This window comes from Schistocerca gregaria, chromosome 3 (genome assembly GCF_023897955.1).
Source record: "Schistocerca gregaria isolate iqSchGreg1 chromosome 3, iqSchGreg1.2, whole genome shotgun sequence".
In the NCBI taxonomy this organism is placed as follows: domain Eukaryota; kingdom Metazoa; phylum Arthropoda; class Insecta; order Orthoptera; family Acrididae; genus Schistocerca; species Schistocerca gregaria.
Genome location: NC_064922.1, coordinates 776627508 through 776915865, shown reverse-complemented (window position 1 = coordinate 776915865; position 288358 = coordinate 776627508). Strand labels below are relative to the sequence as shown.

At 40.8% G+C, this 288358-nt stretch overlaps 1 protein-coding gene across 2 annotated transcripts; it reads right to left on the bottom strand.

Annotated features, from left to right (window-relative positions):
* Window positions 1-78205: 78205 nt before the first annotated feature.
* Window positions 78206-234828, bottom strand: LOC126354169 (tudor domain-containing protein 3). Of its 2 annotated transcripts, XM_050003604.1 has the most exons (13): window positions 234357-234828; window positions 234098-234182; window positions 185213-185278; window positions 184084-184244; window positions 180690-180834; window positions 180482-180592; window positions 175913-176038; window positions 157423-157536; window positions 156330-156528; window positions 132550-133655; window positions 91187-91297; window positions 90849-90939; window positions 78206-80117 (listed from the first exon to the last, which is right to left on the bottom strand). In XM_050003604.1, the coding sequence occupies exons 1-13, from the start codon at window positions 234389-234391 to the stop codon at window positions 80002-80004; spliced, it is 2466 nt and encodes an 821-aa protein (XP_049859561.1). In that variant the 5' UTR covers window positions 234392-234828; the 3' UTR covers window positions 78206-80001. The 2 variants fall into 2 exon arrangements, with proteins under 2 accessions (XP_049859561.1, XP_049859562.1); XM_050003605.1 differs by lacking the exon at window positions 90849-90939 and having other exon boundaries at window positions 234357-234825.
* Between the last annotated feature and the right edge of the window lie 53530 nt (window positions 234829-288358).

Sequence of the window (288358 nt, the reverse complement as noted above, 5' to 3'; positions counted from 1 at the left end):
GAGGAGTCAATGTTAGATGCTTCAGAAATATGTTCATTCTCAATAGTTACTCATCATTACTATCTTTATCTTCTTTTTTTTTTTTCAGTATCACTTATGTCAAAGTCTTAATCAAAACCACGTACAGTAGATTTTTCAACTGTGTTTGTAACCTGAACATCAATAATTATCTGTATGCCAGAGCCAGATTCAACAGTCTGATTACTACCTCTTTCACCATATTTATTTTCTCCATGAATGAAAAAGTTTTTGGACAAAGATCCAGTGAATGGTGTAGCCTTTTCCCTCTTTACTTTTCTTACTTTTCTTTTCTGAGAGAGAGATGGGTGACTATTTTCACTAAACAAGATTTGTAAGAGTATTTTGATGATATATCATGCACTACACATCCATTAACAACAATTTCTTTTCACTGTGTAGCCTGTAGGCTCAACATAGAGAGTAAACAGATACCATCATGATCATAAATGCATAGTTGTTTTCAAATGAATGTTATGTGTAGCATTTGTATAGTGGCTGTGACAATAAAACCCTTTTATCCACTGGATAAAGATATTTTTATTTTACTATTTGATAAACCATTACTTGGTTTCGAAACATCATGATTCTGCAATTTTTAACACATTTCGATATTACAGTAATGCATTATTTGCTGTAAAACAGTGTAAAGCTGAATGTAGTTCATGTAGTTGGATTTTTATATTCGTAAAATAAAGTGTCCAATAATTATGTATGACTATTGAAAAAGTAATTTTTAGCATATAACACTTTAGTTAAAAAATTAATAAATCACTGGTAAGCTCTTCATTGCACTTACTGTACTTACAGCACACCTGTATAGATAGCACAGGTATGAGAAAACATTTCATGTAGAATAATTGTGCCTAACAAACAAGTGGTTATAATTCTACAGTTTTTAAGTTTCATGCAATGTTTAACAAAAATTCTAAAAATTCTGAACATACCCATTCACAGTTTCCATGATCTGATAGCAGGTAAATGTTTTTATATTTTGCTTATTTTTGGGGCCTCAAACTCAAGACTACCGCTGAACATGTTTTGCCTTTATTTGGGATTTGATCAAAAAAGGTCTCTTGCATTACAGCCTCCTAATCTGGAGGTGTTTAAGATTTTGAGCCCCCCCACCCCTTAGACCACAGGCCCAGGCCAGGCTGCCCTCTCTGTCCCCACTTAGTTCAGCACTGAACCACAGCAGTATGTTGAAAAACTAACTCTCATAAAATTCAGTCATACAAATTTATTACCAACTTCTCCTTCTGAAATCAAGAAAATCATACATTCTCTCAAAAATAAAGCCCATCTGGTTTTGATAGTGTATCCAATAGAGTACTAAAAATCTGTTCTCTTATAATAAGCCTATCTTATCCAAAATATGTAACACATTACTAACTCAAGGCATTTTTACAGAGGGACGGAAATACACTGTTGTTAAACCCCTCTTTAAGAAATGTGATAAGAAAGAGGTACATAACTACCCACCTGTTTCACTGTTGACATAACTTTTCAAAATTTTTCAGAAGGTGTTTTATTCTAGAATAGTACCTCACGTTAGCAACAAGTGTATCAAAGTCTGGGTTTCAGACTGATTTCTCTACTGAGAATGCCACTTACATGTTCAGCAAACAGATTTTACATGCATTAAATAATAAAATAAGCATTGGTTGGTTTTTCTGCAAGGTATCTAAAGCATTTCACTGTGTGAATTACAGTATTGTCCTAGATAAATTGAAATCCTATAAAACTGAAGTTTTATAGTACTGATGTTATAGCCAACCACATGATCGTGCGGGTTCGGTTTTTTTTTTTTTTTTTTTTTTTTAACGACAAACTGAATCTCTTTCCTTGTTTCCAACTGACCTGCAAGGATTGTGCAGGTTGTGCGCTACGCGTTTCTCATTTTTATGTTGCCATTCGGCACCAACAGATTGCAGCACATGTTGTTCAAGTTGATTGAGAAATGAGCATTATGCCGGCGACTGGTTAGTAGCTCATAATTAAGTTAAATTGAATTGTTTCGGCAATTTGCTGGATCTGGTTATTTGTAATAGTTTGTACAACATTGTGATATTGATAATTATTAGTAACTTCATATCTTTGCACAGTAATTGTGCGTTAAATTTGTACTAGCACGATTGTGCGGGTTAGGTGTTGACTGTGTAACTTCATCCTCGAGTGGGTGTTTTTGATTGTGTCATTGGCCTCCGTATGTTACTGCTTTTCATACAGTTTTTATTGGGAAAGTTTTTATGCACATTCCCGTTATTGTATGCAGCTTTATCAGACAATCAAATTCGTTCTCTATTAGAGGATTTGGATTTGAGTGGTATTTTGTCAGATGAAGACGATGAGTTTGTTGCTTCTCCTTCAAATATTCAACAGGCAGACGACTCATCTGATGATGATTTGAGTGCCGAAGAAGTTTCTGAAGAGCGATGGAGTTCACACAGTGTCACAGAAGGTGTCAGATGGCTGCTTTTTCAGAGATCAAATTTTATTCAGAAGTTTCATCCACCAAACATTAATTACAGTACTGTTGAGGTCAGTGACAAAGAGGTGCAATCTGAGTTACCTATTTCGTGTATCATTCCCATTTTCTTACTAAAATATCTTCTTTTTAATTCTAGAGTCCTTCAGCAATTGGAACTCCTGCTGAATATTTCAGTGAAAAGTTTTTTGAAGAGGCAGCAAAATATACAAATATGTATAATGTTGCAAAGACGGGGAAATCCTTAGGGATTGCAGCTCATGAGCTGAAGGTGTTTTTTGGGATCAATTTAATGATAGGGTGCATAAGGTTTCGTAGGCTACCAATGTACTGTAAGAAATCTATTTCTTCATCAGCTATTAGTGACACTATGTCTAAGAGAACGGTTCCTTGCACTCAGGAATAATGTGCACTTTGTTGATACTATAATACCACCTGAAGAGGCTAAAACTTGTGGCGTCAATGAGGTCGGCACCAGTATCGAACTAAGTATTGTCTTTGAACTAAGCTAAACATTATCTTTGTGCAGTTCCACCACTCAGTTCTGTGTAAGCCTTGTTTGTGTTAAGAGGTGCATAAATGAACTACTGTAAATTGGTAGTGTTGTTTGGCGAAACCGACCTGAACTTCCTTCTCACTGGTGACCCTTAGTTGTAACATCTTCCGTTTTTGCCGTTTTACTGTGCCCGCAGCCTCCGCGTGTATTACAGCAACACAACATTCGAACATTGACTTTGGCCCAATGCCTAACGCCGGATTTTGTGATCGACATTCATTGGGTTGCGGGCGATGTAGATCCGCCAGGACTGCTACACGATGCCTCTCACTCGACGATTACACTGATTTCACCAGAAGTTTTCGAGCCTGCAACAATAAGTGAGGTTAGGAGTGTGCATGACTCTGGCTATCAAACGCCTTTGTTCCCTCCACATGTGCCCTCCCTCACCGACTGTGCAGTTACCTCTTACGGATCTCTGTGCAGAGGGGGACCAATGCTGATTTCTGCAAATGCTTCGTTTGACAACCTACCACCGCCAGGACAACGATTTGCTATGCGCAACCCCTGCCGTACTGCTCAGATACCTGCCACGTGGCCAGAACTGCTTCGTTCACAGGTCAACCTCCTCAGCATCCAACCACGCCCGCGCCTGTTTCAGTTCAGCATCATCACATGCCTTCCTACTTTGATACCTCAGACTGCAACACGAACAATAATTTGTTATCTGTGCCTGACTTCCATCTCCATCCCACTGCTATGCCTCAGTGTTTTGTGCCACGACATTTACCTTATCCGCACACCGTTTTGATTGGAGTGTCTATGAACAGTGAACATTCGCACATTCCGTTCTACGTTCGACATCATTTGCTTCTGGACAGCCTGCACCTCCGCAGCCTCCCTGCAATTCAGGTGGCCCTGGCTCTGATCAAACGTCGAGCTTTCCGTGAACTAAAGTTTTGAATTTTTTCTCATCTGTCGCCCACACGCTGGCTCCAGTTGAGCTTCTGCTACCATTCTCAGCACATCTCAGTGCCTCATCCACGTCGGCCTTCCGTGTTGCGATGGATCGCACTCAACCACAATGTGTCACCTTCACGCTCTCACCCGAACAGCTGTCGTTGCCACAGCCACTCTCTTGGAATACTACAGCAACAACAGCTCGACTCAGGCAGTGCCCCGACAAACTCAACTCAACCTGTTCTTCCAAACATTCTACAACGCTTACCTACGCTGCTGCCATTTAATCCTGACAGAGCAACAACCTGGTTCAAAATTGTGGACGAAGTGTTCGACCATTACAAACTTGACGAGTCAACCAGTGTTCTGTGCCTCATCACCCACCTGCACGACCAGGAGGACTTGATTGCTGACCTGATCGATGCCCGGGACTCATCTACCCAGTACACTCTAGGCAAAGAGACAGTTCTACGTTGGCTTGCACACCCAACTGAGGCAGCAATATGGCAAGTGCTCCACGTCGAGCAACTAGGCAACGACAAACCTTCCCAGCTCTGGAGATGGCTATGTGCCCTGGTCAGTGCCTATCTATTCTCTGACACAGCTCTCCTCGCCATATGGTCAGATAAACTATCTCCTCACATCCGCTTTGCTCTGGCTCAAAGGCCTCCTGAACCTATCGAGCAAAGAATGACGATTGCTGACAAGCTACATGATGCATCAGTGCTCCATTTCGCCAGTCACTGCCTACCTGACAAGTCTCAGGTTCAAGCTCATTGCCCTGCGGCTGGGACCGTTCCGCTCGCCCCGAGAAGCAGTAACAAGCAACTGGGACGTCACCGGCTCTTCCCGCAGTCACGCCTCGTCCTGCAACCGAACCTGCTGCGGCCACTGAACCTCGGCCACCACCACTGGCAACGAACTTTCTGCAGGAAATGCAACTTCACTACCTGTACTGTTAGTTTCACACACGGTTTGGTGAGGCGGCACAGAACTGCAGACCACCCTGCTACTTCCCAAACGCCAAACATAGGTAGGTTCGAGCACCACCTCCTGCACACAACATGACAGGCACCCCCCAGTGCTCCATTCTGACCAGGAATGACCAGATAATTGTGGACGACTTTACATTAAAGACTTTTCATCAGGACACCTTTTCCTACTGGACACAGGTGCCGATGTTTCATTGCTGCCCCTGTCCTTAGAGTCGTCAAACATCCATCCTCATCATACTTCACTGTAAGCCGTGAATTCCACTAAACTACAATGCTTGGGTTCAACATCACAAGTCGTCTCACTCTCCACAAACTGCAAACTCGAGTGGACTTTTTTAGTGTGAAAAACTGACGAACCTATACTAGGCATTGACTTCTTGCAACACCACAAACTTTCACTGGACCTAGTGTGAAACACCATGTTTCATCAGCTGTCCAAGACTCACTTCCCCTGTGCTCTGTCGAGCAAACCACCCCGTGACACATCGGTCCGGGCTCATCTCATCCATAGATGCTTGTCTCTGTTGACAACGTTACAAGAAACCACGCATAAGTGCCTTGTCGAGCTTGAACATGTCGCTCGCCTACACAAGGAAATCTTTGAGCTCTCCCTCCAGCTCCACGAAACACAGCTCCAGCTCTCCGATGCAGCAAAAGAATTACAGACACTATAGCAAGGACAAAGCAAGGTCAGTAAGTGCACCGAATCTGCTTGCAATCCCAGCAATCGAGCTTCCGTGTGTTTGCCTCCCACTACCCCTTGCAACTGTGCTATCAAGACTGCCGTAACTTGTACTGACAGTTCTGCAGGGCCACACCCTCCTAACACGGCAGCGTTTGACACTCGGCCAGACACAAGTGTGCATATGCGACGAGTGTCACGTGTTCCCGAACTGACAGCTCCTACCTCGCCCCTCATGGACAACACCTCAAACAATGCAACTTTGGCTCCTGTGCGCTGCCGTGCAACCACCACTGACAACACAAACAGTGCACTCGCACCTAGCATTTTGCCCGCAACCGTGCTGCCACAGACCGTGCCCTCGGACAATGGACTCACTAAAGCTCTGCCGAGCTCAACTGACCATGTTGCCACTGCTTCAGGCCGGCAGCCATCTTGTCACATTGACTCTTGGGACACTTTGTCCCCTTGCCTCCTGTTGGATCCATCAAGTGGTCCGAACACCATGAACATGCCTTGCTTGCCCCACCCGCCGCACATTGTAAACAAACCGCCTCCCATGCCGCCAGCAACATTTCCGTCGTCACCAATGGCACGGTTCACATGCTTCGCCTCACGCCAGGCCCCCCGATCTCCAGTAAACCACATTGACTTTGTCCCAAGCAGCTCTCCGACCTTAAAAAGCAGATTTCTGAACTTCTCCGGCGTCATTGAACCCTCTGCCAGTAGCTGATCTATGCCCATTCATATGACACCCAAGAAAGACGGGTCCTGGCGCATGTGCGAAGATTACTGTCGACTAAATGCATGAACAATTATGGTCACCTACCCCATACCCAACATTGCCGACTTTACCAGTTCCCTCGCAGGTGCGACCACATTCTCTGTCATTGATTGCAAATGGGCCTACCACCAGATCCCCATGGCTCCTGAAGCCATCAAGAAGACAGAAATCACCAACCCAACCAGGTTATTTCGGTTTCGAATCCTTCACTTCGGTCTGAAAAACGCAACCCAGACCTGGCAACGCTTCATCAACGAAGTGCTATTTTAACTAAAATTCTGTTTTGCATATCTTGATGACATTCTTGTGTTCAGCTCCTCCATTGAAGGCAACATTCGACATGTGCAAACTGTTATGAACACTCTCATGGCAGCAGGCATCGAGACCAACCAGGAAAAATTGCAGCTACATCAACCCGCTATCACTTTTCTTGGTTTTCGGGTCTCTGCCGACGGCATTTCACTGCCCCCTGAGAAAGTACAAACAATACTAAACCTACACAGACCTTCGTCGTTCAAAGAGCCCCGGTGCTTTCTGGGGATGGTTAATTATTATCGCTGACATCTACCTCGGGCTACGGAGATTCAGGCTCCACTGACGGACGCCTTGGCAGGCACCAAGACTTCTGGATCTCGACCCGTTCTGTGGACCCCTGCTATGACTGCCTCTTTCACTGCCCTCAAAAATCTTCTTGCTGAGGCCTGCACCATCGCGCATCCTCATCGCAATGCGCAGCTTTTCATCACCACAGATGTGAGCGATACTGCCATTGACGCTGTCCTTAGCCAGACAGTCGACGGCCAAACTTTGCTCTGCAATTCTTCTCGCACAAGCTCACCAATGCACAACAGAAATATTCTGCATTTGACAGGGAGTTGCTCGTGGTCTATGAAGCAATCAAGCATTTTAAGACTGATGTTGAGGGACACCCTTTCTATGTTTTAACAGGCCACAAACCCCTGGCTGCGGCCATTAAAAACCCGCCAGCTGACCCGCCTCCTCGCCACTTCAGATACATGGACTTCATATCTCAGTTCACCACCGATGTCAGATACATAAAGAGTGCTGACAATATAGTTGCTGATTTAATTTCACAAGTCGACGCCGTTTATTTGCTGTTAGACCTCTCTGAACAGCCTAACCTCCAACTCGCTGACGAGGACACACAAAACCTGATTTCAGACTCTACCTCTTCACTACACTATATCCGCACTACCTTCCCTGGCATTTCTAGTGAGATGTGGTGTGACGGCAGTACAGGCACATTGCGCCCTCTCATCCCCACCAAGCTCCGTCGAGCTGTCTTCAATGCACTGCATAATTTAGCCCACCGCAGTGTTCTTGCGTCCGCCCGCCTCGTAGCGGAGCGCTTTTTGTGGAGAAATGTCAACAAGTACTGTCAGCAATGGGAACGCTCCTGCGTCGCGTGCCAACGCTGCAAAGTACACAAGCACACTCACACCCCCTTGGCGCCTTTTCGATCCCTCCTGGGCGTTTCCAGCATATTCATATTGACATTGTCGGCCCTCTCCCTCCCTCTAACGGCTTCCGTTATGTTCTCTCGTCTATCGACCGAACAACTCGCTAGGTCGACTCTGTCCCCCTCCCCAATATTATGGATTTTGTTGAATCCCGGGTATCACGTTTTGGATGTCCAGCTATCATCACGACTGACCAGGGCAGACAATTTGAGTCGGCCCTGTTCAACGAGATTTATAGCATTTGTGGCATCCGGCGCATCCATACCACAGCATATCACCCGCAAAGTAACGGGCTAGTTGAGTGCTGGCACTGCACTCTCAAGGCAGATCTTTGATGCTACCACTATCTATGGACGGAGGCCCTTCCCCTTGTGCTACTTGGCATTCATGCGATCTATAAGGAAGACCTCAAAGGCACAATAGCCGAGTTCGTATACGGCCAGAACATTCTTCTCCCTGGCAAACTTGTGAGCCCTTCCGCTTCTCTCCCTCAGTGGCATCAGACGCCACTTCATCAGCCTCTACGTCCCTCCGCCCGCCAGCCATTCCTGCCCTAAGGTTCACGTCCCGAAATCTCCGGACAATTGCGAGTACGTCATGCTCCGAGGTGACATTGTCCGTGCTCCCCTCCAACCTCCATATACCAGCCCGTACTGAGTTCTCCGGCGCTCAGCCAATACCTATGACATCCAGTAAAAGATTCAGCTGTTACAGTCTCTCTTAACAGACCTAAGCCTGCTCATGTTGAGCCCACTCCTACCCCCCTTCAGGCCACGACCACGCCAATCGCTGTTGTGGCTCACGACACTCTGACCTCTCCCTCCATGTCGGACTTACACACTAGGTCGAGTGACTTCCAGCTCCAATCTAGGACTCTTCTCTGACCTCGCCCTCTACTCCAGTCTTATGCACTTCGTCGAGTGATCACATGCTCCCCATGTCGAGCTTACCTATGATCACGCCCTCGCCGCCAGGCCCTTTGCCGGTCCCTTCGACCTCTCCCCCTTCACCTGCCTCGCCCTGTCGAGGTTTCTCATGCCCCCCCCCCCCCCCTCCCCCAATCTTGAACCTGCCCTTGCTCGAGGTGTTTGTTCCTGTTCCCCCGGACATAATCCACCACATCTCTATAATACTACGCGATGATACATTGTTCATCATGTGTTTCCCTTCATCCGGTGCTCATGACACAACCTCCACCATTCCCTGCCACCTGGTGAAATGTGTTCCCCTCTTGCCCGACGTCGACCTGGACCTGCTTCATGATTTCGCCACGCCCACCAGAGACATTGTCGTCGTCACTCCGTTCCTCCCGCAAACCACCAGCCTACCTGTCGCCGCTCAACCAGCATGCCCAGTACGACACCCAGCTCACTTCAACGACTCCCAGTTTCGGTGGCCGGACCTTCCATCACGACACCTACCCACTCAGCTCCCCGACGAACCAGCATGCCCAGTACGACACCCGGCTCACTTCAACGACTCCCAGTTTCGGTGGCCGGACCTTCCATCACGACACCTACCCACTCAGCTCCCCGACAACGCTGTCAAGCTGACCATGGTCTGGCTCCCATGGACCACCCTTGCCAACGCCATAGTCAAACATAGTCAAACCTTCCTCCCCCTCCCCCCCCCCAGCCTCTCAAGAGTACTCCATACTGGGGGGGAGGGGGGGGGAGGCTGGCTGTGTGGTGCCCATGAGGTGGAACCGACACCAGTATCGATCTAAGTATCATCTATGAGCTAAGCTAAACTTCATCTTTGTGCAGTTCCGCCATTCAGTTCTGTGTAAGCCTTGTTTGTGTAAAGACGTGAATAAATGAACTACTGTAAAATGGGAGTGCTGTTTGGTAAAACCGACCAGAACTTCCTCCTCAAACTAATAGACTGTAGAAAGTTCAGCCAGTGATCGACACAGTAAGAAGAAGATGTCACAGTTTGCCTCGTAGCTTTAACTACTACAGTATTGATGAGCAAATGATCCCTTCTACTCGGTATTTCAAACCCAAGCAATATGTTAAAGGAAAAGCAAGGCCTGTAGGTCTTAAAAACTTTATCATGACTTCAGGATCAGGTATAGTTTTGGATTTTGAAATTTATCAGGGGGCTACTACACCTCTGGGTGATAAGTCATTAGGATTAGGCCCTTCTGTTATTTTACGACTAACACAGACTCTCCCACAAGGAAGTTTTGTTTATTTTGATAGGTACTTTACCACAATTCCTCTCTTAGCAAAGCTTGAGTAGAAGGGAATTGAGGCTACTGGCACAATAATGGTAAACATAATTAAGAATGTTAATTTGAAGGTGGGAAGAATGAAAAGAAGGTGGGAAGAATGAAAAGAGGAGAGTGTCATTTATATGTAAGAGCAGATAAAGCTGTAGTAATTACTGAGTGGCAGGACAGTCAGAGGGTCGTGATAGCATCCACATGTGCTGGCATTGAGCCAAAATATAAAGTTCAAAGGTGGTGTAAGCAGGAGGGTCACAATCGTGATGTAGATTGCCCTTTTGTAATTCAGCTGTACAATGCCAATATGGGTGGCATAGACATTCATGACCAGCAGGTTGAGTGTTACCGAACATGGTTCAGAACCAGAAAATGGACACTCAAGTGCTTGCTGCATTTCATAGACCTTTCAGTGGTCAAGTGCTGGTTTCTCTACAGAGAGCATTGTCATGAAATCATATTGCCAAAAAGAACAATATGGATCTGTTGAAATTTAGAACGTCTCTAGCTGAGGCTCTTCTGTCATGTCCAGACAGAAAGAGTAGAGCTGAAGAGTTTGAAACACCGTTAGATGCTACGTTAAGTACCTCCACAAAGGCAAAAGTTTACAAACCCCATCCGAAACCAGGTTTGGACAAGCGATATGATGGGTATGATTACTGGCCGACAGTGGATGATATTTTGTCACCATGAACATGTCAGCATGAGTGCTGCAGTTCCAGAACAAAGACAAAGTGCATAAAATGCAATCAGTACTTATGTCTTGCAAAAAGAAAGGATTGTTTCAAATTATTTCATGAAAAGTGAAGCACTCTGAACCATGACTTCGTGTTACAAAATAAATAAAAAAATTATTATTAATTTTTTTGCCACAGAATATAATTTGCAATCTATGTAACATTTTTTATTATAACTAATAAATAAAAGTAGTGAAAGAATAATTTTTTATTCATAACTGTTCCTCAGGTAACTTATAATATCAAACAAATAGCAGGAAGTCAGAGAATAATTTTGTTGAAATAAAACCTGACCCTCACAATTGTGCTAGTTGTTTTCCCACTACACTTTTTATGGAAGAGTTTTTTATTATTATTATTTTTCCCTGTGTCTACTAAGCCCAAGTATATAGAGAATTCAACTTCATTCACCATTAAAAAAAAATAATAATAAAAAGAGGTTGTTCAGGGTGTAAAGGGATAGGCTGGGGGGACAGGAAGAATTAACCCCCCCCCCCCCCCCTCCAAGGCCCAGTCATAGATCCTCTATTGTTCCTTATACACGTAAACCATCTTACATCTAATATACAACATGCAGAATTAGGGTTTTTTGTTGTTTTTTTTCCCACATGGTGGGAAAATAATAAATAGGGTGTGAATTTTAAAATTCTTAGACATCTATACCGATGAGAATTTAAACTGGAAAAAGCACATTTTGGAACCCCCAAAACAAGTTAGTTTATCCACATTCCAAATCTTGGGGAGAGAATCAATAAGTTGACATATTTTGAATACCATCATTCAGTAGTGTCATATGGAATAATGTTCTCGGTTAAAGTCTTCATTGCACAAAAACATGTTATAAGGATAATATCTGGTGCTCACCCATGATCATCTTGCAGACATCTGTTTAAGGAATAGGGCAGTCTTTCAGTATGTTTATTCCCTTATGAGGTTTATTGTAAATGATACACTACAGAACAAAAGAAACAATGGTATACATAATTACGTATCTTTTCCTTTAGCCCATATCCACTGAGCAGAGCACCAGGCTGTGGCAGTGTTCACAGCTGTGGCAGCCTGAGGCTGCTGTGGTCAATCTTGCCACATAGTAGTCCAAAATGGAGCAGTCTATCATCACACAGAAAATACATTTCAGACTGCCCAACCCATGCAGTTGAGATGGCAGTTCCTTTTGTTTGTGCATGGCAGAAATTGACAGCAAGAAATATCTTGGGCTGATAGATCCCTACAAATAAAAGAGGTATTGTGGAACCCAAAGGACAGAGACAACGGGCATGAGGGTCCAGGAAGGACATATGCAGCAAAATGATGCCAATTCAGGAACTGAAAAGGAAAATTACATTGTTACTGGTTTTCTACAGAAGAGACAAGAACATCTCCCTCACTGTAATCACTTTTTGAAACTGGGTATCTATTTTTCTTATTTTTGACTCAATGCATTTAATTTTTCAAAATCATGTAACACCATGAACCATGGTTCATGGTGAGGGTTCTTGTAGTCATGTCCTAGTTCATGAACCACAGCCAACATATGAGTGGCCAAGTAAGTGGTCCTGACAGTCGGGATACCAGTTACTTTGGAATAAGGCTGGGCATCTCAGACATATTCTGAGTTGTGGTCACCTTTGTGCTCATACGGCAAAGACTACCAAATCCACCGGTTAGTCCCTCAACCGTTAGGGGTAAAACTCAATGGGACTCTGGGCAAGTAAGGCAAGCAACCTGCTTCCCTGATACTTTAAATATGATGCTGCCAACAATCAGAGCAAAATGCCTCGGACCTTTGGAGGAGACGGAGTCCCACCACTAACTGACAAACCAGGGACTCCTAAGATACGACTTGGCAAACAAATGGTAATGAGATGGGGAGCTATTAATATCAATGGGGGCTACTTTGGAAAGAAGGTAGAGCTGGCAGAGGCTGCAAGTAAGATGGGGCTGGACGTTTTAGCTGTTAGTGGCATTCGAGTAAGGGGTGAGGAAGAAGAGGAAATGGGAGAATACAAGGTCTACCTGTCAGGAGTCAAAGCAGGAATAGCACAATGGGGTGTAGGGATTTACATCAGGAAAGAAATGGAACCCAGCATAGTTGCAGTTAGGTATGTAAACGAACGACTGATGTGGATAGATTTACAGTGTCTAGCAAGAAAATTAGGATTGTGTTAGTATATTTGCATTGTGAAGGGACAGATCAAGATAAGATGGATAGTTTTTATGAGGCACTCAGTGATGTAGTTGTTAGAGTAAAGGACAAGGACAGTGTTCTGCTCATGGGTGATTTTCATGACAGGATTGGAAATCGAACAGAAGGGTATGAAAAGGTTATGGGTAAATTTGGAGAGGATATGGAGCCCAACAGGAGCGGGAAACAACTCTTGGATTTCTGTGCCAGTATGGGCTTAGTAATCACAAACTCCTTTTTTAAACATAAGAACATTCACCAGTATACTTGGGAAGGTAGGGGAACCAGATCTGTCATTGACTATATAATAACAGATCAGGAATTCAGGAAGGCTGTGAGGGACACATGTGTATTCAGGGGATTCTTTGATGACACTGATCATTATTTAATCTGCAGTGAAATTGGGATTGTGAGGCCGAAAGTGCAGGAGGTCAGGTCCATATGTAGGAGGAGAAGAGTGGAGAAACTTCAGGATAAGGAAATCAGGCACAAGTACATAGCAGCGATCTCAGAAAGGTACCAGTTAGTTGAATGTAGTCAATTACAGTCATTGGAAAAGGAATGGACAAGGTACTAGAGTACTAGAAGTGGCTAAAAAATGTCTTGGAACAGTAGTGTGTAAAAGTAGGATGAAGCAAACAGCTTGGTGGAATGACACAGTCAAGACAGCCTGTAAAAGGAAAAAGAAGGCGTATCAAAAATGGCTACATACTAGAACTCAGGTAGACAGAGAAAGTTATGGTGAAGAAAGAAACAAATCCAAACAGATAATTGCAGCATCCAAGAAGAAATCTTGGGAAGACTTTGGAAACAGGTTGGAGACTAAGGGTCAAGCTGCTGGAAAACCATTCTGGAGTGTAATTAGCAGTCTTCAAAAGGGAGGTAAGAAGGAAATGACAAGTATTTTGGACAGATCAGGAAAACTGCTGGTGAATCCTGTGGATGCCTTGGTCAGATGGAGGGAATATTTTGAAGAGCTCCTCAATGTAGGTGAAAATACGATCAGCAATGTTTCAGATTTCGAGGTAGAATGGGATAGGAATGATGATGAAATAGGATCACGTTTGAGGAAGTGGAGAAAATGTCAATAGATTGCAGTGCAATAAAGCAGCTGGGGTGGATGAAATTAAGTCGGAACTCATCAAATAGAGTGGAATGTCAGGTCTTAAATGGCTACAAAGGATAATTGAAATGGCCTGGGAGTTGGGACAGGTTCCATCAGACTGGACAAAAGCAGTAATCATACCAATCTTTAAACATGAAAACAGAAAAGATTGTAACAACTACAGAGGTATCTCTTTAATCAGCGTTGTGGGTAAAATCTTCTCAGGTATTGTTGAAAGGAAAGTGCGAGTATTAGTTGAGGACCAAGTGGATGAAAATCAGTGTGGGTTTAGGCCTCTTAGAGGTTGTCAGGACCAGATCTTTAGCTTACGGCAAATAATGGAGAAGTGTTATGAGTGGAACAGGGAACTGTATCTATGCTTTATCGATCTAGAAAAGGCATATGACCGGGTTCCTAGGAGGAAGTTACTGTCTGTTCTACGAGATTATGGAATAGGAGGCAAACTTTCGCAAGCAATTAAAGGTCTTTACATGGATAGTCAGGCAGCAGTTAGAGTTGACGGTAAATTGAGTTCATGGTTCAGAGTAGTTTCAGGGGTAAGACAAAGCTGCAACCTGTCTCCATTGTTGTTCATAATATTTATGGATCATATGTTGAATACAATAGACTAGCTGGGTGAGATCAAGATATATGAACACAAAATAAGCAGTCTTGCATATGTGGATGACTTAGTTGTGATGGCAGATTCGATTGAAAGTTTGCAAAGTAATATTTCAGAGCTAGATCATAAATGTAAGGACTATGGTATGAAGATTAGTATCTCGAGAACGAAAGTAATGTCAGTGGGAAAGAAATATAAACGGATTGAGTGCCAAATAGGAGGAACAAAGTTAGAACAGGTGGATGGTTTCAAGTACTTAGGATGCATATTCTCACAGGATGGCAACATAGTGAAAGAACTGGAAGCTAGGTGTAGCAAAGCTAATGCAGTGAGCGCTCAGCTATGATCTACTCTCTTCTGCAAGAAGGAAGTCAGTACCAAGACTAAGTTATCTGTGCACTGTTCAGTCTTTCGACCAACTTTGTTGTATGGGAGCAAAAGCTGGGTGGATTCAGGTTACCTTATCAACAAGATTGAGGTTACGGATATGAAAGTAGCTAGGATGATGATTGCAGGTACTAGTAGATGGGAACAATGGCAGGAGGGTGTCCACAATGAGGAAATCAAAGAAAAACTGGGAATGAATTCTATAGATGTAGCAGTCAGGGCGAACAGGCTTAGATGGTGGGGTCATGTTACGCGCATGGGAGAAGCAAGGTTACCCAAGAGACTCATGGGTTCAGCAGTAGAGGGTAGGAGGAGTCGGGGCAGACCAAGGAGAAGGTACCTGGATTCGGTTAAGAATGATTTTGAAGTAATAGGTTTAACATCAGAAGAGGCACCAATATTATCACTGAATAAGGGATCATGGAGGAATTTTATAAGGGGGCTATGCTCCAGACTGAATGCTGAAGCCGGCCGCGGTGGTCTCGCGGTTCTAGGCATGCAGTCCGGAACCGTGCGACTGCTACGGTCACAAGTTCCAATCCTGCCTTGGGCATGGATGTGTGTGATGTCCTTAGGTTAGTTAGGTTTAAGTAGTTCTAAGTTCTAGGGGACTAATGACCACAGCAGTTGAGTCCCATAGTGCTCAAGCCTCTTTTTTTTCTTTCCCCTTTTTTTTTTTTTTAAATGCTAGAGGCATAATCAGTCTTAAATGATGATGATGATGATGAATCATGTAACAGCATTCTTTGGTGATACAATTCATTCATATACCAACACGGTTTATGTTTGAGTTTCTTATTGTTTTCGATGTTGCACTTGCCATATTCATGGAGTCCTAGCACACACTAAGTAACCAGCTATTAGCAGCTAACACTCACCGTATTGTGAAAGCAGGCATAACAGCTGCTTCGTGCAGAGGTGCACAGGTTTGCCGCCCATCAATTATTGCAGAAGACAGCTGTGCTTAGGCAATATAAACCTTTTCATGTATCAACCCTGTGAAGAATTTGTTTATGGTTACTTAACATTGCACTGAGTGGTGTGGTTTGCCATCTACATCATATGCACTATGCTGCGCCAAGCCTCTCATCTTGGTTTTGTGTGGCATAGCTCAGCACACCTGGTGTGGAGATGACTTAAAATGCACCATTTTGTGTCACAATGCTTCACATACATCGCAATGTGAAGTTCTGTGCTCTTTTAAAATTTACAGTACTCTATGTTTTGAATCTTGTTTTAAGCAACAACAACCATGAGAACATGTATGAGGCTACTAAGATAACATAAAATAATTAAGATGGATGAAATGTGCTGAGCAGTCAGTTCTGCAACAGAACCTCAAATTCTAAGAAAAATAAGTGAAACTTGATGAAATAACATTATGGTCAGCCTACATTGTCAATAGACAATTTAGGCCATATTTTCTTTATATGACTTAGCAAGTATTTATCTAGTACTGATTCTGGAGACAAACTTCAGGCCACTGAGAAGCCTTCCGGGTAATCATGTTACACCTGAGGCGATTTTGCAGCGTATATTCAAGGTCACCCCACCCCACTCCCACCTGGGCCCAACTATATCCTGCCAATGAACTTCTATGTGGTACATTAGAGGGAATCATGCTCCCCCTGGACCAATAAGATTCAAGCTTCCTCTCCCCTTCATAACCCTTTTATTACTAGAGCAAATGTGTGGGCTGCGACATTCAAGGTGGTCTACCATAGTGGAAGCGACAGCAGAGCCCAGCCATAGCCCCCCCCCCCCCCTCCCCCAAGCAAAATAAAGACGAGTCATTTAACTACAGTTAGCCCCTTCGTCCCATAATTAACTGCTCCTTACAATTTATAAGTAATTTGCTGCAGTTATACTGATTTTCCAAATACATCTCAATCCTGTGGTGTATGCAGGGCTGTGTTCCTGCATATTCGTCCACCACACTTCAGTATATTCTACACGGGGCAGTAATGGCCCCTGCCTCACCTCAGAGGTTATCTGTAAATAGTCACAGTATTGAGTGCAATCAAGCCGCCTGCAGCTGCCACAATGTCTGGGGTTGCTAGCATTGCCACTACAGGGTGTTTAAGTTGCTGCTCACAGCATTGCAGTCAGGGGTTCTCTTTAAGTCTGCATGGCCACATGTCCACTCGCCACAACAGCTGTATCCTTCTGCAGGCATCTACTTAGGTCAGCACACCATGCTTCAAAAGTAGGTTACATTCTGGGTTCCAACAGTTACTCCAAGTCTCCGCTACGAGTCTCTGCTGTGGATACTGCATGCCACTCCTGCTATGCACCAAGGTGTCACCTTGGCCTCGACATGAACCACATCTGCCACTGAACTTGCATCAGTGGCTCTCAAGGATGCACACAAGGCAGCATGCAAGGGAGAAGAAACAACACAGCCACCAGTGCTGTGCTGGCTGTCCAAACAACTGGAATGGAACAACAGTACAGATACATTCAGCCAATGCATAACATCTGCCTGAGAACTAATCAGCAAGATGTTGAGTATTAACACAACCTTGCATTCTACAAGCACTGAACAGAACCGAAACTCTATGTGTAAAAAGAGTCTCAAACATAGCATGGACATATGAATAAAAATGGAAGGTGCAAAGAACTGTTGAGGAAAGGGTGCAAGATATATTACAGCTGACATAAAAGAACAGGAAAAGCAAATAAAAACTGCATAATAACTTTCAAAATCTCAAGGCAAGAGACATGAATATACAGAAGCAAATTACTACACAATACAAGAAATTGATCCCAATACAGCAAACACACCATGTCCTCATAGAGGAATGGCAACTGGCCTCCACATGCAACGTTTGACCGACTGTGTAAAGGACTGGCAGTGAAATTTCTATGAAGGCACAACCTGAGGCCTGTAAGAACACATTAGAGGATTGTTGGTGCCAGCAAGAATGGTGAGACCAGCAGTTAGGTCAGAAGCAGTGACGCGAGTGGCTGCTGGGACAGTCACAGCAGTGCCAGCACGCATGACAGGACTGGCCACAGAGGTGGTAGTTGCAGGAGGTCAAGCCAAGATAAGGTTAGTGATGACAGGACTGGTGGCATCATCGACATGGTTGATGACAACAGAGAGCCAAGCATAAGAGTGCTGATGATGAACAGACAGACTAGGAAGATTGCTGCAGCATCAACAGGATGGGTGACGACAGGATGCCTCCCAGGGCAGGGCCAACAATGTGTGGAGTGATGACTGCACTGATGTCATCGCTGACAGACTTGTTGATAACAGGAGGGCTGCCCAAGACAGAACTGGTGTCCACAGGACTGATGCCAAAAATGAGTGTTGGCATCAGTGATGTCACAGGCAAGAGCTGGGCTGAGAGTAGTGGAACTACTGCCATAGAACTCTGTGAATACAAAACCGATGGCCACACCATACAATAACATTGCAAACAACCTGACTGAAGATGGCCCATCTTTGAAGCACACAAAACTCCAGTCCAGAAACTGTTGACAATCAAGCTCGCTCAAACGCTCCAAAGAAGACTGTCTGACCTTAACCAAGAATGTAGCACATGCACTGCTTGTTCTGAGGTGCCTTTCACTACAAAAGTGCACATTTAACCATCCTACCAACAAATCACAGTCCATGTCCCCTGGATGAGAGTTTGGGAAAAATTGACAACACTAAAGAAAAAATTCTGCACATGCACTGGCAATAAAATGAGCACTGCACTGCGTACCTTGAATGCTGTAGGCCATGAAGTTGGTGGTATAGGGCCCATTTCTCTTTCTGACCATCAAACACCCAACAAGTCAGTACAGATATGGGAGTAGGGTGCTGAGAATTGGTTGTAGTAGCCAGAACTTGGAGTGAGCTAGTTATGTCCTAAAGCAGTTTCTGTATTTGTTTGCTCCTGTAACTGAATGACTTCAGACGATGGCAGTTCCAATGATGGAACAGATATACAAAGGCAAAATGACTCTCTATCCTTATGAGAAAATACACTACCAGCAAAGTGAAATTTGAACCTTGAATTACTGAAAACAACTCAGACAAACAGCATCAGTTGAGAGAATTCACACTCTTACAACACATTAACAGATATTTTGATCTACATTGAAAATTAAGACAACAACAAAGAAACTTGTTTCACTAACTTACCTAGATTGAGAAACTTGCCCTGCAGCACTCATAAGAAGCATGGAATGCAACAAACATCACTGCATACAGTCAACAAATGAAGCCCGAAAACACTGCCCCACCAAAATGAAGTAGCACACTAGCAAAAATCCACTCAGTTGAGAAACGTATGAACAAACTTGAAAACGAAACCTGCACCAGCAAAATGAACCAATACATAGCAAGAACACTAAAACAGAGCTGAAGAATACTGAAACTTGAAACCTTTTACCTCATCACCATTGAAGTGTATGGTAGACGAGAGGAGACAAGACAATGTCAAAAGGCACTTGTAACACATGTGCTAAACATACTTGTGTCAATGAGGTATTGCAAAATAGAGAAGAGCATTCAAATATCTCAAAAAACCTTTCATCTCATCACCATTGAAGTATCCTGATACTAAGAAATCTTAAAAGACAGTTTGCAATGACAACTGTTCATTACTGATATAGAACACAGAATTGAAATACTGTACAATCTATGTGGATGAATGCCCCCACAATTGAAGTACAAACAGAACTTCCTCTTCTAGACTTTGCCTGAGGTGTGTCTACACGATGACACTCACAATTCATGGTAGGCAGAGGACCAAGAGAAGCCAAGTTTAATTGACATTAGAATCCAACCTGGTACTTGGAGTAGGTTCTTCAGATGTCACTACTTCCAGGATGTTGGACATTGGCATTTGTTGGAGGTAATGACTTAGATTATGATAGCTGCTGGTTGGATGACGTATGGCACGGCACTGGGAAGCAGCAGATGGTAGTCCTGTGTAGTGTGAGTAACAGGTGCTCACAGTGATGGCAATGACTTCACATGGTGAACTGCTGCTGCAGTCAGTGTGAAGCCCTGGCATACAACTCCTCCAGTGTGGTCCAATGGTGGCGAGAATAGTCTTCTGTGGAAGGATACCTCCGTGGTGTCGATAGCACATGATGTAGCATAGGGAAGTAGTGCCTTGTCTATAGTGCTCTCTGTCACAAAACAGGCATGCTGCCTATAGGCAAGATTGGCACCCTCAGACACTGTGGCGGCTTGACTGTACACAGTACCATGACTCTGTTTACAGACAATGTCTATGGTGAGCCAGGGGCCACAGCTGTCCCACAAAGAATACATGTTAATGTGACAGTTGAAATATGCAGGGGGCAGCACTGCATATATCACATTTCTATGTTACTTATTTTGACTCTTCTTCCAAAGCTCAGTTTGATGATCTATTGGTTTTTTAACTTTCATTAAGTGCCAGGGATCATTCTTAACAGACAATGAAACTATATGTTATTTTTATGTTATTTTTCAGGTTATGTCCAAGTTACTTCTAGTTCATTTATATTCTTGCTACTGATAGTCAAATAAATTTTAAAATATTTATATTTTTCTTCCTTAATTCATCTATAAAGTAAAATTTTTTTAGCTTCTTTACTTACTTGAAGCTGATCCTGGATGGAGTAGCCACAATAATGTTCTACTCCTTTTACAAGATAAGCACATTTGTAGATATTAAACTGAAATATGTGCTCTTCCAGCCATAGACACTGCTATACAGTCAGTACATGTTTAATATTATCAGGAAGGTCGACACTAAATAAAGTTTGTATGAAAGTTATTTCTTGCATATAATTCTGTACCCATCTGTACAGTAATTCCAAGTTTGAGGCTCTATTTCTTGACTGTCTAGGGACAAAATAGACGGTCTGGGTTTCCTAATTCATAGTAAAGAAGCTTTTTTTCAATCACAATATGTAATGGTTTATTTCACATTTCTGGTTCTTGATAGTGTACCAACATTTCACAAAGAAAATTCTTTTCATACTAAAGAGACCTTTGTTTCCATGATAACCACAGTTCATTAGCAAGTGTATAAACACAAGACTAAGTATTCTCACATACACATTGCCAACTACTAACTGAGTTAAAGATTAAGTGCTGGGCTAACAAGTTACATGCATGGTACATGTTGCCTCAACAATGACTGTAAATTGAATGCCTACTTTTCTACATTATTTGTTCTGTATGTTCGAATATGACTTTCTCGAATATTGTCGAAGCAGAAATGATTCAAATTACCATTTGCATTAATTTTCTGTTATTCAGCAGTAAATGATTTATACAAAGCTAAATCTCTTGAAGTTTACAAAAATGTAAGGAATAAATCAGTAACACAGTTCATTTTAAATAACTAAGAGATATATTGTATTAAATTTCTAAGTGTGACACACATGTAAGAAAAAGAGTATTTGGCTTTTTCCACCATGTGATTGTATTTATGAAATATTAGGCCTGGTTTTTGATACACAACAATTATTTTCCATTTGCTGAATAAATATGTTTTGTGAACAATTATGTAAATAATCTATTGGCAGAATTTTGAAATAAGTGACCTTTTTGGTAACTATACAATAAATCATTTTCTTAGCCCATGAATTATTCATTCAAATACACAAAATTATTATTATTGTTATTATTATTATTTTGTGCACATATTTGGAAAGATAGAAAGTGTATAACAATAAGATTTGGAAAACAATATCACATAATTCATAGTTGAAAATCAGATAAATCATTACTAAAAATAAGGTGATGTCACAAATTTCAGATTCCTCAGGAAGCTAGCATAAACCTCAGTTCATTGTAATGTGCATTGGAAGGTTGAATATCAGAGTTCAAAGAGGTCACTAGAAATGGCACACAAGTTTGTATAGGATAGATATGACAAAACATATCACTCATGTTATTTTTCTGAGGAATCCTTCAAATATTTGCCTTATTTGACCTAAAAAAATCGCAGAGAATTAAAATCTGAATGGATAGACACAGATACGACCCCCACTTCTTTCAAATGCAAATTCAGTGGTTAAACATCAGTGACTTAACATCATCAGTGAGTTAACAATAGCACTACCTTCGCTGGTGTAGATGTTTGTAGGATGAATGACTACCGCTAACATTTATTGTGAATATATTCACACTGTGCGGGCACTTTAGTGTGTGTCCATGTCCCTTTAACAGTGAGTTTGGGGCGTCATGCTCCTACAGGGACCACATCTTCTTTTGTAGGCACTGGCATCATGATCCCTTTAATGGTTTTCATTTTACAGCCTCTATTTTGTTTATTTTATAATAACCGTAATAGAATTAGTTACACTAACATGTTGTAAGCAATTTCCTTTAGAGATGCACTGCACTTTTCCAAACCACTTCCAACAAATCTAAATCTTCTATTTGCCTTCCCTAACATGGGGACTCAGCCAGGATTTGTCTGATGAAACCACAGGCAAGTCTAAAGTGAGCAAAACTGGAAGAGTATAAAATGACAAGAAATGAAAGTGGGACATAAGTACTAAATATCTTGGAAGTGATAAGGCAGAAAAATGAGAATATCAGAATCACAACAGGTTTGAGTAACCATGTAATGTTACTGAGCTGCATAGTTCGTGCCAGGCAGAAGGGGATGGGCAGGGTGTAATGTCTGTCATGCAGCAGCACAATGCTCAGACCTCATGCTTCTTGAGGGAAGCAGCAGGACTTCAAAAGATAGGTATAAAGGCAAAAAGTTTACTGTCTTGCTAAGCACTGCAAAGTCAGAGAGTTTTCTTCCTTTCAGTGAGAATTTAAGAATTAATAAATCAAATGGATATTGTGTTAATGAAGTCAAGGACTGAGACTCTTCAGAGAATGAAATCAGTATAGGGGCACTGTATAGTTGTATTTTGAAAATGAAGTTTGTAAATTTAACATTGCAAGCTGTAGCAAAAGTAAATGGATTAACAGCTGAAATCGTGCAGAGTATTAGGGATTCAGGAGCTGAAACTGAGTTGTTTCATAATGGTAAAAATGTTGATGAGACAAAAGACTTTTTAGTGAGGAAATCAGAGGCAGTAGATGGGGAAACAGAACTGAAACTGAATAATATGTTCTCGGGTTTCCTACTGCGTCAATAGCTTAAAACTATACGAGCTTTCAGCCAAGCACTCCTTGGCCATTGTCAAGTGTTATGACTGCCAGTGGGCTGTTGGTGCACCCTTATATATGCTAGCTGCTGGCCGTGATGTCACTGATGCCCATGACATTGCCATATATGGGCATGTTTTGAGTCAGCGCTCGTTGAGCCCTCTTCAACCGCGTGGTCTCTGGATCCCACGCAGCACTAAGCTACAAGCCACCATCTCTATTCAGGCTGTTTGTGGTGATTTTTATTTCAATAGCTTCCTTTATTAAACTGTCCCAGAAGCCGTTACTGCGAGCCACGACAGTAGTATCGTCAAATTTTATGTGGTGACCATTTTCTAACATGTGTTCAGCTAATGAAAATTTCTATGGATAGTGTGGGTGATAATGCCTCTCATATTCTTTCCTGCTTTGTTCTACAGTGCGCACTGTTTTTCAGATGTACTTCTGTCCACACTCACAAGGTATTTCATAGGTTCCCGGTATTCTGAGACCTACTGTGTCTTTAACTGGTCTCAGTAATTGCTGGATTTTCGTTGGAGGCCTTAAGATTGGTTTGATATTGTGTCTTTTCAACAGGCGGTATCTTGCCAAACACAGAGCCACAATTTCAACAGGCGGCTTATCTTGCCCAACACAGAGCCACAGAATGGCAGCAAAGCAAGTCTCTTTTCCTGCTCTTCGTTGGTGGTCTTATCCTGATATTTCCCATAAATCACTTCATTCACTTGATGGGCACTGTAGCTGTTATTCCTGAAAACCTTGCGTAGGTGGCTCAGTTCATGGGGCAGGTTATCGTTGTCTCATATTACTCTTGCACGATGCACCAATGTTCGTAGTACTGTGTGCTTCTGCGCTGGATGACGTTGGCTGGTGGTGTGCAGGTACAGGTCTGTCTGGGTGGGTTTTTTGTAGATGCTGTGGCCGAGGCACTCATTGCATTTACCGTGGACATGGATGTCGAGGATGTGCAATGCATTATCTTTTTCCACCTCCATGGTGAACTGGATATTACTGTTGATGCCAATGAGGTGTTCCAAAAACTCATCTAGTTTCTCGTGTCCGTGAGGCCAAATGACGAATGTGTCATCAATGTTTCGAAAGAAACATTTCGGCTTCAATGGTGCAGTATCTATGGCAATATCGTCAAAATTCTCCATGAAGAGGATCCAGTGATCGCGTGGTTGAAGAGGGCACATCGAATGCCGACTCAAAAAATGCCCGTATATGGCAATGTAACGGGCACCAGTGACATCACAGCTGTCATACCACTTGACAATGGCCAAGGAATGCTTGGTCGAAAGCTCGTGTAGTTTTATGCAGTTGACACGGTTGGAAACCCTAGAACATTTTATTCAATGTTATCACCGCGAGACTCTGCTTTCATACAGAACTGAAACTGTAAAACCAACGGGTTTATCAAAAACAGCTGCATTCATGGAAACTGTTGAAGGATATCAAGTAAGGTAAGTGGGTGGTGAAATAATGAAAATTGGAGATTTATGTGAAGTAATAAATCAGTGGCAGGTTGCAGATATAATAGTGGAGAATAATTAGATTTATGTAGAGAGACATACATACAGAGGGATTGGGTAGAGTTTCCTTATTTATACTAGTAGGTGTGTGAATTACTGGAAAGCTACAGTTTTATATTTTTGTACTTTTGAAGGAATTCATAACAATTTGTTGGAGGACAGAGAAGGGCTGTTTAAGTAATCGAGAAATAAGCTGCAAGAACATGATTATTTGTAGTGATTAGATAGTACATTTTTTTAACTTCAGCATTGGTCTTTTGTGGCAGCAGACATACTCAGTCCAATTACCTACAGACAAATTTATCCTCAGCCCAAGAAATGGCTGGGCTTAAGAAACATTTGTGACATCAAGGCATATAAAAACTATAAAAAGTGGTCCAAATGTGTATGCTGCTTAATTTTCCTTAGTATCCAGATTAATTGACAGAAACTTCTCATTTTTGGTATTTTAATAGTTTATTGTTCTGGTAGTGGCCATATAGCCGTTGTTTTGTTATGTTACATGATAGTAGCCACATGAGCATTGCCTTGTTTTATTTTATTTTCAGTAATATGAGTAAACATGGCTGGTGCAAAGCTGACGTTCAATGAAGGAAGACAGTTTTGAAGTAGTACGTTAAATTCAAAACTGTTAATGAGGTTCAACATCAATGGCAAAATGAGTCTGGAACAGAGCCACTGACATATCGAATAATTGCACACTTTTGAGACAAATTTCAAATTGAAGGCTGTGTTATAGGTAAACACAAACAACAATTTGGACAACCTGTAACATCAAAAAGTCTATCAAACTCTTATTCTATGTTACAACAGTTTGCTTGCTCATCACAGAAGTCTGTGAGACATGTTCCTTTGGCACCAGCGTGAGTCGTTCAAGTGGTCAGTGTATTTTGAAGACTGAGAATTTTAAGTATTATATCTCAAGATGGCTACATGAGTGAATGGGGGTGAACCAGATATTTTGTATGGTGTAATGCTGTAATTAATTATTTCACTCTGCAAAGATAAATTTGTGTAATACTACCACTATATTTCTACAGCTATTGTTGCTGTTATTTTTTATGTTCGTCTTGCAAAATAAGAGAGGCACAAATCACCTCCTATCTGCTATTTGTCTTCATCTGCCATCCAGAGTGTAAGCATCTCTTGTCATTCATTCGTACAATATTTGGAAATTCCGATTTAGTCTATGTTTTATTTATCAGGGATCATATCACTAATTTTCACTAATGACATATAGAGTTGTGTTATGATTCAGTCTGAATTACATTGCAAGAAGATCAGTTTTGTGACATGTCGATTTGCATGCCATCTGCCTGCCATTATGTGCAGTTTTGCATGATATCGAAAAAGTCAAACCTTGCAGTCTACATTTCTTTAATGAAGTCTGATTTATGTTTTCTAGTGTGATGCAAATTATTTTGCTGCATTATAATTCATACAATCGTGGTCCACCATCACCAAACTTACTTGCTTGCCAACAAAGATTCTGAGCCTGACGACTATCAATGGAGGTAACCAAATTAAATTAAATTGACTGTCAGCAGTAGCAGTATTGCAACATTGATATTATTTTTTAATTGTGCTTTTTACATTTTATTCCTGCAGTGAACATTGTGAGGTGTCCTGACTTCTGAACAATTAAACTTCAGAAGAATGTGACATCAACATTTCAGACTAAATTTCAAAACCTTTCATTTCTGATAGGGATACATTACATTGGTTATACCATGACATGACCATAACTTGTAAGAAACTTTGTCTTGTCATTTTATTACAGTCATTCTTTATTCTTTTTCATGAAAACAATACTGGCAAACACTGAGAAAAATTTAAGAATTGTTCCAAAAAAAATCAAACTAATTATTGAACATCTGATACCGACACCAAACAGTAAAACAACAAGTAAGGAAGGCTTTGTCCATTTATGCCTTGCTTGAGCATAGAGTTGTCCTCATTCGCAAAGTATGTGATACAAACTCAGATTCAGCTTTAATTTTATAATAGTAGGTGGCCTTAACAGTAATTAGTAGCTTAATTGTATGAGATAACTGAAATTGTGTCACACATGCATGTAATGATGCAGCAATGCTCAGTTGTTGCATTTTATTAATGTAATATTTGAGACAATTCTTGCTCAGAAAACTTAGTTGTGTGCTGGTATTAATTTTATTTACGTAATATGTAAGTTCAGTAGAGATCAGGAAGTTACTTAACATGGACCAAAAATTAGCAGGTGATAGGATTTACAAATTACAATTTAAATTTTGATACAGTTGTACATGATGTGAATGCTTCAGCTCTTGAAATTGAATCACATGCTGAATGCAAAACAATTAATCCTACCCTCAGTTCCACCACTAGCCAAGAATTTGATGTAAATACCATAACACTTAATAGTTTAGCGAAGATGATCAGACAGACCTCGAATCACTTGTCATCAATTAATAGTAAAATAACAATCTTATGTAATGAACTGTCAACTGAATTATGTGATGAATTTTTACCTCTGTGTGATGAAATGTGTACTAAAGGCGAAACATCAACCAAGTGTAATAAACTGTCAACTGAAATCTGTAATGAAATAACCACTAAATATAATGAATTATCTTCTCAGATAATAAGCTTGAATACTCCCATGTCAAATTAACCTTGCAATAAAATACCATGTCCTCTGACATGGCAAATTTGTCATTACAGTGTGACACAGTAATTACTGGAGTTACTGCTTTGAAAGGCGCACATAAGGGTATAACCAGCACAATGAAACAATTGTTTGAAGAGCAATTGCCGATCAGCGAATCATTTTGCAAGCTAAAACTCGAGGTCGAAACTTTTACTACAGATCATATGGTTGAAGCTAGATGTCAATTAATATACAGAGAGTAAACTTTGAGAAAGATTATAATGAATGGATTTCAAACAGGGAAACACACATTAATGAAAGGCTAACTTCAGAGCTACCACAGGTTGTAGATCAAACAGTAAGTGAAATGTTGTCACAAGGGGCAATATTGAGGTAGAATGTTAACAAAAAATGTATCCTATGGGATGGGGGGAAGGGGGGGGGGAGCAGTGCGATATTTGCACTGTCTTAATACATTAATATGTGTTTGATAACTGTCACAGGTATTAACAGAGCTAACACAAGCAATAAAAACAACAATAATAACATGTAGCACAACAGCAATTGTGGTGCAGATTATTTCCCTCTGCCATGCTTAAAGCTTTGTTGTCACCGCACATCACGGGATGAGAACATCAGCCTGGTAGCACAGCCAATGACACCATCACTGTGTTACATCATATCGGACTCAGTCTGCCTGGTGTTAAAGAAACGGAATGTGATAGAAACCAGTCATTTACTGTCGTTTTGATTTAGGACCTTGCTCTGATTAGGACACAATCAGTAACTAAATGTACGCCACATACAATTACTTGGAATTTCTGTATGGCATGGTACCTTTAACATGAACTGGCAAAGCAACCACCCCTTGTAAAATTAAGCGTGACCATAAATATTAAACTGTGGGATGGGGTGGAGGCAATCAAGACAATAAAGTAAACCTGTTTAGTTATAATAATGATGTGGATATCCGAGAGAAACCAACAACAGATAAATCCAAATACCACGTTCAAAACAAAGATATTGTACAGGCCACAATATGTGCAATCATGGGAGGAATACCTACAATGGTCATGTTAGACAAGAGCACTATGTTGAGCATTTTGTCATCTAATTTATTCAGTAAAATCTGAGAGATCAGTATAGTATCCAGGTATGCAATACAGAAATGTAGAATTACAACACCAGAGCTCGTGGTGTGAAATTACATAATGTCAAGATGCAGACTCAGATGGATATGAAAATAGGAAATGGAGTAATAAAATACCTATCCCTAATTACTAGTGGATTAATAGGCAAATGCATTTTAGGCATTGATAGTCTATGAGAGAAGGATGCAATTGACTTCTCTGCATGGAAATGCTTTTTAAACATCGACAGCTAGAAGGTTATCATAGACTAATAAAAACACAATTGAAGCATGGTAAATATGGCTAGGCTCTAAGGGTAAGACTACTTAAGACTCAGATGCAATGCACCTAAAGCATATCCTCACACTGTACTCAGGTTGAAGACGTTGAGAATTTGGTGAAAGGTAAGATTGCTGAATCCCCTACTATTGACACACTACAACACACAGAATTGAGATGTTTGCTGAGATGTGTATATGTGTTCGAAGTAAGCCTGGTGTTATCAAACAAACTGGTATAAATGGGAGTCTGCCCATATGAGATCTATTGTCACAACAAGAATTCCTTTCTTTGGGCCAAGATGGCAGCCTTTATTAATGAAATCAAATAGATGCTTGAACGGAGAGTAGTTGAACCTTCCATGTCACCTTACTGTAGTCCATTGTTATCTGTGGTGAAATATGATGGGAGTATTCATCTGGTTTTGGATGCTAGGCCAATTCTAGATCACTGTTCATGTAAGAAACCGATATCATCTCTACTCTGTAAGAGAAACTGCAAATGGCAATTTTCTATGAAGGTCCTTATAAGATTACCAATAATCCTCATGAAGAAAATAGTGTCCTGGCACACCAAAGGGATTAGGGGGTTGTATGCCCACCATGACTTGAAGAGACATTTACATAAATGAATAAACTTATCTATTAAATAATGGAAAATCCAGGATGGAATAATGACAGTATTATGAAAAGGATAGGTTGCCACTCTCCACGTAGTAGAGATGCTGAATTGCAGATAGGCGCAATAAAAAGATTGTCAAACATGTAAGCTTTCAGCCAAAAAGACCTTCATTGAAATTAGCCAATATACACATACACACCTCCCCCCATGAACCATGGACCTTGCCGTTGGTGGGGAGGCTTGCGCGACTCAACGATACAGATAGCCGTACCGTAAGTGCAACCACAAAAAAAAGGGGTATCTGTTGAGAGGCCAGACAAACGTGTGGTTCCTGAAGAGGGGCAGCAGCCTTTTCAGTAGTTGCAGGGCAACAGTCTGGATGATTGACTGATCTGGCCTTGTAACAATAACCAAAACGGCCTTGCTGTGCTGGTACTGCAAATGGCTGAAAGCAAGGGGAAAGTACAGCCGTAGTTCTTCCCGAGGGCATGCAGCTTTACTGTTTGGTTAAATGATGATGGCATCCTCTTGCGTAAAATATTCCGGAGGTAAAATAGTCCCCCATTCGGATCTCCGTGTGGGGACTACTCAAGAGGACGTCGTTATCAGGAGAAAGAAAACTGGTGTTCTACGGATCGGAGCGTGGAATGTTAGATCCCTTAATCGAGCAGGTAGGTTAGAAAATTTAAAAAGGGAAATGGATAGGTTAAAGCTAGATATAGTGGGAATTAGTGAAGTTCAGTGGCAGGAAGAACAAGACTTTTGGTCAGGTGAATACAGGGTTATAAATACAAAAGCAAATAGAGGTAATGCAGGTGTAGGTTTAATAGTGAATAAAAAAATAGGAGTGCGGGTAAGCTACTACAAACAGTATAGTGAACGCATTATTGTGGCCAAGACAGACACAAAGCCCACGACTACTACAGTAGTACAAGTTTATATGCCAACTAGCTCTGCAGATGATGAAGAAATTGATGAAATCTATGATGAGATAAAAGAAATTATTCAAGTAGTGAAGGGAGACGAAAATTTAATAGTCATGGGTGACTGGAATTCGTCAGTAGGAAAAGGGAGAGAAGGTAACATAGTAGGTGAATATGGATTGGGGCTAAGAAATGAAAGAGGAAGCCGCCTGGTAGAATTTTGCACAGAGCATAACTTAATCATAGCTAACACTTGGTTCAAGAATCATGAAAGCAGGTTGTCAATCTACTGGTTATGGACTGTAGATTAAAATTGAAGAAACTGCAAAAAGGTGGGAATTTAAGGAGATGGGACCTCAATAAACTGAAAGGACCAGAGGTTGTACAGAGTTTCAGGGAGAGCATAAGGGAGCAATTGACAGGAATGGGGGAACGAAATACAGTAGAAGAAGAATGGGTAGCATTGAGGGTGAAATAGTGAAGGCAGCAGAGGATCAAATAGGTAAAAAGACAAGGTCTAGAAGAAACCCTTGGGTAACAGAAGAAATATTGAATTTAATTGATGAAAGGAGAAAATATAAAAATGCAGTAAATGAAGCAGGCAAAAAGGAATACAAACATCTCAAAAATGAGATTGACAGGAAGTGCAAAATGGCTAAGCAGGGATGGCTAGAGGACAAATGTAAGGATGTAGAGGCTTATCTCACTAGGGGTAAAATAAATACTGGTTACAGGAAAATTAAAGAGACCTTTGGAGAAAGGAGAACCACTTGCATGAATATCAAGAGCTTTGATGGAATCCCAGTTCTAAGCAAAAAAGGGAAAGCAGAAAGGTGGAAGGAGTATATAGAGGGTCTATACAAGGGTGATGTACTTAAGGACAATATTATGGAAATGGAAGAGGATGTAGATGAAGATGAAATGGGAGATACGATACTGCGTAAAGAGTTCGACAGAGCACTGAAAGACCTGAGTCGAAACAAGGCCCGTGGAGTAGACAACATTCCATTAGAACTACTGACAGCCTTGGGAGAGCCAGTCCTGACAAAACTCTACCATCTGGTGAACAAGATGTATGAGACAGGCGAAGTACCCTCAGACTTCAAGAGGAATATAATAAATCCAATCCCAAAGAAAGCTGGTGTTGGCAGATGTGATAATTACCGAACTATCAGTTTAATAAGTCACAGCTGCAAAATACTAAAGCAAATTCTTTACAGATGAATGGAAAAACTGATAGAAGCTGACCTCGGGAAAGATCAGTTTGGATTCCGTAGAAATGCTGGAACACGTGAGGCAATACTGAACCTACAACTTATCTTAGAAGAAAGATTAAGGAAAGGCAAACCTACGTTTCTAGCATTTGTAGACTTAGAGAAAGCTTTTGACGATGTTGACTGGAATACTCTCTTTCAAATTCTGAAGATGGCAGGAGTAAAATACAGGGAGCGAAAGGCTAGTTACAATTTGTAAGAAACCAGATGGCAGTTATAAGAGTTGAGGGACATGAAAGAGAATCAGTGGTTGGGAAGGGAGTGAGACATGGTTGGTTGTAGCCTATCCCCGATGTTATTCAATCTGTATATTGAGCAAGCAATAAAGGAAACAAAAGAAAAGTTCAGAGTAGGTATTAAAATCCATGGAGAAGAAATAAAAACTTTGAGGTTCGCCGATGACATTGTAATTCTGTCAGACAGAGCAAAGGACTTGGTAGAGTAGCTGAACGGTATGGGCAGTGTCTTGAAAGGAGGGTATAAGATGAACATCAACAAAAGCAAAATGAGGATAATGGAATGTAGTCGAATTAAGTCGGTTGATGCTCAGGGAATTAGATTAGGAAATGAGACACTTAAAGTAGTAAAGGAGTTTAGCTATTTGGGGAGCAAAATAACTGATGATGGTCGAAGTAGAGAGGATATAAAATGTAGACTGGCAATGGCAAGGAAAGCATTTCTGAAGAAGAAAAATTTGTTAACATCGAGTATAGATTTAAATGTCAGGAAGTCGTTTCTGAAAGTATTTGTATGGAGTGTAGCCATCTATGGAAGTGAAACATGGACAATAAATAGTTTAGACAATAAGAGAATAGAAGCTTTCAAATTGTGGTGCTACAGAAGAATGCTGAAGATTAGGTGGGTAGATCACATAACTAATGTGGAGGTATTGAATAGAATTGGGGGGAAGAGGAGCTTGTGGCACAACTTGACTAGAAGAAGGGATCGGTTGGTAGGACATGTTCTGAGTCATCAAGGGATCCCCAATTTAGTATTGGAGGGCAGCGTGGAGGGTAAAAATCGTAGAGGGAGACCAAGAGATGAATACACTAAGCAGATTCAGAAGGATGTAGGCTGCAGTAGGTACTGGGAGATGAAGCAGCTTGCACAGGATAGAATAGCATGGAGAGCTACATCAAACCAGTCTCGGGACTGAAGACAACAACAACAACAACAACAACAACAACAACAACAACAACAACACATACACACTCATGCAAAAATGACTCACACACACACATGGCCACAGTCCACTTATCTATGCTCAATGTCATGTGTCATATGTGATATCTTGTACACTGGTGTCCAAAATTAAAGCAACAAACTGCTGTTTCAACATTCATGATGTAATCATGCAAATTGTCAGTCAGGCCAACGTATGATCGTGTTCTGTTTGGAAGATGGGATTCCGGTCAATGGACAGCCATACTAACAATGATGTCAGACCACCTATTAATTGAGGTATGGTTTACTGGGTAGCTGCACATCCACAATCGCTGTGTGCACAGTCACAGATAGTGCAGTATGGCACGGAGAAGATGCCTTTCAGACTCTCTATTGTGGAGGGCCATAGAAAGAAGGAAGCAGGACAGTCACAAACTGATTAGTCCCGATGGCTTAATGTGAATTGTAATGTTGTTTTTGGATGTGGCGACAGTTTATAGAGACCGAAACTGTAACCTAGAGACCAGCGCAGTGCCAACCATGTGCAACTTCAGAAGACAGGACCATTATTTGGCTGTAAGGGCATGACATCATCGCCTTAATACCGCACAGCAGCTGGCAAGTGAGCTTGCAGCATCCACTGGACGTGTCATATTGAGGCAAACAGTGTGCAGAAAGCTTCATCAGAGTGGCCTTTATTGTCAGAGACCTGCTGTACATCTACCTCTGACACATCTTCACAGAAGGGAACATCTAGAGTGGAGTCATCAACATGTCACCTGGATGGTCAAACAGTGGGCCAATGTTTTTTTCATAGATGTGTTTCGATTTAGTCTGGAGAGTGATTCCCGATGGATTCACATCTTGAAGGAATGTGGAACATGATTTCGGGACCCAAACAATGTGGAAAGAGACTGATATCAAGGGGGATCCCTAAGGGTGTGGGCAGCGATTATTTATCACTCAAACCCCTCTTCATGAAATTGTACAGGTGAATTGGCAAGGTTTAACTGCTATCAGATATTGTGATGAGATCTTGGGACCTCACTTGGAGTTATTGTAAGGTGCCGTGGGCCCAGACTTCACATTGATGGTCAATAATGCTCGACATCATAGAGCACAGGTGGTTGATGTTCTCTTGGAAACCAAAGATATTGCATGCTTGGTGTGGCCTAAATAGAAGAGGATGTAGATGAAGACGAAATGGGAGATACGATACTGCGTGAAGAGTTTGACAGAGCACTGAAAGACCTGAGTCGAAACAAGGCCCCCGGAGTAGACAACATTCCATTAGAACTACTGACGGCCTTGGGAGAGCCAGTCATGACAAAACTCTACCAGCTGGTGAGCAAGATGTATGAGACAGGCGAAATACCCTCAGACTTCAAGAAGAATACTATAATTCCAATCCCAAAGAAAGCAGGTGCTGACAGATGTGAAAATTACCGAACTATCAGTTTAATAAGCCACGGCTGCAAAATACTAACGCGAATTCTTTACAGACGAATGGAAAAACTAGTAGATGCAGACCTCGGGGAGGATCAGTTTGGATTCCGTCGAAATGTTGGAACACGTGAGGCAATACTGACCTTACGACTTATCTTAGAAGAAAGATTAAGAAAAGGCAAACCTACGTTTCTAGCATTTGTAGACTTAGAGAAAGCTTTTGACAATGTTGACTGGAATACTCTTTTTCAAATTCTAAAGGTGGCAGGGGTAAAATACAGGGAGCGAAAGGCTATTTATAATTTGTACAGAAACCAGATGGCAGTAATAAGAGTCGAGGGGCATGAAAGGGAAGCAGTGGTTGGGAAAGGAGTGAGACAGGGTTGTAGCCTCTCCCCAATGTTATTCAATCTGTATATTGAGCAAGCAGTAAAGGAAACAAAAGAAAAATTTGGAGTAGGTATTAAAATTCATGGAGACGAAGTAAAAACTTTGAGGTTCGCCGATGACATTGTAATTCTGTCAGAGACGGCAAAGGACTTGGAAGAGCAGTTGAACGGAATGGACAGTGTCTTGAAAGAAGGATATAAGATGAACATTAACAAAAGCAAAACGAGGATAATGGAATGTAGTCAAATTAAATCGGGTGATGCTGATGGAATTAGATTAGGAAATGAGACACTTCAAGTAGTAAAGGAGTTTTGCTATTTAGGAAGTAAAATAACTGATGATGGTCGAAGTAGAGAGGATATAAAATGTAGACTGGCAATGGCAAGGAAAGCGTTTCTGAAGAAGAGAAATTTGTTAACATCGAATATAGATTTCTGTATCAGGAAGTCGTTTCTGAAAGTATTTGTTTGGAGTGTAGCCATGTATGGAAGTGAAACATGGACGATAACTAGTTTGGACAAGAAGAGAATAGAAGCTTTCGAAATGTGGTGCTACAGAAGAATACTGAAGATAAGGTGGATAGATCACGTAACTAATGAGGAGGTATTGAATAGGATAGGGGAGAAGAGAAGTTTGTGGCACAACTTGACTAGAAGAAGGGATCGGTTGGTAGGACATGTTTTGAGGCATCAAGGGATCACAAATTTAGCATTGGAGGGCAGCGTGGAGGGTAAAAATCGTAGAGGGAGACCGAGAGATGAGTACACTAAGCAAATTCAGAAGGATGTAGGTTGCAGTAGGTACTGGGAGATGAAGCAGCTTGCACAGGATAGAGTAGCATGGAGAGCTGCATCAAACCAGTCTCAGGACTGAAGACAACAACAACAACAACTATTATACCTATTCCATTTGCTTACGTTCTGTATTCTTTAAATTGTTTCTACTTTACTATCATCTGTTAATACTGTTTTGTGGCAAAATAAATGCAATATTGCACAATTTTCATATGTTGCTTTAATTTTGGACACTAGTGTATTTGATGCAATTGTTAATTGTAATACACAATTGGATTACCCATTGCTGTCTGTGGAGGATTTGATGCTATATGAGAAAAGGACTGTACAGAGTGGAGAACTATTAGAAAGATGATGTTATTAATAATCATTCACTTAAAAAAGAAAGTTTGAATTATTGAAATTTAAGTGAGCATAGCTCACACTGACAGGATATGTATTAAAATACATTACTGTTAGGCTTTGTATTGTGTAGAATGTTTAAAGTATTGAATGGCATATGTAATTATGTAAATAATAGTTGTAAGAAGATCTTAACACAAATGATTTGGTGTTAATTTCTATGCCACTTGCACAGTACAGTGTGGCTTCAGATGTAAGAACTGTGATAATTTGTGTGGTGACTGCATCAACCTATGAGACTAATGATATAATTTACTACTTCAAATTACTTGACATGATACTTGAACATAAAGAGAATGTACTTTTCCTCTAGGATGTTAATGTATTGGTGTAAAGAAAAGAAAACCAAGACACTAGTATGAGTAATGTTACATGGATAATTGGTCACCAAATGTGTCCTTCCAGTGCTTCTAGAGTCCGCAAATGGAATACTTGGCACAGTAGTAAGTGGTATACAAACAAACCTTTGTACATCTTCATGTATTTCATGTTACTGTAAGATGTTGTTGTTGTTGTGGTCTTCAGTCCTGAAACTGGTTTGATGCAGCTCTCCATGCTACTCTATCCTGTGCAAGCTGCTTCATCTCCCAGTACCTACTGCAACCTACATCCTTCCGAATCTGCTTAGTGTATTCATCTGTTGGTCTCCCTCTACGATTTTTACCTTCCATGCTGCCCTCTAATACTAAATTGGTGATCCCTTGATGCCTCAGAACATGTCGTACCAACCGATCCCTTCTTCTAGTCAAGTTGTGGCACAAACTCCTCTTCTCCCCAATTCTATTCAATACCTCCTCATTAGTTATGTGCTCTACCCATCCAATCTTCAGCACTCTTCTGTAGCACAACATTTTGAAAGCTTCTATTATCTCTTCTTGTCTAAACTATTTATTCTCCATGTTTCACTTCCATACATGGCTACACTCCATACAAATACTTTCAGAAATGACTTCCTGACACTTAAATCTGTACTCGATGTTACAGATTTCTCTTCTTCAGAAATGCTTTCCTTTCCATTGTCAGTCTACATTTTATATCCTCTCTACTCTTTAGTTTTAGTACTCTATAAAACTATGTAAATATTAGTCTTTGTAAAATAAGCAGGTTTTGTGTGAGTACAGTTTGTTAGCTTTACATGATTTTGTGTGTGTTTTACTCAGTTTTGAACATTTGATTTCCGTTTGTGTTTCCTTTTTTCATATCCAATGTATTGGTTTGACTTGACACTGTGTGATGGCTAGACATTTTATTCTAAAAATAGACAATGTCTCCCTAACCTGTACATAACATGGTCCTTATACAATGCAAAAAATATGTGGTGGTCAGATCAGGACTGAATATAAAACAAGATTAATGGCTGTAAACTCACTCTGTTGTAATGTGTATTGAAGAGCCTCATGCTACATGATGTGCTATTACCTTGTGAATATCTTAATTAGATTTATTGTGTTATGAGCACTTGGATTCCATGAGGGAAGATAACAGCATGGATTGTAAAGTATTAAACTATTAACCTATAATAACATGAACCTGGTTCTTAAAAACAGGATTTTTACAATAGTGAATACATGATGCAATATACAGGGTGAGTCACTAAGTATTGCTACCAAGAATGACTCCAAAAGTATGATAGGAGCTGAAACGTTTCTGGGACAAAAGTTGCATTTTTTTATTTTCTTGTTTTATTTGTTTTTAATGGGATACTATAGTTTGGTAGTTATTTTCTGATAGCAGCTACTGAGACGAATCCAATGATGTGTAATAGTAACATCTCTGAAGGTCATTGAAAGTCAAAACTGGCATGAATGTGCATTTACAGAAGGTGTTCGAAGTGATGACCACTTGTATCAATGCAGTGGTGCAATCTTCTTATCATGGATTGAGTGGTATTCCTTATCATACCAGCACTTATTGAAGCACATGCTCTGATAATTCTCTCTTGCGTATCTTCAGGTGTAGTTGGAATGTCTTTATAAGCAATGTCTTTTATGAATCCCCACAAGAAAAAAAACCAGCGGTGTCAAGACTGGCGAATGAGATGGCCACGACACATCTCTTTCGCATCCAATCCAATGATTTGGCAATTGTCTCTGCAACTCATTTCTAGCCATTAGCAAAAAATGTGCCAGACACCCATCATGTTGATACCACATTCTGTTTCTTGTTCTTAAAGGCATTTCTTTCAATAACAGACCTAATTTTTCTTGCAGGAATTTGGTGTACTTCCTACCATTAAGATTTCCTTTGATGAAATAGGGGTTTATAATTCTGCCCTCCAGAATCCCACACCATACATTCACTGACCACAGATTTGGTGTGCAGCTTGCCTCAGCTAACATGGATTTTTAGTTGCTCAAAAATGCATGTTAAGCAAATTAACATTTCCATGGTTCAGGAATGTAGCCCAATCAGTAAATAAAACCAAATTAATAAATGTGTCATCCCTCTGAATCTGAAGTTGAGCCCATTGGCAGAATTCAATGTGATGCATACAATCTGTACCAGTTAATTCTTGGTGGAGGCTGATGTGGTAAGGATGACATTTATGGTGATGCGGAACACGAACAACACTACTCTGGCTCATGCCAGATTCCTTAGTGATTTGACACAAACTAACACAAGGATCTCGAACCACAGTCGCAAGAGTACCAATTTCTATTTCCTCATTAGTAACTTTCCTTTGCCAGATATGTTTCCGATGCATTAAACATCCAGTAGTTCTCAATTTATCGTACACATTTTTAAATGTACAATGTGTAGGGTGAGTATGTTGAGGATTTCTTTCAGTGTATAAGTCTCTAGTCCTCACTGAATTTCATTGGAATTCTCTGTAAATAAGAAGCATATCAACTTGTTCTTTGAAGGAATACATCATTCAAATTCACTCAATTCGGCAATACTAGTCTTACCTTTCCTATTAGTGTTGTATTGTGAAACCGTCAAATGGTGTTTACACGTCAATGGCAAATTAAATGGATATGCTGTATTTGGCAAATATTTACTATTTGCATGATATACGAGGGAGAATTGTCAGAGCTTGTGCTTCAATAAGTGCCAAAGTGATAAGGAATACCACTCAATCCATGATAAAATTGCAGCACTGCATTGATACCAATGGTCATCACTTTGAACACCTTCTGAATATGGACATTCATGCCACCTTTTAGATCTTCTTTGACCTTCAAAAACCTTACTGTTACACATTGGATTCATCACGATAGCCGCTATCAGAAAATAAGTACCGCACTATAGCATCCTAATTAAAAAACAAAGTTGACCTTCATATCTTTGAACATCATATTATGGCCCCCTTTGTCTGATGCAGCATTTGTCCCACAAACTTTTCAGCTACTATCATACTTTCAGAGTTATTCTAGGTGGCGATAGTCAGTTACTCAACCTGTAGACAGTGATGAACACACAAAGAGCAGTGGTGGTACAGTCAAGCTATGAGCGTGTGTTTTTTGGAATGCAAAACTAAAATGACCAGATCTTGCCTTACTATGGAAAGTAAGACCTACCAAAGAAGTCCTCAGTAATGGGTCGTCCCCTGCTGGTGTGGTGCAGATTGATGATGGTGTTATCTGAGTGTGGGATGCAACACCTGTATGCACATTTCACAAAAACACTCACACTGAGGAATGTGCTGTTTTTACATACAACAGTTAGTGAGCAGGTGGCATGATATAACCGAATCTGAGCAGGGGTGTCTGTACTGATCGTTGGTATGAGTGCTCAATGCACTGTCACTGTTAAATTAAAATGTGTTTTAAAACAAGAATTGCCTGACAGATGCTAAGAATGTGCACATTGTAAGTATTAATTGAAGGAGTGAAATGAACTTGTTCATCATGAACTTTAGTAGTTGGATGCTGTATGTAAAATGAAAAGCAATGCTTTAGAAATGAAAAATAAAAAAAAAAGATCTCTCTGCCCCCTTCCCCAACCTTGTCCCCAAATAAAACATCGGCCCATTTAATATACGAGGTGTGTTTTTTAAGTAAGTACCGTTTTGAAATTTAAAAAAGATGTACTATGGTATCTCAATAATTTTATTTTTACATGAAAGCCTGTATCTTAATCTACTTGTCTACATAATTTTCATCAATATTGAGGCACTTGTCGTAACATTGCACCAGTTTTTGAATACCCTCCTCATAGAAGTCTGCTGCTTGACTTGTTAACCACTGAATCACCACTGTTTTGACTTCATCATCATCTTTAAGATGCTGACCACCCAGGTGTTTCTTCAAGTGCAGGAACACATGGTAGTCACTGTGCGCAAGAATGGGGCTATATGGAGGATGATCTAGAGTTCCCCATCGAAAAGATGTGATGAGATCTTTGGTCTGGTTTGCCACATGCGGAGGGACATTGTCTTGCAGCAAAACGATGCTCTTGCTCAACTTGCCATGTCTTTTGTTCTGAACTGAACAGCACAGATTGTGCAATGTCTTACAGTAAGCTGCTGCACTTGAAGAAACACCCGGATGGTCAGTGTCTTCAAGATGATGACGAAGTCAAAACAGTGGTGATGCAGTGGTTAACAAGTTAGGGGGGAGACTTCTATGAGGAGGGTATTCAAAAACTGGTACAATGTTAAGACAAGTGCCTCAGTATTGACAGAAATTATGTAGAAAAGTAGATTAAGGTACAGGCTTTATGGTAAAAATAAAATTATTGAGATATTTTAGCACGTCTTTTTTAATTTCAAAAAGGTACTTACTTAAAAACACGCCTTGTATCGTAAACTTATGTTTTTATTTCTATTGGTGTAAAGAAAAAAATTATTTGTACCCTAATATAAGTTCCTGTTATTATAGCCTACCGTATATAGGTCATACTCTACTAGTAGTAATTCAGTTGTACAGTAGCTTATGATCTGACAGTGTGGTGTTGTATGAGGCAAATCTGAGAAACAAAGAAGTCTGGGTGGACACCCCACCTACTGTTCCAGTGATCATCTTTCCTGTCGAGAACCTAATTATGCATATGGGTCCTACTTCACCTGATGACGTCATGAGAACCAAATCCTTGGATCCATTGTACCTCGTCATCATCAGTTACAACCATCAACCAGCACCATAAAACCACCTCCCATAAACTGTTTCATTTCAGCTTTGTGAAGGAAGGGCAAAATTTATTCATTTTAACTTTTTATATGTAACGCTGACACAATGAGGAAATAATTACAAAAACAGTTAAAATGATAAACTTTACATAAATCACCACTTCTTTCAAAACCATAAGTCTTTAACAACTATTGTGAAAATTTGTTATGTTAGTTCAGTCTCCCAAAGTAAAAAATGCTTATAAGAACCATAATCATAATGATTGAAGACCCCCATCATAGTCTTCTCCAGTTTCCTGTCAGCTATGCCCAAATGTGGGGAGGGGAAATTGTTTATTTAAACTGTTCAGAGCATAATTGAATTTCCAGTTGTTCAACCTAACATGACATGATATGATACTGACAGAATACTAAAGTGTGTACAATAATTGTCTTGCAGAACTAGTGACATAGCAAGAATATTGTATTACCTGTATTAATTATTTTGACTTTTCACAATAACATGACAAACACAAGAAAATGTGTGACTCTTTATCTAATGCAATTTAAAGGTGTTACTACCACACATCGGCAAAGCAGTGTAGATGAATGGCATTCCCAGTATTGTTAACATTTCAGTACTGTTAACAATAGTGTCAAAAATATTCAAGGGGACATTTTAATTAATTATTTCTCTTTGCAGAGATGTTGTTGTTGTTGTTGTTGTTGTTCTGGTCTTCAGTCCAGAGACCGGTTTGATGCAGCTCTCCATGCTACTCTATCCTGTGCAAGCTTCTTCATCTCCCAGTACTTACTGCAACCTACATTCTTCCGAATCTGCTTAGTGTATTCATCTCTTGGTGTCCCTCTACGATTTTTACCCTCCACGCTGCCCTCCAATGCTAAATTTGTGATTCCCTGATGCCTCAGAACATGTCCTACCAACCGGTCCCTTCTTTTTGTCAAGTTGTGCCACAAACTCCTCTTCTCCCCAATTCTATTCAATACCTCTTCATTAGTTATGTGATCTACCCATCTAATCTTCAGCATTCTTCTGTAGCACCACATTTCGGAAGCTTCTATTCTCTTCTTGTCCAAACTATTTATTGCCCACGTTTCACTTCCATGACAAACACAAGAGATACAATTATATAATACCATTATCACATTTATACAGCCCTTGTTGCTGTTATTTTCAATGTTCATCTTGCAAAATAAAAGAGGCATGAATCACCTCCTGTTCTGCTATCTGTCTTCTTCTGACTTCCAGAGTGTGAGTAACTCATTAGTTGTTTGTAGTATATTTGAAATAATAACTGGAAATACTGATTTAATCTATGTTTTATTTATCAGAAATGATATTACTAACTTTCACAAATGACATTAGGGTGTTGTTATGATTCAGTCTAAATTGTGTTGTAAGGAGATCAGTTTGGTGACATGTCGATTTGCCATGTTTTCAAGTGTGATGCAAATTATTTTGTTGTATTATAATTCGTACAATCACAATCCACCATCACCAAACTTACCTGATTACCAACAAAGATTGTGAGCTGACGACTATTAATACAGGTAACCAAATTAAGTTACACTGACTGTTAGCAGTAGAGGTATTTCAACATTGAAGTCATTATTTTTTAATTCTACTTTTCATTTTCTATTCCTGCGGTGGACAATGTGATTTGTCCTGACTTCTGAACAATTAGACTTCAGAACAATTAGACTTCAGAAGAATGCAACATCAGCATTTCAGTTTAAATTTCAAAATCTTTCCTTTCTGATGGGGATACATTACACTGCAAATGGTTTAATGTTGTGGTGCAAAACAATGATGTGTTTGCAGAGATAATTATATGGTCCAATGAGGTGCAATTAAAATTCAATCCACCACAACTCTAAGTACTGTTCTGATACAGATTCACACATCAATGTGGACAAATCTATGAATTTACTGGAGGTGAACATACAGTGTAGGTTATCTTAATGGAGTTTGATTGAACTGTTTTTCTTTATCAGCATAGTTACCAGTGAGGTGTACCTAGAGAGCTCTAGACATTCATTTTGCCTGCCCTCCATGAGATGTATGAGGCCAAAAGATTTTACTTTCAACAAGATGGTGCCGCACCCTCCTCCGATAACAAGTCAAGAAGTATCTCAATGAAAATCTACCCCATATGGTGTATTTGCCAAAAAGGGTGCTGTCAAGTATTCACGACATTCTTCAGACTTAATGCCTCTGGGCTTTTACTTACAGAGATAAAGGGCACTGTTTATTTGCAAATACCACACACATTGGATGAACTTTGAGAATGCATGAAACATTCCTGTGCAGATTCCAACTGGGAATGTTGCAGTCAGTTGTTCACACAGCAGTTCCATGGAATTGTCTGTGTATGGATGTTAACAGCAACCACTTCAAATACCTACACTGGTTTCCAAAACTTTTAACTTTGAACTGTATTTTCGACAAAAAGAGGCATTTCTGTCAATAAATTTCAAAGTTGTGAGCAATTACACAGCATATACACCTTTTGAGCAGTCTGTACACTGCTTGATAAAAATATGAAGCAATCAGAAGAGGAAGAGAAAACAAAATGATACTTCATGGGTTGAGAGGGCACATGATGTTATTTCAGTGATAACAAAATCAAGCCAAATTAACAAAGAACTTGGCAGTATGAACCCACTTATCGGTAAGACATTACACCTAGTCGAGCCTAGATGCATGCACTGATTCAATGAACAAGGGTGTTTTAAAGCCATTTTATCCTGTCCTGACCCCACACTTGTTTTAACTGGTCCTTGATATACTGGATACTGGCACTGGAATGGAGTTGACATTCAAACTGGTTTCACACATGTGCTACTTGTGAGAGATCTGACGACTCCACTGACCACGGTGTAATGTAACAGAATGGGGTAATACATAAGAACATATCAAAACCAGGACAACTGAAATCTGTGGTACCTGGACAGCTTGCTATGCCCAAATATAACTTCACTGTTCTGTACTTTCAGTTTTTTATACTTGCATTATTCATAGCAAACAAACAGTTTTGGATGTATTTAGTCAACCTACTTTGTTATTTAAATGAATCTGCATGAATACAGTACTGTTAAAGATCTTTGTAGTTGCAGTGTAATGTAAAGAAACACAGCTACTGACATATTTTGAATATTTGTGGGAGAAGTAATAAATTTATCACATAATACATTACAAGATTACTGGAAAAAACATGTTAGGAATATTCTAATTTTACATAAGCATTGTTCAGATGAATAAGATCTCATACTACCCAATTAGAATGTTTATTTCTGTTAAATGATCATCACTCACAAAAGTTCATACCAAAACTCATCTGCATCTGCACTTTCATTATCAGAACTGTCAAATTTTAATTGTGCTTTGTGATGATCTAGCACATAACAATTTAAGAATTCAGTTCTAATTATTGTTAAGTTATCTAAGGAGCCTGGTGTAAGCCATATTATGAGAAGTGTTGCAAAAGATTTTGTAGTGCCATGACTATTTTATGGTATGTTAAAAAATTGTAATCAATATTTTAAAGTTAAATTTTTTTCTTGAGTAAATCAGTTCATAGTTAGCACATCACAAATCATCTTACATTGCAAGAAAAAGAAACACAAGGAACATTTTAATGAAGATGCTATTAAGTTAACTGAGCTACACCACCCACTATTCAACAGTGAAAAGCAAGTTAAGTATTGAAGCGTGCCAATATAACCTGGTAACATTTCAGTTTGATTTGAGGAGGTGGGACCTGCAGTAAAATTCAAGCCTTATATGCTAATATTTTTCTTAATTTTTAGATTAGGATACACCATATAATAATTAATTCAAAAAATGTTGTGGAACAATATGTGGACATCTACATTATTAACCAAGAATGTGGCTAGATATATGGATAAGGAACCAAAACAAAATGAATAACTGGAATTAATTGTGAGTAACATTGTAATCACAGACACAAAAAAGATAAGCACTCCAATTCTTGTATGTTTTTCTGTGTTGTAGCAACAACAGTGATTAGATTATGTGAAGCATTTTTGGTAATAGTGTGTTAATTTGCTCTGCTTAGCAAATGGAAAAGTTAGCAGGACTATTCAACTATGAACTAATTACAAATGATGATATGAAACTCGATCAGAGTCTTAGTAAGCCAGAAACAATTTTAGACAATAATGTCGAACTTAATCAGAGTTGTGATAAAGAAGCAGTAGGAGGAAATGTTAGTAGTTATTGCAGTCCAAAACTGGTAGCCACATAATAAATAACATCATAAGGAGAGCTGTAGGAGTTCCATTTTAGTACATTTTCTAATGTGGAGACAGAAGGTTGAGTGTATGTCATAATATGAGAAGTTGGCTATGAGTATTATAACATTATGTTGAGATTGGCCTTTATAAACTGTGCTGATGGCATACAAGGATTTTCTTCATGTTTTGATGAGATCTTGATAAAGTGTAGGATATACTGTAGTATTTTGGAGATGATGATTATGATGAGGTGGCTTTGAGTTAGGTGTGTGATGTACACTTGTGTCATCTAGTATGTAATTGTACATGGGAATAAGATGAAGGTTTGTAATGTGGATAGTATGAGTTTGATGGCAATATAAAGGAGTATACTGACTTCATCTGATGATAAATATGTCTCGGGATAATGAAAATTGTACAACAGTTAATTTGTGAAAGATGCTTGGAATAAAATGATATTGCTGACTAGGACTTTGCATCAACTGAGTGTGTCTTGTAGTAAGTCTAGACTGTTCAAGAGAATAATGCTTTAAAGAAGAGTTGGGGATTGCTGAAGCTGAAAGGAAACCAGAAAACTTCTTTTGGTGTAGAAAAAATGTGGGTGGGGGAGGGTGGGCTGTCTCTGGTGCTAGGCAAAATATTTTACTGTTTGTGACATAATTTTGTAAGAAGGTAGAGTCTACACAGAATACAATGCTCAGTGTTGGAAGTTATGAGGAGGAAATGAAGAGCACTGTAGGGGAAGTGGCATTCTAAACTGAAACCTAAGCATACATGTTTTGTAAATATTCCTCCATGCCCACACTTGCATGGTGACCATTCAAAAAGATATGTCACCTCTGCTTTGGTTAGTATTTAAAAAGAATGCCATCAAAAATGTAGTGATTTATATTCACCTGGCTTGTTAATCACTTGTAACTTTCAGAGAACTGCCGCAAGTGAGAATTTTGAGTAAAACCTACACATTTCTCTTGTTGCCATGTTAAAATTTGCATTTTGCTTTTTTTGACAGAACACAGTGGTGTTTACACAGACTCCCCTCACTAACATGTTGAGCAGTTGCCCTTGTGAGAGAATTCCGAAACAGTGGTTTATTAAGTGAGGAACTAAGGAAAAGTAAGGGCAGTAGCTTATGACAAAGTACATCCTCAGTACAAAAAAAATGTGTTATGTCTTCACTTATGTTGTTTGAAAATCTATAGCATTTCTCATTTCACCAGCAATCGAAGGCCCTTAAAAATGACATTCTTTCATCGAAAAAGTCTGTAGTTAGTTGAATAACATGGTAATTATACTAAGATGGTATCTGTTCTTTCGGACATGTCCGAAACAACAGATACCATCGGTGACGATGCAGCTCATTAGAATGAAATTACAATGAAATGAACACCCTTAGCTGCTTACAGGCATTGACATACGTCAACGGGGACAGATGAAAATGTGTGCCCCAACTGGGACTTGAACCCGGGATCTAGTGCTCATATGGCAGATGCTCCATCCATCTGAGCCACCGAGGACACAGAGGACAACGCGACTGCAGAGATTTATCTCTGGCACGCCTCCCGCGAAACCCACATTTTCAACGTATTGTCCCGCACTACATTCATAGTGCCCCCGCCCATTATACTCATTACTCGCGGCTTGTTGCCGATTCCCGTAAGAGTTCGGGCACTGTTTGTGCATTCGTACAGAAGAAGAACATGGTCCCACATCCTTTCGTCTTTCCCCCTCCTTCCCTCTTTCCTGACGAAGCAACCATTAGATGCAAAACCTTGAATTTTGTGTGTATGTTTGTGTGTCTATTGATCTACCAGCTCTTTCGTTTGGTAAGGAGATCCCGGGTTCAAGTCCTGGTCAGGGCACACATTTTCATCTGTCCCCGTTGATGTATGTCAATGCCTGTATGCAGCTAAGGGTGTTCATTTCATGGTAACATGGTAATTAATGACTTTTGCATAAACAAGTTATGGTGAAATACTCTTCTCTTTGTGTGCTATTATTTGCCAAATTTCATTATGATGTCTGAAATTATCCACGAAACATGAAGAACGTTGTGGATGTTTTGCCCTGGCTTTATCACTAGCATGGCGCAATCACAAATGAGTGTGCTATGTCAGATCAGTTTCTCAGGACTGGTGACAGGTAGAGACCACCACCAAGTCTAATGAAAATCTGATATCAAACAATGGAAAATCCAGGATGGAATGTATCACTACCAGAGAAGGAAAGTTGCTACTCACCATATAGCGGAGATGCTGAGTCGTGACAGGCACAACAAAAAAATTGTTTGAATCTTTTTGTTGTGCCTATCGCGACTCAGCATCTCTACTATACAATGAGTAGCAACTTTCCTTCTCTGGTATTGAAAACTTTGATATTTTAGCTAAATTTCATACACAGCAACATATTATGTAATATGCACCAAATGCAAAATCATAGTAACCTCTATTTTTCATTGAAGACTTTTCCAAATTTTGCACAATATCTTACTTCCACATAAGTAGCACAATAACTATGAGCATTAACAAAATGATTGGCACACCATCATGAATCTGATATATAGAGCTATAAGTAAAGCAAAAATGATTTTTTTTACTGAATAGTTTTTGTAAAACCATTTGAGAAAGATTGCAAGGCATGCGCCTTGATTCTGTCATTGCCAACCAATGGAAAGGTGGCTAACATTTATTGGCCTCCCCTACCAAACAAGCAAATGATCTCACCTAGCGCTTTGGATCAAAATTAGTCACTGCACATTGGCCATGATATCCTGTTCGGACTTTTAAATGGTACACTTTTCTCTGTATAGGGCTTGGCAACTCCAAGTCTCCTGGCCCTGACGGTATCAGGCCACTACAGCTCAAATACTTACCACATCCTGCTACACAATTCCTAACAGCCATCTAAAACTCCTGCTTTCACCACACATACTTCCCCAAAGTGTGGAAGACAGTGAATGTAATCATCCTATCTAAACCAGACAAAAATCCCTTATTTCCCCAAAATTACTGTCCTATATCCCCACTCAGCTTCCTTGGCGAAGTCCCTGGAATGCCAGATACTATCCTCACTACACATATTCCTCCAAGAAAACAACATCATTATCCACAAATAGTTTGGTTTTTGTACAGGCCATAGCACCACATCCCAGACTACCTGAATGATTGTGAAGATATGCCAAGCCAAGATGAATGAACTCAGCGTACTGGGGTGGTACTATTAGATGTAGAGAAAGCCTTTGATCATGTCTGACAAGACAGATGATCATGTCTGACAAGACAGATGATCATGTCTGACAAGACAGATTACTATTTAAGCTCCAACAATATAACTGCCCGCTTCATCTCCTTAAAGTCCTAGCCTCATTTCTTCGAGGCAGGAGCTTCTATGTAGGTTTACATAGGTGTAAGAGTAGTCCCAAACCAATCAAGGCACCTGTCTCCCAGGGTTCTGTTCTGTCCTATATGGTATTTTCACAAACAACATGCCAAGGAGAATAAACAATCATCCTGTCCTCTTTACAGATGATACTGCCCTCTTTAATTGTCACAGAAACCTCAATTACATTGCTCTAAACCTAACAAGGCACCTGGAACAAATAACCCAATGGTGCACCATTTGGAAGGTAAAAATAAACCCTGATAAATGTCAGGCCACACTGTTCATAACTAGGAGGAGACCATGCAACCACCAAGTCCAACTTGATGGAAGGGAACTCCCCTGGAATGATACAGTAAAATACCTAAGTTCCAAAATTGATCATTGCCTTACTTGGAACTGCCACATTACAGAAGCATGTAACAGAGGTTCAGCTGAACTTTTTAGTATGTATCCCCTCCTAGAGGGTAATGGCCTTAGCTCTTACTGTAGAATATGGTGGTACTTCCAACCCTACTTTATGGCTGCGAAGTCTGGGGCACTGCTGCAGACACGCACATTCATAAGCTCCAAGTGGTCCAAAACAAGGCCTTTCGAACCATTGTAGATGCTCCCTAGTTATCGGTCAAACGAAGACATCAGACACGAGCTTAACATCCCCCTCACCTAATCTCACATCAAAAACAGGACTATCAAATTCTACAACACATCAGAAACTTTGCCCCACGAAATCATCTCATCATTAGGCCACGACGCTTTCGAAATTAATTACAAACACCCCAAACTTACAACTACCCACCAATTTAGGCAATAATACACACACAACACACTATTAAAATGCACTTATACTAATCAAAGAACCACTAGGTATGTCCAAAAACCCATTGATGTTTCTAAACCCTTAGCTCGGACAGAAAGGGGGAAAGAATCTTTTGGACCTTTGAACTACATAGGCCTTAGCCCAACACGCTATCTTCGTCAGAGCACATTCTGTGATTGGAATTTTGAATTGCTGTGGGATTATACTTAGAATTTTGTACCGGTATTTGCAGGAAATCTAAATTAGTTGTCACATTATTTTTCAAATTTTGCTTGAGTAAGTATTCAGTAAAGAATAGATTTTGTCATTTTCTCATGTTGTTACAATTACTACAAGCCATGTATAAGATATACATACATTTGGGGCTTATTTAGAGTCATGGAACATACTCTGGTTAACATCAAAGCTAGACATGTATTACTTGATATTCAACATTTGTAATCAATTCTATTTTAGTCCTGCCTGATGAACACTTTAACTTAGAAGAGCCAACTTACACTTCTTGACTATTACTATGCAAGTTTTTGCCCTGTCCTTTACTTGCACATAATGCCAAATACAAATGATAGTTATATAAATATTTTAGGTGACATGCTTAGATGATCCATATTTATGTTAACTCACTTTTATGCAATGAAGTATTTGAATATGATGGAGACTATACACATTAATGCACATTACTTACCTGCTATTACATGAGGAAAAGTTATCTGCAATACACACAACTTTACTATTTCTACTGTACACACTAAGCAAGATTACTTAAATAAGTACACTGTATAAACTTAAATATGACGAAGTGATTATGACAGGAGGAAATCCTCCAGAGTGAAATTGTTTTTTGTCATTAGGTTCTGAGTTCTATTGAGAAAACACTTGTTGCTGCTAAGCATTATGACCCCCCCCCCCCCCCACCCTAAGATTGCCGGAGTTGGTGGATACTAAAATAGTTTTGTCACAGCACTAGTTGTGTTAATTTTGGTTTTTTACTGACAGTAAGAAGAAAATAATAAATAATTTATACTTTCGTCTCACTGGTGATTTATGATGATGAAGTGTGTAATATTTGATGCTAGGGACTTATTCTACTGTAACGTATTGTACAGTAGGTGGAGGAAGAGACTGTTTAATTTCACTTGATGTGACTTTATGAAGAGAGACATATTTCTGATGCTGTTTACCTTCTCATTCTAATGTTACGATCACAGAATACTGTGACTAAATAACTATTATATACAAGTACTCAAAAACTAGTACATCTTATCAATAAGTATATAACTCACATGTTCTCATAAAATAATTAGTTTTTCATGCTGCTTAATGTATCCAGCTATCTTTGAACTAAATTTTATGAGCTAATACTTTTTGAAAAGTGGAGACACAGCATTGATAAAATGTCAATGTACATACTTCCTTTTGGCATTACTTAATAGTAATATTATTCCTTTTGTAAACTGTGGTCCATAGCTATTAGTAATAGGTACATATGTATCTGCACTGCTAGACTGTCTTTACTAATGTAGTTGTATGATGACTAGTTAGATTGCTGGAGATTATTAATATTATTTTTTTGCTTATATCTTGTGCATAATTTCATTGTGTACATTTTTTATTTCCTGACTTCTACTAGCTACATTGCTAGTCAGGATAGCATAAATGATTCACTTAAAAATGCCTGACTATTAGCAACTGCTGGTTTTCTTCCCTTTCAGTACTGAGTTACACATATATGCGCAATATTATTCCTTGTAAGCAGTAACTTCCTAAGTTTGATGTACTTAAGACAGATGTGACATTAATTTGTGGTATTTGGTTATCACTCAAACAGAAAAGCAAATAACTTTTCTGTAATTATGCTCTGACTGAACTCTTGGTAATCAAACAATACAGTATTTCAGAGACTACCAGATGAGCGAAATTAATGAGAAGTGGGACATTGTATGGTAACATTTCACATACCTGCCTTCGTACATGTTTACAAGTTAATGCAGTGAAAGAAAGACCATACAAATTGTCATAAATGGACTGTGAGAACTGATAATTTAGCAACAAAGTTTAATAGCATGAACTGAAAAATACTAGGGCATGCTGAAAAGCAATGCCTCAGAATGTTTTATATAAAAACTCTTACAGTTTTTAAATAAAACTTTCTTAACATTCTACCTTTTTATTCTTCATATCTTCTTATTTATTTCTGAACGTAGCTAATCTGGCAGTGAACACATTTCTCCCATTGAGAGACCAGTTTGTTTATACATTCGCTGTAGAGGGTCTGACTCTGTTGACAGAGCCACAGTCTCATCTCTGCTTGCACTGCTTCATCACTATCTATGGGAAGTCCTTGAAGATGTTCTATAAGTTTTGGAAACAGACAAAACTCAGATGGCATCAAGTTGGGACTGTATGTAGGATGAGCTATGAAGTGACCCCAAGGCACTGGATTGTTGCAGATTTTGCAGTGCTTGTGCTTTGCTATTGTCATGCTGAGGGAGACAGTGCTAAAACATGTGGACAAACTCTTTGAATTTGTGCTTTCAGTTTTCTGAGAATCTTGCAGTACCTTGCAGAGTTTATGGTGGTGTCTTTAGACATGCATTCCAAATGCAACACACTTTAGACATCCCAAAACATTTTATGAATGACTTTCCCTGCTGCTGACATGGTCTTGACCTTTTTTGGTGTCAATTATCCTTTGGGTGGAACTCCATTGATGCTCTTTTTTGGGGGGTCAATATGTGAACCCAGCTTCCATCACCTGTCACAATTTTATTAATGAATCTATCAATCTCATGCTCAAAACACAAAAGAAATTGTTAACAGATGTCCAGTCTCCACTGTTTCATGGGGAGTGAGCATTTGAGGCACCCACTGTGCACACAGTTTTCTGTTTTCTAAAATGGTGGACTGCATATGCTCTACTGATATGTCACAATTACCTGAGAGCCATGTCTATGTTATCCAATGAGTTTCTCTGACAAGTGTATCAACCTGATTTCGATGAGCTCATCCATTGCTGTGTCCAGTCATCCACTGTCACACATGATGAGGTTAGCACCACCATTATGAGCATGAACAACCTAACACTGATGTCAATACAGTCATCACCATACACAGTTTTCATTATCCTATGGCTTTCAATTGGAGGCAGGTTTCCTGTGGTTAGAAACTTGGCTACAGCACAATGTTTCTCTTCACTGACATAGTTACATTACACACCTCTATGTTACATGCAAGAATTCGGATCTGTCTCGTGGCAGTGGGTTGCAACTTGTGTCAACTGAGTGGGAAAGTGCACCAAGTAATATGCATGACACATAATACCTCAACCAATATTGAGAACAGAAAAAAAAAGTTAGAGGCACTACTTTCCAGCATGCCCTCATACAAGTACAGACTAATGTTGATTGTACAATTTTATGAATTTCTTTTACTAATGATAATGAATTTGAGACCGCTGATGTGTAATGAAAACATAAACTACTATTAAGTAACTAATATTCTATACAAGTGTCTATAATATTATTAAGAGATTAATTACTCTCACCATTTTATTTTGCAAATAGGCACACACAGTATAATTACACCGCACAACAAATTTCCCACCCTGGTGCATGATGCCTTAGCAGAGCCTCGTGATCATATGAGGGGGCTGGGCAAGTGGCAGGAGGGGAGGGCAGGGAAGGGGGGCGTGGCTTATGTAATGTAGCAGAACGGGACAATACATTAACAGCAGATCGATACCTCAAATATTTACTAGGTCTGCATATAACTTCAGTGTTTGAGGTTTCATTTTTTCCCATACATTATTCATGGCAAATGAATAGTCTGGGATGTAATTAGTCAACCTACTCTGTTATTTCAGTGAATGTGCAAGAATACAGTACTGTGAAGACCTTTATGGTCACAATGTAATGTAAACGTACATTGTTACTGATATATTTCAAAAACTGGTGCTGCTGTTGTTGTGGTCTTCAGTCCAGAGACTGATTTGATGCAGTTCTCCATGCTACTCTATCCTGTGCAAGTTTCTTCATCTCCGAGTACCTACATCCTTCTGAATCTGCTTAGTGTATTCATCTCTTGGTTTCCCTCTATGATTTTTCCCCTCCACGCTGTCCTCCAAAACTGAATTGGTGATCCCTTGATGCCTCAGAACATGTCCCACCAACCGATCCCTTCTCGTACTCAAGGTGTGCCACAAATTTCTCTTCTCCCTAATTCTACTCAATACTTCCTTATTAGTTATGTGATCTATCCATCTAATTTTCAGCATTCTTCTGTAGCATCATATTTCGAAAGGTTCTATTCTCATTTTGTCCAAACTATTGATTGTCCACGTTTCACTTCCATACATGGCCACGCTCCACACAAATACTTTCAGAAATGACTACCTGACATTTAAATCTATACTTGATGTTACCAAATTTCTCTTCTTCAGAAACGCATTCCTTGCCATTGCCAGTCTACATTTTATATCCTCTCTACTTCGACCATCAGCAGTTATTTTGCTCCCCAAATTGCAAAACTCATTTACTACTAGTGTCTCATTTCCTAATCCAATACCCTCAGCATCACCCGATTAAATTCGACTACATTCCATTATCCTCGTTTTGCTTTTGTTGATGTTCATCTTCATCCTCCTTTCAAGACACTGTCCATTCTGTTCAGTGGCTCTTCCAGGTCTTTTGCTGTCTCAGACAGAATTACAATGTCATCGGCGAACCTCGGAAGTTTTTATATCTTCTCCATGGATTTTAATACCTACTCCAAATTTTTCTTTTGTTTCCTTTACTGCTTGCTCAATATACAGATTGAATAACATCAGGGATAGGCTACAATCCTGTCTCACTCCCTTCTCAACCACTGCTTCCCTTTCATGCCCCTCGACTCTTATAACTGCCATCTGGTTTCTGTACAAATTGTAAATAGCCTTTTGCTCCCTGTATTTTACTCCTGCCACCTTCAGAATTTGAAAGAGAGTATTCCAGTCAACATTGTCAAAAGCTTTCTCTAAGTCTACAAATGCTAGAAATGTACGTTTGCCTTTCTTTAATCTATTTTCTAAGATAAGTCATAAGGTCAGTATTGCCTCACGTGTTCCAGTATGTCTACGGAATCCAAACTGATCTTCCCCGAGGTCGGCTTCTACCAGTTTTTCCATTCGTCTGTAAAGAATTGCATTAGTATTTTGCAGCCATGGCTTATTAAACTGACAGTTAGGTCATTTTCACATCTGTCAACACCTGATTTCTTTGGGATTGGATTTATTATATTCTTCTTGAAGGCTGACGGTATTTCACCTGTCTCATACATGTTGCTCACCAGATGGTAGAGGTTTGTCAGGGCTGACTCTCCCAAGGCTATAAGTAGTTCTAATGGAATGTTGTCTACTTCCTGGCCTTGTTTCGGCTTAGGTCTTTCAGTGCTCTGTCAAACTCCTCACGCAGTATTATATCTCCCATTTCATCTTCATCTACATCCTCTTCCATTTCCATAATATTGTCCTCAAGTACATCACCCTTGTACAGAGCCTCTATATACCTCTTCCACCTTTCCCTTCTTTGCTTAGAACTGGGTTTCCATCTGAGCTCTTGATATTCATACAAGTGGTTCTGTTTTCTCCAAAAGTCTCTTCAATTTTCCCTAGTGAGATATGCTTCTACATCCTTACATCTGTCCTCCAGCCAACCCTGCTTAGCCATTTTGCACTTCTGGTCATTATCATTTCTGAGACATTTGTATTCCTTTTTGTCTGCTTCAGTTGCTGAATTTTTACAATTTCTCCTTTCATCATTTAAATTCAATATATCTCCTTTTACCCAAGGATTTCTACTAGCCCTCATCTTTTTACCTACTTGATCCTCTGCTGCTTTCACTATTTCATCCCTCAAAGCTACCCATTCTTCTTCTACTGTATTTCTTTTCCCCATTCCCGTCAATCATTCCCTAATGTTCTCCCTGAAACTCTGTACAACCTCTAGTTCTGTCAGTTTATCTAGATTTCATCTCCTTAAATTTCCACTTTATTGCAGTTTCTTCAGTTTTAATCTACAGTTCATAACCAATAGATTGTGGTCAGAGTCCACATCTGCCCCTGGAAATGTCTTACAATTTACTACCTGGTTCCTAAATCTTTGTCTTAGCATTATATAATCTATTTGATACATTTCAGTATCTCCCGGTGTCTTCCATGTATATAACCTTCTTTTATGATTCTTGAACCAAGTGTTAGCTATGATTAAGTTATGCTCTGCGCAAAATTCTATCAGACGGCTTCCTCTTTCATTTCTTACCCCCATTCCATATCCACCATTACGTTTCCTTCTCTTCCTTTTCCTACTATCGAATTCCAGTCACCCATGACTATTAAAGTTTCCTTCCTCTTCACTATCTGATAATTTCTTTTATCTCACCATACATTTCATCAATCTCTTCGTTATCTGCGGGAGGTAGTTGGCATATAAACTTATACTACTGCAGTAGGCATGGGCTTTGTGTCTATCTTGGCCACAATAATGTATTCACTATACTGTTTGTAGTATCTTACTCACACTCCTATTCTTTATTCTTTATTCATTATTATACCTACACCTGCATTACCCCTATTTGATTTTGTATTTATAACCCTGTATTCACCTGACCAGAAGTCTTGTTCCTCCTGCCACCGAACTTCACTATATCTAAGTCTAACCTATCCATTTACCTTTTTAAATTTTCTAACCTACATGCCCCATTAAGGGATCTGACATTCCGCACTCCGATCCGTAGAATGCCAGTTTTCTTTCTCCTGATAACAACGTCCTCCTGAGTAGTCCCTGCTCGGAGATCCGAATGGTGGACTATTTTACCTCCAGAATATTTTACCCAAGAGGATGCCATCATCATTTAACCATACAGTAAAGCTGCATGCCCCCAGGAAAAATTACAGCTGTAGTTTCCCCTTGCTTTGAGCTGCTCGCAGTACCAGCACAGAAAGGCCGTTTTGGTTAGTGTTACAAGGCCAGATCAGTCAGTCATCCAGACTGTTGCCCCTGCAACTACTGAAAAGGCTGCTGCCCCTCTTCAGTAGTCACATGTTTGTCTGGCCTCTCCGCAGATACCCCTCCAGTGTGGTTGCACCTACGGTAAGGGTATCCATATCGCTGAGGCAGCAAGCCCCCCCCACCAACGGCAGGCAGGGTTCATGGTTAAGGGTGGAGGGGGGGGGGAGGGGACTGGTGCAAGAAGTAATAAATGTATCATGTTTTAAATAATATTGAAATAATTAACCTTTTTAATGTAAAGCGTTGTTCAGACAGATAAAATCTTATATTTAAGCAAGTTAGCCAGAGTATTTCTATTAAATTTTTGTCACTCACAAAAGTTCACACACACACACACACACACACACACACACACACACACACACACACACACAAAAGGATCTGCATTTCAACTGTCAGAAGTGTCAGACTTTAATTGTACTTTGTGATGAGCTAACAAACTACAATAAAAGCATTCAGTTCCAATCACTATGAAGTTCTTTACGGAGCATGGTGGAAGCCACGTGACAAGGATGTTGTAGCAGATCTTTTAGTGTCATGACAATGTTACATGATGCTAGAAAATTGTTTTGTCTTTAAGTTATATTCTTTGCCTTAAGTAAGTCATTCCATATGTAGTACATCACAAATCATCTCACATTGCAAGAAAAAGAACTATAGGAATTTTAGTGGAGGAGCTATTATATTATTCAGCAATGAACAGCAAGTTAAGTATTGAAGTGTGTGAATTTAACATGGTAACTCAACTTCATGCAGACAGTTCATAAAGACACGTGCCAAGTGCGGATGATCATTCTCCTGTTCAAAAAATCGCACCATAGTACTGTCACGTGAGAGGAAACACATGTGTACACAAGATGTCCATAACCTGCCATTGTGCCATACGAGTTCTGTTGACACTACCTGCCATGGCCTGAAGTCATACTTTTGACGGCTACTCACAGCAAGATGTCAATAATAACATCATTGCGCTTTTCCAAAATAATGGAAGAACGGAACTTCTCTCCAAGACCAGTGCCATATTCACCAACAATGATCTTCCAGGGTAGTGCAGAATTGTGACTCTCAGCACAACACAATGTGATGCCACTTGTCAGAAATCAGCGTGCTTCTCAGTCACAGCACCACATCAAATGTAATGCAGATATTACACTATCTGGACTGTTTATGTTGTTGTTACATGTTTGTCTGCCATCTAAATATGAAAATGTTTATTTATAATGACCATGAGGGATCTTTCTGCTGTAATAGGTTCAAAATAAAACTCAAAACAGACAATTGGCTGCATCCAGCACACAAAAATATAATATAATCCACTGAGCCATCTGAAGATGTGGATGGAAGTCCTCAAAACACATCATGGGCAAAAATAAAAAGTAACTGGTGCAGTTAGTTGTTTTAATTTATCTTTTATGTCATAAATAATTGTAGTTCCCAAATTACAGTGCAACGAGGACAATGTAAGGTTAACAATAACTAGGTAAACTGACACATTTCAAAATTAAATTGTAACTAATATAAAAAAGGAAGTTTACTGTGTAGCTTATACTTTGTATTGGTACTTCAGTAAGGTAAGTGCCTTCAGCATAACATTATATGTTTCTATTTGATCCATTTGAACATATGTTATAAGTTTTTTTTTAATATGTAGTGTCAATATTACTTACATTGTGAGCAAATTTCACCTTCTTTTAAAATTTTCCTCCATATTTTATTCAGGACAAAATTTGGAGGGTATTGTGATAATAAAAGTTACAGCCTCCAAATAAAGATAATCAGATCAATGTATGGTTACAGACACATTTTAGATTGCAATAGATTAGTGAACACACCCACTTTAGTTGGAGGTTGTAATGTCATGCAGTGGTTGCAGGAAAAGCTCAGGAGAGTAGGTCGCATTCCTATTAGGGTTTTGGTTACAATGAGGACACTTTTATATAGGACCAATGTGTTTCAATAAATGTTTCCAGTACTGGTGGATTTTATACTTAACTCATCATGTCAGATACTCAAGTTCTTTACAACATGTTGTGTTGCAGCCAGGTACAGGAAAAAGACTGTTATACATAAGCTTTCAACCATAGCCTTCTTCAGAAAAGAAAGGAGATCATACCCACATCCACACAAGCAAAGAACACATCACACACCCACGGCCACTATTGCCAGGCTGCCAGTAGCAGTCATGTGGTGTGCCTGCTTGTGTGATTTCCTTTTGTTTCTGATTTAGGCTTTGGCCAAAAACTTAAAGCAGAACAGTCTTTTTGCTGTTCCCGTCTGCAACTCAGTGTGTCATGTTCACTGTGATTAGCAATCTATCCTTTTCATAATATTGCTGACACACTAAACCGAACTTTCCATGGTTCAAATATTTTACAATATTTTCCATTTATTCATTTCTAAAACTGTGATACGTACATAGCATCAACAAATATATTATTCTAAAGATTAGTTGCACAATGAATGTATGCAGTACATGGTTACTTCAATATGTGCAATAGACTAAAAGTAGGCTGATACTAAGGGAAACAACATGTGAGACTGGTCCACCATTACCATTCTGTAGAAATGGTGTATCATGAACAAGTAGACAAAAAGGTTCCCTACAAAGACTGAAATATTTTTAGTGTCATGCATTTATCAAATACTGTGATGCCAATCACACTAACATCCCCAATGCCCATGGCCTCACCGCTATTGAACACTACCTTTCCCAGCACCCAACTGATAACAAACTTCCAACCTCACTCCTGGTCCCCATAACCAATTATATGCTCAACCATAATTACTTCCCCTTTGAAGGCATCACCACAAAAAAACTACATTGCACAGCAATGGGCGCCTGCATGGCATCATCCTATGCTAACTTATTCATGGGGCATCCAAGGGAATCCTTCCTAAGCATCCATAATCCCAAATCCCTCACGTTGCTCAGATTGACTGATGACATCTTTTGTGATCTGGAGTGAGGATGAGGAATTCACTTCACCTGCTCCTCTGAGGCACAACACACTATTTTCCTCAATGCTGACCTCCACATCAGACCTGCCAATCACCAACATCTCTACTTCGACAGCTGCCACTAACTCCACACCAAGAAAACCCCTATAAACAGCTTAGCCACTTGTGGTTGTTGTATCTGTAATGATGAGTGGTTGTTGCACCTGTAGTGATGAGCAGTCCCTCTCCAAATATGCCCAGGATCTCAACGAGGCCTCCATAGACCAAAATTACCCTCACAACCCTATCCAGAAACAGATCTCTTATGCCTTGTTCACAGTCACCAACCATCCCCCACGTATACACTGCTCAGCAATAAAAGAGCACCACTGCCTTGACTCAGTACCGCACATAACTGGAGCAACTGGGTTCCGACTATCTCTCATCTTGTGAAATTACAAATATCTTCCCCATGCATCCCACAGTGGTGTCCACCTAAACTATACAATATCCTTGTCCATCCTTACTCCACCCCTGCTCCAAACACCTTGCTTCATATCTCTGCAATGCTTCTCACTACCAGCTGCTCCTGTCCTACCACTGGCTTCTCCTACACTATCAGAGGCAGGGCCACCTGTGAAAGCAGCTACATTGTCTACTAATTCAGCTGCAACCACTGTGCAGCATTCTACATGGACATGACAACTAACACGGTGACTCTGCACAAATGGCCCGCACCAAACTGTGGACAAGAGATTGCTGAACCACCCGGCTGTTGAACTTACCACCCACCATGATGTGCTTCATTTTAATGACTGCTTCAAAGCCTATACCACATGGATTCTTTCCACCAAAACAAGCCTATCCATATTTCACTGATGGGAACACTTCCTACAACATACCCTTCAATCCTGTGATGCCCCTGGCCTCACCCTTTACTAATCTCTGCCCTCCACCTGTCTATCCCCTTCCTGCTTCCATTCCAGTAATTACACACACCCTCTGTTCAATCATTGAACCTACATAGTCCTTTCTCCTTCTCTGTTTTTCTCCTCTACCTTTCCCCTCCCCTCTCTCTCCTACCCTCAGCACAGTCTCATGGTGCTGCAGCTAGCAGCCCATCTGTTCCAACATGTCCAAGCATGTTCCCACAGGCAGCACTATCATCTTCCACCAAACCTACCATACTATCCCTCCTCTTCTCCACACTATACCTCTTCCTGACATCCAATACTCAACCCAGGTAGCTTGCTACTCACATCAGGTGCTGTCGTATTTGGCCCTTGGTGACTGAAGACAGTCCAATTCATGAACAATAGCGTGTCATGCAGGTCGACACATGGATGAGAATTGCACTGTTGGAAGTTCCAAGCGACAGTTGTGGCATGCACAAGCACGTGCTTTGCTTTGTGCTTTAAAAGAGCATGTATCCTGCAAATAGTGTCTCTTGCTTTCTCATGTAAAATTTGTCATGTACCACCATCATCACCGATGAAAACTCACAGCAAACTGAATACAAATTCAGAAAATAACTCAATACAATCATGTCTAATGCTTGCATTGACTATAACATTCATAGTCGGTGTTCAGGACACTACTGAATGGTCATTGGCTGTCAGAGAATGCACAAAGAAGGTGCACAGAACAAGCCTGAACTCAACTGCTGTTGTTCGTGACTAAGTACAAATTTGTATGAGCTGCTGTGAGAATGTTTTCTACTTCTGAAGAAGTACGATGTCTAAAAGGCAAAAAATTTCTATCATCCTTTCGCACTGTGGGGTGTGAGTGTCTGTGACTCCAGTGCCTCATCTATGTGGTAGGTGGCAATCTATCCTTTCCATATTGTTATTCCAACCTTCACTTTCAAATTGTTTGATTTAGCCTAATGGCTTCCCTTCCATCCCACAGCCCAGTGCTGTTTCCCTTTGTTGTTATTCTCTACCAAATTACATTACTCAGAATCGTTCTTTTCCTTTCTCTATTTTCTGATGTTTTATTGTCACCTCATGAACTGCATAGAATCCGACTTTCAAGCCACCTTGTAACAAGTCTTAATTGCACACAACATATGGGCTGTGTGCCTGTGTGGGTTGTAGTTGCAACATCTTGTTTCCATATTTTTCCTACTGATAAAATTATTCCTGGACTTCAAACTGACTACACTACCTCCCTTCACCCTAACGTATTTTCACATTTTCCTGTATTGTTCTGTGCTACAAGTTCTTCATTGCACCCCCTACCAAACTATCAACCTCCACTCCCCCTTCCTTTATGCAAGCACACACTTTACTAACCTTTGTCTCCACACGTATCAATCCACTGACCTGCACCCTACTCTATTACTGTCTTTTTATTTTCTAACGTTATCTCATCTCACTTTATGTTGTTTTTCACTACATGCCCTACTTAGTCAGGTTTCATCTTTTTTCACAATACTTCATCCATTTCGCCCTTTTTGTGTTTTTCCCAGCCATTTTTACACACTTTTCATCTTCCAGAATGGATCCTTGCTCCTTCCATCTGCACTGGTATAGGAAAGTTTCACTATCCCTAGCCAAAATCCAGACCTACATACCGTTTCTGTGTTTCTGCCTGGCTCATGGAATCATGCCCTAAATGGCCTGACCATCAAGTTACCCATCTCCGGCTGGAACTCGTCCTCCACAATGATCACTGTATGTCCACTTTCTGTTTGCCCACAGCCCTCACATACCTAGTCCTGTAAAACCTTATCAGCCAGATCCAAATCTCTTTGCCCTACCTCGTCTACATGTGGCGTCGCAACTAGTGCGCGATCGCCCATTTGTCTATTAAAAGCTTTACTTCAGAATGTATGTGGGCTGCAATGTAAGCCGGTGGAGTATTATACGGTCAGTAACGGATGAGTTGTGTCCTGCAGACTGACATCACGACCATCTGTTGCAGCTGCATGTGTGAAAGCGAGTGGAGTAGCGCTGGCAGGCCACTTACATTATACAAAACTAAAAATATTAATAACTAATAAAGGAATAACCTGAGGAACATCATATTTGATGTACATCCTTCTGTTGTGAAAGCAAATGATATGTCAAAGTCTGAGATCAAAAATAGTTTTATTTTGGAAGTTAGTAAAATTAAAAAAAAAAGAGAGAACGTAATTTTCCGACAGTCAAGAATTTAAATAAATACAGTGATGTAATAGTTCACCTTCAGTGTTCATATATAAAATTTGTAAAGTTTTTAGTTCCAGAAAAATCTCTGAGACTTTTCTATAATAATAACTTCAAGAATTCTAAGTAAATATGTGTATTGCGTGTTAGGGTGCATGTGAATGAGAATGCGTACATGAGAGTATGTGGGGCGTTCGGCATTATTAAAAATCATTCATGTAATTCTCTACAGGAACTGGCAAGTGTTCCAACTCTGTAATGTGGGAATGAATCCACTAGTGGTTTCCCTACTAGTGAATGTCGGATGTCCAAGTATGTATGCTTATGTATAAGACAGCCAGAACATTTGCGACTATATAATAAATTTCCAGATATAGAGTTAAGCTTATAGTTCATTTTGTTTTGTTTATTTAATTAGAGAGTTTTGTGTTACTTAATTTGATGACGTAAATGAGCCTAGAGAAGTGGTTGGTGTTTGCTAGATTTTGGCATGAGCCGCACCCTAGAAGTGAGTTCTCAATGGTCATAAGTGCTGACAGCCAAGGAGAAGCGAGACGGTTGGCAGCCTAGGAGATATAGTTTTGAGTGTGGGAGAGTGAGAAGAGAGTCGCGAGCTAGCTTTGATTGGAGGCGGTTATGCTGGATGTGACTTTTCGCATTAGTGTAATATGAAGTGTTGGGATGACTTCCGTGTTACGGTCCAATGTTAATGGTATCTGGTAGTGACCAGAAACTGTTTATGAAAACTTTAGAGTGTTGTGATAATTCATTCCGATGAAAATCGCAAGCGAACTTTGAATTATATAGCGTGATGGTACTGAGTATTTTATGGTGAGCATAAACTTTTACTAAAGACAACCACTGAATATCGTGTACAGAAGTAATTGGCTGATCATTGACTGTGTTACACAAGTAATTGGTTTCGGAATTTGGGAAGGTAAAAGTTCTGGCTGTTTTAGGTATGGTGATAACTGTGAGCATAATCTTTAGTAATTGTCGTAAATGTGGGCTGATGATCTTGCTTAACGGCAATAAAGATCTATTGAAGGTTTAAATTTGAACTTCATGTTTAAAGTACGAGTGACGTCCCCTTTCCGAATCATTTCTTTAAAGTACATAGACAATTTTCAGCAAATTTAACTTATAGCAGCCTCCGGCGTGTAGCTATGAGGTTACAGTTTCCTCAACACTACTTTTCTGTGATCTCGTAAGTAGCTGCAGTCAGGAGTTTACGTTTGAAGATCTACCGCTGTAAAGAGGTAGGTGAACAAAAATTATAAAAGAAATTGCATTGCAGCAGCAACGAAAAATCCGTCGCAATTGGTGCATCGCACGCATGTAAAAATCCGTCGCGCACATTAGCAAAATTCTTCTGCTCTACAATCCGAAATTCCTGCATCCCACCTCCCAGAATGACACACTTTCCCTCTAAGAACTAGAGCAGAATGCACAATGCAGCCTCACAAAACTGTCCAATCTCCCACCTTGGACTAACATTATGTGCCACCACTGTAGGAGCCTCGATCAAAATTCCCCTGAATCCCGTAATAGTCATCAAACCTTACGTTGCACACATACATTTCCCACACCCTCAGAATCTCCCTCCTTCCTCCTTGAAGAATCCAGATCCTAAACAGACCAACAACATGTCAAGAACCTGTTTTCCATAAGCCTCAGTCCCACATAAGTATCAGTCTTTACCTTTTTCCCCACTACAAACTCAGTCACACTGGGATTGTAAAACACCTTCTCTCCTTGTCCCCATCCCTACAGTGGAAATATTTTTCACCACTAACCCTACCCATCAGACCCAATCGAAAACTGATATGGAATCTTGCCTGAATCAGTTTATTCTTTCATCCAACCATGATCCACCCCCACTGATTGCAAATCGTCCTCTGTTAACTTTTCAGAATTTTCTAATTTTGAACCTTGCCCCAGCACCATTCCCCAAAAGCCTCAATACGCAAACCAGTCTCACATCCCCAAAAAGAACCACAATCCACCAACTAAAAACTGATTTTGACCATATAATCTATAATCATACCCCTTAATCAAGGCTCCACCACTATCGTTATGGTCCTGGTGGAAGGACTCCATGAACTGTCAGACATGTCAACCTACAATCCCTATTAAAGTGATCCCATTATAGAAATCCATATGGATCTCCAGTCCCTCCTCCATTTCTTCCCCTCCCTGGGGACACTGACTTATCATAGGTACATCTAGTATCAGGCGGGAGAGTTTGGGTGCTTCAATAACACATGGCTCACCCCAGCCAGACAAGTCGCAATGGAGGGGCCTGATGAAGAGTGTCCCACAACTTAGGGGAGGATGGGTTGTGTTTTTTTCAGGGAGTACGGGTTTCCCAAGCTGGCACCTGGGCAGCCCCGTCAGACCTCTTCTATTGTAAACTCTGGGCATACTTCAGAGAGCATCGTTGCATGCAGCGATGGCCGTTTGTGCATTTCGGAGAATGGGGGCCTTGGCTTCATCACCTGGAACATGAGGAAGGTACACACCTCTAAAAAGAAAAAGAAAAAACCTCACTCTGAAGGTGTGCTATGTGATGATGATGTGAATGGCTGTTTGAGGTAGAACAGACTCTAGCGGGCAACCTATGGGGCACCTGCTGCCCCCCAGTTGTGGAAGGCTTACTCAGGTTTGTAGGGCTCAGCCAGGGTTGACATTCGCATCTCTAGCGGCTCATGGGGTCCCTATGGAATAATCTAAGTTCACTTCTCCTACTGACTGGACAGGTGAACTGTCAAGTAGTACCTATGCCCCTCCAATAAAGAGAATTTGTTTGGTCAGTGCTCCTGAGTATAAGTCGCAGAATTACAGTAACAGGGCACTAATTTGCCATAACACTTTGTTTGTTACCACGAGAGCAGAGGGAACCCTTGAGAATGCCTCCCCTTCCTATTTCCTACACTAAAGTCCTTAAAAGCTGTTAAATGAGTTAGTAATGTAACACTTCACGTTGAAACTGCCACTTCAAGCCAAATATCCAAGCTTCTGGGGTGCAATGCCATAGGTGACTACCATGAAGTGGCTGATTTACATAACAGCTTTATCTTCTGTAAAGGCATTGTTAACTGTTTCGCTGTAATGAGGATGGACCATAAAGAGATGTGGAAGAAAGGAAAAATATGGATATCATGGGCCTGCAGAACAATATTAAGCAAGTCAATAGCACACTAGAAAGAGCGACAACATTTATTGTAAAATTCAACACTCCATAATTACCTGAACATGTTCTTATCGGTTATGTCCATCTTAACGTTTGGCCATTTTTCCCCAACCCAAACCGATGCCTCCAATGTCAAAAAATTTGGTCATACCACTATGGCATGTACGAGGTGAATCAAATATAAATGGGATTTTTGTTCCTAAGCAACAACAGTCAGTAGGACCCGCCGGGCTTCTAATATAGTTGGGTGGGGTCATAGGGGACGGGAGAACAGTCTGTTATTTATTTCCAACTGCTTCATCAGTAATGCTCACAATGTCGGAATAACAGGTGCACCCTTCCACTTCACCACACATAATTCTAAAATTTCTTGCTTGTGAAAGAGTTCAAGTGATGGAAATTTTCCAGAAACTGACTGTACAGGTCAGTGATACTGTACAGTTCAGTGATTGAACATTGTCATGGACACATATGTATGCCTGGCATAAAGGGGAAGGATGAGAATGTGCAGAAAATCAGCAAGACAATCACCGTCCCCAGACCAGCAGCATTAAAGACAAAAAGACTCATGTGGTTTGAGAGATTCTTGAAGGCAATCAGTGGGCAAGAGTATGAGAAATTGTGCAACAGGTTGGCATAAGTTATAGGAGCCATCAAGTGATCATCACAAATGACCTAAAGTTCTGTGACTGAAAATCAGAAGTTAAGACGTTTGGAGGTCTGTCCGAGGTTTGCATTAAAGTTGCGAAAGAAGATGATGCATTTTTGAGTAAGAGTGTCACCTGTGACGAAACGTGGGTCCTGGCAGATGAAAGGGGGGGAAGGTCCCAGTGAAAGATGAAACTTGGCCAGTGAGGCATTTTGGTCATCAATTTTCTGCTTGAGCAATGCACGATGAATGCTGTGTATTACTGTAAGCTATTGAAGAAGATGAGTGGTGTATATCACTTAAAAAAACAAGACCCACCAATTCAACAAGTCATCTTCCTTCAGGACAGTGTCTGGTCCCATATTGCAGCTGTAGCAGCCTGCAAATTACAAGAAATGTGCAGGTCTCAACTTGATCATTCTCCTTACAATCCAGGCCTATCGCCCTGTGATTTCCATTTGTTTGGACCACTTAAAGCAACTGACAAGGACGTGGAGGAATTTGTGTGCAACTGGCTCCTGATGCAACCTGCTTCATTCTATAATGTTGCGCTAAAAAATCTTCCTTCTCACTGGGAAAAATGTGTTTCTAAAGCCTGCAATTACGTGTAAAAATAAATTGTAACTGCCATTTGTTTTTCAATAAATGATTTTTTAAATGAAACCCCATTTAAATTTTATTCACCCTCATAATAGGAGGCCTAAGTGTGGGAATCATGGAGGCTCAGCTCTGCAATAATGCAATTGCTACACACTTTCTTCAAAATGTATTAACTGCTCCAGGAATCACCTAATATGGAGCAGGGGGGTTTATAATGAGGAAAGTAAAATTCAGGAGTTGAAAGTTATGAGGCACATATTCTATGGTGAAGCTAAAAAAGCTTTTAAAGCTGTGCAACCTCCAGTGTTTGTTAGTTCTTTTGCTTTGGCCCTTAAGAAGCCAATTGCATAGTGTGATGCCTCCACACAAACTCCGACCACATATTCAAGTACCTGTTGGGTGAAAGTTACACTGGAGCCTGAAATCTTTCAGAAGCCATCAGCGATAGACTCAAAATCTCAGCCACATATCACTGCACACCATCAGAACTCATAAGTTGTCCTCTCTACCCTGCAAGCAACTCTTTCCAAATGTAAGGAAAAACATCACACAAAAAATAATTCCAATTCTGCCAATTAGTAACAACTAAACTCTCAATAAATGAACTCTCTCCCTTTCTGATGGTGATTTTACTGTCAAGGATATTGATATCCACATGGAGAAACTGAAAAGGAAGACACTGTATAACATTTTCGTCACCAAGGAAAGACGATAAAAACATCCACTGATAACCAATGGCTCAACTTCTGAGTTGCAGTGGAACTTAAATGGATAACGATCACATTTGGAAGAATTACAGCTCTTTGTCCAGGAGGGGCTGTTCTGCATTTGGGTACAACAAACTCATTTTAATGTCACCAACACAACTGCATTAAGAGGCTACCACCCCTGCAGGAAAGACAATGTTTCTGGAGACAGGGTAAAGGGTGTTATGGCAATTTTCATTGATATCAGATGCCACTCCTCTCCTGTCTCTCAAACTGTGGCCACACAAGCAGTGGCAGTGGAAGTTTCACACCGGTTAAAATCATAGGGTGTTCTTCATATCTTCCAACTTATGGTCTGTTGGGTGCAGATGCACTTAACAGAACTCTTTCAGGCACTAGGCACTACCCCCATCCATTCCTTGTAATGGAGACTTCAAAGTACAATGTGATGTGCGGCTCAGTTACCACTTGCTGCAAGGGTTGTTATTTCCACCACCTCATCCACTCACAGAAAATCTGCCTTTTGAACTCTAGTCAGATGACACTCTTTTCCTCAGCTACAGAAACTGACCTTTGGTTTTAATTCCGAGTTATTACTCCCTCAGTTCTGTGGGAAGTGGCCACAGACCTGAGTCCATTGTGGATTCATCTGTTGACTCAGATGGTGGTTAATGGAAAACCATGGGGACAGACAGTTCAAAAGGCAAATTGGTCAAGATCTAGAATGTCTTTGAACAATATGATTGTGTGCAGGAGGTGGTGGACCACATCACTTGTGAGATCCAACGAGCTGCCGCAAATTCCATTCCCTAGTCTAGCAACAACCTCAGGTGATGGCCTGTCCCTTGGTGGAAGATGAATGTAGCTTGGCAATCAGAGCCAGGCGCACAACTTGGCGGACATCATCCAACTACCGAAAACCTTTGTGCTTACAGATCCGTGAGAGCATGAGTGAGACAACTAATAAAGAAGATGAAATCCTGGAAGCAATTTGAAACTTCCATTAATCAGCCCACTTCCACCATGCAGGTTTGACACTCAATAAGGCTGATTTGAGGCGGGCAGAACACTTCCCCTTATGGTTTTGTTGAGAAGTGAGGTCTTGATGAACACACTGAAACACATGGTTCACGTTTTCGCTGAACATTTTTTTTTTTTTTTTTTTTTTTATCATCACCGGGTCATTAAGTCATTCCAGTGTTCCAGGTGTTCTATAAGAATGTGGAGATTAGGAGGCTTTGCTTCTTCTCACATAATGATGGGATTTACTATCTTCCACTCTCCGTGTGGGAATTGGAATCAGCTCTGCCCATGGCCAGGAACTGTTCAGATTAATTATGCCATGCTCAGTCATCTGTACACTGAAGCCAAAGGCAAGCTTCTATCTTATTTCTGTCAGATCTGATTTGATGGACAATACCTCATGACTTGGAAGAAGGCAATTTTAATTCCATTATGAAAACTAATCTAGGATCACACTGACACTAACAGTTGCTGGAGTGTAGCCCTTACCAGTTGTATGGGTAAAACTTTTGAACACATGGTCAACCGCCAACTTGTCTGGCTCCTCAAATCCAGAGGTCACCTGTGCCACTTCCAGTGCAGTTTCAGGTGCTACTGTTCTGCCCTCGATACCTTAAGTCTATTAAAGATAGTGGGTATGTTTCTTGACCTCAAAAAAGCATATAAAACCACTTGGAGGCACAACATCCTCCATCCTTTGTCAAATTCATGAATGGGAACTATGAGGATGTGTACCACTGCTTATCAAAATATTTCTACAGAACCAGTGCTTTCAATATTGTATTGGTGAATCCGTCTGATTGACATTTTCAGGAGAAGGCCAGGGGAGGGGGAGTGTATTCTGTGTTACATGGTTTACAACTGCTATCAATGGTATCTCCTCCGCTGTCAGGAGCCCTGTTAAATGTGCTTTGTTTGTGGATAAATGCAGTCTTCTACTTTTCCTCCAGTCTCACACTGACAATAGGGCACCTACACCTGACTGTCAGGAGGCTGGAAGTTGGATCAATAAAACTGGTTTTAGGTTTTCTCCGGAGAAGACTAAGTGTATCAATTTTAACTATGTTTGTCGAAGTCCTAACCAACCAGAGCTCATAACTGGGAACAATATTTTACATTTTAAGGACACTGTGTTCTTTTTTTCTCTCTGACTATATTATTTGACTCTAAATTAACCTTGCTACTGTGCCTGAAAAACCTGTGGCCAAAGGGCTTCAAGTCATTGAATATTTTAAAATGCCTCAGCAGAAAGGTGTGGGGAGCCAACAGGTCCCTCCTCCTGTGATTTTACAGGCCATTTGTCAGGTCATGGTAGCATTGTTTATGAATCAACATGTATCTCAAGAAATTAGATGCTGTCCACAATGATTGTATTAGGGCATCAGCCAGAGCCTGTAGAACCAGCCCAGTTCATAGTCTGTGAGCAGTAGCTGGTGAATCACCACATTGGATTCAGTGACACCTCCTTCTGGCTTGAAAGGCCCTGAAAATCTCATTGTTGACCAAGCTATTCAGGATATGTGCTACTGACTGTGTCAGGGATCTGGATGTATCAGACCACCAAATACAGTCAGGGGTGGAACAAACTGCTGCCTTGGCATCTTCCGAAGCCCAAGTGATTTTAAGATTGACACAGTACAAGAAAACTTGTACTCTGGATAACATTTTACTATCTATATTATCTTCAACTTTAAATACATATGCTATCCAAACAGGTCTCAAAAGGCCCAATGGTACCGACTGACTGCCATGTCATCTTCAGTTGATAGGTGCCACTGGATGCAGATATGGAGGGCATGTGGTCCGCACCCTGCTTCCCAGCAGTGCTCGGCAGACCCCGATGGTCATCCATCCAAGTGTTAGCCAAGCCAAACAGTGCTTAACTTCGATGATCTGATGGGAACTGGTGTTAGCACTGGGGTAAAGCTGTTTGTTAACTTTAAACACATGCCACAGTTTTATCATTGTTTATACAGATAGATTCCAGCATGCGAATGCCTTTGGTTGTTCAGCTGTTTTCTCTGAACACTTTACAAATTATGATGCCGAGTTGTACGGCACTATGACAGCACTGGAATGGTTTCACAGGCATCACAGTACAAGGTTTCTCATCTGTACTCACTCACTCCATGCGCTACAAGTGGTCCGCCAACTGTATTCCAGAGACCAGTTGATTCAGCTCAAACACTGTCATGATCTTTTGCTGAGTACCTCGACACATCGGGATACAAGGAAATGAGAAATCAGCCAAAGAAGAGTGTTGGGATGGTGCTGTACATTGATGTGTCATCCTCTTGCATGCCACCATCTCATTATCTGACAGACAAATCACACAACAGTGAGAAACTGAATGGTTAGAGGTGGTGGGAAATGAACTACAGTCGCTCAAATCAACCACAAAGGCATATCAGACATCACGACAATCCCACCGATGGAAGCTGCTCACCACACTGCACACAGGACATAGGGCATAGCCATTTAACACATGGTTTTGTAAGCATATTTTGGTAATATGTGTGTGATATACTGACATCCTCCACTTACTCTCAACAGTTCCTGTTCCTTTACCACTTGGAAACCTGCTTGACACTGTCAATGCCAACCATGTGCCATCTAGAGGAATTCTTAGAAGGTTCAAAATCAGTGATGATATCTTCACGATCTGGACTGATGGGTGGAGACACCCTATCCACATGCCACCCAGAATCTCAACAACCTCTGCCCCATTCACTTCACCTACTCTTCCAGTTTCTGATGTAGCCATCCTTGAGGTGGAGGTCGACATCTAAGATGATGTCGACCTCCACCTCAAGGATGGCTACATCAGAATCTTCATCCACATAAAATCTAACAATTACCAACAGTACCTCTACTTTGAAAGCTGCCACTCATTCCACACCAAGAAGACCCCTACAAATGGCTTAGCCACTTGTTTTTGTTGCACCTGCAGAGACGACCAGTCTCTCTCTGAATATGCCAAGGGTTTCAATGATGTCTCTACAAACTGTAAATCAGTGCACAACATCGACCAGAAACAGATCTCTTGTGCCACGTTCACCAGTCACCTACCATCCCACACATAGCCACTGCCCAGCCACACTCCTGTTTTGACTCAGTACCATCCAGAAGTGGAGCAACTGAATCACATCCTCTGCCTGGGTTCCAACTATCTATCATCTTGTTGTGAAATTATGAATATCCTCCCCACCATCCCACAGTGGTTTTCCGGGTGTCCATCTAAACCACACAATATTCTTGTACATCCCTTCTCCATCCTTACTCCCAACCCCTTGTCTCATAAACTTGCAACAGACTCAGACACAAGACCTCCCACTACAACATACTCCTGTACTGCCACTGGCATTTCCTACCTTATCAGAGGAGGGTCACCTGTGAAAATGGCTATGTGATCTACTAATTTAGGTGCAACAACTGTGCAGCATCCTACATGACCACTAACTGCCTGTCTGCATTAATTCCACTGCCAAACTGTGGGCAAGAGATGCCTGAACCACCCAGTTGTCAGCCAAGCTTCCCAACATAATGTGCTTCACTTTAATGATTGCTTTACTGCCTGTGTCATACAGATTCTTCCCACCAACATCAGCTTTTCTGCATAGCACAGGTGGGAACTCTCACTGCAACCTATCCTTCATTCCTATCATCCGCTGGCCTCAGCCTTGATAGTCTCTGTCTCCATTGGCTATCCCATTCCCTGCTCCCATTATCGTACTATACATACCTTCTGTCCCACCAATACTTAAATAGCCCTTTCCTCTTCTCTGTTTCACTCCTCTGCTTTTTCTCCCACTCCCCAACACAGCCTTCAAACTTGGCAGCCAGCACAGCTATCCTTTGCCACCCCGCTCCCCCCACCCCCTTTTCACTTCACCCTCTCACAGTGCGAATGTGTATGTTTCTACATATGAAGGACTTTGTCCAAAAGCTGAAATGTTTCTAGTACTCTTTTTAATTGTGCCTGTCTACGACTCAATGCCTCCTCTATGAGGTGAGTAGCAGTCTATCCTTTCCATATTGCGATTTCTTCCTACACTTTCCATTCTTCCATATGTGAAAAAGAAGCGTTATGCTTCTTTATCTGGCAACGATTTGCAATGTTCAATACACTGAAATGTTGCTATGAAACATTACCACAAAGATATACGTAAAATGGGAGAAAGGCAATCGCTCATCTATAGTGGAGCGATGCATGGAGCACAATAACACAACAGAAACCAGTATTCAACTAGCACTAGTTCATTTTCCAGCAACACTAAACGAATGCAACCACAAAGACACCCAAAATGCACACACTTGTGGTCATGGCAAGATGCTGCCAGCTAGTGCTCAGAAGCTAGTGTGCATACTATTTTCTGTCATGTTATGTGCTCCACACTTCAATCCATTACATTGCCTTTCCCTTAATTTACATATTGCTCCATCCAGGAATTTCCATTATCGTTATACACCAGAAAGATGCATTATTCTTTACAACACTCATTTTGAAAACCATGCATGCCCCTGCAAGTAGACTGAACTTAAAACAGTTTCACGTCCTATGCAACCACACTAGTTTAAAAACATCTTTCTGTCAATGATTTGTGAATACACTGAGCAAGGCCACCCAAATTATCTTCATAGCACGCACTATCATCTGTTTGTAAAACATGCACAAAAACTGATGAAATGTTATATGTAACTTGCAAATTTGTACAGAGAACAGTTACTGAGTTTGGTCTTCAACATGCAGAATTGCCAAAAAGCCTCTCATGCTGACTCCCCCAAGTTGGTTACAATACAAATACCATGCCTACAAATACAATACTATACCTACTTTTTTATTGGATAACAAAATGGGAACTGTTGTCGTCTTCTCAATCTGGTAATACCCAAATCTCAAAAATTATGCACTTACTGATCTGTTTCTTCATGACAGTTCATTTTCTCACTACAAGAAATCTGAAGAGCATATTTTGTATGTATATATATCTGATTAAGTCATTTTAATAACAGTATGTAAAGGATAGATTGTTACTCATCACACATACAAGGCATTGTGTCACAGACAGGCAAAAAGAAAAAGATTGCTAAAATATTAAGCTTTTGGACAAAGTCCTTCCAAACACACACACACACACACACACACACACACACACACACACACACACACACAAAATTCTGAAAGAAGGAGTTTATCTGAAAGCTTAATATTTTAAGAGTCTTTTCTTTATGCCTGTCTGCAACTCAATGATTCCTCTATGTGGTGACTCCCCCATGTTCAATACAATCTGTCCATTCCATATTACTGTTATTCCATGCTGGGCTTTCCACAATTGGTAGTAGTAGTTTTAAAATACTGATGCCACTGCCCACTAGTATTCAAAAGATGCCTTTGACAACTACAATAATTTTTTATGCGGACTGAAGGGTGTAATTCAGCTCTAGTGAGTCAGAAGTGAAAGTGGCAATTACATTACAAACTTCAAAATTTTATTTAAAGTGTAGCATTCACCACAGCAGCCTTAACACGTCACAGATGCCTCTCAGTCTTCCTTTACATACAAATTAAAAAACAAATTACAGTAAAACTGTTTTCAGATTTGACATGTTTTGTGTTATGTAAAGTGGATGGTATTTTACTAATTTTGGCACATATATTTGGTTTTGACAAATTATAGTATGCTGTAAACAATATCTTCATTAAAAAAACATACATTGCACTGTTCACAATCCACATAATTCAAAGGAAATTATAGCCTGATTAAAGTTGTTTGTTGGTTGACACTTCAGATGTTGGAGCCAGTTTCCTGTGATCAGATGCTCAACAACACACACACACACACACACACACACACACACACACACACACTCACTCACTCACTCTTCATACACATCACTGACCAGACAATACTGTATCCTTTCCTATAAGATGCAATTTGTTGTCACATGTATGATAATAATTGTAATAATAATAATAATAATAATAATAATAATAATAATAATCACCACAGAGATCGGCCTACAATATAAGCTTCATACTGCGTTGCATGAGATCTAACATTATGAAGGCAACAAATCATTACTGTGATTGGTTCTACACAGAGGCCTATGCCTGACACGCAGCAGATCATGGGCTCAAATCTTGTCCATGCTTTCAAACTTTTGATTTTACAGTCTTCATCAAAATGACACCAGTTGTTATTTTTATTCAGTTAATTGGTTTTAACATTTTTTTTTAAATTAAAATTATTTGCCATATCATTTTCATCATCACACTGCCAGTTTTACTTGCTCTAAATTTTTTTTCTACCTATCTTCTTCTTCTTCTTTTTTGCTTACATCGCTTACAACCTCAGTAACTGAGTGCCAACCAGAACTTCTCAATGGTCAATAAAGTGTCAGCTCGTGTAGCAGTGTGTAGATAAATTCAGGTAAACAATGAAAACTTGGAATTACAGTTTGTTTTTAGTGCTGAAACTGAAATTTTTCTGACTTGCTATTGCTTGCAGAGGTTAGCTTTAATTGCTGTAAGCAAAGTGCGAGTGATTAATAGTTCTGCTGCAGTCTGATGATCACCATTTTATGAGTAACATTGCACATCATGAGACAGTGGTTAAGTTAGGACGTGGCTGTAAATTCTGGGCTATAAAACACATAATCCGCCGCAGTTCAGTCATTGGTCACTTAAAATCAACTGTAGACAGAGCATTTCGTGGTCTTTTCATACATAACAGCAGCCCCTTCCAACCCTGCTCTAAGTAACAGCTCTTGTGAAGTGAGTCCCTGTTTGTGCATTTTGCCTTTAAGGAAGTGGCAATCAATGTGATAACGCTATAATGGCAAATGACAGATGTCAACTAACAAGTCATTTTAATCAGACTATATATAGTATGTTATGTTTATACAGAATCAATGCTTTTCGTCTGTTCACAAGGTAGAAATGAGGTAGTACATCAAAATGTCTTACCGATGGTCAAATGGAATCAATTTTTTATAAAATTAAGGTATTTTCATGAGCGGAGTGTAAGTGGCGAATAGAGCCCATCAGATAAAACTTTGAAACAACGAAGTTGGTAGAGAGGGAGACTGATATGGCACGTACACACACCATTTGCTGCTTTTAATGGCCATCACATCCTCTACTGTGTGCTTTGTTCACTGTGTCCCATTTTACTTCCAGTGAAATTGTTGGTATCTTTCCTTCTATCCTACAGGTTCCATTACCAGTTTCTCTTTTGTTTACATTAGTGAGAGTAAAATTTCTGTTTATTATTTATAGTTTATTGAGCAATAGATTAAATGTATTGCTTAGTTGTACACATATGTTCTATATGGAACCACATTGGCCAGCACAATTATTTCTCCTGGTTATCTCCATTTTCCTAATCACTAGCAGACTGAATGTATATTCACCATTTCCTTTGTCAGATGGCTAGAAAACCACTGAAATTACCATACAGAATGAAAACTGTGAAAGACTTTTGGTCACACTTTTTTTTTTCTTCAAAGAAGAAATGACAAGCCACCGAAGCCATATGTCGTACATGAACTCACAAAATAATACTAAAAAAAGGAACAACGGAGGTCCAGAAACTTTGAGATGTATTATGACTCATCATTTACGATGAGAAAACTTTAATTACGTAGAAGCAACTTCACCAGCTGACAAATTTACTAATAACTTAGCATTCCCATCTGATTTGAAGACAGATGCACAGATCAGAGTCACGTCTGCAAGGAGGGTGCAAGTAATGTTTGTCCAGAGTGCACTCAACAATTACAATTACTAGCTTACCACGGAAGAAATCTTTAGATGCTAAGTAGTCACAAATGGTTCTTGTAATTAATGCTGCTTCTCTATCAGTGCTTTATTTATGATCTAATAACACACAACACCTGATGTGTGCTATGTATATATTTGCCAATTATTTTGTTGGAAATGGAGGCAGTAACAACTTGAAAAGCATGGAAGGCGCAGAAAGCAATATATTCTGTGGTATATATTAAATGAGATGTATTGTGACAAATGAGTGAAGCACTCTGAAAATTATTCCAGTAACTGTGTCTGCTGAACAAAGTTATCAGCGGAGCAAGATGCAGTTACAGGAAACAGCCATTGAACATATTTGTTGTGCTGCTACAGTGATCATTTCAAATCCACATACTTTCACGTAATAAAAATAATCAGAGATAACAGTTTTGCATAAATTGCTATGAACTTTCACGAACTGAATACACGGAAGATGACAACAAGGCATGTCTCATACACCTTTTTAAGTGAAATATGCATGCCAATGGCAGATTTTTCATGCCTCAATTGAAAAGGACTGGTTTCTGCAAATTATGGATTAAACTGATCTATATTTTTTTGTTAGTATTACATGAAGGAGGCAGTGAACAAGAAAAGTTTTCAGTCTGTGGTTGATGCAATGAGTGTTGTTGTTGTTGTTGTTCTTGTTGATGATGATGACCATGATCATCATCATCATCATCAAAAGGTACAATTTGGAAAAGCAACTGTAACTGGTGATAAGACATGCTAAATTACCCTCCGAGTAGGAAATTGTATGAAATCCCTATACAAAGCAAACTGTGCTAGTAAAATACAAAGTATATTTACAACCAAGTGGAAATGAAGCATTTGCTTAAGTGAGTATATAAATATCACCAGCTTAGCATGGACAATCTTTTCAAAAAGCTGCAACAATTCCTGTGTTTCATTGCTGTACAGAGACTTTAATATTTGAAATACATCAAAGAAGAAAGCAACTTATGCTGTTATCTCAAGCTAGACATAAGGCAAAAATAATGGACCAAATCAATGTCACAACTGTTCCCATAAATCACTGAAACATGCGAATTAGTACTTTGTATAAATGTTTTCAAATGGATAGCGAAGAATATAATACTAATGCAAATCTTCCTGCCATCATATTTATGTAAGAAAGATAATAGTATAGGCACACTTTCAAATGTATGCTGAAACTGACAGCCGAAAGACACCAACCAATTCTGTGTGTGAAATCATCTTATACTCACTGTCAATTTTTTGTCTAAGAATGAAGTAGCCATCAACTGAAAGGTTAGTTTCTTCATTTAAGCACTTTGCTCATTTCGCCAGGTATCATTCTATTAGATGTGATAACTATTTTCCTTCCTTTAAAGTGAGAAGCAGGATTCAATACTTCCAGCCATATAGTTCTCCCTCTATGAGGTCCTGTGATGTTACAATTAATTGTGAAAATGAGGTCATCCATAAATAAGCATGGAAAATTAATTTCATCCTAAAATGATCAAAAAGAAAAAGGTTTTCCGCCCTTTTTACACAAAGTAATAATTGCCAATGTCAGTCCTTATGTTCTTCCTCCTTCCCCATTACCATAAATGAGTACAATCAAGTAAATCAATTTGAACTGCATAATAATTCGTGTTACACCAAGAAACTGCTTCAGAACAACTGAAAGTTTTTGACAGTTATTGTCATACTTTCCATACCATACTGACACAACAAGGATGGTACTCTTTTTTACAAAATAAATAATTTATTCTGAGTAAGAAATAAATACTGTATTAAATACTAAAAAACTAATTACACATAATCTCATTTCTTTTTTAACATAATATAAAACAACAACAAATATCGTCAGCTGTATTTTTGCTTTAGCTGTTAGAATTGCTCTGAAATTTAAATGAGAACTCAAATATTGCATTTAGAACATGAATTACCAATTAAACACTCAGCCAACATACAGCAAGGAACAATATCCTGCAACTTCAGGTATTATTAAACACTAGTGCAAGCTCTCCTCCACTGTTTGACACTTTCACCTCTGTAACTTCAACACAAAATGGTTTAATTGCTCTGTTTACTTTACACTTGAAACATCATTACATAACTTTGTAAAAGATAGTCAAGTAGATAATCTGGCAAATGTGACTGTTTGTAACATTTTCATTTGTGACAGAAACATATTTCAATAGGGATGATACTTGACATTCATTAAAATCTTTCTTACTGTTTCTCCATAAATTGGAGGAATGTTGTCAGAATTCAGATAAACAGCTCTACATTCCAATACTCAAGTATATCAAAAGTTAAATTTCATGGCTACACATGCTTAAGACAGAACAAAACTGCCATGTAATAACATAATTTCATCTAGAAGAATACATATATTTAACTATTTTTTGTAATTAATTCAATTATTATAAATGAAAGAGAGAGAGAGAGAGAGAGAGAGAGAGAGAGAGAGAGAGAGAGAGAGAGAGCATACAAACTTTCAATGTGCAGAATTCTGTCATAGACCTGAATAACTTTACAAAAGAATTTTTTCCGAGCTCTCTCCTCTAGCTAGTTTCCCTTTTTAATGCAGAATCATTCACACAAAGAACCTGTGGAATGTTTCTTAATGCCAACAAGCTATGGGCATTTTTTCTGAATGAAACATAAAACACGTGAAACTGAAAACTATATTTTTTCATGAAATACACAAGAAAAGATACCTTAATCATGTATTGCCATGAAAAATACAACCATTAGCTTTTCCTGTGGAAGTTAAAGCCATTACTTCTCACATACTGCTAACACGTAAAATCATGTACAAGAAACATTCCTCACAGCCAATGTATTATTCTCAGCTGTAACATACCTAACAATCATTTATTTTTGTAAGTCAAAAACAATAATTTGTCTAGTTTCAACATTAATTTTGAGTCTGCACAGATCTCCAGTGCAGGTTACTTGAAAATATTTATTTGAGTCCACAAATGTATCAGTGAATTGTAACTTTCCAACATTAACTGAAATAACTAAAATCATATTTACCTATACTGCAGCCATTAAATAATGGTAGCTTCAAAATATTTTTCTGGGCAACAATTTACTCATACAGAAACAAAATTACAACATTATTACTGTTACATACAATACTACACAAACACCACATTCCTTAATTAGAAGAATGTTCTTTTCCAAAAATCTCTCTTCAAGAGCAATTAAAAGCTGCTTTTACAGATGACATAAAAGTTAGTTTCCATAGTAATAACACACAATATGGGTTCAAAGAAATGAGTTTTAACATAAAAATATATTGGCACATTTCATGTTCCACTTTGATAAGTTTAAAAATGATTCTGTCTAGATTTTAGTAGTAATATCCTATAGGTACATGATTTATGGTATGATGCTTACACAACCATGGTTAGCCAATTATTAATCATGCCTATCTTCCAATCCATTCTTTACATACAGATGTTGAGTTACAAAGTTAAAAGCGAAAGACAGAAGTCCTGGAAGAGGCTTTAAGCCTCCAGTCACTTTCGCTGAGCTGGAGGCATGTACAACTGTTGCTGGATGCGTGGAGGTTTACGATCTGCACCTGCACTCTTTATGTACGGCCTTGTGCCTCCTCGGCGAAATTCAAGTATACCTGTACCAAACAACAAACATTACCAAAATATCTTACCAAATTTATCAAATATGTATTCTATTAGCCTCAGTTTACATTAATGTAAATTGCGGATTAACAGTGGATGAATGAGAACCATTTTAGAAGACGAAAGAAATTTTAAAATTTGGTTAAAGAAGTACAACAGACAAATGCCAAAATACTTCTCCTCAGGTGATTATAGGGTAACACCAAATGCCTGAATGGTATAACAAATTTTTATATAATTATGAAAAAGAATGCAGGGGCTGAAGTAACATTTGAACAACTCTGTGGATAAATAATTCTTCTCAGGGATAAAACAACCTCAATGTAAATATGGGGGATGATATAGACAATAAAGTAATTTTCAGAAAGAGGATTATATTTTAAATATCTTGGCAGCTTTATAGACTATTGTGAAATATAGCAAAGAAAGCAGAATTATTGTACAGGAAGGGGGCAGTGGGGAGGGGAAGGCAGCAGTGCTGCTTTTAGAGTGATGCAATAGTTTTCAACTACATTTACAGTTACAGTGAAGAGGGTATTAGACACATGACTATATCATGGGAAGACAAGTAACCAGAAATTAAAGATTGGATTGCAAAGCAAAACCAGACAAAGATATGGATTTGGATCATAGGCTAACAGTGAGAGACTAGGTTAAGAGAGAGAGAGAGAGAGAGAGAGAGAGAGAGAGAGAGAGAGAGAGAGAGAGAGAGAGAGCACCTACAAGAAGTGGGATAGTAATAAGAATGAAGGGAAGTGAAAATTATCTGACTGAACTATGCAAGAAGCTTTCTGGTAGTAGAGTGGACGATGAATGGAGTATTACCGTCATCTCCAGCAATTTCTCATTGAAATTGGTTATGTATGAGCTGCCCGTAGCTGTGAGAACAATTTATGTATACAATATGAGCCCATTTATGTAGAGACTAACTGTCTATGGGGGATAGATATGTGGTTGAATTAGCTGTATTCCCACCTTTGTCAAGCTTCTGTCACTGTCTTCTATGATCCTGTTCAAACATATAAATCTCAAATTTCTGAACTTTTACTTGTGTGGTCCTCAAGCCCTTTTCAAACCGCTCCATATTGCTCTGCAGAGGGTCTACATGATGACTGAAGCTTCTGCTAGTACAAGTATTCTAATTTGTTCATGGGATGCTGAACTGGACTGTTTAAAGTCAAGCAGTATGGTTAAGTCAACCAACTACTTGATATACACACAACCACATTAATGTGTAGCTGCTGATCTTTATCAATACAGACCCAGTGTGAGCAGCACACATTCTGTTTTCCAAATTGCTCATATTTACTCTTCAATCGACCAATTAACACCTGCAGTTTTTCAGGTGTGAACTGGAGGAGCTTGGCCATCTGTATAATGCATTCTTGTTTCTCTGTAAGCAGTTAAGACTTGGTTAAAAATTTCTAGACTGTTTGTAGAAGATGTCTTGTGGAAAAAAACCACTAAATATTGTGAAGCTGGAGCACACGGTCTTTGTTAAGCCCATTTTCCCATTGCATATTTCTCATGGAATGTCACTCTGGCATACAACTAGACAAACAGAAAGCCATCAAAGGGACATCACAAGCATAAATGAGAAACTACACAATAAACCACTCCCAACTGTGCTAGATTGTATTTCCAAATTTTTGAGCACCAGTGAGAGGGTGAGAGAACTTCCGATTTATTGAAAAACTTATCCACATAACCTCATTATGCACCTACACCTGTCTGAGTTGACAGCTTTGTAAGAATATAAATGAACAGAATCTTCCCCACTACCTGAAAATTTATGAGACCTGCTGAACGAGAAAAAAGAAAATAGCCATAGGCCATGAATGATGTGGAACAAATCTTTAGGCAATGCAGCAGCTGTTAAAATGACACACTCATGAGCTGGCGATACATGGAATATAATTTCTGTACCAGCACTAATATGTATACATAGTGCGAACATTTCATAATATGACACAAGCAAAATCTTGAAGATGGTGTTCTGTACTTAAGTAATAATGACAGCTAAAATAATACACACACTTGAAGGTGTGCTAGGTGCAATAGTACACAGAAATATCAGCCGCACTGGGAGTGTGTGAATAAAGCCTGTAAGTGTTGTAAGCTTTATTTCAAACAATGGCTAATTGTGCACCTTTGAAGAATGGTAAAGTTCTAAAGCACTAAAACATGTATAAAACATTAAATAAAAAGAATTAAGACATTAAACATATGGGGGGAAAGTATCTCTGGAAATACTAAAAATTGTCTTTATGAACGAAAATGTTTGCTAATCATGTGCAACGGTACTCCAGTTCAAACAGGATTGTTTGCACATTCTCCGTTCAGCGCATCTCTTCACCCTGATCTACCTTTTCCCATCAGTTGCACAATGTAGCCTATGTTTTCTTACACGTATGAGCCCCCCTCCTCTTATCTCATGAAATACTCCCTTTATTATTTTCATTCTATATTCATACAGTACCAACTAACTCAGTGAGTATTTATTGTACAGGCAAAGCAAATTTGAAAGTAGCATGTCAATTACATAAACCATCTTCCACTCACACAAATAATATGACAGCATCTGGTCCAGCCTATTAGTTCTGAGATACTCAAGTTATACATTGGCTGGCAAAACTTAAGGATGAAAGCAACTTTTGCATGATGAATCACTGCCAAGGGCACACCCAGGATCTGAACTGGTGGGGTGGGGTGGGGTGGGGTGGGGGGCAGGTCATACTAGTCTCAGGAAACAAGGACTCGAGACAACATACAGCACTTCTAATTAAATAAAACAGTAAAGCAGTGAAAAACTGCTTTTAATAAACATTTTAAATACAATAAAGCACTTGTACAAGCCAAGAAAACATGCAGCATTTCTTATTAAATAAAACAGTAAACTAGTGAAAAACTGCAAATATCTCCTGCCTCTCGCTGGATACGCCCATGATCACTGCCATGTAACATAGCTCAATGAAACTTAGTTCCACATATAGAAGGAAATGCTGTAGTATCGTACAGAAGATAGTCGCAAGAAACATGTAATGAGACAACCAGAAATGACACTTTTATTCAAAGACACTGAATTCACAGCAACTGATGATGACACTACAATGGGTGGGACATTGTCCTTAATTGGGTGAGTGATCACCACAGACGGCAAGGCATGCCCCCCGAACATGGTCTCATATTGGCTACAAGGTAGGTCAGGGGTTCTTGTAGTGTTCCATTTCTCCGCCAGCATGGCTGACAACTGCTCGATGGTCATTGGTGTATGTGGACATGTTGCAATAATGTATCTTCCCAACACAACCCACACATTCCTGATGGGATTTAAGTTGAGGGAATGGGCACGCTAGTTCATTCGGCAAATATTCTCTGTTCCAAGTGCTGCTCCACCTGCACCGTTTGACGTGGTTGCACACTATAATTCATAACAATGAAGCCAGGGCATAATGCACCCCTGAAATGATGCACATGGGGGAGGAGTACAGGGTCACACTAATATTGACCACCACTACAGTCATCACACTTAATTTCTCTTCCAGTTTCCCGATGATTCTTCCCCAAGTGAAGTCATCCAATCCAAATGATGGCTCTGGGCCCTGTTTTAATGAATCACGTCATCATAGTGCAAAACTGCTTGATGACTGACATAATTTACAAGACCCCTGCCTCATCATCATGCTGCACTACTCCGTTATATTGTCTGTTAATAAAGCACAACATGCAAGGTGATGAAGTGCTACAAATATACTGTCCAAATGTGTGAAGTCGAAAAACAGTCCAAACACTGTGAAATTGTTTTACATAATGTGGGGGATTATATTGCTGCTGATTCATTTATCTGCTCTATCTATCTGCTGTATTCAATAAGCTAACAAAAAAATGCTGTTTAGTGTGCACTGCACTAATACAAATGCATTACTAATTATCATGATATTATCAACAAAGTATTTTTTAATGAAACAAACTATTCCAAATTGTCACGGATTAACAGAATAATATGCACTTTCAGCTTCAAAACCATCTGTCTCTACATTCAGCACAGTCATACTGAAATGCATTGCACGACTACCACAAAGGTAAGCAAATGTAGCAGTGAGGGTAATACATAACAAAATTCAGTTAACAAATAATTCAGTACCACAATTAAATCAATACAACTGGCAGAAACAGAAAATGGAGGCATAAATAAAGTGTGGAATTCAGAAGTTTCTCAGCTTTAGATCTACAGGACACTGAAGCAAGGTCATGATGAAACTTATGGGGAAATAAGTTGTCTTAGGATTTATTTACCGATTGTTGATCTGCCTTCTAGTGGCTCTTTCACATAAGGGGTAAAAATCACCAGCAAGATTAGAACTGAAAACTAACACATCCTTCTGCTTGAAGGGCAAACACTTTATGACTAAGCTAGTGTACAACTGTGTCAAACAGGGCTGCCTTGTTAGTTAAATAGTTTCGTGTTCCATGGAGCCTTTGCACGATAAATCATAATGTGTAGAATGAGTCATTTTGAATTCACATTGCAAATTAATTTGTAAATAGGGCCACATGCTGAACAATTATAAGGATATTTTAAAAATTAAATCCAAAGATATGTGTTAGTAATTCATATCCACCACCTTTTATGCATTACATTAACAGAAATTTTTCTACGTGAGAGGAGGAGTTGTCTAGAAGAAATTTTTTCGGTTTGTTTTCAAATTTTACTTTGCTGTGAGTCAGACATTTTATATCATTGGGTAAATTATAGAAAGTTTTAGTTGCGGCATTGTGCACCCTTTCTGTGCAAAAAACAGCCTTAATGTGGAGCAGTGAATGTCATTTCTCTTTCTGGTATTGTAATTATGTGCATCACTGTTCCTTGTTGTCGCAATAATGACAAAGACAGATAATATACAGTGCAAATAACAAACTAAGCTGCAATTTTTGTGGACTGAGCTTCCTGGAGCCAAAATCATAAATCTACTACATCTGTGTCACCCCTTACGTGAGAATAATTCAGAATATTAAACCTAAATGACAAGAAAATATCAAATTAATTAACCAGGATAATTCTGTACCAAACCAGGAAATAAATCAACAATCACATGGTTGCCAAACACATTCTATTAGATTGCCAATTCTCCATTAGGCTAGTAACAGGCAGAATGTATTTGCTCAGGCAATGTGATCCTTGAGTTGACTGGCACCAGGAACACTCACCCTTCAAAGACACAGTGGTGTTGGCTGCCACTGCAGTGACCGGTAACATAAATACCTAATAAAGGCCAATGAGTTTTACTTGCATTTCTGTAACTATGATTTGGGTAAAGTGTAGTTACGAATAATATTCAGACACACTGACAGACACTTGAACGTTATACACAAAGACCATGGAAAATTATCCTTTGTAGCTGTTGTAGGTATTTTTGTTTTTCTGCCTTAACCCTCAGGCAGATGTGTTATTGTTCATAACACAATGGGTGCACGGCGTACTTTTTACATATGTAAATAATATCTGTCTTCATCTTACTGAGGTAAACGCGTACAAGCAAAATCACAGTTTAATCTCCATTTAATAAAATCATAATTTAATAAATGTACATAATATGAGTGAAAGCACCATTTAGTTAAATAATAATGAAATAAACTTTCATTATATCACTCTGCTGCCGTGAAAAAGTGCTATCCTACAATAATGACCTACTTGAGGCATTAAACAGTGCAGTTGCATCATATCCTAACCAACCACTCATTTGATTACTAATTTCTCTCATAGACAACTACCTCATTATGAGACTGTACTGCTAGTTTTCATTTTCTTGCATATATTGTTAATTTTCTGTCACCTGGTTTGCTGTTTATTTTATGTTACTGCCGTTCGTTTGTATGTAAGGCAAACGCTTTATCATTGTTTGGCTGAAGTACAGGGTCACACTAATATTGACCAGTGGTCACAACTGCAGAACAGCTACGGCACAAGACAGTGTTAGTTATGGTTGGTGTACTTTATACACAGGCATGCCCACTTGAGGGTTAAGCAAAATGCAAACTAAAAAACTCATTCACTGGAAGCAATTCACTTTTTTAACATGAAAGGAGAACATAGTACTGCTTGTGAATAACACGTTTTGTAATCAAGATTTCATATGCTGCGAATAACCTACAGTTTCAGATCGCAAACACAAACAACATAGGCAATTTTTCACAATGACTGGAAAATAGAACTCAAAAGCCATGTAGATAATGTGTAGATAATTAAACAAGTGAATCACTGCAGTGAGAGTATAATTCCAGATTCTGATAACATTGAAGAACAATCAGTTGTGATGAGAATGCAAAACAAGTAACCAAAAGTGTGATCAGTAATGTGTTAAATATGTTAGTCAATTTGTTTATAAAAACCAGATAGACAAAAAGTATCGTCTAACTGTAACTATTACAAGATAACTGCTGGTGATGCTTTGTCAATAACAGCAAAAAGTGCCTGATGAAAGAGCTTTTCAATCATCAGACAGCTTAAGACAGAGAGGAACCAAAGTAACAAGAAGAAGTTATCGTAGGTGAGCATGGGATGGAATGTCTATACAGTATCTCACAGTTGGCGCATTTTCCTCTTAGTTTATTTCTCAGTAGTTTCACACTAACATGCCTTCTAGGCTATCACAATATATGTGAATTATAGAGGTTTAATTGTTAAAACAGACTGCTATTTCCAAAATCACGACATTTGTGGCCAATCTGCCTCAGTGGACAAAACTAATTGTAATTTCATTTCATCTTGGAGACTATTGCAAATGTTTAATAACAGTTTCAAGATAGTAAACGCACACATTAACTTGTCTCTTGGGACAATAGCTCATCAGCTCTTGCTTAACTGGAAAATTCTGTGTCACACAAATAGGGTCAAACCAGAAGAAGAAGAAATAGGTATGGAGACTAGACAGCTCACTACTTTACATCACTGTGGAAAAACTTGAAAAAGTTATGCATTGGTATGGCAATTAGTCTCGATGAAATGATGGTGAAATAAATTAAACATTTTGAATGAAACTTAAATAATTTCTTCCACAAGTATTTCTGTTTTGAAATAACCTGTACACAGCTAAATAGAACCAAATACATCTAACTGAAGATTTCTTTGAGTCATTTTGAACATTTTGGTAATTCAAGATCACAGTGGGGAGTGTCCATCACTGTTGCCTTGCCTATCCCAGTGCAATGCAATCTCCAAGTAGCATGCTACACAATCATCATGGAGCTCAGTGATGGAATGGTTTCATGAAGATAATCAAAAAGTGAGAATAAAAATTTTTACAAATCACAAGAAATAAAACATGGGGGTTTCCACAGAGACAATACGGTTTAATTTTTCCTTAAGAAGCATAACTACTACATAGCAGTCCTAAGGGATGCAGGACGTAAGGATTGACTGAGCTATGTTTCTGGTACGGAAATACGGTAAGAACTCCATATTCCACGGGGAGGTGTAGAATTACAATAGCGGTTTGCTAAAGGTTTATCCCATGAGGAAGAGCTGTAATTGGTCACAATCTGACAAAGTTGGAACTTCGCTTTGTGGAAGATGTTAAAAAATAATGCATACTTATTTTGTCATAGGTGCCAACACTCAATAGTTTCTTATAGAATGACAGTCAAAGTTTTGACACTACTGCATCAGTTCACACACATGGTGTAATACCAAGCGAGTTGGTAGCCTTTGAATATTTTGTGCTGCAAATTCAGATATTCAAGACTTCTGGTCAGGCGAATACAGGATTATAAATACAAAATCAAATAGGGGTAATGCAGGAGTAGGTTTAATAATGAATAAAAAAGTAGGAGTGCGGGTAACCTACTACAAACAGCATAGTGAACACATTATTGTGGGCAAGATAGACACGAAACCCACGCCTACTACAGTAGTAAAGTTTATATGCCAACCAGCTCTGCAGATGACAAAGTAACTGAAGAAATGTATGATGAAATCAAAGGAATTACTCAGATAGTGAAGGGAGATGAAAATTTAATAGTCATGGGTGGCTGGAATTTGGTAGAAGGAAAAGGGAGAGAAGGAAATGTAGTAGGTGCATATGGTTTGGGGGTAAGAAATGAAAGAGGAAGCTGCCTGGTAACACTTGGTTCAAGAATCATAAAAGAAGGCTGTGTACATGGAAGAAGCCTGGAGATACTGACAGGTTTCAGATAAATTATATAATGGTAAGACAGATATTTAGGAACCAGGTTTTAAATTGTAAGACATTTCCAGGGACAGATGTGGACTCTGACCAAAATCTATTGGTTATGAACTGTAGATTATAACTGAAGAAACTGCAAAAGGGAGGGAATTTGGAGATGGGACCTGGATAAACTGACTAAACCAGAGGTTGTACAGAGTTTCAGGGAAAGCATAAGGGAACAATTGACAGGAATGGAGGAAAGAAATACAGCAGAAGAACAATGGGTAGGTTTGAGGGATGAAGTAGGGAAGGCAGCAGAGGATCATGTACGTAAAAAGATGAAGGCTAGTAGAACTCCTTGGTTACCAGAAGAAATATTGAATTTAATTGATGAAACGAGAAAATATAAAAATGCAGTATATGAAGCAGGCAAAAACGAATACAAACGTCTCAAAAATGAGATCGACAGGAAGTGCAAAATGGCTAAGCAGGGATGGCTAGAGGACAAATGTTAAGGCTGTAGAGGCTTATCTCACTAGGGGTAAGATAGATACTGCCTAAGGAAAATTAAAGAGATCTTTGGAGACAACAGAACCACTTGTACGAATATCAAGAGCTCAGATGGAAACCCAGTTCTAAGCAAAGAAGTGAAAGTAGAAAGGTGGAAGGAGTATATTGATGGTCTTTACAAGGGCGATGTACTTGAGGGAAATATTATGGAAATGGAAGAGGATGTAGATGAAAATGAAATGGGAGATACTATACTGCGTGAAGAGTTTGACACATCACTGAAAGACCTGAGTCGAAACAAGGCCCCGGGAGTAGACAACATTCCATTAGAACTACTGACAGCCTTGGGAGACCCATTCCTGACAAAACTCTACCATCTGGTGAGCAAGATATATGAGACAGGTGAAATACCCTCCGACTTCAAGAAGAACATAATAATTTCAATCCCAAAGAAAGCAGGTGTTGACAGATGTGAAAAATAATGAACAATCAATTTAATAAGACACAGCTGCAAAATACTAACGCAAATTCTTTACATACGAATGGAAAAACTGGTACAAGCCGACCTCGGGGAAGATCAGTTTGGATTCCGTAGAAATATTGGAACACGTGAGGCAATACTGACCCTACGACTTATCTTAGAAGAAAGATTAAGGAAAGGCAAACCTACGTTTGTAGCATTTGTAGACTTAGAGAAAGCTTTTGACAATGTTGACTGGAATACTCTCTTTCAAATTCTGAAGGTGGCAGGGGTAAAATACAGGGAGGGAAAGGCTGTTTACAATTTTTACAGAAACCAGATGGCAGTTATAAGAGTCGAGGGGCATGAAAGGGAAGGGAGTGAGACAGGGTTGTAGCCTTTCCCCTGATGTTATTCAATCTGTATATTGAGCAAGCAGTGAAGGAAACAAAAGAAAAATTCAGAGTAGGTATTAAAATCCATGGAGAATAAATAAAAACTTTGAGGTTTGCCGATGACATTGTAATTCTGTCAGAGACAGCAAAGGACTTGGAAGAGCAGTTGAATGGAATGGACAGTGTCTTGAAAGGAGGGTATAAGATGGGTATAAGAGGGTAAAAATCGTAGAGGGAAACCAAGAGATGAATACGCTAAGCAGATTCAAAGGGATGTAGGTTGCAGTAGGTACTGGGAGATGATGAAGCTTGCACAGGATAGAATAGTGTGGAGAGCTGCATCAAACCAGTCTCATGACTGAAGACCACAACAACAACATTCAGATATAGTCTACTGTTGTTATTTTTTTTCCTTTTGTTGTCACAGAATGACATCAACATTTGTTTGACATTTAGAAATACAATGGAATTGTTTACAAAATAAGCATTTCAAGAATTATTATAATTAGAATTCCAATATACCGGTTTTAAATGTTCAAAGCATAAAAAAGCAAATCACCACCAGCAATGTGTAAAGAATATGAAACGGAACTTACAGTGCATTGATTCATTCATTTAATTATCTCCACCACTTTTGAGTTCTATTTTGCAGCCACTGAGAATAATTCCACTGCAAGGTTCACTTTTGTGATTTGAAACTATATATTATTCACAGCATATGAAAATTGGTTAAAAACGCTTAAGGAAAGCTGTTTTCAAGTACGTAATATTTAATGTAATAATTGCTATTTACGCACAATATTAACAGCATCTGGTGATGTTAAAAAAAGCTAATCACTTCCAGTGAAAGAGTTTTTTAGTTTTCTATTTGCTTAAGGCAGAAAAATGAAATAACTTACAACAGCTACAGAAGAGGATAACTGCCAAAATAATTTTCCTTGCTCTTTATTTATGAAGTTCAAGTATTTAAAGAAAACTTTGGGAGTATATATAACATAAAGGAATTGTCACTATTTCACTGTACAATGATGTCAATATGTAAAATAATCAATTTTTTTTTAACTAGAACACATGAGTATAATTTCTACTGTCATCCAACTGGTTTCAATTTCAGAGAAGTGTAGAAAGAAAAAAGCAATGTTCACAATATGAAGGTAGAATCATCTTTTATGAAGGAAATATATCAGCAATTACCTGAAAAGTGGTTCTGATTATTCTGTGGGGGCAGTGAGTCAGAGGAGCTGCTAAAGGCACTGGATGACTGTATACTCTGCCCTAAGCTTTCCTAGGAGCGAAAAACAAGAATTGACCAACATTAAATGCAATTAAGAACGTGAAGTATGTAAATTCCACTTAAATTTTCAGTTACATTTTAAATATGTCTAGCAATGTATGTAGTAGCTGTCATGTACAAAGGCAAGGCAAAGAACTGAAATTTTACAAGGTATAAACAAAGAAATAATCAATGAATTTCTACTTCATCTTATGTGCTTTAAAACAGCCAATACACAATGGCCAAACTTGTTACTTACATCTGTAATTGGTATGCAGTCATCCTGGAGAACTTCCTCATAGTTACCATATTCCACAAACCTCACAACGCAAGTCCTATCTGACACACCAGTAACTTCCGCATTGTAATACTGCAAAAGATTGTGCTGAATTACCAAATGTAAACACAAATTATTCTTTTGTAATTCAGTAAAATATTGCCATTTGTCTTTACAAAATACACTAACATAACTATTAGGTGGTTGTAATTTAAGTGCAGCTAGTCATGGATGTCCAATGTGGGCTGTAATTGTTGTAAGGCAGCAAAATTTGGTACATGTGCTAATGCATAATTGATTTATACTTAAAAAATTTCAATTTTCACAATCGTGTGCAAATCTCGGACTGTACACAGCTTGTAGATAGTATGACATCTACCCTGTCATTTGACAAGCCATAATGTGAGTGAACAGTATGGCTATTGAGAAGTGAGACAGTATGCTTTCAGCAAAACTGTTACACATGAACAATAGCAATTACAGTGTATCACTGACTGAAAGGTTAGATGAGAGGCCCAATGTATTTAAATGGTTGAAGAAGATGACAGTGAAAATTGAAAACATGGGTGAGCTTGGCGTGGCGCCTGGAAGGCACCTATCCTGGTGGAAGTTGTTGATGAAGTTGCTGTTGCTGCAACTGAACATGCAGCATGTATCCCAGGAAGTGCTAGTGCTAGTGCTCGTGCTCATGCAGTGTCATGAGAATTGCCCATCCCATGGTAGACACACGGAAAGTTTTACAGTCTATTTTACACTGGTATTTATAAAAGATCCAGACGTTTCAGCAACTGGATTTAGATCTTCACTAGAAGAGGCAAGGCTATTAATAGAAGAGGCCATACCTGCACAGTTTGAAAGAGCTGTAATTCCACCAACCTCTCCCTCTGAAATCAGTAAAATACTAAACTCACTGAAAAGTAAAAGCTCTTACGGAATTGATGGCATTTCCAGCAAAGTACTTAAAGCTTGTTCCCCACAGATAAGTAGAATTCTCAGCCACGTATGTAATAGCTCTTTGGAGCAAGGTGTTTTCCCTGATAGACTGAAATATGCCATTGTAAAACCATTGCATAAAAAGGGGGATATGTCGGATGTCAACAACTACCGCCCAATCTCTCTTCTGACAGCTCTATCAAAAATTTTTGAGAAAGTAATGTATTCAAGAGTAGCCTCCCATATTTGTAAAAATAAAGTACTAACAAAATGTCAGTTTGGTTTTCAGAAAGGCTTTTCAACAGAAAATGCTATATATGCTTTCACTGATCAAATATTAAATGCTCTGAATAACCGGACATCACCCATTGGTATTTTTTGTGATCTCTCAAAGGCCTTTGATTGTGTAAATCATGGAATTCTTTTAGATAAGCTAAATCATTATGGTTTGAGTGGGGCAGTGCACAAATGGTTTAATTCATACTTAACTGGAAGAATGCAGAAAGTTGAAATAAGTGGTTCGTGTAATGTTAAAACAGCTGATTCCTCAAACTGGGGTGCTATCAAGCACGGGGTCCCACAGGGTTCGGTCTTAGGTCCTTTACTGTTCTTGATATACATTAATGACTTACCATTCCACATTGATGAAGATGCAAAGTTAGTTCTTTTTGCTGATGATACAAGTATAGTAATAACATCCAAAAACCAAGAACTAAGTGATGTAATTGTAAATGATGTTTTTCACAAAATTATTAAGTGGTTCTCAGCAAACGGACTCTCTTTAAATTTTGATAAAACACAGTATATACAGTTCCGTACAGTAAATGGCACAACTCCAGTAATAAATATAGAATTTGAACAGAAGTCTGTAGCTAAGGTAGAATTTTCAAAATTTTTAGGTGTGTCCATTGATGAGAGGTTAAACTGGAAGCAACACATTGATGGTCTGCTGAAACGTCTGAGTTCAGCTACGTATGCTATTAGGGTTATTGCAAATTTTGGTGATAAGAATCTCAGTAAATTAGCTTACTATGCCTACTTTCATTCACTGCTTTCGTATGGCATCATATTCTGGGGTAATTCATCGTTGAGTAGAAAAGTATTCATTGCACAAAAACGTGTAATCAGAATAATTGCTGGAGCCCACCCACGGTCATCCTGCAGACATCTATTTAAGGATCTAGGGATCCTCACAGTAACCTCACTGTATATATATTCCCTTATGAAATTTGTTGATAATAATCCAACCCAATTCAAAAGTAATAGCAGTGTGCATACCTATAACACCAGGAGAAAGGATGATCTTCACTATGCAGGGTTAAATCTGACTTTGGCACAGAAAGGGGTAAATTATGCTGCCACAAAAGTCTTTGGGCACCTACCAAACAGCATCAAAAGCCTGACAGATAGCCAACTAACATTTAAAAATAAATTAAAAGAATTTCTAGATGACAACTCCTTCTACTCATTGGCTGAATTTTTAGATATAAAGTAAGTAAAAAAAAAAAAAAAAAAAAAAAAAAAAAAAAAAAAAAAAAAAAAAACTTAATCATTAGTGTCATGCAATATTTTGTGTAATGTAATTTCTTGTACAGATATCTTTTATTAACCTGACACGTTCCACATCATTACGAAGTGTCGTATTCATGATCTATGGAACAAGTATTAATCTAATCTACTGAAATGTCATGATACACAGCAACATTCAAAATTTGTTCTTAGGTTTCTGTCAAAGAATGAAGTTGTTGACAAGTGGCCAGACAATATACTATGGAGTGATAATGCCCATTTGACACTACAGTGTGCAGTGCATACACTGAACTGCCAGATTTGGGATACTGTTAAACCATGTGTTGTACACAAAGAGCCACTGCATTACCATTATGTGACTGTGTGATGTGGATTCACAAACTCCTTTATTCTCAGTCTGTTCTTCTTTGAAGAGAACACATCAAGAAGACCTGTCAGGTGCACCATGACATCTGCACACTATCGAGACCTCTTTGTAGAGCAAGCAATTCCTGCTTTCCCATGCAATATTGAGCAACACCATGCAATATGGAGCAACACCTCATGTTGCTCATCCGGTGTAAGTTCTGCTTAACGCAACTTTCCACAAATGTGTTACCTAGAGTGGTTTCCTGGATGTATAGCCTACAAGATCACTTGATCTGATTCCTTAAGACTTTTGGTATGGGGATATCTAAAAGAATGTGTTTACCAGGGACACAGTCAGTCTCTATTCAAACTGAAGGCCAGTGTACAGGTACACATTGCTCAGGTTCCACCGGGCCTGCTGCAAGAAACTGTTGATCACGTTGTTTTACAGATGCAGCATCCCTTTGACATCCCCGGTGCTCACATTGAACAAATTATGTGAGCAGAGGTTAGGAATAATTCAACAGGATGCTTTTCTTATTTGTTTGGCCTTTTCTGTCCAATTCCCTTTCCTAATTCATTTTATGGAACCATTTCTTTCTTGAATTCACAGTGCCAGATTTGCCACTGGTGGCCAAAATTGGAACTAATTTTTTTCCAGCATACGTCAGTTCCACGTTAATGCAGTAGAATATTTACCAAATTTCGCTTTTACAGCCCACATTGGACCTCTGTGAGAAGCTCCATTTTAATTATAACCACCCGGTTCTTAGCATGCAACAATTTTTTTCCATGTATGACAACCAAGGAGAAATTAAGATATTGCGTTCATGGTTTCACACCAAAATTTTAAAAATCCACGTTTTACAGGAGATAACCAGTATACCGCTTGATAAAAGCCATACCCCTTGTGAATAATGCCGCACAAATCAAAATCATTTTTTTTATTTCCCTGTGTGAGCCTTCCTACATATTTGTTACTTAAAACAACTATTATTAAGACAGAATAAATTATTGTGGTGGTCCACGTGCAAATTCATACTAGCTTACCAATCAGTATAATAAATTATAAGACACATGTAACTGCTAGCTCTCTGGTTGAAACCGAGCGAGGTGGCGCAGTGATTTCCCTAAATCGCTTCAGGCAAATGCCGGGATGGTTCCTTTGAAAGGGCACGGCCGATTTCCTTCCCCACCCTTCCCTCACCCGAGCTTGCGCTCCGTCTCTAATGACCTCGTTGTCGACGGGACGTTAAAACACTAATCTCCTCCTCCTCTCTGGTTGAACAATTAACTATGGCTCACCATAGAGTGTATAATTCAATAAGATGGGTAGAAAATGCTAATGATACTGAAATTAACTGTTGAATCAAGAAAACTCATACTGCCATGTCTTCTTTTTCTCAGTTATGAGTCCTCTTACCATTATTTGTGGCATATCACAAATGTATAAGAGAGTGTACTGAAAAGGACTTTACAGCTATGAAAATTATACGAAGTTATCCATGTGACTTACAGACATAGTCTTGTTATCAACTTGAAAAGAGAAATGATTAAGTTCTGCCTCACATGTTACACTAGTAAGAAATGCGGCACTGCAAGTCTGCAACAACTGTGCAAAGTAATTTTCATACAGAGTATGGTAAAGATCCTACCAGTAGGCTTACTATTCATGAGTGGCATAAGTGTTTTATTGAAACTGGATGTTCGGTAAGACGTAACAAATCCGCAAGTCGTTCCCGTGCATCTGACAACGTAAACAGTCCTGCAAAATAAACCTGGGTGCTTCTTGAGAGCTCGGTGTCAAAACTGACTGAGTGTGGTTCTCGAGAGCTGGGTATCCCGTGTAGGACTGTTTGGTGTGTCTTAAAGAGAATGGTTGAATCCCAACCCACACAAGTATACACTGGCGTAAGACTTAAAAGACTGATGGGACTGTTCAGAATGATTTTTGTGTGCAACTGTTACATTGGTTGGATGAAAGATTTCACTGGGAAGATAATCTTTAGTGATGATCAACTTTACACTGAATTGGTCAATTTAATAAACACCACTATTGTATCTGGGGCAGTGAAAATCTACGACTATTTCTGGAACATGAAAATGATAGCAAAAAATGGAATGGGTTTTGTGCATTGAATAACAGCGAAGTTTATGGAGCTTTCTTTTTCCAAGAGAAACATCTCATAGAAATAGTGTATGTAAATATACTGGAAAACTTTTAATCTCCCAGATCGATAATGATGATCAAGAAAGCAGCATGGGGGGGGGGGGGGGGGGTGAACACCCATATACCCATACTTCCTTTCCAAAGTCCAGGATTTCCTTGATGTCCACTATCCATGTAAGCTGACGGACAAATTGATTGATTAACTGAGAGAGCTAAAGGACCAAACAGCGAGATCATCAGTCCCGCGATTCCAAAGTGAGGTACAGAAGAAAGAGGGTCAGCTAAAAGTGGACTGATTCAGTCGGCGAGTCCGATTATAAAATAATGAACATTAAACACACACAGTAAAAGCGTAAAAGATGAGACCAAGTCTAAAAACTGGAAAAAAAGGGGGTGGTCATGGGACACAGACTGTGAAGACTGCAAAAGAAGTCCCAACCACAACCAACCCATCCCTGCTCCAAAACTAAACGAGGACTTTATATCTGGAAATAAAAACCACTTTCACGGAGGAAACCGAGGACCAGGTCATCAACCATCCATGGATCATCTGCTAATATTAAATTTAAGGAAGCAGGAAGACTATACTTAACACAAAGGGCTGAAAGAAGGGGACATGCCACCAATATGTGACATATCATTAGTCTGGCACCACAACCACATTGTGGGGGTGGGTCATTACGTAGGAGGAAAAAATGGGTGAGCCAGGTAAAACCAATGCGTAAACGGCATAAAACAGTGGACTCTTCCGAGAGGAGTGGAAAGAAGAGTTCCAAACTGCAGTAGGCTCCTTGACAGTGTAGAGTTTATTACTATGAGCAGTAGCACTCCGAATGGCATTCCACTGCTGGGCAAAGGGAGATTTGACTTAGATCTGCATATCCACAGCTGGAATCATGAAAGGAAATGGAAGGGTGTGTGTGTGTGTGTGTGTGTGTGTGTGTGTGTGTGTGTGTGTGTGTGTGGAGGGGGGGGGGGGGGTAAGTGTCTGCTTCTCTAGCCAAAAGGTCAGCCAATTCATTCCTTTGGATGCCCACATGACTTGGGACCTAGAGAAAGATGACTGGACAGGAGGCATGGTCAAGGGCAGATAGAAGGTTATGGATAGCAGAGACCAAAGGATGATTAGAGTTGCATCAGGCGATAGCCTGCAGGCTGCTCACGAAGTTGGAAAAAATTAAAACACTGTGGAGGGAGGCCTGAGAAAAAAAAGGAGGGCCCTGTGAACGGCCAGAAGCTCTGCTGTCAACACACTACTTGATCCCGGCAACAAATGGTACTTGAAACCAGTAAGAGACATGAAAGCATATCCTACCTTATCAGTAGTCTTAGAAAAATCAGTGTAAAAGATGGTGGCACCCTGGAACTCCACAAGGATGACACATACAAGACACCGGTAAACCATAGGAGCAACAGAGACCTTAGGACCTTTTGAGTAGATCGGTCCTAATCCGTGGTCTAGGCACCATCCAAAGAGGGGGGGGGGGGGGGGGGGTTATGGGAGGAAAGACACAGGGTGCAGTCCAGTGACTGCAGATGGAGATCCCAACAGAGGGTAGAGAGACGCATGCCAACCGGCAATCCCACCCGTGGGTGGGTAATAGGATGGAGACATCCCTCATTGGTGAAGAGCACAGGGTACACTGGATGGTAAGGGAATTTGTGTATGGCGATTGCATAAGAGACAAGGAATGTGTAGAAGACTATCGAATGTGTAGAAGACTATCAACAGGACTGTGAGAAGACTATCAACAGGACTTGTGCAAAAGGCACCAACAGCCAGACGCACCCCCCAATGATGTACAGGGTCAAGGAGTTTCAAAGTGGAAGGAGCTGCTGAGCCATAAACCTGACTTCCATAATCCACTCTGGACAAGACCAGGGCACAGTAAAGATGGAGAAGAGTGGAACGGTCCGCATCCCAAGATCTGTGGACCAGGAGGCGGAGAGCATTAAGTTTCCACATGCATCCAGTCTAGGTGGCAAATGTGGGGCAGCCATGCCAGCTTGTTATCAAAAACAAGACCCAAGGAACAGGACTGTGCTACAACATTAAGGAGCTGGTTGCCTAAATGAAGTTCTGGGACGGGGTTTATTGTGGGCCGACGACAGAAATGTATAACCCATGTTTTGGAGGGAGAAAACTGGAAGTCATAGGCAGTGGCCCATGCAGAGGCCCATCGGATAGTGACTTGGAGCTGGCGCTGGCGCTCAGCAGATGCTGGTTGGTTGGTTGGTTTGTTTGTGGGATTGAAGGGACCAGTCTACTAGGGTCATCAGTCCCTTTTTCCACGAACTTGAAACAACCACAAGGAATAAAAACAAACAATGGAGATTACAAGACACGACACAGGACAAGAAAGACACAGTCAGAGACCAGAAAAAAGGAATTAAAAACACACTGAGTGTGACAGTGGTTGGCTGACCATAGAAACAAAAAAGAAAAGCCAACCATCAAGAAACACAATAAAAACCCCAGTCTAAAATCATAGGCCAAAGGCCAGACTCAACACAAAAAAGGAGAAACACTTAGATCAAGCAGTAAAAATCCCCTGCACAAATAAAACTCAAAAGTAAATCTGCCATTGCAACATCATCTGATAAAAGTGCAGGAAGCGTATCAGGCAGTGCAAACGTCTGCCTGAGTGAGGTTAAAAGTGGGCAGTCCAACAAGATGTGGACCACCGTCAAAGCTGACCCGCAGCGACATAAAGGCAGGTCCTTGCAGCGCAATAAATAGCTGTGTATCATCCAGGTGTGGCCAATGCGCAGCCAGCAGAGGACCAGAGTTATTGTGAGAGACCCGCAAGGAGTGCCACCCACCGATAGCCTCCTTGATGGCCCGAAGTTTGTTGGGTGATGGAAGGGTGCGCCATTCTTCACCCCAGGTGCGAAGTACCTTCTGCTGCAAAACTGACCTGAGGTCACTCTCTGAAAGGCCCATCTCCAAGGCTGGTGCACTGACAGCACGTTTGGCCAGCGTGTCAACACGTTCATTTCCCGGGATGCCGACATGACCCGGGGTCCACACAAGGACAACAGAGCGGCCACAAGAGTATGGAGGGACTCCTGGATAGCCATCACCAGATGAGAGTGAGGGAAGCACTAGCCGATAGCTCGTAAACCGCTCAGGGAGTCATTACAGATAACGAAGGACTCACCTGAGCAGGAGCGGATATATTCTAGGGCGCAAGAGATGGCGACTAGCTTGGCAGTGAAAACACTGCAGCCAGCCGGCAATGAGTGTTGTTCATAATGATCCCCTAGAGTAAGAGCATAACAGATATGACCAGCAACCATTGAATTGTCAATATAGACAACATCAGAGCTTTGAAACGCGGCAAGGATTGAAAGAAAGCAGCAGCAGATGGCCTCAGGAGGACTGAGTCCTTCGAGCCCTGTGCTAAATCAAGCCGAAGGCATGGGTGGGGAACACACCACAGGGGTATACGCAGAGGAGCCCGGAAAAGATGTGGAAGAGGGAAAACCTCAAGCCCAGAGAGAGAGGAGCTCGGACGCGAACTGTGATCGTACAGCCTGACCGGGGCCGCCATTCCGGAAGATGGACGACCGACTGAGGGAACAGGAGATGATAATTGGGATGCCTGGGCAAGCTACAAATGTGTGTAGGATAAGCGGCCAGTAATCGTATGCGCTGGAACTGCAAAGGAGGGACATGTGCCTCCACAAGTAAGCTGTTGACAGGGCTTGTCTGGAAAGATCCAGTGGCGACTCGGATCTCGCTGTGAAGGATGGGGTCCAGCAACCGCAATGCGGAAGGGGATGCCGAACCGTAAGCCAGGCTCCCACAATCTAGGCAGGACTGAATTAATGCCTAGAACAGCTGTAAAAGGGTAGACCGATTGGCACCCCAGCTGGTGTGAATCAAGCAACGAAGAGCGTTAAGATCCAGATATGGTTGAAATGGTCTAGCAGATGTCGCTGGCAAAATGAGCGGTGTTTGAGCATCTTAAAGTGGATGCGATCTGGCCTAGGAGCCATATCAGGGCAAGCGGCTAGGGCACTTTGGAATTCCCACTCAATGAATGGAGCATTGTACGATTCAAGGTGGCACATGGCATGTGAAGTAGAGGCTCCGACATTCCAACCGCTCTTTCAGGGAGCGGAACGCCAGGTGGTAGTTTGCAGAAGCGGAACTCTGAGAAAAATGCTCCGCTAAGTGGTTTGCAATTGTGTCGGAGTCAGTACAGACTGCTCCATTCAGTGAAAGTGCAGGTACGCTGACTGGGGTCCGATAGCCATAGAACCGCCTAATCTTGTCCCAAACCTGCGATGGAGAGTTATGGAGGCCAATGGTGGAGACATACCTTTCCCAGCACTCCTGCTTGCATTGGCGAATGAGGCGTGGGCTCGCACATGGAGCCATTTAAAGGCGATGAGGTGTGCCAATGAGGGATGCCACTATTGACGCTGGAGTGCCCGCCTGCAATCTTTAATCGCCTCAGCGATATCGGGCGACCACCAAGGCACAGTCCTCCGCCAAGGAGACCCAGAAGAACAGGGAATGGCAGATTCTGCTGCAGTAATGATGCCGGTGGTGACCGACTGAACCACTGCACCAATGGTGGGAAAGAGGCTCAATAGTGGCAATGGAGATGAACAAGTCCCAGTCAGCCTTATTCATAGCCCATCTGCAGGGGTGCCCAGAAGAGTGATGCTGTGGCAGTGACAGAAAGATCGGGAAGTGGTCACTACCGCACAAGCCGTCATGCACACTCCATTGGACAGATGGTAATAGGCTAAGGCTGCAGATCGAAAGGTCAATGGCTGAGTATATGCCATGTGCCACACTGAAATGTGTAAAGGCACCAGTATTTAAAAGAGAAAGGTTGAGCTGTGCCAATACTTGCTCAACGATGCTGCCTCGGCCTGTTGCCACTGATCCACCCCACAGAGGGGTATAGGTGTTGAAGTTGCCCAGTAACAGAAAACGTGGCAGCAATTGGGCTATCAGTACAGCCAAGACACGCTGCGGGACATTACCATCTGGTGGAAGATAGAGACTGCAGACAGTAACAGCCTGAGGCATCCACACCCGAACAGCGACAGCTTCTAAAGGTGTTTGTAGAGGGACAGACTCGCTGTAAAGAGAGTGAAGGACGTAGATGCAGAAGCCACCAGATACCCTCTCATAAGCTGCTCGGTTCTTATAATAACCCCGATAGCCACAGAGAGCAGGGGTCTGCATTGCCAGAAACCAAGTTCCCTGAACAGCAATGCAGAGGAAAAGGTGAAGGCTGAGAAGTTGTTGGAGATCAGCAAGGTGGTGGAAAAAACCACTGCAGTTCCACTGGGGGATCACATTGTCCATGGCCGAGGAAGGTGTGAAAGGACCAAGGAGGCAGATTACACCGCTGGATCACCTGCTGCCACCGATTGAGTACCGACAGGAGTGACATCCATCATGTCAGAGGGACAGGCGAGATGTAGGTCCTCAGCGGATGCCAGAATCTCCACTGCATCCTCAGACGCAGAGCTTGTAGGTAGAGGTGGAGTGGGTGCAACCGCAATTTCCTTGGTCTTAGGGGTCTTCAATTTCGATTTCTCACACTGTTCCTTTGGTTGCCCCTTGCTGGGAGAGGTTCTTTGATTCAGTCTCCAAGACTGAAGAGGACTGTGAAGCCCTACAACCAGCTACCTGGGGATTCTTCAGCCCCTAGCAGGGATCCCTTCCAAGCAAGAGAAGCTGAAGACGACTTATGCTTCTCTGGCTTAGAAGTGGGGACTGGTGTCCCCAATGGTTGGAGTGGGGGGCTGCTGGTCCCCGTGGTAGGTGGTGCGGGAGCAACAGGGAGGGAAGTGCTCCCCACCATCAATAGGGCAGGTGTGGTCCTTCGGCTCTGAGAGCTGACTGTATGTGGTGCAACGGATGGAGCTGTAACAGGAGTGACAGTGGCGGCATAAGATGACGTCATGCGCATGGGATGAAGTCGCTGCAAATTTCCGTTTAGTCTCAGTGTAGGTCAGTCGGTACAGGGTCTTGTATTCCATTATTTTCTGTTCCTCCTGTAGAATCTTACAGTCTGGCAAGCAAGGGGGATGGTGCTCTCCGCAGTTGATACGGATGGGAGGCAGGGGACATGGAGTATCGGGGTGGGGTGGGCGACCACAATTGTGACATATGAGGCTGGAAGCACAGCGGGAAGACATATGGCCGAACTTCCAACACTTGAAGCGCCGCATCGGGGGAGGGATATATGGATTGATATCACAGTGGTTCTCGGGTAATGTGTCACCCTCGAAGGCCAAGATGAAGTCACCGGTGGCAACCTGATTATCCCTCAGACCCCAGTGGATGCGCCGGATGAAATAGGCACCTCAACGCTCTAAGTTGCCGTGCAGCTTGTCATCGGACTGTAAAAGATGGTCCCTGTGGAAAATAATGCCCTGGACCATATTTAAGCTTTTATGGGACGTGACAGTAACAGAAACCTCCCCCAGCTTCTTACAAGCAAGTAATGCCTGTGACTGGGCAGAGGATGCTGTTTTTATCAAGACTGACCCGGACCGCACTTTTGACAAGCCCTCCACCTCTCCGAACTTGTCCTGTAAATGCTCTACAAAGAACTGAGGCTTCATAAACACAAAGCTCTCGTACAGACTAGATACCGGGGCGAATACATCTCATTGTCATTCACAGCCTTTCGTTCCTCCCATGGTGTGGCCAGGGAAGGCAACGATTTGGGTTCATACATGTTTGGATTAAAGTGAGCCCCTTGAATGCTTAGAGACTGCTGGTGGTTGGCCACCAGCAAGAGAAGATGTGCCACGCTTCATTTCGTGTCATCCACCTTGATGCCACCTACTCCGACCAAGGGACCTCCCCATGGGCGCCACCCAGCCACAGCAAGGGCCACCTGGCAGGATGGCCATTGCTGGAAGACCCGATGCCCCAGGGAGTTAGCCATCTACTCCTTGGCATACGTGGGGTGTTAACAGCGCAGGCATCAGTAGAGTGATCCCTGTGTTGTCAGGGGGCTACAACCAACAGGGTACATGGTGGCCCCACCACAACGGACTGGCTACCGTGCTGGATATTAGGTGGCAATTGGTCCATGGTCGTCGTCGGCACAGAGAGTGACACTGCAGAGTGCATGGTGGAAATCGCACCCAGGAATGTATCTTCGTCCAAGAGATGGAGAGCGAGTGGGACTGCAATGCAACGATGAATAAGCTGGCTAAAAGTCTCAATGCACGATGGACACAATGCACCAAGTTAGGTGCCCTTCCCGAATTGGCTTGCTCTTCAGAACAATTTTGAAATATGGTGGTCAAACCCAAGAACGACCATCACATAAGGGTCGAAACATTTGAGACTCCTATTAGCCACCTCTTACAAGAGGCAGGAATACCACAGGCCTATTTTTACCCCTGAACCTGCAGGGGGCAGCAGATGGTATCAAGTGGGAGCTGCACCAGATGCAAAAATCGTCAATGTACAATGCCGGGGTAACCAGAGGCCCAACAGAGGTCACAAGCCCATTCATGACAAAGAGGTAGAGTGTGACACTTAGCACAGAACCCTGTGCTAAGTTTACCTGTGTGATACCATTCTCCTGGATCTGAGGGCCACTGAGTGAAGTGTCAACTCAAACTCGGAAGAGCTGGTAAGATAAAAACTCACAGATAAAAATTGGAAGTGGACCACGGAAACCGCATTCATTGTGGGTACCTAAACTGAGATGGCACCAAGCAATGTAATACGCCTTATGTAAGTCAAAGGAAACTGCAAGAAGGTGGTGGCGGTGATTAAAATTTGAGTACCCAACATAATCTGAAGTTGAACATCCTTTCAAGCAGTTTACAAAGTACTTTTGCAAGGCTAATGGGGCGGTAGCTGTCTAGAGACATTGGTTTTTCTGGGGCTTCAGGACAGGGATAATTGTCGGAAAAGCACCCGTGAGCCAGACGTGGTTGAAGACCCTGAAGAGCTGTTGCCTTTGGGGAACGTCCAAGTGTTGGATCATCTGATTGTGAATGGAATCTGGCCTTGTGGCTGTGGCTCATGAAGAGCTAAGAGCTTGCACCAATTCTCATTCAGCAAAAGGTGCATTATAGGGCTTAACATGGCGCAGGATGAAATGGAGGGCAGTCCATTCAACTCTGCTTTTCTGCTGGAGAAAGGTAGGAGGGTAGGAAGCAGACAATGGTGCCATCACAAAGTGTGGCGCAGGGTGTTCTGTGAGGACCAATGGATCAGTGCACAGAGCACCTTGGAGGTTCAGACCCTGGACAGTTGACTGTTGCTGGTGGCCCAGAATACTACGGAGCTTTGACCAAACATGCGACGAACAGGCATATGTCTCCAGGGAGGAAACATAGCACTCCCAAAATTCCTTTTTACTCCACTTAATAAGGTAATGAGCCTTAGCACGGAGACACTTAAAAGTGAGGAGGTTGGTCTGGGAAGGGCGCTGCTTAAATCGCTGCAGCACCCATCGGCGGTCCTGTACAGCGACTGCGATGTCCTTGGTCCACCACAGTACCAGCTGAACGACGAGGGGGCCCTGTGTATAGAGGGAAAGCAGTGCCAACAGCATGAAGAAGAGTGGAAGAGATTCCCTGCATGACTACATCAATGGAATTCAAGAGGAAGGTGTCAAAGTGGACAGTAGATGTGTATAAAGGCCAATTGGCCCTGCAGAATGCCCAACTTGGGGGCTGTCTGCCTGAAGGCAGCAGGAGAATGATAGTATCACTGGAAAATGGTCACTGTCACAAAGGTCATCATGGGATTACCAATGTAGGGAAGCCACGAGAGAAGGGGAGGAGATCGTGAGGTCAATAGCAGAGAAGGTGCCCTGAGTGGCGCTGAAGTGGGTAGGGGAACCATAATTAAGGAGCCACAAATCGAGGTCCATGATAAGTTGGTTGATTAGGATACCCCTACCCATTGAAGTGACACACCCCCACTGTGGATGGTGGGCTCTGAAGTCCCCAAGGAGGAGAAACAGGGGCAGGAGTTGCTGGATTAAGGTAGGTAGTGCAACATAAGTAAGTGGCCTACCTGGAGGGAGGTAGACATTGCAAATGGTGGTTGCCGGAGTCATTTGCACTCTAACTGCTATCACTTGCAAGGTGGTACGTAGGGGGATCCAGTAACTAATGACATCAAAGCGGACCAAAGTGCAGACCCCACCAGATGCTATACCGGGGCCAGAAAGATTCCAATAACCATGTGAAGTTGGAAATTGGTCATCACTGAAATGCATTTCTTGAAGAACGAGACAGAACACATAATAAGAGGAGACAAGATGCATCATTTCTGGTAGATAATGATGGTATCCATTGTAATTCCACTGGATGATCATGTGACATGAGTCCAAGGCAGACACGGAAAAGTCGAGGAGGAGGTCAGGTCACTTGGTCAGTAACAGTCACAGACAAGGATGGGGGTGACATCGCTAAATAAGATGTCAGACTCAGGTTGTGTGGGGGGGAGATGGCACCTCCGGGGGTACCTTGTCTTGGGAAATGTTTCTTCTTCTTCTTTTTCTGAGGTGGAGGAGGGTAGAGCACAGGGGGAGTACAAGCTTCTGCAAGATTTGGAACCAAAAGAGAGCGGGCAACCTTGGGGAGCACAGATGGTGGAGGAGGAAAGGAAGAAACACAGGCAAAAGTTGAAGATAGTAACACCGGATGAAGTCTCTCAAACTTTTGGCAAGCCTCAGCGCAAGAAAGGCAATCCACGGACTTGTATTTCTCAATCTTCTTTTTTCTCTTGTAAGCTGGGCAATCCGGTGAGCAAGTGAAGTGGTGGTCAGCATAACTGACACACACACACACACACACACACACACACACACACAGGTGGCAGAACACAGGAGCTTCCCAAATGGACTGGGTGGCCAGTCACCACACAAAGGGTCTGCTGTACAGCGTGAAGACATATGCCCAAAATGCAAGCACCGAATGCACCGCATTGGTGGAAGGATTTATGGCTTCACGTCACATCTGTAGCACTTAACCTTGACCTTCTCTGGGAGGGTAGCCCCCTTGAAAGATAGAATGAAGGCGCAAGAATCGGTGTGGTTGCCTTTGTGACCCTTCTGTATATGTTGAACAAAATGAATGCCACGTCGCTCCAGATTAGCCTGGAGTTCTTTGTCAGATTGCAGGATGAGGTCCCTATGAAAAATTACTCCTTGCACCATATTCAGAGATTGAAAAGGAGTGATAGACACTGGGACATTGCTAAGATGATCACAGGCACAAAGCACTGCGGAATGGGTAGCAGAAGAAGCCTTGATCAGCAGGGAGCCTGACCGCATCTTACTAAAAGACTTCACTTCGCCAAATTTGTCCTCGATATTTTCTATGAAAAACAATGGTTTTTTGGCAGTGAATATGTTCCCATCCATCCTAGTACAGACAAGGTAATGGGGAGGGGGTTTCAGTCCAAGATGGCGAGCCTGGCCCTCCTCCCATGGTGTAGTCATGGAAGGGAAGGTTGTCGTGTCATACAAGGCAGCATTCAAGGATCCTTCACCATTCAAAGAGATGGCCATTTGAGAACTGCTGGATTTTTGCAGCTTGATATGATTCATGCGCCAAGCATCCGCATTGATACCAGCCACTCCAACCAGGGGCTCTCCCCATGGGTGCCACCCAGCCACAGCAAGGGCCGTCAGGCATGGCGGCCATTGCTGGGTGTCCTGGATGCTCCACGAAGATAAGCAACCACTCCTTGGCATACATGGGGAGGGAACAGCTTGGATATCAGTAGTGTGATTCCTGTGTTGTCAGGGGGCTCAGCCATATGGGTACTTCACAGCCCCACCACACAGACTGGCTACATGGGCTGGTGACCTAGCAGGGTGGAAGGGGGCTACATTAAGGAAGGGAGGGGGGAGAGGAATTCGCACTGTAGATGGTAGGGAGGGAGGGTGAAAGAACAGGCCCAAGGAACAAAACTGCAACCAATGCAGGAAACCAGGTGGACAGCCATGTAGACATTAATCAGAACACAGAGAGAGGGGAAGGAGGTGGCACCGGGAAGGAGTGGGGATAGGGAGAGAGGGGGCAGGGGGAAGAAAATGCAGCCAGGGAATGAACAATGGGCTGCAATAACTCAGAGCCCCATTTGCGCCATGCACGAATTCATGAAAGAACCTTGAGCTCCTAGGGGGGTGGGGGGTAGGCAAAGTGCACAAACTGCACAGCCCCTACGTTCACCAGATCTGACACTACCTGACTTTCTTTTGGAATTTCATCAAGGATACTGTGTTTGTTCCACCCTTACTGGCTTCTCTACCAGAGCTCAGAGAGAGACTCTCCCTTCGCAACTGAAGAAGTCGCACCTGACATGCTGCAGCAAATTTGGTAAGAAATTGACTTCAAATGGGACGTGTACCCTATAATAACTAAAGCCACATTTAAAATGTTTAGGTATAACAAAAAACTTGATGTATTTTGCTAAAAATGACACCAAACCACACCTTTAAGTTAAATGAATAAACTAAATATGAGTTTTCAAATCTGCAAAGTTGTTTTTGATACCCATCCTATATTACTCACATCTCTTCTTAAAAATAAATAAATAAATAAATAAATAACGTTCAGCTTACACATTCTTACCAACTGATCTCTCTCAGCTTTTTGATGGCTGCCACATTACAGAAATTGGCCAATTCCTGAAGTGTACGGAAATAGCAAGGTAACAAGGTAATATAAGAGACGCCACGCCATAAGAACATTTGCGCATGTATGCGCAACCCCCCCCCCCCCCCCCCCCACACACACACAAGTAAAACCATAGGGGTAATAAAATGCTGACAGACATCTACATCTACATCCATACTCCGCAAGCCACCTGACGATGTGTGGTGGAGGGTACCATGAGTACTTCTATCGGTTCTCCCTTCTATTCCAGTCTTGTATAATTCGTGGAAAGAAAGATTGTCGGTATGCCTCCATGTGGGCTCTAATCTCTCTGATTTTATCCTCATGGTCTGCAGCCGTTATCTTCTGTATATGCCTTCCACAGATGTCAGGGCAGATGGAAACATGTTAATGACCCACTCCATCAACAAGTGATGTCAGAATTTCCAAATCTGCAAATCCCCCCCCCCCCCCCCCCCCACACACACACACTGTACACAGTTTTTAAATTTCCTCATTAATGAGTGTGTCATATGCAAATACTCCCACCAAGCAAAAATCCTTGGTGAAACTTTCCTTAGGTGGCTGTCTTCAGCTGCTGTTCATTTTGAAAAATCATACCTGCACCGTCAGCTGTACAATTGTGTATATATTCTCTACCAGCTTCAGAAGTTCTCACCAAATATAAGTTACATAACTGTGCTAAAGTACAGAACGTTTATACGGATTATGTTCAGACATATCCTTACAACAGTTATGTAAGCTGACTGCTCAGCTTTAATGGTGGATAAATGGAAAGGTATCTCAATATTAGAAACATATTTCCTCAATCCTTTAGCTCCTGCAGACTTGACTGCTGTATGTTCTGACAACTTGTTATCACCTAATCTTGTCACCTGTTGACACCTTCCTCGCACACTACTGAATATTTCTGGAGCATCACAGTAACACTCAATTTTATCACTAGCATTACAAAAAATAGTGTTTTTATTACAAGTTATTCATATACTTAAATTTTCTGTCTTTTAAACTTCTCTGTGGATGAGTTACTGCACTGACAAATTACATGCAAGATTTGCACCTTTCCTGAAGTATTTAACATGATTTAGCAGCATATGACAATAATGAGATGATTCTTTAAATTCCTCACCATAGTTCAATGTACCACCAGAGCTACCCATCTGCAATACCTAATTTTCAACATGTATTACTTACTGTGTCATCTCCATAAATTAATATTATATTTTTGAAAGTAGTTAAATCAATATTTTATCACTCATACTGGGCTAGTATTTGATGTGGGACGGACACTCTCATATCACAGCTTGAAGGGATGTTATGGTTCATTCTATCTACATCTACATCTACATTTATACTCCACAAACCACCCAACGGTGTGTGGTGGCGGGTATTGTTAGTCTACACAATCCTGTTAAGTATATTAAAAACAAAGATTCCAAGACTTACCAAGCGGGAAAGCGCCGGAAGACAGGCACATGAACAAAACACACAAACACACACACACAGAATTACTAGCATTCGCAACCGATGGTTGCTTCTTCAGGAAGGAGAGGGAAAGACTAAAGGATGTGGGTTTTAAGGGAGAGGGTAAGGAGTCATTCCAATCCCGGGAGCGGAAAGACTTCCCTTAGTGTCTGTGTATGTGCGGATGGATATGTGTGTGTGTGTATGTGTGTGTGTGTGTGTGTGTGTGTGCGAGTGTACACCTGTCCTTTTTTTCCCCTAAGGGAAGTCTTTCCGCTCCTGGGATTGGAATGACTCCTTACCCTCTCCCTTAAAACCCACATCCTTTCGTCTTTCCCTCTCCTTCCTGAAGAAGCAACCATCGGTTGCGAAAGCTAGTAATTCTCTGTGTGTGTTTGTGTGTTTTGTTCATGTGCCTGTCTTCCGGCGCTTTCCCGCTTGGTAAGTCTTGGAATCTTTGTTTTTAATATATTTTTCCCATGTGGAAGTTTCTTTCTATTTTATTTACAATCCTGTTAAGTTGTGTACAAGATATAGATGTACTGAAAAATCCGTGATACTGTTGTAATACAGCTGCTTTCACTGTGATTAACAATAATAACCTTACTGCTCTCTCACACAGAATACATGCTGTGTGACAGGTTTCACAGCTGCATATGCTGTTTCTTCCTTACACTGCAGAATAATGATTGCTTAATCAAAAACAGGATCAATTCCCAATCTACAATCTGCACTTAGTACAAACAGAAAGATTATGTTACAGCTCCTGTATCCTCTTTGTTTATCAGTGACTACTTGGCTTTCAAATTACTACTTGTGTATTTGGAATAAACAACCGACTTGATATTAGCTTCAGTTCAATGGTTCATAATTATATTCTATAACTTCTTAAATAAATGCTTCATATCATTTCCTCTTCATTTATTTTAGCACAACAATTCATTAAACTTCAAAGCCAAGTACTTTGAGTGAGAGAACACACTTTGGAAGAGGATGGATACATTTCAAGCAAATGAGGCAACCTGCAAAAGTGTAGAATCTACATGTGCCAATACCACATGGAACGGTGTGGACATTTTTGCCCTTCAGAAATAAAGGACTATTTATAATATTTGTTTAAATGGTTCAATATATGTCAAATTATTTCTTTTTATACCCAACAGATTTAAAGCCTCCAGTATGAAGAGATTTGGAGAGAAGATAGACTTTTTAAGTTTCTGAACACTTTTACAACCTTTGTATGTATTTTCCCTTTTGATATGGACTCTAAACCAGGTGATCTTAAAATATTATTTTTATTTTATATATATTTTAAAATAATTTTTATAGAAGTACCAGTTTAAATTACTCCTCCCTCTATTGTCACTTATGATCAATGGATCTTCCTTGTGATGTAAGTTTTGAAACATGGTACAAGACATGGTATGCTGCAAATTTTGTAATTTTGGTTTCATTGCGCACTTTCTACTTTTGAGGTGGTTGTTGTTGGTTGGTTGGTTGGTGGTTATGGAACTGAACAGCAAGGTCATCAGTCCCTTGATCTAGGGGTAGCTCATCCAGAATTAAGGACATTCATGAGGAAGTATTCTGATGATGGAAGTACTTAGGAGGAGTAAGACCAAGGCATTGAAGGCAATACTGATGCCACAGCTGAGAGAGAATCTATGAAGAAATGTATGGATTGGGCCAGTTTGTAAGTCAGAGCAGGTGAGGGGTGTCGCAAGACTTATCCAATGGCAAGAAAAGCCCAACCCTACATACAACCCCTGCCAGCTCGATGAAGGAAGAAGGCAGTTACAGAATAAAGTATATCTTCTAGTCGCCAGATTCGGAACAGTAAAAATGAGAAGGCTAAAAATGTAACAGACATTAGTTGGACCTTCAATAGTAAAAATCATGTGGAGAGAAATAGGTAAGACAGCACATGGGCACTCCCAGGGCTCTGTGAGCAGTAGGATTCATCCCAATCACAGCCATCCACTCCAGCTCCAACGTAGTCAAGGCATCAAAGAGCACCCATTATTCAGCAGACTACAGTAGAAAATAGGGCGTGGTAGAAAATGAGACAAACCACATCTAAAAGTAATTAAAATAATAATAAATTGAGTATAGATGTTATCTGTGTCTGCAAATCGGTCAATGGCCTGATGGACTCACTGAGCCATTACAAATAAAAACGCAGACAAAAGAGGCAAGTTCAATAAAGGGAATGGCTCTGTCAGTGGCTATAAGCTCTGCTGTAAAAACAGTACATGTTCTTGGAAACAGCGGGGCATGTAGAAACATATCATGTCTTACCCACGGTTTTTGAGCTGCCAACACGCTAAAGCTCCTAAAGAACTGAACAGATGCTGAAAGGTCATGGAGTTGACTGAGACTTTAGCACCTTGTAATAGAGTGGCCCCAATTCATGGCTTGGACATCAGCCAAGCAAGGAGCATATGAGAACACAGGGAGCATATTTCAGGGAGGAGAGTGAGAAATACTGGCAGAAGACTGAGGCGCATTCCAGTAGGTAATTCTAAACAAGAGATCAGGAGGTTGTCTCCAGCAGTATGCAACAAGAATGGGATATATTGTATGATCATGGAATTGTTGAATGATGGTTACATAAGAGACTTAGAGCGAGTACTTTCAAAACAAAAAAGGTAAGATCCCAGTTTCAGCAAGGAGACTATCTATGGGACTAGTCTGGAGGGCAGAAGTGGCCAGATGAACTCCACAACGATGAACTGGGTCTGACAACTTCAGCTGAAGATGCTGCTGAGTCATAAACCTGGCAACCATAATTTGCCCAGGATGAGACTGGGGCCCAATAAATAAAGATAAGAGTAGATTGATCCACACACCAAGGGGTGTGGGCAAGGAAGCAGAGAGTGTTAAGCTTCCATATGCAACTAGTGTTTAGCTGATGAATATGGGGCAGCCAAGACAGCTTTTAATCAAACAGAATGTCCCCCCCCCCCCCCTAAAAAAGGGGGGGCTGTTCAACCACTTCCAAGCACTGGGTACCAGTAGAGTTCTGGGTCAGGCTGGATGCTCGTACAATGACAGAAGTAAATGACCAGCATTTTTCCATAAGAGGATTTGAAAGCATGCAAAGACTCCACTCACAGGCCCGTTGAATGGTGCCTTGGAGTTGGCATTCAGCTATGGCTACTGAGTGGGAGCAGCACCAAATAAAAATGTCAACAACATACACTGCAGTGGTGACCAGTGATCGGACAGAGGTCACTAGTCCACTGATGGCAATGAGGAAGATTGTGACACTCAGGGTAGAGCCTTATGGGAAGCCATTCTCTTGGACCGATGAAAAGTTGAGTGAAGTACCTACCAACTCTAACCCGGCACAAAAACTCCTGTCATGGAAACAATATGAACTGTGATGGTGCCAAGTGGTATCACGTGCCTTATGTAGGTAGGTAGGTAGGGGGGGGGGGGGGGGGGGGGGGGGAAAAAAGACTGCAATGAGGTGTTGATGTCTAGAACAAAACCTGTCGGATTCCTGCTTTCAACTGGACCTGCCGAAAACCACACTGATAAAGGAACAAAAACGTCCCGAGACTGGCGAACTCAGCATAATCTGCAGGTAACTTTCCTTTCAACCAGTCTGCAGAGAATGTTGGTGAGGTGAATTGGTCAGTAGCTGTAGACTGACATTAGGTTTTTCGTCTGGATTGCCGTTGCAAAGGGAAGACACCTTCGGGCCAAATATGGATGAAGACCTTGATGCAGCCTTTAAGTAATATTCAGGTGTTGGATCATCTGATTAAGAACTGAATCAGGGCCTGTGAGACGAGGCAAGAGCCTGAAGCGGTTCCTAATCTAGGAGATTCATTAGGAATTCGGCTTGGCAGACAGTGACACAGAGGGGATGTCTTCAACTTGTCATTTTTGGAGTATAAAGGTAGCCAGACAAGAAGAGGACACCAATGCCATCACGAAGTGGGTCACAAGGCATTCAGTATACAACTGTTGACCACTGGCAACCCAGAAGTTGGCCCTCATCTGGGATGAAGAAGCACGTGTTCCCAGGAAGGAGAAACGGCACTCCCAGATTACTTCTTATTGTGCTCAATTAGGCAGTGAGCATTAGGATGAAGTCAACTAAAAGTGATAAGATTTGTCAGCAAAGGATGTTGCTTGAAATGTTGCAGGGCTCCTCAGCATCTTGAACAGCTATTGCTGTGTCTTTGGTCCATCATGGCACCGGGCCGCAGTGGAGGGGGTCTCTACAAAGGGGAATGGCACTTCTAGCAGTGTGGATAATCTCTTGCACAACCTTGCCAATGCCATCAAACAGAGAGGGAGCATAAACAAAAGCAATGGCGTACAATTGCCAAATGGCTTTTTGAAGCACCCAACGCGGTAGTCGGTCAGTCCTGCAGTGGCAAGAGAGCTGCACAATCATCAGAAAGTGGTCACTGTCACCAAGATTGTCCTGTAGTAACCAATGTAGTGAAGCCATGAGGCTTATGTAAAATTGCTAAGCGGGCCTTAGGCTTTGATTCAGTCCTTTGTTGACCAGTCTTGCGTGGCAGTTGAAGATAGGAAGCCAAAGTTTTAAATTCCACATTCGAAAAATCATTCACACTGGAGAATTGTACAAACATACCGTTGTCATTTGACCATCAGACAGACTCCCGTACGGACGACATAGTAGTAAGCATCCCTGGTATAGAGAAACAACTGAAAGATTTTAAAGTAAATAAATCACCAGGTCCAGATGAACCCCAGTTCAATTTTACGAGAAGTACTCTACAGCATTGCCCCCTTATCTAGCTTGCATTTATCGCAAATTTCTCGCCCAGCACAAAGTTCCAAGCAACTGGAAAAAGGTGTAGGTGACTCAATTATATAAGAAAGGTAAAAGAACAGACCCGCAAAATTAAGACCAATATCCTTAACTTCTGTCTGCTGCAGAATCCTTGAACTTATTCTCAGTTCTTTCTTGAGACTGAGAAGCGTATTTCCACGAATCAGTTTTTTTTTTTTTTGAAGGCACCGCCGACACAAAACTCAGCTTGCCTTTTTCACATGATATACTGTAACTGTGGATGAAGGGCAACAGGCAGAGTCCATATTTCTAGATTTCCAGAAAGCATTTGACACTGTGCCCCACTGCAAGCTGTTAACGAAGGTACAAGGATACGGAATAAGTTCACAGATGTGCAAGGGGCTTGACGACTTCTTAAGTAATAGAACCCAGTATGTTGTCCTCAATGGCACGTGTTCATTGGAGCATCATCGGGAGTGCCTCAGGAAGTGTGATAGGATCATGGTTGTTCTATACATACACAAATGATTTGATGGACAGGGTGGGCAGGAATCTGTGGCTGTTTGCAGATGATGGCATGGTGTATGGTGAGTTGTCGAAGTTGAGTGACCTTAGGAAGATACAAGACGACTTAGACAAAATTTCCATTTTGTGTGATGAATAGCAACTAGCACTAAATGTGGAGAAATGCAAGTTAAAGCGGATGAGTAGTAAGAACAAATCTGTAATGTTAGGATACAGTATTACTAGCATCATGCTTGATACAGTCAAGTTGTTTAAGTATCTGGGTGTAACATTGCAAAGAGATATGAGATGAAATGGGCATGTGAGAACTGTGGTAAGGAAGATGAATCATCAACTTCGGTTTATTGTGAGAATTTTAGGAAAGAGTGGTTCACCTGATACAGAGACTGCGTATAGGCCGCCGGTGCGACCTATTCTTGAGTACTGTTCAAGTATTTGGGACCAGTACCAGGTCGGACTGAAGGAAGACATCGAAGTGTTACAGAGATGTTTTGGGAACTCAAGTGGGAATCCTTGGAGGGAAGGTGACATTCTTTTTGAAGAACACTGTTGAGAAAATGTAGAGAACTGCCATCTGAAGCTGATTACCGAATAATTCTACTGCCGCTAACGTACACAGCATGTAAGGACCACGAAGACATAAGAAATCAGTGATCCTATGGAGGCACATAGGCAGTAATTTTCCCCTCGCTCTAGTTACGAGTGGAACAGGAAAGGAAATAAAGAGTAGTGGTACAGGGTACCTTCTGCCACACACCATACAGAGGCTTGCGGAGTATCTACGAAGATGTAGATTGTTAGATTAAGTGCCTAAAAATGTGCCATGGCAACACTGAAATGGGTAATGAGGAGACACAGATAATTGTTGGTAATAAGCTAGTCAGGTAGAAGGTCCCTAACTGACAAAGTGATATTCCCTCCAGAGGGGTTGGTGGGCATTGGATAAAGGTTGTAACTCAAGGTAAATTAGTAGCCTACCTGGAGGTATGCAAACATTGGAAATGGTGATTGCTGAAGTTGGTAGTCAAATCGCTATTACTTCCAATGTGGTATGAAGGGGAATCCACTCACTGACCACATCTGTGCAAACCAATGTATGGATCCCTCCAGACGTCCTCTCATGGCCAGCTTGGTTCCAGCAGAATGCATGATAACCATGTAGCGGTGGGAAATACCATCAGGGCAATGCCTTTGATGTGGGGCACCAAAAATTGCAGAAGAGGAGGGAATAAGGCTTAGTACTGGCAGATGAAGGTAATATCCATTACAGTTCCACTGAATGACCATGTTATGGATGTTCAGGTAAAGCATGAAGAGGCTTGAAGGATAGGTCACACCCCCCTGTGACCAATGAAAGTGGAAGTACATCAATGAGCATTCGTTTAGAATCTAACAGTGTTGTGGGTTCTGACACTTCTGGGGTCACTGGAGTAGCCTTATCCCGATTCCTCATCCTCATTCTCGTCCTACTCTTTCTCCTCCTTCTCAGCCTTTGGTGGCCAGGATTCTTCCAAGGGTCTATCAATGATGAATCAGATGCAAAATGGGTAGCCCTTGGATCGACGGCGTTCTTTCAGCCATTGGCTCTGATCTGTGTGTTTCCAGGGAGAGGGGGTCCCCAGAGGGAGTTCTGTCATAGGCACACGCTGGAGAGGAGAAAGCTGCTGCTCTGGAAAGGTGTATGAAGTGGTTCCCAAAGACGGTGCCACGGGAACCAGTAGACAGGACAGTGAAAGAACTGGTTTCAAAAACCCTAAGGTAATGGGAGTGATGGCTGTGGCTTCCACACAAGTGGATGTTACATCAACAGGTTATAGACCTGAAGGTGGTTGTTTGCGAAGACTAAGTTCGTAGAGTGATTGTCCGCAGTTACCATATTTTGGCTCCACCATGCAGTGGAATATGATGTATGACCAAAGTGCAAGCACCTCTTGAGTGGCGATTAACTTTTTCCAGAAGGACATTCCATTCAAATTCTAAAATAAAAGCACTAGTATTTCTCCAACAGGGTGTCTAGTGAAGTAGTCCCTGATTTCAAAATTAAATAACTCGGAAACTAAGATTTACAGATTATTGTGAATGCTATAAGAATTTTATACAGAATTTACACATCAATTTTGAAGTAGTCTGGAAAGCTGTTAACAGATGTCAGTGTACACTGTGCAGCTTGCACAGTATCAATGAGCACCATTAAACTCGTCCTCTCCGAGAAGTCCTTGGAGAGTAATTTGCCATCACATCCTGTAATGTCTCAACAGAAACAAATTCAGTTGCCACACAGATAGCCGATTGAAGCTCGTCCAGTGTGGTGGGATGGTTCCAGTACACAGTGACTTTCACTGTGCTCCACAAAAGGTAGTAAGATCAGGTGAATAAGGAGGCCAATCAATCCCTGCATTAGTAAATTTATTCATGAAGTATTCAGCAAGAAAGTGAAACATATATTTAGTACAATGTGATCTGGCTCCATCTTACATGGATCACTTTTGTGTGGCGACAAATTGTTCCAAAAATGTAAATGTAACATTCACTAGTGATCATTTCTCACACGAAAAGTAGGTCAAAAATGACTCTGCTGCAAACCACAACGCAAATAATAACTTTGGGAGAACACAGTGGTTTCGTTTCACACACTGGGATTTTTGGAACCCCAAAATGGCTAGTTTTGTTGATTCACAGCTCCATTCAGGTGAAACTGCATTTCATTGCTGAACCAGATGCAGCCTAGATCAAATCTTCCATTACCAATTATTTTGAGAATCTGATTAGCAAGGTCAGTCCTCCACCATACAGCTTGTTCAGGTAGGGCCTGGTGGCTTTGGATTTTGAATGGAAACGTGTATAGGTTCTGCCTTGCTGTTTTCTACATGCAGAATGCTTTGAAACAATCTCTGCTGCAATTCTTATTATTCCAGAAATCATGGTGACATTCCTCACTAAATCATCAGCCAGGCTGATGCACCGTCTGTCAATCTTAGTTTGCGAGATGTTTTATTTCGAAATTAGGGACTCCTTAGCTGCACATCCTGTATTATCCTTTTGACACATCAAACAAAGTGTTCGCCTCGCCATCTAGATTATCCTGTAGCTCCTCATCTGTTTGAACCATAAGGTCACCTGTGTGGGGCAATGGTCATATCAATGAAATATTTACATGCTGGAAGTGTAGCAGAGGCAGCTTTAATCAACAGTGAGCCATTGCTTGTTTCTCCTAATAATTCATCACCTCCGAATTTACACTGAAGATCCAAAGAAACTGGTACACCTGCCTAATATCGTATAGAGCCCCTCCAAGCACACAAAAATACTGCTACACGACACAGTGTGGAATCAACTACTGTCTGAAGTAGAACGGACACCATGAATCCTGCAGGGCTGTCCACAAAGCTGTAAGAGTATGAGGGGGTGGAAATCTCTTCTGAACAAGACATTGCAAGGCATCCCAGATATGCTCAATAATGTTCATTCCTGAGGGCTTTGATGGCCAGTGGAAGTGTTTAAACTCAGAAGAGTTTTCTGGGAACCACTCTGTAACAATACGGAATGTGCAGGGTGTCACATTGTACTGCTGGAATTGCCCAAGTCCATTGGAAGGCACAATGGATATTAATGGATGCAGGTGATCAGACAGGAATGTGTCACCTGTCACAGAGTCGTATCTAGATGTATCAGGGGCCCCATATCACTCCAACTGCCCATGTCCCACACCATTACAGAGCCTCCACCAGCTCAAACAGTTCCCTGCTGACATGCAGGGTCCATGGATTCATGAGGTTGTCTGCATACCTGTTCATGTCCATCCGCTCAATACAATTAGAAACGAGACTTGTCCTACCAGCCAACATGTTTCCAGTTATCAACAGTCCAATGTCGGTGTGGATGTGCCCAGGTGAGTCGGTAAGTTTTGTGTCGTGCAGTCATCAAGGGTACACGAGTGCGCCTTTGGTCTGAAAGGTCATATTGATGATGTTTCGTTGAATGCTGACACTTGTTGATGGATCAGCATTGAAATCTGCAGCAATTTGTGAAAGGGTTGCACCTTTGACACATCGAACTATTCTCTTCAGTTGTCATTGGAACCATTCTTGCAGGATCTTTTTCCCACACAGCAATATCAGAGATTTTATGTTTTACTTGATTCCTTATATTCATTACACACTCTTGAAATAGTCGTATGGGAAAATCCGCACTTCATCACTACCTTGGAGATGTCGTGTCCCATCGCTCGTGTGCTGACTGTAACACTACATTCAAACTCACTTAAACCTTGATAACCTGCTACTGTAGCAGCAGTAGCTGATCTAACAACTGCGCCAGACACTTGTTGTCTCATATAGGTGTTGCCAACCGCAGTGTTGTCTTCTACCTTTTTACATACATCTGTATTTGAATACGCATGCCTATACCAGTTTATTTTGTGCTTCAGTGAACGCAAATAACTGCTTTGTCGCAATTAAAGTACCTCACCAGTTTGAGTACATACTAACTATCGGGTAAACTGTTTCGCTCCTAGATATCTGGCTTTGTCCTTTTCCCATGGGGTAACTATGGTAGGGAAAACAGTGGGGTTATAACTATCCAAATTGAAACTTCTATATCAGTCTGGTGAGACGGCTGGATCAGAACAGCCACTGTTTTGACATAATTTGTTTCATGTGTGAAACGTCCGCCCTTATGCTACCTACTCCAATCAAGGGCTCTCCACACAGCTGCCAACAGTCTGCAGAGAAGGCCATCTGGCATGATGACCACTGCTGGGATCTATTCCTTGGCATATAGGGGGGACCTAACAGCTCAAGCATCAGCTGTGTGATTCCTGTGTTGTGTCAGGGGGCTCGACCGAAAGGGTACACAACGACCCCACCATGACAGACTGCCTACCGCATTGGCTTTGAAGTGCAAACAAGAGCCTAGGCAGGCAATATACACAGATGATTTTTAACACAACTTGCAGCAGATGCTATTTAAAGTGTCAATCCACAATACAGAAAAATTTGGTAAATGAAGATGAAATCTACAAGGAGACCACAAACTGCTTCAGCCAACAAGTGGTGAGTACAAGAATATTCCAAGAAAGGAGGGCAGAACATACGGAATAACTGTGTCAACATCAAAGGCTGCCACCACGAGAAATAAAGCAAGGGAAGGAAGGACAGTCAGAGATGAGATATTGCAGTACAGGAAAGGAAAGGAAGTAGGTGTTGCAACAGCTTGGAGAGCCATGCAAGCCACATGCATACTCATGTTAGTTTTGGGGAATGAGAGTAAGACCTTTAGTGCTCATATTAAGACCTCTAATGAGACAAACAGGGTTGAAACTGGTGAAACAATAAAAAATTAAATAACAATTAAAATATAACAATTCCCCAGAACTATAAGCACATGCGAGCCCCGCTACCCCCCCCCCCCCCCTCCGACACACACACACACACACACACACACACACACACACACACACACACACACACACACACAAGAAATGTTTCACACGATCCCTAAATGCCTTGTTGCTTGTACTTGATTACTGAGGTGGTGTTGCATTGCTGAGCAAGTTAAAGAATGGCACACAGGAGGTGTTGTGTGGATTTCATTTAAGGTTGACACACCTTGTGGAGTGGCCACATTTCTTTACTGTGGCAGCTCAACCACCTCAACCCAGAGGCCTGGAATTGGGCTCATCTGAAAGGGTCAGATGTTAATATTTTTTAAATAGGAAGGTCTTGTTGCAGATGCTTACATCATGCATCTACAATCAATCTTGGGTCACACAAAGGGCCTGCAAAATTGAAACAGGCATTTAACTTGAGCATGTTGTGCTCAGCACATAGCTGTACCTCAGGTTGACCAATTCTGCTCTTGGCTACAGTTTGGTGGTGGTCAATCATTCTGGTGAAGAGCATGCTTCACAACCTGTGCCATCTGAATCCTTCCCTACAGTATCTTCATTTCTTAACTACATATACGGGTATTCTTCTTGCAATATGTTATTCTCTCTTGTAATCCTCCTGCCCTAAATATCCACTAGACCAGTGTCCTCACAGTCCCACCAACTGTTTCCCTTCATAATCCATACCTCCACATCATCTCAATTGGTGCCACACCTCATTGGCTAGCCAGTGCATCTACTACCTCTTCTTCCCATATTCCTATTCTGCTACATAGCACTGCCTCCCTTCAAGCCACTACCTGCGCATCCCCAACCTGTCGTCCTACTTTCTGCTCCTCTCGCCTTCCACCCACCCCATTCAACTGCCACCTTGCCCCTGCCCATCTGCCAAACTGCAATTCCGGCATTGTGTGTCCAGCTGGCACAATGCAGGTGCGTAGTTGTGGTTTTGTGTGTGTGTGTGTGTGTGTGTGTGTGTGTGTGTGTGTGTGTGTGTGTGTGTTGGTGAGGGGGGGGGGGGGGGATGGGGTGTGAGCAGAGTGGCAGCGGGTGCTGTAGCTGGTGGAAGAATTTATTTTTGAAGCTAGCAAAATTTTCATTCTTTTTGTGTCAGTTGGCAACTCAACACCTCCGGTATTCTGTGAGTGGCATTCTTTCCTCATAAAGTAATTACATTCAGCCAGAACTTCCCTTACTTTATGTTGTATTACTGTGTTTTATGACGGTTTCCCTAAGGATGTGTTTGAAGTCTGTCTTTGTCGCAGCTGTTATTAATATAATGTTAGAAGTAAGAAATCACATCCAGTGTAGGGCCTCAGTTAGTAATGGTGGAGGAACACCTGAAACTCATACTGTAAACAACTAAGGAATAGTCAGGATTCTAAGATACAAACAAGGTAATGGTTGCCTATACACTTGATAGTCTTTCCTATGCAGTTGGTGAGGACAACACTAACAAAACAACTCAGGCATGTACAGTCCTTTCTAAATTTCAAGAGGGAGAGAAGATTAAAACAGCTTCCTTTCATGAGTTTGAGAGCTCTATTAGCAGCGAAGTAAAATCAAAAAGGTTTGAAGGGATTTCTTTTCTTTTCCTACGAGGTGCTGCACTGAACTGTAAGGTAACCTACCATGACCAGGTAACATATCATGTGATACGACAATGCAGAAACCAGCTCCTGCAAGGAGAAAGGACGTTTGTATGCTTCATCGTAGGTGGAACTGAAGTGCCAACTGCCGCTGTCAGTGGATGGATCCTGTCTTGTTGTAGCTTTGGCAAAATGTTCGACCACTGTCCTGTTTCACACACCACCAAGTGGCTGGATACTTCCCACACAATCGTAATCTTAGCTCATCAGTTGTAATGCCATGTGACAGAACACATGCATGTGCCTGCCCAAGCCCTCAAAATAAATAAAGAAAATACTGATAACCAAAAATTGTGCACTCTGATTATGAAGTCACAACCTCTTGATAGTGACCAACACACAATGGTGATCACTTTTGTTTCGAGTCCCTTTAATTTTTAGCTGTGGTTTAATCTGTCAATAAAAATACTGAGAGAAGATAAACATTTTTTAGCTGTGTCTACAGTACTCAAGTACTTAGGAACCAAAATCTGGAAACAAACTTCGGCTCAAGTAATTTTGAGAAGTTTTAATTTACTCAAAATAGAGGCAATTCCTCCTCCTTCCATGTGGATCTACGGGGGCCATTTCTCCAAAAGTTGAGACCGAGACAGAATGTGAAACTTCTGTTAGCAGACGATGTGGTCAGTTTCCTATGTCATTGCTGGCAGCAGCCTTATTTTTTGAGGTTGGGAGTTCACAGCAGAGTAGCGTCTGGGAAGCCAAAACTTTGGACTGCCATCACCACCCCATCCCCATATGGTAGAAGCTTTGATATGAGCAAACAGATATAGCTTCGTCCTGGTCACAGAGGATTTTTGCTATATGCTCTTGGTGTCTTTCATTTAGCAACATTTTAACTGTTCACCACCTGAAACAGAACTGTGCAATATCACTTGCATGTGCACACCACTTCATTTGCGTCATCACAATTACTGTCTCCCACTAAGGCCACAGACTGACGGTTCTGCCATGTGGCAAGATTTCACTGTGACCTCACCTTTGTGTCATCAGGATTGGTATATAGTGGTTCAATACTCTTTCTTTGGCTTAATAAAATTTGTCCCATCATTCTCCATTTAGCACAATACAGACATTTGCATAGAAGTAAATTTGCCTAGCTACTGTTCACTTTGGCTGAAGTTTCTACACTTTTACGCTTCTTTACGAATGTTTTATGTTAGTAGAGAGAGCCCTCGGCTTAATATCGTAACCTATAATCTCAGAGTACATCTTTTTTTCCTATTAAACCTGTTGCTTTCTTTTTTTAGTTAGCATCTTTCACCCCAATCTTCCTCAGTCTCCATACTAATTAAGGACCCAACATGGAGGAATGTTTCCCACTGGAGACTGAGTAACTAATAATTATAAGAATCTCGGCAACCTGTTGATCTTTACCACTCCTGCAAACTGGGTCCTGGGGTGGTAGCGCTGTTAACAGCCAGTGACGGGGAGGAGAACACAGTCCATAGTGTTCAAAAACTGTTGCCACAGTATTTTTCTGGCTCTCCCTAATAATTCAAAACTTTATCCTCGCCGCCCTAAAGGCTGCGAGACTCTGTAGTTGGCCAGCTCTTGAACCTATGCAGAGCTGTCTCTGACTGCAGAGTAGCATTCATCACACCACCAGATGACAGGGTGACTTTGTAGTTGGCACGAAGAGTGTAGGGTAGTTGCTTTACCAATACAGTGAATGATGTTTGTAACATAATCCACTCATTCTTGGACGCTATCACAGTGTTCAATAGCAGAAAAGTGGCTTTATGTTACACAGTTTGCATTACTGAATGGCCATCAATGGGGGCTTTCTTTCTGGCACTACTTGGTGTGGCAATTGAATCTAGATTGGTAAATGGGACCTTGTAATGCAAGTCACTGACCAATTCCATTGAGCAGTGGGTATAGTTGCTGAAGAGAAAATTGAGAGGTCTATAGCAATTAACAATCCTGTTGCACAATGCACCCTGTTCAACAGGCCTATATTTGCTGATATTAAGATGCTCTAAACATCTCTATCTCTAGCGCAGGTAGATGCTGACTCAATAATAGACTGAATGAATTAAAAGATGATACAGCTGCACTGATACACTCGCTGCTTGTAATCTGGTGGCGAGGGAAGGGGTGAAGAGTTGTATGCATTGATTACAAAAACAGTAACTTCTCCTTTAGTTCTCTCCCTGGTACAAATGTCCTTTGTTGTAGAGACTGTGATCACCTATCACACAGGCATCAGAAAGTCTCTCTCTAACAATTCAGCCTTTCCTGTGTTGGAAAACTTAATTCCTTCAAGTGTGTACTGAATTCTTTGATGGTCCATTATAGTGGGGGAGCCATCTTACAATGGAAATGCACCTACTCATCATTACTGATTTTAAACAAATTTATGTTAGACACAAGGCTACATACAGGGTTTGGCCAATAATAAAAGTGATAGAAGTGGGAGTTTCAGATGACCTAGTGCTTAGAGAAAATGATGGTTCTGTTACAAGTAGGGTGAGTCACCAGCCATTTATGTTAGCATACTTTCCAGGCAGTAGTTGGTGCAGTGGACAGTATACAGAACGGTAATCTGAGGGTTGTGGGGTCAAATCCCCATAGAGAATTTTTTTTATTTTGAATTTTTATGTTACTTACACTACAAATAAATTGAATTAATGTTCAGTATATCGTATTTCTGAATACTTTCATAAAAGGAAAATTTGGGATTGGAAATAAATTTCCAGGAAGATAATATAACGCATACACAAGAACGTTGTATGTATAATTGGATAGTTTTGTTATTTTACAGTTGATGACTTACATTTGCTGGTCTGCCATTCATTTTAACAACAGATGAAGCAATAATTTTCTCAGCTTCTTGCAAAAGTTGTGTGTTTACATTCATAAAAGATTCACACTCATCGCATGTCAGGCATAATGCACCATGTCGCCATGCAAATATATTTTGATGCAGTCTTCCTGGGATGTGATTTCCTTTCCTCTCTTGATGAGATAACAGCAGTTTTGAAGCTTTTTGGTTAAATTCTTTACATGACCACAAAAACAGACATCACTGAGTTGCACTAACGGAGTGCATTTGGAGGAGGATGGGGGGAATCACCTTAATGCTGCATATGGCAACCTCTCATCTTAAAAAGTCTCATCAAGTAATTGAGGATTTGTTTGTCTTCCCCACCAGTACATAACAGATGAAACTTGTTCTCCTATATAAGTCAAAAAATTTCTTTATAAGAATGTTGTAAGCTTCCCAGATCCGGACAAATTAATGGTAACATTTTGCCACAGACTCATCCATCGTTTGTTGAATTCTCAGTAGAAGAGTGCCTCTGCCCTCTTTGTAGACGTACACAGACTGATCACAATAATTTTCTGGAAGAGTTATAGCATATTGTGTTTAACATGAATTGAATACTTTGCTATGTAAGTAACATAAAAACTGAAAATAAAAGAAATAGAAAAAGTTTATACACATGGATTGACCTCACCATCCTCAGATTACCATTCTGAATTCTTTACACTGTGTCAACTGGTGCCTGGAAAACTACACTAACAAAATGACTAACGGCTCACCATACCAGCACTCAAAACGCTATTATTTTCTAAATGCCTGGCCATCTGGAGCTCTCACTTCTGTTACTTTCATTTCTGGCCAAGCCCTGCATACAACATAAATTTGCAAGAAATTGGTGATTACAAGTAGGCGCAGTCTCCCTGATGGCGGTGAAAATTTTCTATTTCTTGCTTTCGCCCTGAAGAGTGGATGTTTGAAGCTATTAGGGGTCACTCGATTCAATGCCAGTTTTATCAGGAGAAATGACTGTTATCTGACCTATCACACAGGACTACAGTTGCATGGTCTGAAGGTTTTACAGCAAACCTTTTCAGTCTCTGGTTTTGGTTCTTCGCTTTAATTTAGGGATGCTGGTAAGACTGTTTAATCAGATGATTGCTTTCTCGTACTTGTATGCCTCCTGTGAGGTTGTGTAGTTGTTCCAAATATTATGTTCTATTAATACTACTGGTACTTGTCTAGGCATACCTGTTGGTTTAGTCATTAATGCAGCTTTGCAGTTACCGGTGCAGGTTCTTGTACTTTTATCAGCTGTTACTGTCTGGGTGTCTTTGGTAGTCTTTGATACACACTGCTTCATTGCTGAGGTGAGTCTTAATGAAACGAATCAACTGAATGCTCTTGAATGCCTCCTTCCCCATACACTGCAGGATGGATTGTGTGTCCTGGAGTTTCTCTGTCTTCTTTTCCTCTATGGATCCCAGGCATTCTCTGCTACACAGTGGATGTTGGGGGCAATTCACACACATCGGAAGGGCAATATATAGAGTATTTTCTTTACCGGCAACCCTAGGTGATGTGCCCAAAATTTCAGTATTTAAAGCACTGCATTGCGTTAGCCAATGCTCAACTATTAGATCACTAAAGCATTCTGCGATGTAATCTAGAAAATTTGGTACACTGAACATCAAAATAAAGCAAAGAAATTGGACAGTAACTGTCCACATTATCTATTCCAGCCCTTTTGTAAAGGGGCTTCACTGAAGAGTATAATAATCTGTCACGAAGATGACTGCACCCGGAACTAGTGTACGGTTCACTGTTCTTCATAATTTTACTTGAAATTTCAGCACATCCATAGGAGTATTTACTCTATAATGTTGTGATAACTAATTCCATTTCATTTATGCTTGTTTCCAGTAGCTACATGCAGTGTAGTTGACTCTGAACACCAGCCTCAAGAAATCTATAAATATATATGCATCTGTACCACTAAATTTCTGATTATCTTGCCGATTACTGATAGGAAGTGTGTGGATGTTAATATAACCCAAAAGACCACTACAACCACTGAAAGTGTTTATAGTTGATATAGGGTTCACTGATATCCTATGAGCAGCTATGGTAACTAGTGTCAATCCAGTTAGAATACCACTCATCTGAACAAGCTTTATACAACCGTATTGTAGCAGGTGCTACAGAGGTTGCTCACTAGAAACTATTTCACACCTGCAGTCACATACCTGATTGGTATGGAGCACTAATGTGGTGTTAAGCCAACAGCTGAGATCCTTAGACACTGTGACACACAGAAGCATGCACAAAGTTTACACTTACAGAAATTATAGCTCAGGATCCCAGAGTTTCCCAAACCTGATCTTAGCCAAGGAAGACTTGGTTCTATGATGGCCTTATCCATTATGCATGGCACAGGAGGCACTTGTGGCTTACTGAATGCTACACACAATGATCTTTCATTCCCTGGGCAAAAAATCTGGATGTGAATATCAGTTGTTAATGTAGAGTGTGGTTCCATTCAAAATAGGTAAGGACAGGAAAGTTTTGCGGAAATTATAATGTGAAAAATGAAGTGAAATTGGCAGCTTTTAGCAAAATAGGCGTTTTTTTTTTTACAAATACAAAATATCATGAAATTTGTCCTTTTCCCATATAAAAAAATGTTACGAATCTGAAAACAAGTCTATCAATAGTAGTAACTGACTGTTGAAGTTGCATTTTGCCTTCTTTTTTCCTGAAGGCTGTGGTTCATGTATAACCTTAAAATGACAGCTCATTTCCCACATAATGAACTACAATGTGACATCAAAAATAGCACCGAAACCAGAAAAAAATACGCAAAAAAATAATGCAGAATTTGGCAATAGGTAAAATCAAGTCCGATAAAAAGAAAAAACACACCACAATCAACTTAATCTGGCTCATAAAAAGTAACACTGTATCCAGCAGATAAAAAAGTAACACCAAATACGGCAAAAAGTCCAAATATGGAGAAAAAAAAAAAAACACAAAATTTAGTCACAAAATACAAACAATTTTGTCCTGTTCCTACAAACAGGCATTCGTGGTTGTTCCCACTATCTCACCACTTTTGTGCAATCTGCTAACCTCATTTTCTGTTACTGCTGTTCCGTTTAAAGTGGTATACAAGGTGTTGCCAGTCTGAAAGTCAGGAATCAAACGTCTGCATTACAAATATATTTCACTCTGGTGGAATTAAGAAACAGCCCTTTGAAGAACAACAAATTTTCCTGAATGCCACATACAGTTGCTGCACTGCGCCAGGTAAAAGTAGGTCCAATGTGACATTAGGAGCACCCATGACTTTTGTCATCTAAGTGTATCTCGACTAGCAAACATCAATTTCCAACTTTTTCACTCTAGTCATGAGAAGTCATACAGCAATGAAGTTCTTCAAAACCTGTATCTTTGAAACTTAAAACTCAAGAATGCACTATAAAATTTATTTTACTAGTAGTCCCACTGAAGCATGCCCATTTTGTAAGCATTTCATAACGAATTCATAGCTCTTCCCATTCTGAATTATAAACTGCATCTCCCCTCAAGAAACAGCAGTGATGTGCCATGTGCATTGATATCCATGTCTAGGATTAATAGTTTGTGGCTCCACAGAAGAACTAAAACTATTATTGACATAGAAGAATTCATCCCCACCATCACAATGGATCCCCTGAATTTCATTCCCTGTTCACTATGAGGACATATATTTTCTTTACAAAATGCAATTCAGTTTTTTGTATTGAATATCAAAACAGCAAATACATACCACATATACTGCAACTAAGTGGCCTGAATTCTGAACAGTTATTGCAAGCTCTGGATGGAAATTTGGCTATGCATGCTTACGTAACTACTGCAGGTAGAAACCCGAGTGGTCATTCATCTAAACTGATTCATGCCACTCAGTGCTTGACAAATGGATGTGAGTAAAGCCATCTGTAGTACATGAGGGAAGGCACAAACAGTGTACCTAAATATGTCCTCTACAGTTCCTGGAGTGTGTCAGCTGACAATTTGACATGTCCACAAGAAGAACACACAAATTTGTTCATAACACTGTTTGCTGTACTCCTTTCTAATGGATACTACATCGTGCAATAAAAATACCCAGTAGCGGAGCATGCCCTCCAGCATAATTCAAGGGACCTAGGAACCTGCTACACCGTATGTGCCACTTGGCTTCTCCCACCCAACACCAGTCCCTCTGAACTGCGGAGATGGGAACTTGCACTCCAAAACATCCTTTCATCCCGCCATCCCCCTGGACTGAACCTACGTTAAACCACCTCACTCCCATTTACTCTTCAGTTTACTCTTCAGTCTTCTCCTCTTTCCCTTTCCTCTTTAGCCATTGACGCATCTTTTCATCCTACATAGTTGTGTTTATCTTTATACTACATACCTCTTTACTTCTGTATGCATCCTCTTTGGTTTGAAGCTGGCACAGTACTTACAGTAGGATATCTTTGGCCTCCCTCTGACAACCATACCTCCATCCTTGCTACCCTCCCTGTTTTCCTTTCCCTGTTGCTTCATAACCTTGGTTGTGAGTGACTAAATCCACTTTCCCTTCTTCCCTTTCTCCCCCCCCCCCCCCCCTCTCCTCCCTGATGAAGGAACATTTATTCCGAAAGCTAGGAACGTAAATTTTCGGTTGTTTTTTGTGTATCTATCAGCTGTACTGAGCTGAGGTAAGTACTAGCCAGCCCCTCTATCTCTTTGTTAGTAATAATAATAATAATAATAATAATAATAATAATAATAATAAACTGAAAAATACATCCAACTGGCTGAGGAAGTCAAGGACATGTGGCATCAGGATAAAGTTGACATCATACCAATTATACTACCAACTACAGAAGTCATACTACACAATATCCAACAGTACATCAACGCAATACAGCTACATCCAAACGTATATATATATATACAACTAAAGAAATCTGTAATTATTGATACATGTTCAATTACCCAAAAGTTCCTAAATGCAATGTAACATATACCGTACAGTTAAAAGGAAGTCACGCTTGATCAAGGTCCGCGTCACTTTTCATTTTTAACCAGACGTAACGTCTGAGACAGGAAAGAGAAATAATAATAATAATAATAATAATAATAATAATAATAATAATAATAATAATACAACATAGTATCCTATGACAACAATATGAATAAGTCAGAATCAGAAAACTTGTGTAAATACATGGATGTGACGTGTGTGAAATGGTATGAACACTCTGGCTCTTAGTCATAGGTAAAGAAGGTGTCAGACTTTAGATAATTGGTGGAAAGCTTGGGAAAGGCAGTCAGTCTACATCAGCTTACAAAACACTTGTGATCCATCCTAAAATACTACTGCAGTGTTTGGGACCAGTACCAAATAAGACTTAATTGAGGATATGTAATGTATACAAAGAAGGGCAGCACAAATGGCCACAGGTTTGCAAGATTTGTGGGACCGAGTCACGAAGTACCAATACCAAATGCCTATTAGGCCTACTACAAGCAAAAAGCTTCATGTTCCAAAATAGTTTCACATTTCATTCATACACTCCAGTTTCTCAAGCCTGAGGTCAAAAAGTAGTAGTGTGATTTTTTTTATAAATTTGGAATCATCATATTCTTCCATAATTTGTGTGATGTCCCTGTTTCTTATCTTTCCTCGTTCTAATGAACACTCTTGTCACCACTAATTCTGTAACTATTGCTGCCAGTGTCTAAACTTGTTCTCTGGTACTTTCACTAACCCTGCCACAATCAAGTGCTTAGTTATCCTGCATTTATTCTCTGGTTAGGCATTATTACGTGTTCGTACAACACGTTTTCCAAGCTACTCCTATAACAGAACTTAGGTGGCTGATACTGCGATCTGTACAACTGGCCATTACAAGTGTGGAGGTCTGGCCAAAAATTTTCTATCGAAATTTCCTTTTCTTGGATATACTGAGAAGTTAATATGTAATCTTTATTACCTGTTATTCCTGACAGTAGTTTATTTCCACTCTGGTAGTCTGAATCTATGGATTTCGCTGGTAGTTATAACAACGCTGGTCATTCGCAAACCCAGTCAATCATATAAACAAACAGTGATTGACATTCACCCGTTCGGCTTTATTCTGTTCAGCTCGTATACCCCTGTCTCCTTCTGTGTGCAGGGCCGTTTATTTCTAGACGCAAGAAGGATTCCCCTGGCAGAGGCATGACAAACACTATGCACACATTCAAAAATAAACTAATGGTCCATTCAGAAGTAAACTCCAGAATCCAAAATAATCTTAACCAAGATCTCTGCTTCTACCAGTTTTTCCATTCTTCTATACACAATTCATGTTAGTATTTTGCAATCATGACTTATTAAACTGATAGCTTGGTAATATTCATGTAATATTCTGTCAGCATCTGCCTTCTCTGGAACTGGAATTGTTACATATTTCTTCAGTGGCAAGGGTAATTCTCTTGTTTTATATATCTGTAAAACTAGGCAGAACAGGTTAGTCAAGGCAGGCTGTCCCAAGAATCTCAATATTTCTGAGGGAATGTCGTGTACTCCAGGGGCCTTGTTTCCACTTACATCTTAAATTTCTCTTGCAGCTCACGTCTCATCTTCATTTACTCACTCTTCCATTTTTATAACTCCACCTTCACATTCAATTTCTTGAATGGCCCTTTCATTTATTCCTTCCACTTTTCCCTGCTTTGCTTCGTACTGGCTTACCATCTTACATTGTTGTTCATTAAGCTGCTGCTTCTTTTTCCACAAGCATATTTAATTTTCGTAAAGGTGCCACCTTTCCCTATTCATGTATGCTTTTACAGACATGCATTTGACCTACAGCCATTCTTACTTAACCATTTCTCTTTTTAGACACGTGTACCCCTTTCACCTGTTTTATTTACTGTATTTTTTATTCTCCCCTTTCGCCAAGTAAATTAAACATGTATCTCCGGTGTTGTTCAATAATTTCTGTTAGGCCTTGTCATTGTACCTATGTGATCATTTGCTGCTTTCATTATTTCATCTCTCGAAAGTACCTATTCATCCCTATTGTATTCCTTCCCCCCCTCCCCGTTTCAGTCAAATGTTGCCTAATTCTCCATCTGAAATTCTCAATAAACACTGGCTCATGCAATTTTATCCACGTCCCATCACCTTGATTTCCTACCATATTAAATTTCTTAAAAATTAATCTGCAATTCACAACCACAAATTATAATCAGAGTCCACACCTGCCCCTGTAAATGTCTTACAGTTTAAAATCTTGTTTATAAATTTTCTTCTTACCATTACATAATCAATCTGAGACCTCACAGTGTTTCCAGATCATTTCTAATAACTACCTAAATGAAGTAACTTGCACCTGAGGTTTTGAGAATATTTCTTGTATAAGGTACATCCGATAATATCCATAAACACTAAACAGAAAAAACTATTATTTAACAGAAGAATAAAAGCCTCCTAATCATTCCTAGCAGTATGCACAACCAAGAAAATCTATGTAAATATTTAACATAAAATTAATTAAAGAAATTAATTTTATGCTAAATATTTACATAGATTTTCTTGGTTGTGCATACTGCTAGGAATGATTAGGAGGCTTTAAAAGACAACCCATCAACAGAAATAAGTAAGAAAAAATTTTCACGAGATACAACGATGTTTTTGATTTGTTGCTTCTGCAGGATTAAATTTATCTCACAGCAGTGTTCTGCTGCATATGAAATTATAGCACAGTAGAACAGCATTAGGTCTACGTGAGGCCCAGAAGTATAACTTATATTTAAGATCCTCCACTATTACAATCTTCACTAACATTTACTTCTTTGGTACCACTATTCCAAAAATAACTAGAATAAGCAGTTTTGCTGGTGCAAGAATTAGCACGCGCAAACACACACACACACACACACACACACACACACACACACACACACACACACACACACACACACCTCTTTGTACCCAATGTGTAAAGCTACATTGGATCAGAGCAATTTTGAAACATAATGTTTTCAATGCTAGAAACTAGAAAATTCATCTGGTTTGACATATAAAAAGGTTCTATTGAGATGTTACAAGTAATTTTTTAGGTTCACATGCCAATTTGACTCACCACATTGTCCTCCCAGTATTTTGCCATGCACTTGTCTCCCTTCTGCCATCGCCACACTTTGTTCTCCGCGACGTAATGGTTGGAAGGAGAACTATACATGCCCTGTCCTGGATTGCTATAATTGCTGCCAGTTGAGTTGTGTGCATTATTGGAGATGGCAGGCTGTACTGGGTCCTTGTAAGCTGTAAATTCTGCACCACCATACAACTGCTGAGTCTGCTGAATCCTAGGAGGTGGGGGTGTGTAACTGCTGTACGTATCATGGACTATTCCACTCTGTGGAAGAGTGCCAAATTTGCTATTCAGAATATCCTGTTGTGGTGGGTAATTCCTAGCATTACTCATTCTTTCGAGCCTGTTTCCCAAAATTCTGCTGTCTGTATCAGGTTCAAAGTTCATTCCAAATCCTCCGGCTCCAGCATTATTTGAGCGTGACCTGTTCTTATTCATTTCATACCCAAGTGAAGAAAATGTTTCATGGTTTACATAATCATCCCTAATTTTGCTATTTGAACTGTTTTGAACAGAATTTTTTGATGACCAAGTGTTGGTGTTGTACTGTGTTTCTGGGTAGGAGTTAGCCCACGGCTGTCCATAAAAATTGTCATTAAGTTGTTGTGACTGTGGTGGTTGTTGCTGTTGTTGCTGTTGCTGGAACCTTTGCTGATTCTGAAAACGTGGAGGCTTCTGTTGCTGCAATGTGGAACCACTGTTGCCAGCAGAAGATGAATGACGGCCACGATCACTGTCCCTTGCTGATGCATTAGAAGAGAAATTCCCACCACTTCGTGCATCACTTCCATTACTCCAAGTCATATTATTAGCTGTGTTGTTAGCTCCTCTTGATCCTCGATTACTTCTCGAACCTCCACTGTTACCACCTCCACTAACGTTTCCTCCTCTGCTGCCATTATTGCGTGACTGAGAATAATTAGGGCGATCAGTTCTGCTCGTGCGAGAATTGGAATTAGCTTTGTTTGTCATGTCTGTACCAAACTGCTTCTTATCAGGATTTATATTGTTGGATGTCATAATATTGCCACCACTAGTATTGCTTCCAGTATTGTTGCTGATGTTACTTGCATTTCTATGCTCGCTTTCTTTCTCTGTAAAAAAAAATTAAAAAAAATGGGATAACAAAACATAATTATGCAGAGCTAAGATATAAAATATGACATTGTTACAGAGACGAGCGTATCATAAATCTAACAAGAATAGTCTGAGAGATGAGTCTTTGGTTCTGACAGCTTAATAATGTCGTTTCGTTGGCAACTGGCAGCCTGATGCCAACCAAGCAGGTAGCATGAGCCATGATGCCGCGCTGCAGAACTAGCGCATGCATGTTTGAAATTACTAGTGTGTGTCTCACAAGTAACTTGTACTGTAGTTTTGCTTTGTTGGGCTAGAAACAGAATTTGTAATTCATTTTGTTTTTAATGTTTATTCACTTCTATTTCATTTCAAACCATGTCCACTGTGATGCAAGCTGACTACCATATTTGCATGAATATAGGTTGTACCGTTTTTCCTAAATTTTGTCTTGAATAATCATGGTGTGGCCTATAATCAATGTTTTCTCCCTCAGATCAAAAATCATTAATTTTGAAAATGACATATACTGCATTTTGTGGATTGTAATTAATACCACTGCAGTTACTTTCCATCAAAGACTTAAGAAGAAAACAGCAGAAACGCTTATAACTTGTCCGCAAATATAGTTTTTTTTTTTGGGGAGGGGGGAGACCATGTATATATTTCACACTACTTTCCCCTACATTAATCATTGCAGCACTATTCAACACACCAAAATAGATCTGTGTTTGGTCTACACTCCTTATTTGGGAATGTAAATAACAGTTTTTGCCTTGAATCTGGATCATGTAACGCTGGAAAGATACTGAAATGTTTTCGTAAGCTTGAGGCAGTTTTTGTGGAATTTTAGTTCTACAAAGAGATTATTTCACTGCATAAATGGTCAAAACCACTCATACAAAACTTTAAATTCCATTGGTGAAATGTTTATGTGCTATTTTGCAGTCTTCAATATGAATAATTTCAGTTGTAATGGGATATCCACATTCCCTGTTCTGAACTACAAAGTCAACTACGTCTTTTTCCACATCTGGATATTTTCTCTTTAGCCCTCAAAATGACTTGTTTTCATCTATATGAAATCTACATCCAGCTCCTGCTTTCCGTGTTCCTTTGCATAAGGTGTAGCCGATAATCTGAAGTTGCTCAATTGCTATGTAGGGTTGCCAACATAATTTAATGTCTGTAGTAGTAGAACCACAGTGTAACATGGTAGTACTTCATAATAAGAGGTAAATTTAATAGTGTGGCCTATATTCAAGATTTACTTTTCACTATAATCTCGTGTCAAAAGTTTAGGTGCAGCCTATATTCATACACAGCCTACATTGGTTAAATATGGTAAATGAAACCAAGGAAGAAAAGCAGGTTTTTAAGACGACTGCAACAGCTTTGAAAGTGTATAAGAATACTGTTACAACAGGGAAAGAACAGTACTACAGTGATTGTGTTGGGAGTGCCACAACTAGGCTGCAAGCACCAGGAAAAAATCAGCCAAAGAAGACAGGGTGTATACGCAGAAAAGGAAAAAAAAAAAAAATTCCGGGTTTATCCCAGATTTCCTGGTTAAAAATACACTTTCTCCCGGGTGAAAACACACTTTTTCCGTGTTAAGTGGCGCTTTTTGTCGAAACTGTAAAACTTATCAATCCTTTGAATGGTTTTATAAGAGGGGGTAGGGGGTGGGGGGGACGAAACTCAGAAAAAAAGGCCATGTACACTGCTTATTTTCGTATTATGAAAGTATAAATTCGAATTCCACCAAACACCTCATGTTATTTTCCGAAGCAATGAAATTGAGATTGCAATGCGCTTTTGTAAGCCAGTCACAGCTCATGTCACGTGATCTCACCAGCCGATACAGCAGATATTCAGAGCTTAGGATATATGATGTAGTCAACTAATAGCATTATCAATGATAAGTGGCACATACACACAAATAGGAAAAGTTAATGGTGTAGATTAATATACACAGTGTTGCTACAAGAAAAGCTAAACTTTCACGTATAATGTTTATCTTTTTAGCGGATGTTACACTTTAAGATACATCACACAAATGTGCCAGTAATATTTTTAATACCGACATAAATGTCTGATCTTCTGGGCTCGAATTTTTTTCTATATGGTCGTCTTCAAATAGTTGACTTATCAGTGAGAATCAAACGCTCTGTGATTTAAGAAATTCATCACACATTCTCGCACTTAGTTCATCTTGTGTAAAAGGAAATTTGCTTCGAAAGTAATGCTTTTCAATCAATCATTCGCAATATTTTCCCACGACCTGTTAGAAAGAGGTTCATTTCAGCAGCTGCCAGAGAGTGCCAGATAACAGGCGACACCTCACTTGCGCAGCTACGATGACGCAGGAAGTCCGCATGTTCGTACATACAAAACATTAAACGATCTTACATTATACCATAAAAGAAACATGACATCAGAGGAATTTCGTGAACCATACTAAAATGCACAATTCAACTTAAAAGTGCACATTCGTATGTCCAGATTCGGTTGTAAATTTTCTTGGCGTACCAGTACTGTATTATTTCATTTTTGGTTCTTTATTATGGCATAATGCCGTATGTGCTAAAAGATGAAAGCATGCTCTTATGAAATGCAGCGAACAGTTGAAACTAGCCAATAGTATGGAATTAAACACTTTGTTTCAAATAAATTGACTGCCTCAGTGGAAAAGATTAATAAAGCCACATTTCTTTAGCAAACCGACAAAAATAACTTCATTGTTCAGCAAGGCAATTAATGCTTGACTGAAATTGCCGCCCGGGGCAGATACCCTGGTTTGCTCCGAGTGAATAGGGCAGCTTGCGCACACCAGTAAAATGTTTCCAGGTAGCATCTTGCTGCTTGCTTATACAGCTAACAGCCACACTTTTGTGGCCAGAAGTGGGAGAAGTTACATGTGCGACTCAACTGTGCATGCCCGCTCGCAACTGCTCACACGAATCTAATGTAAACAGTTGTCAACTGTGCATGGGTCCGCTCGCAACTGATCACACGAATCTAATGTAAACAGTTGTGATGTCATGTTCATCGGAGGCAATTTGTTGTTATAAAGCATTGCATAGTCTTCCTAATCCTCTCGGAATATTTTGCTACTGACAGATACTTGTATGAGCACTGCGTTTTGTTGCGTACTTATGGCACATTTCCTTCGCAACTTAGGTTTTATTTTAGTTTTTCTTCTCTCTTTCATGTTTTATTGCTGCAGTAGTGTGATGCAGTAATATCCTTTGTCAGAGTATCATTTCTTACCAGTCAAAATTACAAAAAATTAACTGAAAAGTAAAACAAAAAATCCCAGAAATCTAAAATATTCCAGGGGTTTTCCCAGTTTTCTCCTGGATGAAAAAATTCCTGGGTTTTTCCCGGGTCTCCTGGTTGTCCCGGATCATATACACCCTGAAGAAGGAAGTGACAGCTTTGGATAATTTTTGGAAAGAGGTTATTCGTCATCATCTATCGATCTCTTATAAGAGAAGGAAACAATCCACACTTTCGAAATTCCTTGACTCAACTCTCATAGGCGATCTTTTAAAGGCACCAAATTTCCATTGTGTACAATGCTCAAAGACGTAGGCTGCAGTTTTTAGATTTCAATGGATATGCAGTTTTTAGATTTCAATGGGTATAGAGTATTAATGGAAAGAACAGATGTTGCTGCATGGAACTGCAGATCTTTGTGGAAGATCATAACATGCGAAAGTATAGTGACTTTAGATGAGCCTGGGTTCATGCCAGCTATTTATCAATGTGACGAGGCTGGAATGATGGGATGTCCGAGAGGACAATAGTTGTGTTTGTTGGATAAAGAGGGTGAATCATTGTTTTACATGCATATGCATCTGAAGGCCTTGCACCAAACTGCCTGTTAAGACTTCATTAAAAATTGCAGGAAATTATCATGAAGAGATGAACAGTTTAGTTTTTCAGAAGTTGTTCCTTGTTCATGATCAGACAGCAATTTTGGCAACAAGAAAAGACAACATTACTCAGTGGTTGAAAAGACAAGGCGTTAATCTCGGAAAATTAGAAGAACGCCCAACTGCTCAAAATTATGGCAAATAAATAAATAAATAAACAAATAAAAAATAAAATAAAATAATTTTCAACATAGATCACTGAAGACATAGCTAAAAGCCACAGTCATGAAATTGTTTGGCGTCACCCAAATCATTTTCATTTCAGTGCTACTGAAGTGGTTAAGAGCTCAAATAAAAAGTTAGATTGTGGTAAACAATAAAAAATTCACTGTCTCTGAAGTTGAGACTTTCCTTGTGGAAGTTTTCAATCAAGTGACTAATGGGACTTGGAAGGAAATTATTAAGAGCACGGCAAAAATCATTATAAAGACAGCTGCAGACGAAGATATGATAGAAGACTGTTTTTCTGTAAGGGAGCAGTGACAGCTCAAGCAGTGAAGAATAAAACTAATCAAAATCTGATTCTGACAGTGATGTGAGTGTTGTTTTTCCATTAGCATTACTACAAAAGACTCACCAATTGGAGAGGACAGCATGTCACTGACTAATTGTCACTTAGTGAGTACATTCTGCAGATTATAACTGTTGATATACTGATAAATGATTCTGTCACTTTAAGAAGAATTAATTAATAATGCAAACAATGAACAATGAAAACAAAAACTGTAAATGTTCAACAATATTGTGAAAATAGTTTGAATTTCTATTGTTTAGTGTAGCAAATAATTTTATGATATTTTAGCATACTACAAGCACTTTTCAACTCTTACAATTTACAATGGTTTGTCAGAAATAATCTGAAAAGCTTGTATGGGTATTGCAGGGTAGGCTGTGCTGAGAAACAACTGTTCACAAAAAAATCTGATACATTGAACCATTTCTGAGTTAATTAGCATCAAAGTTAGCCAATCAGCTTTTTGCGTACGCAAGCTCAAACGACCCGCCAGATACAATGTCACCAAATGTATGCTTTGTTTGGAACTTGCATGCGCAATGGCCTGATTGGCTAACTTCAATGCTAATTAACTCAGAAACAGTGCGACGTATCAAATTTTTTCTTAAAAATTATTTCTCAGTACAACCATCACTGCAACACCCTTACAGCCTTTTCAGATTGTTTCCAACCATACTGTATATTACACCTAGTAACTGTCAATAAATTCATGCATACCAATATGATGCACATGTTGCCATGGTTTTTGTTTTTGCCACTACAGAATGCAAGTAGCAGCAACTGGGCATGAGTTGCCTTAGGTCATATCCAATAACACAGCCAGCTGGCCGCAAGAACTGTCAAAATCAATCATTCATCTCACCTCATGGACTGAAGCACGGTACTACTTCAAAATGCACATGAATTCAGGTTACAATGTGGTTCACTTAAACATATCAAACTCTGCCAGGATAAAAATGCAGCTACGGTGTATGTAGCTGTTATTGTGTGTTGTGAAGTTGGTTACTGTTTAATGAATGATGGGAAGCAAAGATGACCAATCACAGTTCAGATGTCAGTAGCCAATGACATTGCTTGTAATCTCATATGTTGCATTAATAAATGTAGCTGATTTACCAAAATACTTGTGGCAAAAAATATAGTGAATGTACAATGTTGGTAATGGTGCAGTGAATCATGATAAATGAAAAGGACTACTTGGGAGCAGCCTTAAAAATCAACTGCGTTGTGAGCAGCATTTTGTGTCATCATAATGAGAAATATTCCAAGTGAATTGTTACGTGCACATTACTATGGTCTTAGATTCCTGCTAATGTTATGCTTCAAAGACGTGAATATTCCTTAAAAACTGGAAAGAAATTTTGACAAACAGTTCTGTAAATATGACTGCTGCTTGCTTCGCTCGCAGTAGTTGATGCTGTAGTGATAAAAAATAATGAATTAATTTTAATAAACGGTGCAGTAAATATTATTGCTGCTCCTTTCACATGCAGTAACTGAAGATGCAGTTTTAGGTTCCTGTGTAACCATGTACTCGACAATGGTGACATATTTGTAAAAAGCAACACAATAATTCTGAGAAATAGTATTGTAAATATGATTACTGCTAGTTTCACTTGAAGTAATTTAAGCTCTTTGGTTCCTGCCTAACCACTTATTAGAAAACTGTGAAATATTTGTAAAACACACACAAAAACATGTGTACGCTCACACACACACACACACACACACACACACACACACACAAAGAAAGAAACTCTGACAAACTGCAAACTGTACTGTACTGTACTCATTTCACTCGCAGTAATTTAAGCTGTGCTGTCAAGTTCCTGCTTAACACATAATCAAAAAGCATGATATTTTCATAACAAACAAGAAAATATTTTTCATAAGCAAGACTTAACATGATTGCTTTACTCAGGATTGTAAATATTATGAACAATTTCCATGAAGTTCATAAATAAGTCAGTCTGCTGACTCCATTTCCTCCTCTACATACACTCAAATAAGTAGGAATTGAACATGTTTTTGCAGTGGTTTCTTTCATGAAAAGATTGTTTTATGGCCGACCATGACCCTTCTACCGTATTGGTATGAGCTCCTGTACCTTGACCTATGAAACTAATTGTATGGTTGACAGTAAAGGATTGAAAACAATAGGAAATTATTGTAGTGCCAGGTAACATACTATTTTCAGTGGTTCCTCTCCCCACACTACCGAACACCCACCTGCTGGAAACACGTTTATTACCTATCCAATACTACTACTCGCCAAGCACAGACTCATCAGTCTTAATGAGCAACCCAACACTTCCAAGCCTGTTGCCGTTCTTCACACAGTCCACAACACAAACTTCATTGCATAAACTGTGCCAATCGACAAGTGTGATCTGATATGTGCAGCTGTTCAGCAATGGAAGTGGTACTCCATTTTTTAACCCACAAATTAGTTATTTTCAATATTTTTCCCACAGTGAGTCTGTTTCCCTCAAACCAACCTTTTTTAATAATACTAATTTGAGAAACAGGAGAAGCCTGTTAGCACAACCACTGCACGCGATCACTCCTGTCTTTCCAGGTTACAATCTTTACAGGCCCAGAGAATTTCTTGCACAATTTCTGTTTAGCAATGGATCCATGATCCAGGCACCACCTTGCTGTCTTGCCCTACCAATTAAAGCAACTACAATGATATACGAAACAATACACCAAGAAATCCCACAGCATTCTAAGAAACAAACATCCAAAAAATTATTACAAAAAACATTAAGAAACCTCATAGGCCATACCTGTGAGATCTATAATTGTCAAACTTCTAGTCTCCAATTACAAAAACATAAGTAATCAAACTGCTTCTTGTGCAAAAACAAAACAAAATTATATCTTGAGCTGAAACGATCATTAGAATCTGTGATTCTCATTGGTTACCATGTATTATCACCCAATTGGCTAAGAGCAATGGAAATAACAATGAAACAAACAGACTACTGCAGCACGCATTGGGTGATCTAAGTACACTGTAACTGCACTTTAGCCTTGTCACTTTCAGTAAGCACGCACAAACCTGTCTTTTTTGAAATGTTTAACAACACAATAATAAAAACCAGAAACTGACTTATTTATGATGATGAAAGGAAAAACAATAACTGATGATAACAGTCAAAGCAATAATTTAATTTTCCTCTGGTACATCTGAAAGAAAGAGCCAACATTTAACAAGCTTGTAAGCAAATCATTATCATCATCATCATCATCATCATCATCATCATTATCATCATGAGCCAACTGATACTCATTGCTGGTATACGTTACCTCTCAGGTTTTCCATGTATGAGGGTTGGAACAGAGGCAACTATTTGTTCACAACCGATACAAATGAGTTACATGTTTGCACTTGTTACTGTCCTTCAAAGTAGTCACCAGTGTTGTGTAGAACCCATTGCCAGTGATGTGGAAGGCTTAGTATACTGTTAGCAGAGTCTGTTCTGTAGATGGATAATTGAAATGGCCTGGGAGTTGGGACAGGTTCCATCAGACTGGACAAAAGCAGTAATCACACCAATCTTTAAACATGGAAACAGAAAAGATTGTAACAACTACAGAGGTATCTCTTTAATCAGCGTTGTGGATAAAATCTTCTCAGGTATTGTTGAAAGGAAAGTGCAAGTATTAGTTGAGACCCAATTGGATGAAAATCAGTGTGGGTTTAGGCCTCTGAGAGGTTGTCAGGACCAGATCTTTAGCTTACGGCAAATAATGGAGAAGTGTTATGAGTGGAACAGGGTGGTGGTGGTGGTGGTGGTGGTGGTGGTGGTGGTGGTGGTGGGGATGTTTAAGGAGGACTAAACAGCTAAGGTCATCAGTCCCCCATTCCAAAAACAGGAGAGACGAAAATTTACGGAGCAGGTAAAACCCCAAGGGGGGAGGAGACGCCCCTCCCCCCAGTCACTGAAAGAACACCAATGTGGCAGCGAACACTAGAGACAAGAAGAGTACAGACGAACACCGGACAGAAAGAAACGGAAAAAAAGAAGAGGGCCGGAGACTGGTTGACTGACCATGAGAACAAAAAAGGGAAAGAGTCAACCATCCGAATACACACTAAAATCTGCAACCAATGAGAGACTCGAGGACAAGAGACACAGAAAGGGAAAAAGGCAGGACCCCCCTAAATGGAACCATAAAAAGGACTACCACGGATAAAATTTAAAACGTCGTCAGCCATGTAGGCATCGTCGCATAAAACCAAAGGCAACGTGTCCAGGAGATTAAAAGACTGCCGGAGGGTGCGCAGTCGGGGACACTCCAACAAAATGTGGGCGACCGTCAACCAGGACCCACACTGACACAGGAGGGGATCCTCCTGACACAAAAGATGTCCATGCGTCAGGTACGTATAGCCGATGCGGAGCCGACACAGGATGACAGAGTCCCTGCGAGAAGCCAGCAGGGAGGACCGCCACACATCGCTCGTCTCCTTAACAGCCCGCAGTTTATTCAGCGAAGTCATGGTACGCCACTCGTCATGCCACATCCCAAGCACCTTACGGCGCAACGCCAGCTGCAGATCACGAGCCGGGAGGCCGATCTCCAAAGTATCTATGCTTTATAGATCTCGAAAAGGCATATGACCGGGTTCCTAGGAGGAAGTTATTGTCTGTTCTACGAGATTATGGAATAGGAGGCAAACTTTTGCAAGCAATTAAAGGTCTTTACATGGATAGTCAGGCAGCAGTTAGAGTTGACGGTAAATTGAGTTCATGGTTCAGAGTAGTTTCAGGGGTAAGACAAGGCTGCAAACTGTCTCCATTGTTGTTTATATTATTTATGGATTATATGTTGAATACAATAGACTGGCTGGGTAAGATCAAGATATGTGAACACAAAATAAGCAGTCTTGCATATGTGGATGACTTAGTTGTGATGGCAGTTTCGATTGAAAGTTTGCAAAGTAATATTTCAGAGCTAGATCATAAATGTAAGGACTATGGTATGAAGATTAGCATCTCCAAAACGAAAGAAATGTCAGTGGGAAAGAAATATAAACGGATTGAGTGCAAAATAGGAGGAACAAAGTTAGAACAGGTGGACGGTTTCAAGTACTTAGGATGCATATTCTCACAGGATGGCAACATAGTGAAAGAACTGGAAGCGAGGTGTAGCAAAGCTAATGCAGTGAGCGCTCAGCTACGATCTACTCTCTTCTGCAAGAAGGAAGTCAGTACCAAGACTGAGTTATCTGTGCACCGTTCAATCTTTCGACCAACTTTGTTGTATGGGAGCGAAAGCTGGGTGGATTCAGGTTACCTTATCAACAAGGTTGATGTTACGGATATGAAAGTAGCTAGGATGATTGCAGGTACTAGTAGATGGGAACAATGGCAGGAGGGTGTCCACAATGAGGAAATCAAAGAAAAACTGCGAATGAACTCTATAGATGTAGCAGTCAGGGCGAACAGGCTTAGATGGTGGGGTCATGTTACACGCATGGGAGAAGCAAGGTTACCCAAGAGACTCATGGGTTCAGCAGTAGAGGGTAGGAGGAGTCGGGGCAGACCAAGGAGAAGGTACCTGGATTTGGTTAAGAATGATTTTGAAGTAATAGGTTTAACATCAGAAGAGGCACCAATGTTAGCACTGAATAGGGGATCATGGAGGAATTTTATAAGGGGGCTATGAAATAAATTAATTAAATTAAATAAAAAAGAAAATTATTGATGGATCTCAAAGGAATTACCTGAATGGGACAGAAATCGGCAGATGTGACTTGTATGAACAAACGAACAAATATTAAGATTTCAGAAAAATTAGATGATTTATTGAAGAGAGAGAGTTTATGTTCTCTTGAGGGATATAGTGCCAAATTCTGTCTAATTGGTGAATTAGATCATCAGACTCCCGAAATGGCTCAAAGACCCTGCCCATACTGCTCCAAACATTGTCAACTGGAGAGAGATCCACTGACTTTGCTGGGCAAGGCAGGGTTTGGCAAGCACGAAAACAAGCTGTAGAAACTGTGTGTGAGGGTGGGCATTATCTTACTGAAATGTAACCACAGAAAGGTTTGTCATGAACGGTGACAAAATGCAGTGTAGAATATCATCAAACTACCACTGTGCTGTAAGGGTGCTACGGATGACATCCTGTTATGAAAAGAGATGGCACCCCTGGTTGTTGGGCTGTGTGGCAGGCGACAATCAGGTTGGTATTTGACCACTGTCCAGGGCATCTGCAGACATATCTTCATTGGGCAAATGGTTCAAATGGCTCTAAGCACTATGGAACTTAACATCTGAGGCCATCAGTCCCCTACACTACTTAAAACTAACTAACCTAAGGACATCACACACATCCATGCCTGAGGCAGGATTCGAACCTGCGACCATAGCAGCAGCGTGGTTCCGGCCTGAAGCTCCTAGACCTGCACAGTGGCCGGCCTTCGTTTGTTATTGGGGCTCAATTTGAATTAGGACTCATCACTGAAGATAATTCTACTCCACTCAATGAGATTTCATGCCAAAGATGTATCTGGAGATGCACCGGACAGCAGTTGGATACCAACCTGACAGTCATCCACCATATGGGCCACCAACAAGGAGTAATGGTCTTGGGTGCCATTTCTCTTCATAGCAGGACCCCTTCAATTGTCATTCATGCCACCCTTACCTCACAGTGATACATCTATGATATTCTATGCCTCGTGTTGTTGCCCTTCATGACAACCTTCCACGGTATACATTTCAGCAAGGTAATACCAGACCACACATCGAGAGCTTCTACTGTTTGTCTTTGTGCTTGCCAAACTCTACCTTGGTCAGCAAGGTCACTGGATTTCCACAGAACTCAGAATGTTTGAAGCATTATAGGCAGAGCCTTCCAATCATCTCAGGATTCTGGTAAGTAATGTGCTGAACGGACAAAATCTGTCATGATACTCCTAAAGAATTCTTTGAGGTATACTTCAAAACTTCCACAGTTAAGATATTCTAATAGTTGGAGTGGAGCTGGACTACAGACAAACAGTATGTCAAGATGAAAATTGTGGTGGTTTGTATCTGTTCCATTAACATACACTGTTCCTTATTTTTCCCAATTTAAGTATTTGAAAAATTTACCTTGGCCTGCTGACAATAGTTATCGTGGTACAGAATCTGCTTACGTCACTCCCTTTTCAGTTCTGAATTTTCCAGTATCTTGCTGAAGCTTTAGCATGTTGTGGTCCTCAGTCCAAAGACTGGTTTGATGCAGCTCTCCATGCTACTCTATCCTGTGCAAGCTTCTTCATCCCCCAGTACCTACTGCACCCAATACCTACTGCAACCTACATCCTTCTGAATCTTTTTAGTGTATTCATCTCTTGGTCTCCCTATATGATTTGTACCCCTCCAATACTAAATTGGTCATCCCTTGATGTCTCAGAATATGCCCTATCAACTGATCCTTTCTTCTAGTCAAGTTGTGCCACAAAATCCTCTTCTCTCCAATTCTATTATATACCTCCTCATTAGTTATATGATCTACCCATCCAATCTTCAGCATTCTTCTGTAACACCACATTTTGAAAGCTTCTATTCTCTTATTGTCTAAACTATTTATTGTCCACGTTTCACTTCCATACAAGGCTACACTCTATACAAATACTATTAGAAACAACTTCCTGACACTTAAATCTATACTCGATGTTAACAAATTTCTCTTCTTCAGAAAAGCTTTCCTTGCCATTGCCAGTCTACATTTTATACCCTCTCTACTTCGATCATCATCAGTTATTTTGCTCCTCAAATAGCAAAACTCATTTACTACTGTAAGTGTCTCATTTCATAATCTAAGTCCCGCAGCATCACCTAATTTAATTCGACTACATTCCATTAGCCTCGTTTTGCTTTTTTTGATGTTCATCTTATATCCTCCTTTCAAGACACTGTCCATTCCATTCAGCAGCTCTTCCAGGTCCTTTGCTGTCTCTGACAGAATTACAATGTCATCGGCGAACCTCAATGTTTTTATTTCTTCTCCATGGATTTTAATACCTACTCCGAATTTTTCTTTTGTTTCCTTTCTGCTTGCTTAATATACAGGTTGAATAGCATCGGGGACAGGCTACAACCCTGTCTCACTGCCTTCCCAACCGCTGCTTCCCTTTCATGCCCCTCGACTCTTGTAACTGCTATCTGGTTTCTGTACAATTTGTAAATAGCCTTTTGCTCCCTGTATTTTACCCCTGCCACCTTTAGAATTTGAAAGAGAGTATTCCAGTCAACATTGTCAAAACCTTTCTCTAAGTCGTCAAATGCTAGAAACATATGTTTGCCTTTCCTTAATCTGTTTTCTAAGATAAGTCGTAGGGTCAGTATTGCCTCACGTGTTCCATCATTTCTATGGAATTCAAACTGATCTTCCCCGAGGTCGGCTTCTACCAGTTTTTCCATTCGTCTGTAAAGATACCTGTTAGTATTTTGCATCTGTGGCTTATTAAACTGATAGTTCGGTAATTTTGACATCTGTCAACACCTGCTTTCTTTGGGATTGGAATTATTATATTCTTCTTGAAGTCTGAGGGTATTTCGCCTGTCTCATATATCTTGCTCACTAGATGGTAGAGATTTGTGAGGTCTGGCTCTCCCAAGACTGTCAGTATTTCTAATGGAATGTTGTCTATTCCCGCAGCTTTGTTTCGACTTAGGTCTTTCAGTGCTCTGTCAAACTGTTCACGATGTATCATATCTCCTATTTCATCTTCATCTATATTCTCTTCCATTTCTATAATATTGTCCTTAAGAACATCGCCCTTGTATAGACCCTAGTCACACACTTTTTTTCATAACTGTCTTGATCTCAAACTTTATAGAACAGGGAATGTGGCTATGCAATAGCTATCTTCAGAATCTGCAATAATATAAAAGAAAAATATTACTGTCTACAACATGACTTGTTTCAGTGCAGAAGAATGGGAGGCATGTCACGGTTTGTATTATGTTTTCTGTCCTTGATTTTTACTGTCTTACTGTTGTAGAAAGGCTATTTACAAATTGTACAGAAACCATACAGGCATAACAGTGCATATTAAGTTGCGCAAAAGGCATGCTGTAACAAGCACTAAACATGTGCATCATGCATGATTTTTCGTCCTTTTTCTTTTATTGGTTCCACCTCAGCTAGCCTCCACAATGTACTGAATCTCTCTCTCTCTCTCTCTCTCTCTCTCTCTCTCTCTCTCTCTCTCCACACACGCACACGCACACGCACACACAGTGTACATGCATGACATCACAATTTGTTCCTATCACAGCCAAGAGATATAACTCCAAATGCCAATTCAGTGTGGAACACAAAACATTCTTGAGCTGCTTACATCATGTACTGTAGTACTGTATATGAAAGTGATGTTATTCAGTTACTTAACATAGTTGTCTGAAATATATTCATAACTCTATGCAGTGGTTCGCAAAAAAAAGTGTGCTGTGCCACACAAGCTGTCTGGCCACAGATACGTAATGTTACCCATGCAAAGCCATGTGGCATTGCTAGTACAAAGTTATTTAATGTTTTCTCAGTTGCATATACGTAAGCAAAAACAAACCATGGAAAATTGGGGATGGTATATAACAATATTATGAAAAGGATAGTAGCTACTCACCACATAGCAGAGATGCTGAGTTGCAGGGAGCCACAACAAAAAAAACTGTCACAAAGTGAGCTTTCTGCCAACAAGGACTTTGTCCGAAACAGGGAACATACACAGAGACACTCAAGCAACTCACACACACATGACCACAGTCTCTGGCTGCAGAGACCAGACTGCAAGCAGCAGTACACTATGGGAGAAGCAAGTGGGTGGTGGGGGTTGAGGAAGAGGAGGCTGCGGCAGGGAGTAGTAGGAATAGCAGTATAGGGGTGGGGGCCAGGAAAGTGCTGCTTGTGGGAGCATATAGAAACAAGGTAATGAGATAAGTAAAAAGATTGTCAGTGCATTGGTGGAACAGAGGGCTGTGTAGTACTGGAATGGGAAAAGAGAAAAGACTGGATGGGTAAGGACAATGACTAAAAAATGTTGAGGCCAGGAGGGTTACGGGAACCTAGAATAAATTGCAGAGAGGGGAGTTAACACTAGCATCAAAACCTCTCTCCAACCATTATACAGAATGTAGAACCTGAACAGACCCAAAACACTGTCATGAACTTTTCCTCCAACAGTCTTAGCCCCACAGAAGTATCACCCCTTTCCAAAGGTCTTACCTTTTACCCACTCCCAAATTCAATTATGCACGACTTGTCAAACATCTCTCCTTCTCCCAGTCCCTACAGTGAAAATACTTTTTGCCACCACCCCTACCAGGTAGACTGAACCAAAGATCAATGTTAAACCTTGCCTGACTCAGTACACTTCTCCATCCAACCATGATTCACCCCCTCTGTACACAAATTACCCCCTGATAACCTCCCAGAATTTCTTAACCTCAAACCATGTCTCACCCCTGTTCCCCAAATGCATGTTATGCAACCTAAACTTACATCTGCAGAAAGAACTACCATCCATCATCTAAAGAGCTGATCTCTACCTCATAATCCTACCTGCTGACAAAGGCTCCACCACTGTTGTTTTGAACTGCAAGGATTACCTGCAGAAGGACTCCACCAACTATCTGATTTATCTACCAACAAACCCTGCCACAGTGAGCCCATTCCAGAAATCCAGCAGGATCTACAGTGTCTCCTTAATTTCTTAGGACCATCCCAGACTCTCTCCCCAGAGTCCACCTCTCTCATCACCTCTACCACTCCAAACACTCCTTCCTTCTAAATGCTTCTTAAAGTCCATAAGCCCAACCACCCAGGACACCCCGTTGTGGCTGATTACTGTGCCCCCACTGAAAGAGTGGTCCGCAGCTGATGGTCTGGTCTGGATCACAGAGTCCTGGGTTCAATGCCCAGCAGGGTCGTGGATTTTGTCTGCCTGAGTTTTGAATCTTTGTGTTGTCCTCCTCTTTTCATCAACATTCGGGAAAATGCCGAGAATGGACAGTGAAAAGATTGGGAATTTGTACAGACACTGATAACTGCACAGTTGAGTGGCACACAAGCCAAATATAATAATAATAATAATAATAATAATAATAATAATGCCATTGATAGAATCTCTGCCCTCATAGATTAACACCTTCAGCATTTTATCCACAGCTTACCTTCCTACATAAAAGATACCAACAATTTCCTCCATGAACTCTCCACATTTCCTGTTCCTTCACTATATGGTGTCGTGCTTGACACTATTGATGCCACCTCCCTTTGCACTAACATCTCCAATGTCCATGGCCTTACTGATATTGAACACTATAGCTTTCCTGATGCCTGGTGGTTTCCAACCAACAACCTCCTCCCAAGTCATCATGACCAGCCGTATCCTCACCTACAATTACTTCTCCTTTGAAGGTATTACCTACAAACAAATCTGGGGTACAGCCAAGGGCACCAACCTATGCCAATCGATTATGGGCCACCTAGAGGCATCCTTCCTAACTACACAGAATGCCAAACCACTCATCAAGTTGAAATTCACTGATGACATCTTTGTGATCTGGATCGAGGGTGAGGGCACCCTATTCACTTTCCTCCGAACCTCAACACCTTCTCCCCCATTCGCTTCACCTGGTCCTACTCAACCCAGAAAGCTACATTCCTCGATGTTGACCTTCGCCTTAAAGACCCCTACATCAGTATGTCCATCCATATAAAGTCTACCAACCAGCAGCAATACCTCCTCTTAGACAGCCGCCACCCATCCGTATCTAGAACACTCTCCCATACAGCCTAGCCACCCATGGCCAATGCATCTGTAGTGACGAGCAGTCCCTCTTGAAATATACCGAGTGTCGCATTGTGGCCTTCACAGACTGTAATTACCCTCCCAACCTTGAACAAAAACAGATTTTACATGCCTTATCTTTCGAGTCAACCACCACCTCCCCAAGTCCCACTGTCCAGCCACAGTGGAGCATTGCCCCTGTGACTCAGTACCACCAAGGACTGGAGCAACTGAATCACATTCTCCGGCCTTGAAATGAAGAATGCCCTAACCCCTATCCCCCCCCCCACACACACACACCAAAAGCGATATTCTGCTGCCCAATGAACCTACACAATATCCTCGACCATCTCAACCCCTTGCCTTATGGCTCATATCCCTGTAATAGACCTAGATGCAAGACCTGCCCCTCACATCTTCCCACAACCACCTACTCTAATCCAGTCATAAGCATCACCTGTCACATCAAAGGCTGGGCTACCTGTGAAACAAGTCGTGTGATCCACAGGCTAAGCTGCATTTTATGTGAGCATGACAACCAACAACTGGTCCGTCCGCAAGAATGGCCATCGACAAACTGTGGCCTAGAAACAGCTGGGCCACCCCACACCACCCGACACAACGTCTTCATTTCAGTGACTGCTACGGAGCTTGTGCCATCTGGATCCTTCCTACCAGCACAATTTTTCCTGAGCTGCACAATATGTCCTCCTTTCCCATAACCCTCCTGGTGTGCACTCTCTCTCTCTCTTTTATGAATATATTTCAGACAACTATGTTAAGTAACTGAATAACATCACTTTCATGCACCTTACATGACGAAAGCAGCGCAAGTCAAGAATGTCATCAAAGGACATACTGTTCCATGCTGAATTAGCACTTGGAGTTACATCTCATGGCAATGATAGGAACACATTGTGATGTAAATAATATGTTTACAATCAATGTAAATATCATATGTGAATCATGCATGTACACTGTGTGTGTGTGTGTGTGTGTGTGTGTGTGTGTGTGTGTGTGTGTGTGTGTGTGTGTTTTTGAGAGAGAGAGAGAGGGGGGGGGGGGAGCGGGGGGGGGGGGGTGATTCGGTACACTGTGGAGGCTGGCTGAGGTGGAACCAATAAAACAAAAAGTACAAAAAGAGATGCATGATGTACATGTTTAGCTCATGTTACAGCACACCTTGTGCAGCTTTCTATTCACTATGATGCACTTTTGAAACTCATCGGCAATTCTTTGCTGTGAACTCTTTATGGCAGACCGCTATGCCACACAAAGGCTCTATCCACATCTAGGTTTGATTCAAGGAAAATAGAAAGCTGAAAGATGAGGCTTCTGCTATGTTGCTCAAAGATTGTACTGTATGTAGATGAAGCAAGTTGCAGAAGTACTTTTCGGAAAATGTTTTTACTTGTAGCACAAAAAAAAAGCCACATAATATGGATTCACATACGCAATTGTTCTCTAACAATTCCAGTGAAATTATTAGTTCAAAGAATTTGATTAAATTACAAATCTCACATCACAGCCAGGCAACTGCCATACAGCCAGTTTTTTTGTTATTGATCATATTTATTATGATACTTCGAAGTTGAGTAACTCAGTGTCTGTTGTTCAAAGAATTTGCAGTGAATTAAGGGTTCAAATTGCGATTGCTAATAAAAGGGAAACAAAAATTAGCAATCTGAAACTGCCGCTATTTTTCAAAATGCATACCTAAACATCACTGAGACTTGAATGCTAGGTTAAAAGACAGAGTGAAGAAAAGTGATGCGGCTCTGACTCAACCCATCAACCTTTCAGTATTCAGCCACACACACTACCACTAGACCACAACACTACATGCAAATGTGGTCCCACTTGCTATGCTATCATGGCACTAATGCTCTCAAGTTATGGCAGCTGTTCGTTAGGTGGTAACATCATTGCTTTCTCACAACTTAACGTTAATTAATCATAATTCAGACAATTTGTACAAAAGTTTTATAAATTATATGCAAAAATCTTCCCCATGGATCAGTGAATCTAATAGGCAAAACTGGATAAAAATCCATACAGCAGTTCCTGAGATTAATCTGCATATATAGGCAGATGAGAGGACCACTAGATCGCGTGTTGAGAGAGAGAGAGTTAATTAATTACTTGTAATATATGCACATGTGCACCTCTAGGGTAGCTTGGGTAGCTCTACGCACGCACACGCGCGCGCACGCCAGCGCCGCCGCCCCCCCCCCCCCCCACACACACACACACAGCACGAGAGAGAGAGAGAGAGAGAGAGAGAGAGAGAGAGAGAGAGAGAGAGAGAGAGAGAGAGAGAGAACTGGAACATGCATGGCAGTTTTGACAAATATTTTTACACGTTTATGACTACTGCTCGCCAAATGCTGAAATGAAGTTTGTCCCCCCCCCCCCCCTCCTGAAAGATGGTGTTTCAACTGCTATGAAATACTTATCATCCAATTTTAAGAAAACCATTTGCTGAAAAACATTAATTTTTTTCACATCTTACAGTCTAATACCTTTGCTCAATAAAGGACTGAATTTCTTTTTTATGATACATCACAGTTACTGCACTGCACGAAACAAAGAAAAACACTGCACGAAATTTTGAAACAGGTTGCTAAGGAAAAAATGCACTGCGTACACTTTAGTGTATGGTTGATTTTAACTCATACAATGCAATGTACGAAATATCGTTTTGTTCTTGAGTTATTGTTGTTTATATCTGAGGGTAGTCATATGCAATGTGCCCTCTCCCATCCCTGTGATCGGGAATTATATGATCATAACAACTATCACATTTGATAAACAGTTCATGATACTGAAATGAAGTTTTTTGTTTGTTTTTGTTCCCCCCCTCCAAATGACAGCATGCAAAGAGGCACATACGTTGTATGATAAATACTTTAATCTTTTTTATTCACCAATATATGAAAGTAATCAATCTGCAGCAGTGAGAGGTTGGTGGCTTAGGACACATGCAGACGTAAATGGCACAGTAGGAAAATACATGTCCAAAACACCTCGGAAGTGGCAGAGAAGTACGTGTATACACATCCACAGCAGTGAAAGGATTAATATCTTATTATAATAGATAGTAATGTACTTCTTTTTTTCCTACAGTAGTAGTGTTTTTCATTTATTTTCTATTTTACATTCTGAAGATAGCTGTTGCATAACTGAAACACATTCTAAAAACTTTGCGAACAAGACAATTAAATAAAAAATTATGTACATCATATGATCGTTCAGCAAACTGTCATTTTATATCAAATTCTATGCAGTAACTTAAGTTGAATCAACATTAATTTTCAAACAGTGTTGTCAACAATCTTGTTGAACTGCAGTGAAAGCTTTCTCAAAATCTAGGAACCCCCTGGTAAAACAGCAACTTGTACCAATTGCTCAGTACTGTTATTTCATTAATGATTCAAAATTCATCCATTGTGTCCTAACCAATTTTATAGTGAATGCTTTTGCCATGCTTTGTAAAAATTTAGTATTTTGTTATATGGATGGAGGTAACTTCATAAATGTTTGTAAATTATGCTTCTTTTGAAGCAAAATAATGAAAGTAATGTTCCAGTTTGTTATTTCCTCAGGGAGGGAAGAGGGACAGATAGCTGGGAGGAGTTATGTTTGTAGGGTATGCTTCTTTTGAAGCAAAATAATGAAAGCACTGTTCCAGTTTGTTATTTCCTCAGAGGGGGAAGAGGGACAGATAGGTGGGAGGAGCTTGGAAACAGGGTCTAAATGACCTGCCTCTACTTTCTGATCTTTCCCAACCTACCCCTCTTTTCACCCGAAAGAAAGAATTAACAGTTTCAAAAGCAAGGATGGTTTCTTTTCCTACTTTTATGCTTGTCTATTGGAGTGCTGGCCAGTCATTCTGCTTCTTCATAATTTCATAATTTCCTTGAGTGAGTTTTTCCTTTGATACAAAAGGGGTTTGAGATTTTTCTGACATTTTCCTTTTGTTTTCTATTATTTCTCTTCTTAAATTGTACTGTATTTTCTCGTATCCTCAAGACAATTCTGAATAGTTCTGTGTGATTCTGTATATTACTGTTTGTAGTGTAGCACACCACATCAATTAAGTGATGTGTAACACAAGTATTTTTCAAATTGATGAATGACAGTTGCCAATATAAATTTATTTTTGTAATGTATTGAATAATCTACTGTTTGGAAGTATGTTTTATTAATTATGTGAATCTTTCATGAGATGGATGGACACAGTATATCTGTGCCAGGATGGCAATAAACATTATACCTGCTGATTGGGTGGTTTATTCCGTGTTGTCAGCTCCTGTCTTGGATATATGGTGTATAAAAGAAAAGTGGTTGGTCATGACAATGCCTATGACACCAAGGGGACAAGAAAAAACTTGTTATATGAATGCTCAGAATTAAAATCTGTTTAATGAGACAGAGCATTGATGTACTGTGTCCTTATAAATATTTTCTGCCAAGTTCTGAATAAAGTAATAATTTTGTAACACACAGTTATTGTAAACAAAAGTACAATATACAAGACACTGTTAATGAAAAGCCTTGCATTTATTTCGAGAATTGGATATTGGATTTGCACTATTAACTTCAAGAAAAGAAGTTTAATTAGGAGAGGATGGTGAGTGGGCTGCAATAATATGGTGAGCAAGGTTAAATAACATCAAGTCTCAGCTCCCAATCGGACTTAATTTTGCCACCCAATATTACATTAAAGCACCCTCAGAACATCACATATTATTGTTTGCTTGAAACTCAAACTAGTCTTGTAATAGCTGGATAGTTTGAGCTGAGGCTTTCACTTCTGCATTCTCCATATCTGCTATGTCTTTTACTATTTGCATGAGTATTTTTGTTAAATAATTGCTCGTTTCGATCATGTGAGCATAATCTTCATTTTCTAAGATGCTGAACCTGTTGTTTAATGTAATATGGGATAACACCACTGCATTCTTATTTTCCTCTGAAAGCATGAGCTACACAGAAACATGTTGTTCTCAGCAAATTCTGCACCCACTAAAAAACGGTCCTTTAGGTTTTGTACTACTCCTGCATTAAAATGTAAGATTTAAAATGAGAAATTAACAGCTCTAAAAACGTGTAGGAACACTGTTTTTCTTGGGACACAGATACAACGTGGCAATGACACTGACTTGAAGCTTACAATGACTTTACACTTATGATGTTTATTAACAGAATATTTTCAATGCAAAATACAAATAGGACATCATCCAACATTATGTTGTTGATCCTACACGGTCAGGAAGATTTGCTCTTCCCGAAGCATAATGCTTCAGTGTCTACTATTAAATTATGCCAAAAATCTCTGTAAGAAGTTCAACTCCCATAACTAGTACAGTTGGCACACCTGTCTCCCATCGAGAATGTGTGAGCCATGCTGGGAAGATGTCTGGTTGGGTCTGCATAACCATTAACACACTTGAGCAACTATGGCATGGAAAATCATCTCCAAAAATTATGTCAAACACTTCTACAGCAGTCTCTATGAATGGCTGCAGCTCGAAGAGCCCAAGTAACATACTGACACTGTCCTGGACACAACTTACACAGAAAGTCAGTCCATGAGCTGACACGATAAGTACAAGTGATCATGCTAACTCACCTCTTACAAAATTAAACCTGTAATAAAATGAAGTGGGCAAGTAATGGTATGCACACAGTGGGAAGTTCAAATAGTCGCTGTCTTCCAAGGTACGACCACATGACTGTTTTGTTGTAGCCTTAATCCCAAATGAAGTCACTTGCTACAGAATGTCAGTGAAGATCTGCTCTTTTTATTTTAACAATACATGTCATAATGACTGGGCAAACAACTTAAAAGCAAAGGTCAGACAACTTAAAAAGTGAAGTCAGCCAATCTAGCAACAACACACAAAATCGATTGTCCAAGATCCAATCAGAGCACAGTGTGCAATGAATTCTGAAATATGCTTAGTAAGTTTGCAAAATGCAAACAGTATGAAGGAGGTCAATTTCCAAAGACATTATACTAACTTACATGAAACATATAATAGTTACTTATTTTGTACAGAGTAGAATAATCAAAATAAAACAGCTCATTGAATATGATAAAAATGGATGTAGTCCAAGCCTTAATCAGAAAATTATCTTAAACACCAGTCAAATGAAGAAATATCCAATTTGCAAGGGAATAATTTTCTACAAAAAACGCTTAAGGTATGCAGTTGAGTTGACCATTTCATTTTTACACTGAATATTTTGACGACTGTTCTGTCTTTTTGAGATGCTACATGTGCTGATCTAACGTGCTCATTGTTTGGGCTCCACGCAGATTCCATTCTTCATAAAAAATGGAATCATAAATACATATATGCATCCTTAGAATAATTATCTATTGGTCCAGAATCTCACATTATAAGCAGCTTATGTTAAAGTTTACCTGATGACACAGGCAGCTTGTCTTCCAAAAATGCAAAAAGTTGAACTTTTCCAGATGGTTTTGGAGGTGCACCACCGTCCTCTTCACCTCCTCTCTCTCCTCTCTTTTTTCTTTCACGTTCATCTCCACCTTTGCCTTTTCCTTCAGATCGAGGTCGTTCCCGACCACTATCATCTCTCCTTTGTCCATCTGCTCGCCGCTGCATAAGGTACATGTTAAAAAAATTTTTGTTTGGAAAGGTTGTCATACTTAGAAAACACACTGGGTAAATAAAGTAAATCTAACAAATACAAAAACAAGATAAAATGGTCAACAACTTCTGAAGATAATCACACAATTGACCATCAACTAGCTCGTTTCAATCCCACCACCCTGTAAATTAGCTTCTGCCATCAAGAAATCAAATTCCAAATATTTCCTGCATTATACTATTTTACACATTTTTGTGAATTCTCACACTGTCATTCCATCCTTATGAGCATGCATTCATTCTTGTCAATAAAATAAATCACAATTTTGTAGAAGCAAGGCTGGAAGGAAGACTAGGGTTTAATGTCCCATTGACATAGAGGTCATTTGAGACGAAGCTAAGCTTAGAATATTTCAAGGATGGGAAAAGAAATTGGCAGGGCCCTTCATAGGAAATGCTCTATCCTTTCCTGGAGCAATTTCGTGAAATCACGGAAAACCTAAATCTGGATGACCGGACATGGATATAAATGTTTGGCCTCCCAAATGTGAGTGCAATGTGGTTAACACTGCACCCACTCACTACATATGACAATTTTGATGCAAGGACATGTCACGTAACAGACCGAACTGAGATAAAACAAAGGCTAAAAGGAAGTAATACTTTCAAGCTTTCAAAATCAAATGTATGATTCCTGCTTTGCTGAATCAGACATCTACTGGGGTGATAAAATACTGATTTCTCTTTAGATATTTTTGCAATATGCCTTCTATACTATTATATAATTTTCAAGTTCCTATAATACTGTGTAAATACATCTGATTTTCAATCTAAAAATGAGTAAATACATTACATGCATTAATTATTTTAGAGTTCAAAATTTGTGAACATGAAATCACATACCTGCAAAACTTTTAAAGCTCTTTGAACATTATTCCTGTTCTGACGAAGTGCGTATTCAGCTTGCTCTACAGTAAAACCATAATCTACAATCTGCTGCACGTTGTGATCCAGTAACTGGGAAGAAAAGAAAAAAAAATGTGGCTGTGAATCTTAGTAGCTATGAAATATTAGCCTAAACTTAAGAACAATTATGGAAATTCCAGGCTAGAAACAAAAATGACAACACGCAACTACTAACATTCTCCGTTAGTTCCTCCTGCCTTTTAACAATATATAATCATAAACCTTCATTGCAATAGTTCCTTTGTTTTTACAGTCATAATCTGGCATTGACTGTACTTCTTTCGCTCTAAAATCAGATGCTGTTCAATGATCCCATTCTAGCCTTGTCCCCTGTTACCAGTCACTGAAAAGCACTGAATGAACTGAACTTTCACTTATTTTTTTATGTTAATTGCATTTATTTATTATTATGATCCCACTTCACAACAATTTGTTTTCACAGGGGTTCAGTTTTCTGAAAATGCTTGGAAAACCTAATTTCGACAATTCTCTCTCTATTAAAAGCCAGTCTGCTTTCACTAATGCACTAAATTATTTCGTATTCCATATCTAATGAATATGGCTTTTTGTTCACCAATCTGACAGCACACTGATGCCTCAACATTTTCAGTGATAGATTATTTGCAAGAGAATCATTGAGATAATACACATATTTAAGTGAACCATAATGTAATCGACATATTGTAGTTTATGATGTGTTCTTACTATGTCATTCCTATGTACACAGGGAGGAATTTGTCCATGCCTCTTACTCATAAAAGATGGTTTATATTCTTTTGGGTCCTGTTAGTTTGCACACACTATACACACATTGTTTCATAACACTCCACTCACTGTGTGCACGCACGCGTGCGCTCACACTCTCTCTCTCTCTCTCTCTCTCTCTCTCTCACACACACACACACACACACACACACAGGTGATCTCTGGGCCATTTTTTATCCTGCAAAATTTTTTATCCTGCAAAATTGAGTGAGAATCCTTCCATAATGAGTGAGATGTTGAGCTCAGAAAGAGGATACACACACTGGTACTTCATCTAAGCCTGCTGACTTTTTATTTTTTAGTTTTTGAATTGTTTTACTGACTTCATTCTCTGTGGTTGGAAGTAAAATCATTGTATTTAGTGCAACATTATTTACAGGTATTATATTTGTTTGGGGGAATTTTTGCTGTAACTTCTCTGCAATACTTGAAAAATGCTCATTTACATAATTTGCTAAGTGCTGAGGATCATTTATTACATTATCCCCCTCTCTTAGCAGTATGTTATTCTGTGTTTGTTTGCCTCTCTCTGCTTCCTTTTTTACAAACATCCCAGACTGCTTTGCTTTTATTCTCTGCATTATATACCATTTTGTCATTAGATGACTATTTTGCAGCAATCAGCACCTTCCTATATCTCTTTTTGTAACTGTGATAGAAATTTAAGAATTCTGGATCATTGTGAATCTTTTTCATGGAACTGAGGTGTTTAAGTGTTTGGGAGAACTTCTTAATACCTGCAGTTATCCATCCGCTTTTGTATGCATACTTTTGGAAATGCATTTTCAAAGTTCAATTTAAACAATGCGGAGAATTTAGAGAATTCCATATTCATATTGGTTTCCTTATACACTTCATCCCAGCTTTGTTTTTCTAGTTCCTTTAAAAATCTTTTATTTTGAATTCTGATAGATGTCGCTTGTACTCTTGTAGTTTAGGGAATGATTCGATGCCTGACTTTACTGTTGTTATTTGACAGCATTGGTCTGATAGTTCGAGATCTTTTACAACTACATCACATTTTTCCCTGTCCATATTTGTGGCCACATGCTCAATTACTGATGAAGTTGTCGTGGTAACCCTTGTTGCACTACTGACCAACAGGGACATGCCAAAACTTTGAAGGATGTTTATGAAGGTGCTGCTGGATTCATTTAGGATGTTAGTGTTGATGTTAATGTCCTCACACAGAGTTATGTTGACCTCTATACTTGAGACTTTATCTAGAACTTCTGTTAACTTACTGAAAAAAGTGTCCACACTACCACTGAGAGGTCTATACACACACAAAATGATTAATTTCTTGGTGATATCATGCCCTGTTAATTCAATAGTTGATATTTCAAAGTGTTTCTCTTCACTTACGGTACTGAGGTCATGTCTGGATTTGAAACATGTTCCTTTTCTGATATAAATGCATGATCCTCCACCCCTTGAAGTAGTTCTGCAGTAAGAGTTTGCCTTTTCATACCAAGATAATAATACATGTTGGATTTCTGTGTTTCTACACCACTGCTCAGTAATGCAAACTACTGTGCAGTTCAAAGATTGGAGCTCAACTTCTAATAGTTGTATTTTACTTTTTATTGATTGGATCTTTTGATGGAGGATTGTTAAGTCTGTGAAATGCCCCATGTTAGGTCCATATTCTATGCATCATTTACATAATCAGTCTTAACAATGTGGAATGAGTCATTTTACATTCATATTGCAAATTAATTTGTAAAAATAGCTACATTCTGAATATTTATAAGCTTTTTAAATTTTGTTCTTTTATTTTTTAAATATACAGATTTAAGTTAGTAATTTCTATCCACCACCTTTTACACATTACAATAACAAAAATTATCCCATGGAACTGAGGAGTTATCAAGGAGAAACTTTCTCACTTTGTTTTCAAATTTTACTTTCCTGTCTGTCAGACATTGCCTGGCAACACTGCGCCAACGCGGACTCTTCGAGTATTTGCTGCACTAAATAATTATAAAAAGAGTTGTTATTAAGCTATTTTTAAACGTCTACAGGTGTTATAAATATAAGTGTTGTTAAATTAGTGAAAGTGTTAGCGAGAAGTATAAAATACGATTAAATGGTGTAAGAAGCGTAGTTTTCTTCTCGCGCCTGTAGGACGAATCCTAGGCCTAATTTCACGCACGCGAATCGTAAGTAAGCAGTGAATTAAACTTATAGGTAAACATTTCCAGTTGATATAAATATATTACAAGTGTTGTTACATTAGTGGAAGTGTTAGTGAAGTGTAAAATAAGATTAAACGGGGTAAGAAGTTTATTTTCCTTCTTGCGCCTATAGCACAGATTTTAGGCTTAATTTCACGTGCACTTATCGTAAGTAAACAGTGACTTAAACTTATATGTAGTCAACAGTTTTTTTTTATTCATTACTGAATAGTTTCTAGGGTCCTTTGTTTACGTATTAATCAGTACTTAAATCAGTTTATATGACTTCTGTTTTTGCCATGAGTGAGAAGTGTGTGACATGCTGTAGGATCGTTAGTTCTGGGGTATGGTGTGATGTGTGTTGTAGTTTCTTTCACTGGGGCGAATGTAGTGGCATGGGAAATGGGGACACAAATGAGGCTCACCAGTGGTATTGTAAGATCTGCAGTAGAGATAGGAAAACATGAACAGGAAGGGAAAATTGCAGCTCTTCAAGCTGACCTAGACAAGGCGAGGGAGGATCTGGACAAGTTAAAGAGGGAGTCTGTATTTGCAATTAGAGTGTTAGCAGACATAGGCGACATAAAAGTGAAAAATACTTGCATACTTTGCCTACTTTCATTCCATACTGTCATATGGTATAATATTTTGGTGTAACTCTTCAAGTCAAACAAAAGTTTTCAGAGTCCAAAAGCGTGTAATACGTATTATTTGTGGAGTAAATTCACCGACGTCTTGTAGAAACGTCTTCAAAGAACTGGGTATACTAACTACTACCTCTCAGTATATTTACTCCTTAATGAAATTTGCCCTAAATAATATATCTCTTTTTCCAACAAACAGCTCAGTTCATACATACAGTACCAGGAACAAAAATGATCTGCACAAGGACTTAAAAGCACTTACTTTAGTTCAAAAAGGGGTCCACTACTCAGAACACTCATCTTCAATAATTTGCCAGCAAACACAAAAAAATTTAGCTACAAATAAAGATCAGTTTAAAAGGAACCTGAAAGACTTACTAGTGGCCAACTCCTTCTACTCCACTGACGAATTTTTTTAATAGAAACAAATGATGTATTGTATATATTCATACTATAAGTATAGTTATTTCAGCTTCTTTTTAAAAAAGCGACATGTTCCACATCCACGAGGATCTCCTCAACACGGATCTATGGAACGAAAAACTAATCTAATCTAATCCTTATATCACTGCGTAACATATCAAAAATTTTAGTTGCAGCATTGTGCCACACACTTTGTGTGTTGAGGACAACCTTAATGTGGAGTGATGAATGTCATCTCCCTTTCTGGCACATCATTGTTTCTTTTGAACTGCAGTGGATTATTTACAACAAACTTCATGGGGGAATAAATATAGTGTGGAACAGTAGTCACAATGTTCCACTCCTTAAACAAAATAATGTAAACGTATAGATAAAAGATCTACTCATCAAGCAGTGACAGAAGAATACACATATAAAAAAGGGTTTTATGTGTGCAGGCTTTTGGAGGCACTGGTGGAAGTGTTCATGGGGAAGGAAGAAGGGTGAGGGGAAAGGACTGGAGAGGTTTACGAAAATGGGTGGAATTCAGAAAGTCACCCAGAACCATGGGTCAGGGTAGATTTACCAAGTGGGATAAGAAGGAAATATTGATCATTGGGGGCTGCATCACATGGCTCCTTAAACAGACGTCTCAAATATGAGAGCACCACACATTATTTTTACAGGACATTTTTGAGCAATGAAGACTTTCTTCCTTAAATATGTGTTACCCCAGAACATTATTCCACAAGACATTACTGAATGAAAAGAAGCAAAATATGTCAACATACTGATTTGTCCCTCCCCAAGATTTGCAATGATTCTAACTGCAGATGTGGCTAAACTAAGTTGTTTTATGCAATTGTGGCTGAACTAAGTCTTTTAGGAGTTCCAAAATGAACTTTTTCCAATTAAAATTCACGTCAATATGTTCACCTATGAATTTTGAAGTTTTGTTTATTATTTCCTCACAATGTGTGAGACTTATCACTGATGTAGTACCCTTTGATGTGCACAGACCTGAATATTGAGTCTTTTCAAAATTGAGAGTGTGACCATTAACAGAAAACCAATTACTGGTTCTTTTAAGAACACTGCTTACTGTTTTTCTGCATGTATGCCTGGACTAATTACAATACTAATGTCATCTGCAGAAATAATACATTCTACTTGTTGTTTATTTGATGGAATGTTGTTTAATATGTGAGAAACAACAGTGCACCTAAGACTGAGCCTTGGGGAACCCCATAAATGATTTCTCCCCAGTCAGAATTATGTACCTCGACTACTGGTTAGATTACGAAGTACAACTTTCTGTATTCTTGTTGTTAGATATTATGTTATCCATTGGTTGACTACACCGTTAATCCCATAAAACTTCCGTTATCTATGAGAATACTGTGGTTGACGCAGTTAAATGCCTTAGATAAGTTTCAGACAATACCAACCAACAATATTTTATTTATTAATGCTTGTAAAATCTGGTGAGTGAACATGTAAATGGTATTCTCAGTAGATCAATTCTTCTGAAAGCCAAACTGTGATTTGCTTAGGTTGACGTTTTTGGTTGGTTGGTTGGTTTGGGGGAGGAGACAAACAGCACTATCATCAGTTACATCGAAACAGTTAACGATGTAGAAGGAAGTCGGCCATGGTCTTTCAAAGGAACCGTCCTGGAACTTGCCTGAAGCGATTCACGGAAACCACAGAATATCTACATCACGAAAGCGATGATATTGTTGCTAAAGTGAGATACTATTCTAGAATACATCACCTTCTCAAAGATTTTGGAAAATTGTCAGCAGTGCAACAGGTTTGTATTTATTTACGTCGCTTTTATCACCTTTCTTAAAAAGGGTTTGACAACAGTATATTTCAGTCTCCATGAAAAAATACCTTTAGTTAATGATGCAGTATCTACCTCAGATAAAGCCAGGCTTGTTACATGGGAACAAATCTTTAGTACTCTATTATTTTTGAAAGAATGTACAATTTTCTCAATTTCAGAAGAACAAGTTGATGATCCATTCATGTAATTGAATTTTCTGGGAGGAGCTTTATTAACATACTGCTGAGATTTTTGTCTTGCAACTGTTTGTCCCTATGCTTTCTACTATATTTCAGAAATAAGTATTAACCCTTTGACTGCTGGAGGCGCACCACCTGCTTGGTACGCTGAGGCACCGCAGCTTGCGAACTAATCCTGCTACCTGTGCCAAGTGCTTGTCCCTCAGAGCCGCAGCCGGGACCAGATCGGCACGTGCTCCCCAACCCACCCTGTGCTGAATACTTTTGGACTGATTATGAGTTGCGCAGACCATTTTTCTACAATCTCCCTTACGAGAGAAAGGCAAAACTCGGCTGAGCTCCATTTTTCACCCTGTTACCAATCAGTGGAGAGTATGAGCACTTAGAATGTACACATCCAGAATGTGAAAAAAATATTTCTTGTACCATTTCACAGTCTTACGCACTGATCACACTGAGCTCAGTAACATGTAACAACAGTCAACTACACCCATACTCAAATTGTAACCTACAATACATAGCGTTTTCTTGATTTTTTCACCAGTATTTCTGTCAGTATTCTGTGCTTCAACCACCTGTGTCGTGTCACTTGCGGCCACTTGATAGCAAGGATCTAGTCAGTGGCCTTAAACTCAGTTTCTCGTTTTAATTTCTTCTGCAGTTTTGGCAAGATGCACCTATTCTTACAAACAGTGCCACGGCTGTGAAGCCAGAGGAACAGGTCCAGGCTGGTGCACCAATTATCGACATAGAGAATATGATATTGTTCCAAATATGGTCCCATTAGAGTAGCCACTACAGTGCCACTTTTATCTAAATTGTGGAACCAAATTTCTTTTGTTGTGCCTGTATATACAAGGGTTGGAACTTAAATAGTGGCAACTATTTATTCACAAACTATACAAAAGAGTTACATGCTTGCACCTGCTACTGTCCTTCAAAGCAGTCGCCAGCACTGTGTAGAAGCTGTTGCCAGCTGTGTGGAAGGTGTAGTATACTGTTAACGGAGCCTGTTCTGTTGATGGTGCGAATGGAGCAGTCTACTGCCTATCAAATCTCTGGAACAGTTCTGAAGTAAATGCCACAAAGTGGTTCCTTCATATTCAGAATCAAAAGTCACAAAGACTTAAGTCCGGGGAGTATGGTGGATGGTACAGCACTTACCAGTCCCATCGACCGAACAGAGAAGCCACAGCTTGCGCTGTATGCGCCCGCGCATTGTCGTGCAAAATGATGGGTAGGTTGTGCAGAAAGTGTTGCCGCTTCTTTTGCAAAGCTGGTTGCAGGTGATGCTCCAAAAACGAGCAGTAATACAATGCATTTGCTAGAGAACTTTACCAGAGATTCAACAGGCAGTAGACCACTCCATTCACTCCATCAACAGAACAGGCTCTGCTAAAAGTATACTACGCCTTCCACATCGCTGGCAACGGGTTCTACACAACACTGGTGACTACTTTGAGTAACAGTAACAGGTGCAAACATGTAACTCTTTTGTATCAGTTGTGAATAAATAGTTGCCACTATTTAAGTTCCAACCCTCGTACAATAAAATCCAAAATATACCCAGTCTGAGAGTCAAGATAGTACAAATGTCTTTATCCTGAATCTACTTCGCTTGGTTGGAATAAATTGCTTGAAACATAATCGTCCTTTGCACAGCAAGAGACTTTCATCTATGCAAAGCTTCTGATGGGTACGAAATGAATTACAAAACGTCTTACAAACTTTGTCAACAATCGGCCTAATTTTAAATGGACTGTCGCCTCCAGTACTCTCAGAGTTATCATTGAAGCATAGCATTCTCAGAAGTAGACAAAAATGATCTTGGGACATGACTTCACTGAAAACTGGTGTGTTCAAAAGTGTATCTCTGGACTAATAATCACTTAATTTATCTTCTTAACTTGCGCCATTAGAATGCAAATAGCAACAAAATAATACATTTCCTCAAGTCCAGTGTCTTTCCACTTTGACAGTCGAGATTTCTCAGCTTCTGTAGTATTTTGTCTGGTGTAAATGTAAAAACAATTTGTTTTGTCGGCAATAAATTGCAACAGTTCTTCAGACATAAATGTCACAAAAATTAAAGAATGCTTGGGTCAGTATCTAGTTGACATTTATGCCCTCAACTCAAATCATCAAAGTAGTGGTTTAATGACTGGAAAACGGTTTCTTTCCAGAAAACGTGTCACTTAAGCACGCTCTTTTCCGAACCATTTCACTGACACTTTCTGGTTCCTCAGATTCAGAGGAACTGCTGACTGTAATTCTTGCTCTCCCCTCTGATGTAAAGGGCTGAGGGCTACAGCTTTTATATTCTGTTGAAGACTCATCACTGCTAGCAACATCAGATAATTCACATTCACTGTCACTCCTAGCAAGCATTCCAGTATCTCTTTATCTGTGCAACCACGGCAATGTGACATTTCTCCCGTAAAAAACAAGAAAATGGACTAAAACACAGGAACTGAAGTCGAATTCTGCAAAGAGGGAACACAGCAACAAACATATACATACTCTAGTCAGACCACTGAACATCTACTGGAAGAGCAGGGCAGAAAGACAGCTCTGCATTTTTACACGTCTGTTGCGCTCAGGTGGCTGTGACTCGGCACGCTTAAACTCATCCCTAGCGGTGAAAAGGCCACTGGCACGGTACGCATCAACATGTCCTTAGCACTGTAGGGAAACCCAATGGCTACACTTCATACATTGGGTGCGCCAGGGGAACGGCGAGGCATGACACGTTAACACGTCCCCAGTAGTCAAAGGGTTAAATACATTTACTATGTGAGACTCATCATTTATACCCATCTATTCAATTCAATAGCGATGTTATCCTGCTCTGTAGTTAGCAGTCCTGTTTCTCATTTCACTACATTCCATATAGCTTTAAGTCTGTTGTCAGAATTACTGATTTCTGACATTATGTACATCTTACTTGATTTTTTAATAATTTTTCTTGGTAATTTTGAGTAGTTTTTGTAGTGAGCAACTACTGTAATATCTACTTGTTCTTGGCAACAGAAACATTTCCACTTTCTTTTCACAAGGTGATTTAATCCTTCTAGTGATCCATGTTTCTTTTCTATTACATTTTAAGGTTCATTCTGATTATCTTTTACAAAAAATTGTTTTCAAATAATGATACAAATTTATTGTGGAATAGATTAAATTTTATGTCAGAATTTGATTCATTATAAATTTTATCCCAGGTCATCTCTTTTAAACTACTCTTAAAAACTTTATCCTGGTGTAGTTAATTATTCTAACTGATTTTCACGAAGGAAATTCTTACTACAAGGCACTATCTTCTCTATCCTAACCAACTGTGCACCATGATCAGAGAGAGCATTTGTGACTGAGTAAACAGTTCTTTTCTTGCTCTGAACTTCACTAAAGAAGACATCATCACGCAGGGTCCACTGTCTTCATCCACCCGAGTTGGAAAAATAATTTTAGAGATCAAACTGCAGGATCCCAAAAAGGTTTCCATAGGCTTTTCACACTATCAGAATCTTTTAGAAAATCTGCACTGAAGTCGCCACTGGCTATTAACGTCTTGCTGCTGTGTGCAGATAGTGTAGTAAGGAGTCCAGTTTCCTCACAAGCAGTTCAAAATTTCGCAGTGGGTATCTACATACAGTTACAATAAAAGGTGAACTATTTTTTGTATTAATTCACAAGCACACATTTCTAAGTAAGGTTAAGTGTCAATTACAACAAATTTTACAAGTATTTCATCACTGATATGTAGCTTGTCTTTTGATTCATGTGTTTTAGCTATATAAGTGGTTATTTTACAATAATTTGTGTCTGAAAGGTACACTAATCTTGGGAGGCAAAAATGTAACAACTGATTCATAAATTATGTGAGGGATGAAAAACTAACAATTTTTTTTTTTAAATATGTGATGGCTCCCTTGTCATCTGGTGCACTAATGTTATTTTTACTGTCATCATAATAATAACAACTTTTAGAGTAGTGTCATGACTGTTTATATTGAACTCTAGCATTATCCTAAACTTGGAAGTAAATTTTCATTGTAAAAGTCAACAGTCAGTACAATATCAGCAAGAAAAAAAAAAGTTCAAAGTTTTGGCCAAAAACTGAAAGGGTTACTGCTAGTTGTTCTGCTGACACAAACATAACTGACAAATACATAAAGGTAATATGTACTGGCTTGCTGCAGTAAGTTCGTATCATTTTCCCGTAAGTTTAATAAACAGAACAGATATACATAACAGTGACTTATATTCTCCTTCACTGCAACAGTCTGCCAATGCTGGAGTAACTTTTTAATTCTGCAGTTTCAGGAATCTCATGGTTTTGAGGTGAACAAATCATCAAAACACTTTTTTTAGGTGCATTTTCATCTGCAAAGGAAATTCCTCGAAAACTGTTTGTTAGATAGCAGAAAAGGTGATGGTATTTTTTATCAGTCTAGCAGAATTCAGGTAGTCGTATCTTAGAGTAGCATCACTTCACGTGGTCTTCCTGTTCTCTGTTCTTGGAATGCATTTGTAAGACATCTCACTTAATAATAAATGTCAGCAGTGATGTTTACACCTCGGGGGAAACAATTCATAGTACATCACACCACCACTGTTCGAAAAGATGCATGACATTATCTTTTGTGGATGCATACAGTTATTCGTATGGGAAGTTGCTGCTTTGGGTTCAACCATTCCTTTCTTTTCCTTATATTAGCATAAAGACACCATTTCTAGTTACTAGCAATGATACATGCATATATGATATGCATATATGGCCACCAGTTGATTTTTGTGAGTTTGGCTTGGAGCATGTGGCACCCATATATCAGGTTTTTTAACCTTCCCCATTGCATGCAAATGTCGCACAATGGTGAAATGATCCCAGTCCATCACATTTGGCAGTTCTTGAGTATACTGCTGTAGATCACAGTGGTTTAAAGTGTTCAAACGATCTTAATCAATTCCTGCAGGTCTTCCTGAACTTGTAGTCACTAATGTCAAAACGGTCCTCCTCAAAATGAGAAAACCATTTTCTTGCCGAGCTCTGTCCAATGGCATTATCCCTATACATGGTGCAACTGTTTCTGGCTGCTCCCCCTGCTATCAGCCAAATACTGAATTCTAACAGAAGAACATGTCAGAAATGTTTATTTCTCTCCACTTGGCATTCCCTTTTGTAGCAGCCATTGCTCCACTTTCTATCTCCAAATGACAGTCAATAAATAGTGTATTTGCCCTATTATAAGACGAGGATTTTTCCAAACTCATCATTCGAAAAATATGGGGTCAGCTTATATTCGCAGATCAAATTATTGTTGCTCAGATCACCATTTATATGTTGTTTAATACATTAATATAAGGCTCATATTAGATTCATAAATTAAGCTTTGGCTATTAAGGATTTTAAAAAATGTATTTTGAACAATCTTGAAGGGTATTGCATATCAAACAATACTTGTGTTCAAATAGGCTCGAGATTTCCTACACACCAAATCTCAATTGACCTTGCTTGAACAATCACGTGAAATTTGATTCACAGTGCTAGTGAAAGGGATGAGCGAGAAACTCTGAACTGGCCACTACAACAATCTAATATTCTGCTTAAAAACTGACAATTTTGTAAACACAAGAGGAAATAACATTAGATTCTATCAACTTACAAATTTTCATTGTATTTGGAAGGTCTGCCATAAAAGTTCTCATACCTGTACGGATACCGTACACATCCACACCGCTTTTAAGTAAGGGTAGCTTCCAAACACGAAAATCTTGTCCTTTAAAACTCATTACTTGATTCTGAACCCAAGTCGATATTTTATTTGCTCATGAGGAAGTAAGAGGTTACAGATGAGAAATTTGATTACTATAAATGTATTACAACACCAGAGAAAATCACTACCCACTTTTTAATCAGGTTCGGAACACAATCATGACTTTCAGATGAAATGAGAAGGAAAATTAACCCAGAATGAACTGCTTAACAAACGAAATAAATCATATTAAACAGACTATATATTTGCTCATGAGGAAGTAAGAGGTTACAGATGAGAAATTTGATTACTATAAATGTATTACAACACCAGAGGAAATCACTACCCACTTTTTAATCAGGTTCGGAACACAATCATGACTTTCAGATGAAATGAGAAGGAAAATTAACCCAGAATGAACTGCTTAACAAACGAAATAAATCATATTAAACAGACTATAATTGTTATATTAAAAACAAAGATTCCAAGACTTACCAAGCAGGAAAGCGCCGGTAGACAGGCACAATAAATAAAACACACACACACACACACACACACACACACACACACAGAATTTCTAGCTTTTGCAACCGACGGTTGCTTCTTCAGGACAGAGGGAAGGAGAGGGAAAGACGAAAGGATGTGGGTTTTAAGGGAGAGGGTAAGGAGTCATTCCAATCCCGGGAGCGGAAAGATTTACCTTTGGGGAAAAAAAGGACAGGTGTACACTCGCGCGCACACACACACACACACACACACACACACACACACACACACACACACACACACACACACACACACACATCCATCCGCACATGGATAGTATCTAATCTTTCTTGCCTGTTATTCCTGTCAGTCATTTACTTCCATTTTGGTAGTCTCAATCTATGGATTTCGCCACTAATTATAACAACGCTGATCATTCGCGAACCCAATCAACCACATAGTCAGACAGCGATTATCATTCATCTGTTCGGTTCAGCTTTACTCCCTCAGCTCGTATAGCCCCGTCCCCTTTTGTCAGTGGAAAGTTTATTTCTAGATGCGACGAGGATTCTCCTAACAGAGACATCACGTACACTATGCATGCATTCAACAGTCAGCTAATGATTCATTCATAAATCAACTTAAAATGTGTTCAAAAATGTTCAAAAACCAACAGCCTTTCGCGGGCAAGTGCTCTACCAACTGAGCTACCGAAGCACGACTCACGCCCGGTACTCACAGCTTCACTTCTGCCAGTATCTCGTCTCCTACCTTCCAAACTTTACAGAAGCTCTTCTGCGAACTTTGCAGAACTAGCACTCCTGAAAGAAAGGATATAGCGGAGACATGGCTTAGCCACAGCCTGGGGGATGTTTCCAGAATGAGATTTTCACTCTGCAGCGGACTGTGAGCTGATATGAAACTTCCTGGCAGATTAAAACTGTGTGACCGACCAAGACTCGAACTCGGGACCTTTGCCTTTCGCGGGCAAGTGCTCTACCAACTGAGCTACCGAAGCACGACTCACGCCCGGTACTCACAGCTTCACTTCTGCCAGTATCTCGTCTCCTACCTTCGGTAGCTCAGTTGGTAGAGCACTTGCCCGCGAAAGGCAAAGGTCCCAAGTTCGAGTCTCGGTCGGTCACACAGTTTTAATCTGCCAGTAAGTTTCATATCAGCGCACACTCCGCTGCAGAGTGAAAATCTCATTCTGGGAACAGGGAAGCGTTTCAAAATTATATGAATAATTGATAGGCAAACGTGCGCTGGATGCTAGGTGCTTTGTGAAACAAGTTTTTTTTCCCTCAAGAATATGAATTTGGCGCCCTCTTTTCCCGGTAGTATCTAGCTGCTTGCTGCGACTGCTTGCACAGCCAACAGCCACATTACTGTTGCCAGAAGCGGGAGAATCTACTACTCAAACGTGACTCTACTGCTAAAACAAATCGAATGTAAACAGTTGCGACTTCACGCTCATTGGAGGCAATTTGTTGTTATGAAGCACTGCATAGTCTTCCTAAAGCCTTTGACACATTTTCAATTGGCAGAAGCCTGCATGAGCAATTGTGTTGTCGTCATATATGACGCATCTCCTTTGCAATTTAAGTTATTTTCGTTTTTTTCTCTTGTTTATGTTTTATTGTTGAAGTATTATTCTGCAGTAGCGGGATACAGTAATATCCTTTGTTAGTGTGTCAGTTCTTACTAGTCAAAATTACAAAAATTTAACTGAAAACGAAAACAATGAAAAATTCCCGGAATTCTAAAAATATCCCGGGCTTTTCCCGGTTTTCTCCTGGATGAAAAAAAACCAGGGTTTTTCCCGGATCTCCCGGGTCGTAGACACCCTGTATTAGGACGTGTGTGTGTGTGTGTGTGTGTGTGTGTGTGTGTGTGTGTGTGTGTATTTTTAAGAGTGTAGGCAGCTGCTGAAAACAGAGATGATACTATTGTAAATATTGTCATTTAAGGTGGATTCTGGTTGTTTCATTTGGTGTTTGTATATTTGGAGTGTTTCAAGGATGTCTAGTTTTCTGCCTTTTGGTTGGATGTGTATGATGCTAATACTTGTGTTGTTAACATGGTGTTTTGTTTCATGCAGGTGAGTAGCTATTGCTGATGTGTGGTATTTTTTGCTTTTTAGTGCTGCCTAATCTCAAATGATCTGCGTGTCTGGCCTATGTGACTGCTTCTACACTCTTAAAAATACACACACACACACACACACACACACACACACACACACACACACACACTAATATTTACTTACTATTTGTTAAATACTTCACAGAATCATCAATAAATGGAATGCTGCCTCTGACAGCAACAAAGAATTTATAACTATTAACTTTACACATAACCTTACTTGTGGAAGTTATGCCCATAACTGGATGTTGACCTTTCTGAATGATACAAGGACTCTACAATCAGTTGCTAAAATCTATATCTGTTAGTTACATTTAAAATTATGGTCTTCATGTTGAAGGAGGAAGTTATTAACTTGGTGGGAGAACTGGAACAGGATGCATTCAACCCTGTGAACCCACAGAGGAGCTACTTGACCTTGTAGTACATTTCTAAGGTCAGAAAACCTTATGATGATCAGGAGAGAAGTGTGCTGTCCACATACCCCTCCATACTGTATCCAGTAATGCCCATGGCAGAGGATGACACTGAGTTCAGTCCACCCTTAGTGGCCCATCTTCGGCCAGGATGTGGTACTTTAAATTTTTTTTTACCTAAGAGCATTAAGGGACCATCAACTGGAAATGAGCCCCCCCCCCCCCCCCCCCATATCAAACTATCCCATCCCATGATTTTAGATTTCCCCATCCTGAGAGATATTTATTTCACACTAACTAGATATTTAAAACTTAACACTTAATTTATATTTGTGGAGACATACAGAGAAAGCACTACTGCACAATAACTATTTTAACATGATTGCTCATTAATTTTTGAAACAGTGTTATGCATTTAAACATTTTATACTGAATTGTCATTCTCATGCTCTCATTTTTGCTTTAATCTAAGCTCCAACATCCATCACTTGTGAGCTTGCTCGGTAAGCAGCATTATTAGTGAACTGAGTGTGTGTAGGCCTACAAGAAAAGGATTTTAAGCATGTCTTTCAAACAAAGCAAAATGTCATTATTCCTTAAGAGCAGTGCATTATCAGAAACATGTGCGAACATTGTCAGTCAGAATACTAACAATGATGCTAAAAGACTTAAAGTGGACGACGGTTTTAAAAAAACAAAATGGTACTGATAGTGCTAACAAAGAGACAGAGAGCAAGTCTTTGGTGACAAAAAACTGTGAGAAGGTAGGAATGGGAGTAACAGTAGGCTTGAAATTATAGCAGGAAATCATGATGGTGCACCACTTTTGAAAACTGGGAAAATACTAAGCCTTGTTTGTCTGCAAATGAGAAAAACTCGGTAATACGCACAGTATACTCAGGAGTTCTTGAACTTGGAAGGTGGAAAGCATGGAATGTATGCACATCAACAACGTGTTTTAGCTGGTGTTTCTGCAAATAATGCCAAAATGCTAAATGATAAAATAGGTGATCAGGCAAAGTGCAAATCACAAAGGAAATGCATAAAAATCATACGTAACAAAGAAACGCCATGTATAGAAAAATGTGTGAGTGAAAGTGAAAAGCTGTGGGGAAAGTGACATCAAGAAAAAATAATCACAACTGCTTTCTTATTCAGATATGCATAAGTAATAGACATTATCATTCAAATTGTTTCCTGCAGCAATTGAACTACAAACGTTTTACAGTTTATCAGTCGGTTAATGTGCTTCATTTTGACCATGCAAGCTGAAACATTATTATGTTTATATGAGGAAAAATGAAAAAGAATCTTTATTACTTTATTACAGAATTGGGTAAAAACTTTAATATCATGATCAATAAAAGTACAACAATTTCCAATAACATATATAACGTCTCTTCTTTGGGGAAGTTGCTTGCAGTTATTTTTTCTGATGCTGCTGAATTACAAAGTGGGACAGGAGAAGGTATTTTCAGTACACTGTTAGTGTCTTTTGAAAAATGTAACTTTAAATGCGGTGTACTAAAACATTAACTTTTAGCTATTGAAATAAATGTTCCCTCTCTTCAATCACTGTACAAACTTCAAAATGGCAGATCCTGAGGTAACTGATGACAGGATACAAAAGCAACTACAATCGCTTTGTGTAGTAAGGCATCAGGGCCAGATGACATTCATGTAAGACTCTACACAGAATATGTGAAAAAACATGCTCCCTCTTAGCAGCAATTTATCATACATTGCTGGAGCGAGAAAGGGTACCTAGCGACTGGAAAAAAAAGCACATTTCATTCACATATTCAAGAAGGGTTGTAGAACAGATGTGCATAATTATAGGCTTATATCATTGGCACTATTCTCTCACGAAACTGTAGAAAATGTTTCATGTTAATGCATTATGATGTTTTTGGAGAGCAAAAATCTCCTCTACAAAAATTCAACATCAATTCCGCAAACATAAATCTCACAAAACTCAGCTTGCTCCATTCCTCCAACAGATTCACAGAGCTGTTGACATTGAAGCTCAGTTTGATGCCATGTTCCTCAACTTCGCAAGCATCTGACACTGTCCTGCGCTGCCATTTAAGGAAAGATGTACGAGCTTACCAAGTATCGGACCAGAATTGTGACTTCATCCAAAACTTCCATGCAGACAGAAAAGTGTTACTCTTAACATGACTGAATTGACAAATGTAAATGGGGTTGCCACAAGAAAGTGTGACAGGACCATTACTGTTAAGAAAATACATAAATGATGTAGTAGAATATGTCAGGAGCTCTTAAACGTATTGCGCATGCACAGGAAAAGACATCCACTATTGTACAACTACGGTAACGATGACACACTGCTGGAACCAGTAACCGTCATAAAATATCTAGGAGTTTTTGTTCGAAGTGATCATAAGTGGAATAGCCTCATAAAACAAATATATAGTGAAAAGCAGATGCTAGACTGAGATTCAACAGTAGAATCTTAAGGAAACGTAATTAATCCACTTAAGAAGTGGCTTACAAGAACTTGTTCAACTGATTCTTGAGTCTGGTTCATCAGTTTGGTATGCTTACCAGGTATGGTTGATAGGGGAGACAGAAAGGGAGAGGGGGGGGAGCGGGGGGGAGAGAGAGAGGGGGGGAGAGAGGGGGGGAGGGGGGGAGAGAGGGGGGAGGGGGGAGAGAGGGGGGGAGGGAGGGAGGGAGGGAGGGAGGGAGAGGGGGGGAAGAGGGAAGGGGGGGGGAGGGAGGGAGAGAGAGAGAGAGAGAGAGAGAGAGAGAGAGAGAGAGAGAGAGAGAGAGAGAGAGAGAATGAAGAGCGACATTTTTTGTCACTGGATCATTTAGTCAGTGCGAGAGGGTTACAGAGAACCTCAACAAACTCCAGTGGCAGATGCTACAAGAAAGGCATTGTGCATCATGGAGAGGTTTACTGTGGAAATTTTGAGAGACAACATATTACTTCCTCCCACACATATCGCACGAAATACTCAAACAAGAAAATTCAAGAAACTAGAGCCAATACAAAGGCTCACCAACACTCACTCTTCCCACGAGGCATTCGTAAATGGAAAAGGGAAAGGGGAATCAGTCAGTGGTACCAGAAGTACCCTCCGCCACAGTATTGATGCAGATGAAGTCAATGTAGTGTCAGTTGAAAATGTTAATCAGAATAATACATAATAATAATAACAGAATAATACATAATTGTACTGCTTATATTTAATAGTTCTATTAAACCAGTTTATGTCAGTGACTGTTGTTATCCCATCCTGGATTTCCCGTTGCATGATTGTTCTCAGTGACAATGTAATGTTACTGCTTTCCGGATTTTAGAAATTCTACAGTCTTTGCATTCGTGAGAGCCATACTACTGGGTTAAAAATGTAAGCATGTCAGCTGAAGAAGGCATTGAAATCCGAATGTATTATGGGTAAAAAATATAAAGTATAGTGACTGATTATAGTGCACGTCGCTTTAATTGCTTGCAACTACTTAGCCCAACTAGTGACAGTAAGTAACCTATCTTCTATGACAGAACAATTTTTTTTCTCAACACTGTCTGGCAGCCCGGAAGTTTTAGTGATGTGACTATTATTATTAATTCCAAAGCAACTCACTGGCTTGTTGCCTCCTCCGAAAATCTTCTTAGCACCACCACGAGCTGCTTCAGCAATAGCATCTTTCCTTTGCGCTTCGAATTCTGCATTTTCTCTGTTTTCCTTCTCCTTCGCTGTTTCTAGGGACTTAAGTGAAAGGCAATATTAAGAAAATAATTATAATAAGGCTACATGTTGAAGAAAGAAAATAGTTTTTGTCAATAATTAAGGATGTGTAAGTGGTGCTGACAATATAATTTGAACCATCAGTATTTTATTTCATGCACAACTGTTGCTTGTTGTTGAGTTGGGTATATCATTCAAGAAGATTAATACATGCTCCAATAAGGTGATGAAAATTGTGAACATAATAAATGTTATCTAAAAGTTACAAGTTAAATAGCGTACAGGTACAAATTTCCAACAGACTGACAAATCATGAAATATGCATATCTTTCAGTATCACTATAGACCAGAAAGTTGTTCGTACAAGACATAAGAAGAATATATGCTACTAATCACAACTATTGCAACACATGGAAGTGACCACATGGACATTTAACAGATCATGTGTTTCGGGGATCATTCATTTTCATTAGCTCACTGGTATTCTATTCTTTGACAGTCAATTACACTTGCTTTTTTAAGCTCTTATTCTCTAACCTTCCCTTCCTAGTTCACCACATATCTGCCCGCACCCTTTGTTTTCCTATCTCAGTTTGCAGTTTAATTCTTCTATCCCTCTCTCTTCTTTGTGTCTACTCACCCAACCACCACCTGAACAACAAACCACCAAGGTATGTGGTACCACACAGCAGACATAAGGAGACTACGGCAGCACAGGAGGGGTCCTGGTTTACTACATGTACATACTAACAAACCTCACCTAATCTAGTCATATATGCTGCCCCCTTCTTCATAAATATCTGAACATCAACCTGCAACGTACACATTTATTACTTTTATCTTTGATCTCATTGTGTTTTCAAGTCAATTTTAGCTCGTTTTCACCTTTCACTATCGGCCTACCTCCACAGGTTTAATCTTGTTTCCCCATACTTCATGCATTCAGGCCTTTTTTTGATTATTCCTCATATTTTGATGTATTTCTATGATGTTTTTCGCATGTATTCATCATTATTTATGCATTTTTATCCTCCACCATGGACCATTGCTGTCTCTCCTTCCACAATGACCATCTGTTCAGATTTCACCAATCCTTAACCCTCACCAACATATTCCTGCAAAACCAGGTGAATTATGCCCAAACCCCTTGCAATACCTCCTTTCCACCTGTAAAATTCTCCTGCTGTGCAATCCCGAATTCATGTATCACATCTCACGCACAAACTCTTGCCCTCCAGGAACTAAAGCAACATGCACTATGCTGTCTCACAAAATCCCCCAACCTGTTCACCTCTTACTCCCACCTTGGACTACCACTATTCACCACCTTTACAACAGCCTCCAAGCCTCCACCACATCACCTCATAGTGATGAACTATGCCTTGCAGACCTACTACACTTACCCCACCCTCAAAAACTCCCTTCCACCACCATAAGGAATCTAGAACCTAAACAGATCTGAAACACAGTCATGAAATTCTCCTCCAAACTCCTTACTCCAACAGAACTAGCAGTTCTTCCCAAAGGCTTTACCTTTTGCCCCAGTACCAAATTCAGTCATGCTGTACCTATTAGAGACCTTCTCTACTTCTTCCAGTCCCTACAGTAGAAACACTTTTATGTCACTCCAGTTCACTCCTCATCCAACCGTGATCGATCAATCTCCAAGACCCCCCCCCCCCCCTCCCCTCTCGCAGTTCAACCCCTGTTAACTTCCCAGAATTTCTTAATCTTGAACCTTGACTCACGGTCATTCCCAAGTCCCTCAACACACAAGCTAATCTTACATCTGCGGAAAGAACTGTAATCCACCATCTAAAAACTGATCTCCACCTTATAATTCTACCTGCTGACAAAGGCTCCAAAACTGTGGTTTTGAACCGCAAGGATTACCTGGCGGAAGGACTCCGACAGCTCTCAGATTCGTCCACCTACAAACCCTTCCATAGTAACCCCATTCTGGAAATCCAGAAGGATCTCCAGTTCCTCCTCAAATCCTTTGGTCCAATCCAGGACCTCTCCCCGGAGCTGTCTCTCTCCTCACACCTAACACTCAATGCACTCCTACCATCTAAATGCTTTCTAAAGCCCACATACCTACCACCCAAGACACCCCATTGTGGGTGGTTACTGTGCCTCCACTGAGAGAATCTCTGCCTCTCATAGATCAACAACTCCAGCCTATTACTTGCAACTTCCCAGCTACATAAAGATACCAACCATTTCCTCCACCAACTATCTACAGCTCCTGTTCCTTTACCACATGATGCCCTGATCATCATTACTGATGCCACCTCCCTTTATACTACCATCCCTATGGCCAAGGCCTTGCTGCTACTGAACACTACCTTTATCAACATCCCATGGATTCCAAATCAACAATCTCTTTCCTGGTAACCACGACTAACTACATCCTCTCCTTCGAAGGGATCACCTGCAAACAAATCCAGGATACTGCAACAGGCACATACATGGCACCATTCTATGCCAACTCATTCATGGGCCATCTAGAAAAACTGTTCCTAACCACTGAGAATTGCAAACTCCTCAACTGTATCAGATTCATTAATGACTTCTTTGTGATCTGGATCAAGGGTGAGGACACCCTATCCATACTCCTCCAGACCCTTAACACCTTCTCCCCCATGTGCTTCACTTGGTCCCACTCAACCCAACAAGCCAACTTTCTTGATGTTGACCTCTGCCTCAAAGATTGCTACATCAGCATCTTCGTCCATGTGAAACCTACAAACGAGCAGCAACAGCTCCCCAGCTGTCATCCATTCCATACCAAGAAGTCCCTTCCATACAGCCTATCCACCTGTGGCTGTAAAATCTCTAATGATGAGCTTTCCCTGTTGAATTATACCAAGGGTATCACTGAGGCCTTCACAGTCTTCAATTACCCTCCCAACTTTGTACAGAAACTTAAATGAGTAATCTTACCCAGACGCATGGATAACATTACAGCCCGCATCCTGTGACTTCTCATTCTAAAACTAACATGTTATACAGAGGTGACTGTAGAACTTTTGGTTTGGTCACCACATTGGTGTGGGCGTGGAGGGGCCCCGTCCCGGCAATTTGTACAGAAACAGATCTCTCATACCTTACCTCTCCAGCCACCCACCATCTCACCAAATCCCACCATCCAGTCACAGAGAAGCATTTCCCTTGGGACTCAGGACCACCATGACTCAGCCAGGGTTTCAACTACCTTTCATTGTGCCCTGAAATGGGCAATATACTACCCGGTATCCTTCCCACCCATCCCACCAAACCAACACAATATCCTCGTCCATCTCTACTCAATCCATGCTACCAACCACTCTATTCAACACCTGCTACCAACCTCTAGCTTCACGGCTCGTGTCCCTGTAAAAGATCTAGATGTAAGACATGTCCTGTACATCCTCCCACTATCACCTATTCCTGTCCAGTCACAAGCATCACCTATCCCATCGAAGGAAGAGCTACTTGTGAAATCAATCATGTGATCTACAATCTAAGCTGCAACAACTGTTCTGCATTCCACATGTCCATGACAACCAACAAGCTGCCTATCTGCATGAATGGCCACCAACAAACTGTGGTCAAGAAACAGCTAGACCACCCAGTTGCTGAGCACGCTGCTCAACACAATGTCCTTCATTTCAATGACTTTTTCCTCAGACTGTGCCATCTTGATCTTTCCTATTGACACCAGCTTTTCTGAATTGCACACATGGAAACTCACTCTGCAATACAGCCTATGTTCCCGTAACACCCATGGCCTCAACCTTTATTAGTCACTGTCCTCCACCTGCCTATCCCCTTCCATGTTCCTAGTCCAGCACTACACAGCCTTCATTCCACCAACGCACCCACAGGCTTTGGCCTTCTCTCCTATCCTGACCCCCCCCCCCCTCCCCGGCCATCCCTTCGGCAAAGCTCTCGACTGCACCTAGCACCTAGTTGCCCTATCCTCCTTCACCTCTTCCTTGTATGCTCCCATAAGCAGCACTTTACCGATCCCCACCCCTACCCTGCTATCATTTCCCCTCCTGCCCCAGCCTTTTCCTTACTCCCGCAACCAGATTGCTTCTCCCATAATGTGCTGTAGCTCACAGTCCGGCCTCAGCAGCGAGACAATGGTCATGTGCATGAGAGCTGCATTTGCGTGAATGTGTCTGTGTATATTATCTAATTCACAGGAGAAGGCCCTTTGGCCAAAAGCTTACTTGTTTAGTAATATTTTTGTTGTGCCTGTCCGTGACTCAGCACCTCCACTATGTGCTGAGTAGCAATCTATTCTTTTCATAATACTGTCATTCATTTGTCTATGTATTCAAAATTACTTTACACCACAAGTAATCAAAATTAATTTCACAAGATCAAATACCTCAAAAAAAAAAAAAAAAAAAAGACACTGTCCATTCAGAGTGATGCCTACTAATTTTCACAGACTATCAGTAAAAAAACTACCTTAAAATTTCGATCCTGATGGTTAGGCTTCAGTATTTTCTGACCAAATGGAATCCATGGTGGTGGTCCACCTTCTTCCCCAACTCTGCCTCTAGTATGTTTTGCTAAGGACTGAAAATGAAAATTGTACCAGATTATCACATGTTATTCCGTGTGGTAATTTTATGCAATATATTTCGTAATCTGATGAGAACAACATAAATTATACCCGATTCAGTTCCCATTTTTCAACAAGGTGTGGAACTTTTCCACCAAGAACTTCAATAAGGGAAGGTCTAAGCAGGAGATAACCATGTGACATAGGGAGCTGGTCACCCTTGAAAAACAGCTTTGTTCCTGGTGGTGTATCCAAGCTATAAAATGAAATATTCATACACTCAGAATTAGTGCATGCACACATTTAATAAAAAAAAAAAACTAAACAATTGTAAACTATTAAAAGGGATCACACAAAATTTAAATTTCTGACACTTCCAGTGGCATGGAAACATTTACTTGAATGGTTATAGCTGTACAGACCAAGGCCCAGTTGGAAAGAAAACATACAATTTCAACATAATGAATATGAAGACAATTGACAAGAAACAGCTGTAAAGTCTGTTACAACTGCACAAGTATCAGTAGACAGGGAGGAAGGCATGTAATAGTTTAATGGCTGAGTGGTATTTAGATCATTAAGGGACAGTAACTTAGATTGGAAAAGGATTAAAAGGAAATCAGCATTGTTCGGTGTGGGCAAACAGTGCCCTGCCGAAATAGTCAGAAAAATCTACCTTGAACCAAAATTTCCTTCCAGTGCATGATCGAAGATTTCCACTAGGATGGCCATATTAATACCCATGTATAGCGTACATACAATTCCTGCAAACCAGTTGACACTTGGTGTGGTGGCTGATGTGAGAGCTCCTATCAGCCACCTCACCATGTGTCAAACTGGTTTGCAGGAATTGTATGATGCAGAATGCTTTTCCAGTTTATCTGTTTCGTTTCCATTTTGGCTGCGGAACAGTAAATTGGCTGTGCTACAGTAAAAACATAAATGTCCAATTTTAGTGGAACCGTGGAGCCTCTGAAAAAATTTAAGTTAGTGATGAATGTCGTGTGTGTGATGAAGAACAGAGAAACATATATTTCTTTGCTGATACAGGGAATAAAGCAGTGTGTTTATTGTATAATGAAACAATAACCAAGTTCAAGGAGTACAATCTGAAACAGCATTACAAAACAAAACAGCCAATTTGGCTGCAAACTTTCCAAGGAAGAATGCAAAACGAAAGATGTGGAGTATGTGAAAAGGTTGAAGAAGCAAGAAACATTATTTACAAAGCAAACAACACTTCAAAATAGTGGTACAAAAGCAAATTTGAAGATATCCTATAACCATAACAAACGCAACATGCCTTTATTTCAATGGCATGTTTATGAAGCAATGTATGGTAGTGTGTGCAAGCATATTGTGTAATGATGTTAAAAGGAAATTAGAAACCATTTGATTGTCAAGAAGGACTACAGTGCAGTGCATTGACTTAATTAGCAGTAAACTCACAGAAAAGCTGAAGACTGCGGGTCAGGATTTTGCTTATTTTTCCTTGACAATGATCGAAAGCATAAATAATGAAGACATTGCACAATTACTTATATTTATCTGTGGAATTAATGAAAATTTATCATCACAGGGGAATTACAGGCCCTACAATTAAAGCGGAACCACTGGTCAGGACTTGCTCGAGTTTGCTGTGAACTGTGCGGAAAAAAGTGACTTGCCCTGGAAGAAAATGGTAAGTATTACAACAGATGGGGCCAAAGTGTTCAGTGGGAAAATGTAGATTTGGTAAAGCTTTTAAAAAACAAGTTATAAGCACAAGACAATGTGACATCTTGTCTTTTCATTACATTTTGTTTCAGGAGAGCCTTAGTAAAGCTGCACTGGAGTTAAAGTGTGTGATCAATCCTGTTGTTGGTGTTGTGAACAGGATTAGATCAAGGGCAGTCCACAACTGATAATTCAGACCTCTTCTTGAGGATGAGATGTTGGATTATGAAAATGCAATTTACCACAACAAGTGAGGTGGTTGAGCCTGGGCAAAGTGTTAAAAAGATTCTGGGCATTGTAGAATAAAATTCTCTTATTTCTGGACATGAAAGAAATATTTCATGGTTTTGCTACAAAAACAGGATGTTGGGAGAGGAGATGTGAGATGATGTTTGCAGCTGATATATACGAAAAATTTAAGAATTGAATGTGACATTGCAGGAAAGGGGTTATTTGGACGTGAAATGTGGGGGGCATGTAAAATTGTTCAAAGTAAAACTAGGTCTATTTGCAATGCAAGCAGTTGAAGGAAATTTTCGTTTCAGTAAGAAAACAGAAAGTGCCCGAAAGTGTTTCAGCTAAAACTAGTGAGATCTGCGGAGTTTGGAGGCTGGGTTCACATGAAGATTTTAAGACTTTAAGAAAACTGGGCCTCAACTCAATCTGCAATCTTATCCTATCAATGTTGATACTGACACAGTATGTGAGTAACTGCAGCTTAATCTCATTGAATGCAGTCAAATCACACTGTAAAAGAAATTTTTGATGTTGTAACTTTAGTTGTCGGCTTAAAAATATTTACATAAGAAAAAATTTGCTGGAAAAAATGCTCTCTTTTTTAAAAAAAGAAGTATAAGAGAGCATTTTTTTTTTTAAATATAGAGAGCATTTAAGTGTAGACAAGTATGACAGGATACATTCGTGTCTTTAAACTGGTTCTCAAATTAAATGTAGATGATGTGAAATTAGCAAAATAGATAAAACTGAATAAAACAACAACTATTTTATTTGTATTTATTTATTTTTATGGTACAATTTATACCTTCTCCAAAATACGAAGTTAACTAATGAGCGCAACCATTTAAAAAAAATAAAGCCCTCCATTAACCTCCACTTCCACAAAATAGCCTCCCCAATACAAACTTATGATGAGCTAATGATTCAGACTATATTTGTCCAGCATATGAGAAAGATAGCACTTGCAAATTTCTTGCAAACTTTACACACAATTTCAAGTCTTAATGAAAACTTTTTGTTGTATGCACCCCCCACAAAATGATGAAAGGAAAAAAGTTTGCTGCCTACCACCTTTTGTGCTCTTCATGCAGTGAGGCTGCAGCATCGGGCATGTTGTTTTAATTTTTATTACTACTTTACTATTAGCTCCAGTTGCAATAAATGTTGAGCACAGTATCCACATATACCAGTGAATGCAACTGCAAAATTATGTTGTTGTACAGCATACAGTTTGAGAGATATGACATTTTATACATGGGAATTCAGTTTCTTAAAGAAACAGGGGTTGGTTTTACTGGTAGTGTTTTTTATCGACAAAGACTGTGTTTTCAAATTTTGATATCTTAGAATTAAACTTATGGTCTTTCACAATCTTCCGCTTCAGTGTATATTCATCTAAAGAGCTCCATTATTTTCAGAAAAAGTTATTATTGGAGGGCATCGAATACAGAGGATGAAGAATAATACTACAGAGAGACTTAACACATCAGCCCTAGCAATTGACAATGTAACAATTTGATGGTATAATGCAGTTACAACATAAATGAGTTACCTGATTCGAGGCATGTATTCGACTTCAACTGCTTGACAGCTAATTTGGCCATCTGTAAGAGATAATTTAAGCATTCGAGGAGCTGCTTTAGAATCTTCATTTGCTTTTGGGGCTGATATATTCCGTATCTTCTGTATCTGAACAACAAAACTTCCAGGTATCTGAAATGTAAGGAAGGTACTTTGATAATCTGACAAAAAAGAAAATTGAGAAATAATTAAAATGGTTAACTGACAATTAACCAATAAAAAAACTTCTAGACAAACTACTGTTTTCTTGGTCCATACTCAGAATTAACGTGACTGTGTCAAATTACACATGTGAAAGGTATGAAGTTCAATCCCATTAGTCCTAGAATGTTTACCATCGCTTGTTGCTTCTTTCACCTCTGAAAGTAACTTGGTATGCAAAAATGCCAAGTTGCTCTGTAGGTCAAGGTCAAAATGAATTTGTACGGTCCTTCCTAAATGGCTGTTCAGTTGCCAGATGGAAGTAAAGGGATATCATTTCCAATAAAACTATGTCTAGTAAAGCACTGTGGTGTTCAATCCAGGCTTCAGACTGAGACATTATTTACCTTTAATTAGAATTAACAGCAATCAGTCATCCAAATAAATGCAATAGATGGCATTTGACTGTAATAAAGAGCTCTTTCATTAAAATACAATGGACTGTTAAATTTAATGAAAAACCTGAGAACCTCCCACCAAGTTCCTCTCACCACTCTGGCCCCATCTTCTCCTCTCTTCTTCACATACTCATTCACTTCAATGATCCATATGACTTTCTGTGGCCTGTTGCCTCCTGCTGTCATTTCATGAGATTCTCTTGGTATCTTGTCAACTCCCATTCTTTTGACATGCCCATACCATTATAACTGTAGTTTTCTATGACCACCATAATGCGGATAATAAAGAAAAGGCAGGTGAAAGAATACGTGCTTGTGGGATGAATATTCACAGACGCAGGATAGCACTTACTAAAATAGACAGAGTAAGGAATAATGGTGATAGGAATAGTGAAAGAAAAGCCCATGCAATTAATTAATAAATTAAAAGAGTAACCTAGACGGAAATAGAAACGAAAGTTGACATTATTCATGATTCATGCAATGCCTCTCAGTACTTACAGTTTCATATTTTGTTTTGTTTAAATCTTCTGGGAAGCCCGATGTGCTGATTTCTCTCAAGTCAATCTGGAAAAGTTTGGAATCAGAATATTAACCTATTTAATGCAGTGACACATAATATGAGGAGATATGCAATAAATACAATCTTTCATTTTTTGCTACCTTTACATCACCATCTATGAACAAACAATATAGAGCCACTAGGTAACTGAAGCATATAATAGTATAAAAGACATTGACATACCATTTATTATTCAGATATGTGGGCAAAAATTAACTGGCTGCTATTTTGTAGCACTTTATGCAGGACATGTCATTCATACATTCAACAAAACTGATATTTTCCGTTAAAATTGCAGCTATCCTGACTGAGGTGGAGAACGGCCTATAGGTACATATTTAGCAGCGTCAATTAAATAGTATTGGACTGTACTAAACATACGGTTGCCATCTCTTTTCTGTACTAACTCTAAGCACAAGTTCCAGTAGAATTAGAAACTTATAAATTAATCAAAAACAGCATCGTCACAAATTATTTTTCGGAGTATTTCTGCATCTGTTATGATGTTTTTACGTTTTTTTACATTTCTTTTATTTTTGCACCTTCTGCTTTGTTGGGAGTCCCTTTACTTGCCAGCTTGCACTTGTATAATAACAACTTGATTTAACATTTCCTTTTAGTGTGCTGCTGCAGCCACTGAAGGTAATTTTGCCTTTAGTGGAACCTGTCTGCAGACAGGTGTCATTTAGCTTGCTTTTAATGTAGGTCTAACTTACCTACGCCAATAGTTAGACAATTTTTTACTAGTTTTCACTTTGTGAATGGTGTATCTCTCAATCTATTTCGTAGTGTGAACCTATTTCCTTCGGTTTGTTATTTGAAAGTTAACACAGTTTATTGTGATGTAGTCAACTGAAGCCTTCAGTTTCAACAATAAGATTGCAGATATGTTTACACTGTGAGTCTCCTGGCCTGTTCAGTTGTACTTTAACATGTTACTATGTCTTGTATTGAAGTGTTTGTAAACTGATTTTGTAATTTAGTTTCCTAGTACTTAACTAGCGCACTTTTCTTCTTTTTGAAACAGATTACCTAATGACGACTTTCTATTACTCCAAATCACTTATGATACTATTTGTGCATTGTGAGGCTGAAACATACAATAAAATAATTTAGTTTTTCAGGTTGGCCATTATGATCGGATTCCCAATATGAGGTAGTGCAGTGGTAATAATCTGGACTTATCTTCTGGAGGACGACGTTTCAAATCACAGTCTGGCAATCCACATTTAGGTTTGGCAATCGATATTTAGGTTTCCCACAATTTCCCTAATAGTTAATATTAATGAAAGGGATGGTTCCTCTGAAACTTCACAGCTGACTTCCTTCCCCAATCCGAGCTTGTGTACGTTCTCTAATGCACCTGTTGTCAACATGGCGTTAAAACCCCAATATTCCTTCCTTCTATTTTGTTATCTTATCCTAAATACTTAACTGGAGCAGATAATACAAATGTAATCTGATTGAGTTAACTCAATATTTTAGTTTCTTTACCAATTCCTTCCTTGTTATATGTTAACATAAGTGTCGGGGATAATACTGTTACGATTATACTTCTGAATGTTACCTATCAGGGAAAAAACCCATAAGAACCTATGTTTGAAAAACAGTTCTGTACAGATGTAAAACATGAACAACGGGAAAGACAAAGAATTAGAAATCTTTCAAATGTGTTGCGACACAATACTGTTGAAGATCAAATGAACTTACCAAGTAAGGAATGAAGATATCCAACAATGAGAAGATTACAAAAGTAAAAACAATAAACACCTAGTTAAGAACATAATGACTGAAGAGAAATAACAGTTAGGCACACATTATGACATAGGTCATTGTCAAGACTGTGAAAGAAGGGTTGGTGGACGGAAGAGTTGCAGCTGTAGAGTTAGATATGAGTAATTTTACATTGTTAATAGTTGTCATTGACAAATTCATATAGCAGCAAAGAAGAAAGGAAACGAGGGATGGAAGGAGGGGGTGGGGTGGGGGGGGGGGGGGGCAGAGCTTAACATTCTGTTAACAATGAGTAACTAGCGGCAGAGAAAAAGCTTCGAATGGACAACAATAGGGCAGCAAATAAGACTCTTGTCTTTTTAAATGAGTCATTCCAACATGAAATGGAAAATCGGGGATGAAATAATAGCAACATGATTTGGCACCTGGGGAATAGGATTTGCAATCTCTGAATATCTAGTGTTTGTTACTATTATTGGTAGATGTAAAGATTTCTACTCAGCTTGCTTTCTATTAATAGTCTAGGTATGGACTGAAGGCATATGTAATAGGATAAGAGGTGTATACAATAGATTATACTGCTCTAAGTTTATACATCAACAAAAATAATCAAGTTTTGAAAATAAAATATCGCTGGATAGGTAAAGAAATTTACTCACCATGTCAGCAGGAGTAAAGAAACTTGTTCTGAAAGCTTGCACATTTCCATAACTTTTATACATGTTTTCTCCTGCTGCTGCATGGTGAGTAGATTTTCTTATGTATCCAATTAACATAGTGCCACAAAAAAAATTAGCACACCCTTTTAGAGGTTTCCAGTTCCCAAAAGATGTATTGTTGCAACAGTGTGTATAGAGCACAGAAAATGATTACATCCACACTGAAACATCCATATTAATGCGTAGTGCAGTATCCACAGGCGCCAATGCGGTTGCTAACTTCAGCATCCATTGATTGCACAACTGGTGAATAATGTCCTGGGATATGTTATTCCACACTTGCTTGACCTATTCGCATGGTTTTGTAAGAGTCGTTGCTTGATGAGTCACATGCATCACTTCTTGTCCCACCATATGCCACATGTGCTCGATTGGAGACAAGTTTGGAGCTCGTGCTGGCCAAGGAAGCTGTGGCACATCATGAAGAGCACTTTGAGTTTCAGGGGAGCATTATTCTGTTGGAACAACACATCACACTCCAGTTGTAAGAATGGCAAAAGAAAGGGCCTAATAACATTCTGTCCATACCAACACTGTGTAGCATTCCCTTCAAACAAATCTAAGGTGAACAAGAGTTGTAGCTTACAGCACCTCAGACCACAGGGGATGGGGTGGGCCCAGGATGTCTTGGGCAAATGCACTCTGTGAGACAGTACTCACCAAGTCTACATTGCACGCACAAACAACCATGACTTGTGTTCTCTCATTGCTGAAGACCACAGTGCACAATTCCATTTTCCAAGTAATCTTCTGACGATACCAGTTGAGCTGTGCATATCCATACTGAGGTATGAGTGGAAAATGGGCTACGGGTGTGTGTGCCCACAGTCCCACTGCTAATAAATAGTTTGCAACAGTTTGTGTTGACACATCTCGGCACACATGGCCCTTGCAATACAACAATCCTGGCAGGCGTCTGTGCTCCATCGATGTCCAGAACATTGTCTACAGGTGTGAGACTATTCATGTGCGCACTGATACCAGCATCACTGCACAACTGATGCACCACATCCAACTTGTGTGGCAGGTGTCCAAAACGACCATCCTACCACTTGGGAAGGCCACAATTTCAGACTTGCTCAGTTGACTGGAGGAATCATGAATGCGTCTCCGTGTCATTGTTGCCTTCTTGCTCCACACATTTGCACACACTGAGCATTCTGGCTGTGAGCATTCCCTATTTCAGGGACACTCGTGGTCTAGTAGCTATGCCACTATGCTATATGTTGGCAGATGGTGCTGAGACTGTTATCAGTACATCTAGTATCCCCCAGACAGCATATGCCATCATCAGATCTACATCAAATTCATCTTTCCAGGTTTCCTAATCTTTTTTTATTTTTATTGTTTACTTGTAGTGCATTACATGCCTTGAGTTTATATTTTACAGTTTTTACAACTGAGATAAGAAGACTGGAGAGAGGAGAGGATGTTGTGCCGTGTAGTTGTCGATAGACTGATTAAGTTGGTGTGATTATTTGGAGGAAATCTGGATAATAATATGAGGGCTCACCATAAGTACAAGGACCAAGGTAAACAAATAATCTGCAAAGCTTGACTGCATGTGCATGAGTAGTTAAGACATCAAAATGCAAAAATGAGTAATTGCCAGATAAAAGAACAATACATGTTTAGTAGAGTGATGAACAATATATAGTTGGTAGAGTGTAGTACCTGAACAGTGATTTTTGACTGAAGTTTACAGCCAATCAGAGAAAAGAGAAATATGAGGAGAGAGAAATCAGAGGAAAGGAAACAGAAAGAGAGAAAGACGAGGAAAGAGAAATTGTAAAAAAGGAAGGGGAAGAAGGTTTAAAAGATTTAAACCGATTTGAAGGTTTTGTGGAAGACATTGATAGCACCGTGCAACAAGAGCTGGAACATTTTTCATATTGATCTGTTAGTCATTTTGGCTCAACATTAAATACACTAACAGAGAAAGTAAAAACTTTGAATGCTTCTGTTGCTGAGCTTATAGTAAAAGAGCAACAGAACCGTTACGAGATTGGTAAACTGCAAACGTCCAAAGTATCTGAGAAAGAGGTAACATTAATGAAACATGAAAGTCAGTGTGTCCAGCAATGATTAGAATCATTAAACAAAAAGGTAGTTGTGGACATAACAGATGATCAAATGCGGGTTGTAAAAACGCCAAGAGAGAGTGACGTATTGGTTGACAGTTTTAACTGAAGATGAATCAGAAGATGATGTAAGAAAGCAACAACAGGAATCGCGCAACAAGGCCATCAGTCGAATAACACAAAAAGGCCATCAGTCCCTCGATCCATGAGTGGTGTATCCAGAAGTAGAGATGTCCGCCGAAAATGTTTTCTCATCTAGTTGGGAAAAGCGAGAAGGCTCAAAATGTAATGGACATCCTTTGGACTGTCAATAAGAATTGCAAGATGAAGGAAGTAATGTAATCACCTTGTTGGCATCCACAGGGCTCTGCATCCGACAGGAAACGTCCCACCCACGGCTGCACCACTCCTGATCCATTACAATCAAGAACACGCCCTATTCAACAGTGTGACATCTACAATGGAAAACTGGGTACAGCAGAAATAAGGCAAACCAAATCTAAAAATGATTAAAACAGAGTAAAATAAGGATGAAAGAATGGCATGGCCAAGGACGTGGGGATAGGGATCCCCCAGACACAGCATACAGTAGGAGATGCCGCACTTCCAACCAACCTGCCCCTGCTCCAGAAGTAGATTAAAACTATTACTGAGAATAAAATCCACTTCCATGGAGAAAGCTGAGAACCAATTCTACCATCCATGAAAGGTTCCCCAATATTAGAGGTAATGATTCTGGAATACCATACATAGCAGAAATGGCCAATAGGAAGGGGCATTCCACCACTATATGAGCTACTGTCTATAATGATTTACAGAGTGCAGGTGTGGCTTTTTACACAAAATAAAACTATAGGTTAACCTGGTACGACTGATATGGAGATCTCAGAGGACTGTGGACTCCTTCCAGAAGAAGTGGAAGGAAGAGATCGGTTGGGTGTGGGATTGAAGGGACCAGACTGCTAAGGTCATCGGTCCCTTGTTCCACGATAAAATCACATGAAATAAAAACTGTCAGTCGTTAAAAACGGAGAACTGAGACAAGGGACGACACAATACAAGAAAGACAGACAAAGACCAGACAAACGGAACTAAAATCACACCGAGTGTGAAGGTGGTTGGCTGACCATGAAAATAAGGAAAAGCCAACCACCAAATGACATTAAAACCCACAGTTTAAAACCACAGGCCAAAGGCCCAAGTCAATACAGAAAATAAAAGGGCAAACACTCAAATCATACGATAAAAACCGCCTGCCCGAATAAAACTCAACACGAGGTCCGCCATAGCAACGTCATCACATAAAAGGGCAGGGAGGGTATCAGGCAGCGCAAACGTCTGCCTGAGTCCTGTTACAAGCGGGCAGTCCACCAAAATGTGGACCACCGTCAGAGCTGCCCCGCAGCGACATAGCGGTGGGTCCTCCCGGCGCAACAAATGGCCGTGCGTCAGCCACGTGTGGCCAACGCACAGCCGGCAGAGGACGACAGAGTCCTTCCGAGAGGCCCGCATGGAGGAGCGCCACACACCGGTCGTCTCCTTCACCGCCCGAAGTTTGTTGGGCGTGGGCAGGGTGCGCCACTCGTCACCCCAGGCACCAAGCACTTTCTGGCGCAAAAGCGACAGGAGATCACACTCCATAAGGCCAAGTTCCAGAGCCGGTGAACTCACTGCCTGTTTAGCCAGCGTGTCAACCCGCTCATTGCCTGGGATGCCGACATGACCTGGGGTCCAAACAAAGACCACGGAGCGGCCGCAACGGGCAAGAGCATGGAGCGACTCGTGGATGGCCATCACCAGACGGGAACGAGGAAAGCACTGGTCAAGAGCTCGTAAACCACTCAGGGAGTCAGTACAGATGACAAAGGACTCACCTGAGCGGGAGCGGATATATTCTAGGGCGCGATAGATGGCAACCAACTCGGCAGTGTATACACTGTTCCCGGGTGCCAGCGACCGTTGCTCACAATGATCCTCTAGAGTAAGAGCGTAACCAGTGCGATCAGAGACCATCGAACCGTCGGTATAGGCCACGGCAGATCCGGGAAACTCGGCAAGGAGAGAAACAAAGCGGCGGCGGAGGGCCGGAGGAGGGACCGAGTCTTTCGGACCCTGTGCCAAATCCAGCCGAATGCACGGTCAGCACACACACCAAGGGGGCAGACGGAGATTGGCCCGGAAAACAGGTGGGAGAGGAAAAAACTCAATCCCACACAGTAGAGCCCGGATGCGAACCGCGATCGTACACCCTGACCGGGGCCGCCTGTCTGGAAGATGGACGATCGAGTGCGGGAACAGGAGACGGTAGTTGGGATGCCCTGGCCAGCTACAAACGTGGGCAGCATAAGCGGCCAGAAGTCGGTCGCGCCGGATCCGCAATGGAGGAACACCAGCCTCCACAAGTAAGCTGTCAACAGGGCTTGTCCGAAATGCTCCTGTGGCGAGTCGGATCCCGCAGTGATGGATGGGATCCAGCAATTGCAATGCTGATGGCGATGCCGAACCATAAGCCACACACCCATAATCAAGGCGGGACTGGATCAGCGCTTGATACAGCCGGAGAAGGGTGGACCGATCGGCACCCCATCCGGTGTGGCTAAGGCAACGGAGAGCGTTTAAATGCCGCCAGCATGTTTGTTTAAGCTGCCTAATATGAGGCAGCCAAGTCAACCGGGCATCAAATACCAGTCCCAAGAACCGATGCGTCTCTACCACAGCATGAGGTTCACCGTCAAGGTAAAGGCATGGCTCAGGGTGAACCGTGCGACGCCGGCAGAAATGCAGAACGCAGGTCTTAGTGGCTGAAAACTGGAAGCCGTGCGCTACAGCCCACGACTGCGCCTTGCGGATAGCGCCCTGCAGCTGGCGCTCAGCAACTGCAATGCCAGCGGAGCTGTAGTAGAGGCAGAAGTCGTCTGCATACAACGAAGCTGCGACGGACGATCCCACCGCCTCAGCGAGCCCATTGATCGCAATTAAAAACAGGGAGACACTGAGGACAGACCCCTGTGGGACCCCGTTCTCCTGGACCCGGGAGGAACTATGGGACGCAGCAACTTGCACGCGGAAGGAACGAGACGACAGAAAATTCTGAATAAAGATCGGGAGCGGGCCCCTAAGACCCCACCCATGAAGTGTGGCCAGGATGTGATATCGCCAAGTCGTATCGTACGCCTGAAGAAAGAGAACTATGTTGCAGCAGACTCCTTGATAGTGCAGAGTTTATCAGATGAGGCAGTAGCCCACCAAATGGTGTTCCATTTCTGAGCAGAAGAGATATTATGTGCACCTGCAAATCCGCACTTGGGATTGTCAAAGGAAATGCGGAGTGATTGAGTGATCCTCTAACCAAACAGTGAGGCAATTCATTCCCCAGGATACACATATGACTTGGGACACAACGAAGACAACTGAGCAGGCAGCACAATGAAGGCCAGCTAGAAAGTCACGAACAATGAAGACCAAAGGGTGGGAAAAATGGTATCAGTCAATAGCCTGGAGACTGCTCATTGAGCTAGCACGTATTAAAACAAGCCCATTTAATAAAATGAAGACCTCTGCCAATGGCTATCAGCTCTGCTGTAAACATGCTGCATGTTCCCAGCACCAAATGGCGTTCTGTAGCAGAAGGAGATGTAGAAGCATATCACGTCTCATCCAAAGCTTTAGAATCATCAGTATAAAAGGTGGCAGCGCCCTGGAACTCATGAAGAACTGTTTTAACAGATGCTGAAAGATCATGGGGGCGATCAAGACTTTAGGACCTAGGGAAGAGATCAGTCTAACCCATAGCCTGGGCACCATCCAACGGACGTGTGCGAGAAAATATGCAGATCACAGTCCAGTAGAAGGAGATGGAGATCTTGGCAGAGGGACGTGAGGCGCATTCCAACTAGTACTCCCACCCGAGGGCATGTATCACGAGAACACCACTGCTCGTATGCAAAGAGAATGGGATAAGTTGGATGCAATTTACACAGCAGGTCAAGAGTTGGTACTGCCAGAACAAAAGAGGTAAATTCCTGCTTCAGCAAGAAGACTGTCTACAAGACTATTCCGAAAGGCATCAGTGGCCATACACATGCCACAATGATGGACTGGGTCTAACAGTTTCAAAGCTGAAGGAGCACTGGTAACGATAGTAGAGTTGGAATGAAACCAGAGTCTGACAAATACAGACAAGAGTAATACAACCCACACTCCAAATTGTGTGGGCACAGAAAAAGAAAGTGTTAAGCTTCTGCACGTGGATGGTGTTTGGGTGATAAATATGGAGCAGCCAAGTCAGCATTTTATCAAAAAGTAGGTCCAAGAAACAGGACTGCGCTACAATGTTCAGGTGCTGTGTACCTAAGTAGAGTTAGGAGGGACCGTGATATGATGGCACAAATGCACGACTTACATTTCTGTTGGAAAGAACTGGAAACTATGGGAGAGGGCCTATGCAGAGGCCAGCCAGATGGCACCTTGGAGCTGGCGTTTAGCAGAGGATACCAAGTGGGAGCTGTACCAAACGCAAAAATCGTCGATGTGCAACGCAGGGGTGACCAGCAGCCCAACAGAGATCACTAGTTCATAGATGCCAATGAGGAAAAGAGTGACACTCAACACAGAACCCTGTGGGATGCCATTCTCTTGGACCTGTTGGGAGCTGAGGGTGCCAACTCCAACCTGGAACAACCAGAGGGATAAGAACTGATGAACAAAAATAGGTAAGGAGCCTGAGAAGTGTGGTCAGAGAGGGTAGGTAAAATGTGATGATGTCAAGCAGTGTCATACACCTTATGCAGGCCAAAAAAAGATAAGGTGTTACCGTGTTTAGAAAAAGCCTGTTGGATTGCTGCTTCCAATCTATGTAAATGGTCGGTTGTGGATCATACCTCTCAGAAACCACACTGGTACGGAAACAAAAGTCTCTGTGGATAACCATCCTCTCAGGCAGCTTAAAGAGTATGCTGGTTAGGCTAATCAAACAGTGACAGTTGAGAGACATTGGGTTCTTGCTTGGCTGACAGACTGTGACAACTATGCTACCTTGCTGTTGGGAGGAGAAGGACTTTATGGAGCCAAATATGGTTGAAGACCCTGAGGAGATCTTGCCTTTGGACAACATTCACATGGATGATCTCATTGTGAACTGAATCAGACCTGGGGCTTTGAAGTAGTTCTCAGTCAGTGAAGGGTCCATTACAGAATTCAGCTTGGTGGGGGGGGGGGGGGGTGAAACATATGGTGATGCCGTGTCATCTTGTCACTTCTGCAGCAGAAAGGTGACTGGGTAGAAAGAGGACGCCGATGCTGTCGCAAAATGGGTCGCTACTTGTTCTGCAAGAACCGATGAATCAATACAAAAGACCATCCTCAAGGACAATATACAAAACAGCTGTTTATTGTGGGTGGCCCATACGACCACAGAGCTTGACTCACACCTCAGATGAAGAAGCATATGTCCACAGAGAAGAGAGACAGCGCTCCCAGCATTCCTTCTTAATGTGCTTGATTAGATTGGGAGCCTTAACACAAAATCACTTAAAAGTAATTAGGTTGGTCTACAAAAGATGATGTTTGAATCACTGCAGGGCTCATTGATCATCCTTCATAGGTACTGCAATGTCTTGAGTCCCCTGTGGCACGAGCTGACAGTGGTGAAGGGAGAAGGAGGAGGGATCTGTAGAAAGGAGAATAGCAGCTCCAGCATCGAGGATGATCACCTTGCACAACCTCATCAATACAATGTAATGGAATACAGGGACAGTGAATGTAACATCAAAGGGACACGAAGGCCAGTTGGTGGTAATTGGTCTGTTGGGCTGTGGAAGGGAATGAAAGTGTCACTGTCACGAAAGGTCATCATGCAATGACCAATGTAGCAAAACCACAAGATTAGGAGTTAGGAGAAGACATGATCAGACCGACAGCTGAAAAGATGCCATGGGCAGCACTGAAGTGGATAGGTGAACCATCATTAACGCTTGCACAGTTTATGGTTTGGAAAAGCTGGTCATTTAGAAACCTCCTGCCAGACATAGTGGTACTCACCCACAGGGAGGGGTGTGCACTGAAGTCCCCAAGCAGGAGAAAAGAAAGGGGAGGGGGAGGGAGTTGCTGGATTCATGTGGTCAATTCAACATAAGTGGCCTGCCTGGAGACAAATGGTAATTGCTGAGGTCGTTTGCACCCATAGTGCTATTGCATCCAATGAGGTACTTAGAGAAATCCATTCACTGATGACATCTGTTGGGACCAGCACACTTCCAACCTAATACATGATAACCATGGAGCATTGGAGGATGCTCTTCAGTGAAGCGCATTTCTTGGAGAGCAGTGCAAATTGCAGAAGAGGAGGGAATAAGGTATAGCAGTTGCAGTAGGTGACAGTGGTACCACGACAATTACAGTGAATGATCAAATGATGTCTTGACTGGTGGCTAGGTTAGGCATGGGGAGCCAAGAGGATCGTTCACATTGCCTATTGGCAGTGGGGATGGAACCACATCCATAAATATCAGCTACAAATATGCCTGCATGATGGAGAGAGGGATTATATGGTGCCATGGGGCCTACAGGGGCACCGGAGGAGTCGTGTCACAATTCTTCTTTTCCTTTGCAATCTCTGGTGGGCAAAGTTCGCTAAAGGGGTTAGTTGGTTGGTTTGAGGTATAAAGGGACGGAACTACAGGGTCATCAGTCCCTTTTTCCTGACACAAGCAAGGTTCAAGGTACAAAAACACCCAAAGTATGTTTGAGAAAGTAAAAGGGGGAAAACGAATGGGGAACCACACCTAAAAAGAAAACGAATGGAACGAACAAAAAAAGGGGAAAACATATAGCACAAGGAAAAGTAGAAGAAGGTATCAAAACCATAGAGCAGATGATCTGGGCTGCCTGATCACAATAATAAAAAAGGATGAGCAGCCACCCTGCAACACATTAAAATGTCCACCACAAAAAGACATGGCGAGATGAACACATGTAGGGAAAAGTCGACCACCAAGACAAACAAATGCAAAGAAACTGTGAGGGAGTGTGGCAGCCTCGGAGAGAAGACTAAAATGCCCACCCTTAGATGGTATGATAAAAAACTCCCTCACAAATAACAACATTTTTCGGATGTCGCAAGACAGTATGGTACTGGGGTTCAAGGCACACACGTCTCCCGCAGTTGATTTATGTATTGTGTGCAGCCGATGCTCTTCTCTGGGTAGTCAGTTACACTGATCTCTAAAAGCTGCTTCTCCAAAGACTATAGCAGGTTACAGGAATTTATTAAGCTACTTCACTATTCTTGAAATAATTTGTGTACTCGTGGAACACTTTCAATTCATTCATCGTATATTTTCAACTCTCAACACAAAGCGACATTTACTCTTTTTCACATACTCACAAACTCCGGCAAGCCAACTGGTGTCTTTAAACGTCAGACTCAATAAAACACAAGTACAATATCACAGATTGTAACAATCTGATAATTTATGAACATCACATGCGCCCTGCCTCATGCAGGGCTAAGACACGAAGTAAGTTAAAAGTATAAAGTCAACTGTTTTCTTCTCTTTTTCTACAATAATCACTTTCACTAACACATCAAAGAATACTACATAATTATTACTTGAGTTTTCATCATGTGGCACTGGTGGCAGACACTTGTCGTCAGTGACTCGCCCCTCTTACAGTCTCCTAATAACAAACTTCCGACCCGCACATACAAACAGGTGGATCGGTAGAAACGTTCTAACTCTCCCGCACTCGTACCTAAAATATCGGGTGTTCCAGACAGAAGGCCGAGTGTTTCTAGAATTTACACCAACATTCTTGAGACACTACAGAATAAAACATAAAACTAAATCTGATGTTGAGGCATTGTCACCCAACACCGAATGTAGAGTGCTGGGAAGGTTAAAAGTCCGCTACAGAGGGGCTAAAAGTGGGCAGTCCATCAACATGTGGACGACAGTCACATTTGAGCCACAGTCACACTGATGTGGGTCCTCGCGACGGAGGAGGTAGCCATGTGTTAGCCACGTATGGCCAATGCGGAGCTGGCAGAGAACCACAGAGTCCCTGTCTGAGGCCCGCATGGAGGACTTCCACACATTCATGGTTTCTTTAATGGCACGCAGTTTGTTGTGTGTACTGAGATGATGACATTCTGTCTCACAAAGCTGCAAAACCTTGAGGCTTAATAATGATCACAGGTCAGTTATGGAGATGCCGATCTCCAGATCGGTTTCTGTGTAGCCTGTTTGGCCAGCCTGTCGGCAAGTTCATTTCCTGGGATTCCGACATGGCCTGGGGTCCACACAAACACCACAGAACGACTGGACCATTCCAGGGCATAGACGGACTTCTGGATGGTAGCTACCAAAGGATGGCAGGGGTAACACTGGTAGATAGCTTGTAGGCTGCCCAACGAGTCAGTACAGAGAAGAAACGACTTGCCAGTGCATGAGCGGAAGTGCTCAAGAGCATGAGAAATGGCCAGCAGCTCTGCAGTGAAAACAATGCAGCCATCTGGCAAGGAGTGCTGTTCAATATGTCCTCCATGAACATACACGAAGCCAACATGACCCTCAGCCATTGATGTAAACCACTCCATGGTCCCAGTAAATGTCATGAAACGACAGGAAGTGAGAGCAGAGAGCCGCAGGGTTAACTGAGTCCTTAGGATCATGTGAAAGGTCCAGGTGAAACTTTGGCCTAGGTGTACACCATGGAAGTGTACGTGAATGGACCTCGAGTATAGGTGGTACAGGCAAGGACTCCCCACTTCAGACAGAAGAGATCGGACGCGAACTGCAATCATAAGCCCTGACCTGGGTCTCCGATGCGGGAGATGAACTGCCGTGTGTGGGAAAAAGGAGACAGTAATTTGGATGCTCAGGAGAACTAAAAATGTGCACAACGTAACTGCCAAGCAGTTGTGCATGCCTAACCTTCAATGGAGGGACTCCAGCCTCCACCAGGACGATAGTCACTGGACTTTTTCTAAAAGTTCCTGAACACCACAGTGGTGCACTGGGTTGAGTAAACGCAATGCTGAGGGCACATTCGAACCATAAACCAAACTCCCATAGTCAAGGCGGGATTGAACAAGGGGTCTGTAGAGCTGCTGCAGCATGGAGCAATCTACAAACCAGTTGGTGTTGCTCAGGCGATGACGGGGAATTAAGATGCTGCCAGCACTTCCACTTCAGCTGACGAAGATAAGGAATTCACGCCAATTGGGCATCGAAAACCACACATGTCTCCACTACAGTGAGTGGATCGTCGTTAAGGTAAAGTTCTGGTTCCAGATGAACAGTGCGGCACCAACAGAAGGGCTTGACACATGACTTCCTGGCTGAAAACTGGAAGCCGTGGGCTAGAGGCCATGACTGCACCTTGTGGATGGCTCCTAGTAGGCACTGCTCAGCAACACCAGTACTGGAGGAGCAGTACAAAAAGCAAAAGTCATCTGCATACAGAGAAGGTGAAATGGACGGCCCGACAGCTGCTGCTAAACCATTAATGGCCGCTAAAAATAGAGATACAATCAATACAGAGCCTTACAGGACCCCATTGTCCAATTGTCCTGGATATGGGGGAACTATGGGAGGCACCAACTTGGACACAGAAAGTACAGAGTAACAGGAAATTTTGGATAAAAATTGAGAGCAGGGCTCGGAGACCCCACTTATATAATATGGTACGGATATTCTGTCACCAGGTCATGTCGTAAGCTTTTCGTAAGTCAAAGAAGACTGTAACCAGGTGTTGGTGTCTGGAAAAGGCTGTTCAGATGGCAGACCTGAGGCAAACTAGATTATCAGTGGTAGAGTGACCCTGGCAGAAACCGCTCTGGCATGGAGCCAGTAGGCCATGTGACTCCAGGATCCAACACAACCGTTGATTTACCATACGTTCTAGCAGCTTACAAAGAATGTTGGTGAGGCTGATGGGCTGATAGCTATCCACATCACGTGGGTATTTGCTGGGTTTGAACACTGGAATGATCGTTCTTTCTTGCCATTTCGATGGAAAGACACCACAGCATCACATCCGGTTGAAGATGACGACGAGATGTCGTTTGTAGTTGGACGAGAGATATTTGATCGTCCGACTGTGGATCCAATCTGGCCCAGGAGCTGTATCAGGGAAATGTACAAGCATGCTGAGGAGCTCTCACTCTGTAAATGGAGCATTATAGGGTTCACTGTTACGTTCAGTGAACAAGAAGGCTTGGCTTTCCTTTCCATCCGCTGTTAGGGGGTGTGAAATGCTGGAGGATAATTGTCCAACACAGAGTTCAGTAAAGTGCTCGGCAATTGAATTTGCATTGGTAGATAACACGACACTGATGTTAGTGGCAGCGACACCGGTTGAAATCTGGTACCCACAAACACGTCTGATCTTCGTCTGGACTTGGGAAGGTGACGTATGGCACCCAATGGTCAAGACGTACCTCTCCCATCATTCCTGTTTCCATCTTTTTATAAGCTGGCAAACGTGACCACGGAGCTATTAGGTGCTCTAGGGAAGGGTGCCCCTTATGTCGCTATAGAGCTCGCTGATGCTCTTTAATGGCCTCAGCAATTTCCGGCAACCACCAAGGTACTGACTTTCGCTGGGGGCACCCTAAAGAACAAGGGATCATGTTTTCTGCCGCAGAAATGATCATTCTAGTGACTCACTCAACTACCACGTCGATGGTATCAAGTGGGGGGGATTCAATGGTTACAGCACAGGTGAAAACTTCCCAGCCTGCCTTGTTTAAAGCCCATCTTGGTAGACGTCCAGAGGAATGGCACTGAGGGAGTGACATGAAGATGGGAAAGTGGTCACTACCACCCAAGTCATTATGGGCTCTCCAGTGGATGGATGGGAGAAGTCCTGGGCTGCAGAGGGATAAATCAATGGCCGCGTAAGTACCATGAGCCACACTGAAATGTTTGGGGGCCCCCATATTTACGAGGCAGAGGTCGAGTTGAGACAGGAAAGTTTCGACATCTCTACCACAGCCAGTAAGCACAGTGCCACCCCACAAAGGGTTATGGGCATTAAAATCTCCCAAAAGTAGGAAAGGTTTAGGGAGTTGATGAATCAGTACAGCCAATGCATTCAGGGGTACTGCAACATCCGGAGGAAGATATATGATGCAGACAGTTATTTCCTGCCTCGTCCTTATCCTGGCAGCCTAGCTTCAAGAGGGGTTTGAAGGGGAACAGGTTCACTGCATACTGAGTTCAGGACATAGACACAAACTCCACCTGATGCTCAATTATAGTCCCTACGGTTGTTGTAATATCCCCTATAGCCATGGAGGGCAGGGATCTGCTTTGCCGAGAACCAGATTTCCTGGAGGGCAATGCAGAAAGGAGGTATAAAGCTTAACGGTTGCCTTAGCACAGCCAGGTGGTGGAAAAAACTGCAGCGATTTCACTGGACGATGACGTTATCGTGAGGCTGGGAAGGCACAAAGCAAACAAAGAGGCATGGTACACCTCAGGGTCACCTGCTGCCACTCATTGAATATTTGTATCCATTCCTACTGTAGATCAGGCATGAGTGAAATCCAGGTCCTCAGGGGACACTGAGATCTCCATGTCATCCGCAGGTGCAGAATTGGTAGGGAGTGGTGGTGTTGGGTCCACCAGAGGGTCCTTTTTCTTAGCAGACTTCTTTGTTTGCTTGACCTCTTGCTTCTCTTTAGGGGCTTCCTGGGAGGACTTCTCTGAAGTAGCTTCAGGCATGGAGGAAGACCATGAAACTCTTTGTCCAGCAGCTTTTGGCTCCTTTAGCTACTGGCGAGTGTCCACCATGGCATTAGTGGAGACCTAAGGAGAGAGGATCCCAAGAGGGCTCTTCCGCACAAGAGGAGCCAAAGGAAGCTGTTGCTTCTCCGGCTGGGGGGAGGGGACCGACGTCCCATGTTTGGGGGAAGACTTGCTCCCAAAGTAGGTACCTTTGGGAGCAATGGAACGAGATTTTCCCCCATCACCAAGAGGGGGGATGTATTCTGGAGGCCCAGAGGGCCCACTGTTCATTGCACAGAGTGTGGTATGACTGGTACTTGTGACGGCGATGGTAACGTAGCTGCAACATATGTGGACATCGACTGAACGGGTTGTAATCGTTCAAATTTATGTTTAGCCTCTTCTAACTAATTAATGGAAAATCTCATATAAAGATGTGAAACAATTACTAACAAAGAGATAGAGGGGCTGGCCAGTACTTACCTCAGCTCAGTACAGCCGATAGAGACACAAAAAACAACCGAAAATTTAAGCTCCTAGCTTTCGGAATAAATGTTCCTTCATCAGGGAGGAGAGAGGGGAAAGAAAGGGAAGAAGGGAAAGTAGATTTAGTTACTCACAACCCAGGTTATGAAGCAACAGGGAAAGGAAAACAGGGAAGGTAGCAAGGATGGAGGCATGGTTGTCAGAGGGAAGCCAAAGATATTCTACTGCAGGTACTGTGCCAGCTTCAAACCAAAGAGGATGCATACAGAAGTAAAGAGGTGTATAGTGGTGTGTTTTCCTTTCCCTGTTGCTTCATAACCTGGGTTGTGAGTAACTAAATCTACTTTCCCTTCTTCCCTTTCTTTCCCCTCTCTCCTCCCTGATGAAGGAACATTTATTCCGAAAGCTAGGAGCTTAAATTTTCGGTTGTTTTTTGTGTCTCTATCGGCTGTACTGAGCTGAGGTAAGTACTGGCCAGCCCCTCTATCTCTTTGTTAGTAATTGTTTAGCCTCTTCGTAAGTCAACCGATCCAGGGGCTTGTACTCCATGAATTTCCGCTCCTTTTGGAGTACTGTGCAGTTTGGTGATCAGGGGGAGTGCTGCTCTCCACAGATGATACAAGAGGCAGGAGGTGCACATGAAGTATCTGGATGCAGTGGACGTCCGCAGTCTTGACATGTGGCACTAGAAGTGCAACAGGAAGACATGTGCCCAAATTTCCAGCACTTAAAGCACCACATAGGGGGAGAGACTTATGCTTTAATGTCACAGAGGTAAACCATCACCTCGACCTTTTCAGGCAATGAATCACCCTCAAAGGCCAAGATGAAGGCACCGGTAGTAACCCTATTGTCTTTGGGTCCCCTGCAAACGCATCAGATGAAATGAACACCCTGCCATTGTAAATTGGCGCAGAGCTCGTCATCAGACTGCTAGAAGAGGTCGCGATGGAAAATGATCCCCTAGACCATGTTGAGGCTTTTATGGGGAGTGATAGAAACAGGAATATCACCCAGGCAGTGACAAGTGAGTAACGCCCAGGATTGGGCTGGGGATGCTGTCTGCATCAAGACTGCACCGCTTCTCATCTTGGACAGTGCTACCACTTCTCCTAACTTAACCTCAAGTTGGTCATAAAAAAGTGAGGATTCATAGATAGAAAGGAGTCCCCGACCATTCTCCTACAGACTAAAACCAAGGCGAATATGGCTCTCTTCTTTCTGTGGACCTACGTTCCTCCCATGATGCAACGAGACAGGCAAATGATTTAGGGTCATATCTGTCAGCATTGTACTCGATCTTGCCCTTCTTAGAGCCTGCTGGTGCTCTACGTTCGCCAGCAAGATATGATTTAGTCCACTTCATTTCACACATCCGCCCTCATGCCACCCACTCCGTCCCACGGGCAACACCCAGCCACAGCAAAGGCCACCTGGCATGATGGCTGTTGCTGGAGTCCTGATGCCTCAGGAAGACAGGCATCTACTCCTTGGCATACATACTCCTTGGAGTTTATGGCTCAAGCATCACCAGTGTGATGCCTGTGTGGTCAGGAGCTACCACTAAATGGGTACGTGATGGCCCCACCACAACAGAATGGCTACTGTGCTGGATATTGTGTGCAGAGAAATCAAACATTGTCATGGGGGTGAAAGAGGACAGGAGACAACAGAAGAAGATGGTGACAGTTGAACTGCAGGTGGAGATGCAATGCCATGACAAGAGGTTCAGGAGACCGAATCTAAGCCGCACTACGGATACCGTATTTACTCAAATCTAAGCCGCACTTTTTTCCGGTTTTTGTAATCCAAAAAACTGCCTGAGGCTTAGAATCAACCGCCTGCGGCTTAGAATCGAGTGCAAAGAAAGCAGAAGTTCTGAAAAATGTTGGTAGATGCCGCCACAACTAACTTCTGCCGTCGAGTATATGTAGCGCTACACAGGCATGCTTTGTAGGCACAAAGATAAATACTGGCGTCAGTACAAAAAAAGGGGGGGGGGGGGGGGGGGAGAGGTGGAAGACAAGCTTTTTTCCTCCGCCCTGAGTTTCGACCAGTGTATTTTCATACATTATCCTACGAAGTAATTACAAATTCCGTATTGTTCATCTTCGAATGTAGCAGAATTTCAATGTACTACGAAAATCCGACTGGCAAGACTGTTTGGGATGTTTGTCAATATGGCCAACTCTACGTTCTGAATTTTTTACTACCTGTGAGAAGAGATGGTTGCTAATAGGGACCTAATGAAATATGAATCACATGCAGTATTCTCCTCACCATAAGAATAACACGAATGTAAACATTTTGCCATGTATTCTTTCGTTTTTGCTGCTATCGCATTTAAATCCTGTCTGCCTAAAAAACTACAAAACTGAACAGAGACAACAGCAAGTGCGGAAGAATATACGTATTGTGTCATGTTTATATTCGTATTATTCTTATGCCTAATAGTGATACAGTCAAAAATGAAGCACGGCAACTGACTAGATTTTTAAATCTAAGATGACTAATTTCTGTGCAGAATTTGATGTACTAAAAAAGCGGCCGCAAAGATTTTCAAACGGAGAACAATTTTCGCCTATATCTCGTTCAGAACATGTTCTATCAAATCGTACGTCTACATCTACATTTATGCTTCGCAAGCCACCCAACGGTGTGTGGCGCAGGCCACTTTACGTGCCACTGTCATTACCTCCCTTTTCTGTTCCAGCCGCATATGGTTCGCGGGATGAACGACTGCCAGAAAGCCTCCGTGCACGCTCGAATCTCTAATTTTACATTCGTGATCTCCTTGGGAGGTATAAGTAGGGGGAAGCAATATATTCGATACCTCATCCAGAAACGCACCCCTCTCGAAACCTGGCGAGCAAGCTACACCGCGATGCAGAGCGCCTCTCTTGCAGAGTCTGCCACTTGAGTTTGTTAAACATCTCCGTAACGCTATCAAGCTTACCAAATAACCCTGTGACGAAACGCGCCACTCTTCTTTGGATCTTCTCTATCTCCTCCGTCAACCCGACCTGGTACGGATCTCACACTGATGAGCAATACTCAAGTATAGGTCGAACGAGTGTTTTGTAAGCCACCTCCTTTGTTGATGGACTACATTTTCTAAGGACTCTCCCAATGAATCTCAACCTGGTACCTGCCTTACCAACAATTAATTTTATATGATCATTCCACTTCAAATCGTTCCGCATGCATACTCCCAGATATTTCACAGAAGTAACTGCTATCAATGTTTGTTCCGCTATCATATAATCAAGGATCCTTCTTTCTATGTATTCACAATACATTACATTTGTCTATGTTAAGGGTCAGATGCCACTCCCTGCACCAAGTGCCTATCCGCTGCAGATCTTCCTGCATTTCACTACAATTTTTTAATGCTGCAACTTCTCTGTATACTACACATCATCCACGAAAAGCCGCATGGAACTTCCGACACTATCTACTAGGTCATTTATATATATTATGAAAAGCAATGATCCCATAACACTCCCCTGTGGCATGCCAGAGGTTACTTTAACGTCTGGAGACGTCTCTCCATTGATAACAACATGCTGTGTTCTGTTTGCTAAAAACTCTTCAATCCAGCCACACAGCTGGTCTGATATTCCGTAGGTTCTTACTTTGTTTATCAGGCGACAGTGCGGGACTGTATCGAACGCCTTCCGGCAGTCAAGGAAAATAGCATCTACCTGGGAGCCTGTATCTAATATTTTCTGGGTCTCATGAACAAATAAAGCGAGTTGGGTCTCACACGATCGCTGTTTCCGGAATCCATGTTGATTTCTACAGACTAGATTCTGGGTTTCCAAAAACGACATGATACTCGAGCAAAAAACATGTTCTAAAATTCTACAACAGATCGACGTCAGAGATATAGGTCTATAGTTTTGCGCATCTGCTCGACGACCCTTCCCATCATTTGGAACCTTCCGTTCCTCTAGAGACTTGCGGTACACGGCTGTTAGAAGGGGGGCTAGTTCTTTCACGTACTCTATGTAGAAACGAATTGGTATCCAGTCAGGTCCAGTGGCCTTTCCTCTGTTGAGTGATTCCAGTTGCTTGTAAGTGGCGGTAGCGCACATAAAAGCAAGCCATGCCGCGAGCGGTGACAGGTCGTAAACACAGATTATCAGAATGCGACAAACAATGCATGACACAGTACAAAAACGCATTTTCAGCTTAGAGTGACGTAAACACCTATAACAAAGAAAATGGCACTTTATCAGATCATAGCAAAATAAGCAATCGATTCAAACCAGACGAAGCACGTGAAAAAGGAAAGGTACCCATATAAATACGGAGGGAGCGCCTGACGCATAGCAATGGCTACCTGGTAAAACTTAACTGCTAAGCTTACGACTCAAACCAAACTACTGTAGCTGTATCGTCATTCATTCGACCTAAATTGTGTCTCATATTACAATGGACCAACTTTGTTTCGATTTGGAGATTCGAGTGCAGCTTAGATTCGAGTAAATACGATAACTTGTGCACCACACAAGGTGTCCTTCCCCATATGCCCGCACTTCTGTAGAATTTGGAGTCCTTCCCCATATGCCCGCACTTCTGTAGAATTTGGAAAGTGGCAGGTCAAACTTGGGACCTGAACTTACAGGGCCTAAAAGTGTGAGAATCCTTTTAGTTGCCTCTTACGACAAGCAGGGATACCTCGGGCCTATTCTAGCCCCTGGACTCACAGGGACTGTTAAAGGGGCTGTTGGTATGGAGCATGGGGACAGATGAAGAGCAGACAGCCCTGGGACCCACAAGTCATGGCTCCTTTAGCCATTGTTTGGCATTGGGCCCCCATCCAGGGGTTCCCGGGGAGATGGATCCCGTGAAGCAGCCCTGTCACTGGTAGACACCTAAGGGGAACACTTGTCAGGCTGGGCGCAAAAAGTTGTTTTCGAAAAAGAAGGTATAGTTACAGGAGGGGGGACGACAATATTCGTGATGTTAGAGTAAACTGGCAAACATGGAGAATGATGATCCGCCCAGTTGACACACTACAGAGAACTTTCACAAGGACTATGTTCATGGAGTAATCATACACAGTTGCCGCATTCTGGGTTAGCTGTGCTCAGGCTAACATAAGCTCAAAGCGTAAACATCTTAAAACACATCATAGACAGCGGGACATATGGTTTCGAAGCCAACTGTGCAACATGAACTTTGCTTCCTCCGGGAGAACATTCCGTTTAAAGGCTAAGATAAAGACACCTGTATAAATATAGTTATCCTTGGGCTCTTTTTGTACAAGTCTGCTAAAATGTACGCCTCGCTGTTAGAGATCAGTCTGAAGCTTTTCAACTGTTTGGAGCATAAGATCTCTGTGAAAGATGACTGCTTGGACCATGTTCAAAGTTTTGTGTGGGCCAGCGGTCACAGATATGTCACATACACAATCACATGGCTAAGGAGCTGTAGGTTGGGCAGCAGAGAAAGTTTTAGTTAATAACGAATGATTTCACATTTTTCCCCGAGACCCAACTTCCCCAAATTTGTCTTCAATATTTTTGATAATAAATAATGGTTTCATTGCAGTAGAAGTACCCCCATCATTCCAAGTACGTACCAAGTATTGAGGGAAGTGTTTCACACCCAGATGTCTGGCTTGTCCCTCTTCCCACAGCATGCCACTCTGCAGTGAAAGAATCTTTGCCATCTGAAGAGGCTGCTGGGGCATTGTGGAAGAAAGTTTAGTTTGCTTCACCCAATATGAACAGGAGCTTTTCCCACAGGCGCCACCAAGCCACAGCAACAGCTACATGTCCAGTACACCACTGCCTGGAGCCCCATGCCACAGCGATGATGGGCGCATACTCCTTGGCTTGTGTGGGGAGTTTCCAGCTCAGGCACCAACAGTGTGATCCTTGAACAGTGAAAGGGCTACCACTGTACAGGTAACTGACAACAGCTATGGTGCTGGCTTTTGGGCCTAGTTCCCTAGCATGAAAGAAAGGGTGTAAAGATAGAAAAGCACAAAAGGCTGAATATATGGTGCACTGGGTGAGCTTGCCCTCACGATCCACACTTCTGTAAAAATTTGAAGAATGGGCAGCAAGGCAAACCCAACAAGGAGATCACGTAGTTAAGAATGAAAAGTTGTAGAATGCCACAAGGAAAGAAAACAAATGTCCAAAATCACAAACCAGGTCCAAGCACTATTGGCATCAAGGAGACAATTCAATGGAAAGGCAGAGAAGAGAAAAGCATAGAATAGTAGGAAAGACTAGCAGCACAGAAAAGGGGAAAGACTGTACCAGAGAAAATAGAAGTAACATCTAGCAATGTGTTTAAGATTATAGAACAAGGTGAGGCCAACTAAAGAGAATGTAGTAGCTAGAGGAAAGAGTTAATGTTTGCAGTGGGCAAAGAAATTACATACAAATTTCCAGAGTTTGATTCTCATAGGAAAACCCACTCAGTCCTATCTTTAAGATATTTACACGGTGTTTTAACATGTCGGGCTACCTGGTGATTTTGCTTCTAAAACACTACCGGTTCCTTGAAGGAGTTCAACCAATGATGGATAGTTTTTGCTGTAGGTGGTACACCACCATACCGGGTGATCAAAAAGTCAGTATAAATTTGAAAACTGAATAAATCACGGAATAATGTAGATAGAGAGGTAAAAATTGACACACATGCTTGGAATGACATGGGGGTTTATTAGAACAAGAAAAAAACAAAGTTCACAAAATGTCCGACAGACGGCGCTGGACAGCAAAACTATCAGTGACTGCACGTGACAATCATGTGTAAAAGGAGCTGTAATGAGAGGGAATCAGATGCGCCAGCAGTCGCAGCATGTTCACGTTACCTGAAAAGGTGCTTTTAGTGAAGCTGTATTATCAGCATGGGAAAATGTGCCAGTTCAGCATTACGATCCTATCGCCATAGGAATGGGATTCGAATGGGTAAAGGTACATTGACAAATGCAGCTGTGGCAAAAATGATTTCAAAGTTCGAAACCACGAGTTATTTAGACGATAGACCCCATAGTGGCTGACCGAGCACAAGACGTAATGCAGCAGAGACAGTTCAGGAAGAAATGGAGACTGAGCGCCTATGCACGGGAAAGTCAGCACTCGTGCAGTCGCACCGGCATTCCATACACTACTGTTTGGTTGGCACTAAGGTGTACCCTCCGATGCTATCCGTACAAAATCCATCAGCATCATGACCTGTTACCTAGCGATTTAGTGAAGAGGAGGGCATTTGCGGTGTGGGCGTTTCAAAAGATGGCGGAAGATGACGATTGGTTGAGTAACGTGTTGTGGACTGACGAAGCTCATTTCATGTTCTGAGGGTCTGTCAATGCCCACAACTGCACAATTTCGGCAACCGAAAATCCTAGAACGGTCGGTGAAACTCCACTGCATGACAAGAAAGTCACGGTATGGGTTGGATTTACCCCACCTACCGTTATCGGGCCTTTTTTCTTCGAGGAAATGCGTGATTCTGGTTTTGTAACTACTACCGTGACAGGTGAGAGGTATGCCAATATGTTACAGAATCGCATCATCCCAGCCTGGCTGATAAACACCTGCTGGAACGTACAATGTTTATGCAGGATGGTGCTCCACCCCATATCGCTAGACGCGTGATAGATCTCTTGCACACGTCGTTTGGTGATGTGCTCAGCCACCACTTTCGGCATGCTTGGCCTCCCAGGTCCCCAGACCTCAGTCTGTGCGATTCTTGACTTTGGGGTTACCTGAAGTCGCAAGTGTATCGTGATCGACCGACATCTCTAGGGATGCTGAAAGACAACTTCTGACACCAATGCCTCACCATAACTCCGGAAATGCTTTACAGTGCTGTTCACAACATTATTCCTCGACTACAGCTATTGTTGAGGAATGATTGTGGACACATTGAGCATTTCCTGTAAAGATCATTATCTTTGCTTTGTCTTGCTTTGTTATGCTAATTATTGCTATTCTGATCAGATGAAGCACCATATGCAGGACATTTTTTGAACTTTTGTATTTTTTTGGTTCTAATAAAACCCCATGTCATTCCAAGCATATGTGTCAATTTGTACCTCTCTATCTACATTATTCCGTGATTTATTCAGTTTTCAAATTTATACTGACTTTTTGATCAACCGGTACTTACGTCTAAAATTATGTAGCACTGTTATGGCTCACTCTGTTTTCACAAGCCAAATAGCACACTGCTCTTTCTGTTGCAGAGTACACATTGTTGCTGGGTTGCTCTGCACTGCACTGCACACACGCCTGGACTGAACTGAGGGAACAGAAGAAAAAAGCAGCAATGGTGCCGTCTCAAGGTCAAGCAGACCTACCAACAGCAGGAGAGCTAAACTTGGAGGGTTGATGAATCAAACACCACAAACTAGAATAGTGTATATCACTTTGTACAGATTCTAGGACACATTAAAACGAGAGTGTTCTTTTTTAAACACACTGTTTTATCCTTAGTTCACCACAACAGGTTATGGGCCCGAATTTGAATGTTTAGAATTATGAGAATTAGATTACCCATTTGCTGGATTATTTTTCATTTACTAAAGGTATTCATGTGATGGCAAGATTCAGGGAATATGGAAAACAACGCTTCAGCAGAATTACTGTAGTCATACAAACATTCTTAAGTTGTCACATGAAGAAGTCGGAAACAAGGAAATGACAGATTCAACTGTGTTTAAAGGATCATCACCTTAATTTGGCTGCAGATGGTACACACCAACATCCATGATTACCGGAAGAAGGACCATTCAATGCTTGCTGATGTTGGCAACAGGACAAAGCACAGACAGCTCATATCATTAGAACAGCAATTGAAGAAGAACCCGCTATTCACATAAAAAAGAAGACTGATGCAAGAGAAAATTTGGACACCCTTGTATCAGCTGAACAATCTTCAATGCAATGATAAATGTTGATAAACTGTTTCTTTGAAACAACAAAAAAGGTCTCAGATCTTTAACAAGACACTTGTCACATTGCAAACCTTTTCAATGACTTACATGACAAACAGAAAAAAAGATCATAAAAATGCATCTTTGTCTCTTTTACTTCTACATCATCCTATTTTCAAAACTTTAGGTCCTGACTACCAATTTTAGAGGTCAACTTGTGTTCCTGAATCTAGGTAAATGACAAAGCTTATTATTGCAAATTTGTGTTCAATTGAGAATTCCCTACCTACACATGGAACGACTCAGTCAGCTGGCACTTTTTACGCAAAGTCAAAATAGGACAAGCAACTGTGAAAACAGAAGAAACTTTTTCATTTCTATGTTGCAAGAAACTTGAACATACTATTGCAAATTCCTAAAAATGTTCGGTTGTAGAAGAAATTTGGCGACAGCTAGCAATAACAGTTCTAGTTCCAGTTTAAAAATAACAGTTCTAGTTCCAGTTTCGAAGCAAACAGTACACCACATACATCTTTCGCCACTGGCTTGGCATCCATGGTAATTTTAATAGGGCTGATCCTTAGATTTCAAAGTCTGGCACAAAACAAATGGCATGTTGCTATGTTCGAAAAGTTTCCAGATCCACAATACGCACAGGAAGCTGGCAATGGAGTTACCTTTGCATATGGGACAGGCAGTAATAATACTGAAGTATACATGAACAACACATGAATACCTTCTTAGTTGATGTTCGGTATGTACAGTCAACAAAACAAAACTGTCCACAGCTCAGGTACCTTTGGTTGTGTACAACTCTCACAATGGTGTCACAACACATAATAGACGTAACACACTTGTAGCAGTGCATTTGTTCCTTTTTATTATAATGATTTTATGTAAAGACATTTCTGATTTTCTGTGATAGTGTATAATTACCACACATTGTTCTATATGTACATTGCAATAGTTACTTTCATCAGTTTGAAAGACAAGATGCTTCTGCCTTGAATACACAAATAAGAGAAGATCTGTACAGCAACAAGATAGACACATGTCAGAGTTGGAGGCTCCAGAATTCAAGTGAAGTAATTAGGATTTGTATCCCTCCAATACACTGTATTGTTTGTCGATATTCTAGAAGCACAACACAAATATAGCCACTGTATGCCAAGCATGAGAACACAATGTACCACAGACATGAATATGACAAACAGTCATTTACTGACAGGATGTCTCAGCATACGTAGGACACAAGAGAGAGTGTACCAGCACTCATCCCACTGTGATGATTCCAGTGTGTGAGAAACAGCAGTTAGTTGCAGTGTTCAACCTCACTGTGCCAAGAAGTAGATAAAGGGTGGTGTGAGATGGGAAATTAGCCAGCAGCAAGGGTCAGAATAGCAAACATGTTAAGGCCTAAGCAAGACAACATGTTAATCGGCACATGCATAGAAGGTACAGTTTTGAACACCATCCAACTCAACAATGAGACTAATTTCCTTGGATGTTCACACACTGTTCACAATCACTTATGGGTTGCTGGCCTTAAGAGCCCATAGAACTGTTAATAAAGAGACCCTCTACAATAATAAACATTATACACTTGCCTTCTCCAAATTGAATGTAGACTGTGAATGGCACTAGGTTACCTCGGGGAATGAGAGTCCAGTTATGGTCTGCAGGCCATGATGAGCACATTACAACTCAGTATAAGATGCAGCATTCATGTACTGGCTGTATCACAGTCTCGTGCATCAGTTTGCATAACAATCAAATATGACAGTCGCGGTTCTATTCAGCCAGTTGTCAGAGAAGCTGCAGTTGGGCGTCCCAATTAGGATTAAATGGAAGGGGCTAACAAGTTCCGGTATTCGCCTTATAAAGAAGGGAATCCTCCCAATAACCTTGCTCAGAAGCTGGGGATTGGGACCATATTAATTTATTCCTGGCACATAATCCTTCATTGAGGACATTATCCCAGACAAGAATTTGAAGTGAAGTGAATATATATTGTATGATTCTTTCATATGTTTTAACAGTTGGCAGCTTTATGAAATATTATTCCAAATTATTCGTTGAATGCTAATTTCATGACATCAGCTGCCATGGGTATAGGTATGTTACCCTATTGTGACATATGAAAATTTGTGCCACACTGGGACTTGAACCAGGACTGCCACTTCCTTATATTGTAGCCTTGCACACTTCTCTCCTTAACCTCACAACACTATCCAATTTCCTCTCAGGGGAATGACACTATCACAAGGAAACTCGACCATTTTTATCATCATATGTCCAACCTCATGTTTTGATCCTTACATATGATATGACGATCAACACATCAACTGTCAAATCATATATAAACCTCATAAGCCAAGAAAGAGCATATATTAGAAATGGTCTACATTCTCTGTCATAGTCTCATTCTCCCCGAGTGGGAATCGAATAATTTTGAAAGCTTAAAAGGGGACATCCATAACACTACAATATAAGCTGACAGTGACATATGGAGGTTTGGATCAGGCCACGTAGTGTGCGCATATAGCTGAAATGATTAAGGCCGCTGCTTACAATAGGCTGGAAATTTGGGTTTGAGCCACGGTCCGGTACAAATTTTCGCATGTCACAATTATTATTTGATCAGTTACTTCTCCTACATTTGAAATATGAGCTTCGTAATCTTATTGATCTAAAAACAGTAACTCCCTGAAATAATAATATATTGACTCACTCCTATAAAACCAATGTCCTTAAAACAACTTGGATGAATTTTGTTTAAAATTTTGTGATGGTTTTTGTTAGCTTGTACTAGAATAGCTCAGCTAACATGCATCAATGTTTTAATCAAGAGAAAAGAAGCTGCCACAGAAAGGCTGTTGGCACCTACCATGAAGCAGACATAAAAAAATATTCGTCCTATAGCATCAGACTCAAAGTCTGATTCAAAGAATGACGACCAGGCACTACTTGCACAGTGACACTAACTCCACCTTCCAACCGCATCTCTCACCACCAGTTAAATCACTACATATTTCATTATCACTGTCCACACCCTATACTCCCACGTATAATGTTCAATTGTATTCATTTCCAATGTTGTGTATAAGACACCTCATCGGTAAGGTACTAAGTTGCCGCTATAACCCAACATGGGCATTAACAAGGCAAAAGTGTTGCCACAATTTGTGACATGGCTGTACATCCTGAAAATGCACTACGTGTGATGTAGCCATTTTCTATGTGGACAGTTGTGCTTTGTCAACTGTGCTTGATGCCAATAACTAACTCTTCCTGATCACCAAGCTGCACTAAAGAGATATAATGTGACTAATGATAACAAAAATAGTATCATTCAGTGCCAAAGTGAAACAGTTACAACAGGGGACCTTACTGATTCATACATTACGAATAAGCTTATTTTTTCATGCACGCTGACAAATGAAGGTTAACATAGTAACTGCAGAACAATTCCACCAGGTTGGCTTGAGAGACTTAGTCATCAAAACAAAAGTTATGTATGCAATATGCTCTCTCTTCAGTATATCATTTAAGTGTTCTGATACCAATTTGTTTCAAGATGGACGTGTTCTTTGCAAATCCCATGGCAAACCATTTGGTCCCTGCAGAGGTCACACGCAAACGGTCAGCGAGTCGATTAATGCTGATGTTAATGGAACAATGCTTGTTGATTCTATAAATGGCTTTATTATTACATGATTTTCAAAGATGATTATTCTCTTTTCGTTTGGATTTACTTCATCCAAAATAAATCTGAAGTAGCCAACATTTTGGACGGTGTATGATGCTGCTAGTCATAAAGTAATAATATTTTGGACTGATGGTGGAGGAGAGTTTAATTGTAACACAGTAGCTGCAGTGCTACGACACCGAGGTATTGAGTTTTGCCTTACACATCCAGATTTTCCTCAGGAAAACAGTGTTGCTGAACAAGCAAAACAACTAATAATAAAATTCACTTGCTCCATGTTATCACTAGAAAGTTACCACTGGAGGGAAGGTGACATCCTTTTCAACGATCACTGTTGTGAATATTTAGAGAACCGGCACTATGAGGCTGACTATATAATGATTCTACTGCCACCAACATACATTTCTCGTAAAGACCATAAAGATAAGATCATAGAGATTAGGGCACACATGGAGGCATACAGACAGTCATTTTTCCCTCATTCTAGTTGCGAGTGGAACACAAAAGAAAATGACTAGTAGTGGTACGTGGTATCCTCTGCCACACACCTCATGGTGGCTTGTGGAGTAGGTGTGTAGATGTACATATACCTAAATCATTTTGGGCTCAAGTGTGTGACACAGCAATTTTTCTATTCAATCGTACTGGGAAGTTCAGTGTTAATGGTAAAACATCTTTTGAATTGTGGACTGGCAAAGTATTCAATAGTTTTAGCTATTTACACATTTTGGGTCAAAATGCTATGTTTAACTGGCAGTAAAATTCCATGTCAAGATGGATGATGTCACTGTATCTGGCCATTTTGTTGTTTATGTAAAAAAACAAATATAGTTACGAAGAGTAAATCCCATCAAAATGTCGTGTAATGAAACTACATAACGTTGATTTTCAAGCAGAGACGTTACGTACAACCGGAAATTCAATTATGCTGGAATTTAATTCCATACCTGAAGAAATAGAAGAGATTGTGACTTGATTAGCCATTTTTGACCAAATTAGATGGTTAAATTTAATATTTACCAAACTGAGACCGGTAACCAAGAATATTCAGGGAACTACAAAATCGCCATCCACTCCATAAAGTACACTCCCAATAGGGTTTATTATTTACAAATTACATTATCAGGCTAACACATCTGAAGAAACACATGCATTAGTTTGACAAAAGCAAACCACAAAGAGCTTGCACCAACAAACTTCAACAAAACTATGGAAAGTCATGATTTTGAGTAATGGTTAAATCCAATAAAGAAGGAATGAAGGTCTTCGAATAAAATAATGCCTAGAACTGTCTAAAGGTTAACATGTTATCAATAATTGATGGGTACACTGTAGGAAATATAAACTTGATGGATCAATGATCGATATCATGTTTTCATACCATAATATTGACTGCAGCTGAAGGGAACTTGAAGCTCGGTCTATTCAAAGTTAGAACTGCATTTTCGTGTGGCAACTTGGACACAGAAATACATATGACTCAACCAGATGCATCAAGTCATGATTGTCACCTCAAGAAAACAGTATATGGACTTAATCATATCATTGCTGGAATAATAACTTTGACTCACTCATGAATAAAAATGTTTTAACTGTTTTGACAGCAGATCATCACATTTACAGAAAAATTGCTGATAGCTATTTATGAGAATGATAGTCTCATCGCAGAATCAACTCAACTCATAGTATAATGAATTTGTTTTTATATTTTTTAAAGACAGAATTCAAAATAACAGTAGGATCTTTACACTCATTTTGAGGCAAGCAGGTAAAACAAGAGTCTGGTTTATTTAGTTCACAGCAAACATACAGAGAGAAGATTCTACGTTGTTTTAATGTGGTTGATTCAAAACCATTAAAGACTCCTTCCAATAATGAAGAATTACGCAATGAGTCTAACAACACTCTCAACAGCAACATTCATTACTGTTCAGCTGTGGGATCATTAATGAATCCGACACACTCTACTCATCAAGATTCTGCTTATGCCATTTCAAAAGTTGTTCATCCAAAGCCTAAATCCACTTCTTCCAACTGGAATGCCGTAAAATGCATTTTGATATAGCTTTGTGGTACCTGAGACATCGGTCTCTTCTACACTTAACCTGGCAGTAAACTTTGTGCCTATACTGATGCAGACTATCCACGCAACATTAAAGCAAGATGATCAACTAATCGTTTCACCTCAATGATCAGCGACACACCAGTATCAGTGCAACGAGGACAAATGTAAACCTGTAACAAAACCTGCAGCTGGGTGGCAATTATTTGTACCCCAGCAGGGGAAAAAAATATTCTTATGCAAACTGATAGTAACATGTATCACAACTCTTTAAAGTCTAATGGTTAAATAATAGGGTGGGAAGACCACAAATTATAAATGTTTCCTTTGATACTATACTGCAACAGAGGTGGGCTCACACAACAACATACCCAAGACAGATTTTGTAAATTCTAGTTCAGGTCATACCTAAACAACAGAAAACAGAAGATCAAATGATATCACTGGAACAATACTGCATTTGAGATGGGTAAACACTAAGTATGGAGTCCTGCATGATTCAGCACTTTGCCTGTTCCTGTTCCTAATCTACATGAATGACTTAGCAAAGACATTGGAGGACTCTTCAAAACCTGTGATGTTTGTAGATGATAAAAGTGTACGTACTGACTGATAAAACCCCAACACATACTTACCAGATGTATCTAAGAGAGTAATGGAATAGTCTTACTATGTCACAGCAAACAGCCAAACTCCTTACTCTTGCAAAAACTCATGTTACCCAATTCCAAACAAATGAAAATGGTACTGTTAGTTGCAACAGGTACAAAATGTGCTTTGATGGTGCTGCACAGTTTAGTGATTTTAACTGAGATAAACTCACACTGCAATGTTCTTCTTGGGAATGCCAGTGTACAAGTGTACATAGAAACAGCTACGTGAAAAATCCATGCAATACGCATGACTTTGGAAATTTACTTTGTGAAAGACCGCTTGTATTGATTCATGTGTCAATTTGAAGTTCTAGATCTGCATATTTTACTGTTCACGTCGCTTCTGCGTAATCTTTCACTGACCGTACCAATAACCATTTGTATTGTGGTTATGTTGTGAAATTTCGAACATTCATGAGTGCCAAGGTAAACTTAATACTGTTATTGCCAACTGCAGGCTTTTTTAAATTTTTTTAAATTTTTTAAGAATAATGGGCCTATCCTCCTTCCAAACAATCATTTTCTAATTTCAATGTACAATTACTCGACAAACAGTGCTTAAAAAAACATATTTTCGTAAGTTACCAGTATTAGTGTTTTGGGTATGTAACTTATTTCAAAGCAAACTCAGCATTTGCAGTTCATAGTTCTGCCAAAGAAAACATCACCCCTGAATTTCACTGTGTATCAAATAACATAAATGTGAGTTTTTGAGAATTTTCAGATGCTACCACTGACCTCTGAATAATTTACAAGTAATTTGTGGTAAATCAGTGTTTGTGATTTAATTGCTGTAGCAGGTATTCTAACATGTTGTGTTAAAACCAGTTTTCCCTTAAAGAGGAGTAGCCCTACATGTTATCTGCATTTATCATTAATTAACTCCTTTTTCGAGTTTGGTAACAACTGTAATTAACCTCAAAATGTTTTATCAAACTAGTAATTTTGACCAAAAGTTTTTGTGTTGCTTTAATAGAAATCTCATTTTGCATATTTGCTTGAATTCTTATAGGTAATTAGCAACTTTTTAGCTCAACAGATTAGAAGAGCAGGCCTAATTTATAGTTATTTGTTCATTGCCTTATAATACACTGCACCAGCCAAAATGCAGCCCCACTGTGGATGCTGTTCTCGAACACAGGAGGAATTGATTGACATTTGCAAACAGCTGGAAATTGCCCTAACTACTGACAAATGTTGCCTTAACTACTGACAACTGACAGCTGCTGTGAATCGGTGTGTTGGAAGAGCTCCTGGGAGTTGTTTACCCATGATAACAGTACCAGGAGGACCTGAAGTACTATTCTCTCCTGTGGATACTCTCTTCTCTACAGAAAATACAGTATATGTCATTACTCATTCACTTTATTGCGAGTGGCATGTTAATGGTAGAACAGGGACCAGGGAGGACTCAGTATGTTGTATCAATCCCCCTAACCAACCTATTTGAGGTTTATCTTTCACTGAAACTGAGCTAGTGGGACTCACTTCACCTATTCTGGAAAAACCTGTTTTGCCTGGTGTCAAGAGGAGGCAAAAAGGGTAGGAGTCTATTAATTGTCAGCAGTTCAGACATACAACGAATAATGGTATCCCTAATGGAAATGGCAGCATGGGACAGGAAAGGACACTAGGTGCACTCAGTGCGTGTGCCTGGGTGCCTCATTCAACATGTTGACGGGGCTCTTCCAGCAGCTGCTGACGGAACAGGTGCAACCAACTGCAGATTTTGGCACACATTGGAACAAATTATGCCTGTTGTCTAGGCTTCAAAGTCATACTTGGGTCATTCCAGTGACTGGAAGAGAAGGTTGAGTGACCAGCATTGCATATGAAGTTTCAACAAAGCTCACAATTTGCAACAATGTCCCCGGACCTGATCGTGGCCTTTTGATTCCGAGTTGAGCGGAAGGATTGAACAAGAGACTTCAAAGGTTCTGTGACAAGCTAGGCTCGCAACATCCTGGACCTGCCCCATAGGGTTGAGAATGGTAGGGTCTCCCAAAATGGAACAGGCATCCACTACACATCAGAGGCTGCTGCTCTGATAGCTAACTGCGTGTGGGGTGGGGTGCACACAAAGCAACTCTCCATCCAGTCCAGATAATGATAGCTGGAGGAAACCTGGAAATATCAGTGTAAGATGGAAAGAAATGCCTTCCATAGGTAAGAATCTTAAAGTTCTAATGGCCAACTGCTAAAGCATTCACAACAAAGTGCCAGAGTTTGAAGTGCTCATGAAATGCAGTGAAGCTCTCATAATACTAGATACAGAGAGCTGCTTGAAATCTGAATTTGATAGCAGTGAGATTTGAGGAAAATTTGTGTGTATGCCGAAGGGATAGGCAAATGGGAGGCAATGTATTTGTCACAGTAGACAAGAAACTCGAATCCACCAAGATAGAAACTGAAGCAGCATGTGAGTGTGTTTGGGTACTCAGTATCAGGGGTGGGCATAAAATGATAATTGGATCCTTCTATCAACCAACAGACTTATCTTCTGATGCAACTTTGGAGAAAACCTCAGTTCACTTGTACGTAAGTTTGCCAATCATTCTGTAATCATCGGTGGGGACTTCAATCACCCAACATTGATGGGAAAATTATAGTTTTGTTAGTGGTGGGCACGAAAGACATCCTATGGAACATTACTAAGTGAACATTACTAAGTGCTTCCTCTGAAAACTATCTAGAACAGATAGTTCGGAACCCCATCCATGATGGAAGTACAGTGAATCTAATGACAACAAATAGGTCTGGCCTCTTTGAGGATGTTCACAACGAAATTGGTATCAGTGAACATGATAGGATAGTGGCGACAATGATTACCAAAGTACAAAGGACAACTAAAAGAAGCAGAAAGATATATATGTTCAATAAGCTAGATTTCTCAGTGAGGAACTTTAAACTTTCAGCACAGGGCAGGAGCAGGTAGAGAAATTATGGCTACAAGTTTAAAAGAATAGTTGACCATGCATTGGACACACATGTACCCAGTAGAACAGTTCATAAGGGAAGTGAACCTCTGTGGTTCACAGTCACTGCAACAAAACTTCTAAAGAGACATATTACTGCATAACAGGTGTGAAACAATGTGTAGGGCTGCAGAAAGATGCTGAATGAAATGCATTTGGCTGCCAAGAGAGCAATGCCTGATACCTTAAATGACTACTGTAGCAGAAAATTGTCAAATGATTTTCCCAAAAACCAAAGAAATTCTGGTCGTATGCAAAAGCTGTTAGTGGCATCAAAGTTAATGTCCAGTCCCTAGTGAATGAGACAGGGACTGAAATTGAGGACAACAAAGCAAAAGCTGAAATACTTAACTCCATCTTCAAATGTTCCTTTACACACACAAAAAAACACCAAGAGAATTGCCCTGATTTGATTCTTGTACCATTGAAAAGATGAATGAAATAATTATTAGTGTCAGTCGTGTTGAGAAGCAACTGAAATCATTAAAATTATTTAAAGGTACTTCTCAAAACTGTCAGCAGAGTCTCTTTCACTTCTTTTACAATGCCCTGTGCGAACTCTGCAAGGTTGTGCTGGATATTTCTGTTTTCCACTTCCCACAATAAACCGAATAGTATGTTCTTTCATGTTCCCTGACAATTGACAAGATGGATCTTTTGCAGGTGCTTTTTTTATAGGTCAGATGGCTTGTTTCCTCAACAGTTGCTGTGCCAGCTTGTTAAGCACTTATCCAGGCTCTAGCAACTTAATTTAGGAATGCTTTATATTTCCTTTGTATGTCTGGATTTAGGTTTCTGCACACTTTGAATACATTAAACAAAGCACAATTTATTAGAAACAAAACTATTTTCCTTGTCCATTTGTTGGTTTCTGCATTGTCCTACAATACAAATTATATTGACCAGCACTGTCCAACACCTTTCATTAATTTATAGTACATCACAATACATTTAGGTTTCTGGATGATTTCCCCTTGTCATACTTCATACTGTTGTTCACTGCACTGAGCCCTCCAATTCACATGTAACCTTTTGTTTAATTGAAATAGGTACCAGCATGAGGAATAGGCTCAGAAAACTTGCACAGAATGAAAAATGTAAATTTACATGATCCATCCATAACAGTCAGATGTGGAAACACATTAATCTACGTGAGCCGTACGAAATGTGTTAATGACCTTGCAGACAATATTAATAGTAGCCTCTGATCTTTTGCTGATGATGCAGTTATGTATAGTGAAGTACTATGTGAAACAAGGTGCATAAATATTCAGTCAGATCTCAATAAAATTTCTGAGGGGCGTAAAGACTGGCAACTTGCCTCAAATGTTCAGACATGTACAACTGTGCCTCCAGAAAACAATAAAACTTAGTATCCTATGACTTTAATATCAATGATTCACTGTTGGAATCAGCCAACTCATACAAATACCTGGGTGTAACACTTCGTAGGGATACGAAAGAGAATGATCACATACACTCAGTCGTGGGTAAGGCAGATGGCAGACTTCGGTTTATTGGAAGAATACTGGGGAACTGTAATCAGTCTGCAAAGGAGATTGCTTACAAACCACTCGTGCAAACCACTTCTAGAATACTGCTCACATATGTGGGATACGTACCAAATAGGACTAACAGCGGATACTGAACATATACAGAGAACGGCAGCACGAATGGTCAAAAGTCTGTTTGATCTGTGGGAGAGTGTCACTGAGATACTGAAGAAACTGAACTGGAAGACTCCTGAAGACCAATGTAAGCTATCCCGAGAAAGTCTATTAACAAAGCTCCAAGAACCGGTTTTAAATGATGACTCTAGCAATATACTACAATCCCCACATATCACTCACATGGAGATTGTGAGGATAAGATTAGAATCATTACTGTACACACAGAGGCAATCAAACAATTATTTTTCCTGCACTCCATACGTGAATGGAATGGAAAGAAACCCTAATAACCGGTACAGTGAGATGTACTTCTGCCTGCAGATGTAGACTTAGAGCAGCAGTTCCCAATGTCTTTAGATTTGTGAATCACCTATTTTGTATTAAAAAAGCTTAGGATACAAGTAACTAAATATACAAATAAAAAAAATAAGATGGTCAGAAACAATCTGAAAAAGTTTGGAAGGGTGTTGCAGGGATTGCTGTGCTGAAAAATAATTGTTAAGAAAAAAATTTGGTAAGTTGCACTGAATCTGAATTGTTTAGTACCGAAGTTAGCCAATCAAGTTGTTGGGCACACACAAATTTAAGAACTTCCTTGGGCTAAAATGCATTAATGCACAGACATCTGTGGATCCGTGACTTACCATTTGTTGAAATGCTCATTACCAGTCAAAATGTGCATTTTTCGGAAGAGATAAATTTAAGCTAGGTGAGCAAAAGCTACAATTGTTGTATTTGAGGAAACCAAATATAAAACATGTTTAGCAACACTGTCTCTGACAGGAGGTTGCTTATGTTTGCACACGTAATGACCTGATTGGCTACCTTCAATGCCAATTAAATTGGAAACGGCACACCTCCAATGTTAATTAAATTGGGAATGGCATAAGATATCAGGATTTTTGTTTAACAATTACTTCTCAGTACAACCTATCCTGCAACACCCTTACCAACTTTTTGGACTGTTTCTGACAATTGTGTGTGTGTGTGTGTGTGTGTGTGTGTGTGTGTGTGTGTGTGTGTGTGTGGTTGCCTCATAAGCAAACTAATCAGAGAAAACTGAATTTAGTATAAAAATGCTGGAAACTATCAGAGAGTTTAAAAGATCAGCATAAAGATCAACCCCACAAATAGTTATTATCCAGACATCTGTGTATTGGAAAGGAAGCAACTGAAAAGGAACTTCGGCCGAAATAAGTCAGGAAAATTGACATATTAAGGGTTTAAAAAAAAAAACAACTTTTGAAGCAAGAGTTTCCATCATGACCTACTGCTTCTCTGAAAGTAAGTATGTATGGTAAAATTCTGCCCATGTGAAGCTACAAACATAGCCTTAAGTAGTACTGTCAGTTCGATTAACAGGTTTATAAAATACTGTTTGATGACAGACTACACTGCCTGGATATATTTCACCTACTAACAAGCATCTAAGAGTAACAGCAGATACTGAGATGAAAAAGGATATACAGATCAGTCCTGACTATGACCTGATTAAGTAAGTGGTTCATACAGATTCTGATTGTGGTACGGTTATCTCAATGTGTCACTGGTCTTCAATGTGTCACTACATAGTGCTAGGATTCAACCAAGAGCTCAACAGTGCTGTTATCTTTAGACAGAGATGAACAACAAGAATGGAGCATACTTGGACTGGCCAGCATGATATCATGCAACACACTGTACGGATGTTAGAACTGTAAGTGGCATTCAAACAGAAACAAGCCGGAGTTGTTACATGCAAACTGCTGACAGGAGGGCAATTTCAAGACGTGTGTAACGAGGTGTGTTTCAACCAGAGTGTGGAAGTTCACAGCCCGTCGCTAGAGGGGCACCCGTGCACGTCACATGACTATACAAAGCTAGCAGCAGCACGCATCAATCTCCCAACACTCCCAGTCGCATTGCAAACAGTGACATGGCCACGTCAACAGAAGAGCAATGAGGTGTTGCTCATTTTCTAACAGCGAAAGGAGTAGGAGGAAGAGAGATTCATCGTTGAATGTGACAAGTGTACAGCGAATACTGCATGTCCCATGCAAGAGTCACGGCATGGCACAAGTCTCTCAGGGAAGGACGGGAATCGTCAGCTGGTGACACACCATCTGGGGCACCACACTGCATTACCGATGACGTTGTCAAGCTGGTGGATGCGCTCATTACATAGGACTGCCGAATGACAGTGAAAGCCATAGCCGCTGTGGTTGGACTGAGTGTTGGAAGTGTTCACACCATCATGAAAGAACGACTACACATGTGCAAATAGTACACCCAATGAGTGTCCCACAGTCTTCAACCATACCAGAAAGCATGTCGAATGGTCCACTGTCTTGCTCACTGCTTGGGAATTGAATGTATTCCTGGTACGAGTGGTGGCTGGAGATGAGTCATGAAGTCATCACTTCGAACCAGAATCAAAACACAAAATCTCCAGTGGAAGCATCCAGGGTCAGAACCACCAAAAAAATAAACCAAGGCCATCCAAACGAATGCAGGAAAGGTTATGCTGACGTTCTTCTTTGACAAAGATGGCCCTCTTCTGATTCACTTCCTGCAGCGTGGGACAACAGTGAATGTCCAGTGTTACTCCCAAACCTTGACCAGCCTTCGCCAAGCGATCAAATCAAAACGACCAGGCAATCTCACACATGGTGTCATTCTAGTCCACAACAATGCAACACCTCATACAGCCAATGCAGCCACGGCATTCCTGCAGAAATTCAAATTTCTCGGCCACCCTCCATACAGTCCAGAACTATCTCCCTGTGATTACGCCATTGTTGGTCAACTTAAAAAGGCTCTGAGGGGCAAGCAGTTCACCTCGGACAATGATGTCCAGCTGTATGTGCAGAACTAATTAACACAGCAGTCCTGGGAATTTTATGAGACAGCCTTTCACAGACTCCTGTCACAGTAGGACAAGTGTCTCAACAGGCAGGGTCAATACTTCTACCATACAGGTACTGGTTTCTGTAATTATGCCTCCATCTTGTTTCTTTCTTAATGCCCCTTATCTAAGCAATCTTGTGAAATGGGAATATTCCAAAGGCAACAAAGTGTGAAAATAAAGACAATGCTGCTCTCAATCATTCGCATGGGTGAGCTGTTTACAAGCAAAAACAATGAGCTACAGTAGACAAGTATTGGTATGGTAACTGTCTTTGACTACTGGGGTACAGACCTACTAAATTTTCTGACAACAGTAACAATAAACCATTTCCTTTCTTTCATATATTATTTTACAGACCAATATAAATACATTTCATGGATGTTAGGTTTCTGACACACACAAGTAGGGTTATTAATGTACCAACAGCAATAAGCTTCTTATGTAGTATAATCACAGCATTCTAACAAGTCATATGGGATTACCGAAAATTGTAGCACCACAGCTACATTCACACTCAGCAAACCATTGTGAGGTGCATGGCAGAGGCGATATCCCACTGTATCAGTTGTTAGGGTTTCTTCTCATTCCAATTATATATCGAAATCAGGAAGAATGATTGACTGTAGGCCTCTGTGTGTGCTGTTGTCCTCATGATCCCTATGGGAGTGATATATAGGGGTTTGTAGTATGTTCCTAGAGTCAGTGTTTAAAGCCTGTTCTTGAAACACTTTTAGCAGACTTTATTGGGACTTCAAGAGACTATCAGTTCAGTTCCTTCAGTATCTCTGTGACACCCTCACATGGGTCAAACAGACCTGTGACCATTTGTGCTGCCCTTCTCTGCATACGTTCAATATACCCTAATAGTCCTATTTGGTGCGATTTCCACGAACTTTAGCAATAGTCTAGAACGGACTGCACAAGTGATTTGTAGGCAATCACTTTTGTTGGCTGATTGCAGTTCCCCAGTATTCTACCAATAAACCAAAGTCTACCAACTGTTTCACCCACAACTGAACCTATGTGGCCATTCCATTTCATATCCCTACAAAGTGTTATACCCAGGTATATGTATGAGCTGGCCAATTCCAACTGTAGCTCACTGAAATTATGGTCATAGCATACCAGGTTTGTTTTTGACATAGTCCGTATCAGTTCAGGAAGGCTAGGAAAAAATCTTATCTTCATAGTCTCGGATGCATATGTTAAAATGAAGGACTAAGTAAAGAACACATATTTTTTTGCTTTCTCCAAAAAAATTTCTGCTACGAGATACAGCCCTCCAAAGATAACACTGCACATACCGTTTTAAAGACATGAATTTTGGAAAAAAATTATAATGCTGTATCTCTGGAACAGTTCTAGATATTTTGTTTTTTTGTTTTTTATTTGAAAGATAATTGCTTTATGATTACAAAGAAATCCTCCATTTGGACTTATCTGTCAAAGTTCTTTTACTATAATGTTCTGAACTTTTTTTTATAATTTGTGAATCTTTTTTTTCCAAAAATGTCAATCCATAAAATTGTGATTTTCTGTTGAATAGTACCATATAGTCCTACATTTTCTGAAAAGGAGATCTTTTAGGTTGAACAGGTTTTATAAACAATTGAAATTTTTGCCATACATAATACCTGTTTTATTACCACGTTATCACATAATAGGCTCATAGAAATCAAAACCTCCCCTTATTTAACACAATTTTAGTTTTGAAAGATGAATAAGAGACTCATTTCTCAAGCATATTAAATGGATCCAAAATGTATGAGAAAGGTCCAAAGACTTCAAGGTTTCAATTTATACAACTTCTGTGCACTCTGTTTTGTACTGAAATTAGCCATTCAAGGAACTACAAATGTGTTCCACTGCTTCAGTACCTTCCTTTGATATAGAGTGATGCCTTCCCGTTGAACAAATAGGAAATTGAGCACTCACAATTTTCAAAACATTGTGAACAGGAAGTGAGCAGTAATGGCATTGGTGCTGTCCTTCCGCTGGAAACCTATATCCAGCAGCTGGTCCAAGTGGTAGCATAAAGTTCACTACAATTTCATTTAACTCATAACTGGTGTCTATAATCTCTGCACTCCATCAGTCACAGTCATACTCAAATGCCACAAACATCCCACTTTCCAGATTGTGAACTTTAATATTATCCTGCCGTTTCGGAGGTGTTGACCAAACGAACAAAATTTCTTCTTTCTTACTCTTTAAAGTGCATGAAATACAAGTTTGCCCCATAACTTTCAGTCCAAAAATGTGTCTTCTGAATTCCTTTTACAAGTATAGTTTGTTTGGAACATTTTTTTTCTGTTCGCAGAATTCTTAGATTTCCTCTTTGGACAAAAGAGTGAGGGCTGTGTAAGGTTTCATGACTCTTGTAAAATCCTCTGCATTCTGAATCACAGCTGTATTTGGTCTGGAAAAATTATGTTTTGCTTCAATAGGCCACCTACACCATCACAAGGCCCCTTCCCATGACCAGTAGCACTGTATACCCAATCAGTTGGCACAAGCGACTTACCCAATTCAAACAGCTGGTAATGATTTTTAAAATGGCTAGGAGCACCATCATAAATAATGATGATCTTCACTGCCCCTATTTGCAGTTGAATTTTGCACATTGTTAGCAAAGCATGTGCTGAGTCATGTCTTGTGTCATCACTTACAACTGCAACACCTGAGGTCTTGTTTTGAAAATAAGTCACTCCTGTAAAAATTGAAACCTGGTGATTACTCCAAGGATACCCTTGTACTTCTAGAGGGAGAATTACAGACCAATTCCCCACAAAATCACAGTGAAGCACTAAACATAGTTCTTTAGCTTGCACACACCCTTTCACTTCTGCAATGTGTTGCTGTTGCAAATTCTTCAAATGACGGTGTGTTACTGCTTTCATCAATGAAACTGTCAAAGGCAACAGTTTTCTTAATTAGTTTATTTTCCTCCCATGTCCCATATGTAATTCCTGCAAGGTTATCTGCTACATCTTCCAGGCCAAGTGTCCGTAAAGACAGTCCTCCCATTCCAGGGCAGTCGACATATTCTTGAAACAAATGTCTTTCGCATTACGTCACAGACTTCACACAACCAACCAAGATGTCAAATGTCACGTGCTCCAGCAAGTTCTACAAAGTTAGCATACAAAATTAAAAATTCACACACACACACACACACACACACACACACACACACACACAAACAGGTGTGGGTGTAGAACTACCCACTTAGATCATAGTGCATAAAATCTTGATCTTCCAATATGTGAAGTTGTATAGTTGCTCTTATAAATTGCAAAAGTTTCATTAATACTGCGAGTCATGTACCTCTTCACTTTCACAACATTTTGACCCTCAACTGTTACAGTTATAGTGCCTTTTTGTTGGCACTCAGACTAGGACAGTCCTATTTACGTTCTAGATAAAAGGATTGCACTATTTGAACTTGATCTGCCTTTACAAGATGACCATAACAGCGATCTGGTCTTCCAAAGACTCCTTTTACAGATCTCACATTTCTTGATTTGTCTACCGTATACTTTGATACCGATGGAACATGGTTCAAAATTGTTTTCCTTGAAAATGTCTCTGAAATAATAGTTAAAACTTGCACCTTTCACTGTAGGATGCAGAATATTCAACAGGTGAACTGATACCTGTGAAAAATTCCTGGCAAGAGTGCTTTGGTTCATTTTCTTCTGAAGATGGAATTTCTACTTTGAAGGTTGTGGTCAGTTTTGCTGTAGTGTATTCATCCATACCTTTAGTAATTTTTATACGCTGTCCTGGTGCACAAAGCTGATGACTCAACTTCAATTACCATGGTTTCCTAACAGGACTAACACCTAACTCTGTAGATGACTGATTGAGGGTATTTAATTCTTCCTCCATTGATGCAAAATCTGCATTGTCTGCACCATGGGAGGCTTCACGTTGTTCAGATACTATCATTGTTGTTATTCTGTCAAAACATTTAGAACACAAAAAGTCATCACTGGAAACATCTTCACTTTGAAATAGTCTTCAAATGATAACACTTATTCTCAAGCTGAATAAAGTCTGCTTTTTGTTTGTTTGTCTAATGTATCACTCTTTTTCTGGATATGCATATAACCAGCACACTTAACTCTCCTGTTGCCCCAGTAAGAAGACATTTCAAACAGTCCTTTCCACAAAACACACTGCAACTGTGTCAACTGGCAAATTCCTCATGAAAACACAGAACTCACTGGATGGTCACAGATTTCTTAAAAGCCTCTTCAGTAAACAAATTAGCACTGAACAACTACAATACAGAAACCTGCAATGAACGACCACGACTAAGAAACTGACAATAAACTACAACAAAGCATACAAAATATATGCTATAATGAAAGTGAAAAGAAATAACTGCAACAGAGAAACTGATAAATAATTGTAAACAAAGACAATAGAAACAAACACTGCAACAAAGAAATTACTAAAAAAAACTTCAGTGAAGACATACATTACCCTTGAAAGCTAAAAAAATGATTTTTAGAATAAAACCCGTCCAGGTTAAAAAGTGGACACTCTCCTTTACAAGGAATATAGTACTACCTGGTATTAATCAACGTGAAAAAATCTAACTTTTCTGGATTGGCCTTTGATAAAAAAATATTTTCTGTAAATTAAACAGAAAGAATTGAAATGGCGACAGTAAAGGAATTTTGATAGATATGTCCAAACTGAGGATACCATTGTAATCATAAGGCAATTATCTTTCAAATAAAGAAACTTTAACAAAATATCTACAACTGTTACAGAGATGCAGCATTTTAAAAAAATTTCTTAAATTCGCATCTTAAAAATGGTGTTTGCGTTGTCATCTTTGGAGGGCTGTATCACGGGGCAGGAATTTTTTTGGAGAAAACAAAAAAACACATATTTATGCGTTTTCCATTTCGTGAAATGCACGATTTTACATTCCTGAACATTTAAATCAAGCTGCCAATCTTTGTATCACTATGAAATTCTATAATATTTATGCAGCTTCTTTCGGACAGTACTTGATTACAGATAACTGCATCATCTGTAAAAAGTCTGACGTAACTATTAAAATTTTCCGCAACATCATTAATATACAACTTTAATAGCAAGGGTCCAAAAGTACTTCCCTAAAGTACAACTGAAGCTACTTCTACATCTGATGATGACTATGATAGATTACAATCAGAAGAGGGGCTAACTCAACCACAAAGTCAGCAGAGAATCTGATACAGCTTCCATCAGGCCTACAGCTTTGCGCAATTTTAACAATTTCAGCTGTTTCTCATTCCACTGACACTAATATTTACCTCACTCATATTTCAGGGGTAGAAGAATTAAATTAGGGCAATCCTCCCATGATTTCATTTCCAAAGGAACAGTCATAAACGGAGTTAAGAATTTCGGCTTTTGCACTGCTACTCTCAATTTCAGTTCTTGCCTTATCCGCTAGGTGCTGGACACTAACTTTGATGCCACTAACAACCTTAACATAGGACCAGAATTTCTTTGGGTTTTGTGAAAGATCATTTGACACTCACTCATAGACTTTCACCCATGATATCATCCTGATGGTGGATATTACTACTTAAAGCTAATTCAATATAGTTACTATGCTGTCACACATTACCCATGCAACCAATCACAAACAAGACGAATAGTATGAAACTGCAGAAATAAAATGAAACTAATGGGACAGGCGTTGAATTCTAGGAGGATTTGGGTGGGGTGCACAAACTAAATATACAACAATCCTCGTAATGAAGACATACAAAAATGAATATCCAAAATTTCACTTGATATGTAGATGAAGATACCAAAAACCCATACAGAATTTCGAAACTCGGTACAGGAAATTTCACTTGACATATATAGCTCAAACGAAGCCCATGATACCAACAAAACACATATAACAGAACTAACTATTATCAAAACACAATCAAGTTAAAATAACTACAACACACTCCCCAATATCCACTACCATGAACTACAAATTAATGAGTAACCAGTAAATTTCGTTGTACGATTTGTACTTACTATCAACAAAAAACACAAAAAATAAAATTTCAAAGCATTAACAATGAACCAATGATTCTAAAACCAAAAACAAATCAGTAGCCAATAACTAGCGGCATTAAGATAACTCAGTGACATGCCAACACAAATAACCTCCCAAAACACTGAATAAGTCCACTGCCACACTACCACCACTCACAAACAATTTAGAAACAGAAATATAACACCATAAAGTGTGCCACCGTTTATGTCAACAGGCTGTCTGCAAACATGATCCATTTCAAAGATGCTGTGTTACTATGATGTTAAACACAATTACGTAATAGGTGAAAGCCAACAGGTGGTACCAGTTTTCAGTTGAATGTGAACTATGTAATTTAGCACAAGGCATGTCCCTTGTGTCTCACTTTATATTTTAGTTGCTTATTTTCATCTTGTCTAACAAAGTTAAAATTCATTCTGAACATGAAATTTTTCATACAGGATACATGCATTATCCAAAATATCTAATTCAAAATCTCATAAGTGTATGGGTTGTAATTTCAGAGTTATATCTCACTATAAACACAAAAATTCTGAATGTCACCCTTAGACATATCAGAACGTATGACTCTTGAGAAATAATGAATGTGAAGATTTGTTTAATGAAAGAGAAACGGGGTCTCAGATAGTACAGTCATTCAATACAACTCAAAACAGACGTGAAGAAAACAGAACCACAAGAAAGGAAAATCACAGAAAGGCTGGAAAATGTGTGAATACATGAGATAGGCAAACAAGGCTGAAAATTTAGTGTACTATAGTTAAAATCAATAACTACCAAGAAGACCAAAGCGGGAAATAAATCCTGAGATCAGAGAAGAATTCTACAGTCAACGCAATTAAGATGTAAATGTAAAACAAAACTTGAGCCAATGAGTATCAGTCTTTTTTAAACAACCAAGATTCAGAAACAGAAACAAAGTTGCATCAAATTGTCCAGGATAAATTCACAGTTTGATGTTAACTGTCAACTTTTTTATGCTACAGAACTGGTGTTATATACGCAATGGGTCCTTGAGGCCGTCACACACACAATCTATAATCCATATTGCGCCAGTTTTCTTAGCCGGTACATCCAACATCCATATAAACTGCTGAAAGGCCCAAGTGTTTCACATCAACACACACAGTAAAGCCAGAAAAGTAACACTATTAACAGTTCACAATCACATCATCTTTTTTTTTCTTCCTGCCCCATTATCTGGTTTTTCAAACAGAAGAGCTACCTGAATGAACAAAAATTGTATTATAATACTGTGAAAAATGATTATGTCCAGATCCACCCACTGAGGAAAGATGAGACTTCATTCTTTACCCACTGTAGAATCTCATCTAAAATGTGATGAGTACAATGAACACCCACACTTGGATAATATCTGGATTCCTACCCACGGCATTACCCCAAAGTCTTACATCAGGAAGCTGCAAACTATGTAGTGTTTTCTTGCTCTGACAGTAACTAGTAATTGTACTTTTCTGTACTTGAAACAGTCCCCGATACCACAATAGTATGAATTACAGCAACATGACTCATATCAACTTCACCTGTTCATTCATTCTCTGTTCTGTCATCACCACTGTCATCCACTTCATGTTTCAAATTCATATTACCATTACATCTACCTCATAACCTGGATCAATGGGCTCCATCACGTTCATTCAAAAGGTATTTCTTCGAAAGGCATTTTGATGTTTCCATCATTTATTCTCAGAACTCACTGAGAATAACCCTTCTGTCCAGGCTGTTTTTAATCATGAGACGGACCTGGTAGAAGCTCCAGATTGTGCAACTTAATTATGAGACATTGTCAAGAACAATCATTATATACTACCCCAGAATTTATGCAATAAGCACAAAATGTTGAGAAACACATGTGACACACAACAATCATGCGACTGATATCATGCATCTGAGAGATGTCACGGGTAGTTTACTGTGGAACACCCAGCGTTCACAGCAAAAAGCAACCACTACACATGAAAGGTACACAGAGAGAAAATCCCAGAAAGGGAATGGATGTTCACTAGAAAGTTTGACAGATGTCTCAAGTATGTATGATATAAGCTGAGAGTTATGTCAATCAACTGAAAACACAGAGAGCGAATCACAGAAAATCATCTCCTGTGACAGCTCATGACATTTTGGTACACACAGTACACCAACAAGACAGGGCATATGTCTTAAAAAAAAGTAATGTGCATGGCAGAGGGTACATCCCATTGTACCAGTTGTTTGCTCTATTCACATACGGAATGCGGAAAAAATGATTGAATGCCTCTGTGGGTGCATTAATTAATCTAATTTTATCTTCACAATCCTGTGTGAGCAATACATAGAGTAGTGTATTCCTAGAGTCATCATTTAAAGCCAGCCCTTGAAACTTTAATAGACTTTCTCAGGATAGTTTATATCCATCTTCAGAAGTCCAGTTCCTTCAGTATCTCTGTGACATTCTCCCAAGAATTACACATGCCTGTGACCATTCATACTGCCCATCTCTGTAAACGTTCAATATCCCCTTTTAGTTCTATCTGGTATGGGTCCCACACACTTGAACATTGTTTTCCAGCTGGTCACATAAGTGAATACAAAGTAACAGTAAGATTAAAGAATGGAAGTAGAGTCATACTGATCACGGTCCAAAGTAATTTTTATTACACTGCAAATTAAAAGCCTGAGGATTACCTAACTGGCTCACGAGTACTACCAAGTCAGTCAGATTCGGTGAATGTGTTCCCTTGAGGGAATGTGGAGCTGTTTATGTCACAAATTTTATGTTCTGTAATTCATCTGATGGTGGCCCTAAAAGTTTGTAAATGCCTCAACAACGTAGTTTAACCTAAGTTTTACTTTTTCGTTGTTGAACAAATTGGTAAAACTGGTTAAGCACAAAGAAATAATTTATGCAGCTGTGCAGGTATTCTGTAATTACTAGGTATGGACACGCGGCCAGAAGAGCCGATTGCTCTGCAGATGCCAAACAGCTGAAATTCTATCCTCTATCGATTAATAAAAATGGTTGTGTTACTGTAATTTGCAAATAGCCACTTAATATTTATATTAGAAACGCAACAATACCATTTCATAACACAAATCAAGAGCAGTTACAATGCTGATTAACTTATTTAAAACACTGTGGTGACTTACGTCAAGCGCCTTTTGAATAATTTCTTTAACATCAGTTATGCTGCCATTATCTGTTATTTGGCCGACAGCTTCTTCAGAGAGATTCCTGAAAAATGGGAAAAAGAAACTGCCATGTGAGCGTTATTAAGTTCACCTAAACGTTCACATGCATAAAACGATAAAAAGCAATTTCACAGTACTGTTTTATGGTGTCCAATGGACTTGTAAACTTGTCAATTATTGCGAATTAAGGCATCATTAACAACCAGTGAAAACTAACCACCCTCGTTCCTTAAGCGCTTCGGTGACTGCCATCTTCTGTGGTGATGTATTAGGACACAAATAAAAAGAACCGCCTACGGCGTACGAGGCATGTTAGCATCTTTGTACAAGTTAATCTATTAACAAACATTTGTTCTGTTTATTCACAGTCCAAAAAAGCATACGTATTTGTTTTGATACGTATATACACATAGCCCTGTATCAGCTCAGACAAGTACTACTTGCTTCCATATTTGGAAAGCAATCAGAGATATATTTCAATAATGATGTTCCGTCCTTTTCGTTGGAGGTTTGCGAGCAGTGTTCAGCGCGCTTTTACTACGAATAAATAACATGTACAACTGAGAGACTGAAATTATTTAAATGATGGTCAAAGTCCTGAAAACAAAAGTGCCGCTTGTTTAAAAGTTTTCAACAACGTGAAACGCAATTTTTACAATGCTCAAAGAGTCTACCTGTCATGGATTCTTCAGGAAAGGAAGCAAATTCTGAAATTTGTACATGGATTGTATATCGCATGAGATCTGAACGAAAATGTTTTCTTTGAGGCGAAATATTTTTTAGTTAGGCACATATAAAGACTTTTGTCAATTCTTTAAAATGCCATGTAAAAACTTTTGCGCAAAGAAGTATAGGCCTATTTAACTACCAGGGATTTAAAAATGGAAGGAACTCCGTGTCACTGTATGATGAAGGAACTTTAAAATAGTTCTAGTTTATCAGTACAGTGGAACTAAACACTGAAAGTGAATGAAGGAAAACACCTATGTTAGCCCTTTCACATATCTGATTTTGTAACGCATCAGCTCATTTTAGTGATTGTTCTTATAACGGAAAAGAACAGAATATAGGACCTTTATGCGATGAGAAACCATATAGTTGCTATGACGAATACCATGAACTATTTTCCCGTAACAATTAGGTGCATACGAAATATTATTCTTATTATTAATATTACTTAGTTATCGTATAGCTTTCAAAGGGGATCCATCCTGCCAGAAACAAATGTACAGGATCACATTGAGCTATTCATAGCACAATTATTTGCGATCCAATGGCGAAGAAAGGTAATATCTTGAGCTGACTATTCATCATAAACGCTGCTATAACGAGGTGTACTCGAGGATTATTCATGTGAAGGGTTTTGATAGAGACTGCTTGAAACTGCTGATGAAACGTTTTCCTATGCACTTATAATCGTCAGCGTGAGCCTAATACAGATGGACAAAACCGTTCTCTTCAGGAATCAGATTAGAACCACTTGCTCACTGAAATGAGACAGCTTTTTTCGTTACTCACCACTGACCTTACACTTTATGATATCAATGAAAGCAACGCACGCTCCCTTTTTATTCAAGATCACTGTACCCGTATTTTTACCTTGTTTTAACCTGTTCTGAAGGAAAAATGAAAGAGGATTAATAATTCTGCGTTGTGTCTCTTGTAGTTTTAAAATTTCCGAAAATTTATAAATTTCGTTTGCAGTAGAAGTTACAAAAAAATCACAACAAAATTCATTATTTTAATCAAATTGTGAAATTATAAAAATAAAACTCTTTCCATTTTGTCTCATTTATATGGAAAACAAAATACAATATGAGTACTGCAGAACAACAAAAATTATTTTTCCACTTATCGCTATTAGCTAGAGTCGTCTATAATCAATATGACAATATATGTCTAGTTCAAAAATCGCTGCTTCCTTGGAGTTTTCTGATGTTATCGTCGAAACCCTCTCAAATTGAAGAACTCCCTTATGTTATGGCAGAGATTGGTAGTTTTTTAATTGCCTTGTGTTTCGGCAGTTTTGTAAACGGTACATCCACTTTTATTTGAGAAATATAACTGCCTTCTTTGAACTGCTAAGGAGCTAGGATCTGAGTGTATATAAGGTGTCAAGGGAAAATAATGTTAGAAGCAAAATTATTTATTTATTTATGCAAGAGACAGATTTTTAAATTAGAAAAGCAAGTGATATTAGTGTTTCACAGAGGCTAAATGTGAATACAAATCGTTAGAGACAGAAAACAGAATAAACAGTAGGATGATTAAATAACAAAAACTTTCAGAAAACTACACTCACAACTGAAAAGACAAGCAAAAATGTTATCTGACTGGTCTGGATAATCTTGGAAAGCAGACATTTGAATTAATGTACATGCCTGTGAAGCAGATGCTTGCACCAAATAAAATCAATTCCCACACAGATAATTTAGTACTGAGCTTTAAAACCTCACACACTCGACCATAAAGCGGCCAAAAGGGAATTGTCATGTCGCTGATATGTACAGGGTGATTATAATTAAAGTTAAATTTTCAAACGGCTGTAGAAATAATACCGCTGATCAGAATGATGTCAAATTGCAATGGAATATTATCGGAGAAGGGGGGAAACATATCGCAGAAGAAAATAAATAGTTACAAAATGTAGCAATAGATGGCCCTGTAAGCATCATAATTTTATAGTGGTTGTCTCGGAATTACAGTTCAGTTTTATCACAGCTGTGGAGTAGTGTAAATATTGTGATAGCTACATCCATATTCTCTATTACAGTGTCATTAAACAATTTTTTCTTTCGATACAGACAAGTTCATTGTATGGAGAGGTCCATCCTCGAGTGCAAATGGGGAAACCATCGATTCTGAATAAAGAAACAGATAGTCGTTTAAAGGCAATATAGTGGTAATTATTTATCATACAGTTTTTTTGTATAGTAACAAAACATACCAGATCAGTGCGTACAGTAGAAAAATTCAGTAATTCTGCTGTGGTTCCCAGTAAATTGAAATGACATTTGTTAACAAAACATTCTTCTCTGCGAAGTAAATATGTGAGTTATTGTCATCAGTTGTTGGATGAAAATAAGAAGCAAGTGATGCTCATACTACAGCAGTATGTATTTCACAAAAGGTCCATGAAGCTGGATACAAGGTAGCCAACCTTATCATGAAGGTCAAAAAACCATACACCATAATAGAAAGACTATCAATGCTTGCTTGTAAAGATATGGCAAAAATAATCTGTGGTTCAGAAGTTGCTACTGAAATTTCAAAAATTCTTCTCTCTGCTCATACAATCAGATCTATAGTTAGTAACATGTCTAGTGACATCAAAGACATTTTGAATGAGAAAATAAAGAGCAGCTGTAAGTTCTCACTTCAGATTGACGAGTTCACCAATACCGGCGCTCATGGACAACTCTTTTTTTTTTCCTTCAAAGTACTACCTGAACGAGCGACTGTACAGATGGAGCCACTTCTATGACAGGTCGAGTGAAAGGATTTGTGTGTAAAGTACATGAACTGTGACTCGATGTATAACAAAGGATCCAAGTTTCGTCAATAGTCGCAAAAAGTCTTGCGGATCGCATTTAAACATTGCGAGAAATTGTGTTGAAATGTTGTGCCAGATGCACTTTTGGTCGACTGGGAGCATCGCATCACCCACCTCTCCCAAAGATTTTTCATAACCAATTCTCCAAGCAGGACATAATACTCTCACAAATTTTGTCAGTTGTTTCCATTGTGGTGACGTCAGTTGGACAGCTGGAGCACACTTCATCTTCGGTGCTAGTTCGATCACATATAAATTCATTAATCCAAAAGTAAATGGTCTTCACTGATGGTGCAGAGTCTGCGTGAACTTCATCCAATCCAATTTTCATTTTATGTGGCAGTCCAAGCCTTCAAATGAAAATGTTTAATAATGGCACGAAACTTGGTTGTCTCTATTTTCTATTACAGTCGACTCACTGATCAAATTGGATGGCTGTCGACAAGGAACTGTAGCTGCACCTTGTTGAAATTCTTTATTCAATCCTTGGAATAATCAAGCTAACTAACGATGAAGGTGCAAGGAAAATGTTCAATTCTTTAATGGAAATTTACCAAACTCGTCAAACCACACTCATACTCTTCAGCATATCCTTGTGGTGTGGGCAATACTCAAGGTGTTACTTATAAGTTAAATTTTTGGATACAGACAACTGAAAATGGATTCTGTGAGATTTTGTCAGCTGTAAGGGCCCTTACTGATGACAATAGGGAATGTTAAAGAATATTTAGTACTCTTGAAACAAAATGTCGAAAGTATTTTGGACAGAGTGCTGAAGATTTTGACTAGTTTTATGATCCATTCATGGATTCGAAATATCATCCAAATGATTTAGATTTCCTCTTGAACTCGCAGATTTTTAAGTAGACAGAACGTAAAAATAAAAAAAATTTCAAAGTGTCTTTGTACGAATTTTTGGTTGTTAATAAGCAGTGAATGCTTGGCTACCGCCAATATTTTCAACTACATATTTGTCAACCTCAGTAGCTGACAGTCAACATGGCAGAATGCTAAGAAAAGACGTCCAGCCAGGTCTCGATGTTGTATTGTCCTTAGGTTCATATTGTCATAATTGACATTACGCTATTGAGTGGGCTGAATAGGCATGACCCAGAAGCTAATAAATTGAAAGGTAAAAAAACTCCATGTTTGAGTGAGTTGGGCTTCTCAACATTGTCTAAAACTAAAACATAAAAGAGAGGGAGATTCAAATCCATAAGAAATAAGGCTTGCTTTCTCAACAATCCTGTCATCACTTAGCCATCTGGGTGCAGTTAATCAGACTCAAGTATCACATTGAAGGTGTGAGTAGAGTTATTTGCTTTAACATTTGTATTAGAAATGTCTACTTCCTACAGTGAATTAAAATCAATAAGTTGTCAATAAATACATGAGTCTATCTTTGTTTTATATTAATAATAATAATAACAGATTACATAATTATTTAATAATTTGCAATTATATTAAGATTCACACAATATAATTTGCAATTATATTAAGATTCACACAATTTTGAAGGGGCAGACATTTTGATGCGCTGTGTTGAGTCTAGATGCGTCTGGATGCACTATGAGTAATAAAGGGTTGTGGAGCACAGGTCCATGCCATAGTGTTGATTCAGAATGTTGCACGCCAATCTGGAGAACCACTGCTTTTTCCTGAGTCACTGATTACTCATTCTGAAGAAGAATGTAGCTCTTTGAGTCAGTTCAGGAACTGATTTCTCATGTCTAGAGCATAATATGGGGTATATTTCTTCTTCTAAGATACCACCACCGAGAACAGAGATTTCAAATGGTGAAGTTGATGTAAATAAGCTTTAAGGCTGTCATGGTTGTATCTGAATCGAAAGATAGTGATAATTGCTTGAAACTTCAACCTTACACTTTCAGAGGATGCTTTTATTGGAACTACCGGTTCTATAACTGCATAGATGTGGCTCTTATATGGATTTGAGTGGTCCTGTTCATGTTGATACGTTGCAACACCTCTTTTTCAAATAATCTTATGAGACTCCATGAGTGCTAGTGCAATGTTAAGGGCAGCTCCAGTGAGATAACCTCATCTGGCAAAGTACCAACTCGTTTGCATTCCTTAGTTCTGTTGTGGACTCAAATGTAAAAGAAATTTGTTGATCTCAATAAAGGCTAGCAACACATATGGGGAGATTTAATTAAATGAATCAACTAGGATTCTTCAACAAGTTATTATCAGAAATCGGTTTCATAGTGCTTTTCTGGTCTAACAGAATAATAAAGTGATTATTAGAAAATTCGATTATTTTCCAGGTGACGATGACTTCAGCAGGAAGAAGTTACAGGGTGTCGTGTGAAGGAATCCCTCATTTCAAAATTAGCTATATCGAAAACTAATATCAATAGATGAGTGCAACTAACTGTATGTTTATTGAGAAAGGTGTAAGAACATTATATAGAAGTTATACAAAGTCTTCAAATTGTTCAAAAAGCTGCTACCACCCCCTCCCCCTCCCCACCGCTAACCAACCAACCCAGCTCACATTCTGAGTCAGGCTTGCCTGAATAGGAGAAGCAACATTGGAAGCATGGGCTCCCCAGTAAATGGTAGCAAGATATCAAATGATATTGACCTTGTTGTGGCAGTTCAAATGGCTCTGAACACTATGGGACTTAACTTCTGAGGTCATCAGTCCCCTAGAACTTAAAACTACTTAAACCTAACTAACCTAAGGACATCACACACATCCATGCCCGAGGAAGGATTCTAACCTGCGACTGTAGTGTTGTAGCAGTCATTAGTGTGTTGATATGTACTGACTAGTCTAATGAGCAGTCGATCGTCAAGTCCAAGATCGATTTAAATGAAATTTCTTAGTCATCCACATAGATTGGACTGATGAAACCTTGGAGACATCTTGCTAATAACGACCGCAGAGTATTTTTCTGCAGAAATATTCAAGCTATCTGATGAGTCGTTGTCTTAGATTCGTCATAGTTCATCAATATGTATTAAACTATCTGTTGTGTTTTTTTTGTTCTGTATAGGTGCACATCATCTGTGGACCATAATGTTTTAAAAGCAGACGTTAGTACTCTTTCAGTAACAGACTTGTGAATTGCAGATGGCATTGCACTAACGAAAGCACCTCGATGAATACGATTCTCTACAATTGATATCCCGCTCATAAAAACATAGTTCTGGATTGTAAGAACTTAGAAATCCCACAAAATAAAGCATATCAGCACATAACAGAGATTAGATTGTGATATTATCTATGGTGATTTTGCTTCCGAGTTAGCAAGTGTGGAGTTGTGTTCCAACCACTATCGAATTTTTATTATACGTTTTCGTGTTTTCCCTACAGAAGAAGACTTAGAAATTGGTCCATAGAAAGAGGAATGTGCAGAAATTTTTCTCTTCTTCAAAATCGAGATCAAACCCTATCCAGTCGTTGATAAAACACTCATTAGTCTGTTGCCATTAAAGATATATAATTAGAGGAATGCTGGCTAGTATGGGATAGCTTTTTTGCTATCTTGAGATAAGATATAAATACACAAAACCTTTACTTGAACATTTCTTTCAAAATGACTCACAGCAAGAAAAGTTTTACTATTATTAGACTTACAAATTGAAGTGTTAAAAAAGTATTGCGTAGTATGAGCCATACAATATGAAACGTCCCCTTAGAAAAATTTATACACGACTGTGCTTAAACTGACACACAATATTTTTTTTTTTGCGCAACGCAATCTTACTTCCAAAAGTCCCTACGAAAGAATGGCCCTGACTAGCATTAAGCTATACGTTTCACAAATCACTTACCTCACAAAAATCTTCGTTACTCAAGCTACTGCAATACAGCGAGCGCCACTACTGCCAGCTAAATAAAAGATTCAAACTACTGAAGGCACTAACTACTGATAGGCATAGTTAGCAAATGAAAGATTTTAATAGAGAACAAACAATGTATTTCCCTCACTAGTCATAATATATATAGCAGTTCATGACACCAATTCTTACAAATTTCAAAACTACTCCATCTCTCTCCCCACGTCCACCACTGCTGGCGGCTCACCTCCAACTGCACAACATTACGCTCTGTTAGCATCCAGCTGCCGCTGCCCAACACTACAATGGCGAGTATTACAACAATGCCAACCAGCCACAGACTGCACACAGCACAGCCAGTGATTTTCATACAGAGCGCTACGTGGCGGCGGCGTTACCAATAAAAAAACCTAAACAGCCTACTTACATAGCCCTCATGCTCCCCACAAAAAAATTTATAAATTGTTTTGGGCAGTGGCCAATACAGATTTGAAAATTTTTTTCATAATTACAATGACAAAGAAATGAAATGCACACACTTATCGATACATTGTTGGTCAAAAGCTAAAATTTTCTCACAGTCCATAAAGAAAGTCCTGATCATTCATCACAGTAAAAATGGAGTGTTTTTTTTTTCAAAGTCTGAGCAATAAAAGAAATTGCACTTGGAAGTAGTGGATTTCTAAGCAGTCTTGAAGAAGTAGTGTTGTCCTTCCAACGAAAGGCAGTGCTGAGTCTTGACATGCAGACAGGTAATAGGCCACAGCAGAGTCAGTCGACGTTGAAGACTATCGGTAGGTAGGTCATCACAGAGCAGACCCACTATAGTCCTGGTAGAGATTACGGTATTGGTGGGCCACCAGAGGTGCAGACCCATTGCAGTCCTTGTAGAAATAATGGTATCGGTGGGTCGTCAAAGGTGTAGACTCACTGTAGTCCTTGTAGAGATGGCCAGCAGCCATCTGTTTGACTGTGCAGGTGCACAATCACCATTGAAGAGTCTTGCGAGTAATATAGCAAGTCCATAACCACCACTTGTGCACCCAAAAAAATTGTTTTTGAAATGTTCTTACAACCAGCAATGCTGTTATCCAGTCCCTTACTGAATTATTAACACACGTGCAAACACTATCAGTCCCTAGAATGAGATTTTCACTCTGCAGCGGAGTGTGCGCTGATATGAAACTTCCTGGCTGATTAAAACTGTGTGCCCGAACGAGACTCGAACTCGGGATCTTTGCCTTTCGCGGGCAAGTGCTCTACCAACTGAGCTACCGAAGCACGACCCACACCCGGTACTCACAGCTTTACTTCTGCCAGTACCTCGTCTCCTACCTTCCAAACTTTACAGAAGCCCTCCTGCGAAACTTGCAGAACTAGCACTCCTGAAAGGAAGGATATTGTGGAGACATGGCTTAGCCACAGCCTTGGGGATGTTTCCAGAATGAGATTTTCACTCTGCAGCGGAGTGTGCGCTGATATGAAACTTCCTGGCAGATTAAAACTGTGTGCCCGACCGAGACTCGAACTCGGGATCTTTGCCTTTCGCGGGCAAGTGCTCTACCAACTGAGCTACCGAAGCACGACTCACGCAGGAGAGCTTCTGTAAAGTTTGGAAGGTAGGAGACAAGGTACTGGCAGAAGTAAAGCTGTGAGTACCGGGCGTGAGTCGTGCTTCGGTAGCTCAGTTGGTAGAGCACTTGCCCGCGAAAGGCAAAGATCCCGAGTTCGAGTCTCGGTCGGGCACACAGTTTTAATCTGCCAGGAAGTTTCATATCAGTGCACACTCCGCTGCAGAGTGAAAATCTCATTCTGGAAACATCCCCAAGGCTGTGGCTAAGCCATGTCTCCGCAATATCCTTTCTTTCAGGAGTGCTAGTTCTGCAAGTTTTGCAGGAGAGCTTCTGTAAAGTTTGGAAGGTAGGAGACGAGGTACTGGCAGAAGTAAAGCTGTGAGTACCGGGCGTGAGTCGTGCTTCGGTAGCTCAGTTGGTAGAGCACTTGCCCGCGAAAGGCAAAGATCCCGAGTTCGAGTCTCGGTCGGGCACACAGTTTTAATCTGCCAGGAAGTTTCACTATCAGTCCCTACTTCTCACATATTGTCCATATACTATGACCAACAGAAACGTGTGCAGTGAAATGTAATTTACAAGTTACTTCATTTGATGAACTGGTGTCAATTACAATTTTATAACATAAAAATGCAATAACAAAGGTACAAAATACATCTTTAAAGAACATAACAATACAGATAACATTTGCAGTAGTATAGGCTTTACAAAAGAATCGAAATAGCAAATACATCAGTGTTACAAAAATTACGACATAAGTACATACATAAAAGATCAGAATAAGTTTTGAAACATCAACTTCACACATGAGCATTAAAACAAAACACTATAAATAATGTCTGAACATATTTACAAAGAAAATGACATAGTATTTGAAAAATTCTACAACATAAATCTTATTAGCTAAACACATAAAGACAGGAAAAAGACAAATACACAAGGGTACATAAACACATAGAGGGATAATACGAAAGGAAAGGTCAGGGTTTGTTTTACTGCAGTATTTTGCATAGAGATCTCCCTTAGTTCATCATTATTTCCAAAAAGTCCTATCTAAACCTGCTTTCTGTATTCTGTTCACATCCTCTTTCAAAAATAGTTTTTCTCCACTGTACACTACTTTTTTGGCCAAACCATTTTCTTAAAGCTTCTCAATGCTTTTCTTCCAATTCATCATAGTTAGTTTCTTATATAGTCTACCCCCTCTTAAGCTAACTTAAATCTACTGAGCTCAGATGCTTAACTAAGGGATAAGGCAATGCAGCAGCACAAAACAATTTACACAAACAGCAATGTTAAAAAATGGAAATTGGCAAAAAAAGGCAGCAATATTACAACTAATATAAGGCAATGCGCAGCAAACAAGAAAAATAAATCAGTAATAAAATTGGCTTAACCTAGTAATACAAAGTGACATTCAGTAGCACTATGAATGGCAAACAGCCGCAGCAAATGCTATAACTTATATCTAAACATGACAAAGCTCAAGCAGAAAAAATGTTACACTAAAGACAACAATGCAGATAAGGACAATGTCTATTCACATCTTAATGTCTATGCAATTAAAGTGGTGCACCACAAAAATTTATTGTAAAAAAATATTACCATGTACTTGAAAAGACAATTCTGTATGCAATTTCTGTGAAGGGAAATGTCTTTTTGTGCTACTTCGTTTTTTTTAAGTACATCATAAAGTTATTATTTACTGGATCTGTAGGCATAAAATATTTATATTAGTACATCCATAAAATTTATTTTAACCAATGCTTCAGTGCAGTTAGAAACTAGATATTAAACAAAATGAGTAAATAAATGCATAAAGCATGTCACATGGCATTTCTCTCAACTAGCAGGACAATAGCCATGAAATGTTTCTCGTCGTTTCATTAGGCATTTTAGTAAATATCATAAATTAAGAGCTCCACAGTGTAATCATATGTTTTCAAGTTTGAGCGTGTCGTATTTGCGACGCTTTCTACAAAGAAATGTCAACAGCGAGGATAATGACACGCTTTTTTTTTTTTTACCTGTGCCTCTGAAAGGCACACACTAATAGCTTGTTTCCTGGTGGCTGTCACCCAGCTGGGCGCCCACGACGCATTACATCCAGGTGGTCACTTAACTTTCTTACTGAAATATTTACGACACCAGTTTCCGCTACAGTGGCTGTCTCATATAAAAAATTTCACAGGTCAAGCATTTGCGTCACAAATATGTAGAAACAAAATCCTGTAAATATAACAGTGTCCAAAAATTTTTGGCAGCCTTGTGATACATTCACGCGTATACACACATTTCATAACTCTTAAAGTACGATTCTTGGTTTCCAACATCCTTTTTCACAAACCAGAGTCCCTAACCACTACTCATTATTCCTTACCTTATTACACATATGTATATTCGTCGACACTTCTTCAATATGTCATCATAACAGATACGTAGCATAACCAAATAACTCATATAGGATCAGCTTAAGCATCTTCAGCAGCATAATTCACATCGTCGTCGTAATAATAACATCATAACACCACAGTCAAATTCTCAAAATCTCCGTAGCTTCCTCCAATAATTTCAAAACCTAAAAAAAATTCTCTGCTCATGTCAAAAGTGTCATCTACCTCAAACGTACTTTAAAAATCATGATCCCATACCAAATATGTCATTCAAAGCTCTCATAGTATCACAATGGTTCCGAAAACGTATGAACAGTTCACAAAGTACAGACAAAATACAATTTCGTAAGTGTGAAGTTATCCAACTGTGTAATTACGTAAACATGTGTCACTGACGTAGTAAAAATATGTTTGTTTCTCTGTCAAATAATCAGATAGCTGTGTAACTCTGTGTTAGAGAAATATGGTACCGATGTGTAAAGTTGTATAAACAAATACCATATTAGCTAGGGCTCCTTGTGCTTGCCAAACACATGGTACACAAAGTAAGCGTGTACGCCCCTGAGGATTAATGTAATTATACACTCAGGTGTTACAGATTACAGCAATCGAATGAAATGTATCACAAAAAACTTTATTTTTAATTCAACAATATTGATAAATAAATGATTTAAGTACCAAATTTATCACTCAAATGCGTACCCTGTAGTGCTAAATGTGCGTTTTGCTGTAAGATAATTCTGTGGAACTGTCGTAGTTATCGTCCTCTGTAAGCAAAGTTCTGCTGAAGTCAATGTACTTACCTCATCATAAACGAAGGTGAAATGCTTTGCGTATAGATATCGTAGTTATTATGTACCTTACCGTGATCAAGAAAGTACTATAATGTAACGTATTGTTGTGCTACGATAAAGGCTGTCTCATTGTAGCTATACAACAAAAGTTACTACTAAAACATGTTTTACTTTCCAGAAAAATTCAGAAAAACTGTGCAGATATAAAACAGATAAATTGCAAAAGCAACATTGTAAATTGTCACTCATTAGTAGCGTCGAGATAAAATCGTGTAGCTGTCACATAAACTAACCACTGTATCATCTGGTATCTCACAGAAAGTACTTTAAGTCCAGAATGTATTTTCAAGTAAACCAAAATGTTGCATTAAAATCTCATTAGCAGTACTGGTAACTGTTCTAAGTATATCAGCCTTATAGTCGTTACGTAATCCTGCAACTAACAAGCAAGAATGTACACGCACAATAACACTGTGACGTCTGTTCACTATAACAATGCACTCGTAAATACTGTCTAAATATGTTCCATAGGTTCTAGACTGGGTAGCAAACTTCAAACATTGTTGCATGTTAACAGTTTCTCAGTGTGACAAAGCATACTAGAAATGTGAAGTGAAATGTTTTATGGCAAAGACAAAGTTAAAAAGCAGATTATATTTCAATAAACGGTTTTACATGTGAAATGTGGTGTAAACCTTTACTCTTCCTAGTACGCAGACTGTCAACTGAAAAGCAATTATCATGTGATTACGTCGGTAAGGTACACTGGAATTTTGCTCAAGGTTAGCTTATGTTATTTTTCTCTGAGCCCGCCGGCGCAGGCGGCTGCCTGCGGTGGGAGTCATTGTCTGTGTCTTTGTAGGCGCGCGTCGTTATTGGGATTAGGAGACCAACTTCTACAAATTCACCTTGCCGAGAGGGCCCTGCTCTGTTTGAATCCCTCCAGTTCTGATGCAATTCAGGTCTGTCGTTACGATCATATCGTCTGTCGTCATGTCGGTAATTTCTGTAATTAATTTCTTGTCGGTCACGTGGTGGAGAATTTCTCCCTGAATCGTAACTGCGCGCTGGATCGTTGCGTCTGAAGTTATTCCGTCTCCCTTGATAATAATTGTTTTTGTTCCCATATTGTCTGTTTCTATGGTTATCTCTGTCATATTCATTACTATGGAAATACGATCTTTCTCTGTAACTATTACTCTGCCAGTGGTTGTCATATGGGTGGTGTCTGTTTTGGTCACGATTTGTGTTGTGAGAATGGCCTTGTCGTATCCAGTTATTGTTTCTTTCATCGCGGAATTGCGACGGATGTGACCTGTAATTGTTGTGTTCCTGTTTTCGCGTTCCGCGATTGTCAGTGTCAATTTCTAATTCTTGTAAGAGTCCCTGAAAAGCTTCAATGTCGTCTTTGCAACGTCCTGCCAAAATAATATGCCGTAAATGTTCCGGTAATTTGATTAAGCAAATGCGGATGAGTTCTGAGGGGCTGTATGGGTTTGAAAGATACTGATTCTTGTGTAACATGTCTTCAAAATATTTCACAAGACTTGAAAATTCAGATTGTTCGAAATTTTTCATCATTATGATGCCATGTTTTACTCGGTCTTGTGTGGCTTGAGATCAATATGCTGAGAGGAAGGCATGGTAAAATTCTCCTTCACTGTGGCAATCGTGAATGACCGATCGCATTCTTACAGCTGGTTCATTCTCTAAGTAGCCACACATAAATTCTAATCTGTGCTCTAGTGACCAGTTGGGAGGAAAACAATGAGATAATTGATGGAGCCACGCTTGTGGATGAATGTCGTTGCCAGAATTCTTAAATGTTTTGAATTTACGTGTAGTAATGAACAATTTATAGTCAAAATCATCGTGTCGGCGGGTCGCATATCGGTCATTGTTACGTCGTTTCGGCGGTTCCATCTCAAAATTCGGTGTACTTTGCCAATTTCTTTCATAATCTCCAAAGTGCCCTGTGTTGTTATTTTATGGCAGTTCCGTATTTTTATGTCCCTCTTCCCGTATTGGAGTGCGAGTGTCCTCTGAAAAACGTAATTCTTGTATTACCTGTGTCAACTGATCTTGTACTTCCCGGATTTCTCTTTGGTGTTGCGTATTAATTTGATTCTGATTTTGTTTGAATTTCCTAATTTGTTCGAACTCTTCTGTGTCATTAAAGACTACCGGTTTTGTGTCATTCAGATTATCATCTACCTTCGTAGATAAATTAGTGAACTGATCCGAAAGTTCGGCTACTTTCTCCGATAGTGAACACATTTCCTCAGTGTATCCAAGTTTCAGAGTATCCATTTGTGTTGAAATCGAATCTACTGTGTCCTTTAAGTTTTCCTGAGTTCTTGCAAGTTGCGTAACCGAATCGGTGGATGCAACTGAGTCCATTTTAGCTTGCAAGGTGTCGTGATTTTCACGAACAACAGTTTGCAATTCTTTTATGGCTGCTTCGTGATTCTGTAATGAGTTTTCATGCCGCGAAAAAATAGGTTGAAAATGCTCACAAATTTGTGTTTTTACGTCATTACAGATTTTTTGACATATCGATTCAATGTTATGTAACTCAGTAGTTAAATCTTCACCTGTTTGTTCAAGTGTGGTGTCTAACTTCCGAAGATTATGTTCCATTGTATCCAACTGTTGCCGTGTTTGTCTCTGATTTTGTTCCATTGTGTCTAACTTTTGAAGATTATGTTCCATTGTGTCTAACTTTTGAAGATTATGTTCCATTGTGTCCAACTGTTGCTGTGTTTGTCTCTGATTTTGTTCAAGCGTTGTGTCTAACTTTTGCAGCCTTTGTCCCATTTGTTGCATTAACTGTAATAACAGTGCACTGGTGTCTGAAACATGTTCCTCAGTGCTTTTCGGCAGTGCATTTGAACCGGCAATATTCGCATTTTGAAAAGCAGAAAATGTGTCTTGATTTATTTGAGAAAACGGTGAGGACGCAAAATCTGAATCTACAGTATTTGCAAGATTGTGTCCTCTCATTTCGGAATCCTGAGGAGAGCTGTTGCCGACCGATCGATCGATAACGCTTCCCTGTTCACTAATTGTTTCACTGCCTACACCATTATTTGCAACCCGCTCCATTTCCCTATGCGCTATTACCAAATTACTACTTTGAACATTTGTGAATTCATTACATGGTGGCGCTAACACACTGCTTTCGTCTTCACTGTCATTTCTCAGTTTACTTTGGAGCCTAGTGTTACGTTTTTCACACGCCATTATTGTCACAATTTTTCACACGACAACACGGAAAAAAACACAATTTGAAGAGCAAAAATAAGAGAATACATTAACATAGAAAATAATATCTAGTTAATTGCAAGCGCAGCTGCGAAATACTTGGTGCAAATCTACATGCATGCCACAACTGTTTTACTGTACAACAATGAAAGACTGCAACTACAAAGGAAATTCTCTCTATGATTACGCGCTAGCAATAAAAAAAATCTACATTAATTACACAAACTACAAGAAAAAATCAGAAGATTCCAGTGAGGTATCCTCGGCTAAGGGTCGACATATGAAACGTCCCCTTAGAAAAGTTTATACACGACTGTGCTTAAACTGACACACAATATTTTTTTTTTTGCGCAACGCAATCTGACTTCCAAAAGTCCCTACGAAAGAATGGCCCTGACTAGCATTAAGCTATACGTTTCACAAATCACTTACCTCACAAAAATCTTCGTTACTCAAGCTACTGCAATACAGCGAGCGCCACTACTGCCAGCTAAATAAAAGATTCAAACTACTGAAGGCACTAACTACTGATAGGCATAGTTAGCAAATGAAAGATTTTAATAGAGAACAAACAATGTATTTCCCTCACTAGTCATAATATATATAGCAGTTCATGACACCAATTCTTACAAATTTCAAAACTCCGCCATCTCTCTCCCCACGTCCACCACTGCTGGTGGCTCACCTCCAACTGCGCAACGCTACGCTCTGTTAGCATCCAGCTGCCGCTGCCCAACACTACAATGGCGAGTATTACAACAATGCCAACCAGCCACAGACTGCACACAGCACAGCCAGTGATTTTCATACAGAGCGCTACGTGGCGGCGGCGTTACCAATAAAAAAACCTAAACAGCCTACTTACAAATAAGATGTAAGTGCTTTTGTGTTTCGTAAATAAATTAATCTCTTTTTACACAATCCAATCAGATTAATGTGACCACCTGTCAGATATATGAATAATTACCTTTTGCAGCACAGACAGCTGTGAGGCACGGAAGAAGGGAGTCAACAAGGTTCTGGAAGTTCCAACAGTGATGAGTAATAGGGTAAGGATGGCATGAGGATAATTTTGGTATTAAGCTGATATCAAATTCATATGCAAATTAATTAAATTAATCAATTAATTGCCCCACCCACCTGCTTCCACCCCTAGATGATGTTATGTGTTTTCCTGAGCCTGTGTGCAAGTCCCCACCCCCTCCCCCTCTACTCTATTAGGGGGGATTTCGAATTTTTCTAAAAATTACTTGTTCCCAGGGCTGTGCTGGAGCCCCACCTCGTCCCTGCCCCATCTGAGAATTGGTGGAAATTAAAAATTGCGGTGTCCTTTCCAGGACTCAAACCCTAGTCCTTTTGGATGGAGAGGCCGTGGACACCCTCAACACATGGGAGCTGTGAAAAGGCAGGAGAGGAAAGTTAGGTTAGTGTACTTTATTTTTTTGGTTGGGAAACTGAAGTAAAGATCGGTCTTAATTACGTAATTAACCATAAAGATCGGCGCTAATTACATTATTGTAAGCATAGTGCTATACAAGGGGTGCCTAAAATCGAAATACAGCTCAAAAATTGACGATGCCCTACAACTGCTGTTATCCTGCTGGAGAAAAATTTCACAATACCACTTCAAACTAGTGGCAGATGCGCTCAAACTCTACCCTTCACCTGCAAGCTGGTGAGAAAAAAGGATGGAATGGAAGGTATTATCTTCATATTTTCTGTCAGCAATTGTGTTCCACTGACGAGACGCTTGTGTTGGACAGAGAGGAGTTTAATAAGTGAATTACTTGAAAGTGTAGGGCTGAGGACTACCGCTGTTGACGTCGAAATTCGCTACAGACACCTCCCCACGCATTGTTCGACAATCCCAGCCCGGGTAATTCTAGCATACGCAAGCTAGATCAATTGATGGAAAATCCTTCACTGTTCCAATTACACATCGAATTTGTCGTGAAAAATACCAACACTCGTAATCACCGGGTCATTATGCAACACATGTAATGGGGAGAATCGTCATCTGAAAAGATTGCAGATGGGTGACCAATAAACGTGCATTATCTTCCATGTACAGCTGGGGACCAGCGAAACTATAGGCTCTCCTACCTTTCCTCATCCCTCCCCTCCATCCGTCCCTCTCTCCCTCCACCTGTGGTGAGGACACAACTTTTTCAAATGGCCAGTTGCTACTGCGCGTCGTGTGGTTTTTCTGCTGCCTACCACCATACCCTCATGGTCGCTGGCCCTACCCAACCGGCCTTCAGACAATGGTCCAAGCATCATCGCTTCGCCAACACAAAAGGACGCAAAACCAACTAAACAATACAAGATAAATGAAGACCACCCCAAATGCACATTGCTTGCTCATCTAAAATGTAGTGGAACTGCCCCCCCCCCCATCCACACTGCCCCACACACCACACCCTGGTTGGGGCAAAGCTGCATTGGTGACCTCACACACAGAGTAGGCACGCCCCCAACACTAGCTATTCTGAATGTGAACATGCTTCACTGTAACAACTGTATTTAACATCACTGCATCTCTTATAACAGATCATCTATTAAAAAAGCAAATACAGTTGCAATTATAATAAATGGCATCTTTCCACAAAAATAGCTGCAGTCCATTTTCTTTTAGTTTTATGAGCAAAATCGGCCTAGTGTTTATGTTCGACTGCAGAATACAATTTGCGTCTCATTATTTTGCGACATCCAACGAAGTGGGCTATACACCACCTATACACGTCCATCCTGCATAAAATCGGGAAATAGAAACTGCCACTATTTAGCTGCAAAAACTATTGATCAATGCAGAATGTCCTCGTTATTTCGAAACTGTCACTGGAAAAATCGAAAAAGCAACAGTTTAAACCCCGAAAGAAAACATCTGTGTTAAGCAAATTCTTTCAGATTGATGGACAAAGTGCACGGCATGAGAGTATCTCTCCCTTTCAAATCAGTGTCTGTAAATAAACTGATATGCACATGTGTATGACAAACAGTATGACAAATATTTCAGAATACAGCCTTTCACACCATTTGCCCACATGTCGGAAAAACACAATCATTTTACGTTCGAGATCAACAAGCTATAATTCAAGAAGACTTTGCCATTTTGTACACTATGGAGGTCTCGTTTCACCAATGCAATGCTATATCACACTGGTGTTTATGAAACAAATCGTGAGGGCCTTTCTTGTAATAGAATCTCCTATAAGATTTTACCGCATATCTCTCCTCTGACACATCAAAAGCTGATATCATCTGCATGCTCACAATTGACATTTTTTCTCCGCAACTCCCCTCTACCGATCTATCTGTCATACGCACTTTGATCATCACCACTTCTTTCATGCACCCTACTCACAAGTCGAGGAAAACACTATAATTTCGATGTTCCACAAGGAACTATAATTCAAGTAGTGTCTACTTTATAATTACAGGTCATGAAGTATGAAATAACTTAAGACGAGTGGTAACACCTATTTTTAAATATATAAGCATGATTATAATAATAAAAACAGTCATGATTTCACGAGAATAGATACATCCAATTTAGTTTTAGGAGCAAATGTGGTGTAGTTTTGAGAGAATGATGTGCATCCAAATTTTAACCAGTTATACCTCTCCTTGTAATAGAACGTTCTGTAAGATTTTACCATGTCTCTCTCTACCAGTATACCGAAAAACAAATACCATCTGGGTATTGACATTGAGCATATTACATATACATGTCACTTCACTGGTGCTGGTGGCCAATGGTCGAAGTTGCTTGCACAGATCTGTGTAAAGCTTTGTCATCTGTACCAGAGGAAGATCATATCCAACACACTACCAGTCACAAGACAGGGTTCCTGTATTGTTCCTTCACAATCACTTTAATACACTGTTTTTTACAACTGTAACACCTCGCAGCAGTGTACATCTATAGCTTTATACATCGCCATACACTTTGTTTTTCTATCAGGACTTTGTGGTCTGTATCAGGTGCACAAAGAAGTCCTGGTCTGATATTAGGTAGTTTTGCTCACGTTCGTCCTAACACCACGTCTCTCGAGTACACGCCCCTCGAACTATTAAAGGTGATATATGTGGCATCAATCCACTCTCTTACAGAACACTAAAGGAAATGCCTTAAGCCTGCTTAACACATTGATTCTTCTCCTTACCGCGTAAGGAATAACATTGTTTCTGAGAACTGGCGGTAATTAGGTAACATCTATATTCGACTGCATGTGTGAGAACACTGTTATGGATTGGGATATATATGTTTCGCCTGCTTTAATATAGCGCCTCTGTGTAGTACTTACGTCGCCTCTGTTGAAGTATGTGTTACGAAAACCCATGTAGTTTACAGAGGAAGGGAAAGGGTTAAAACTTAATTCAGCCAGAGTATAGTTTTTAGCCTTCATTTGTCTTGAGTATCCGGGTACCCCTACCTACCTCAATTCCCCGCATTTGAAGGTATTTTTTTCTTGTTTTACGTATTGTCAGTCGATTTACGTAATTTTGCATGTTTTTGCGCGATTTTACATATTTCGTCGTATTTCCCTCAATTATACGTATTTCCCATCAATTTGACGTAATTATACTAGGTTTTCCTAGATTTTTACCGATTTTATGTCACTTTTTCAGAATTTTTGTTTTTTCCATATGTATATGGTCATATTGCTGGCATACTCATGCGTTCTTTGATTTTATACACAGATGTTCTCATGTCGTATACACTAGCATACTAAAAAGGTCCTAAGAATTTCCCTCTTCCCAATGATCTACTTGCATGCATTTTAGGTAGGAGGATCATTAAAAGTATGGTAACACTCGCCTCGTACTAAGAAGAGACTCAACGACTGGTGAAGATTGGAAACTAGTAGTGTCGAAACAAATCCGTGTACTGCTACAACACAATATTGGGACAACGTGGGCCTCAGTCCAAAGCACCATATCCAATATGGCGGCGATGACGCAATCCAAGATGGCGGCGATGACGTCATCAAATATGGTGGAGTTGACGTCAATCAAGATGGCGGATTTTGGCAGGAAGTTTGAATTTTGGTGGCAAAGCGCCACGCACCCTCCCGCAGAAAAATGGCGTGAAGTTCAAATTCCAGCAGGATAATGTACCACACCCTGGTTATCTCTATTAAGCAAAGAAAATGGCAGGAGAAAAGGACTTGTCTTTATTATATAACCAATTTCAAGCAGATGTGTTCACCACTGGCTCTGGACTCCATCTGGCTTAGTTCATATCAGTCCCACCAGAGGGTGCTTCCCTGACTTCAGGTGATGACACAAGTACCGTTACTCAAGATGGGTGACCCAGTGTATTCACCGTGAGCTCCAGAGCCCACCTGACTTTGTTCATATCGTGGCCACCAGAGGGTGCAACCGTGTTGGCAGGTGATGACGCAAGACCGTCTGCTCTCTCTCACGCTAAGTAAGTGGCATGCGAGCGAGCGGCCACTGACACTGCAGCCTCCAGCCTAGACCTTTATACTCAAGCTGGACATAGTCTTCTTTAAATAATCTAACTAAAGTAACACTCACATCGTGCATCTAACATATTAATTACCTAAGTACTTAATCCCATTTCAATTTCAATCATATTCAATAACTGAATTTACAATTTCAATATTCAATGACCAAATGAGGAGTTCCACATTTTCTGACTATGACTGCAGTGTTCATTCATGACCTAGCACCCCCCCTCCACTCCTAGATTGCTGCACTCCAATTGGCTACTACATTAGTCACGAGATTTTACTTCATAGAATGACTTGGAATTAGTATTCGCCAATGCCACACCCACCTGGACTTGGAAACAAATAGTTAAAGTCTCCACCACTATCCTCAATCCAGCACCACGTCACCTTACCGACCCATATTGGCGGGCTAACCTGTACTAACATACACTAACGTGCACTAACATGTACTAACGTGCACAGCACATTACGTTATCCAAGATGGTGGGGCGAAATGGCGGGTGCTGTGCATGTTAGTGGACATTAGTGTGTGTTAGTACACGTTCACCCGCCGACATGGGCCAGTAAGGGGACGTGGTGCTGGATTGAAGATAGTGGTGGAGTCTTTAACTATTTGTTTCCAAGTCCAGATAGATGTGGCATTGGCGAATATTGATTCCAAGTCATTCTATGAAGTCAAATCACATGGCTAATGCACTAGGCAATAGGAGTGCAGCATTCTAGGAGTGGTGGGGGAGGGGTTGCAAGGTCATGAATGGAACACTGCGGTCATAGTGGGAAGATTTGGAATTCTCACTTGGTCATTCAATATTGAAATTGTAAATTCACTTATTGAATACGATTAAAATTGAAATGGAATTAAGTACTTCGGTAATTAATATGTTAGATGCATGATGTGGGTGTTACTTTAGTTAGATTATTTAGAGAAGACTATGTCCGGCGCGAGTATAAAGGTCTAGGCTCGAGACTGTGGCGTCAGCGGACACTCGCCAGTAGGCTGCTGATGCGGCATGAGAGAGAGCGAGCAGACGATCTTGCATCGACACCCGATATCACGGTAGCATCCTCTGGTGGCCACAATATGAGCTAAGTTAGTTGGGCTCTGGATCTCATGGTGAACACATTGGGCGCGGCCATCTTGATTAACAGTACTTGTGTCATCACCTGATGTCAGGAGAGCGCCCTCTGGTGGCACTGATATGAACTAAGCCAGTTGGAGTCCAGACCCAGTGGTGAACACATCTACTTGAAATTGGTTAAATAATAAAGACAAGTCCTTTTCTACCGCCATTTTCTTTGCTTTGTAGATATAACTTCTGGAAGTTTAACTTCGCGCCATTTTTCTGGGGGGGGGGGGGCGAGGCACTTTCCCGCCAAAATTCAAACTTCCCGTCAAAATCCGCCATATTGATTGACGTCATCGCCGCCATATTGGATGACGTTGTCGCAGGCATCATGGATGACGTCATCGCCGCCATCTTGGATATCGGTACTTTGGACTGAGGATCGCCACTGGCCGGTGTGGCGAGCAGTTCTAGGCGCTTTAGTCTGGAACCGTGCGACCGCTACGGTCGTAGGTTCGAATCCTGTCTCGGGCATGGATGTGTGTGGTGTCCTTAGGTTAGTTAGGTTTAAGTAGTTCTAAGTTCTAGGGCGCTGATGACCACAGATGTTAAGTCCCATAGTGCTCAGAGCCATTTGAACCATTTTGAGGCCTGCCTTGTCCCGATACTCAACACAGCAGAGAGTTTGTGTGCAGACACATGTAGCGATGCCATTGATTGAAATTAAAGTGTGGCACTGATCTACATGTTCGTCTGCCTTTGACTCTGCCATGTGGCAATCTGCAACAGACCAGGCAAAGACTCATGCCCCATACTGTCTGCCATCCTGTACTAACTGCCATGCTATAGTTGCAGGGGTTCAAAGGCAATGTACATAGCATTTTGTAGTGAATTTGACCCATGTCTAGAGGTACACTGCTTCATGTAGCCTTATGTAATACTGGTATATTAAAACGCGTTAATAAGATATGACAAGAGACCTCTAGCAAAAGATGAGAAGGTAAAAGGTTTGCATTCTGCACCACTAGGAACGATAATGTGAGCTGTGCTGAGAAACAGCTGAAATTGTTAAAACTAAACAAAGCTTCAGGGTCCAATGGAATCCCTGTCAGAGTCTATACAGAGCTTGTGGCTGAGTTAGCTCCTGTTTAACTATAATCTAATGTAAATTCCTTGAATAAAGGAAGGAGGTATACAGCTTGTGTTGTTTGTAGTTCAGCCATACCTAGACGGTCAATACTGCGGTTCGATCGCGCCTGTATTGTTACTTTGTGCCAGGAAGGGCTCTCAACAAGGGAAGTGTCCACGCGTCTCGGAGTGAACCAAAGCGATGTTGTTCAGACATGAGGAGATACAGAGAGACAGAAACTGTCGATGACATGCCTCGCTCAGGTCCTCCAAGAGCTACAACTGCAGTGGATGACCGCTACCTACGGATTATGCCTCGGACGAACCCTGACAGCAATGCCACCCTGTTGAATAATGTTTGTTACGACTCAAACTGTGCACAATAGGCTGCATGATGGGCAACTTCTCTCCCGACGTCCCTGGCAAGGTCCATTTTTGAAAACACACCATGCAGACGGGCCCAAAACGTGCCGAATGGACCGCTAAGGATTGGCATCACGTTCTCTTCACCAATGAGTGTTGCATATGCCTTCAACCAGACAATCGTCAGAGATGTGTTTGGATGCAACCCGATCAGGTTGGATCCCTTAGACACATTGTCCGGCGAGTGCAGCAAGGTTTAGGTTCCCTCCTGTTCTGGGGTGGCATTACGTGTGGCCGACGTACGCTGCTGGTGGTCATGGAAGGCGCCGTAACGGCTGCACGATACGTGAATGCCATCCTCCAATCGATAGTGCAACCATACCGGCAGCAGATTGGCGAGGTACTCGTCTTCATGGATGACAGTTCGCGCCCCCATCCTGCACATCTTGTGGGTGACTTCTTTCAGGATTACGACATCGCTCGACTAGGGTGGCCGGCATGTTCTCCAGACACACACCCTGTCGAACATGCCTGGGATAGATTGAAAAGGGCTATTTATGGACGATGTGACCCACCAACCCCTCTGAGGGATCTAAGCCAAATCGCCATTGAGGAGTGGGCCAGTCTGGTCCACGGTGAACTTGTGGATAGTATGCCACGATGAATAAAGGCATGCATCAGAGCAAGAGGACGTGCTACTGGGTATTATAGGTACTGGTGTGTACAGCAGCCTGGACGGTCACCTCTGAAGGTCTCGCTGTATGGTGGTACGATTTGCAATGTGTGGTTTTCATGAGCTATAAAAATGGCGGAAATGATGTTTACGTTGCTCTCTATTCCAATTTTCTGTACAGGTTCCAGAACTCTCGGAACCGAGGTGATGCAAAACATTTTTTGATGTGTGTATGTATGTATGACCTTGAGGACAATATCAATAATAACTTCAGACTTCTCACAGACAATGTGTGCCTACGGTATCGCCTTAGTTGTGCTACTGTAGTCGTGATTTCCTGAAAAAAATGCCACAGTTTATAGTAACTGACCAGAAGTCACCAAATAAAACAGAAGTGACATCAGGCGTTCACAAACCTCGCGCTAATAGGCCCACTTCTGTTCCTGATCCATACAGGGTGTTCATTTTAACCGAAGACATGGAAATATCTCGAAAACTACACATCAAATAAAAAAGTTATAATTCCAGTTTGCTTCTCGCAGAGGAGAACATTCAATGATATCATACTCGACCCACCGTCCCAACCCATACGTGGGTGGCAAGGGAGGAGGGGGGGGGGGCAACTTTGAAATTTTCAATGGAAACTCCCGTTTTTTATGTTAGATTACCATTCCATGGCAAAAATCCTCATACATATGTTTTGTCTGAAGCATTTTCTTCGTTTCACCACAGATGGCGTTGTAATCGGAAGAAATGTGGACACAATCGCTACGACATGCTACTCGATGGCCCTTGAATATCCAATGACACGTGAGACCCCACCTCCATGCAACGAGTGTAGAACAGGCCAGTATTTCATAACTTCTAATTGGAAATCCCACTAGCAACGTTGTATTCCTCCGACGTATGAACAGGGGACTGCTACACGCGCTCGATGCGACGTTACTCTACTCTTCCAATCAGAGTAAGTGTTCAACTGTAGTACGGCCTACTTCAGAACACTTAGTGATCCGCTTTTTAAAGCGTACACAAGACAGAAGGCGTTTCTGATAAGGTCTAGAACGTCTGACGGCCTGTTGTCACTCCTTATGTTTTAAATATCACCATAGAAAGAAACCCGGCGACATCAAATGCGGCGACCTAGCTGGCTAGTTAACAAGGCCACCTCTGCCGATCCAATACCTCCCGTGCTTCAGATGTGTAATGCGCTGGGCAACCGCCATGCTGAAACCACATACGTTGTCTAACGTCCAGAGCAACATCCTGCTGTAGTACCGGTAAACCTCGTTCCAAAAACGTTCGATATTTGCGTCCATTCAACGTGCCATCGATAAAATACAGACTAATGTGTTTGTTCCCCATGATGCCTCACCACACGTTAACTGCAAAGGACTTTGATGGTCAGCTTCCCATAACCAGTGGGGTTTGTCTTGCCGGTTAACGCTACCATGGTTTGTAAATATAGACTCATTGGAAAATAGTACTTCGGCAATGAAAGTTGGGGTCGTTTGCAGTTGTTGACGTGGCCGTTATTCACAAAACACTACCCGGTTATGGAAATCGGCGCCATGAATTTCTTGATGTAGTAATAGGTGGTATGGATGATAGTTGAGACGATGACGCATTGTGACAATACTACCTACAGACATACCAGAATCGCAGTGTAATTGCCGAGCGCTTATCTGTCGGTTGTGGTGTACTGCCGCCAGTACAGTTGTTCCATTAGCGTCTCTTGTAATATATGTTCTTTGTTTCCTTTTGCCAGTCTGTACGCTGGCATCAGACATTAAGGCGTTCACAGCCTTGTAAAAGAATGAACGAGACAGACCTTTCTCTGGAAAATGCTCGGCATACAAGACAACAGCAGCCTCGACATTTCTCCTACATTCTACGTCAATCATGATCATTTCAGCCGGCCGCGGTGGTCTAGCGGTTCAGGCGCTCAGTCCGGAACCGAGCGACTGCTATGGTCGCAGGTTCGAATCCTGCCTCGGGCATGGATGTGTGTGATGTCCTTAGGTTAGTTAGGTTTAAGTAGTTCTAAGTTCTAGGGGACTGATGACCACAGATGTTAAGTCCCATAGTGCTCAGAGCCATTTGAACCATTTGAACCATGATCATTTCAGTGTTTTCTTCTGTGGTTGCAACATTCATCATCCACTTGCACATTTGTTTTCCAAATGATAGGAAGGTGTCCAGGCAATAAACACTTCCCAACTACTGTAATGTTTTAGAGTCACTATCCGTTCTACATCGTGATCTCCAGTCGCAGTGTACGGTCTGTTACAATACGTCGTAGTTCGCTACACAGCCACAGTGGCACGTTGAGTAATCCGTGTTTGGTATATTAGAGGAATATAGTGTTGACAATGGGGTTTCCACGTTTCCAATTAGATATTATGAAATACTGACCTGTCCGACCCTTGCAGCATAAAGGTGGGGTCTCACATGCCATTGGATATTCAAGGGCCATTGAGTAGCACGTTGTAAATTACGATTGTATATCCAATTACATTCTTCCGCTTACAGCGCCATCTGTGGCAAAACGAAGAAAATGCTCCACACAAAACGTATGTAGATATTGCCGTAGAAGCGTAATTTCTGATTAGTTCTAATTCTGTTGAAGAGCAATTCGGGGATGGAAGTTGCATCTTTCAACACGATGGAGTACCTGTTCATAATGCACGGCCTGTAGCGGAGTGGTTACACGACAATAACATCCCTGCAATGGACTTGCCTGCACAGAATCCAGACATGCATCCTATAGAACACCTTTGGGATGTTTTGGAACGCCGACTTCGTGCCAGGCCTCACCGACCGACGTCGATACCTCTCCTCAGAGCAGCACTCCATGAAGAATGGGCTGCCATTCCCCAAGAAACCTTCCAGTACCTGATTGAACGTATGCCTGCGAGAGTGGAAGCTGTCATCAAAGCTAAGTGTGGGCCAACACCATATCGAATTCCAGCAATACCGATAAAGGGTGCCACGAACTTGTAAGTCATTTTCAGCCAGGTGTCCGGATACTTTTGAGCACATAGTGTATGAGAAAAAATATAGACAACCCTATTGCTTTTGTATGTCTTTTTTCCAGAAATAATTTGTTAAAACAAATGTACAATTTTTCACTATAATGCAGACTTATTAACCTCAAGTAGCACACCAAAAATGTCTTGTTTTTGGATCATTATATAAGTTTCACGTTATGTTACCAAAGTAAACAGCATTTCTTTCTTTCACAAGCTAGAACTACAGCATCATCACTTCTAGTAGTTTGATCTTCTTCTTCTCTCTCTTATTATTAGTCTTCTTCAGCATATTAACTGCCAATATCTCTGTTTCGAAACTGCCCCCTCAACACAATCATCCCCCTTCTCACTCTCCTCTTCAACTTCTGCCTCACCCACAACACCATCCCCACAGCATGGAAATCCGCCAAAATCATCATGATCCCCAAACGAGGCAAACCAAAAGCAGATCCCAAATCCTACCGCCCCATATCCCTTCTTGATGTTCTGCGCAAGACCTTCAAGAGAATAGTCACAGACAGACTGACTCACTACACTGACAAACTACAACTCATCCCACATCTCCAATCCGGCTTCCGCAAACTCCACTCATCCAACGATCCTCTCCTAAGACTCACCTCTGACATCACCAGACACCAAAACATTGGACAGTGCACGCTCGCAGTCTTCTTGGACATCGAGCGTGCATTTGACAAAATTTGGCATGACGGACTTCTATACAAACTCCTAAAAACTGGTTTCCCACCCCAGACAGTACGACTAATAAAAACCTTGCTGCAAGACAGACGCTGCCAAATCCACATCAACCACACCTCCTCCTCCTCCTTCTCCCCTGAAGCTGGAGTAGCCCAGGGTGGGATCATCTCACCCCTACTCTACTCCCTATACACTACCGACGTCCCCACCCCGACAAGACCAACAGAACAACTCCAACTTTACGCAGACGACACAGCATACTGGAACTCTGGACCCTCGACAAACACTATCAACAACCAGACGGCGACTTTCCTCAGGAAACTAGAAGACTGGATGCAACAATGGCGCATTAAACCCAACCCCTCCAAAACCCAACTCATCCTTTTCAAGCACCGCAACATCCCCAAAAAACTGAACCAAAACCCTAACCATATCTCCCTCATGCTGTGGGGCACCCCTCTCACCCTTTCCTCCCATGCCAAATACCTAGGCGTCCACTTTGACAAATATCTGAACTTTAGCAACCACATTAAAGAGACCCTCAACACAATCCGCCAACGCCAAACCCTCGTCAGACGTGTTCAAGGAAAGTTCTCCGGCTGTAGCGACAAGACTGCCATTCACACTTACAAAACATTTGTCCGCCCACTTCTCGAATACGCCGCAGCCCCCCTTGCCTGCATCTCCAAAGCTCAAGCTGAACGGCTCTACCGCACGGAGAGACGGATCATACGCAGCATCCTCCGGCTCCCCCCCACCACCCCCAGAGAAGAGGCATATGAAGAAGCGAAATTAGTTCCCCTCCAATCTAGGCTAGCCAGCCTAAGAGCCAGATACGGCAAAAACACGCTCACCTCCCGACCCGACCTACACGCACTATACACCCACAGACCCCGACACACAAACAAACCAAAACACAAATACACTTACCCTCCCAGAACAATCTTAAACAACACCCTCCACACCTTTCCAGAGATAATACACCATCACGAACACACAAGACTGCTACACTTTATGAACAATGACACGCCCACCCCTTCCCACCTCCAAGCACTAAATCCCGACCGTCCCCCTCCTTAAAACTGCCCCAATAAAGAGCGAACCATACAGCAAGAACCCGCCTCCACCACTGTCGCCCTGGAACCGGTGATGTGAAAGATAATAGTCATACACCACAAATGTAACTAATGTAACTCCTGTAACTTAAAAAGTAACATTAACCATTAATATATAAAAATCATGTATAATTGTTAGTATATAAGGACCCAATAGTAAACTCTCAAAATTTAAAAGCTAGCTTAGAAAAATTATATGTAGTTAATAAGTTAGTTTTAAGTTCATTCTAAACAAATAAAAGAAACAATGAATGTAAAGAACCCAAATCTATGGCCCCAATAGAGCAAAAGCTCTCCAGCGGCCCATCCGCCTCCCTTCAGGAGCGGAAAAAAAAAGCCAATATCTTGGCTGCTTCATTGCCCTGCTGTGTTTATGTCATTAGTTTTTTACTCAGCAACCCCTTCTGGGTTTTCTCAGTTGAGGATGCAATGCATAAGAACAGGTCCCTTATCACCCATGGAGAGTGAATTAAAGAATGATAGTAGCAGCATGTAATATTGTTAGGTACCAGGAGTTTTAAATATTGCATCCAATAAACAAGGACAAAATGGCACTGAAAATATCACATGCTGTCAGTGAATATAGTTCCATCTCTACCGGTTTCCGTGCGGACATTGCGAAGGAAATTGCCCACAACTGACAACTGGAGTTGGGTACCTCACAAGGGCCATTGCTCACAATGGCAATTAAAGCTGCACATCTTCAAAGGGCCAAAAAACACAGAAACTGAACTGTTGGTGATATAACTGGATTTTCTCTTTTGATACCAGTCAATTGTCAGGATGAGCATTACTACAAAGGGCATTTGATTCTGAAGCATTATGTCAGGGTGAAAAACACTAAATAAATTACTTTTTCTCTCTTAACAACATGTGGGTAGGGTGGGTTCTTCCTTGGCTCGGGTATGAGGTAGAATGAAACAGCATTTTTACATAAGATAACTTTTTTGTTGAATATTTGTACAATGGCTTCTTTACTGGATTGTTCCGCCTGGGAGAGCGGCAGCTGTGTCGTTTGCAAAGCCTTCTGCTGCGTGGGCGGCGGCGTCTGATTACGCCTGGTGGTGTATATCTTGTGTCGCTGTTTCGCCCAGTTGACTGGAGACGCGCATCGTGAGGTGGCCCGTTTAATTATTGAGAAGTAAGTCGTGAATCGGATGGTGATACCTTGGATGTGGCGTCCCAGTGTTTCTCTTCTCGATGCGGCCGTGTGCGTCGGCCAGCGGAGTGGTGCGGTGGGGGAAGGCCAGTGTTCTGGACTGGAACAACGGACTCCAGCCTACCACACCTCGGCTTCCAGATCTTCTGCTCACAGGTGACTGCTGATCTGAGGCCGTCTCCTTCCTGACCTTACGAGTCACGTAAAAATCAGTCTTCAAATACATTCTAAGTTCTGTCTTCTGGCGGCGAGGCTGCTGCTTGCTATTCCATTAGAGCGGCGGACTTGGTGCTTCTGTGTACAATGAAGTCTCTTCCTGCATGACTGTCTTCAGCACCGACAGGAACTGAAATCGAACCGAAACTAAACTGAAAACTACTGTCGGGGCCACTGCGTCTCGCGTATTTATTTACTTTAGTTCACTGGAGGTGAACGACTTCAGGGTCATTGCCTCTTCTGTCACGTTGGAAAGCTTCTCGAAGAATCTTCTTAACGTCGGTCATTGGCTCTTGGAATGTAGGCGAGGGCCTTTGATCACATGTAACCATTGACAAACACGTGAGCCGGCCGGGCGATGCCCTGACGGCTGAATCGACAGCGTCCGCTTATGTGGGGAGGGCGATGGCTTCTCCTGAACGTGCTGACTTGCAAGCGCCGGCCATTGCCACTGCTGCTCTGTCCGCTGTTTGCCTCTGTGTAATTCTTCTAAACTAAACTAAGTTTTTCATTTATTTTCTAATTTCTACTTCACTTCACATTGATTTCACTAATTTATTTACCTATCTTAAGTACCACTCAACACTGACTGGAAGTGTGCAATGTCGTCCCATGAGTCACAGTTTTGTCTCTTTTCTCATGAAGTAACATATAGAGTACACTGAAGGCCACATGAGGTGTTTAACCTGCGATGTGTGGAGAGTGTAGTTCAGGACAGAGGTCGACTTATAATGTTTTGTGGAGTTTTTTGTACTGTGAGTTGGGTCCACTCATTAAGGTTATCCTGAACTTAAACCAAGCTGACATCTTGGATATTCGGGAATCCAGCCGGATGTTCGCGTCGTTCTCGCACGATATTTCAACAGCGTGCCTCGCTGTCTTCTTCAGGTGCTACCTGAGACTGGTCCTTGGGTCGATCGAGTCCAGTATTTATGCCTGGGAGGAGCTGGGCGTGCCCTAATCGGTCCGCGCCGAGTCGAGTGTTCCATCTGTGGTCCGCGCCCGCCAGACTCGGCTTCAACGGACCCCTCCAGTCGCGGATGTTCCGACTGCCGTCGGCGCCGGTTTTGGCCGTCCTCAACGGTTGTGTTTGTCATTTGAGGTGTGTCAGACCCGATCTGAGAAGTTAGGTACTCTATCTCATGACTGTTACTACGGTTTCCACTTCTGTTGCGTGCTGGGCGCTCCCTAATCGGTCCGCGCCGCGTCGTGTGTTCCATCTGAGGTCCGCGCCCGCCAGACGCGGATACATTGTCCCTCTCTGGTGGCCGGTGTTCCCTCCGCCGTCGGCGCCCGGCCTGGCCGTCTTCTGAAGTCGAGTTCATGACCTGGCGTGTGTCAGATCTGGTCTCTAATGTCCAACACCTTGTCTCACGGCTGTTCCCTCGGTCTCCACTTATATTTCTTGCTGAATCCTGGAGTGTCCTGCGTTGAGTTTTCACAAGCTCAAGCGCAGGATTCCAGGCAGTGCTGATTTGGTATCCCGAGATTGTCTGTGACCTTAATCTCAATTGCTTCTTTAATGACACTGTCCCAATATCTTGAGGTCTGTCTCACAATCTTGGTGTCATTGTAATCCATTGAATGACCACGTTCCAGACAATGCTCTGCTATGGCTGATTTAGTTGCCTGCCTGAGTCTGGTATGTCTCTGGTGTTCTTTATACCTGATGTCCACAGTCCTGGTGGTCTGGCCAATGTATGACATCCCACACTGGCATGGTATGTTGTAAATACCTGGCTTGCGTAGCCCCAGGTCATCTTTTACAGTCCCCAGCATAGCCCCAATTTTTTTGGGTGGGCAAAATATGCTCCTGATGTCATATTTCTGGAGAATCCTGCTGATCTTGGTAGAGATAGGTCCGGCATATGGCAAGTATGCCATCTTCTTTGCCTCTTCTGGTTCTTCTTCTGGATCCTTTGGCCGGTTGGCAGGTTGTAGTGCCTTCTGGATATCTCTAGAGGAGTACACATTCCTGCTGAACACTGATTGTAAGTGTTCTATTTCTATGGCCAGACTATCAGGATCTGACAGAGTTTGTGCTCTGTGGACCAGTGTTTTGAGCACTCCATTCTTCTGTGCCGGATGGTGGCAACTGCTGGCTTGAAGGTATAAGTCAGTGTGCGTAGGTTTGCAGTACACACTGTGTCCAAATGTGCCATCTCCCTTTCTCTTCACCAGAACATCCAAGAATGGAAGTATTCCATCCTTCTCCATTTCCTTTGTGAACTTAATGTTCGGATGGCAAGAGTTCAGATGTAGCAGGAACTCATCTAACTTCCTTCTGCCATGGGGCCAGATGACAAAGGTATCATCCACATACCTAAAAAAGCACTTGGGTTGATATCTGGCTGAAGAGAGTGCTTCCTCTTCAAACCTTTCCATAAATAGGTTGGCCACCACTGGTGATAGAGGGCTACCCATCGCCACCCCTTCTGTTTGTTCATAAAATTGACCCCCATATAGGAAGTACGTCGATGTCAGTACATGCCTGAACAGGTCAAGGAGAGCCCCATCGAACTTCTCTCCAATAAGCTCAAGTGACTCCTTCAGTGGTACACGTGTAAAGAGAGACACCACATCGAAACTAACCATGATGTCTGTGTCTGTGATGTGTTGCTGGCCCAGTCGATGTAGGAAATCCTCTGAGTTCCGGATGTGATGTGCACATTTACCCACATGTGGTGTCAACATCTTCTTCAGGTATTTCGCAGTAGGGTAAGTTGCTGCACCAATATTGCTGACAATAGGTCGCAGTGGAACCCCATCCTTGTGAATCTTGGGGAGTCCATAAAGTCTAGGGGGTGTTGGCGCTTTGGGACGCAGCTTCTTAATTACTTGTTCAGGCAGGCCTGTCTCCTTCAACAGAGCCCTGGTCTTTTCGTCCACTTTCTCTGTAGGGTCGCTGGCTATTGACCTGTATGCAGGATCCTCCAGAAGTTGTTGCACCTTTCTGTCATATTCTGTTTTTTGTAGGATGACTGTGGAGTTCCCCTTGTCTGCGGGCAACACCACAATGCTGTCATCCTCCCGGAGTCGCCTCAGTGCCACCCTTTCATCACCTGAAATGTTGGATTTGGGTGGCTTGATCTTGGTGAGCGCCCTGCAGGATTACAATGACACCAAGATTGTGACACAGACCTCAAGATATTGGGACAGTGTCATTAAAGAAGCAATTGAGATTAAGGTCACAGACAATCTAATCAACCGTGACTCGGGATACCAAATCAGCACTGCCTGGAATCCTGCGCTTGAGCTTGTGAAAACTCAACGCAGGACACTCCAGGATTCAGCAAGAAATATAAGTGGAGACCGAGGGAACAGCTGTGAGACAAGGTGTTGGACATTAGAGACCAGATCTGACACACCCCAGGTCATGAACTCGACTTCAGAAGACGGCCAGGCCGGGCGCGGACGGCGGAGGGAACACCGGCCACCAGAGAGGGACAATGTATCCGCGTCTGGCGGGCGCGGACCTCAGATGGAACACTCGACTCGGCGCGGACCGATTAGGGCACGCCCAGCTCCTCCCAGGCATAAATACTGGACTCGATCGACCCAAGGACCAGTCTCAGGTAGCACCTGAAGAAGACAGCGAGGCACGCTGTTGAAATATCGTGCGAGAACGACGCGAACATCCGGCTGGATTCCCGAATATCCAAGATGTCAACAGATCGCCGGGAAAGCATGAAGAATTACATAAACCAAGCTGTTTATTTAAATATTCTCTGTGACCGAATGTTTCTTTTTTCTACACCTTCGTGATGATATACTATGGATATTCATATCTTCTAAGATGACTACAGCTGTGATGATACGGCTGCACACATATGTTCGTGGCTGCATGTACACTCAGTCACCCTATCACATCTCGACTGGGCCGCTGAACCATCTAATACTAATCCCAGAGAAAATGTCCCAGGCAACTTAGAACAGAGGATGAAATGAAGTTGTCAATATCCGTGCTCTGTGGCAGCTCTATAGGATCTACCTATCAAAGAGTGGCTTTTGTTGGATAAGAAAATTGTGGACACTCTTCCTCGAAGAATTGATGCCATTTCGAGGCTAAAGGCAGTGAATGTTAACAGTAGAGTCCGTACAGGATGTGGTGGTGCATATGCAGTGACAATTTTCGTCCAAAGTGCTGGACGAGTTCATTCGTTTGTTCAAATGGGAGGCCAACATTGCTTACCTTTTTTCAGCCAGTCAGCGACATACTGCGGTGACAGAATCGAGCGGCACGCCCTGCAGTCTTTCTCAAGCGATTTTATAGAAACCATTCGGTAAAAAAAGGCATTTTTTCGGTCACTCATAGCCTTACATCTCAGCTTCATGACGTCGTGACCATGATTTCGTTAATGATCACAGTTATTGTGATATATGCATTTCAGTAAGGCACTGTACCATGTTCGAAAAAGTTGGCATTGAAAAATAGGGGTCGCTATGACTGATGCATGTTAGATAATATGTTGCTGTGAATGAAATTTAGCTAACATATTGAAGTTTTCTTTAGACTTTGGTGGAGGTCTCTATCTGTTATCAATCTGGAGAAAATTGATTGGATGCAGCACATTCATCTGCGATCGCGTACCCCAGCGATAAAGCCAGAATGAAATATCCACAACATTCCTCATATTTCATAAACAGTTTGAGATATCGAAAAGCGATTTTGGTAAATGACAGTACTCAAAGAGGAGAGTATTTTGCCGAACGGTTATTATGCAGACTTCATTATCTACCGATTATCTACCGTATTATTCCAATAACTACATATTTTTCGATGAAAGAATGTGATTTTTAAGGGCTATCGATAGCTGGTGAAACGAGAAATGCTTTTGGGTTCCGGAACAACATAAGTGAAGATTTTAAACGTTTATTTTTGTATTGAACACGAACTTTTCCATATGCTATTGACCCTACATTTCCACAGTTCCTGACTGTTTCAGAATTCTCTCTCAATTGCGTCTGCACAACTTGTTAGTGAGGTGTCATTATATAAACTCCGCTGTGCTTTGGCAAGAAAAGCAAATTTTAATATGTAAGTTTTACTCAAAATTCGCTACTCGTGGCGCTTCTCTGAGAGTTATAAATGGTTAACAAGTCAGGCGAAAATAAATCGCTGCTTTTGTTGCATTTTCAGTGGAGGTGTTTTTAGATACTAACCAAAGCAGTAGAGAGTGGTCACAATGCAAGTGTGGGCATGGAGGGACTCCACCTAATGTTTACAAAAAATATGAATGTGGTCTTCACTTCAGAACACCACTTCCCCTCCAGCACTCAGCATTTCCCCTACACTGCTTGCCTGTAACCCCCACAACTACAGCCCTCCCCATACATGCCCTGTCGACTGTGTATCTACTGGCTATGTTATTCTGCGTGCGCTCTATTAATATGCTGTCCCCTATGACTGACTAGTTTTTGTCCAGTGTGTTTGCATACTCCACAAAGTACTGCAAAAAAATGGCTCTCAACTCTATGAGTGTGCCGGTCGGAGTGGCCGTGCGGTTGTAGGCGCTGCAGTTCGAATCCTGCCTCGGGCATGGATGTGTGTGATGTCCTTATGTTAGTTAGGTTTAAGTAGTTCTAAGTTCTAGGCGACTGATGACCTCAGAAGTTAAGTCGCATAGTGCTCAGAGACATTTGAACCATCAGAGGTCATCAGTCCCCGAGAACTTAGAACTACTTAAACGTAACTGACCTAAGGACATCACACACATCCATGCCCGAGACAGGATTCGAACCTGCGACCGTAGCAGTCGCGCGGTTCCAGACTGAAGCGCCCAGAACCACTCGGTCGCAACGAAACTACTGCAAAGGGTCGAGTCTCGCCTTCGTGCGTCAACATCTGTCGTGGAAAGTGTGCTGATTAGGAAAAATTCATGTGTCATAAGGAAGGCATCTGAGTCTGTAACGAAAGCCACCTGGTGACGTTCGTCCATAACTTTTATTTTGACACAATTGAAGTCACTACCCTTTTGGCCAAATCATGACTTTGTAAATATCTAGACCTATCAATACTCAATAGAGTGCTGCATGGAACTTTGCCTAAGTATAACTGAAGCGTGTTCAGAAATAACGTCCAAGTGTGACAGACTGGGCCATTGTGTAATTGTACAGTGGACTGGAAGGTAAAGGGTGAAGCCAATGAATGTAACTACAAATTATTGGTTGAATGACAGGCTGGTTTATAGCATGTGGTGTGGTGTAGGTTATCAGCTTTATGAGAAAATTGATGACAATACTGTCATCATATCCATTTCCTCACAGCTCAGAGTCACTTAAGGATATTTCACTTTCGGGAAATGTGTAATTATGATCATTATACAGTTGTTTACTCACACGTATTTTAGAATCATTCCTATGGGTAAACTGCAACCAGCCATGTGGGGATGAAATCACTTCAGAATAGCAATGAAGAAGAGATCGTAAATGAAGCATGAAATATGATCTGGATGGCGATGAACGTGGATGCAATACAAGAGTTAATTATAAATGGTATCCTGCACATAAGACTGGTGAGTGACAAATACATAGACAAAGCAAGCAACCGTATCAGAGAGCAGTGCAACAGACATGGTGTAATTTTCGTGGGCTCGTATAAATTTATTAGTAATAAATGTTTAGGACCACATGGGCTATATTGAAGCAGGTGAGGCTCTGCTACATTCAGCAAAGTTTACAGTGATATGTGTGAGATCATACTTAATAAGGAAAACTAGCATGCAGAGGTGGGGATTAAAAATTAATGATAAAGTTGATATGGAAAAAAACACAAACAACTTTTCAATATAGATCATCTTAAGAATATTCAACAAAGTAAAAATACACTGGTGTGGAAAACGCAAGAGTGAAAGTAAGTTTTGCATGATGTGTGACTGCTATCTGTAGTAGCTGGAAGAAACTTGAACCATATGTAGAAAGAACTGATATACTACAGTACAGTACAGTGCAGTACAGACGATAACTGAAAGACATACACAATGAGAGGAACAGAAATGAAACTTTTATTCAAACACAGTAATTATATTGAAACACTGTGATTCATGATGGTCCCCCACACATTACTAAAGGTGGGGCATGATCGTTATGAAAGTATGTGTTCACCACAGATGGAAGTGCATGCTCAACAACGAACTCCCATGGCTGGTCACTAGGTTGGTAAATTGTAGGGCATACCATTTCTCCTACAGTAGCTGACAACTGTTGGTTAGCCGTTGGTGCATGTAGATGTGCTGTAATACTTCTCCCCTGTCGATCCCACATGTGTGATGGAATTAAAGGTTGGAGAATCGACAGACCAGTTCATTCGCCGAATATCCTGTCATTCCAACAGCTCCTTCACCTGAGTTGTTTGATGCAGTCGCACATTCTCATTTATAAAAAAATTAAATCAGTGCCGAATGCACCCTGAAAAGGCGCACATGGAGAAGGTACACAGTGTCACGGTAACGTTGACCACTGAGTGTATCATTTTCAACGATTCGGAGGTCAGTGCGCCCATGCAACATTATATGCCCTACTAGGACCAACAAAACGATCATATTCCTGTGCTCATAACATGTTCCCAACACTCGATATAAAAGGATACATCTTACATTGCCGAACGTAATCGTTTTGGTAGGCCAGGGTGGTTTGATGAAACTCTTTATACTAGTCTGTCCTGCGAAAGCTTCATTATGTTTTCATCTCCGTATAACTGATTAAATGTAACTTAGTGTGCTTAATAAATAGATGAGGAGGCTCGATGCCGTTCGATTACGCTACTAGCGAGAAATCGTACTAAAATAAACAGGAGTAAGAAGCGATCTAAAAAGGAATAAGGACAAGGCTGAGGGCGATTTAGGGAACGGAAGAAGCTCCGTACCGAATCCCAGTGCACACGCTACCGAAGATGAGGAGCACCGAGAGGGGTCAAGCCACGCAAAGTTGTCACTACACTTGCGCTCGCATGTCACTCTATGCTCCAAGCACCATTGAAAGAGCCATCTATTGGCAGCTGTCAACTACTACGTATAGCACGCCTGAGAAAGTAAAAACTGTGACTGTGGCGTAAGAAGAGCTTATAGGATTCGTAAAATCGAAATTGACAGTAGTAGCAAGCACTGCTATTCAACATGAAACTAATTCCGTACCAGTCGTCATTGACAATACGAAATTAAAAAAGAGCCAGTAGTAAAACACTATGGCAATAATGGCCGTTGTTGTTGTGGCTTTAGTCGTGTAGCGGATAACAGGAAATAGTTTTTCGTTGATTACTTGTGAACGAGGGCCCCCTGGGTAAACAATTGCAGGGTGTGATAATAACTGAGGCCCTAACATACACAACCGCGTATGTGGTTTCAAAACGCCTGCTTGTAGGGGAAACTCCTCCAGGAATTCCTGCGATCAATAACGGAGATTTTACGAGGACAAACAAAATTACCACTTTAAAGTAATTCAAACAAAGGGAGGCAGTTTCAAAGCTCTGTCGAAGTGAAAAAAAAAAAACTGAATTGAGCCCTGCTTTTTTTGCCGGAAGTTTCTGGTGGTTTCGCAGGATTATCTTCGCAAAATTTCCAGTGTTACTCGTAGCTCTGAAGCTTACTGTTCGTACCATCCGCTGAGAGAGAGGGTGGAGCAACTTATTTTTACTCTCCTGGTCGCAACATGCAGTGACATTACTCATTTTTCGTGCTCCACTCCTTAAAGGACTACAGCTTGCCCTTCTCCGAGGAATGGAAAGGGTATCTGCCACTCTCCGTGATGGACCAGGAACCGCTTCGTGAGGAGGAGGGGATGTGATTAGTGTTTAACGTCCATTCGACAGCGAGATTATTGGAGACGGATGACGAGATCGGATTAGGGATGGACCGAGAAGCAATCGGTATCGCCCTTTCAAAGGAACCATCCCATTCACCACCTTGCTATGTAAAACGCTTCGTCACTCATCAGTATAAGCATTAATGTGCGGCACAGCGCAATAAGCCTCAACAGTTACTTCGCAATGGCTACGTACGCTAGGTTCTGTATTAGACCGCTCCTGTTGGCTGCAGACGGTCACAAAACATGAGCAGACCGAAGTCGACGGACTTCTAGCAATTGGGAACTAGGGAGCTCTCGTTCTTCTCTTTGTGAACAGTCCCTCGTAGTGGAAACAGACATAGGGTTACCAGATTTAAAACAGAAAAAACCGGGACACTTGAGTTTACGCTTAGCTTCATTAGTTCAATTACGCTTACCTATCTTGTCAGTTAACACGATGTTATGAAATACACTCCTGGAAATGGAAAAAAGAAGACATTGACACCGGTGTGTCAGACCCACCATACTTGCTCCGGACACTGCGAGAGGGCTGTACAAGCAATGATCACACGCACGGCACAGCGGACACACCAGAAACCGCGGTGTTGGCCGTCGAATGGCGCTAGCTGCGCAGCATTTGTGCACCGCCGCCGTCAGTGTCAGCCAGTTTGCCGTGGCATACGGAGCTCCATCGCAGTCTTTAACACTGGTAGCATGCCGCGACAGCGTCGACGTGAACCGTATGTGCAGTTGACGGGCTTTGAGCGAGGGCGTATAGTGGGCATGCGGGAGGCCGGGTGGACGTACCGCCGAATTGCTCAACACGTGGGGCGTGAGGTCTCCACAGTACATCGATGTTGTCGCCGGTGGTCGGCGGAAGGTGCACGTGCCCGTCGACCTGGGACCGGACCGCAGCGACGCACGCATGCACGCCAAGACCGTAGGATACTACGCAGTGCCGTAGGGGACCACACCGCCACTTCCCAGCAAATTAGGGACACTGTTGCTCCTGGGGTATCGGCGAGGACCATTCGCAACCGTCTCCATGAAGCTGGGCTACGGTCCCGCACACCGTTAGGTCGTCTTCCGCTCACGCCCCAACATCGTGCAGCCCGCCTCCAGTGGTGTCGCGACAGGCGTGAATGGAGGGACGAATGGAGACGTGTCGTCTTCAGCGATGAGAGTCGCTTCTGCCTTGGTGCCAATGATGGTCGTATGCGTGTTTGGCGCCGTGCAGGTGAGCGCCACAATCAGGACTGCATACGACCGAGGCACACAGGGCCAACACCCGGCATCATGGTGTGGGGAGCGATCTCCTACACTGGCCGTACACCTCTGGTGATCGTCGAGGGGACACTGAATAGTGCACGGTACATCCAAACCGTCATCGAACCCATCATTCTACCATTCCTAGACCGGCAAGGGAACTTGCTGTTCCAACAGGACAATGCACGTCCGCATGTATCCCTTGTCACCCAACGTGCTCTAGAAGGTGTAAGTCAACTACCCTGGCCAGCAAGATCTCCGGATCTGTCCCCCATTGAGCATGTTTGGGACTGGATGAAGCGTCGTCTCATGCGGTCTGCACGTCCAGCACGAACGCTGGTCCAACTGAGGCGCCAGGTGGAAATGGCATGGCAAGCCGTTCCACAGGACTACATCCAGCATCTCTACGATCGTCTCCATGGGAGAATAGCAGCCTGCATTGCTGCGAAAGGTGGATATACACTGTACTAGTGCCGACATTGTGCATGCTCTGTTGCCTGTGTCTATGTGCCTGTGGTTCTGTCAGTGTGATCATATGATGTATCTGACCCCAGGAATGTGCCAATAAAGTTTCCCCTTCCTGGGACAATGAATTCACGGTGTTTTTATTTCAATTTCCAGGAGTGTAGATAATAACCATATGACGATGCAGCAGATGAAAAACCTATAGCATATATGAAGGGCTCATTTCAATAGTGGTACAAGTCCATTTTTGTTCATATTGAGATTCAGAGTCCTAAAGTTAAATGTGCGCTGAAGAATCTACAGTTGAGGTACCAGAAATATTCAAGCATATGGCTTCTTGCTAGAGGCGAATCTTTCTTTCTGTTTGTTTTTCATTGTCCCAGGAAGGGGAAACTTTATTGACACATTCCTGGGGTCAGATACATCACATGATCACACTGACAGAACCACAGGCACATAGACACAGGCAACAGAGCATGCACAATGTCGGCACTAGTACAGTGTATATCCACCTTTCGCAGCAATGCAGGCTGCTATTCTCCCATGGAGACGATCGTAGAGATGCTGGATGTAGTCCTGTGGAACGGCTTGCCATGCCATTTCCACCTGACGCCTCAGTTGGACCAGCGTTCGTGCTGGACGTGCAGACTGCATGAGACGACGCTTCATCCAGTCCCAAACATGCTCAATGGGGGACAGATCCGGAGATCTTGCTGGCCAGGGTAGTTGACTTACACCTTCTAGAGCACGTTGGGTGGCAAGGGATACATGCGGACGTGCATTGTCCTGTTGGAACAGCAAGTTCCCTTGCCGGTCTAGGAATGGTAGAACGATGGGTTCGATGACGGTTTGGATGTACCGTGCACTATTCAGTGTCCCCTCGACGATCACCAGAGGTGTACGGCCAGTGTAGGAGATCGCTCCCCACACCATGATGCCGGGTGTTGGCCCTGTGTGCCTCGGTCGTATGCAGTCCTGATTGTGGCGCTCACCTGCACGGCGCCAAACACGCATACGACCATCATTGGCACCAAGGCAGAAGCGACTCCAATCGCTGAAGACGACAAGTCTCCATTCGTCCCTCCATTCACGCCTGTCGCGACACCAGTGGAGGTGGGCTGCACGATGTTGGGGCGTGAGCGGAAGACGGCCTAACGGTGTGCAGGACCGTAGCCCAGCTTCGTGGAGACGGTTGCGAATGGTCCTCGCCGATACCCCAGGAGCAACAGTGCCCCTAATTTGCTGGGAAGTGGCGGTGCGGTCCCCTACGGCACTGCGTAGTATCCTACGGTCTTGGCGTGCATGCGTGCGTCGCTGCGGTCCGGTCCCAGGTCGACGGGCACGTGCACCTTCCGCCGACCACTGGCGACAACATCGATGTACTGTGGAGACCTCACGCCCCACGTGTTGAGCAATTCGGCGGTACGTCTACCCGGCCTCCCGCATGCCCACTATACGCCCTCGCTCAAAGTCCGTCAACTGCACATACGGTTCACGTCGACGCTGTCGCGGCATGCTACCAGTGTTAAAGACTGCGATGGAGCTCCGTATGCCACGGCAAACTGGCTGACACTGACGGCGGCGGTGCACAAATGCTGCGCAGCTAGCGCCATTCGACGGCCAAAACCGCGGTTCCTGGTGTGTCCGCTGTGCCGTGCGTGTGATCATTGCTTGTACAGCCCTCTCGCAGTGTCCGGAGCAAGTATGGTGGGTCTGACACACCGGTGTCATTGTGTTCTTTTTTCCATTTCCAGGAGTGTATTATGAAAATATACAGGGTAGATCATTGATAGTGACCGGGCCAAATGTCTCACGAAATAAGCAACAAACGAAAAAACTGCAAAGAACGAAACTCGTCTAGCTTGAAGGGGGAAACCAGATGGCGCTTATGGTTGGCCCGCTAGATGTCGCTGCCATAGGTCAAATGAATATCGACGGTTTTTTAAAAATAGGAACCCCCATTTTTATTACATATTCGTGTAGTACGTAAAGAAATATGAATGTTTTAGTTGGACCAATTTTTTCGCTTTGTGATAGATGGCACTGTAATAGTCACAAACGTATAAGTACGTGGTATCATGCAACATTCCGCCAGTGCTGACGGTATTTGCTTCGTGATACATTACCCGTGTTAAAATGGACCATTTACCAATTGCGGAAAAGGTCGATATCGTGTTGATGTATGGCTATTGTGACCAAAATGCCCAACTGGCGTGTGCTATGTATGCTGCTCGGTATCCCGGACCGTTCGCTGGATAGTTATGTTATTTAAGGAAACAGGAAGTGTTCAGCCACATGTGAAACGTCAACCACGACCTGCAACAAATGATGATGCTCAAGTAGGTGTTTTAGCTGCTGTCGCGGCTAATCCGCACGTAAGTAGCAGACAAATTGCGCGAGAATCGGGAATCCCATAAACGTTAGTGTTGAGAATGCTACATCAACATCGATTGCACCAGTACCATATTTCTATGCTCCAGGAATTGCATGGCGACGACTTTGAACGTCGTGTACAGTTCTGCCACTGGGGACAAGAGAAATTAAGGGACGATGACAGATTTTTTGCACGCGTTGTATTTAGCGACGAAGTGTCATTCACCATCAGCGGTAACGCAAACCGGCATAATATGCCCTATTGGGCAACGGAAAATCCACGATGGCTGCGACAAGTTGTGGCGTCGCAACTAGTGCGAGCGCACAGTTTTCTATCAAATATTTACTGTGAAATGTAGACAGACTGTAAAGTAGCCATCAGATTAGCATATGTGCTGTAGCGGGCAGATTACCGGTGTCCGTTCGTCTGACGTCACGACCATATGGCATGTCTGTACCGTGAGAATGTAAGACCTGTGCGCTAACTAGCCGCGTGTATAACGTGGAACTTTCATCTTTAATAACTTCTAACTGAGGAACCTGAGGAAATTAAAAGTTAATATACTAGTTTCTGTTATGAATAAAAATAAGTCATCCAAATTTGAGCTTTGAAACCTGCATATTTTGGAAATTAAAAAAATCTTACAGAAAACGCAAATTTCTACAATTTTCGAGTCTAAATAAATACCATTATGTATAGATCACCTTCAGTGACCATCCAACTATGAAACAAAATCACCTTCCGTGCTTTTGTATTTATTTTGAGAATTTTACTTTTAGAAATTCACCTATAACTTTGTTAAAACCATAAATGTTTTGAATTTTTGTGAACAGTTATTTTATATGAGTAGGTGAGAGTGAATGAGTGTGCCTGAGTGAATGAAAGAGGGACATTCGCCATTCTTTGCAAGTGTATAAAATCTAGGTTGGAACTCGCAAGTGTTCAGACGATGTAACCGTGGGAACAGAGTCGCCAGTGGTTCCCCATCTTAGTGAATGTCGGATGTCCAAGAGTGTATGGTATTGTACAAGCAGCCAGAACGTTCGCGAGTATTTAAATAATTTCTGGAAATAAAGTAAAGTCTAGTTTTCCTTTCGGTTTGTTAAATTATACAGTAAATTTTGTGTAACAAGAAATCATGACGTAAATGATTCAGAAGTCATGACTGGTGCGTGCTAGATTTTGGCGCGAGGCGCACCCAAAGAGTTAATTCTGATTGGCTGTGTGATGTGGGAGCCAATGAGATGCGAGGACGGTTAGCAGACAAGGAGAGTGAGTCGCGAGTGGATGAGGAGTCGCGAAGGAACTGTGATCGAGAAGAGACATGCTTGATGTGTCCTCGCGAATAATGTGTAAAATGAAGTCATAAAACGGCTTCATCGGTTCGGTACTGTGCGATTTGAGACTGGAAGAGTCCAGTAACGCGTAGTGTGAGTTTGAGCGAGTTGTGACTTTTCGTTCCGCGAAAGACGCGAGTAACTTTAATAATTAAAAGCGTGGCGGTACTTCGTAAACTTTTACTAAGTGCTTATGGCGAGCATTAACGTTAAAACACGAACTATTATTGAACATCGACTGCAAACGTGTATGTTAGAAAATCGTCTGTGTTGCAGTTAAGTAAATTCCGTAACTTTGAAAGCTAATTCTGGCGGGGTTTGAGTGTGGATAGAATTGTGAACTGAACTTTCTTCAAACGTAGATTAGCGGGCTGATGATCAGGCTTAAAGACAATAAAGAGCTTAAATAGAATTACCAACTTCGCGTTCTCGTTTGAGTAAACAATTACTACCATTCCAATAACTCAATTTATTTAGGAAGATTGCTCATAGATTGTATTTCAGCAAACATGTATCGCGGCCTCCGGTGAGCGGCTATTAAATTGCAGTTTCTTCAACACTGCTTTTCTGCAATTTTTCCAGTAGCTGCTATCAGGAGAGGCGAGTGCAGCAACTACCTAAGAAACGAGGTAGGTGGATTTTCTTTCAGGGAAAGGAAACTGCGCGATAAGAGCCTGACCCGTCGCAAGTGGTGCATCGGCCGGGAAATAAAAATAGTAAATTCCAGTGAATTTCAAAAAAAGCAGTAGTGACAATTACCGGACAATACAGAAGTGCTCGCTATGTGTAGGAACTGTGTAGCGTACAAATTGATATCGCCACGTGAATAGGAAGGACAGTGAAAATGTCCGTGAACTGTAATGTGTTGTACGGAACGGAAGAATTTTTCGGTGACTACGCGCCGATTGGAATAGCAGTCTACGACGGCGTCTGGCAGACGACGAGCTACGGAGACTACGCAGAGGCGACGACAGCAGTGGCAGTTGGCAGCGCTGATTCGAGCGGGGGCCCGGAAACTGGTACAGCATTGCAGTGTATGGTGAACGGACCCGCAGTTTCATCTAGCAGCAACGCAGCACGCCGAAGCACAAAGTTAAGTACAGTGCTTTTGAAAACTTTGTGTGTTTGTGGAGTCAAACTGAGAAAAATGGCTGAGTTTCAACCAAGTGACAAAAAGGCGGAACTAAGTTGTGATAGTGGGATGGAGACAGGGGAAAATGACCCCATGAATTTTAGTTTAGACGTGTCTCAACCCAATTTCAGTAGTAGTTTGACTGATTCATCCTATGTTAATTATAGTTTGGAGTCAGATCCAAATATGTCAGTGCCCAGTGAGTTACAGTTACCCATGCCGGTAGTTAATGTTAATAGGGACATTGTATCAGCAAATGAGGGGGCGAAGGATAATGTCGCCAGTATGCTGATGAATCTATTAACTAAGATGAACGTGTTGGATTCCAATATGTCAAGTAAGATGGATTCCAGTATATCAAAATTGGAAACTAATATGTCACAAATGGAAACTAATATGTCAAGTAAAATGGATTCAAAAATGTCTAAATTAGGATCTGATTTAAGTAATGAGATGACTAAAATGGGCGCTGATTTAGATTCCAAAATATCCGATCTCAGAGACTGTTGGAAGCAAGATTTAGCAGTGCTCAGTAGTAAAGTAAATGTTGAAATACAGCAGGTTAAACTAGAATGTACAGAAAATATTGTTCAAGTGCAAAGTGAATTGACGACACGAATCGAACAGGTTACTGAGGATCAACAGCAATTTAAATCCCATGTTGATGCAGAATTAGATAAAGTATGTGAGCACATAAAAGTGGTAGAGAATTCCAATGAAATTAATCATGCCGCCTTAGAATGTAAAGTAAATGATACCAAAATTCGGTGTGAGAAACTTGGAGAGCAAGTTGTAAATAAGGTCAATAATTTAGAGACTCACATAAGCCATTTCAGTGAAAGTGTGAATGAGCAACTTTGTAGGCATGAATGCAGACTAACCAAAGTAGAACAGTGTGTTTCTAACCATAGTGGTAGTATAATTTCCAGTGGAATAATTGAATCTACCGAGGTTGCGTATGTTACCCACAGACAGTTTTTAAAATTTGACCCAAGTAAGAACATGCACCCCAGAGAATTTTGGAACGATTTTGAAGACGTTGTGCCGAAAGTATGGAGCGATAAACAAAAGATAGGCTTTATCACTTCAAATTTGATGGGAGAGGCCAGAGTATGGGGGAATTTAGCCTCTGAAAAATACGCGAAATTGTCAGAATTTAAATTAGCGTTCTTTGAGGAATACTGGGGAAAGAGAAAGCAGATGGATGTTCTTAATCGGTTCTGGTCGGGAGAGAAGTATGACCCCAAGAGAGAGGGCATCAAACGATTTGTTCAAAGGTGGGTAACAACTCTGTCCTACCTTAGTAATAAGTTAGAAACAGAACAGATCATATTAGGGGTAGAAAATAAGCTACCGTGGAACTGGAAAACTAAGATCATATCTGCGCCCCGAGATAACATTGACAAGTTCGTACAGTATTTAGAAAGGGTTGAATCCGTCCAAAAAGAAGAAGAAAACATGAGGAGGGAGCATCGCCCGCCTGCTAGGCAGAATGACAATCGCGCGGATGTAAACATTAATAGGATGGGTGTTCAGAGAGGCGGCGGATACCGTGGCAGTTCACGTGGTAGAGGAAGAACATATGTTAACAGGTTCAATGAACGCGAGCAGTATGACAGCGGCCGACAGATGTCAGGAGGTGAGGCGGTCAGCTGGAGGCATAGTGATGACGCACCGCGCTCGGAAAACCATTAATTGTCTACGAGTGTGCTGGCGATCGTAGGCAACAGCGTTTAAAGTTAAATCCGCTGGCAAAACCATTCATAAGAAAGCAGCCTGAACGACCACCTAACATAAATGTTGTTGCTACAAAATTTAGGGAGGATAACGTAAAACAGACAGAGATAGTAGCTTTAAGTCAAGTGGAGGTTAATGAACCAATTAACTGTAAGAATAATCATAAGAAGCCACTTATTGAAGAACTAAGTACTAGTTATAAGGGTAATAATCAGAAAGACATTATGCACAGTAAAACTAATGAAGAGCTGTCGGATAGGGGTGAGAACAGTAATAATGGCAGGGTTGTGACTGTGCTTGATAAGATAATTGATGTTGTAGATAGTTACGAAGAAGAGGATAGATTAGAGGAGGAGGTAGAGGTTAATGACGACGCCTTGGATAGGGTCGTAGAAAAGGAGGTTAATGAGAAAGAGGGGGAAACATTGGAAAAATGTTTTGACTTAGCAATAGTGGATAGGCTAATAGGAGCTGCCACTAGAATTGAGGGTGATAATAAGCATGAAATAAACCCTGTAAGTGTGAATGTGATTGCCACCCAAAAGACAGGCTTCGAAAGGAGAGAAATTGTGCAAGATTTATTGGAGGAAGCAGAACCCAAAATAAATAAAGAGTACTTAGGGCAACCGATAGTAGAGCTAAGAGTATTAAATGAACCAGTTAAATGTTTGATAGATACTGGATCGGAAGTCTGTGCAGTATCCCAGAACTTGGTAAATGAACTCCCTAACAGTAAACAGATTGTTAAGATGCCAGTAAGTGGCTTGAACATTGTAGTAGCAACCGGTAAGACTAAGAAGACAGTAAAACAGGAAGTGTTTCTACCCATAGCATTTAAGGAAGTAGAAATAAGACAGAACTTCTTAGTTATAAATGGACTGAGTGTAGACATATTGGTGGGGGCTGACTTTTTGAATAAATATGAAGGATGGGTGAATTTTTCTACCAATGATGTTATGGTAAAAATTAAGGGTAAACTAATTACTATACCTTTCATCGGTAAGCAGCTATGTGAGGATCCTGAGCAGAATGATTTTCCTATATGTATTTGTAAAATAGAGAAATTCTTGGAGGGCTATAATGAGTACGGTGGCAAAAAAGTAGAGGATCCGTCTGAGCTTGTGAGTGTCAGAAATAGGATCGAGGAGAAATTACTAGAATTAATTGATATTGATGAAGCAAGGAAAAACGATTTAAGACAAATACTAGTCAAACATGCCGAGGTTTTCTCAGATCAACCAGGGCTAGTAAAGGATTATGAGTGTTTTTTGACAGTGCAGAAAGACGCTCATTTCTTCAAAAAACCATTTGCAATCCCAGAAGTACATAAGGAGGCAGTACGTGACTTAATTCAAAATATGTTAGAGTGGGGAATTATTGAAAGGGCTGTTAGTGTGTACAATAACCCGCTAGTCATAGTTCCTAAGAAGGATGGTTCAATTAGACTAGTGTTGGATGCTCGAGCATTAAACAAAATAGTACTACCTGAGAGTGACCGTCCGGAGAATATTGAAGAACTGCTACAAAAGTTTAAAGGTGCTAAGTTCTTTACATCCATGGATGTGACCTGTGGATATTGGAACCTACCGTTAGCAAAGGAATCAAGAAAGTACACGGCATTCTTATTCGAAGGTAGATGTTATCAGTATAAGGTGGTGCCGTTTGGTTTAAATATAAGTGTATGTGCCTTTGTAAGAGCTATGTCGCAGGTATTAGGGGACCATCTACTAAGAAGAATTACAGTGTATGTAGACGACGTTTTGATATCGACACCAACGTGGGAGGAACACTGTATGTTATTGGATGAAGTATTGAGGGCCATAAAATTGGGGGGTATGAAATTGAAGCTAGACAAAACTGAATTTGTGAAGAAAGAAATTAAATTCTTGGGGCACATAGTGAGTGGCGATGGTATCATGCCGGATCCAGAAAAGGTTAGAGCAATAAGGGATTATGCTGCACCTACAACACGTAAAGCATTAAAGGGGATGTTTGGTTTGTTTGGGTTTTATAGAAAATTTGTGTCTGGACAATTATTCAATGCACCGTGCCTGCGAGAACTCTTAAAGAAAAATGTAGTTTATAAATGGACTTCTGAGTGTCAGAAGGCGTTTGAAGAATTGAAAGAAGCTCTTATTAATAGTAAGATTTTGAACCATCCCGATTTTTCGAAACCATTTTGTCTGGGATCTGATGCTTGTGGTTACGGGTTAGGAGTTGAACTATTTCAGTTGGAAAAAGAAGGAGAAGAGGAAGTCCACAAGACCATAGCCTTTGCGAGCAGGTCATTGCAACAATCCGAGAAAAATTATAGTATATCTGAACTTGAAGCATTAGCTGTTATTTTCGGCCTGCAAAAATTTGAAAAGTACCTTTTAGGACATGAAATTTGGATCTACACAGACCATAGTGCCCTTACATATTTAGACTCATGTCAGCTAAAACATGCTAGATTAAGAAGGTGGTCCCTGTATTTACAGCAATTTAATTATAAGATGATATACATTAAGGGTTCCGAGAACATCGTGGCGGACGCCTTATCAAGAAGTGTGAAAGATACAGGACAAGAAGGGAAATCTTTAAGAAATACCGATAATAATGAAGTAATGTTGGCCATCATGCAGCTCCAGGACGATGGCTTAATTAAGCGCATTTGTAAGAACCTACGGAGGGAACAGAACCAGGATGACAACATTAAATTAGTAAAGAGTAGATTAGGTCATCCAGACTACCCAAAATTACTGGTCTACTATAAAGTGCATAAAGATGTCTTATTTAGGCGCAGGAAAGACAGTGAGGAGAATTGGAAAATATGTTTTCCGGAGCAACATGTAGATGCACTTATAGACTACGTACATTGTAAGTATGGGCATTATGGCGCTCGTAAATGTATAGCTAAGTTAAGTGAAGTGGTAATTTTTGATAATATGTGGAGAAGGGTGCAACAGCGATTAGAATCCTGTGATCGTTGCCAGAAAGTTAGGGCCAACAATAGAACTATCCAAGGACAGATGTATTCAGTAGAACCACAAAATCGGCTGGATTTAGTAGCTGTAGATTTATTTGGTCCACTACCAGTGTCTAGAGGGGGATGTGAATATGTGTTTGTGATGGTGGATGGGTTTACTAAGTACGTAAAATTTTATCCAATTAAGAAAGCCAACTCTAAAGTATTAGTGAATAAGTTGGAGAAGGACTATTTTGGGAAGATAGGAGTGCCAAAGGCAATATTGTCAGACAATGGGCCCCAGTTTATCTCTAAGAAATTTAGTGAATGTTTACAACAGAGAGGTATCGATCACATAAAAATCTCCGCGTACTTTCCTCAAGGGAACATGTGTGAGCGAATTATGAAGGAGTTAAACAGATTGTGTAGAACATATTGTCATAAAAAACACTCCGCTTGGGCCAATTATATTGAATACTTCGAAGAAGTAATAAACCATCTGAAGCATGAAGCCACAGGATATGCACCAGTAGAGCTAATGTGTGACATTAGGCCGAATAATATTTTATTCGACCTGGTCGAGTTTCCAAATCTCACAGACATAGCCATCGAAGAGAAGGAGAGACTGGCACGTATTAATATAAGAAAGAAGGCCCTGGAAAGAAAGAGAAGGCATGACGCAAGAGCTGATCCCACTAGTTTTCAGGTAGGGGATCTAGTGCTAGTGAAAACTAGGGAAAGATCTAAGAAACTTACGTCAGAAACAAAGAAGTTTACCGATGAGTACATGGGCCCATTTAGAATCGTAGAGAAGCCTCACCCAAATGCTTATAGACTGGAGTTTGTGAAATCACATAAGGTGTTAGGGCTTAGGAACATTGTGGATTTGAAAAGATATGTTCAAAAGAGAGACGTGGCCAGGAGTGAGTAGATACCTCAGAGAGCTTTGCACTCTTTGCAGAGCTAAGTGCGTGACGAGCACTAGGTCTCGAGTCGTTTGACAATATTTCTTCCACTTTCTTTTCCGTATTGTCAACCTACCTCTTCTTTCATTCAGAACTAAAATTCTATCGTCTTTCCTTCTTCTCTATCGTAGTTTTTAAGTGATAAAGTGTTTAAGTAATGAGTAGGAAAGAACCTCAGTGCAGTATAGGTTAAGCGTAAGGAATGAGTGTAAGAGAAAATCAAAAAGGATTAAGATACCTCAGATAAGTAATAAGTCTCAGTAAAGTAAATGTTTGGCCTAAGGTGTGAGTAATGCCCTTAGAAAGGTAAAATAACTAAGAAAATGTAAGAGCCTCAGAAAATATGGTGACGAACATTGAAGCTGTTTGTTAAGTAACAGAACGATATGTTAAGACGTAGCATTAAGCTAATGTTTAGGAAAGGAAATGGAGCAGTACAGCAAAACTGTCTGTTCAATGAAGTCAGAGCCTCAGGAGGTGATTTAGTGGTAAAATGAGTAAAGGTACAGTGCAACAAGGTTGACTGTCAAAGGGGTAAAGGAAGTTAAGTTAAAGGGACAGTGCAGCAGGACTGACTGTCAAATGAAGAGAAATATGTGAGAAAAGGAGAAAGAATGAGCATAGTGTTTGGCTAGCTCGATATTAGGAAAAAGTGAGGCTACGAAGGTGAGTAAATAAAAAGCTTAATGTTGGTAACCAGAGGTGGCGTTTGTTGGTAAACAGAGGAGATGTTTGTAAACAAAAGGAAGTGAGGCTACGAATGTAAACAGAGCTGAGGCGACGTTGGTAACTCAGGAGGTGGATGTATGTTAGAAAGTATGGGTAACGAGGTTTCGCAGATTAGTAGGAAACGCTTTAACAAATACTAACCTGAGTGTGTGAAGTATGAGTATGAGAGTTGTAAATTAAACCCGAATGTGACTAGAGAAAACCTGATGTTGACAAGAAATTGAAGTAACTCCAGATATGTGAGATGAGGAAAGTACCCATGACATCGATTCCATTTTTGACCAGAGACACACAAAGCTCCCCAAGTTTGTCGTAGAGATTAGTATAAGGATTGTAGTGTTGATAAATGAATAAGTAAATATGTATTTTTCAGTGTTTAATTTATGATACAGGACTACAGGAGATTGCCTGGAGACAGAATTGTAATATTGATAATTTTGTGTATATTTTATATTGTTGTGTATTGTACAGGAACTGGAGAGTCACCAGTGCTGGCGGAGATTTATTATGTATTTGTGAACTATTTGTAGGAATTGTTTTTCTTAGTATTTCTTATGTAACCATAACTTGTTTGATTATGAGATGAAGAAGTAATTAAAGAGTAAATGTGCCACTTCGGTACTGCATTAGGAAAGTCAATTCACTTTTCACTTAAAAAAAAAAAAAAAAAAAAATTTGAAAATTGTACATACTGTAAAGTAAATTTTATCAAAAATATGAGACTTTAGAGTCAAGCAGATAGCGCCATTTATCGCTGCTGTAGGTTAAGACGTAGCAGTTAGAAAGGGAACTGAGGCCAGCTGATGTTTCAGGTGCGCCGAAGTAAACAGAGGTGGTAGCACGAGACTTGAAATGGACCTCCCAAGCAGGACCCGGTCGAACTACGAGTGCTATCAAAATCTTAAGTGTAAGTGGTAAAAAAGTGACGCTCACCATAGCGATAGTAGTGTTAGTGTGCGTGTGACGTACATCAAGATAGTATTTAGGTTTGTTTTCTCTTTCAGGAATTTGTAAATAGAATTTTGTAATCTGAAAAATTTTTTTTTGAATGATGATAAAAGTGCATGTTTAGATATAAGATGTTTTGTAGGTCGTCAGCCCTAGGTATAAGTGGATGATTGATGTACAGGAACTATAAATGTTAAATAGCTGTTTGAGTAAATCTTTAATAGAAATTTTTTTTAGAAAACTAAAAGTTTGTCATGAATGAAAAAATTTAGTTTCCTCAGGAGGTGTGTGGCGTCGCAACTAGTGCGAGCGCACAGTTTTCTATCAAATATTTACTGTGAAATGTAGACAGACTGTAAAGTAGCCATCAGATTAGCATATGTGCTGTAGCGGGCAGATTACCGGTGTCCGTTCGTCTGACGTCACGACCATATGGCATGTCTGTACCGTGAGAATGTAAGACCTGTGCGCTAACTAGCCGCGTGTATAACGTGGAACTTTCATCTTTAATAACTTCTAACTGAGGAACCTGAGGAAATTAAAAGTTAATATACTAGTTTCTGTTATGAATAAAAATAAGTCATCCAAATTTGAGCTTTGAAACCTGCATATTTTGGAAATTAGAAAAATCTTACAGAAAACGCAAATTTCTACAATTTTCGAGTCTAAATAAATACCATTATGTATAGATCACCTTCAGTGACCATCCAACTATGAAACAAAATCACCTTCCGTGCTTTTGTATTTATTTTGAGAATTTTACTTTTAGAAATTCACCTATAACTTTGTTAAAACCATAAATGTTTTGAATTTTTGTGAACAGTTATTTTATATGAGTAGGTGAGAGTGAATGAGTGTGCCTGAGTGAATGAAAGAGGGACATTCGCCATTCTTTGCAAGTGTATAAAATCTAGGTTGGAACTCGCAAGTGTTCAGACGATGTAACCGTGGGAACAGAGTCGCCAGTGGTTCCCCATCTTAGTGAATGTCGGATGTCCAAGAGTGTATGGTATTGTACAAGCAGCCAGAACGTTCGCGAGTATTTAAATAATTTCTGGAAATAAAGTAAAGTCTAGTTTTCCTTTCGGTTTGTTAAATTATACAGTAAATTTTGTGTAACAAGAAATCATGACGTAAATGATTCAGAAGTCATGACTGGTGCGTGCTAGATTTTGGCGCGAGGCGCACCCAAAGAGTTAATTCTGATTGGCTGTGTGATGTGGGAGCCAA

What these genes read in the sequence shown, in the direction of transcription:
- LOC126354169 (XM_050003604.1), bottom strand. Translation starts at nt 234,391, where the DNA reads ATGGCAGTCACCGAAGCGCTTAAGGAACGAGGGTG. An exon ending in CAAGCTGCCTGTGTCATCAG is followed by an intron (nt 133,656 to 156,329) that starts GTAAACTTTAAC and finishes TTTTTTTTACAG; the next exon opens with AGAAAGAAAGCGAGCATAGA. An exon ending in AATACTGGGAGGACAATGTG is followed by an intron (nt 91,298 to 132,549) that starts GTGAGTCAAATT and finishes AATCTTTTGCAG; the next exon opens with TATTACAATGCGGAAGTTAC.